This window comes from Carassius auratus, chromosome 34, assembly GCF_003368295.1.
Source record: "Carassius auratus strain Wakin chromosome 34, ASM336829v1, whole genome shotgun sequence".
Taxonomy (NCBI): Eukaryota; Metazoa; Chordata; class Actinopteri; order Cypriniformes; family Cyprinidae; genus Carassius; species Carassius auratus.
This window is the reverse complement of record NC_039276.1, coordinates 19,165,077-19,408,869: the sequence shown is the minus strand read 5'-3', so window position 1 is coordinate 19,408,869 and position 243,793 is coordinate 19,165,077. Positions and strand designations below refer to the sequence as shown.

Below are 243,793 nucleotides of genomic sequence, written 5' to 3'. Positions count from 1 at the left end.
AGGAAAGGCAGGCTGTGACGTCACTGGCAGAGAGAGGGGTCAGTTGCTCAACCTCTCCAGAATGTGTACAGGTGAGATTTGTATAAAAAAAGCAGATTGACTATCTTAAATCTGCGGTAGGGAACTTTTGACGCTCTAGCGGTTAATAAACAGAACTGCTTGCGTCTTGCGGAAGAACATCATAGCCGGAACTACTTCTCCCTGTTTATGTCTATGAAGAATCACAAAGGTACTGGGTTACTCCGCCGCGGTACCCCGAAGCAATCTAAAATAGTCCGAATATAAACACTTATAGGTGCACCCTAGTGATTCAGGACAAGCCAAAAACACGGTTTGGAAAATGGATTCATGGTGTACTCGCTTACTATATACATTTTTCTACATTTTGAAAACACACAAAGTTACAGACCGCAGCTTTGATTGGTTGTTTTTTACCGGGAGTGATGTATTTCTGCAAATGGCAATAGGAGCACTGGGAGGAGCCAGAGGAGCTTGATTTTTTCACAGATCATCTGTCTCATATTTTTCATAAAATGTATGTTTGTATAAAATTACTGTAGATGTAATCTGTATACTCATGTAACACCTGTTTTTGTCCAACTGTCCAAAAAAAAAGTTATTGTTCATATGTAGTGCAACTGAAATATTGTAAATATCCTAAAATATCTTTATTTCATAAAAAATAAAAAAAAATTATAGATGGTCTCCCATTGGTCTCAAAGTACTGCAGTATTTTTAAATTTTGAGTATGATTTAACAAAAATAGGTTCCTGTAAGCTATCATGTCATGTTCCCAAATTTGAAAAAGTAAAATGCCAATTGGTATTCTATTTAGAATTTATTATGAACATCAGCTTTGGGTCAAATCACCATACAGCTGTCCCCCCCCATTTTTAAAATGGCTGCTACGCCCCTGCCCCATAGAAAATCTATTGTGAAGAGGAAGATGTGATATGCCAGACCCAACAATGCAGAAGAGCTGAAGGCCACAATCAGTGAAGTGAAGATAATGGTTAAACACTCAGTCTAGGTGCTAATTCTGGGTTTATCACCAGGTTCACTCAGGTGTGTCGGCCAGAACACCACTTAAGGCCAAATATTCCAGAGTATGAAATGAAGAGCGGAGAGATAATTCTTATTATTCTGTTTATTCCTCCTCTTTCTTGTATGAGTGAGTTTAAAGGTGAGAGTAATTTCTAGTGTGGTTTCTATAAAGAGAGAACAAATACAAATGAATAAAGGAAACATATGCATACACTCATTCAACACTCATTCAATAAACATTACAAACATAAATTAAACAGTAGTCAGAATATGACTATATCTCTTAAACCCTAAAATGTAAGCAGAGAGAAAGGATTCAGACACTTCTCAGATTTTCTACCATGCATTAAGTTATCAATAACGTAGATAGAACTTTCTGTCTTCTATGATATACTTTAAAGCATCAATAGCGGTCCAGATAATGATATTTAACACCACTTCATATTTTACTCAGCCACAGAGCACTTAACATTCATAACAACAAGTATTGAATAAAATAAACATGTCTGAACACGATGTGACCCATTTAACCCAACGTACTAAGTCAGGTGGACCGAAGCTAGAAAGTAACGCACAAACGTGAATATAATTAACACAGCGGTCGTGTAACGACCCCTAAACTCCTAACTCTCATCCATATCGAACATCAGAAATAACGGCTGTCCAAGAAATACAATATCACGAGTAATGCAGCAGATTTACTTACTTTTCTCATTCACGCACACGCTGAGGAAAGTGTCACTCACAATTATAATTTTACCGACCGATGATCTCTATCATACTGAATACTAACTGCGTGACAACCGACTGACCATCTCTATCGTACTGCATACTACTGCGTGACGTCAGATATAATATACAAACCAGCGCGCGCCTTTGCTACCCTATTACAAACACTGAATAAACGGGAGTAAAGTGAAACATAAAGCACGTTATGGTCAACTGTACTAAATAATAGCAACAATAACATAACTTTGGGGCCTTTTCTACAGCCGCCCCCAAATGTATGTAATACATTTGCTCATCACTAAAGGCAACAAAGTTCTATGGCTGGGGTGTAGTGGCAGGAGTGAGACCATCTCCATCTTCACCAGAAGGAAGTGCAGGGAGAACAACCAGCCTGGCAACTGGCCGGGTGTAGATTCTCTCCTTCACCTTTACATCAGCGGACCTGATGCGCCCGTCAGGGCTGGGATGAGTCTTGACTACTTTTCCAATGGGCCAGAGGGCCCTCGGAAGATGCGGATCAGCGATCATCACTACACAGTCCCCTGCAATATCAGCTGGTGTAGCCTGCCACTTCTGGCGAGCTTGTAGACTCGGCAAATAGAGTCGGATGAAACGGGCCCAGAAGTGATCAGCCAAGATTTGGGAGTGCTTCCAACGCCGGCGACAGATGAGCTCACTTTCGGGGTAGACTACCTGAGGTAGCGAACCATCAGGCCGCCCCATGAGAAGAACACTGGGAGTCACTGGATCTGGGTCACTGGCATCTGAAGACACATAACCCAAGGGTTTACTGTTAAGGATCCCTTCCACCTCAGTAAGTACGGTCCGAAGCACTTCTTCTGGAACAGGCTGAGCACCGACTGTGGCATAGAGTGCGCTCTTAACTGAGCGTATCTCCCTCTCCCACACCCCTCCGAAATGGGGAGCTGCTGGGGGGTTAAAGCGGAAGGAGATCTTCTGTGGTGCAAGGAGATGTCGTAGTTCTTTAGACATTTCAGTGAAAGTTTCACGGAGTTCCCGCTCACCTCCCTTGAAATTTGTCCCCTGATCGGAGAACAGCTCTGCAGGCGTTCCTCTACGGGCAATGAACCGACGAAGGGACATCAGAAAAGCATCCGTATCAATAGCAGTAAGGAGGTCCAAGTGCACCGCCCTAGTTGTGAGGCACTTGAAAATGATCCCCCATCTCTTCTCCCGGCGCCGGCCCACTTTGATCTCAAATGGCCCAAAACAGTCCATCCCCGTAGAATAGAAAGCAGGCTTGAAAAGGCGCAGACGGGCTGATGGCAGGTCTGCCATCTTCGGCACTGCAGGTTTTGCCCTCCATCGTCTACAGTCAGCGCAGCTATACTGGTAGCGCCGGATAGCCTCACGTCCTCGCAGGATCCAGAAGGAGCGTCGAAGCTCGGCGAATACCCGCTCTGGTCCTGGGTGGTGGAGGCGGTTATCAAAGTCTTGAATCAAGAGCGTAGTTACTCGATGACCTGGGTCCAAGATGACTGGATGAAGAGTGGTCAGTTCTAGACCTTCTGCTCGACGGAGTCGTCCTCCAACACGAATGAGCTCTCCCTTTTCATCCAGCTCTGGAGACAGCATGCGAAGTCGACTGTAGCTGGGGACAGGTTTACCAGCTTTCAGAAGGTGGTACTCCTGCTGAAAACTATCCCTCTGAGCCCTCTGAAATATTAACTGTTCAGCCTGTCGGTAGTCTTCAGCTGTGGGCTTATCATTAGAGTTGGCCGCCCCATGCAGCTCCTGCACTGTCCCTTCCAACAACTCCTTCCACGAGCTGTATTGGCCCAGTTCTGAAGTTGACTGGCTTGATGCAACGGCGGCGACCCCACAGAAGATAGGTTTGCGTAGCTCTGAGGTATCTTCTGTTTGGTCAACAGTGGGGTCCTCTGGCCATGAGGCTGGACTGTTCAGGAGGAAGGCTGGTCCCAGGCTCCATCTATTTGGTTGAATAAGCTCTTGCAGCTTCTTTCCGCGTGTTACGTCATCCGCAGGGTTTCTTGCGGTATCAACATATCTCCAGGCATGCCCGTCAGTCAGCTCCTGTATCTCGGCCACGCGGGTGCCCACAAAGACCTTAAACCGACAGGATTCAGACCTCAGCCATGTCAGCACCGTTGTGGAATCTGACCAAAGGGTTGTCCGATCAATGTGGATGGTAAGCTCCCTCTTCAGCACCTGAGAGAGCTGTGCACCAGTAAGGGCAGCACAGAGTTCTAATCGGGGCATAGAGTGAAATCGCTTAGGAGCGACTCTGGAACGGGCCATCAGGAATGACAGATACACTTCACCATGTTGGTCAGTGGTCCGGAGGTACGCCACTGAACCATACGCCTCTTCTGAGGCGTCGCAAAATACATGCACCTCTCTCTGAAGACCGGAGATGTCCACAGACTTTGACAAGTACGGTCGGGGCAGGGTGACTTGAGGTAATACTTGTAGTTCTTCTTCCCAGTCTTTCCATTGCTGCAGAAGCTCCTGCGGTAATAGTGGATCATCCCATCCCCTGTGTTTGTCCCAAAGGTGTCGGACGATTATCTTAGCCCTGGTGGTGTAGGGTAGGATGAAGCCGAGTGGATCGTACTGACTCGCCAGCACCTTGTAGACATTACGCATCGTGGGGACACCGTACTCCACATGGCGATGCTTGTAACCAAGAACATCCGTGTGGAAGAGCCAGCTTAGCCCTAGAGTAGATTCTGGGGTATCGATCTTGTTCTGAGCCAGCCACAACTCAACACTAGCAGAGCAGCTCTCTTCTGGTAGGTGACTTATTACACTTGGTTCATTGCTGGCCCACTGACGTAGATCGAAGCCTGCAGACGCAAGAATGGCTCGTAGTTTGTTGACTAGGTGCCTCGCTTCCACAATTGTGGGAACACTCTGGAGGCAGTTATCTACATAAAAACATTTCTGAACTGATATCCTCACATCTTCATCTGGCTGGCTGTTATCAGAGACATGGCGCTGTAAGGCGAATGTGGCACAGCAGGGGCTACACGTTGTACCAAACGGTAGCACCTGCCACTCGTACACTGCAGGAGGTCCTTCTTGACTGATGTCGCGCCAAAGAAATCTGAGCAGAGCACGATCCTCTGGGAGGAGGCGAACTTGGTGGAACATGCCTCTAATGTCTCCGCTAACTGCAACTGCATGCTCTCGGAATCTTAGCAGAACTCCCAGGAGTGATGCTCCTAAGGTCGGCCCAGGCAGTAGATGGTCGTTGAGGTTCTGCCCTCGATACTGATAGGAGCAGTTGAATACCAGCCTATTCTTGCCATTATGGCTCACCATATGGTGAGGGATATACCATTCCTCACAACCTTCCTTGTCTGAAACTTTCGGTCCACACTTGATGACAGAGCCCGCCTTTATTAATTTCTCCATCTCCACTCTGTAGGCTTCTGCTCGTGCAGGATCTCTGGCAAGTCGCCTCTCTACACTTCGTAAACAGGGCATGACGGCTTCTTTGGTAGCCTGAAGGAGCGGCATGTCTTTCCGGCGGAGCAGTGGGGTTGCGTAACGGAGAATGCCATCAACCTCTACCCTGATGGTTTTGGTCTCCAGGATGCTGATGGCCTCTTGGTCCTGCCTTGAACGAGTAACTAGTTTCTCGCTTCTGAATGGAACAATGTCGACCTGCCATAATCTCTCAACATGTTTCATAAGCTCGCTCACCTGGGGTGTTACTGTTGTAAATAGACACTGCCGTGATTGGGCGTGGTGACGGACTACACTCGATGGGCCCTGCAGAGTCCAGCCCAGCCTTGTGCGGATGGCAGCAGGCCCACCTGGAGGTCCCAATCTGACAGGTTCAATGGGAGTGACGAGATGGGGATGGTCACTCCCAATGAGAAGCAGGGGTTTGACATTTATAAGAGTCCGTATGGGAAGGCCAGTGAGGTGCTTGTAGGTGTTCCGGAGTTGCTCCATGGGGTAAGTATGGGCAGCTAGTCCAATACGATCACTAGTGAATGCACCTGTAATCTTAAACTTGGTCTTTGGGTTTAATGGCGAAGAAATAAAGAACGACACTGATGCACCACGAAGTGTCTGCACTTCCTCTCTAATTGTACGTAGTGGTAGGTCCTCTTGAATCCCCTGCACACCTAGCTTCTCTGCAGCATCTGACAACAGCATAGTTCTCTCAGAACCGTCATCAAGTATGGCATAGGTGTTGATTGATTGGTCACCATGGTGAAGGCGGACTTTGACAACTTTCAGAAGGACCCGACTGCCTTCAGTGGGTCTGTCTAAATACAGAACCTCTGTTGTCCCCCTGGTGCCTTGGCTTTCCACTGCCGGTGTTGACGCTGCCTCCTTGGATGACCTCATATTCACCTCATGCAGAACCTGGAGATGTTTCCCTTGGCAGAGGCTGCATGTTTTTTTTAAGTTGCACTGGGCCGCCTGGTGTGGCCGTGCACATCGCCAACACCTCTTGTTACTTTTTATCCATTCGGTCAGCTGATCCTTTGTTAGCCTGGATACCTCTGTGCACTGGCTAAGGTAGTGTTCCTCATTATTGCAGAATGGACAATATGGCTTGCTCTTGATCCTTTTGAAGGAGCTGCTTGGAACTGGAGCCTCAGATTTCTTAGCAGTGTCCTTCACACCATGGAGGACAGTAGTAGGTTGCTTACCCTTCCTACCCTCATATCTGGATACCGGCTTCTCCCGAGCTCCTCTCACAGCTAACTGTCCTTCAGAGTCCTGGCACCAAGACTCGTATTTCAACCAATCTGAAAGATTAGTTAAGGTGTGGGTTTGTGTGCCCTGATGGTACATGCAGCGGCGAAACTCTGCTCTCTGCTCAGGCGGCAGCTTGCTCAACAGACGAGCAACATGTGAGCCACATTGTAGTTCCACTTCACCCTCGTGGCCAAGCGTCTTCAGCATCCCCACCAGTGATTGTATCTGGAGTGCAAACTTCTCAAAGGCGGCAAAGTCTCCCCGCCTTATGTCTGGTGAGTCCATCACAGCAGCAATACGCCTCAGCGCTATCTGATGTGGCCGGCCGAACTTGTCATTGAGGGCAACCATTGTGTCTGAGAAGGGTGTTGGGGAGTTAAGGTAAGCATCTGCTATTAACCTGGCTTCTTCTAGTTGCAGGTGATCGACCAACACTTGATATTTAAACAGCTCAGATGCATCATGTGGTAGGAGGTTCTCCAATGAGATCTTGAGCCGCGCGAACTCACTTGGGTCCCGACTTGAGAAGTTGCGGATTGTTGGGCGTGGCCCACGGTAACTTGGTTCTGGGATGCTGTAGTTACGATCCTGAGGTGAGCTTAAAGGCGGGGGCTGTGTCCATGCCATGCCTGGATGGCGCTGCTGGGGCGTTAGGTTGGAGCCAAGCTCACTCCGTTGACCACCATAAGCAGTAGGGTACTTGGGCTCAGCTGAAGGTAATCTGTGTGTCTGCGGCAAAAACTGAATGGGCTTGAACCAGGGAGGTGGATGATGGGCAGTGTCCTCCCATGGCCTGGCGGTAGGAAGGGCCTCACGTGCTGAGTGATTAACTTGTGGCTGGCCCACAAACATGTTAGGAGCTGGGGCTGGTGGTGCTTCTTCCTTAATTCTTGGAACCTCATCTATTCTACTGATAAGCGAGTGTGCTATAGGTGGGACACTAGGGAGAGGCTCGTCCAATTCTGGGTCTGGCCATGGTGGTGGTGCAGGCCAATCATCCTCTTCCTCAGCTTTAGGTTTGCGTTCAACAGGTGGCCATGGCGACATCACCGTTAACTCTGGCTTTCTGGTATGAATAGAGGTTGGACTCTGCATATTGCGAACAGCATCTACTAACTGTTTCATGTCTGCTCGCAATGCTCTTAGCTCGACTAAGTCTGATGCCATGTCCCGCTGTGTCTGCTGCAGAAGGTGTCTTTCATGACGAATGTCATCTAACTCAACTCGGCTCTCCTCCTGTGGATGTATGGGGTGCAGCACTGAAGGCAGGGGAGTAGAGTAATCTCGTAGCTGTTCCCTAAACTCTCTCTCTGGAAACCGCTGGGGGGCTAGCTGATTCTTCTGGCTGGGCTGTTGGTTCTCCGCCCTATAGCCCAGGTCCATCTCCTGAAGAATAGCATCCCGCCTCTGCAGGCGAAGGGAAGAGTCATAAGGGGAGGAGAGGGGTGTCATCCTGGCATTTCCCTCCTGGTGAGTACTCTCTAATTCCTCTCTGTACCTCTCACCGATGTAGCCCCTATAATCAACCTCATAATCTGCATAGCGCACAGGTGGGCGAATGTGCCGTTTGGGACGTGCACCACAGACATCATACTCTGGATGTAATTCCATCTCTGACATAAACCCAGTAATATCCGGCTCGAAGGACCATCAATGAAGTGAAGATAATGGTTAAACACTCAGTCTAGGTGCTAATTCTGGGTTTATCACCAGGTTCACTCAGGTGTGTCGGCCAGAACACCACTTAAGGCCAAATATTCCAGAGTATGAAATGAAGAGCGGAGAGATAATTCTTATTATTCTGTTTATTCCTCCTCTTTCTTGTATGAGTGAGTTTAAAGGTGAGAGTAATTTCTAGTGTGGTTTCTATAAAGAGAGAACAAATACAAATGAATAAAGGAAACATATGCATACACTCATTCAACACTCATTCAATAAACATTACAAACATAAATTAAACAGTAGTCAGAATATGACTATATCTCTTAAACCCTAAAATGTAAGCAGAGAGAAAGGATTCAGACACTTCTCAGATTTTCTACCATGCATTAAGTTATCAATAACGTAGATAGAACTTTCTGTCTTCTATGATATACTTTAAAGCATCAATAGCGGTCCAGATAATGATATTTAACACCACTTCATATTTTACTCAGCCACAGAGCACTTAACATTCATAACAACAAGTATTGAATAAAATAAACATGTCTGAACACGATGTGACCCATTTAACCCAACGTACTAAGTCAGGTGGACCGAAGCTAGAAAGTAACGCACAAACGTGAATATAATTAACACAGCGGTCGTGTAACGACCCCTAAACTCCTAACTCTCATCCATATCGAACATCAGAAATAACGGCTGTCCAAGAAATACAATATCACGAGTAATGCAGCAGATTTACTTACTTTTCTCATTCACGCACACGCTGAGGAAAGTGTCACTCACAATTATAATTTTACCGACCGATGATCTCTATCATACTGAATACTAACTGCGTGACAACCGACTGACCATCTCTATCGTACTGCATACTACTGCGTGACGTCAGATATAATATACAAACCAGCGCGCGCCTTTGCTACCCTATTACAAACACTGAATAAACGGGAGTAAAGTGAAACATAAAGCACGTTATGGTCAACTGTACTAAATAATAGCAACAATAACATAACTTTGGGGCCTTTTCTACAATCAGAGTAACCTGGGCTCTCATAACACCTGAGCAGTGCCACAGACTGATCGACTCCATACCACGCAGCATTGCTGCAGTAATTCAGGCAAAATGAGCCCCAACTAAGTACTGTGTGCTGTACATGCTCATACTTTTCATGTTTACACTTTTCAGTTGGCCAAGATTTCTAAAAATCCTTTTTCGTATTGGTCTTAAGTAATATTCTAATTTCCGAGATACTGAATTTGGGTTTTTCCTTAGTTGTCAGTTATAATCATCAAAATTAAAAGAAATAAACATTTGAAAAATATTTTTGAATGGAATTAGTGAAATAAATCAACTTTTTGATGATATTCTAATTATATAACCAGCACCTGTAGACCTACTCATGTTAAAAATTCTAATGTGAGAAATGTAATTTTGTGTGTGTGTGTGTGTGTGTACAGGCCACTGATCTATATTATATAAGCCTAACTATTACACACTTTCATAACCTCCTAACATCCAGGCAGAGACTTTTGTCCTCTGTAGTGGGCATTGTATTTTAGTGAATTTCTCTGAGGCCTTATATGTCTCAGTTTTAAGTCTGGATGTCCTGGACAGAGCACATTCCCAGGCCTTTTCAGAGATACCAAATGTTTGAGGTTTGATCATAAACACACCTTCTCCTTGGTCTTTAAATATGACTGATACTGACAGAATGATACAATTTAGCACACTTGGGAAAATTTGATAATATTTTGTAATTGTTATTTAAATCGAATTTTCTAATTGTTTGTTGTAAATAAACATTATGTTATGGGGCTTCAAATCAGAATATGACTTTTTTGTTACTTAACAGGGCATCATTTTCATACATGTCTTCTGTAGTGGACACCAGGATAAACAGCATATAGCTCTCGCATTTCTTGACAATAATTGCCATTAATGTTTATTACATGTATGGTCATAAAAACAATTGTAAAGTTAGGTTACATACTCATCAAAACAATCCATTGAAGAAAATAAAATTTGATGATGTTAAGTAAAAGACAGAGGTTTCATTTTGGGCTTCACTATGCCTGTATTAAAGCAGAAATTGTGTCATGTGGAGAGTGAAATAATAAATAAATGAAATAGCTTCTGCAGGAGACAGCTTGTCACTAGATTGTCATTGACAAACCCCTGCCTAAAACACATTCATGATTGCTCAAAGTGGCCTTTCTTATTTTCTTCGGCAGCCGGTGGCCAGACACAAGCAAATAAATGAGCTGTGCTGAGAGATGCATTGAGGAATGAATAGGAACAAATTGTTTAGCACTGTACGAATAATCATGCTTCAAGCTCACGCTGGGGTCTCATTCCCTCACAGCATCGCCACAGCTGGCCCTGAATGCTGCCTGTATGAAATATTTAACCAAAATTAATATTCTGTCATTGTTTACCCTCATGTTGTGCTGTTATTTGTTTTGTGACATTTTTCTTATGATCTGCTGCTACATGAAGATTATCTTTGGTGATCCAAATAACAGCCAATGGGCTGCAGATTAAATAATCACTATTCATAATAATCCACAAATCAAACTCTGTGATTTTATCAATGCCATTGACCAACAAGTGTGAATAGGTTTGCATTGAGATTATTATTTTTTTATTTCATGGCTTCAGTAAACAAGCAGTGGAAAGCCTGGGCTGAATGAGTTTCTTACACACTGATCTCTGGATTTTTGTGACCTTTCAGTCCCTCCTGCTTTATTCTCTGTATGAACAAAGAGCAAATGGTTTACTCATGACAATACAATCATAAGACTTCAACCTAGTGACCTCCCATTACACAATTTCAACTGGCCAGGCTCAGTGATGGCTGAATGTTTGTTTAATCCCATTTTAATCTTGGGTTAACCAATGGAATGTGTTGAATATGGCACATTACGATGTAGGACATGAGAGTTTTCTTTATAAAAGTGTGTTTCCTTGGCAGAATTTGATGAGAATCTTGCAAACTTTGAGCAGCTAGTGTTCCTGAGACCTTCTCCTGTCAGGAAGCAGTATTGGGATGAGGGTGCCTCCGAGCCCTACAGCAGAGGGACATCTGATCACAATGGAGAAGGAGTCTGATTACCACACACCATCTGGGACACCACTGTATTTCACTATTGTTTTAATATTATAATGAGGAACCAGTTCGTACACAATCTTGTACACTACCTATGATGGAGAGACGCCCATTACATTATTTGTAACTACATTTAAGTAAAAAAAAAAAACTTTTTTGCTGTTTAAGGACTCATGCTTTTTGTGTGAACAATTACAGACAAATCTGAATAAAATATCATGCATGTGTTTGTGCTTCAGGAGGTTATAATATGAGGCTACTGTTAGGATGTTGTTATCTCTAAACTTTATCATATAAACTGCTGGATGTCCGTTGATAAAATGGTCGGAGTGGGGTAATTTGAGCTGACAGTCTTGGGGTAAGTTGAGCCAGTTGCTCACCCCTTCTTATGATTATAAATCCTCTTTAAATAAAACTTTTCAGAAGTCATCCATTCTATTATTCAAACCTCATGTCATTATTAGGGTCGCAGGGATCTGGATCTTAACCCAGCATCTTGAGCCACAGACGAGCAAAATCCCCGCATGAGTTTTAAGAAGTCATTTTTGTTGAATTTCTCTTCTTTTGATATAGCATGTGGTGAAAATTTTCATATATATATATATATATATATATATATATTGGTAACAGGTTGGACGCTTGAATTTAGTGAATACCAAGGTGAAGTCGTCTAAAATCTTGTGTTATCCATTTCATTCACCCATAGATCTGTAGAAACACAGAAAGACAAACAATTGTCCTCACCATTTTAATTTTCTTTTATCCCTGAATCATTTAGACAGCTAAGTATATTCCGTTGAGCTCCCGTGGTCTTTTCGGAGGTTACGTCATACCGGATTAAGCACCATATTCTGCTTTCACGCTGTTCAAAAAGGGGAAATTCTTCGTCCAGCTTTCCGCCATCCTTTCTCCCTCTGGAACCCCAGTGTCTTTCTGTGTGACCTTTGACCTGGGCTCTTTTGCCGTTCATTTGGGTGAGAGGTGGCTGTGCACATGAGGTCAGGGGAAGGACAGACACAATGGAGAGGCTGAGAGTGAGTTCCATCACTTTACATCAATGTGCCCGGGGGGCTACACACCACCATCAAACCAGTATCCCAGTGTGTGATTCCTGTGGATGTGAGGAAGGGCTAAAGATTTATAGTGTTTGGGTTATTCTGAATTCTTTCATTCATGGGATACTGGAACCACAGGAATCTCTCCTTGCTGCTGGATTCATCTGTGAATTCTGTTTTTCTTAGAAGAGGACTCATTTTAATGTGATACCCGATCTCCAGCTGTCTTTATATGGCATATGCCACATCCTCAGCCACCAGCTTCTGCACAACATGCAAAAAAAGAGCTGTCAAAACACAATTATTCCCAGCTTAATAACCAAAATGATTTAATGACCCTGAAATCCACTGAGTAGCCTTACTTCCAGTTTCTGATTTCCAGAACAGCATACTAATGTACTACTAATTTTTACCACATCTGTCTATGGCAGAAGTAGTGAGAGTAGTGCTAGCATGTTGTTGTGAACGCAGCATGAGACTGGAACTGCTTTCACATATGGCTCTATCGGTCTGGGCTTGTACATAACTGAAGAGCATGCATAACAGATAATCCATCAATGACAGATGACCATTTGACTCTCAACAACAAACCAACAAAAGAGCAGTGCTTTCACATTATGAATGCAGATCATTGTGGAACAAAAGCTGACGAATGGCCTCAATGTGCACTTAAGACAGAACAATCCACAGGCCTGTCAGTTATCCGCATGTTTAAATTTCCTGAAGTGTTTAGAGAAATTATGCGCCTGTAAGAGCATGTCAGTGCTGATGTTTCTTCAGAAAATGCTCTGATTTTCTGCACACATTCTGTCAGTGCTGACTTACTGCCAAACGTAGCATCATGGCTTCTTTCAGGGTGATCTATATCTCATGTTTGCCCCCAGCTGCTGTCACCGGAGGAAAAATCGCTAGGTTATTTCCATCTTGTTTAACACCTTGTCTAACAGTTCACAGAGAAATGTTCTGGTTTAACTGTTTAATGTCTAATGTGCTGGAACACACTGAGAGTGTATATGAGGTATGTTTACATGACAGCGATTGTAGTAAAAACAAAAGTTTTTCTTTTGTGTTTTGGTTTACAGATGACAGTGTTGTCAAAATGATCCCCATTTACATGGATACACGAAAACGAGTAAAAACGCTGTATTAATCATGCCAGGCCAGTAGTTTGTGATATCACTTCGTAAAGAAACACTACACACCTGCACACACACATTCAGATAGACTGAATGTGCAACATGACATCGCCGTTTTCACTAATTCACATTGAGACGATAATAATACCACTTTCAAAAACTTGCACAGTGAAAGCCATTTTCCATGGCCCCCTGAAACCCAGTTGTTGTGCAAATGAACTGCAAAATGGTTCCTATTACCAAATTTATGAATTGTTTGATTTGATTACTTAAAACTATTCTGCAGTGGATTTCTATGCTGGATAAAGAGTGAATGATTGCATCCAAAATTGTATATTGTAGTTTTTCTAACATTACTGTTTCATGAGGCCACATGAGAGTATTTGTGAATGGCAGACCACATGACAAAAGTAGTACGTCCGGATTACATTCGTACTATGTAGAACATACTTTTGAACAACTGAAAAGTAATTATTCATTCAAAATAAAGTGCTAACTCAGAGAGTATCCCATTTCAGAAGCAGCCTAAATTATAGGCAGCCTTTATTTTATGTGATTTTAGTCAAATGAAGGACCTATTAGTGTTCAATGCTGTTATCTTTGACATTTTAGAGCTTTAGAGGGTTAAACCATTATAACATTTACCATGCATTAAATTAACAAGCGAAATAAGTTTAATTGAACATGTCGTCACTTTGGAATTGTAAGGTTCTATCTGCCGATTCCAGATCTCCACCCATGAAAAGCAAGTGATAAATGATTTAAAAAACTGTGTGTAATTTGTGGCACAGTTAAGTTTTAGTGAATTTATCCCACATACGGACACTGTGCCAAAGTTTGATCTGATGAACTTAATGAGGCCTTGTGAGTTTCCACACAGTGAAAAATGTTGAGATAAATAATAATTTGACTGTAGTTAACAGTCTCTTTGGGAAAAAAAAGCAATAAGCCTCAAAAGGATGTTTTAGCCACGAGGAGAAGCAGAAATCCATTACCCATGATAAAGTCACTGAAACACCTTTTAGGCTTTTATTAAAAAGGCAGAATGTTGGTTACATATAATAATATTAATAATTGCAATGAACACATCTTCTGGTAGTAGTTCATTAGCAACATTTTGGTGCAATATCACAGAAAAAAAAAAACAAGATCTTTTATTAATTGTGCATGTAGCGTAAGCACTGCTCACACTTTAAGTCACTTTCAAACCAAGCAGCTTTGTGTTGATCAATTCGCATGACAAACTTGAACACAAGTGAATTCTGGGGACTTTTTTCGCCCTCACTCCCAATCATGTAAATTTCTATTTAAAAGACTGAATCGCCCACAACATTTCAGAGCAACTGTAAATGTGACCCAAACCAAAGTGTAGGGCAGATACGGTCACTACGCATCTTGGCAAATGTAATATTTAATGTGGTTTCAAGGTGTCTTTTAACATGGTTCATACTAGTCTGAGCTATTTTGTCTTAATTGCCACATACATTGTCAAGGTGCAGTCACATTTACATTTGATTTTCAAATGACACACTGGAGCATTGCCAGAACAGACATAAGTACTGGGATGTTTTATCTTCTATTCACAGCTCATAATATTGAGTTTAATGTTGAAATTATAAAGTGTCACTGAAAACCCCCCTTCATCTCACCTGCTTACAGAGGGCATGACCCTTTGTATTTCTGAGCATCTCTGACCATTATTAAGACTAGCTTGCAGTATGCAGGCCAACTCTATACTGTCTACTGTTGGTAGTACGCTGTTACATGACCTCAAGACTAACTTTGAAAATGCACAACAAATGTTTGCAAAGAAACAAATACTTTTATTCAAGCATGCATTAAATTGATCAAATGCAACAATTTACTTAAGTATGATGGCTTCCACAAAAATAAAAAAATAAAAAAATAAAATAAGCACAACCGTGTTAAACATTGATAAGAAATATTTCTTGAGCAGTATATCAGAATGATTTCTGAAGGATCATATGACTGTCACGTGGCTAATGAAAGCACACAACGCAGGAGTAAAAATCAACAAGAGAGTTCTTTAATAAACTTTCAGGCAGGAGATGGACACAAATCAACATAAATATTCAACATTAACAGCAGAACTGAGGAGCAAGGGCCAAAACACAGGGCTTAAATACTAGGGACACAAACAAGATCATTAAAGCAACACAGGTGAACGGAATGAGCTAATCAAGGGAGCATGGAAACTAGGTCAAACAGAAAACAGTGGAACAAACTAAAAGTCTATTTGTTACAGTGACACTAAAGACTGGAGTAATGATGCTTTGCAGGAATAAATTAGATTTTCAAATGTATTATTTCACAATATTACAGGTTTTACTGTATTTCTGTTCAAATAAATGCAGCATTAGTGAGCATAAGACTTCATTCAAACAACATTGTTTCTGATTCCAAACATGTTATTTAGTTATTTGGCATTTTTCTTTATTTTTTAGTGGTTTAACAATTAGCAGTCCAATCAAATAATAAATGAACATACTGTAGAGATGATCGCTTCTTCTTTAACATTATAAATGCATGGTGACTGAGCAGATCAGACAGATTTGGACACGAAGTGCTGAGGAGGTGACCAGGTGTCACATTTTCTCCTGAGCAACTGCTCACGCTCTCAAGCCCCTGCTGTGGGGTCAATCATACACACTGCTCAAGAGCTTTAGATAACTGACCCACAGCCCTGAATTAATTACTCTTACCCCTGGATTCACAGACAAGGCTTACGCTTAGTCCCAGACCAAAATGTAAGTCTGAGTTGTTACAACTGAAATAAACTCATACTGATTGATCTTAAAATATGTCAATGCCTCAGACCTTGGTGTCTTAAAGTATACCTTCTGTCCACCCTGAAAGAGAAAATACTGCAGAAACAAGCAGAAAGCTTCTGATGCTATAAGACACACAATGAAATAATGCCACGAAACATCTCGAATCTCTTTAAGACATTAGTTGTATTAAATACATGTCATATTGCTTTTCCAGTTTTCCTAATGAATTAAGAATTACGTTTATTCCCATGTGGCAGAAGAGGCTTATAGCAAGGCGACTGAGTCTAAAACAATATTTACATGAAATACAAAAATATAAATTCACAAAATGGTATTACAGATACATTTACAAGAACCGACTCTATAAAATCAAAAAAATATATTTCTATACAAAAGCGATTTAAATAATCTTACAGCTCAAGCCATTCCTGTCAAAAGAGTCTTTCTTACGCATATGTATTTGAGTTTTTGTATGGGCGTAAGTATGCACCAAGCCTTCTCGAACGGCGTCGTTCAGCATGTGAAACCCTGACCATGTCTTCTCCATCTTCACAGTGATTCAGGTTTATCAGGAGCGGTCTGGCTGGCGTCCCCCAGCGGAGCTACAGTGTGGTGGGCCCCAGTCATCCCGTCTCTTACTCACATGCCTGGAGGGAGACAAACAGGCAGGCAGAAGACATACTTAGTACATTTTTGGGTCCTTGGGTGTCAGGGTTATTCTCGGTGTGTATGCGGGTCCTCTTTTTATAGACACCCCACAATAAACACTGCAGCCCAATTAGCAAGTCTTTCACTAGCTGCCTTAACAGAAGAGCATTTAGTATCTTGGGTGACACCAATGGGAAAGATTTAAAGGTGTCTGAATTAATGTACGTATTCAAGACTAGGGTCAGAGATAGGGAGGAAAGTAAAAACAACTGTACAATATGCAAATTATGACTGCTCTCTCTGTGACATGCAATATCAGTGATGATCACCCTCTGGCTACATGGCTTTGAGTCATTGAAAGTTATCCAAATGCATTCTTCTCGGTCTCTGAGGCAAGTTACAGCACTCTAGACCGCAGGAGCGCCAAGCAAATCAACTTAAGTGTGTTAATGCGTCACTGGGGAAGAGTGTAGGAGTGTGTGCATGACTGACAGTGTGATTAGCATGACCTCAATCTTTCAATAAGAGATTGAAAACCCCTGGTGATACAAGAGTCTTGTTTCTTCCCATGATCTGTTTGTCTGATGGCTGATAAAGGAGTGGGTGATATGAAAAAAAGCATAAGCTATGAGTGTCTTAAGCTGAATTTATTTGATTTGATCTACTTGGTCAAAATACAGTAAAATAATACTGTTTAATATTAGTATAATTTAAAATATACTTTCTTTTTTGACCACATTTTAATAACTAGGCTACCATTCAAAGGTTCTGAGGTGAATTTATTATTTTTTTTAAACAGTCTCTTATCACCAAACCTCGAAAACACAAAGACAGTAATATTGAGAAGAATTTTAACAACCGTTTTAATTTTACACGCAAATGAAAAGATTGTTCATAATAATCATATTCTTAATTTATAGCTGTTTTCGCACTGATTATATTATATAACACATATTGTACTATGTTTAGTGCTGTCAAATGATTAATCCCGACTAATCGCATCCAAAATAAAAGTTTTTGTTTACATAATACTGTACAATGTATATTATCATGCATATATACTGTGAATACACAAACATACATGTAAACATTTAAGAAAAATGGTTTGGTAATATATAAAATATTAATGTTTGTGAATAATATATATATATGTATATTAAATTAAATTAAATTTATGCATTTAGCAAACACTTTTATCCAAAGCGACTTACAGTGCATTCAGGCTATCAATTTTTACCTATCATGTGTTCCCGGGGAATCGAACCCACAACCTTGCACTAGCTTGCTCTACCAGTTGAGCTACAGGAACACACACATATATACATATACATATACATATACATATACATACAAATATATATATATATATATATATACACATATACACACACAGGTATATATTTTTATATTATGTAAATATATATTATATATACATAATAAATATAGACAGTACACACACATATATTATGTTAACAATGGATGTGATTAATCGTAATTAATTGTTTGACAGCACTAATTCTGTTCATATTCATACAGCATGTGAGAGCTGTCTTATATGTGAGGGCAGAATAACTAGAGTGTGATATTTAGCAAATGAAGCGTTGACTGTTTTAAAGATGTATGCGTGATGTTGCTCAGCAACTGTAAACAAATACTGTAAACTCAGTCTCAAATTCTGTGTAAAGCACCCATCAATACGTATGTCCTCATCTGGGATGTTTCAACACTTCAATTACGTAAAATAGTCCTACCCACTTAAAATATATCTGCCACAATATATATAGCATTTCTTCCATTTATATAATGTCATACCATTTAGCCCTTGCTATAAACATACAAGAAAAATAAAATGCAGCATGTTTTTTAAACAACCCTGAATGAAACAGTCATTTTTGTCGTTATATCCACATCCCTCCACACTTACTTGCTAATGTTTTGTCAAGGTCAGCAATAAAGTCCTCCAGCTCTTTAGTGTCTCCAAGTTTAGCTAAAGAAGACAATATACAGTTGATCAACACGGACTCATTAGCATTAAATATGTAAAAAACAAACCTATTTTAACTCACGTTTAGGAGATGTGACCAAAGGACTGTTTGATGAGGGGGAGAAGACGCTGGGAGAGTTGAGCTTCTCCTCACTGAAGCTGAAACTGCTCAAGGACTCTGCACCTGTTACACCAGGAAAGAAAGAGACAGAGGAAGTCAGAAATGAAAAACCGACGCTTCCTGTATGTGTACAGCACACTGCCTTATCTAACACCACCACAACAGGTTGGTAACAACAACCCCAAAATCTGTCGCAATCTATCGTGATAAACACAGAGAGCAAGTAAAAAGCAATACTCCGATGCAAATACAATGGAGCAGAACTGTGTAGAATTAAAGCCCATTCACACCCGAGTTGATGACTGTAATGATTACTGTAACAGTAGTTTTAAAACTCATTGGAAGTCCACATCAACAGAAAAAGCCTACTATGTCACTTGCAACATCTGTGCACTTTTCCTTGCCGAGAGCACTGAAATTCAAGGGACAACTGGAAAAACTCGAACACTTAAAAGTCTATAGTATTCACTTGTGTTGAGTCGCCACTTAATGCCTAATGTAAAAGCAGTGGAGCAGCACTGCTCTCTACCACACAGGCTTGCCAAACATGTGCAGTGACCCATAACCGAAGGGGGTAGGGGGTTAAACTGAGCTAGTAGAGCGGGTTGAGTTTGTAATCAATGCATGCCCAGCCTCTCTCTCACGAGCACACTTTCAAAGCGTGTTCAACCGTGACCCACCCTCGAGCAGGTTCATTTCAAGCCAAAGATCTGAGCCAGTGCACCACACTCTATCTTAAAATACTTTGTTTCCACATTCTTAGCCCCTCTCGACGTTAAAGGCAAAGCAGGCATGCTATTACACGGACGCTCAACTTTTCCCAGCGCCTCAGTCATTAGATCCTCTCGCCTGTGGCCTTCAGCACGTCAGCTGGTGAAACGGGCAAGTATCCACTCGGATGACACTGACTGCATAAGAGGTTTTAAACCCTAAAAATCTGTCAAACAGTCATAAATCAGAACAGCTAAATATGCTTTTGAAAAAGAAGTGTGCTTGATTGTACTGAATGCACACTTGAAGATCAAATCTTAAAAGTATATATTTAAAATGTTGCACTTGCAGCTAATAAAATACTAATTAAATTGAAGTGCACTTAAGTGTAAGAGTACATTTCTAAACACACTCTTTAAAAGTGCACTTTGTAATATTGTCAAATTCAGAAGTTTTACTTTAATCATCGAGATTTATAACTCTTGTTTTATGCTGATGTGCTGACTAAGCATATGTAACATACTTGATCTTCATTTTAGTAGTGTTATTTAATATTTCATTTAAAGTTAATATATAATCTAAATGCACATGCGTAATTATAAATATATTCAACTTAAACTGCATTGAATAATATTTTTTATCTATAATATAATTTCATTCCAATTAGCATGCATCTGAATGTCTGAAAACATTACATTCAGTTCACACTTAAGTATATTGTTTTAAAGCATACTGTTTATGTCATAAATATTCTTTTTAAAAGTATGCAAAAGTGTACTCTCTTTTTCTCAAGGATATGCTCGAGAAGAAAGGAGAAAATGCTTCCTTCATTGATGTTTTGTCCAGTGTAAAGTCCTGAAGCAAAACCGCTTGAAATTAAGTACAATGGCAAGTGTGACAAAATGCCATAAGCCTTGATTGGATCCAAAATGCAGTTGCACAGATCCTTGAAGGCGAGCGACTACAGGGCACCAGAGGATGGTTTATTATGCAAGCACAGAGTCTGTCACGTTCCCTGTTTGTTCCAGAAGGCAAGGGTGGGGTAAAGTGATCACTTGGTGCTTAACCATTAAACATGAGAACAGTTCAAGAAAAAAGTGAAAAGTGAGCCTTTCTATGCATCAACAAGCAATCAAACACAACCCTTTCACACTCCTTCCTCAGACTCTGGATGCATCCCATCAGTACTTCATCACACAAGGAGGTTTGGATATAATGGGATTCAGGTTAAGAAAAAAACAGTGTTTACATTAAAATCGAAACCCTTAAGTCTCCACAAAACGTCTGAGAGGGGCTCTGTCTGTCTGCTATTGGCTGGAGAGTTAACCCTTCATGCTGTGCTCAGATCCAGACTGTCTCTGGGTTTCTGGCAGGCTTTGACTGAACTTCTGAACTTCTGTAATAATAAAACACCTCGAAACCTCACGCACGCACGCACGCACGCGCACTCACTCTCGGCGTCGCTGATGCCGCTGTCGCTGACGCTCGCGCTGCTCCGTCTCTTCATGGTTCTCAAGTGCTCATCATATCTGAAGTGTCGCTTCTCCACAGGAGACGAGAAGTCCTCGATGACCGCGTCGAATTCACACAACACAGCGTTCAGATCGCCAACGTCCTCAAGAAAGGCTGGAAAAACCATTATATATATATATATAAAAAAAACTATCACCTAACAGTGTTGTTATTATTAACAGTATTATGAAAAATATTTGACTTACATTTGTTCTGTGACTTCATCTTTGGAGACTTCATCTTCTGTAGTCCTTGTGTGTTAAACTCCGATATAAGACAGATCTCCTCTCGTTAATGCACGGGCTGTGTCTTGCTCCTGAGCTCGTGAGTGCGCGCGCTGTGCCCGGTGGGGTGTTTAAATATCGCCCGCGCTGAGAGAGGCGTGGACGTGAGGAACGCGTCGCTACTGAGACGCTCGTGCCTGTTTTAGCTTTCCCTGTGACTGGCGTCATTGCTCTCTGAACTGTGTGTTTGTAAACAGCTACAGTACTACTTTATTTTTAACCGTAACTCCATCGTCGGCAGCCTTGTGCGATGACTTCACGCGATGCAAAGTTTTACCAGCAATACAGTAAAGAAGTTACAGGAAAAATGGCTTACTGTGTAAGTGTGTAATGTCATATGGCATGAAAATATATCTAAAGATGCACTGCAGTTCAAAAAGTCTTCAGGAATGTCGACATGGGAAAATGTTCATTCTTCACGCTTTGTTTCATGTTGTATGATGGTAAACTGTAAAGTGTTGGCCGGGAACAAGACAGACAGAAGCAATAAATAAATAGATATGTATCGTACATAAAATATACAGGAAATAAACATAATGTAATTTAATCATTTATATAAACGGTTAGTTCGATTCCTCGAATCTGATTGGTCAGCAGTTGTGTTTTATTCACGATAAAGCACAGACCGCTTCACCCAACGGTTCTGTGCATCACTTAGCAACACCCTTAGCAACCAGCCTTAGCAACATAAACAATCAATAATAGTATGTAACACACACATCTAATCATTATATTAGTATATGATTAGTATATAGTTTTACAATAGTGTAATTATTATTTTCTCCTTTATTTTCCCCCAAAATAATTTATTTTGCAATGTAGAATATAAATGTGATATACTCCAGAAGTACTTGGTGCTTCATCAAATATTGTAATATTTTTAATGTACAGTACAGTATGTTTTCATCAACATAAATACAATTACATATAAAGAGCAAAGTCATATAGGATTAAAGGTCAAAGGTCAGGATGATGGGTTGGATGAAAAACACAATGCTTTATGTCTGTATAACCCATTCTTTTTGTGTTTTTTTTTTTTTTTTTGGTTTTAAATTCGAAGTATTTCCATTTACTGTCAAGTCTAATCCTTTTACTGTCATTCACATATTTCCTAAACTGATCTGGTCCAAGATTCTGCAGACATCTGCTGGTGACTAAATGTCTGTGCACTCATCATATTTATTCGTGGCAAAGTTAGATTTTTATTGAGTGTGTTCAAACACAGGAATAATTTGTTATTGATTCCAGAATATTCCATACCTTCCATTTCAGAACATTTAGACTGATTCAAACTTTAAATGTCAGTTTATGTTTAAGAAATCTGTACAATCGTTGACTACTATGCTGAATGTGACAGGAAAAATACTGTCAGTAGGAAATTTTATAAGGCCAAATAATACCTTTGAGGCCTAACTGCGTAATCATATATAGGGCTAAAACCTGCTTTATGTTATTTTTAGAGGGACTGGGATTCATCACTTGCAAAACAGTTCTTCGCACCTCTAGTGCTGGAGTTAAAAGGTAGACACATGGTAGAACAAGACGTGTGTTTGCAGCTGCACTTGCCTGCTGGTTTAGGGTTTAAGTGGACTTGGAAGGGGTCAAAGACGACACGTACTGCCTGAGAGGGGGTCTGTTCAGTTCACTAGGATTTGCTAAATGTTGCTGTCGAGAAAGAGAGAGAGAGAAAAAAAAAACGGTTTTGTAAAGACTGTACTTGCTGAGAGTAATTTCCAACTGAAATAAATAAATAAAAATAAAACTAGAAGAATTGACTAGTCACTACAGAAACATGACTTTTACAATGTTCCTGATTTTCGATAACTTTGGGAATCCTGGTCTTAATCTTTACATTTTAAAATCCCTCTTTGATCCTGCTGATCACAGCTGTTATAAGATAGATACAATATATCAAAATACTTACTTTATTGCACATTTTATTTTCATATTCACTTTCAAAACACTTCTGACAGTCACTCCAAACTACACAATCACATTTTCTCTCTCAAGTACAACAAATTATACATGATGCTGAATAATCCAGACAAACTTAACCTCAATTTAAAGTGCAATACATTCCCTGTTTTCCAAATGAACGTTTTAAAAAAAACCAAATTAAATCATGTTGAAGTCTTATTGAAGCATGGGTTTGCTTGTAAAAGACATCAAACACATCACAAATGCATTGAGGATATAACTGCTCATATTTATAATAAAGTGTGCTTTGCTTTCCCTTGTTTCTAATCGAATTGTTTTGTAGTTCATAATGCTCTGAAATAATGCCTTGACAGTTGCGCCCACTAGTGTTCATGATGGAGTCAGTTATAGCTTAACTTGTGCATTACACCCTTTATACAGTCTATGATTACACCACAGTTTCGATTGAGTTTGCATATAATATATGCTTTCAAATTAAAATTTTCAAATGAAGCACAGAGTAAATATAATAATAATTATCTGTAACCATAAACATACCAGAAAGCTGACGGTGCACAATAATCAGAATGTGTTTCTGATACGTCAGACCTTTAGAAGTTTCCCCATAGCAACCTGAAGTTATAATGATAGATCCATACACATTAAATGTGACCGTGAAACAACATGCAAAGTTATTACAGACTGAAAATATCATAACAGGATTTTCATGTCATTGAGCGTGTTTCTGAAGCGTTAATAACACTCTTAAATAACAGAAAGACATATAACCATCACTTGCTTCATAATATGTGGTTAAACAAAACAAAACCTTCATAATTTTCTACTGTAAACTGCATATGCACCAAATGAAATCCTATAGAGATATACTGTACTGTATATCTCCCAATCACTCTTTATGTCTTATCTTAATTCAGAACGTCACCCTAATTTATTGCATTCAACTTTATGGGCCAAAGGGCATTAGCATTAGCATAAACAGAGTGAGTTCTCCTGTTCCTCAGCGAGCTGTATGAAGCTGCTCTCACTCAACTGTTTCAGTCTCAGGGGCTTGTGATTCTTCAGCCTGTAGGCCAGCGTGAGGAAAATGGCATCGACATGCTCTTTTTCCGCAGGGTCTCTTGCAGACGTCTCAAAAAGCGGGAAGTTGTAGTTATCAGCCAGTCGCTGAGCTAAAAACGTGGACACCTCTCTCATTCCTCTCAAGTCACATTTGTTTCCAACTAGTATGCGTGGGACCATGGGGGGGACTGAGTGACGGCTGCACTCCTCAATCCACTCGGGAAGACTCTCAAATGAAGGCAGACTGGACACGTCGTACACAAAGATGATAGCATGCACGTTTCTGTAGTAGTGCTCCACCATACTCTTCCTGAAGCGCTCCTGTCCCGCCGTGTCCCAGATCTGCAACTGAGAATGAGAATGCAATTATGATCATTGTAGATATTATAAGACCAGGACTAATCGTCATTAAGATCTCAGCAGTTTTGAGCCCTATTATACACGTGATATAAATGAGTGAACTTACATGTGACATATACACACTGCTGTTACTGAGAGTTTGGGATAAGTATTTTTTATGTGTTTTAAAGAAGTATCTTTTGGTCATCATGACTGCATTTATTTGATTAAAAATACAGAAGAAACAGTAATACTGTAAAATATTATTACCATTTAAATAGAGCTTTTCTACTTTAAAATATTAATAATTTATTTGATGCAAAGCTGTATTTCGAGCATCATTACTCCAGTCTTCAGTGTCACATGATCCTTCAGAAATCATTCTGATTTATTATCAACATAGGAAACGGTTGATCTGCTTTATTTTTTTTCTGGAAACTGTGATACTTTTTTTCAGGATTATTTGATGATTAAAGTAAAAAAAAATAATAATAATATATATATATATATATATATATATATATATATATATATATATATATATATATATATATATATATTTAAAATATAGAACATATAAGTAATTATTGTCCCTTTTTGTTTTTTAGCAATTTAACACATCCTTTCTGAATAAATCAATAATTTATTTAAATAAATAAAAAATCACTAACCCAAAAACTTTTGAAAAGTATATTGTTAAGAGAAAATAATAATAAACACTGTTCTTTTTAACTTTATTCATCCAAAAATTATGAAACATTATCACAGTTTACCAGAAAAATATGAAGCAGAACAACTGTTTCCAATTTTAATAATAAAACCTCATATTAGAATGATTTCTGAAGGATTATGTGACTCTGAAGACTGGAGTAATGATGCTGAAAATTCAGCTTTACATCACAGCAATAAATTATATTTTTAACTATATTCAAATATAAAACTATTATTGCAATAATATTTCACAATATTAGGTTTTTTTTGTATTTCTGAACAAGCAAATGCAATCAAACGTTGATGAGCAGAAAGGATTTCTTGAAAACACATTAAAAATCTTCCATATCAATAACTTTTGAACAGCAGTGTATTTTTTTTTTTTTTTACAGAATACAAATCGCATTAAAAGAATACAAATTCATGCAATCAGTTATAATGCTCTACTTAAACAAAACGACACCATTTAAAATAAATAAAGTTCCGTTTGTCTGAACGGATAACAGTCCGTACATTGTGAAGATGAGAGGCATATAAACACTCGTTCTTTGTGATTTGTGAAATATACTCTCCTTACCTTTATGTTTTCTCCATCAAGTTGAATGGTTCTCTGCCTGAAATCTACTCCGATTGTTGCCTCGGGATTTTGGAGAAATTTACCACCGCAAAAGCGGTAAGTTAGACTCGTCTTTCCAGCATTTGAATCCCCAATGACTATTATCTTAAAAACCCTCTCCTGAGCACTGTCATATTCCTGACACGACTCTTTGGCCAGACTGTCTCTTGTGTAAATCGAGGCGAAATCATTGTTGTCCGTTGTGTTTTCTTCCATATCTCCGATACTCGGGAAATATCGCGAGAGGATAAGAACGAGATCTTAACGAGACCTTTGCTCATGTATATATATAAAAAAAACACAGTCTACGGTAAAAACGTCTGAAGTTTAAGAAAAAAGGAAAACAATGAATAAAGCGATTTATATAAAGTATAAACAGACTTTATTAACAGGACAAACCCTATAAATTAGATTACACAAACGTGATAATTTAACAGACAACTATAACAATTAAACAACAATAAACATAAGGAACATAAACAGGTAAATTGAGGGAAGGTGCAAATGGGCTAATCTTTCAAAGCTGTAGATATCGTGTTTTTATTAATAGCGGAATAATAAGGTGTAGTTATAGCATACTTGAGAGGAAATTAAAAATGTGTAACATGGCAAATACTCCATCTTTCCTGAAGTGGTTGATCTTAATAATGTATCTAAACTAAAAAATAAATAAATTGCCCCTACATCACCTCAACAAACAAGGCCTTTATATTTGAAGTAAACCTCATTATCATTAAACTGCACCATTGATATTAAATAAAACTGAACATTTCTTTTATCATTATAAACCTTGAGACCATGTTTTCTTCAAGAGGGGCTGTTTGCCCCCTTGTACCCTGTTCAAGAATCCCAGCGCAATACTGCTCTTTATTTAGTCAAAATACTAGCAATTGTTTGCTTGCACCTCTCTAATAATCCTGAGACAAGGTATCATTCACTGGCCATGTATCATGAAGGTAAGCATGTGTTTAATAATACTCATCATAACAGCGTGGATTTCAAGTAGGTTATACAGGCTAATCATTTCAACACCTGCATGTTCACGTATGGCTCGATTACACATCTTTTCACGCTCTATCTGACTCTGCAGAACTACATTGCTACCAGTTTTCATCTGAAAATGAGCTTGAGCTCCCGGAGTCAGAGTCTGCGTCCGTCAATCCGTCGAAGTCCCAGTCTGCACTGGAGCCGCTGTCGTCATCCTCCTCCGAGATGAAATTCTGACCGGACCCCAAGCATGTGGTATAGACCCGGGCCGAGAGGCTTATGGATCCAAACGACAATCCAAACATGGTGGCCACGTTTTTCCATGAGTCCTGAGTGGGATCGTATTCGTGTATCACCAGCCTGTTTTTGCTGTGATGGACTATTGCAATTGTTAGAAGCAGCAGTTTGCTGTTGTGTTGCACAACTTGGTAGTTGAGAGCGCTGCTGTCGATGGGAATGTCTCCGATCCGTCGCCATTCTCCTCGAGCCGGGTTATAAGCTTTGACCACGGGGATATCGCACAAACATATAATCTCCTCCTGAAAAACACAAGCTTTGTGGAGTTTGCTGCGTTTCAGAGAGCCCCGCTGGATCCAGAGGCTTTTCTTCGGCTCGTAGCTAAGCATCCTCCTCTTGTTCACCACATAAAGCCGCTCGTTTATCGTCACAACCTGCATCTTTCCCAAAGAATGCGGCAAGGGTGCCACAAAACCCCATTGGTTCCTCTGAATGCTGTAGCATTCAACTTCCTTGAGCCTGGCGTCCGATACCGGATCTCTGCCTCCCAGAACATACAGATGCCCGTCGAGGTACCCCATGTACGAGTGAACTCTTCTGAGAAGTCTTTCCGCAAGCTCCTGCCAGCAATTCAACAGAGGGTTGAAGACCCAGAAGTGCTTGGACAGGTGCGAGGCGAGATACAGACTGTTCTCCGGCGTGGTGCAGACCAAAAACGTCTCCATGGGAGAGCGTTTGAAGTTCTGATTGGTGAGGTTGATGACCGGGGATGCCATAGAATAGATGTCATCCGTATAGGGGTCATAACACATGAACGGCTCATTAGGCCGTCCGAAGAAAAGCACCATTTCTTTTGCACTCTTGCCGACTCTTTGTTTGGCAGCATGTACACTCTTTGATATCGTAGCGCTCGGCTCATCGAGGACATTCGCAAGATACTTCTTTATAGAAGGCTTTGATTTCAGGCCTTCTAGATAAACCCTGTCTTTCTCTGAAAACAAAGCCCACCGCACACATCTGAGGACCTGAAGCGCATCTTCAGCATCCGGATTGTGCGGATTATTCTCAATCCACTGTATCGCGAACGAACACACTTTGCGTTCGCAGTCGACGTCCAGAGAGTCCAGTGTGAGGATCTCTGTGATCTGCTTCAGGTCCAGCTCACAAAGCTCTCTCGCGCTCGCACCGAGCTGGACGAAGTTCTTCGCGATGAACGCCTGAGCTTTGCTCTTCAACTCTAGATTGTCAAAGGTGTCGGCGAACTTCAAAACCCCTGCACAGTTAGAAAGGTCCAGCCGTCTTGTCATGAAGTTTGCGCACGCTTGCCGGATATACTCCAGCTGCAGCATGTTGGCAGCTGCGTAAAGCCTTTGCACATTGGCTTCGGTGACCGTGACTTTGCCAGTGTAGCAGTAATCGATTATGACTGCCATTGAATGGGCGTCCACATCATGAATGGTGACACTTCGCTGCGTGCTCTCATACAGTCCTCCGGTAAACATGCTCTTGAAATACGGGCTCGCGGCTGCCAGTATATTTCGGTTGCACTGGAAAACTTTCCCTGAGGAGACACTTTGCTCCGGGTCTGGCTCCACTTTGATAGTCACGTCGACTAACAGCTGCGAGTCGTAGAATAATTTCAGCTCTCTCATCAAACTTGACGCGTGATTCGTGTCCTCGAGCTCCTCCGGACCACCGAAGCAGTTCACCGAGGCCATGTCGAGCCCCGTGCTCTCCGTGTAACGTTAAATCCCGTCGGTTCGCGGCGGCATCAAATCTCCCTCAGCTCTCAAAGTGTCATGAAAACAACAAGCTGTGGGCTGCAGGTACCGCTTCTGTGTTGCCTGGCAATTCAGACATGTTTCATGAATGAAACGCGGGCCTTTTTTCCGCTGTACGAGATTATTTTAGGACTAAGGATCGTCCGTCCCGATTCATTTCATGTCGCTCGGATTTTGATCTTGAGTGTTCGACGCTGCGTGCCTCACTCAAACGTGCTGTCTCTGAGCTGCTGCGGAGCACGGCGCTGATTGGTCACTTCGGCTACGTCGCAAAGTCTGATAAAGCGCCTGCATAGACAGCATTTCTAGGCAGCGCAGACTCTCAGTGTGATATCAGAAATGCTGCGACCCAACTGTGTCTTCTAGATAGGCAGCTCACTATGATTAGAGACGTGGCCAATCTCAGCGCTCTGTATTAAGTTCGGTTGACCTGCTAAAGCTTTGTTCACAATGACAAGCCTCAATAATATATATAAATATAGATTTAGCCACAAATATTAAATAGTCTTTTTAAATAGGGGTTGTGGATGAGGAGAATACCCCCTGACAATTTTAAGCGCTTTGAGTGCTTAGAAAAGCGCTATATAAATGTAAGGAGTTATTATTATTATTAATAAAGTATTGTATTAAAGTATGTAGTTCGTGAATTCATGACATTTTTGGTTTTGTTTGTTTCATCATATGTAAATTCATGTCCCAGTCACATTTTCTTGATTAAATAAACATTACTTACACTATCAGAAAAAAAGAAACAAACAAACAACAACAACAACAATATTTTATATTTTTAAATTTACAATGTTATCAGTATTCTGTTTATTAAAGCCAAGTATGAATCTCATCAAGTTAGTGTTTTAAGCATTTTACATTTATTCCAAAACAATATATTTTACTGGGGAACTTATGTTCAGCTATTATTTTTAATAGTTAACTTTGAAGTATTAAGTACTGAAGTATTTTTGAATTTTACCAATGAGCAATATACTACATTTTTATCACAGAATAAAACAGAAGATATATTTTCTAGTTTCTGAAGGCTGAAATAAATGATATGTAAATTAGCACTGCATTATTCATATACTTATGTATTACCTGGAGAAGACTTGGAAACAGGGCCGCTGCTGACCAAATGGCTGCCCTAAGCAGGATTGTATTGTTGTACCCCCCATCAAATATTATGGAAGTAAAAACAACAACAACAAAAAAATGAATCCTCCTGAGACCCAGCTTTTGCCTCTGTAGTGGACATTATATTTTAGTGAATTTCTCTGAGACCTCACATGCCACAGTTTTTCTGGTTATCATGTAAAGGGGCACATTCAGGGCTTTCCAGAAATACCAAATGATTGGAGGTTGCACCATGAACTCTTCCTCTCCTTGGTTATTAAAAATAGCTACATTAGTTTAGTGATAAAATGTACATCCTTATAGAAATATGATAATATGTTGTAATTATAATTTAAATATGATGAATTTACAAATTGTGTGTCATAAATACACATCTCAGGAAAATGTTTACGGGGCTTCAAATCAAAATATGACTTCCTGTTATGAAACAGGTCATCATTTTATACATGTCGACTGTAGAGGACACCAGGATTAAAATCATGTCTATTATGCATTTTGGGAGACTGAAAAAGAATTGCATATGAAAACAAACTATATAGCAATATCCCTAAGAAATATTAGATATTATTATGAAAATCTGTCCATTTACTACTCCCATTATTGCACTTCTTTTTTCTACATGCTGTTCCAACAAGCGCTAAATTAGTTACAGTGTATACATAAGATTTTTGGTCAGTAGCCTAAACAAGGATTTCATCGTCCTGTCAAGCAGCAATTACATGGCCTTTGGCTCCCTTTGGAGGTATTTGTAATAACATGTAGTGTACATATATTGATTATTTTGTATTAGCCTACATTATGTATTTTAACAGCCTAATTAAACGATCATTATTGCCTCATTGTTTTTATATAATTCATTTAAAGTAATTTTCAAGGCTATTGTTGGCTTGGGTCAGTTTTTATAACCAAAAATTATTATTTGAATTAAAACGGTTATTCTTGCTAAAACCATGGGTAGTTTTTGTAGAGGAACCTGGAAACTCAAGAGAGAGTATTAGATGGGTCGGTGGTGGTGAAATTATTTCTGACTTTAAACATGTTATTAGTGTAAACAGCCAAAAATAAGGTTCACAGGATTATGAATGTGCCTGAAATTTATGCACGGGGTTCGTTTTCACCTATTTCTTAGTTAATTTTCCTCGTGAGACATGAATAACTTGAATCATAGGCATAAGGTGAACTCTAAGCCTATGCTAGTCTAATAATTAAGCACATCAAAAACCCATCTTATTAGGCAGGTAACAAATATGGGTGTCATGCCATTAAATATTTGTTTAATAGGGCTACTACTCAATTTGTATCTAACGTAATCACAGCTTAATAAAAATGTAAGATACTAATTATAACGCTTTCATTTACAATTCAAACGGTGAGTAAATGATATAGAAAGCGAGGGAAAAAAAACATTACATTATTATACATTATTGCTTACTTCAGTCTAGCACAAATTTACACACACTCCCTCTCTCAAAAAAAAAAAAAAAAAAAAAACTCTCTATAATAAATGAAGCTGTCTGCGCTGTGAAATGAATCTCTTACTTACATTGTAAGTACTTTTGTACTTTGTTGTGTATATGATGAAAGTATTCGCCAGATAACATAATTCAGTCAGCGAGCGCTGCGTTTCAGCGATGACTCATCTGAACGCTTTTGATTGGTCATTGCATTCATAAACTCAACGGAGTCGTGTGTGATTGGTTGTAATGCATTACAATAAAAAAATGCATAATAAGTATGACACCAAATATGACCCCAAAATATATTGGCCTATGTTTGCTAAACGATTAAAGAATCCAACTTCCTTTGCTAACATTTTGTCAGTAGAATCTCAATATGGTGCATCCCAAATTTTGTGCAAATCAGACAAACATCCTAGGAGGGGTAGGTTTTCCCCAAAATTGTAATATTCTCTTGAATATTGTATTTCAGTTTCCCTTTATAGATATCCTTTGTTCACAGTACAGTACAGAACTTTTTCAAACATTATAATTCAGTTCAAAAGCCTTTTATTCAACATTTGAAACCAGTCATCATAAACTAGTTCTTAAAAAACAGAAACAAATATTAACATTTCACGTGCAAATGTCTAGTCCATAATGCTCTGTATAACAAGCATTATGTAAACATACAATCTGGAATGGCTGCCATTTACTCTTGTCTGCATTTGTACTTTAACAGCAGTATACAGTGGTTTACAGTCCATTTTGGCTGCTTTTACAAATGCATCAGATCACCCAAATAATTCTCTTGTCATATGTTGCTACGTAATTGACAACATTATTAAAAAAAGGAATGCAACTTGCGCAACAGAAACCCATCAGGTACTACTCTGGCAAAAACTGGTTATCTAATGTAAAAATGCAAGTTAACAGTAAAAGTGCTATTTGAGAGACAATGACTTATCGTAACATCTAACAAAACCAATGCTGTCTTTTATATTATTATCTTATTATTAATATAATTGGTTTCAATGGTTAAAAAAAATTGTGCTGCAGTTAGAAAAATTATTTGCATGTAAACACTTGTATGCATAACTCTCTGGTTTTCAGCCATCAGGAATATTGCAGTAGAGCTGTATTGCATTTGTTAACAGTACTTTTCAACTTCGAAACACTTGATGCTATTTTATTTCCACTTCAGGTCTAGTTGTGCCCAGCCAGCTGGGCCTGAGACATTTAAGGTCAGAGCAGTTTAATAGCATCCGTCCCTCCAGCTGCCGTCACGCAGGGCGCTCAGAGCAGAGACACTCTTCGGTGGGGTCAGTAAACTGCAAAGACAGTGACTAGTGTTAATGACAGCAATACTCAAATGTATTATGCATTAAAGTATATATATATAATATTAAAATATCATTTTTCTAATAAGGATCAATTTATTTTCATCTCAAACTAACAATGAACAATTTTGACAGCATTTACTATTATTTGTTAATGCAAATTTCGACGTATATTGAAACATATATAATAAATCATGAACAAACATGAATTAATTAATTTTAAAACATTAAGCTACACTACTGCTCGAAAGTTTTGGTTCAGAAAGAGATTTCATTGTTTGCGAAAAAAAATATATTATAGTCATCATGGTTGCATTTATTTGATAAAAAAAAATACAGAAATATTATTCTAATCTAAAACAACTGTTTTCTATCTTATTTTATTTTAAAATGTAATTTATTCCTGTGATGCAAAGCTGGATATTCATCATCATTACTCCAGTCTTCAATGTCACATGATCCTTCAGAAATCAGTCTGATATGAGGATTTACTGCTCAATAAATATTTCTGATTATTATCAAAATGTTGAAAACAGTTGTTCTGCTCTTTGTTTGATGAACAGAAGGTTCAAAAGAACAGCATTTATTTGAAATAGATTTAGAAGAGTAGATTTATTTTGTAACATAAAATGTCTTTACGTTCATAATAAAAGTAATAGTAAAAAATAGTAAAAGTAAAAAATATCTCTTTAAAAATATTCTTGCTAACTGCAAGTTAGTAAATTTATTTAAATTAATATCCACTTGGGATTTCTAAGAATCAATCAATCCTGTCAGTATTTTTAGGGCTGTCAACCAATACAAATATTAAATGAATTAATTACATGATATGCTGATTTATTATTGACCAATTTGCAATAACAATAATTGCTTAAAAAAGTTAATTTGAAAACGTTTTTGCAGTTAAATGAATTAATAGAATTACAAAAAGTGACTTCAGGTCAATGTATTGTTTGTTTTATGCCCATATCTTTAAACATAAGCCTAACACTAGTCTGCAGCCTACAATAATTCATATTGCCCGAGTTTGTCTGAACTGTAACTAAATGTATATTTGATTCACTGACTATGAAACTTGGTAATTAACAGTAAATGTCTAACAAAATAACACTTGTCAACTCTGGAATGGCCTATGTTATAAAAAACAAACAGTACAGGCTGACAGGTGAATGTTCAGTAGTTTACTCAAGCAAAGGAGGAAGAATTGTGAATGATATACCTTCGTATAGGCTGGGCGATTTTACTGCGCGAGGCCCCACTTGTCCCAACAAAGGAAGCAGGCCGAGGTAGAGCGCTACGAGTGGACGAGGGGGCGCTGGGTTTGCTTGGGAGAGAGATGCTGCTGCTGCTGCTGGGGATAGAGCCGAGACTAACAGAGGAAGGCATTGTGGGGGCACTCTGGATGGTAGGGCTCACGTACGCCGTGGCTTTCAGAGGGGGCCGTGTTGAGAAGTTGCCCTCGCTCTGAACCCGCTGCTGTAACTGGCCCGGAGAGGGAACTGAGATTGAACAGAGAGCAATCAAATTTGACCCGAGGTTCATGACAAAGTGTGATATAATCTGCTACAAGAAAGTTATCATCAAATTTAATGTGATGTTTTGACTTCTCACTTGCAGAATGTATCTTGGTCAGACCGCTGTGGGAATCAAAACTCTGACTGTTGCGGAGTAACGACAAAGATGAGGAGGATGTGGCAATGTGAGCGGGAATAGGAACATTAGGCACACTGGAGACACTGGGGGTGCTGGGAGCTCGAACCAGGTTTGGCATGCTCCTCCTTAGCTTGTCTGAAAAAAAGAAAGACAATGTGTGTTAAAACGGCCAATCTAGCACAAATGGAAAGTATCTAGGAAAAGCGTGATGTACAGTCTATAGTCTATTTAAGCACAGTCTATAGCAGTGGATCTCAACCAGAGGGCTGCCCGGGACCCACTACATAACTCCTCTGAAAGCTTCCTCACTCGTTCCTCGCCTCCTCATGGTGCAGTTAGAGAATTAAGATGTCCTTCCACCCTCTGTATGCCTTCCTTAACACACCTGATTCAGATCATCAGCTCATGAACTGACCAGAGTGTGTCAGATAAGAGAAACAGTTGGAGAGCCACTGATATTCTACCTTGCATTCATATCAAAACATAGAGAGTTGAGTGATAAAGCAGCGTGTTGCTGTGGAGAAGGTTTGGAATAATAATAGAACTTTAGCTATGTCCCTATTCAGATCCTTGTCTTTAGAGATGTGATAATATATTAACAGTTTAAAAGAAAAGAAAAAAAGAAAGGATTGTACTACAAAATAAAAATAAAAAACTTTAATTTATATCTTGGCTAAAATGTACACTGAACAAAATTATAAATGCAACACTGTTGTTTTTCCCCCCAATTTAAATTAGCTGAACTCAAAGATCTAAGACTTTTTCTATGAACACAAAAGTCTATTTCTCTAAAATATTGTTCACAAATCTGTGCTCGTGAGCACTTCTCCTTTGCCGAGATAATCCATCCACCTCACAAGTGTGTATCAAGATTCTGATTAGACAGCATGATTATTGCCTTAGGCTGGCCACAATAAAAGGCCACTCTAAAATGTGCTTTCATCACACAGCACAATGCCACAGATGTCCCAAGTTTAAAGGGAGCATGCTATTGGCATGCTGACTGCAGGATTGTCCACCAGAGCTGTTGCCCGTGAAATGAATGTTACTTTCTCTACCATAAGCCATCTCCAAAGGCGTTTCAGAGAATTTGGCAGTACCTCCAACCGGCCTCACAACCACAGACCATCTGTAACCACACCACCCCAGGACCTCCACATCCAGCATCTTCACCTCCAAGATCATCTGAGACCAGCCACCCGGACAGATGCTGGAACAATCGGTTTGCATAACCAAAGAATTTCTGCACAAACTGTCAGAAACCGTCTCAGAGTAACCGACTTGAGTGGGCAAATGCTCACATTCAATGGTGTCTGGCACTTTGGAGAGGTGTTTTCTTCACGGATGATTCCCAGTTTTCATTGTACAGGGCAGATGGCAGACAGCATGTATGGCATTGTGAGGGTGAGCAATTTGCTGATGTCAACGTTGTGGAACGAGTGGCCCATAGTGGGGTTATGGGATGGGCAGGGGTATGTTATGGACAATGAACACAGGTGCATTTTATTGATGGCATTTTGAATGCACAGAGATACCGTGACGAGATCCTGAGGCCCATTGTTGTGCCATTCATCCACGACCATCACCTCATGTTGCAGCATGATAATGCTCGGCCCCATAATGCAAGGATCTGTACACAATTCCTGGAAACTGAAAACATCCCAGTTCTTGCATGGCCAGCATACTCACCGGACATGTCACCCACGACAGCATGTTCAAGCTCCTGCCAACATCCAGCAGCTTCACACAGCCACTGAAGAGGAGTGGACCAATCTCCTACAGGCCACAATCAACAACCTGATCAACTCTATGTGAAGGAGATGTGTTGCACTGTGTGAGGCAAATGGTGGTCACACCAGACTGGTTTTCAGACCACCCCGGACCCACCAATATAGTAAAACTGCACATTTTAGAGTATCCTTTTATTGTGGCCAGCCTAAGGCACACATGTGCAATAATCATGCTCTCTAATCAGCATCTTGTTATGTCACACCTGTGAGGTGGATGGTTTATCTCGGCAAAGGAGAAGTGCTCACGAACACAGATTTAGACAGATTTGTGAACAATATTTGAGAGAAATAGACTTTTTGTGTACTTAAAAAATTGCTATTGTTATCAGTATATTTCCAGCCTGTGTGCAGTCTGACCTGTGTGGGCTCTGTAGCTCTGGGTCTCTGTGGCTGTGCTGGAGCTGAGGTTGGGCATGTGCAGCTGCTGGTAGGACAGGCTGTTGAGGTACTGAGGCGTGCTGGAGAGGCTCTGTGAGTGGGACGTGCTGCGCTGCATGGAGGACGTACGGAAGAGCCGCGGCTGCGGAGCCGGCAGCTGATCGTACTCTTCCTCTAGCTCGGCTTCACTCCTCATGCTCCTGCGTGCACCTGGGTGCACCGAAAAACTAGCACTGCGGCACGTGGCTGTGGCAGAGGTGCTCGCGTACTCCTGCCGTAGACCTAAAAACAAACATGTGTTTCTATGGATTTACATGAAGCATCCTGAGTACAAAATACTTTTTTCGGCCCCAATCCACACTTTTAGATGCTATTTTGAAGAATGTTGGTAACCTAACAGTTTCGGTTCCCATTGACTTCCACTGTATGGACAAAGATTACAATGGAAGCCTATGGGAACTGAAAGTGTTTGGTTACTAACATTCTTCAATCGTCTTTATATTCCACAGAAGAACGTCATACAGGTTTGAAATAACAATGATTATGAGTAAATGATGACAGGATTTAAATTTTTGAATGAACCAAATCTTTAATCTAAATCATTGCAAATATCACGCCTCTACAATTTGATGAATTAAAGCAGACATACTCTCCTCCTGCAGTCGGGCCATGACCTCCACATCCGTCATGTCCTGAAGCTTATAGCTCATAGAGATGGTGTCGTCCTCCAGCTCAGAGACACTGAGATCACTGTCTATGGATGACTCAGGACTGAGAGGCCTTTGCCAATGACTATTACCTGAAAGAGACATGGAGAATTCAGCCTCACGTATAAAGCACTGACTGAGAAAACTAAAACTGCATTTTTATACTGCTTGAAAATTATGGTGTCCTGTTTTGTCTAGTTTGTCTAATAACTAAACCATTCCCCATAATAAAATAAAATAGATAATTTAGTTTAAATAGTATTTTTGCCTGACACACGGTGTTCATGTACAGAATACATACTGCTTTACAGACTGAAGAATTTTGTTTTAGTTTTTTATACATAACAGAAAATATGATTGATAAATTAAATGTTGACTAACAATGTTTCAAGTTTTATCTTGAAATACGATAATATGATATTGTAATATCATATGATTTATGGTGAAATTAATTTAAACTGACCTATGTTACGTAAAAGTTTGGCTCATATATAAAGAAAATATCATGATATAATCATTTTACTTTCTATTAAAAAAAAATGTTTTAAAGTGGTCTGAAATAGTTGACTTTTATAACAGACATATTTGTTATAACATTAATTCAGAAAGTTCAAAAAAGTGAAAGTAAAGACATTTCTAATGTTACAAAAGATTTCTATTTCAAATAAATTCCATTCTTTTAAACTTTCTGTTCATCAAAAAACTCTGTATGTTTTCAACAGTGATAATAATAAGAAAGCAGTAAATGAAAGTAAAGTAAGCAGTTTCCTAATGCATTAATTCAGCATTTTATTCTGAACCATCAAGTGACTGAAGACTGTAGTAATGATGCTGAAAATAGCATCTTTTTTGTTTCCACAGAAATAAACTTTTTGGGTTTTTAATAAAATAAAATAAAATAAATGCTGATGATCTTAGTCGATCTTACTGTGTGTAGCCATGTGATAGAGGAATGTGGGAGATCTTTCGGTTAGGCTGGAGCAGTTCCTCCCTGTGAGAGACTTCTGATGGTTTGGTGAAGGTGGATCTGGGTCAGGAGAGAGATGATAGATATCATGTCAGACTATGGTGAGTAAAAACAATGAGTAAAACTACACAATATAGACTGTTCTTTTAAGCTATATAATTTATGTAAAAGTATTCTAAATTGTACTTCTTTTTCACAATGGACTGTGTAATACACAGTACAGACGATGTAGTTTATCAGTGACACAGTACAGTACCTTTATTAGCGATTAGAGAGAGTTGTTTCTGTTCTTAGGTTAGGATGAGTGAGGCGCAAGTGTTACCTGTTTGCTCAGTTAGTGCAGGTTTAGTAAAGGGTTTAGAAGAGCTGCTTAAAGAAGAGAGTTCGTCTACAGGACTGAACAGAACGCTTGAAGAGAGCACGCTTCTCCATCTTTTGGCTAACGGGAAAAGGAAGTGCAATCAATAAAAAAACACATTACACACAACAACAGTCATATTTTAACAGTAAGAGGTAGTGAATGAGGATATATAAAAAAACATACATTTTTACACAAAGGGGTTCACATTGACCACATTAAAAATATTGAATTATTTTCACTTAACTGCAAAAATAAACAATAAAGAAATTTAAGCTATTTCTGAAAATTCAGGAAAACTGTAACTAGGACATTCTTCTCAGTTGCTTCTTTTGTGTTCCACGGAAGAAGGGGAGGTTTGGAACTTTGATTTTGGGACAAACTGTTCAGTTTAAAGAGTGAAAATGGGTTGAATGAGTTATTGGTAGTCAAGCGGATCACAGTACTTATGCATACCTTAACAATTAGCCTTTCCCAGATCGCACAAAAACAAGCATTCACGGCTACCCAGAAAAACAAAGATGTATTCATGACCCCATTTGCACTGAGCCAAACTCGCTGAATCTGGCCTTTCAAAAGCCATTCAGAGCGCCCGCAACTCCACAACACACATCTCTGTGTATGCACTTCATACATCATTTATGTACGGACTAATCCAAAGAAACAACTGATACAAAAACATTTCACAATGTCCCCAGGACGGTCCTCGATACATCTGTGTTATTTAGTGCTGATTCTGCAGGAAGATTTATATAGGAGTTGTTTATATGGATACCATCCAAGTGCAGAACATGTAGGTTATCTATTCACCTTTTAGCTGCCAAGACACTGTAGTGATAACTTTACATATCCTCAAGTTCGTATTGTTTATGATCTTATACAGTTATATATTATATTGGGTAACATTAAAACAGACCACAGTCTTCCACTGTTCATTTTCAGATTTTTTTTTTTTTGACATCTTACAGATTTCTATAATTAAATAGTGTATGTATCTGCATTATATCTAGATTGCATTAAAAAAAAAGTTTTACATTTTCTAAAAATGTACTCACCCTCAGGACATCCAAGATGTAGATGAGTTTGTTTCTTCATCAGAACAGATTTGGAGAAATTTAACATTGCATCACTTGCTCATCAGTGGATCCTCTGCAGTGAATGGGTGCCGTCAGAATGAGAGTCCAGACAGCTAATAAAAACATCACAATCATCCACAAGTAATCCACAGCAGTCCATTAATTAACGTCTTGTGAAGAGAAAAGCTGTGTGTCTGTAATAAACAAATTCATCCATCTGTGCATATTTCTCTCCTGATACAGATGAGACAAAGTGAATACACTATATGGATAGAGGACACTTTTTTGATGATTGTGATGTTTTTATCAGCTGTTTGGACTCTCATTCTGACGGCACCCATCCACAGGTGAGCAAGTGATGCAATGATACATTTCTCCAAATCTGTTCAGATGCTGAAGCAAACTTATCTACATCTTAGATGGCCTGAGGGTGAATACATTTCGGGTGAACTATTTCTTTAAAGAAAAGCTAGAATGGTCAATCTCGAACCCTCAAGCTCAGTTGGACCATAAATAACAAGGATATTTTAGAAATTCAAATTTCATACTTTATATTCATGGGACTGATGGTAAGTACCTTGGTCCAGTTGGTTGCACAATGAGCGTTTGGCTAACTCCACCTCTGGTCTGGGGTTGTCCAGCACGTGTCTGCACCACTGAAGAGGACTGAGGAGAAGAAGATGAGGAAACAGCTTGGCTTTTGGAGACACGTACAACCTGGTGACATAAACACTTGGTCAAAACATCTGTACTTTTGTTTGCCTGGATGTATCATGAATTTTATCATTAACCTTATATGTGTATTAATTCAGCTGATCAAAAGGCAGTTTGAGACAACACCTAAAATATTAAAAGGCTATATGACCACTATCTGCTTTCAGTAAATCTTTGTCCCATGTTTGAAAGAGACAATAAGTATTCATTCAAGTGTTCTTAAAGGGGTCATATAATGCGATTTCAAGTTTACCTTTCTCTTTGAAGAATTACAAGCTAGTTTGTGAATAGACAAGATCCCTAAAGTTGCAAAGAAGACTAACTTTAGTCCCACTGCAGGAGTTGTGCATTCAAGACTAATGTTTCATCCCATAACAAGGGCAGGCCAGATTTGTCTGTATTTGTCATTTCTCTGTATAGTGCAAAGGTACAGGTTAGACTACTTTTGACCATCTGGTGTGAGATCATCACAAATGACCAGTTAAATATGCATCTTTGCACTACACATTTAGAAGACAAACAATCTGAAGAAAAATATGGAAATCTTTCACATCAACAATCTGCAACACTGATAAGATATGCACCTACAGTAACAATGAACCTGGACACATACAGTAGTCCACTAATGGTATATTTCATGGGAACTGAATTTAAGGGATAACAAAGAGCATGCAAAGCTAAAAATCAAATCCTAACAGTCTAGGTAAAAATGACACCAGTTTACTCAGTTAATTAACGATACAGCATCAGTACCAGCTGTAATCAGACTCTCCATCGATGGGGAGAACAAGATGAAGGTCTAGTATTTCCAACTCATCCAGGACAGTGGCATCCTCCTCATCAGCACCAGTCACTGACTGCGGATGAAAATACGGATAGCGCTCCTCCGATAGTCCAAAAGATGGAGACTCAGGAGGAGAAGCGCAGTAGCCCCCGGTGACCGGAGCTGCTGACACACGGCCGCCGGAGGTGCAGCTGTGCCCGGCGCTCGCTCTCGACCGGAGCCGCTCGTTCTGCCTCTCCAGCTTCCTCACGAGCTCCTGAAGCTTTTTCACCTCCAGTTCTGCGTTCATTATCTTACTGTTGCCATTGACGTCCGCAATCATCTGCGGCTTGAACAATAGTCCGTCCATTGAAGAGAAAAGCATGTAAACAGTTGTACGCTAGATGGTGGCGGTGTTGTTTACCCTGTGTGCCCAGACTCGCAGTGCTTTCAGGCGGCTTGCCCGCTTCATTCAGACGCTGATGTGCTGCTCATGCATGTGTCTCTGTCTCCTCCTTCCCAGTTCAAAACACGACAGACAAACACACATCACCAGGCAATACACCACCTCTCGCCAGCCTTCATTTGATTCAGATGACTAATAAAATGGTGCCTTCTTATTCTATTCTACTCTATTCTATTCCTTATACTTCAACTTTGTAGGCTTATTCAGTTTCACATTTCCATAATATAAACTACCGTTCAAAGGTCATTACGTTGTTTGATTATTTAAGAAATGAATACTTTATTCGGTAAGGACGCATTAAACTGAACAAAAGTGAGAGTAATACATTTACAGTGTTGCAAAAAAGTTATAGGCCTATTTCTATTTCAAATGCATGTTGCTCTTATGAACTTTCTGTTCGTCAAAGAATACACCCAAAAATATTAAGCAGCTCAACTGTTTTCAACATTAGTGATGATCAGAAAGATCAGAAGGATCATGTGACACTGAAGACTGGAGGAATGTATATATATATATATATAATCCTCATTGAGCTTAAGATACTTTTTTAAATAAACAAAAATTATCTCACTGACCCCGAATGTTTGAATGGTATAGCGGCCCATGTCTTACTCTTAATATATTGGATGAGGTATTAAACTCACAATTTTAGTGTTTTTTAGCTAGTGTAAAATTTTAGATTTCAGTCTTCTGAAATGTTAAGCTTAACTTGTTTTAGTGTTACTTGTTTGTAATTGTAAAATTTGCTTGGAATGTCTGGGTGTAAATTGTTTTAAAGTACATCCTACACCTATTTTCTTTGGTCTGAAACTTTTTGCTGAATATCTGATAATTTGTAAATTTTTTCTTTTCTCTAATTGAAATATTTCAAATAGTTTTAACTGATAACATTTGAATTGTTTTCCTGTGTACTCATCAGCTTTGTTCCTGTTAGTCTTTGTAAAATGCCTTAACTAATTAAAATCACTTGATTAATGTCATCATCTTCTAGGAAATGACATAATTTTTGGTGTGAAAACAGCAGCACATCAAACATGTCATTGATTTAAAGAATTCTATTATGTTTTGAAGTTTAGTTGGTTTTTCTCCCTCTTTATAAAATGACAGAAACGCAGATAACATTTCATGAAAGCAAACTCTCTCAATCCCTCAGAGCAATGGCTAATTTTAGCTCTTTATTTGCATCCTCTTAAGAATCCTGTCATAACTCGAGCTGAATTGTCTGATCTTGATCACAGAATATTTTTGAAAGCCTCTTTAGAAAACTGAATGCATATTCAATTTATAGCTACAGTGGTGAAAGGTACAGCAGAACTGGTCTCTGGAATGATGCTTTACAATAAAAGACAATCAGATGAAAAGTCAGGAGAAATATGATATTTTTTCACAGCATTCACATTTATTCTTTAAGAAGAAAAACATTAGTTAAGAAAAATAAAGCATCTCAAAAAAATATAATGCATGAGGAAAGATATTCTTATTATTTTAATAATTGGATAAGATCCTTGTTGCATCATCGTGGAGGATAGCAATCAATGCAATTAATAAACCCCAAAGTCTATCAGACAGAAGTCCACCACCAAAAACTGAACTTCAAATGGCCCGAATCCAAAGCCGTGGGAAGGTTTTGGAATAGGGATGTATATTTGCCATCTCTTTCAGAACATCACTTCATTATCGCTTAATATAGTTTCAGCGGAGCCATTTGCCTGTAAAACAAACATTTTTGTTTATTTAGCAAACATATTTACTGTATTATTCTACTGAAAAGCAGAGTAGAGTGAGTCTTACCCTTAGTGACACCGAAGCAGCTCTCGCAGTGAATGGCACGACGGTACACCCACAAACTGTCCCCTGCCTTCAGGAGTCCCAGAGACGCATTACACACCCCACACTAAAAACAATTCAAAACTATAATTAGAAAAATACTTTTACATTCTTTTTCATTAATAAAAAAAAAATTCAATAGAAATTATTGAATTAAAATCTGAAAATCCTCATAGAAAAAATCCTTATCGGTAGAGGACATCGGGACTCAATTTCTTAAAAAAAAAAAAAAAAAGACATGAATGAACATGCATAGGCGAAAACATTGATTTTTTTAAATCACCACTACATTTTTAGTTTTCAAGATTTTTTTTTTTTTACCAAACTTTGAATAAAGATACAGAATGATTTGATATAAAAAAATGTCTCTATGCAAAATGTGTGTAAAATGGCCATAAACAAGTATTCTCATTATATACAAATCTAATTTGCATATCAATGTGTTTTTGGGGCAACATGTAATGAAAAAAGAAGTGTAATAATGGGAGTAATAATTGACAAGGTTTTCATAATAATATATAATATTTCATAGAACACTAAAATATAATTTCTTTCCCTATTCATTTGTTATGTCTCCTAAAATATGTAATAAAAATGCTTTTAGTCCCGGTGTCCTCATATGAAAATGTATGAAATCAACATCCTGTTTCATAAAAGAAATTCATATTCTGATTTGAAACCCCATGACATTTTCCTGGGATGTTGATGTATGACACACAGTTTAAAAATGAGTCAGATTTAAATGATAATTACAATATATTGTTATATTTCCATAAGAGAAATTGATCTCAGAATGTTTTGGTAGACCAAGGAAAAGGACTGGTGATGGTGAAACATCCAAACATTCAGAAAAGCCCTGAATGTGCTCTGTACAGGACATCCAGACTTAAAACTGTAGCATGTACAGTCTCAAAGAAATTCACTCAAATATAATGTCCTCATATGAGGCTGCAGGGTCTTAAGAGGGTCTTACCACAAAAATATTTTGATGCATTAACCTTCATATTTAATTCTGCATTCATATAGGCCTAGTTTGCATACTGACAGCAATAATAAAGTGTTACACCTTTTATAAAAGTTCAAGAAGAACTAACCTTGAAACAACTTGCATGACAGTTGATGTTCATGTCATCCAGGATAATCTTCTCATCCGTGTACATGTTTTTATGGCAGACCGTGCAGATGTCCTTCCCACTAACTACCCTGCAACGTAATCATACGCATTTCACACGTGCACTAAATATCAGGCAGAATTAAATACGAACGTCTATTCCCTTCCATACCTTTCGGGTGAAGTGTACACAGTCGTAGTGCTTTTTGATGTGAGCGTGTCAGACAGGTAGTCAACAGGCCTGTGGACAAAATGAAGAAATGCAGTCTACAAACCTGCTTAAATGTAACGAGTAATGTAGTGTTACGCAGCTGTAAATGACATGATACTGTCTCTGAATGTGCTCAACCTGCTCTCTGTGTATGATGTTCTGCTGTAAGAAGGACTCGTGACCGTGCTCCACTCATCTCTATATTAAAACAGATAAAGAAGGGTAATGAACAACAGATAATGCATCAGGCAAAGACGCTTGCATAAGAAATAGCATCCTACCCTTCATTTGTAGAATAGACGGTTCTGGTGGATTTGGAGACTGATATATCCTCGCGACTGTAAGAACGACAAAAGTCCATGATAGAAGAAACACTGCAGCAGTGAGAGTGAAGCTCGAATGGAAAGTATGCTCAGTGCTTTTAGCTTGTAAGTCATAATAGTTAAACTGCTTAAAGGCCAAAGCAAAAACGAATGGGTTCACACCTTATTAATATCTGAATGCCACATACCTGCTGTCATACTTTGTGTTGGCTGACTTGATCGATGTTGGTATGAGAGTATCAAACAGTTGATCCTCAGTGCTGAACAAAAAGATCATTCAATCAGTGATTTTCTCTGTCTAACAACGACTTTAAAATGCATTTATTTGTAATAATCTCTCAGAAACTCACCTCTTTGTGGACCGGACAGAATATGATGTTGTTTTAGTGGGTGAAACGTCCTCCTTGGTGTAGGTTTTGATGCTAGAAATTGAAAATGCCAAGAGGTTAATAGAGCAACCTCATTATTTCAGCGATCTGCAAGAAAGACGGTGGTTACTGTACCTTGTGGTGGTCTTGACAGGTGAAGTGGGTCTAGACAAAAAGAATGAAAGGTTTCAGTTTAATGCATTTCAAAATAACAAAAGCAACAGTTTTAAGGTACATTTATTCTGATTTAATCATATTTTGTTGTACTTAAAGACACAGACTATCTTGATGTTTTGACTAAGGTTCTAAAGCACATGTAAAGTACTTGATTATAAATAAGTGTGTTATTCAGTATTACATCTAAAGTTGATATATTTGAAATGCACTGAATTACGACTTCATTTCGAATGTGGAACTGAAAGATACATGCTATACATGCTTCAACAGATTGGTATATTTACAGTAAACTTACTTTAACCATATTTCACAGACTACAGAAGTTATTATTAAATTACATGTGCTTACGCTCTACACAAGTCATAAAAAGCACTCTAAAGTTCAGCTAATTGCATTTACTACAAATTTAAACAATAATACATTGAATTGAATTGCAATTAAGTGTCTAAATTGAGAATGTTGACAAAATACTGTATATAGAAAGCTTTTCTCCTCCCTTTTAGAAGTTGATAAACCTATTTATTTAGCTATTCTTTTTATGGACGATTAAATACATTTTATTTTACATATTATTATTTGCATTTAATTTTTTTTTTACTCTACAAAGATGTATGTCATGCAAGTCATTTTGGTTTGATCTTGTCACTCACGCATCACTGATGTCCTTTGATGTCTTCACAGTAACCACTTCAGTCTTGTAGTCACTTTAGAGACACAACACACGTGCTGTGAGCAACAATTCAGTCTCTAAATGCAAGTTCAGTGCACTGCATTATCATTGCAATATGTGAACAACCTTCGACCAGTTCCTACCTCTTTGTGCTGTAAGATGTTGTTTGAGTTGGCGAAACATCCTCTTTGGTGTAGGTCTTGATGCTGTAAATGAAATTGGTTAAAAAGTTAATAAACGATATTAGTAGCCACATTTTTTCCAGGTTAGTCAGCAATCTAGAGCTGTATTTGTTTTTCTTGTTAGCCAACAAGGATGTGGTTACTGTACCTTGTAGTGGTCTTGACAGGTGAAGTTGGTCTAGATAAAAAAAAAAATACAGATTTAGTGTTAATATGCACAAAAAAAAAAAAAAAAACGGATCCTATCGTATTCCAAAACAGTTTACAATTGCACATCAAATGGTGACTCGTTGCAGTTTATCCAAAACAGTTTGTTCAAAAGCAAACCGAAATGTCCTCAAATCAAAATATTGAAATTCATTTATCTGAACTGTATAAATAAACTTCACCATATGTAAAAAAAAATGACAAAAGCTGTTACAATTTTGTTTTATAAATGCAACCAACAAAACGTGGCAGAACTTTAAATGTTGCTTCTGTATCTTTATGCATTAATATATAATACATTGCATGGACAGTTTTTATTAAGCATTTCCTCCTGCAGACCTGTAGTCATCCATGGGTTGAGAAGCACTGATCTACTGTATGACACTCACACATTAACGGTGTCCTTTGAAGACTTCACAGTAACCACTTCAGTCTTGTAGTCACTTTACAGACACAAAACATGTTCTGTGAGCAACACTTCAGTCTCTAAATGCGAGTTCATTTCAGTGCACTGCATTATCATTGATTTACACACCTCTTTGTGCTGTAAGATGTTGTTTTAGGGGGCGAAACATCCTCCTTGGTGTAGGTCTTGATGCTGTAAATTAAATTGTTAAAAGGTTAAAGAGTATCCACATCTCTTCTCAGCAATCTGTAAGAAACCCGATGGTTACTGTACCTTGTGGTGGTCTTGAGGGGTGAAGTTGGTCTAGACAAAAACATTTAGAGGTTCAGTGTTAATACACATGCAACATAAAAAAACGTATTTTTTTCCCGCAATTCTATTTCTGCATGAATAAAGGTTAATGCATATGCATCTTTTTTTCTAGAATGTATATATGTCACTCACGCATCACTGATGGTCTTTGATGTCTTCACAGTAACCACTTCAGTCTTGTAGTCACTTTAGAGACACAAATGTGCATTATTTAACTTTTTGTGGAGTAAGATGTTAAGTTGTTTAGTTTATAAATATGTAAATGTCACATACGTGCTGTCAGTGTTGGCTGACTTGATCGATGTTGGTATGAGAGTATCAAACAGTTGATCCTCAGTGCTGAGGAAAAGCATTCAATCAGTGATTTTCTTTGTCTTAGAATGACTGAAATGCATTTATTTGTAATAATCTCTCAGAAACACACCTCTTTGTGGACCGGACAGAATATGATGTTGTTTTAGTCGGTGAAACATCCCCTCTGGTGTAGGTTCTGACGCTAGAATTGAAAATGCTAAGAGGTTAAGAAAGTAGCCACTTTTGGGTTTAGACAGTATTTTAAGAAAGACGGTGGTTACTGTACCTTGTGGTGGTCTTGACAGGTGAAGTGGGTCTAGACAAAAAGAATTATAGGTTTCAGTTTAACACACTCAAAAAAATATGTAAAAAATGAGATTATTATTATTTTTTAACTTAGGATTTTCTATAACCCTCACCCATCAACAGTGTCCTTTGATGACTTGATGGTAATGACTTCAGTCTTGTAATCACTTTAGGAACACATTACATGTGCAGTGAGACATATTTGAACATTTAAGCCACAAATGAATATGAATTTCATTTAATTAGAAAACATGACATAACAATACATTTCTCTTATTTTGAACAGTTTTTCTATTAGTTATCATTTACAACCAAACAAGGTTTTTTTTTTTTGTGTGTGTATGTGTGTGTGTGTGTGTGTGTGTGTGTGTGTGTGTGTGTGTGTGTGTGTGTGTGAAAAGTGTGTTGCGGTATAGCCTATATAATTTTTTTTTTTTTTTAAATAAATGGCACTTTAATATTTTGGTTTGGAATGAATGTTTATTAAAAATGATCGCATGCATGTTGAACTGAGCTGATTTACCCAGAAGTCTTGGTGTTTAAACCTGCCAGGTCTTTATCAGTGAGGGTTTCAGACTTGGTAGATGATTTGACCACATCCTGCCTGAGGACAAGAAGACGACACAGTTACGGTGCCTGACCTGGACCTCATAACATTGTTCTGTGATTGCAAGATAAGATGAATATAGTGTGAACTAGTTATGACATTGATGTGATGTCTCCTCAGCATCTTACTTGGTAGTGGTCACAGTTGTCTCAGTTATCTTTGCACCATCTTTGATTGTTGTTGTAGAAGTAGAGCTGAAAGAGCAATCATCAGGTTTGTAAGAAGCTAGTCTTCATTCATTCATTCATTCAGCCAGTCATCAGTCATCTAAGCAGGTGTGTCCCAGAGGCGTTACCTTTTCCTGGGCTCCGCTTTCACAGTTGTTTTAGTTCCTGTTGTTCTGTAGGGTTGGGTAGGGAAGATAAATGAGCTCTTCAATATTTTAAATTCCCAACATTTTTGGCTTCTGATCACTCTTACTAACAGGTTTTAAATACAGCAAACGTTGGTGACTAATCTTATGTGACCGTGGACCACAAAACCAGTCTTAAGTGTACATTTTTTGAAACTGAATAACATCTGAATAAATAATCTTTCCATTGATATATGGTCTATTAGGATCGGATCATATTTGGCCGAGATACAGTACAACTATTTGAAAATCTGGAATCTGAGGGTGTAAAAACTCAAAATACTGAGAAAATGGCCTTTGAAGTTGTCCAAATGAATTCTCAGCCATGCATATTACTAATCAAAGGTTACGTTTTGATATATTTATGGTAGGAAATTTACAAAATATCTTCATGGAACATGATCTTTATTTACTATTCTAATGATTTTTGTATCATACAATGTACAATGTATTTTTGGCTATTGCTACAAATATACCCCAGTGACTTCAGACTGGTTTTGTGCTCCAGGGTCACATATTGTACATGTAAGTCCATGTTCAAGTCCACTTCCTTTAACACATGAATTATTAGTATGGTGTATGATAAATACACTGTTTTTCTAAATGAATTACTACATTTTTACTATGAAACAGATTTAAAGAATAAAAGCTGTGATTTTGCAGTGCTAAAAGAGTGTGTCTATTTTACCTGGTTTCATTCAGTTGGTCCTGGCTGCCGCCAAATCTACACATTAAAAACAATCACATGAGACTATTTAATTCGGTTTTATCACATCTACTTTTTTCCTAAGAACCTCATCATGCTTTTGTAAATCCTAATTATGAGCAAAAAAAAAAAGGCAATACCATGGAGTGACAAGTCTAAATTATAAGATACCAACTCATAATTTTGAAACAGTAGAAATTATGGGAGCAAAATCGAAATATATGAGTTATAATTATGAGATAAAAATGAGAAATTGTGTCAAATTATGAGATCGTCTCATTGTCTTTTCATATCATAGTTTTTTATGTCATCATTTCAACATTTTATTATGACTGACATAATTTCAGTTTCAACTTTGTACGACTTTTATGTCATAATTTCAACAATTTGTGTCATAATTATAAAACAATTCAAAATCAGAATTATAACTTTTTAATCTCATAATTTCTGCCTTTTTTCCCTTTTTCACGTTTTCAACTTTCTGTCATAATTATGACTTTCTTTCATTAATAATTTTGACTCTTTTTCACACTTTAGGTCACAAAATGATTTAACAGTTGTTTCTAATGTGGTGGAAAGGGCTCTCACACTGAGTATTGTGAGTATTGTTTTATACAGTGTAATCTGATGCACATTTGTAACACATCTGAAATCTGAAATATGAAGGTGATAAGTGTGTCTTCAGCGGTCTGTTACCTCTTAGAGAGCGCCTGGACAGTGCTCCCTGATGAAGGGCTGACGGTGATGGTTTTGCTCTCAGTTTTGCTAGTTTTATCTTGAGGGCTTCATAAAAAAAAGAGCATAAGGGCCTCATATTTCAATGGCAACACGTGGGATAAATAAAAAAACAAATGATATGAACTACCTGACAAGGCTTTCGTTGGACTTATAGCGACTCAGGACAGTTTTGCCGAAGTTACCATCACGTCTGTGGAGAAACGGAAAAAACATTAGTTCAGAATGTCAGTTGTCTGTCAGACACAGACACAGATTTACCATTTTACCATTTACTTACTCGACTTTCTCCTCCTCGTTCACATTCGTCTTAATCCAGCTATTGTCCTTCAGCAGGGATTTCTTTTTGCCATCATCCACTTTAGTGGATCTAGTGCTTGATGTTGTAACTGTTTTTAATAATAATAAACAATATTACAAAATGATTTGATTATAATACTCATGATTTATTATGAGAAGGATGTCATTTTAAGGAGTTTTCCTCACCTGTTTTACTGTATGATTTTGGAGTGAAAGCCATGGTTTACGCTGTGAGATGGAATTGTTACACATTATTACATTTGCAGTAGATACAGTGTCTTTTCTAACTAGGCTACTATCCACAAGATGGTGCCACTAGACAACATACTGAGCGTGTCGTTGCAAATGAACATGAAATTGCAGAATTTCACAAATGAAATTAACACATTCCATTCCTTGTATGATGTAGCCCTGTCCTTTCACTTCATGCCTTCCTAGATACACCCAAAACTAGTTTGTCCTGATCGCTGAGCAGACACACCCTGTCCAAACACCTGCCGCTGAAACCATGGCAATGTTCTCATGCTTGGAAATAAACCTCAGATGCACTGAACATCACGCAGGGGAGGTTTCGCCCGATTTCTTGTAGCATTGGTTAAAATTGTAAAAACTTTTGTCAAACCCTTTTACATTTTTGGTAGGTGACATTAAACACTTTTAGGAAAGCGATATGCTAAACTCCATTTAAAACAATTTTAAACAACATTTCACAAATTCTGTTTAAATTGTTTTATATGCAGCTTTTATTACTTCCTTTAAGAGAGACTAAACATTTAGACGTATGCAATTATATATATATATATATAAACAATAAGCAAATTATATACAAACAACTTATTTATTTTGTATTAAATTAATGCATCATATAAATATATATCACATAAAAATGTTTAAATGAAATCTTGGTGTTTATTTAAAAGTCACATTTAAAAAGACACATTCTGCATCAACTACCCAATTATAAACAATTACAAATCAGAATCACAATTACATTTTTTTTTTTTTTTTTTTTTTTTTGCGAGCATTCAAAATGGTTTGCAAATCATTGCCAAAAATAACAGTCCAGGAACTACTAGACGGAAAATCTAGTGTGTTTGTATTTTGATTTGAGAAGAAAAGCGCTGTCCCACTTCTGACGTATAGAAGCACTATTCTAATTACACTTCAGTAAATGTCTTGTCCTTCAGTCTCACCTTGACATTGTGAACTGTTCTTTAGTAAGACTGCACTCTGTAACTAATTCTAAACATAATATTTCATTGTGTACAGTCATACAATACATCTACATCACAAGAGAATTCATTTGAATGACATGCTTTAGATATGATCACTAACCTAAAAAAAATAAATAAAATAAAAGCTTTGATTTTAGAAACAAATAGGCTAAATATATTAACCATGAACATGACTGAAATAGAATTAAAACAGAATTCAGAGACACACATACAGGTAGAAGTCTGTCATACCTTGGTATTTGAGGTGCGCTGGATCTGACTGAGGTTAGAGGAGAATAACATATAGTTTACTGCTCTTCTTTTCCCCTCTTACATATTTGTCCTAGGCAGAGAAGGCAAGACCAGTGAAAGGTGTGGCTTCATGTGACACACACCAGAGCAACTCAACTTGTCAATGTAGTTTACAGCAGGGGTGTGTCTTCATGAGGTCTTCCCTCCAGCTGATGAAAAGCACAAAGCAATGAATGTCAGGACATCAGCAGTCAAACTGTCTGTCTTAGGAAACTATGTGAAGGCCACCATCACAGCCTCCACCCGAGATGTCAAGATTAAACTGTTTGGGTGCTGCTCTCAAGGCTTAAAAGTTCAAAAGTATGCCATTCTGACTGTTTATTGCTTGTAATATTTCGCCAGCAATTATTGCAGTTAACAATCAAGCACTTACTGTGTGACTGGAATTCAAATTGAATGTTTTATTCATTACTTGTTTCTTTGTAATTGTGAAAATTAATGGAAATTACTGAGTAAAAATTACATTTTAAGCAGGTGCTGGTCATATAATTAGAATATCATCAAAAGGTTGATTTAGAACATTAATTCCATTCAAAAAGTGAAACTTGTATATTATACAGTATTTATTCATTATATTTCAAATATTTATTTCTTTTAATTTTGATGTTTATAACTGACAACTAAGAAAAGTTCCAAATTCAGAATCTCAGAAAAGTAGAATATTGTGAAAAGGTTCAGTATTGAAGACGCCTGGTGCCACACTCTAATCGGCTAATTAACTCAAAACACCTGCAAAGCCTTTAAATGGTCTCTCAGTCTAGTTCTGCAGGCTACACAATCATGGGGAAGACTGCTGACTTGACAGTTGTCCAAAAGACGACCATTGACACCTTTCACAAGGAGGGCAAGACACAAAAGGTCATTGCAAAAGAGGCTGGCTGTTCACAGAGCTCTGTGTCCAAACACATTAATAGAGAGGTGAAGGGAAGGAAAAGATGTGATAGAAAAAAATTTGTACAAACAATAGGGATATTCCTCTCACCCTGGAGAGGATTGTGAAAAAAAACCCATCCAAAAATGTGGGGGAGATTCACAAAGAGTGGACTGCAGCTGGAGTCAGTGCTTCAAGAATCACTACACACAGACGTATGTAAGACATGGGTTTCAGCTGTTGCATTACTTGTGTCAAGCCACTCTTGAACAACAGACAGCATCAGAAGCTTCTCGCTTCAAAAAGGACTGGACTGCTGCTGAGTGGTCCAAAGTTAAGCTCTCTGATGAAAGTAAATTTTGCATTTCCTTTGGGAATCAGGGTCCCAGAGTCTGGAGGAAGAGAGGAGAGGCACACAATCCACGTTGCTTGATATCCAGTGTAAAGTTTCCACATCAGTGATGGTTTGGGGTGCCATGTCATCTCCTGGTGTTGGTCCACTGTGTTTTCTGAGGTCCAAGGTCAACGCAGCCGCATACCAGGAAGTTTTAGAGCACTTCATGCTTCCTGCTGCTGACCAACTTTGTGGAGATGCAGATTTCATTTTCCAACAGGACTTGGCACCTGCACACAGGGCCAAAGCTACCAGTACCTAGTTTAAGGACTATAGTATCCCTGTTCTTTTTTATGTTTACACTTTTCAGTTGGCCAAGATTTCAAAAAATCCTTTCTTTGTATTGGTCTTAAGTTATATTCAAATTTTCCTTAGTTGTCAGTTATAATCATCAAAATTAAAAGAAATAAACATTTGAAATATATACAAGTTTCACTTTTTGAATGGAATTAGTGAAATAAATCAACTTTTTAATGATATTGTAATTATATATATATATATATATATATATATATATATATATATATATATATATATATATTACAAGAAACTATTGCAGTCTATCTATAGCATTGTCAGCGTACTAGAGCAGGCTAAAGTCAGCGTGAAGGCCTTCTGTAGTGTTTGGTGATAATAATAGCACTCTGAACCTCAAAAGATAAAACCCACTGAGCCTGATTTTTTTTCTTTGGTTGTTCTAGATGAATAGGTGTGTTGTTGCAGAAGCATGTGGCATGTTAGGTTTGTGCTTTATTGTGGGAGGGTAAAGTGTAGGTTGCGATACAGTTTGTCTGAGAGCAAACACGTATGTGGGGTGTGACACTGCGCTTCATGTTAATCACACCCTTACTCAATAGTTTTAAAGTGTGTAATATGCAAAAGACAATCAAACTTGCTGACATTCAATGAGGAAGAAACTTCTTATGTTATACCAGACATGCCTCATCTTTTTATGGAAATATTAATATTTGTAAGTAGGAGGTTTGGAGGGGTGACAATGCAATGTTTATATTTATTTCACAGGAAACATAGTGCTTTAGAAGGTTATTTTATCTGTTTTTATCAAGCTTAAGTAACACAACTGCTGAACATTTCATTACAATTTAATTTCATTGGGTTTAATCCCCTCAAATATGTCAAACTGTCATTTAAATCTTTTTTTGCTGCATTAACTGAAATATGCGTGAGTTTTAAGTCCCCAGCATGCTTTGCAGGACTCAAGAGTAAATGTTGAAATCAAGCGCTATTCTATGTTTTTGTGTGAAGGCAAACCCATGTTTAAAGTTCAGCTAGACTTAAAAGAGTTTCTGTTGTACACGTGTTTGTGGTTATCTTTGTGCTGAAGAGTTAGGATCTATGATGGTTATATAACTATGGTGTTAGTTGTTTCATTCATCATAGCTGTGCTTATGTCAGTGCAGTAACCGATTAAACATTTGTGTGTCTCAGACAAAAATAAATGAAGCTGAGTGCACACTTGCATATGAAGAGATGATTCAATCATAAGTTGAATCTGCGGCTTTAAAGGAACTTTTTTTAGAAGGCAGCAAGCTCTGTTATTCTGTGAGGAATATGCTTCACTTCCACCTGCCTGGAGATCTCTAGTGATCCTGTAGACCTTGACTAGTTAGTTTGTGTTTAATCAGAGTGGAAAGTGGCCCTCCAGGAGCAGGATTGGACATCTAATACAAATTAATATTAATTACAGAAACGGTAAAAGATATCGAAGCATAGATCAAATAGATTTAACATAATTAAATAACAGAAAATCATTGTCAGGATTGCAGTTTGACAAAGTGAATCATATTGTTTAACATTTTAACATTCAAGTATGTGACAGTGTATATATATATATATATATATATATATATATATATATATATATATATATATATATATATATATATATATATATATATATATATATATATATATATATATATATATATATATTATATGGCAACTGAAATGACATCCAAATGTATGTCATAAGACATTCATCAGATTTCTTAAAAATCATAGCAATTTTATCCTTTTTGTTCCACTTTTTTAGAATTTCAGAAAGAGAGAGAAAGAGCAATAGTTGAATGCAAAACTTCCAATTGACTGTGTTTAATAAAGTGTCTTGACTATTGGAAAAGTGCCTCTGCTATTTTAAGTGATTTGCAGCTTTTTAATTTTTGCAATACAATATTTTACTGTAGTTTTTGTTTAAGAATTTGTTGATGTAACCTATCACTGAAGTGTAGCTGAAATGTCTCTGGGTCCATCAGATTTTAACACTTGCTATAATTATATTATCCTTTCCTCAATATTGTTCTCAGAATATAAATTTAACGAACCTTATAAGTAAGGTTAATTCAGTGGATCAAGATTGCATTACCATTTACTTAGAATTGTTTCAATGGTTGCATAGGACCGATGTTTTTCACCACTAGATGGCGCACGAAATAAAAGAAAGCAGTTCAAGTCATATTTTGTGGTATGACAAAAAAAAAAATAGGATTAGCTGATTATAGAATTGATACTTTTCTCAGTGCATTAAAATGTAATTAAATTTGAGGGTACCTGTGCATATTGTGTTGTTAGAAACGCATTTTCTTCTAAAATGTTATTAGATAAAATCCTTCCACAGTAATTTGTTTGGACTGAGGAGACCTTCAGTCCCTGGCCAGATGAGGATGTTCTCACTCTCAGTCTCACATCTGTTTCTATCACTGAAGCTCAGGGGGGTTCGTTGCAGAGTAAAATGACTTCAGTGCTGCAGACACAAACCATCGTCTGTCTGTAACACACCGAAGGGAGGAGGGAAAATGTCGTCTAGTATTTGTGTCCCCAGTCAGAGGACGTTCACTTCCTCTCACATAACCTTCTCACCACTATCTCTTTTCCTGCTTTATGGACATCCACATACATATTTTATTTCATCTCATACCTGCAGATCATAGGCATTCTAGTGAGACTTCAATCTGTTGTGCACTTAGCATTACAATTTTGAAATCTCAGAATGGTTCTTCTATGGAATCACTGTGTTCCTTTTTGGAACCTTTATTTTTAAGTGTGCAGTGTGAGTGGCTTGTGTGTTAGATCATGATTTAAAATATATCAGTGCACGTTTCTTTGAATTGAAACAGCTCAGACATGCATTTTAGTCTGGGACTATGCTCAAGCCTTGTTTAGGGTTCAACACATTCAGTAAATTATGTGCACTTCTTTTTTTTCACATGCACCCTATATTTATAATATTAGTATAATACGAATTATAATATATAATTATATTTATTTAGTTATTGTTTGTTTGTTTGTGCTTTTGTGGTGATTTTAAACTAACATTACATTCTTACCGTACCTCTACAAGGTAACATCCCTCGTTCCTTTGTGATAAAGGTCACTGGTGTTTAAGTGGTAACCCTATACCAGAAACAGTGTGCCAGAAAACATGCCGTAACATAATCCATGGAAACACATTCTGACAACAAGACTAGGTTTTCGTGTGACCAGTTGACATGAAGGGGTTTATTTTTGAATTAGCGACTGGCTTAGTGTCATCATTTATTCACCCTTATGTCATTCCAAATCTGGATGAGGCTACTTTCTTCCTTCTGCGGCCCATAAAAAACAATATTAATATGAGGAAGAATTTGGAAAAAATTTTGGTAACCAAGCCATTAATTGTATTGCCAAAAAATAAACGAGTAAATAAATAAATACACAAAAACCTTTATCAAATTATCTCTTAAGAAATAATTCATACACGTTTGGAATTAATTACAATTTTATTTTTAGGTTTTGGGAGAACTATGCCTTTAAAGCATGTCTACTGAGTAAAAAAAAAAAAAAAAAAAAAAATGAAATAATGAGTTAAAATTATATATATTATGTGAGGAAAGAGTGTGGAGTCCTATAGTTGCATGCTGCCGTTGGCCAATCAGAATCAAGAATTCCAGAATAATATTTAAATACAATATAAACCTATAAATATATTATAAAATACGCCAGAAATTAATGACCCGTGTTTTTGTCAGAGCATAAAAATAACCATAAATATGTATTGTATGTAGGATTCATCATGCCCTTCTCTTGTAAGGAAGAGAACGTGTCGCTGGACGTGTGTTTTTGTAACCGTCCAGGAATTTCAAATTCTTATTCGAGAAGAAACGAACGTTAAATCGTCCAAAACCCGCATTTGACGCCTCATACTCGGCGGTTCGATTACAACAGCCGGCGCGTTTCAAAATCCACCGAGTTCACTAGCTAGACAGCACTCTAGGCGCGTTTAGAACCTTCACTCGAGCTCTCGAATTGTGTCTAGGTAGGCCGCACACTGCGATTTGAAACAGATCCGCTGTGTGCTATGGATGGGAATGTATCCCAGCATGCTTGACAGTCAGCGACACGAACAGGGAAGAATGATGAAGCTAAGATGGCAGCGCTATTAGGGGTGCTGTCTTCACAGGGTCGAGCGAAACAGCAGGAACACCCGCGAAGCGCGGACGGCAGCTCGCGCATTTGACTGGTTTCACTTCAGTCAGCCGGATCGCCTGCAGTCGAGGAAATAACGGTCGATTTTTGACCCGAGCGAAGGAAGGGACGCGTATTTCGCAGCTGCAGCAGAGCGGCTAATGTTAACCGTAAACGTCGTTTTAATTGGAGGAGCTCGGATGTAATTCGCCGGTTTGCGGAGCGGATTTATGGGGTGTGCTTGGGACTTTTGAGTTAGCTCTGTTGACATTGTAATCTAATATATGCGTTGTTCCCCTGTACGATGATGTGTGCTGCTGCGGCAGCGGGTGCCGGGGGTAGCGGGATCCCGTCCTCCTCGTCCCACTCCACGGGGCTGGGAGTCAGGGTCATTCCCGGAGCTGGAAACGAGTTCGCATCGATCGGATCAGGGATGGGCTCCGGTCCCGTTGTGGGTGCCCGCTCGGACTGTCGGAGCCGCTACCAGCTTCTTCTCTCAGGGCGAGCTCTTGCGGAGCGGTACCGGAGGATCTACACCACCGCGATCACCGACAAAGAGCAGGGGCTCAACCTCGGCAGGTGGGTCTCGGTTCGGGATGAGAAACCCGGCTGCAATGGCGTACGGATTGATGTGTTTGTAAACAAAACCCATTGGGTTTAACCTGAGCTCACTTGAGTCCAAACAGCGGTAGGTTAGCAGTTAGCATGCGGCTAACTTCCTTAGCGAGCGCAGCCTACACACTCGTTTCATCTCACGCAGGTCAAAGGAGAAGCTCAGCTTGTGTTGCATTTGATTTATGTGCATTTTAAAATCACCTTCACGCTGCTGTCACGATCAACAATGCCGTTTTGAGACATCGTGCACAAATAGATGCTTAGGCTCAAACATGTAACATGAGTGTTCGTGTTTGCTAATAGGACGTGGCTGAATGAGTTTGATTTGTATGATAAAACTCAACGTTCTTCAAATACAGTGAACAGACAATGATATCAAACCTTTAGCGTCAGATATGTATAACGTTATATTTAAGGCTAGCCAAATGTTGTCAGGCTTGTGTAATGTCTTATGGTCTCAGTTCAGGTTGTAGATATCAGCCTCCTTCACTGAATTGCATGTTCAAGGGATTGATATGCATATCCAGCTACTGCATTTACTGTGAATTATTCAACGATAATAAATATCGGATCGTACATATTGGCGAAGGGCTGGGTTGTGTTGTGCCTGACGTCACCCTGCTGTAGACACGCACACACTCAGACCTGCTTTACAATAGCAAAGAAATATAACAAAGTCACATAATAATAATAATAATAATAATAATAATAGTAGTAGTAGTAGTAGTAGTAGTAGTAGTAAAACAACCTAAATAAATGACAAAGTGAAAATGGCAACACTTTGTGTTCATATTCTTTATTTTGTATTCTTTAGCAAATTAAATTCTGAATATGTGACAGTTTCAGTAAATTAAGCAAACTCTTAAAAATGATTTTTGTTTTTCATTTTAGATTGTCCGAATTGATTTTATCTATATGAAAATAACAGCAGTAACAACGGCAATAATAACACTTATTTTACACTTACAGCTCGACTAGAGGTCAGTATAAAAAAATATCAGATGTTTTTTCTCAAGATCTTTGAGAGCAACATCAGTCAAAATGTTATATAATACATATAAAATGTAATAATATTTACTGTATTTTTTTACTGGCTTCTCTATGCAAAATAGTTTTTTATTGTCAAGAAAATAAGTCTTGATTATAATAAAATGTGTGATAAAATTTTTTAATGATGCAAATTATATTAGAAAAGCAAAATGAAACTGATTCAAATTAGTTCCAAAGTAATATTCATTGAGTTTTAGGAGTCATTTACAAGTAACTTAGTATTTAAAATCTTCAATTAAAAATTTGTATTCCTACTCTTCAGTTATATGCAGTTCCTTAGTAAATTAGAGCGTAGATTTAGATTTCTTATTTGATTAAATCAATAAATCAAAGTCAATAAAAATGCACAAAATACACAATACAGATGCTTTTAATTTGCATTAAATTTACCCCCCAAAATCATATGGTTTAAATTTAAATTTACAAATACTACTCAAGATAAAAATGAATACGAACAGAGACCAGTAGAAGCTTTTTTCAAGCTCTTTGAGATTAACATCAGAAGAGTCAAATATATGCTGTGGTGTTACTGACTTCTCTAGGCAAGAATAGGCTTACAATAATGAATATTTGTGATGAATGCATGTAACAATTTTTATGAGACTGCAAAATCGACAATAATGCAAGCATTATTTTTTTCTCATTCCAATCTCTGGGAGATAGGAGTTTGATAAATGATTTTCCTTGATGTTTAATAACCCTTTTACCACTGGTTTCATAGTGTACACTTACACCATCCACTCATGATGTCACTAGCATTGATAGCAAGCAAAGTGCATCCCTCCCAACCTTCAGGCTCTTCATCACAAGCAGTCTCTGTGCATTCACTGTTCTCTGCGTGTAATCAACTACTGTTGTTCCATTGTTTACTGCTGTACACAAGCTCTAGCACTTCAACACCGTTCCTACATGAGGCTCTACATAATAACAGATTCAGATGGCTGTCTTGATGAAAATAAAACTATGATCGCCCGCTGCAAGAGCGCTTTCCTTGTGAAGGGTTTGCCATAAGGATTCGGGCAGTTTGCAGTTTCTCATGTTAGTCAAACAGTTTTTCAGTGTGTAAACCAGTGCGAAAAACTCCAACATGTTTTTAATTGTGAAGGTGTTAACATGGCAGCACTCAAATTTTTGATCTTTGTCCCTTTAAGATATTACTGCTTTTAAAATCCATGCTTATTAAAAATTCATGTTAAAACCACACATTACAGGGATGACTACATGTGCTGAGCTATTAAAGGGTTACTCCACCCCGAAATGAAAATGTGGTCATTAAGCCCTTACCCCCATGTCGTTCCGAACCCGTAAAGGCTTGGTTCATCTTTGGAACACAATTTAAGATATTTTGGATGAAAACCGGGAGGCTTGTTTTCACCGCGTGCATTGTGAACTCGGTTGAATTGCAGAGTCGTGTTTATGAGGTACTGGATTGACACACTGCATGTTTTTTGACATGCTGCCGTTCACTTTTTCTAGGCATAAATCCATCTCTGAACAGCATATGAAACCAAAAAATGAACTGTGTCTAGTCAGTTCACATGTGTTAGACAATCTTTTCCTTTTTAAGTGGACAGTTCATGGCCAGAATAACCTGCAGTGTTGAACCAGAATTAATGCCCTTTGTATGTTATCATCTAAATAGACCTTTGTATTAATTCAGGGTTTCTGTCGGTCTACAAAAAGTATTAAATTGGAGCAGAAAGTCACTGCATTAAAAATTGGAAGAAAGAAAAAAAAATAATTCCTGACTGATTTTGTCTGTCTTTTTTTCTTTAAATCAATATACATTTACTTGAGATTCAAAATGAAAATATGAAATATGAAAATATATATATATATATTTTTTTAAGCAAGCATATTTTTCTGACCCCATTGGCAGATATTTGTTCCTTGTTTTAATCATAAACGCACTTCATTTTGGCTTATTTCTCGAGAAAAGTCAGTTTGCCCCTCTGTTTGTCTTGATTTAAGAATGTTTCATTGCTAGATGACACTGCAAAACCACATCTAACATGTGCCATTCTTCTCCAGGGGAAAGAAAGCTTTGAGCAAGAAGAAGCTAAAAAGGCGGCAAAAAGTCAAATCAAAAGTGAAAACAAGATCAAAGGTAAGAAGACTGTGACTCTGACTGTGAATACTGCAGCGTTCATTGCTCCTCATTTGCACCATTCAAACAGTGCACTTATATTGTTTAAAAACCATTTTTGGTAGCATCATTTCAATATTCAGTTCATTCAAATTTTGAAGAAGTATCCTTTCATAGACTTCTGCTGTCTGTATTTCTCTGTTAGGCTCTCACAATGCATCTTTCGAGAATTGTGAACCTCTTTCTCAAAAAATATGTCATTGCTAACATCAGATAACAATGGCTCTGTTACCAGATTTTGATGTAGCAGTCTGAATTTTCTCTCTGGCCATTTTTGTAGAAGTTTTGACAGTGATCATAATACAATACATATGTATACGTATTTTCCTACTTGGAAACTGCTTCTAGTCATCACCGTTGAGAAGATAGCAGTAAACTCTCACACACACGATGGAGAATGCAGGAGTGGCAGGGGTCACGATTGGCTGTTGCTTGGCGACCCATGTGATGCACGTTTCCATGGCAACCGCTTCCTCCATCTCCTGCACTGAGCACCTATGCGGTGCCTGGCAGCGGGGCTTGTCTCACTACGTCTGCAGTGTTTACCAGCGCTCAGAAAATAGGCAGAGACCCATAATGTCTTCTATTGGATATTGTGTATTGTTTTGCCGTTCCCCCAAGCATGGGGTTAATGCCTGATTGTGTTTGGATATCCTTTCCCAGGCACTCTGTTTTCCCTAGTGGATGCGAGTGCTTTGCAGGCAGGGGTAAGAGAGAATAATGTGATTGTAGATATGGAGTCATAAACCTCCTCCCTAAAACCCTACTGGCTAAGGAGAAGGAGCACACTTCTATTTCTCCTTCTCTGCCACAGCCTTCTTAAAAGAAGCTCCTTGGCTTTGTTTGCTCAGCAGGGAGGTTCGCGTCTTGAAGACGTACTGCTGAAATGTCATGTTCAAGAACTTCAGTTTGCTTTGTTTGATTGGATACGAATGTGGCTCCATAAGTGTGCTGCTCTTCTGGTTTAATTTCTTTCATTGTCTGTGATATATTACACAATCACAGACAGCTTTGTGCTACTGATGACTAAGATTGGACGATATACAGTACAGACCAAAAGTTTGGACACACCTTCGCATTCAAAGATTTTTCTTTATTTTCATGACTATGAAAATTGTAGAGTCACACAATTTTTTGGTGAATTTTTCTAACAGTTCATTAGTGAAAACTGTTTAACAACAAGATTTTATATATATTTTTTCAGTGTAGCAGTGTTGACTAGTGCTCAACTGTTATTAGTTTTCTGACAGAACCGGTTTAATCAAACGATTCGTTCGTGAACCAGACATCACTTGTACAAAGGGAAGAGATCTTGAAACGTAGTCTATTAAATCTGTGCGTTAGTTTAAGGAGCCTTTTCTTTGAACTGTTATAAACCTCATTACTGTGTGCTCTCGAAGAGAGTTTCATCGTTTGGACTGTAGTATCAAATGCGACATGCAGTTTGATTAATGAATGGAGGATGACAGACAGCCGCAGTAATGACTTCAGTATAAATCTGTACCCCACATGGAACTATGGAACAGCTTCAGAACATTTGAAATATGTTCTTGAAAACCTTTTGGTGCTTTATAATGTTTTGTGCCTTTCGTGGAGCTCAACAATAACACCGAATAGTATACACAGGATCGGATTTGGATGGGTCTCGTCTGATCGATACCCGATCCACAGAAAATGGCAGGATCGTAGCCGATACCGATCCCGAGTATCAGATCGATGCATTCACAGTTATAATAATTGTTGTATACATTAATTCCTTTGTTTAACCGTGAGATCTGATTATTAGATTGCTATCTGTATTAGACAGAACTGTTTACCACAAAAGTGAACAAGAGAGAGGGAGTGAGAGCACTATGTGCTCAGGCACTGCCGCTCTCAACGCAGGCAAAATAAAAGTCCCTCTTCTAACATATCGGCCTAGCAGAAACATGTATTGGATGATGCCAATATTTGAAAAATGCCAAATATTGACCGATATATCGGCCATGGCCATTGTTTTTATATATATTTCTATAATGGTGTTGATAAATAATTGTTATAAATATTCCATTTTAAGCGTTCCAGGACAGAGATCATAACATTAGCACAGAATCAGTTCAGTTGAGATGCTCTGTGTGTGTCAGTCTGCTTCACGCTGAATCACACATGCGCAGTATCATCAGCTCCTCGGTTCTCGAATCGGACGTGTCTGACAGAAACTCTTCTCGGTTCAGTGTACTGATGATCCGAAAACCGATGCAACCGGTTCTTGAATCGAGAACGAGAACCGCTTCGGCAGTGGCCGTGTACGTTCGTTATCTGATTCTGCTGATTATCCACAAAAATTTCCCCCGGCCTTAATTTAAGACCGGCCTTTATTTGTCCCTGTTGATCACACAAGTTTAATTTCCTTTTTTCAGGCTGATTTAATCAATTGAAACATCCCCTCCTGTTTCAAGGGGCGGTCACACTGCACTTTTCGTTCTATTGACTTCCTTTCTTACGCATGCATATGCATCAGACCGGAAATGCAAGCTAATGTGAAAAATGTTGAATTTTGGACGCATATATATAGGGCTGGACGATTATGGCCTAAAATCAAAACCTCGATTAATTGGACTTTTTACCTCGATTACGATTAATGAACGATTATTTTGTTTCTGTTTTGTTTTATTGCCCTCATAGTTCACTGACAAGGTTTGTACTGTAAATATGAATGACTATTAAAGGTGAGATATTTTTCCTATTGAAAGAGCGATCTGACATCATAGCTCACTATCAGCAGGTATTATATGTATGTTCGTAACATTTCTTACAGATTATTGCTCAATGTAAGGGATAAATAAAGATCAGATAAAGATAAATTAGCACAGTACCAGTACGAGTGATTGCGTGTGTGAATTAGTCATACCGTCTCTATATTATTGTGAAGCTGTGGGTTGTAAATAGCCTAGTTCCTTCAAAAGTAGAAAAATATTCTTTATTAAGTTTTGAGATTCTAAGCTACTTTAGTGATAAATCACAGGACAGCACTGACAACTAGTTTCTGCATTCCTCTGTGCCCGCGATCTTCACAACTACTGTTTATATGAGATTTCGTGCCACAATGCAGCTGCGCGAACTAAGGCTGTCAAAATGGCTTGAAAACTAAATTGGATTTTGCAATTAAATATTATCCAAAATTGAATTATATTCGAATTTTAAAATACATAATTTTAGTCAGGGTGAAGAAAAGCTTTTGGCTTCTCTTCTGAGGCAACAAGAGTGCACATTGGACAAAATATTACTAATGCACGTTTACTCAAAGTATAAGAAAATATGACTGTGAAAAAAAGTGCATATTTAAAATAATGTTTATAAACCAATTATAATTAAGTAGCTTAAAGAACTAGAAACAAAACAGCACCATGTGTGCATGCATAGGTTAATTCAAAGGGGTGAAAGCCAATAACACAGAGTACATTTTTCATTTAAACATGAGATACAGTAGGATGGGGAAAACCAACCATAAAGTCTCAAGAAATGTTTTTTAAAAAAAAAGAAAAACTGAACCCACCTTAATTTCAATGGCTTTCTAAACATGCAGCTCTATTGTGTGAGACACGAGTGCAAGGGTAATAGAAGACGTCCCTCTCTAGAAAATGCGTGAAATATGCGTTCTGTGTGAATGGTTTGGTTTTAGTTTTGACGTAAACAAGATCTTCTCCACATTCTCTTATTCTGCAATATTTTGATTGAACATCGCAGCAGCGCTGCATCTAGTTGCTTCAACTGTATAGGTTAACAAAAACATTCCAATGCAATGACACTTTTATATTGTCATCGCATCTTGTGTGCTACTGATAAAGGCCAAAGTATAATTTAACCATCCGCATCCATGCACCATTCAAATTATATAATTTTCATCATCAAGAGTGCTCGCGGACAGCCACGCATCCGTCCACACGGTCTCAAAAAGTGCCTGCAAGCTGTGTCGTTTAAGCATCGATATTGTGATGTACGAATCCACGATAGTCACATCGCAGGATGTACGATGTAGGCTGTCGAAGTTGATCCGTTATTCATTAACTGTACGGGCCAGCTGCTCCCCGGCCCTTGACAAATGTGATTCGCAGATTAATTGCACAGCTTAACCATCATAGAGTGAAAGTTTATCATTTGCATGTGTTTTTAAGTCCTGTCAGTTTAACAGGGTGCATATAAGAACAAGCAGAGAGAGAGAGAGAGAGAGAGAGACAGAAAGAGAGACACACATAGAGAGAGAGAGACTTTTTATTTCACATTCAATTCAGAATTTGGGTGAAATTATATATTTTTCAGGATAATTTCCCTGCTGCTGTAGATTTGCTCCACAAACGGTACTGTACAGCTGGATACCAGCAGCATTTAAATAGTTTCAATATTAGAGGCAGAGGTTTTTCTCAATATCTAAATGACCAATACAATAAAAACTGGAGGCAAAGCAGCCTTTCTTTTTCTCATTCAAGTTGTACATGGTTTACTTCAGTGAAATTCACATTGATTTTACTGCCTAAGTGGTGAATTGCAAATCCAGGATGTTGAATTGGGGAGCAAAGTCAGAGGCAGTCGTGTAGTCTGTCAGCATCAGCAACCACACTGCTGACTGATGAGGACAGGATTTCAGAAACAAAGCTGATTTGGAGTCAGTTGGGTAACACCTTAACCAAGCTGTTTTTGCTTTGCAGCAGTGATGATAGCAAATCACAGGAAGTGAACAGAGCTGCTAGGCATGGCTCAGATGTGTGGCTTTCTAATGACTTCAGATGTCTGGTGTCGCTGTGCCAAACACATGGGGGTAGTTTTCTCTGTGGTGTCCGCCTTAAAATGAATGACCTCTGCATGACATTATACTTTATTTTGGGCTGATAGACAAATAAGACAAATGGGTGAGTTAAGACTGTCAGGGGATTGATTGATGAATAGGACAATGAAACTTAAGATACATTGTAGGGCTGGACGATAAGACCGAATACATGTGCAACGTGTGACATTTTGCTACTGTTTATTATGCTTTGTGTTACTAACAGGTTGCATGTGAAGAAACATCAAAATTGTTAAAATTGTTAAATTGTTACTTATCAGAGTTGTTAAAAAGTACATTGTCTGTGACAAATAGACGCACTGAAAAGAAACTGAACTGATGTGCAGATACAGACGTGTGTATACTGGGAATGCTACAATGTAACACATCAGACTTAAGTCTGGTGTGTAATATTATTGCTATACTAATTTATTATATTATTTATACTAATATAAAATTGTAATGTTTTATACAACATAATATAAAATGTTAACGTAAAATTTGTTGTATAGCGATATAAGTCTTTGGTCATGCAGCCCACCCCTAAATACATGCCAATAATTTTCTTCAAATCCTACAGTAATTATGGCCATATGAGTTTTATTTTATCCCAGATTTAGTTTTTTTTTCCTTTTTTTGTCCGACTCTTTTAATGATTAAATAAAAAAGATTTACAATGTAAAATGTACAAAACATTTACAAAAAATTTAAAATATTTTTCTTTTTTGTTTGTTCTGGGTTACTTTTTAATGCTTTAATATCAAAAAGCATGTCAAAATGTATATGTAGACCTACAAACAGTAGCACCGCTAGTTGCCCTAGGAAAATCAATAAAGTGCAGTGTTCCCTGAGGCCTGTAGTACTACATGCATCATAACCATCTTGTCTTTCTCCCTGTCTCTCTCCCTGTGCATCACTCCTAATTCTGTTTGTCTTTTTGTCATCTGGCAGACAGAGACTCTGGATGGGGCCTTTCCAGTGCCTGACATCAAACTCCACAGCAACCCCTCTGCATTCAACGTCTACTGTAATGTACGGCACTGCGTGCTGGACTGGCAGCAGAAGGAGGCCGCATTGGCCCTGGCCTCCCGCAACTCTGTGCAGAGCGGCGACTCAGACAGTGAGGAGGAGGAAGAGTACCGCGAACCCGCCATCAAACTCCCCAAGGTCAGTCGACGACATTAATAAAGCCCAATCTCATGATTCTATTAGGGGTGTGCACGGATAATCGAACATTTGAATATTCGTTCTGCTCGAATTATTCGCTTAATAAAAATATTAGAATTTCAAAAAAAAAAAAAAAAAAGTTCACAACAAAACCTAATTTGGTCACTTTCTGTGATTCTCCACAGCATATTTGAAGATGTATGCAAGCAAAAAATAATTAATGAATGAATAAGGAGCCGTTCACATATCATGCCTAAAAATGCGTGGAAAACGCTAGGCGCGCCGCTTTCTCGTTTTTCTTCTCAAGTGCTCATGAGGTGTCTGACGTTGCTAAGCAACAATGACGCGCTCTCTCCATGAAGATGGGGAAATTTCAGCAAAGGATAAATGAAAATATTCGAAATATTCGTTTTTTGTGAGCTCAAATATTCAAATGTGATATTTGCGGAAAATGCCCATCCCTAAATTCTATCATTCGTGCTTTAGTATATATTGTTTTTTGTTGTTATTTCTGCCTTTTATATCTCTCATGATAACTGCAGTGTCATATTATGAGAATATTACTTCAGTATTGTTTATAATATTTGAGATTCTTGCGTGGTGTTAATACCAGTTTTAGATTGATTATTGATGGCCTAACTTTCTATTGAATGTGATTGCCTAAGCTGTGAAGCATTTTGCTGCCTACCTTTTGAGTCCATTTTTGTTTTTCTTAAGAGTATTGAAAGCTCACTTGTGATTCTTTAAGTAACTGTCTTACTAGGCAGCTTACTACACTGTAAAATATTAGTGTAATATTTATGGTTAAAGACTTTAAAAATACTATGGTGAAAACCTGTTAGTTGTTAAAGGGATAGATCACCCAAAAACGAACATTTGATGTTTATCTGCTTGCCCTCAGGGCATCCAAGATGTAGGGGATTTTGTTGTTCAGTAGAACACAAATGTAGAAGGCAAAAAAGATATTTAGCTCAAACCGTTGCAGTCTATCAGTCTTATAATGTAAGTGGATGGGAATCACGGCTAAAACATACAATAAAAAACAAAAACAAAGAACAACAACAAAGTAAACATCAATTTTTCATTTTTGGGTGAACTATCTCTTTAATGGTAGGTTCCCTTATTATATACAGTGAAAAATTATCATAGATCTAACAGAAAATGACATACGATTTTACAGTAAAATACTGTAAAATGTAAAAAAGAACAAGGCATCTTGTATTTTGCAGTGAAATTTGTAAATAGTTTTAGGGTGTTAAGCTTCACTATTGAAGATGCTTTTGTGTTTTGTATTCAAGGAAGGGCATTTTATTGATAGTTGAACGTCTGTTATTATATCATGTCCAAACCTTGAGAGACGTTATGCAGGATAATTTGTTATTTCTCCTGATCGTCCTATGGACAAAGCAGAAATTCCTGATTTAGACGATGACCTTGAAAGATGAACCAGGTCTCTTGCAATGATAGCCCAACACAGTGTCTTGTAACAAGAAGGAAGCACTTTTAGGAACGAACAGTTTCCACAAAGAAACTTCCCAAAGATTCCTTCATTAAAATATCTCTGTTAAGGTTTTTTTTTTTTGTGTGTGTGTGATGGAATAAGTATCACTTGACTTACTGTGCTTGCAGAGTAAGAAAACAGAGTGTGATGGTCCAAAAAAAACCTATCAATGTCTCAGTGGTTCAGTGTTGTTAAATGCTTCTGCAAAAGCCACAAGTCGTGTTTAATTGTAGAATTCCCTCTTAAATACTACATTACCCACAATCCTGAAGAGATATCCGCCAATCCAGTTCAAATAAAAGTTTGTAATGTGTGACTTAACCCTTGAGTTGTTTTGTTTGGTTCTTGGCTCTTTATTGAATCATCGATTTTAAACAAGAAAATGTTCTTAAGAAACAAGTCAATTGTCTATTCCAGTGTCTGCTAATTGATGTTACAAAAAAGAATAGTCACAGTATCAGTAGTGAAGGAGGATTTTTGGCTTGCATCAGGTGTTTTATTCATGGGGAGTATAATTATTTATTTATTTTAATGAATCTAATTGATTAGATATCATAATATTTAGGCTATAATATTATAAATCAGGTCGGTTTGTATTGGTGATGTAATATGTTAATTATATGCGTGCGGCCCGCGAGACTTGCACTTGGACCATAATGCGGCCCGGTGGAAAAAATTTTTGAGAACCACTGGTCTAGATATTGGCATTGGCCATTAAAATGTAATTTTGGTCAGTCTCCAGTGTGGATGAATGTTACTTCACAGCTATGCTCCTCTGCTCCTCAGATCATTGGTATTGGGCTCTGTGGAGTGTTTGAGCTCATCAAAGAGACTCGTTTCTCGCACCCATCACTGTGCTTACGGAGCCTCCAGGCACTTCTAGACATGCTCCAGGGGCAGCAGCCAGAGAGCTTTCAGACCGAACCTCCAGATGTGCTCGGTGAGATACCATGTCCTGTTCAGATAAAGTGGTAACATGTATAAGCGAGTCTGTATGTTTTAATAATGACTCCACCATTGGCCCCACAGAGTCTCTCTTTCATCTTCTGCTGGAGACAACGGTGCGGAGCACAGGGATGAACGACCCCACCGGTCAGACCCTCACAGCGTTGTCCTGTGCCTGCCTCTTCAGCCTGGTGGTGGCCTGGGGAGACACGGGCAAAATCCTCCAGGCTGTGTCGGCCATCCTCACCAACAATGGCAGTCATGCATGTCAGACCATCCAGGTGAGTCAGTGTTTTGAGATTGCATGTGTTTTGAAGAAGCTCCTTCCACCGATGCCGCTGAACTGTTTCTAGATAGGTATAAGTAAATGTATATTATTCCTAAACACTAGAAAATCTAATGATGAAAGGAAAATGTGGTGAAGTCTGTCAAATGTGTGCTGTTTCTGGTTGTGTGTAAAATCTCCTTTTAAAGGATCCAAACTTCAGAAAACTACCTGAAGTTTAAAAAGTTTAATGGATGTTTGGCTTGGCGAGCGAGGCTGAGATTTTAGACCGCATTAAAAGCTGCTGTTCATCTGAAGTCACGATGACAGCACATTACCGCTCATCTCTCAGCGTATGATAGCCAGAACCGCAACTACATGTGGAGGTCAACAATCGAATTGCCTGAAAATGTCAAATCTCTCTGATTTCCTGTCTTTATTATATTATTCTGCCAGTGCAGAGTCTCCAGCCAATTACTCATCAGTCTTCTACAATCTGAATGATATAGGTCTGTTTTTTTTTTTTTTTTTTTTGCTTTATTTAAATGTTTTAATGCTCTCTTTCCATATCATACTGATTTAGACATCAGAGAAGGTCAGAGTTCATTTGTTGTAACCAAGGTAACTACAACCTAATTGGAGCATGAGTAACTTGCATAGCTTGTGTAAAGTGTGATATCTGAGCCGTCGCTCAATGTCAGTTTAACAGTGCACACAGCCAACTTAAAGTGGTTCAGAATGAAACCGAAAACAGGCAAATGCTGCTGTGTCTGTCCAGATCAAGTGCTTTGCAGAGCATAGCGATATTTTTCAGCTTTTTAATGTTGCAATAGATTTATGTATATATATATATATATATATGCATTTGCTTTTTAATGGCTTAAACAGTTGTTTATTTATTTTTTGTAATCTGAGAAATTCATTTAAACCAATCAGCCATCGTTGCCCAGTGTGTACATGTTTAATGCACTTAAGTAAAATACAATTAAAAAATATTTTGCAATAATCAAGGCACATTTTCCACTTTATTAAAGACTAAATGGACTTAAGCATAATCAGTATTTAATCAGTTTAATTCATATTCACAAATATAATGTTACATGGTATTGAACATCAGTATTTACTTGTGCATTTTTTCTATTTGAAAAAACAACAACAGGGATTTCCATGAGTTTTTTTGCCCTGACACAAATGTAACTTCACTGAGTGAGTCATGTCAGTGTTATTCAGCCAAGGAGTGAGTCATTAGACTGATTCAGACCAATGACAAACCAAGCCGTTTTGATTAGTGCCAATTTTTCTCCTACTGAAATTTTCACTGGCCTCTTTTTTTACCCATGTAACATTGTATTTTAATAAACAGCGTTGTTAGGACAACAGAATTTTAGATATAATTAAAAATGTCCCAAATCTTGATTTTAGTTTTGACCCCACCATGAAAACTACAAGCCAACTAAGAGACATCAAAGTTCAGACATCATTAAAGACAAGAAAACTGAAACTGTTTTAACAGTAGGATACAGGTACAATGCAACAGAAAACAATAAAAAAATTATCAAATGTAAGGTAGGCTATATTTAAGGGCTGGTAAGGTTACTTTTAAAATATATTTCACTACAGATTACAAAATACAAGCTTTAAAAAGTAATCGGTTACAAATTACTTTAGATTACTTGGGTTTAGTAATTAATCTAAATACTTTAGAATACTTTAAAAAACTTAAGCTTTGTAACACAAAGGAAAATATTAACTTGACGTCTTGTTTTTTATGGTTTCCGACATCTACCAGCTATAAGATTTGTGTTTTCTTTGCATTTTATTTTTAAGAATATCAATTTTCCACAATTTCTAAGAACAACAAAAAAAGGTAAAAACTAGTAGCATATCGGGATGTAACGATTCCTTAAATTTATGTGAAATTCAAAATACAGATTACACCATACAATTTTCATACAATTTATATATATATATATAGTTTCACAAAATGACATTTAAGACAAATTATAAATGAAAATGTGTCCTTTTATTATTAGACAAAAGACAAAATCCTGCATATTTCTTTGTGAAATTGAAATGTTAAATAATAACTAGCTTGAATTTTAAAACAAATCCTAAATCAAATAAGAAAATCATACAACTAAAAGAAATATCTAAATTTAAACAAAATAAATTGTGCTCTATTTTAAATCAGAGGAAACCATTTGAATTACTATCCAAAAAAAGATGCTAAATACATGTTTTGGATGGATTGTATTATAAAAAAATTTAAGTAAAAACAGAATGGTCCGATTTTATCTTTGTGAATGAGATGCAAATGTCACTCTCTGACAGCAGGTGCCACTAATGGAACAGCAGGTATTTAAAGACCAAGTGCACGGATCCAGTATAATAATGCAAAGGAGATTTCTTAACCCACTCTATACGGTCACTTATAGGGGTGCACTGATATATATCGGCCGATGATTAATGCGCATGTCCTCAGTAAAGCCAGTTTTCTAATCCGTGGTAAATTCCATCAGGTTCGTGATTTCACATAGAGCAGCTGTTACTACACAGAGCCGTTGTTAACTGAGAAGATACGCAAATCCACGTTCATTATCACCATTGATTTGCACAGCTTGCCAATTAAAAACAACTTTGTGTAGTAACAGCTGCTCTATGTGAAATCATGAACCTAATGGAATTTACCACTGATTAGAGAACCGGCTTTACTGACGAGATGTGCATTAATCATCGGCTGATATATATCGGTGCACCCCTAGTCACTTAAGACATAACCGACTGTGTTTACAAGAATATTGCAGAGACAATTATTTTGAAATAATTTTGTGTCCATGTGTTCATTTAGAAGCAAGGATACGCGAAAGGCGAATCACTTCCGTTTAAGCGCATGGTCTGAAACTCTGCTCTGAATGCGCGCAAATGGTTTAAAATGGCAAGATTTAGAAACAAGTGCAAACTATCAACTATGATCCGTTTCACCCCTTCAAGCAAATGAACAACGTGAATCAAGTTAGGATTTTTACATGACTATTCAACAGAGCCCGTTGTGCAGGGCGGTGTTATATTTTGGAGCCCGACTGGAAAACACAATAGCCCCGGGACGTCGGGCTAGCGATTTTGCGAGCCTGCCTTTCAGATCTATCCAGTCTGTAAACCATTGGTTTCCACACTGATTTTGTTAAACAAAATAAATTATTATTTTAAAAGATTGACTCAAAAGAATCATCTGTTCACGAATCGAAACATGAACTTGCATAAGATGGTCTATTATTGAACATTTCGTATGAATAAAGACTGAATAAAGTTCATCTGTAAAGCACAATAAGCTATCGTTTGACTTTATAAACTTTTATTTCATGCATGATTCGTATGGATCTGTTGACTGAATGCAAAGTGTGAGTTCTAGGAGAGTGTTTGTGTCGTTATGATGAGCATGTGTGCACGCTCACTACGAGTTGCTGAATGAAAAGCTGCTGCACGCAGTTTTTTGTTTTAACAGCGAATCAGTTGCAGCATTGGTTAAAATCCCGAAACTGTTTACTTAAATATTAACTTAATGACATCAAAGTAAAAGTAATCACTGGTAATCTAAAATACTTTTCAGATGTAACCGTAATCTGTTTACCGCTTATTTAAAATGTAATTATAACGAAATACAGTTACTCATATTTTGTATTTTAAATATGTAACGCCGTTACATGTATTTCGTTACTCCCCAGCCCTGGCTATATTAGACTGCTGTCATTTTAAGACCTACAGTTAAAAAAAAAAAATCGTGCTGGATTCCAAGAAATTTCTAGCTTAAAGGAGTGTACTCCAATAATGTAATAGATTTTTTAACAGTGTTTTGCACGGAAAAATATAATGTTACACGTGTTACATTCAGACATAACAGACTATGGTTACAAGGATACTCAGCAGAACAACATTTTGACATTTTTGTTTATTTGTATGTTTAAGTGCAAGAAGCCACAAAATTAATTCTGTATTCGTGTGCTTTCACTAGAAGAAGGATGCTCAAGAACTATCTGACCTGACTGTGTTTGTGTAACTACAGGTTCCAACAATCCTGAATGCGCTTCAGAGGAGCGTGCAGGCAGTGCTGGTGGGAAAGATCCAGATCCAGGACTGGTTTGGGAACGGCATCAAGCGAGCCGCACTGATGAACAAATGGCTTCTGAAGGAGGTGAACATCGATGAAGATGAACGCTGTCTTCTTCAGACTGATGGTTCCTTCCTGTACCTGCTCTGTAAAGATGGCCTCTACAAAGTGGGTTCAGGATACAGTGGCACTGTGCGGGTGAGGACATTCTTTATCTACCTGATTACATTAGAAATGATACAAGCTAGATCTCAAAGGAAATAAATAGTTTGGTTATTATCTCTAATTGATTAGTAATTACTAGCATATCAGAAAAATTCATGTCAATAAGTATTGCCATCGAAAGCCATTGTTTAAACGCTTGTTTTTCTTTCTCTTATGTGCAGTTTGAATGTTTATATTCATATCTCCAGTTCTGAAATTTGTGAAGTCGTGGTTGTAGTTTAGTGCTGATGCGGCAGGTTGTATATTGTTGTGTTTGTTTGGGTGCTAATAAGAGGCTATCGTTGCAGGGCCATGTGTACAACTCCACATCACGTATCAGGAACCGTAAGGAGAAAAGGTCATGGCTGGGATTCGCCCAGGTATAGATCTCTTGTTTTATGAAATGTTTCTCTTGATTGTCTCTCTGCTTATATAATGTCACTGTACTCCATGTATATTACTTAATATGGGTTTGATTTATTGATCATGCCTCAAATTAAGGCATTACATGCTTTTGATGTTTTCAACCAGAAATGTTATTCATTGTACAGCCTTACAAAAGAAATGTTCCTGTGGCGATTTGCTTTACAGGGTTGTTTGCTGTATCGAGACATGAACAGTCACAGCATGGCGGCCATTAAGATCAACCCAGAGACTCTGGAGCAGGAGGGCACCGTCACAATGCCAGGTACAAACACCCCTCTTACGTGTTGTTGATCGCTAAGACCAGAGCAAATAAATGACTTGACCAACACACTACTCTTCCCTGTCTTAACATGTTTGATATGGAAAAAATATATCACGTTTTCTTGTGTTAGGCGTTTTTTTTTTTTTTAGAAATATCAAGATTCACGCTTTTATCACAAATCTTTGTCATGTTGGTTTTACTATTTTGCAAGACCCAACTGAATCTACATGTAAACATTGTGTGTTTTCACAGTATTAGCACAAAAGTTAACTTCAATAATCAGGCACAGATCGTGGAGACATTTTTTCCTCCACAATCAAAAATTATCATATCGCACACCCTTAAAATGGACATATTTCCCTGAATATGTGTAGCAATGGATATATCATGTAGTAATTTTAAGCAGTTTATGTTTAAAATAATACATCTGGTAAAGATTAAATAATCTATAATCTGGAACTGTAAAGTTTTAACAGTATCAACACATTTTCTCTTTGTTTATATGTTACTCTGTTTCTCAGGCCTGCAAGCAGATGGTCAGAACATAATTTTCACTGATGGAGAATATATCAACCAGATAGCAGCCTGCAAAGATGTAAGTGGTTTTATTCTTTGGCAATGTCCCTCTTTTCCAATATCCAGTGAGCTATCTTTGTAGGCAACATTTTAGGCAGCATAGTCACGAAGGCAATTCCAAACACCATGCTGCGTAAGTATGCCAAATGAAAAGGCAACACTGTATGAATTCTTCAGGGTGAAGGCAATCCCACAATGCATTGTGCCAAGTAAAAAACAGTGTAAGTTGGAGGTAAACGCTATACTTTCATCTGTATCTGGCTCTCTTTGGTAAGAATTATACTAATCAGTACAGGTATCGATTTAAAAAAAATGTTCAAAAGAGTATAATATAGTATAATGCATTATCTAGGACCCTATGATTTCTTCGATGCGGACGTAATCGTGGAATCCAGTCATAAAAACATATTTTACGATTTAACGTATATGTGTGTGTGTCATAAGCTGCACAACAGTTTTTAGCATTGATAATAATAATAAATGATTCTTGAGCAGCAAATCAGCATATTAGGATGATTTCTGAAGAATATTATGACACTGAAGACAGTAATGAAGCTGAAATTACAGTGTTGCCTTCATAGGAATACATTTAGTTATAAAATATATAAAAACATCATTTTAAATTGTAATAGTATTTCACAAAATTACTGCTTTTACTGTATTTTTGATTAAATAAACACAGCCATAATGAGCAGTGAAGGCTAAACTCAAATGAATTTAAAATATCATACTGGATCCAAATTATTTTACGTTATAGTATGTATAAAAATACTTGCATGTGCTTTTTTTTCTTTTTGCGATTAGCTTATTAATATGCTGATGTTAAACTCAATCATATTATATCATGGAATCAATAATATCCACTAAAAATGTTGTTTGCAGGAGCTGTTTAGTTAATTCTTCAAGCCAAGCTGCTAGATGACTGGGTGATGTAGTTCTCAAACTGTTAGACTGCAGTAAGCATGAAAAAGATGGGTAACAATGCATGAACCCCAAGAATAGTTTAGTGTGTTTAATCCAAACTGAACAGCCTGTTCTCAGCATGCTGCGGTCTTCATCAGACGATAACAGATTCCCCTGTTCCCCCCCTGCACGTCATACAAACACGATCAGCGCCTTTTTCTCAAGTGGCGTGATTGTGGCTGTCTGCAGCACCTAATCTCCTTTGTTTTAGCCGATTTCAGACCTGCTGCATGTGTGTGTAGGCAGGGGAAGGGCCGCAGCAGTGGATGTGGGCATTTCTCTTAGGATTGAACCCACTGGCAGATCGTGAGTGGGCAGCAGTTCGGGGAGGGGGCGTGATAACTCATATTTGCCTTTGAAGATCTCTTTATGCATACATGAATAAGAGATAAGTGAGTGAGTGCTTGGGTTAACCCTTAAAGACCTAGAGGTTTTTGGGGCGCCTGACACACCTGCACTTTTCTTTGCTTCTCAGACCTATTCTAGCAGTCAGCATCAAGTGCCATATATCATTATAAACAGGATAACTTACAGTTTAAGTGTAACTTATTTAAAGTCTCAATTTTACTTTTTCTCAAAGATTGAATGAAATTACAGAATTTTAAGAAAATGCAAGAAACAGTTGGGTGTTTTTTACGGTGTACTCCTACAGAAACTCCTAAAGTTTGGATATTTTTCTTTAGAAAGTTGTGTCTGGGTGTTTTACACTTCCAAATAAAATTTTGTTTCGATATACCATTCCCCAAGCAAGTTATAGCCATTTATTGCAGTATTGTTATCTGCGCTAAGTGAAAAACCGGCCTATTTCGTTAACTAACAATAGAGATGTGTCCAAAAACATTTTAATGTGTAAAGAAAATGGAAAGAGTGTTATTTGATAACAAAACCAAACAAAACAAGTTTTTTCTTCTTCTGAGAAATATATTTTCAATCTTGAGTATGAACAATAAACAAACTATGCAGCATATAGTAAAAACAATTGCACAAATTGTCGTCAACAATGAGTGAGAAATATTCAGAACGCTTCAACAATCATTTCTGTTTGGCTCAGAGGAACGAAATGCATTGGTTTCTTCTTACGAATCAATGTTGTCAAAATGTGATGACGTAATCACGTACACTATGGCGCCTCTGAATATCCAAATGAGAGAATCTCTGCTTTACATCAATTTTTAAAGCATCCAGTGGTTCAAAAGTTATTAAACATTAAAAAACAGCAGTTATTTTTTGCCGCGGGCGGCTGTCTTGGTCTCTTGAGGGTTAAGGGGGGAGTTTTAAGGGTTAATGCTATGAACTGTTATGCCACATATCTTGGAGTGAGGATGAAAGGCAAGAGTGAGATTTTTGAAAGCTTACTCACATGCTCGTTAAAAGCGGCATATCAAAGACTCCAGTGTGTTGTCTTCTATTTTTTTTATCACTCACTAATGCAAATTGCACACACATTGCTGATCTGACACACTCTGAGCTGTTTCTGGATGGAACTAGCTCAGTATGTTTGAGGCGGCTGCTAGTAGTGAGGGTGCGTTTCTGCTTTGCATCTCTCGTGTGTAATGCTAACACAGTTAAATTCTCCCTTTGACCCTCACACACTCACTGCTTCCTCCGATGAGAGGCTGAAGCCTCTAACCGGGTCAAAGCCTCTGCGATTATGACAATTCTGTTGAGCTTTCAAACTAGCCCTGTCTTCAGGAGGGAGTTTAACTGTTCGGTATGAAGATTTGTGATTGACCGATAATGGTTTTTGACTGTCGATGTCAATATCTTGGAAAGCATGGTGGCAATAGCCGATATAAAGCAGATGTATTTTTTTTTATTTTTTTTTTACATTTTTATTCAGATTTAAGAAATTTGAAATCATTTGACAATGGATTAAAAAATAAATGTGTAAAATAAACATACTTATACTTTAGATGACAAGGTATTTTTCACAAATAAATATATACTTAATAAAAATATAATTAAAAAGGAAGTAAACACTGTAACCAACAGGGCACTCAGTATTCTGGGAAGTTTGTGTGCACTGGGAATCATATTTTTCAAATAAAGTCAGGGTAACACTCATTTTACATACAGCACACAGAGAAAATGACATGAATATGACAGTGGGTGAATGCATAAAGTGCAGAATAATTTGAAATCACAAGTTCAAAGCATTCAATTCACACGGAACGACCATCACACAGAGAACACGCGATCATGCTGGATACACACTTCACAAGATCTCACAGCTGGATCCGACTAATTTTGCAGGGTCTGTGAAATTAATTATTCATTAGTCATTCAAAGATTTTTTTAAATGAAATGTGTATTTGCTTAATGCTGACAGAAAACAAGAAAGTATTATAATGTTTGCCTTTCTATTACTATTAATATAAACGCAAACATTATAATACTTTGTGGATACATTTTAATTCTTTTAACCATTTTTTCTGATTATTAGACAGACTTCTATCTGTATTAGACAGAACTGTTAACAACAACAGCGAACAAGAGAGAGAGAGTGTGAGCACTGTGTGACAAGGCACTGCCGCTCTCAACGCTGTCAAAATAAAAGTCCCGCCTCAAACACATCGGCAGAGCAAAAAAACGTATCGGCCAATGCTGATATTTGGCATTTTTTCAAATATCAGCATTGGCCGATAAGTTTTTTTTGCTCTGCCGATGTGTTTGAGGCGGGACTTTTACCGATATATCGGTCGACCACTAATTAAGACGCAGTCACACTAGACTTTAAACATGCTGAACTTCTGTCTTTATTGTAACAAACAGGAAATTATGACACTAGGCTTCTGTTTGTAATAATAAAAATAAATAAATAAATGTGAACATATGCAGTCAGTACATTACCACAAGATTGCAGACCTTTACCTACATGTCGTTTCAAACCAACAAAACTTTTAAAAACAAGTGAAGATATTTTTAATTAAAGAGATTTCTGTGTCTCCATCGAAAATTACTAATAATCTCTATGAGTCCAGCAGTTTTCTTGTTTAATCCATTTGAACCTCCTGAAGAGATATGATTGCTTGAAATTATGAACCGATTCAATGTAGCTTGTATGTTTTTGTGTATATGTTTGGGTTTATTTAGGATGGCTTTGTGGTGCGGATCTACGCCACCAGCTCAGACCCGGCCCTACAGCAGGAACTGCAGCTCAAACTGGCCAGGAAGTGTCTTCATGCCTGTGGCATCTCCCTCTTTGACCTGGAGAAAGACCTTCATATCATCAGTGAGAGCAGTGCTCCAGTGCACACACGTCTTTGCATGCACATCAGTGTTTAAGAGGAAGTATGCGTACGAGAATTAACTTGGGGTTGTCTCTTTTGCAATGTGTTTGTGTCCTCAGGCACAGGGTTTGATGAGGAAGCAGCCCTGATTGCAGCTGGCAGAGAGTTTGCTTTGATGAAAACGGCATCTGGGAAGGTAGACATACCTCTCTATATTCCTCTGTTTCTCTGCATAAGTGTTGAACAGAATCTGAACACAGTTTTTCATGTGGTGGTGGAAGTGCTACTGTCTTGCATTATTACAGCATCAGCTTAGAAGTAAAGATAAAGCAGATGTTTTGAATTAAGTACAACTTGAAATGTGTGTTGTCTGAGTGTGTATCTTTGTTTACTCTTTGATAAAAGAGCACTGAAGCACAGTCCTTAATAAAATCAACTAGTGCGCAATCATCTGGCCATTAAATATGCACATTTATTTCATAATCTTAATCTCAAATCTTCATCAGATGGAGGTTGCGTGAGTGAGGAAGTGTGTGAGGTTCACACTAGGTCTTGCAGGCAGGGCTCACTCATGGCAGTGATGCTGTCTGGTGTGAAAGAAACAGCAGCAGCAGAGAAGGGCAGCCTGTAGAGCCACACACATGCTTAAATAACTGGAAGTAATTTGATTATTCTACCCTTCCAGTTGAGCGGTGAGGCTGGAGCCTTTGAGAGGCCAAAGCAAGCCCAGCGTGTGTGCATTTACACGTGATACTAACACAGTACAAATACAGGGGAGCGGATCCAAAACTGACACGCAATGAGCACTAAATGCAAGTGCAAATCAGCTTTGGCAAGTACATAAAATTGTAAAAAAAAAAAAAAAATGCTTTGTTAAAAAAAATGTTGGTTCAAAATGTATGGATGGTTTATTATCTCCGTTGACCTGCCGTTGTCAGGTGTGGCAGAAAGTTAAATATGGACTCTGGGTGTGTCTCATTATGTGAAGTGATGGAGTGTGTTTAAGGGAGGAGCGGTGAGTGTGTGCCAGATAGGAGAGCTGCTCTAGGTTTATCATTCTGTAAGACTAAGCTCTTATCTGGAGACTGTCCAGTCCAGTGAGTGCAGCATTAACACAGTCATGACTGGGCAACTTTCTTAAAGAACGCAGTGGCATGTAATATAAAAGAAGGAGTGCAGAAATGCTGATGTGTGTTTTCTGTCATCTTTGATTGTAGTTATTGTGTTTTCCATCCCAGAAGTACAGTATTAGCTTCTCACATGACACAATTTAGTTTCAAGATCTGCAGTATCTTTCAGTGTGTGACCGAGGTATTTGTTGAGGCCGTTGTGCGCAGAATTAATAACACGCAAGGGAGACTTAAACAGGATTGACTTCCTCTCCTCTGATGCAGATCTACTATACCGGAAAGTATCAGAGCCTCGGTATCAAGCAGGGCGGCCCGTCGGCTGGGAAGTGGGTGGAGCTGCCAGTAACTAAGTCGCCCAAGATTGTGCAGTTCTCGGTGGGCCATGACGGCTCCCACGCCCTGCTGGTGGCGGAGGATGGGAGCGTCTTCTTCACGGGCTCCGCCAGCAAAGGGGAGGACGGAGAGTCAAGTATGACGGAAATAATTATCCTGTACATACTTGATCTGAGATGACGTTTTTGCATGTAGATCAACCGCTTGTGATGGTGTCTGTCTTTAGCAAAGAGCAGGAGACAGCCAAAGCCCTACAAACCCAAGAAGATGATCAAACTCGAGACCAAGACGGCCATCTACACGGCCTGCAACAACGGCAGTAGCAGCATCGTCACTAAAGATGGAGAGCTCTACATGTTTGGCAAGGATGCCGTTTACAGCGACAGTACCAGTAAGTGTCACTTGCCAGAGGCTCGTGATGCTGGCAGCGATGAAATGATGGCCTGTCATAATGCTGTCTGTTAAATCATGTATCGGTCTCCTGTGGAAGAGATTATTTGGAGCCATTAAATGCCTCACATTCACAAAAGGGGGACATACTTAGAAAACACCATATCTGGATGTTTCAAAATATTCAAATACCATCATCATCGATTAGTTCATGGTGACCATATTCAAACATCAAACTGTGTGCATTTGACTCAGGGGCCCCTATGAAATATAAATATAATATTAATTAAAAAATAAATACATTTTAAGCCCCAATAAAAGCAGTTTTATTTTTTCTCAAATTCCTTAGAATTTTCCCCAAATGTTGTGTTTTCCATATTAATTTTGCTGCGTTCCATTTTGATGGTGTAAATAAATGTTAATACTCATAAAGCATTTCTAATCAACTGAATTCAGAAAACTTTAGCAATTTAATAATTTATTAAATATTTTACAATAATAGCGCCCTATGAAATGTTTGATCTTTTCAGAATTGGCGTGTTTTTCAGGAATAATGATTTAATACAAATTGATTATCAAAAATGGTGGTAATCAAATGAAGACATACAACATTAACAGTTTAATAGATTTTTTTTTTTTTTTTCGAATGAAGTCAAATAAAAACGTAACGGTTCCATTCATTTTTGGACAAACAGTGCTGCACAACTTAAATTTAAAACTTGCTAGAAAAATTTTGCGATTTCTGAAAGTTTAAGAATTATATTTGAATTTATTATTATTACTGAAGTACTTTCTACTGTTACTTTCTACTGTATAAGAGTAATATATTTATGTCACAATCTCTTTAAGTTAAACCAACATTTTCTTTATTGTAAATTCTATTTTTATGACTGGATTCTGTATTTCGGTCTCTATTTTCCACATCACAGAAATCACTTGGCTCTATATTTAGCATGAAGTATTTAAACACCGTTAAGATGGGTGCATTGTCTCTGACTGCAGTATACAGAATTGTAACCAATTAGGTTAATCTAAAAATGCTTCAGTGCTCTTTTATATTAAATATCCCTCCTCATCATCACAGGTCAGGTGTCCGATCTGAAGGGACACTTTGTAACTCAGGTAGCCATGGGAAAAGCTCACACCTGTGTCCTGACCAAGAGCGGGGAGGTGTGGACATTTGGAGTGAACAACAAGGGGCAGTGTGGCCGAGACACTGGAGCCATGGGCCAGGCAGGGAAAGGTGAGAGCCTTTAAACGCTTTGCACACCAAACATCAAATTATTCATTAGCAAAGGCCCTTAATATTCCTGACCATCTTCAGAAAATTACACCAAATAGAGTGCTAGCTAGGTCATTCTTCCTGATCTTTATATGGAGCTTCTTCACCAAAACATGAGGGGGAAAAAGGCTAGTATTACTACTGCATTCTACTGCACCAAAGCAGATCTTCTAAATGTTCCTCAGTTGGCTGGGTCATGCTGTGATTATTCACTGGCGGTGTGATCAGCTGTGTTTGTGATTGGATGTTTTCCTGCCGTAGCATTCGGAGTAGAGAACATGGCCACCGCAATGGACGAGGACTTGGAGGACGAGCTGGATGAGAAGGAGGAGAAATCTATGATGTGTCAGCCAGGAATGCACAAGTGGAAGCTGGACCAGTGTATGGTGTGCACCGTGTGTGGAGACTGCACCGGGTACGGAGCCAGCTGTGTGAGCAGCGGCAGACCAGACAGAGCGCCAGGAGGGTGAGAGAAGCCAAACCACACACACACACAGTGATTTCTACAGACCAAACCCCACATGTTTTACACAGATCATCTCGATTATACAGCTCCAGAATCAGATACATGTCAAAACTGTGTTTTTTTTTTTTTTTTAACAGGCCTTTTGCATATAAAAAATTTCAAATGTACAAATAAATCAAATGAAATTGTCAATTAAAAATCTAGTTTTTTTTAAATGTAAAGAACAGTAATAGAAAAGTGATTCATTTCTTTTTTTTTTCTTTTAATTTATAGACTGCTAACTGATTGTTTAAATGTTCAGCATTCTCAGTTATGAATGTTTTAGAATGTAAATAAATAGCAAGCGATGTAGCACATGTATGTTGAGCTTTAGGGCCTGATCCTGGTGACAGGTTTGAGTCTGCATGTCAGCTCCAGATATTTACCACAATTTTTGCTTTGGTAAAAGTCTTTCAACTTAAGAAATATTACACTTGAATTCATGTAAACTTGCTGAAAGATTATGTGACTCAGGTGTAAGTAAAAAAGTAATCTACCAGGTAGCTCTTGAAAGCTATTAGCTCATTATTTAAAGTAATCGTTCACCGAAAAATGGAGATTTGCTGAAATGTGCTCACCCCCAGGACGTCCGAGATGTAAATGAGTTTATTTCTTTTTCAAATCAGATTTTGAGAAATTTGGCACTTCCTTGCTTGCTTGCTTCTGGATCCTCAGCAGTGAATGGGTGCCGGCAATTTAAAGTTAAAACACCTTAATAATGGATTTGTTTATTATAATCGTGCAGCTTTTTGCTTTCAAGACATTGAAATGGATTGGAGTCATGTTAATTATTACTCATTCTGACGGCACCCATTCACTGAAGAAGGTCCATTGATGTATTGCTAAATTTCTCAAATCATAAAAAAAAAGACTTTTATCCTACTGTTCTTCAAAGCCCTATTAAGAAACCAAAAAAACAGATCTACCAAATAGTGTACATAGTAAATTAAGATAGCACAACAGTATTTAACTTTTAGACAATTTTGTTTCTTGCAAATTTTGCTAAATATTATATTCCATTGCATAGGTTTAGAACATTTATTTACCGTAGGCATGTTATGTCTTTTTGTGAAAAATTAATCTAGCGAAGATGAATACTCTGTTTTTAAAGAACTTAAGTAAAAATCAAACATTCCACAATTAAAAAAAATCCTTCTATTTATAAAAAGTAGAAAAATATTGCAAAATGTACTTTTTATTGTAATGGGAGTTGCTGTAATTAGTTACTTTCTACTTCTGATGTTTATGATTCTGTATATGGATTAAACGATGCACTACTGCAGTCCATTGCCTCAGTGCTAGCCCTCATGGGTTTCTTTGTGTCTGTCCTCTGCAGGATTTGTGGCTGCGGCTCTGGTGAGTCGGGATGTTCGTCATGTGGCTGCTGTAAGGCTTGTGCCAGAGAGCTGGATGGTCAGGAGGCCAGACAGAGAGGAATCTTTGATGCTGTGAAGGAAATGATACCGCTCGACCTGCTGTTAGGTATTGAAGTGTCATCCATCACATTCACTACAGTTCCATAGCCATCAAATCACATCGCTTTCCTGTCAGCGGACCACGTTCATGTCATGTTCAACCATACTGTCTGCATGCATATGATATCCAGCTTAGGGACAGTTAGTTCATGTGGCTATAGTTATTCTGCGCAGTCCTAATGCAGATCAGTGTCGTCTCTGTATATTGGCCTAGTGAAGCAGCACTGTGTTAGTGTTTTGTTTAGATCATCTCTCTGCTCTTGTCTCTCACTGTCTTGTGTTGCGTCTCATGCTCATCATTCACCCGCCTGTGTTGTTTCTCATTTGTCTCCTCCTTTGGCCCCGTCTGTGCTGGACCTCTGTTATTTTAGCTGTGCCTGTCCCTCCTCCCCCAGGCGTCAATATAGAGGAGCACACCCAGATTCGGCAGGAGGAGAAGAGACAGCGCATCAACCGCCGGCACCGGCTGGAAGAGGGCCGAGGTATGAGCAGTACATGACCGGACCCCACGATAAACCCAGACACCTCACACGTGTGCCGCACAAACATACTACTCCACTATGATGCAGCTTTACTATGTAAAGCCAGAGCTGTCCGATATGTGGATCTTTACAATATTTGAGATGAATTTAGCAACTTCAGTAGCAAAAAGGGCACTGCAGCATTTCCATAAAACTGTTTTAGTAAACTGATTGATATTGAATTTAATTGCAAATGATGATTTGATGGATTACTTACATCATCACTCAGATTCCTCATCACCTTATTAGAAGTCTCTGGTAAAAATATCCATAATCCATTCTCCAGTTCACTCTGTCATATACATACTTGATTATGAGCACATTATACATTTCTCATGAAATGTTCCTCTGGGTTTAATAATACTCCAAAGTGGACTGATCATCCAGACTGTCGGCATTCCCTTCTACCTCACATGTGCTTTTTTCCTCTGGGAGTGGGTTGCTTGTGGATGTTCCCTTCTTGCTTGTGTTCTCATATTATACCATGTGTTATATACCATGTTTTATTTTTAGGGATGCACCGATCCGATACAGCCAAACTTGGCTGGATTGTGTGGTATTGTTAAGCCCCATGAAAGGCCCAAAAACATTATAAAGAAAGTTTTTTTTGTGCACTATATTCCAAGTCTTCTGAAGCTGTTCCATAGTTGAATGTTTGGTACAGGTAAATAAAGTGGTCTCAAGTTCACATTAAAGGAATATGAAAATGAAAATTTTGTCATTAATCACTTACCCCCATGTCGTTCCAAACCTGTAAAAGCTTAATTCGTCTTCAGAACACAATTTAAGATATTTTAGATGAAAACCTGGAGGCTTGAGACTGCCCCATTGACTGCCAAGTAGTGTCAAAGTCCAGAAAAGTATGAAAGACATCATCAGAATACTCCATCTGACATCAGTGATTGAACCGTAATGTTATGAAGCGACGACAATACTTTTTGTAAGCGAAGAAAACAAAAATATTCACTTTATTCAACAATTCCTTTGTCAGCAGTCTCTGTGTCTCTCCTTATCACCGTATGCTGCGTATGCTCTTCTGTGTCTGCTGCGCCACAGGATGCGCTGTTTCTATGTGTGTTTAGCTTTTATCTGAAAGAAAACAGCACATCCTTGTGAGTGAAGTGACATTCAGCCAAGTATGACCCATACTTGGCTGAATGTCAAGTATGGGTCATACCAAGTGACCCATACTCAGAATTCATGCTCTGCATTTAACCCATCCGAAGTGCACTCACACAGAGCAGTGAACACACACACACACACACACACACTGTGAACACACACCCGGAGCAGTGGGCAGCCATTTATGCTGCGGCGCCCAGGGAGCAGTTGGGGGTTCGATGCCTTGCTCAAGGGCACCTAAGTCGTGGTATTGAAGGTGGAGAGAGAACTGTACATGCACTCCCCCCACCCACAATTCCTGCCGGCCCGGGACTAGAACTCACGACCCTTCGATTGGGAGTCCGACTCTCTAACCATTAGGCCATGACTTCCCGTTGTGGCGCAGCTGACACAGAAGAGCATACGCAGTATACTGTGATATGGAGAGACACAGAGGAGACCGTCGACAAAGGAATTATTGAATGAAGTTGTTACTTTTGTTTTCTTCGCTTACAAAAAGTGTTCCTGTTGCTTCGTATAAGCCAGATTGCACATCTGATGGAGTATTCTGATGATGTCTTTCATACCTTTTCTGGACCTTGACGCTGTAATTTACTTGGCAGTCAGAATGGTTCTGGATTTCATCCGAAATATCTTAAATTGTGTTCTGAGGATGACAAAGCTTTTACGGGTTTGGAACGACATGGGGGTAAGTGATTAATGACAAAATATTCATTTTAGGGTGGTGTAACCCTTTAACTCTAATCTTTGGGATTGGATCAGTTCTGAAAAAAAAATAAATAAATGGTATCGCTGCATCCCTATTTATTATCCATTTGTGAGATCCTTTGCCCCATGCATGTGAAAGTTTCTCTTTCCCCCCCATAGGCCCCCTTGTTTTCCCTGGTCCCCATTTTATGCGTGAGCAGGTGCTAGCCAGACTAAGACCCCTTCAGGCCTTTAAGCTAATGCGGGAGAAACTCAAAGGTACCACCTGGAACCCCATGATGCCCCTCTCTCTCCCTTCCTTCAACAAACTCTACTTTACCGCCTCTTCCAGCTTTCTCTGGACACAGTTACCCTTCTCTCTGTCTGCATCTCTTCCTCTGTCTCTCTGGTGAAAGAATGAAGAACGACCTCTTTTCTGTTCTAACATGATAGTCAATTGGCCATATGTTGTATGCTGTGTTCATTGCTTTGTTGAAAGTAAAGTGACGTGACATTCAGCCAAGTATGGTGTCCCATACTCAGAATTTGTGCTCTGCATTTAACCCATCCGAAGTGCACACACACAGAGCAGTGAACACACACACACACACTGTGAACACACACCCGGAGCAGTGGGCAGCCATTTATGCTGCGGTGCCCGGGGAGCAGTTGGGGGTTCGATGCCTTGCTCAAGGGCTCCTAAGTCGTGGTATTGAAGGTGGAGAGAGAACTGTACATGCACTCCCCCCACCCACAATTCCTGCCGGCCCGGGACTCGAACTCACAACCTTTCGACTTCCCCCAAAAGCCACGACTTCCCCCAAAAGGATAGGTCTGTCAGAAGTGGGATCTATCCTTGGATTTATCCTATGTTAAACAATAAGATCCTACTGTCTGTTAAAAAATATCACTATAAAATAAATCACGGCTCTTTTTTTCTCAACTGGAGTGGGACTAGAGACTTGTCATACTGTGTTAACTGTTTTAGGGAAATATGTGGCCTAATGTGGTGTCTCTGCTTAAAATAGCAAAACGCATCTCAATCTGTTATCATTTTGTGTCAAGTTTTGTTTTCACAAGGGCTTAAAATAAATCCTAGTGCATGGCCAATATAAATAGAACAGTGTGCCTTGTAGTTATTTTTAGAAACATTGAAATCAGAGCCATGCTGAATCTGAATATTTGGCCAGTGCATTAATGATTATTAATATAGTATACATTTAAATAAATTCAATAATATAAATAATGTGTGTAGAATTAACAAGATATCAGTATTTAATTTTTTACCCAATCACAATTACTGTCCATACTGGTATACTGTGACAGCCCTAGTTCGTCCGTTAGTTAGTCAGTTTTAGTTGTTTAACAGGTGGCTCTTCCCGCTCTAGGTCTTTATATTCATCTGGATGATGAAGCTGTATATGGCCACTCACAGGGGTATTGCTGCTGTGATATGGGAACTCACGATCGCACAGTTTGCATACCACCTTGTCCTTCTTCATATTTAGATTTTCAGTCCGAAGCCCGACGTGCTTCCATATCGAACTCCTCAAGTTATTCGGGGTTATCACTCGTCTCTCGTGTTGCACAGGCTTATTGCCGTTGTCCTCCATTTTCTTTGCGAAACACTAGATGCAGCGATTGAAACGGTGAAACTATAGGCGCGTAAAATTGCTGGGTATTTTCTGTCTAGCTGTCTTCTTTTTCTGCTTGTTTGTGAGTTTTGCTACATTTATATATTTAACTTTTTTTATTCTTTTAAACTCAATAGTGTACATATTTGGTTAAAAACGATTCCCTATTTTCGTTTTCGAAACTTTTTTTGGTTGGTGCGATTTTCGAATGAAAAGTGACAGCTCTGATCTACTCTATTTTAATCTGCCCACTTTTGCTCTGTTCCCTCATTGGATTGGTGCCACGGATCAATGCCTAATCTCTTTTATTAACCCTTGATCGAGAGTGTTCAAGGTTGTATACAATCACAACTTCCCACTCAGTTTATCTTCTCTGCTTTGTTCTGTTCTGCCTCGCATGCCAATATCTCATTCCTCCTCTGTTTTTCTCCTTTCCTCTGAGGGAGCAGATCATTTCTCTTCCCTGGACGTTAACAGCCCCGGCTTCACTGGCTTCACTGGCTCCATCTCTCCATCTCTCGTTGTCCTCGTCTGCCCTTCACCCTCCATCCGTCCGTCCGTCCGCCCAGACTCACGCTCTGTTCTGTTACAGATGGCAGCAGTGAACGCGGGGACAAAGATGCCAGTAAGATCACTACATATCCTCCGGGGGCCGTACGCTTCGACTGTGAGCTGCGAGCCGTGCAGGTCAGCTGTGGTTTCCACCACTCCGGTGAGTCAAGATCACATCTGACCTTGATAATGTGACAGGAAGCCATTGTTCATGTTCCCCATCATTACTTTGGGTCGATATTTGATTTTCCTGTTTTTTGATATGACAAGAATGAATTGAAGACATGTGTCCATTTGTAATGGTAAACCTGTTTTTTTGGCAGTGGTGTTGATGGAGAACGGAGATGTTTACACCTTCGGTTATGGACAGCATGGGCAACTTGGACACGGAGATGTTAATTCTAGGTAATGAAGGTTTAATGAGGGGTTTAATATATTTTAATTGCATAATTTTTAGTATTTAAGTAATTAATTGTATATTTTATGTATTTCTGGATTTTATTAATATAATTATTTATTGTAAATATTTTTATTTAAGATTTATTCTAAATATGTAGTTTAAATCATGTAGTATTGTCATTTATTTTAATGATTCATTTTAATTGTTAATTGTTTTGTTTTTATATATGACTGTATATATTATGTAATTATTTTAACTATTTTTAAAAATAAATTTTTTTAATTGCTTATTTTTTTAGCATATTTAATTATTAATATAATATTTAATACATATTTAATATTACTTTGTTAATAGTTTAATTGTTTTTTATTATTTAATTTTAATTTAATTTATTTATTGTATTTATTTGTTGTAGTTACATTTATTTTATGTATTCATACAGTTATGTATTTTATTTTATATTTATTATAAATGATTATTCATTCATTCATTTTTAATGATTGTTTGATTTGAACGTTTAGTTATTTTTTTGTTTATTTTTATGATTTATTTTCCATTCTCTCTCTCTCTCTCTCTCTCTCTCTCTCTATATATATATATATATATATATATATATATATATATATATATATATATATATATATATATATATATATATATATATATATATATAATGAATTGTTCTAAAATTAAGATTAATTGCAAATTTAACAAAATAAATAAAATCTGTAAAATAAAATGTAAAAAATAACCCATGGCTCCTCTGATTATTTTTATCTTGTTTTAATCCAAACACACAGGGGGTCTCCCACTCTGGTGCAAGCTCTGGCCGGCCCCTGTACTCAGGTGACGGCAGGCAGTAACCACACTGCAGTGCTTCTCACGGATGGACAGGTCTTTACCTTCGGGAGTTTCTCTGTAAGTTAGCTGTTTCCACTTAAAGCAGAACTTGTTCTCTGATCAATAAAGTTCATATATATCCATCCATTATTGGCCATGCTGCTTAAGAACCTGAAAATATATCTCATGTTGTCTCAACAGAAAGGGCAGTTAGGACGGCCCATCCTAGACATGCCCTACTGGAACGCCAAGCCCTCTCCGATGCCCAACATCGGCGCCAAGTATGGTCGAAAAGCCACATGGATCGGGGCCAGCAGTGATCAAACCTTCCTCAGAATCGACGAGGCGCTAATCAACTCCCACATCCTGGCCACCTCCGAGATTTTCGCCAGCAAGCACATCATCGGTACGCTCTCTTGTTAGACTCACTGGTTTAGAAGGCCCTATGCATTGTCTTTGCTGTTAAACCGTTTCCTCCCATTCTGCTCTCTCTAGGTTTGGTTCCTACATCGGTATCTGAGCCTCCTCCCTTCAGATGTCTGCTGATCAACAAGCTGGACGGGAGCTGCCGCACCTTCAATGACTCAGAGCAGGAGGATCTCCAGGGTTTCGGCCTCTGTTTGGACCCCGTTTATGATGTCATCTGGAGGTGAGGCTCATCCTCAGTCAGCCGGAATGCCATTACGATTAAGTCACCTAAAAAAAAAACACTCTACAGAGTTTCTCAGAGCTTTGACATCTGCTATAAATCATAATTAGTGTCTTATATTGACTGATGAATGACATGTTGTTCCAGGTTTCTTCCTTCCACACGTGAGATGTGCTGCTATAACGCGGTGATAGCAGACGCCCATGTGCCCTCTGCCTCGGACATCCAGGCCCTCTGCAGCATCCTGAGTCCTGAGCTGGCCCTGCCCTCGGGCTCCCACACCACCACCACCCGCTCCCACGGAGCGCTGCACATCCTGGGTACGACAACAGCATGACACTGCCACTCACTACCTCAGCTTTACTGCTGTTTAATGTGCAGGTCACAGCACTCTCAAAACCAAGTCACGTGATGGCAGAACATTCAAAGCTTGCTAGCTGTACAGAGAGGAAATGGAGCTGGTTGACTGGCATTGTCTAAGAAAGAGGACAGTCTTTGAGCTTTGTGTCTGTCAAATCAGATTTTCCTTTATCTTTTGAGAATAAGAGATCATTTTACTGGGAAATCATCAGAACGACTTCTCTTAAAACTAATAAAAAAGCAGCAAAAACAGCTCTTTCTCAGTTTTGTAGCTTAACGAGAAATGAATACACTTGAGCATGTGATAAACTATGTTTACACGTCAGCCACACCTGTTAACTATTCAGAAACCTTGCTCATCCAGTCATGGTGAAAGTATACTCAGTGACTCTCTGATCTGGAGACAGACTGGATCTGGTGGCTACGGTGACCTCGGAATAAGAGAGAAACAGACTAATATTAGCGTAGATGCCATTCTCTTTCTTCAGACCATTACTCTTCCTGACTGTGAGCTCTGCAGATTGTTCAGATGGATCCAAGTGTATAAGCATTACAAATGAGTGGCGGAAATTAACATAGTGTGTTTAATTATTATAATGAATAAATACATTATTTTAAATTATTATAATTATATTTAATTATTCTGATTATTATAATACGTTTTTAATTATTTTAATTATAATGAGCAGCAAAAAGTATTTTAGATTTTTTTTGTGGCACTGACGTGAAGTTTATTTTGACCAAGATCTTTGCTTTACAAAAAGGATATTATTGGATGATTGAAACTTTATTATACTTCTAACCCTTAAATGAACATTTGTGCGTGGAGCTCTCATTAGTCTTGGGCTGTTGTGTTTGGATGTGTGTGTGTGTGCAGGGTGTCTGGACACACTGGCTGCGATGCAGGAGCTGAAGATGGGCGTGGCCAGTGCTGAGGAAGAGACTCAGGCTGTGATGAAGGTCTACTCTAAAGAGGACTACAGCGTGGTCAACCGCTTTGAGAGTGAGTACAGCTGTTACATCACCAAAATCAATTTTAGACTGTTCAGGCACATTCACATATAGCAGCTTGACAACTTCCAGCAACATGAGCGATATATCCAGTATGTGAACTGATATTCAAAAGCTACGTGAGTCAGTAAGCACCTGGAGCATCCATTACGATCGAAAATAGAGCCACCCGCCAACCTCCACAATAAAAGTTTGCTAATTGCGGTCAAATGTTTAGTCAGGTTGCATTCGATTGATGTGTTGTTTTTTGCTCAATGTTTTCTCTAGGTCACGGAGGAGGCTGGGGTTACTCCGCCCACTCGGTGGAGGCCATCCGCTTCTGCGCCGATGCTGACATCTTGTTAGGGGGTCTGGGTCTGTTTGGTGGCCGAGGGGAGTACACTGCAAAAATCAAGGTCAGGTGCTATCTAAGTATCAGCCCACTTGATTCCTCGCGAGCGTGATGGTTTTTGGGTTGGGATTGAGAGCTGTGATTTTGTCTGCAGCTGTTTGAGCTGGGACCAGATGGAGGAGATCATGAGACTGATGGAGACCTGCTGGCCGAGACTGATGTCCTGGCATATGACTGTGCTGCTCGGTATGGCTATACACATCTATACCATCCAAAACAATATCATTTCATTATTTTAAGAGTGCTGGTTGAGTGCAGGATAACTGCTATAATTATGTGCATGTAAACACACACACACACACACACACACACACACACACACACATATATATATATATATATATATATATATAATATCAGCAAGTTTGTTATTCATCAAATAGTGTAGTATTTATTAGGGCTGGGTAAAAAATCAATTCTCATTTTTATGAAACTAGATCAAATCATAAATCCCAAAAATCAATTAGTCTAGTCTGTCAAATTATGAAGGGTGCATTGTAGCGCGCATCCCATCCAGTAAATTGCAATAAGCTTTGTTGTTTGTTACTTTTGATATGAAACAAAGTCTGAGATTTCTAATTCTGTCCTTTTTATAACTATTCAAATATGAAATGGCGTTTTGGCACTGTTTGATGTTGAGTGACAGATGTAGCACGAGCTGATCATCTCCTCCGCTTTAATATCGGTTACAGCATGAAATAAACATGAATGAACATCTGAAGGTATGTTAAAAGAGAGAGTACAACTTACTGAATCTGTATCCTGTTTCGTGTAATCGCTCAATCAGTGTTTCAACAGCGGAAAGACAACAATAGCTTGTAAAAATGTGTTACGTAACGTCTTATTTACCACAGAAAAACATGGTAACTCATTAGTCAGCCAGAAAAATTAACTCTAGAGAGGATCATTTTGCTAAATATGCCCCATATAACATATTCATTAATATTTCTTTTTCTTTTATACAGTTTTTCAATATTTAAATATAAAATTATTTATTTAAATTTAAATAAATCCGTCAGGTTTTTGTGACAACCATCATTTAAATGTAATATAATTATGTTGAAAGTTAAAAGTAGTATTATAACTTTAATATCACAAGCACAGTATATTTTAAGTGTTTGTATACAAATCAGCAAATTTCAACCTTCTTTATTATTATTGACTCTCAGGTTTACTTTACAGCTTAAGTTGAGAGGTTTTTATTTCCTTGAGAAAATGTCCTGTACCTGGTATACATCCAAAATAATCCTAAGTATTTATATATATTTGCTTTTATTTTAGTTTATATTTTGGTATTTTTGCAGTATGGTTTTTGTCATTGTTATTAGTTTATTTTTATTTCAATTTTAAAATAAATATTGGAGTAGTATTTATATTTTGTTGTAGTTTTCATAACTGTAATATTTGCATAGTATTTACTATTTATAGTGCCTCTGAGATGTGTAATAAACACTTAATAAACAAGTGTAATACAGTAGTTTCTATAATAGATATTTATTAAGTTATTTTCGGTAACACTTTAGAATAGGTAACACTTGTTAACTTTTAACTATGACATTTCTCTTAATAAATTCTTATTAATAGTTAGTAAGGTAGTTGTTAGGTTTAGGTATTGAGTAGGATAATGGATGTAGAATAAGGCATTAATATGTTCTTAATTAGCACTAATACATGGCTAGTAATCTAGTTATATGCATACTAATAAGCAACTAATAGGTGTTACCTAAAGTGTTTCATCTTTATTGCTATTATATTTATATTTTTAGGACTTAAGTTTTAGATTCTATATATTCTGTCCAAAATAAATACTAATTGAATGCTGACACTGTGTGTGTGTGTGTGTGTGTGTGTGTGTGTGTGTGTGTGTGTGTGTGTGCAGTTGTTAAACATTTGATCATGCTGAGCTACATCTGTTGTTACTCTAATAGGACACTTGTCTGAGGAGATCTGACTTTGTTCATCCACTAAAAATCACGAAGACACTAGCTGATCACAAATGGCTTGTGAAGACTGCTGTGGTTATTTGTGACCCTTTGTTTGGTGTGTGCAGGGAGAAGTATGCCATGATGTTTGATGAGCCCGTGCTGCTGCAGCTGGGCTGGTGGTATGTGGCGTGGGCTCGTGTGTCTGGACCCAGCAGTGACTGCGGCTCCCACGGCCAGGCCACCATCACCACTGATGACGGGTACAGACACGCGCATTACTGTGATTGTGTGATCAGTACAGCATGATCATGATTGTGAACTCTCTCCTGCAGAGTGGTCTTTCAGTTCAAGAGCTCAAAGAAATCAAACAACGGTACTGATGTGAATGCTGGACAGATACCTCAGCTGCTGTACAGGTACATGGGGAATTTTAGTTCTGTACCTTCGGTGTATCCGGTGTATTCTTTCTTTCTCACACCCGTTTGGTCATGATTTTCCAGGTTGCCCTCTAATGATGGTAACGCATCCAAAGGAAAGCAGCAGACCAGTGAGCCAGTGCACATCCTCAAGCGTTCTTTCGCCAGGACCGTGTCTGTGGTACGTGTACAAAAACATACTGACTGCTCATGGGACAATAACGTGAAGCTTATGGTGTTATTATTATTATTTTCAGGTCTAATAATTTCCTCAAATATACAATGCAATTGATATGAAAATACAGGGTACAGAGTGTACGGAAAGTACTTTTAAATTGATAATTACTTTAAGTTACTGAATCCAAGTTTTGCTGAAATTTGTTTTAAAGGGGGGGTGAAATGCTTGTTTTCACTCAATCTCCTGTTAATCTTGAGTACCTATAGAGTAGTACTGCATCCTTCATAACTCCAAAAAGTCTTTAGTTTTATTATATTCATAAGAGAAAGATAGTCTGTACCGATTTTTCCCGGAAAAACACGACCGGCTGGAGGCGTGACGTGTGGGCGGAGCTAAAGAATCACGAGCGCCAGTAGGCTTTTGCATTGAGAGCGTTTGGAAGCTGTGACATTATCACGAGGACAAAACCATCATCCAAAACAAACCATGGCTAACAGTCAGCCGTTAATTTATGATCCAGAATCAGATCCTGAGGCTGAAACTGAACGAGAGCAGCAGCAGCAATGGCTCGCTCCGAGCGGGGCTCGAATTCGGGTCTCCGATGGGAGGCGGACGCACTAACAAGGAGGCAGAGATATTTTAAGCAGTTTTACTCACCGCATGCGGTTCCAACACACGATCGTGACCCTTTTTCGTTGGAACTGCATTATCCTTAAGAAATAAACGATGTGCAAATCCGTTTTCAAACTGGGCCTTGTTTGTAAAACAAGCATTTTCGAAATGCAGGGAACAAACACAAACACTCGCACAACTCCGTTGATGCTCTGTAAAAATAAACTTCATCCACTGGTCCCTTAATGCTGTTTTTCTTTGGTAATCTGTGCAGGGTTGTCTTGCCCTGGCAACCAAAAACACACTTCTTTTGTGACATTTCGCGACGCTCTCTCTCTGATCAGTGAATGCCTCTGCTCTCAGTGCTGTGCTATACGGGAGCGCGCGTTCTTCCGGCAGAAGTGCCTCAGGACCCATATAAGGAAATTCCGCTCCTTCTAACGTCACACAGAGCCATACTCGAAAAAAACTTTCCGAAACTTGTGACAAACCGGAAGGAGTATTTTTGGAACAGAAATACTCCTTCAAACGTACAACTTAATTTTTGAAACTTTGTCCATGTTTAGCATGGGAATCCAACTCTTTAACAGTGTAAAAAACTCCGTATGCATGAAATAGCATTTCACCCCCCCCCCCCCCTTAATGTTTTATGGAAAATCTTGAAAACTTACAAATATAAGATTTCTAAGAGCTAAGTGAATTAATTAATTAAAATGATTGTCTGATATTTTGTGTGAGGTCTTCATTTTAAAGGTGAATTAAAAGGCTGCAATTCTTGAGGGCAGCTTTGAATGTAATTTTATATATATATATATCACATATACATACATACATACAGGTCCTTCTCAAAAAAATTAGCATATTGTGATAAAAGTTAATTATTTTCCATAATGTAATGATAAAAATTTTACTTTCATATATTTTAGATTCATTGCACACCAACTGAAATATTTCAGGTCTTTTATTGTTTTAATACTGATGATATTGCCATACAGCTCATGAAAACCCAAAATTCCTATCTCAAAAAAAGGTTCTCTAAACGAGCTATTAACCTAATCATCTGAATCAACTAATTAACTCTAAACACCTGCAAAAGATTCCTGAGGCTTTTAAAAACTCCCAGCCTGGTTCATTACTCAAAACCGCAATCATGGGTAAGACTGCCGACCTGACTGCTGTCCAGAAGGCCACCATTGACACCCTCAAGCGAGAGGGTAAGACACAGAAAGAAATTTCTGAACGAATAGGCTGTTCCCAGAGTGCTGTATCAAGGCACCTCAGTGGGAAGTCTGTGGGAGGGAAAAAGTGTGGCAAAAAACGCTGCACAACGAGAAGAGGTGACCGGACCCTGAGGAAGATTGTGGACTGAGTTTGGAATAGAAACATCCAGAGCCACCGTGCACAGGCGTGTGCAGGAAATGGGCTACAGAGGAGCAGCACTGGACTGTTGTTCAGTGGTCCAAAGTACTTTTTTCGGATGAAAGCTAATTTTGCATGTCATTCGGAAATCAAGGTGCCAGAGTCTGGAGGAAGACTATGGAGAAGGAAATGCCAAAATGCCTGAAGTCCAGTGTCAAGTACTCACAGTCAGTGATGGTCTGGGGTGCCATGTCAGCTGCTGGTGTTGGTCCACTGTGTTTTATCAAGGGCAGCGTCAATGCAGCTAGCTATCAGGAGATTTTGGAGCACTTCATGCTTCCATCTGCTGAAAAGCTTTATGGACATGAAGATTTAGTTTTTTAGCACGACCTTACACAGTGCCAAAACCACTGGTAAATGGTTTACTGACCATGGTATTACTGTGCTCAATTGGCCTGCCAACTCTCCTGACTTGAACCCCATAGAGAATCTGTGGGATATTGTGAAGAGAAATTTGAGAGACGCAAGACCCAACACTCTGGATGAGCTTAAGGCCGCTATCGAAGCATCCTGGGCCTCCATAACACCTCAGCTGTGCCACAGGCTGATTGCCTCCATGCCACGCCGCATTGAAGCAGTCATTTCTGCAAAAGGATTCCCGACCAAGTATTGAGTGCATAACTGAACATAATTATTTGAAGGTTGACTTTTTTGCATTAAAAACACTTTTCTTTTATTGGTCGGATGAAATATGCAATTTTTTTTAGATAGGAATTTTGGGTTTTCATGAGCTGTATGCCAAAATCATCAGTATTAAAACAATAAAAGACCTGAAATATTTCAGTTGGTGTGCAATGAATCTAATATATATGAAAGTTTAATTTTTATCATTACATTATGGAAAATAATGAACTTTTATCACAATATGCTAATTTTTTGAGAAGGACCTGTATATATATATATGTATGTATGTAGCATAATAACAACTAGCATAATAAATTGATATTATCTACATAAAATACAAAATATATAAAACAATGCTCACATTTTGACAGTCTTTTTTTTTTTTTACATGGTTCAAGAAAACAAGAAAGCATCAAAATATAAGCAATTTAAAAATTCATAATATTTGTGAAAAAATATTTAGAAAAAATATTTTTATGAATCAAATGTATATACTCGTGTGTATTCAGTGTGTGCTGAAAATCTTTTGGGATGTGACTTTTTTTATGTGATGGTTACAGCATTTGAAGTTATTGAGTCCAAATTTGTTTGAAAGTTATTTTTTTTAATGTACGAAACTGACATAAATATATAATTACTTGGCACACGTTAGATATTAGATGTTCAAATATCTCCTTTTCATCTCTAGTAACCTTGTTTGTCACTGACCCATAAATGTGCTCGTGTTGACCTGGTATTTCCTGAAAAGGATATGTTAGCTACACAACACAACATTTCCTCCCTTATACCCTTTAAAAAATAGAATTGGCAAGCGACAGATGTACAGCAGCCAATCCTGATGGGTTTATACTTCAGTGTATTTTATTGCTTGTTATTCTTTAAGGAAATCCCTTGACTCTTGGTGCTTTTTTTCCATGCGGTCTTCCGCTTTGTGCAAGCCAAGTTAATAATAGGTCAGCTCCTTGCTTCATTTCCCAGCGATGTGTGTTTGTTCTTGAATCAGGACTGTTTCGAGTCTCTGCTGAGCGTCCTGCACTGGAGCTGGACCACGCTGGTGTTGGGGGTGGAGGAGCTGAGGGGCCTGAAGGGTTTCCAGTTCACAGCCACCCTTCTGGACCTGGAGCGCCTGCGCTTTGTGGGGACCTGCTGCCTGCGACTGTTGCGCGTCTACATCTGCGAGATCTTCCCCATTTCTGGTATTATATGCCATTTCTGCTCATAATGTTAAAATGGCGTCCCATTAGCTCGAATGGTTTTTGTAGGGTATATCACACATGCATATTATTTTTGCTGAAAACTTGCACTCAAGACAGGCCACTTTCAGTCATTCTGTTACTCCTGCAGGTGTGCAAGTAAAGCCAACAACTGAAAACTGACTGAAAATCCAGCTAGTGGGGTGCGGGGCTAAGTTAGATTGATTTTGAGCACAGCTGTCACTCTTTTGACCCTGTACTACTATACCTTGTCATCCGGACTTATTGTTATAGACTGAATCTGTGCTGTCACTTCTTGCTGAGTCGAGCTGTCAGTGTCACAAGTGGAGTTCCCTTGAGATACAGATGCCTGTTTGTGTCTCCTATCTAGCCAGCACCAAAGCGGTTGTGGAGGAGTCCAGCAAGCTGGCGGAGTGTGTAGGAAAGACACGCAGCCTCCTGAAGAAGATCCTGTCAGAGGGGATGGACAACTGCCTGACCAAGCTGGACAACGACCCGCAGGGGTACCTGAGTCAACCCCTCACTCTGCTGGAGGCCGTGCTGCAAGAGTGCCACAACACCTTCACCGCCTGCTTCCACTCGTTCTACCCCACGCCGGCCCTGCAGTGGGCCTGCCTCTGTGACCTGCTCAACTGCCTGGACCAGGTGATCACCAGCAGCACCAGATCATCTAGAGCAACGGTGTATTCACACCAAGCGCAAATTTAATTATTCGTAAGAGTAGATTACATACAAAGTCAATGCAAAGACGTGAATAAAGGCCAATTCGCAATGACGTGAAAAGTTCAACGCGTTTGCCGCGAACGTGAGATATTCGTCTCAATCACGTTTTCCGTGCAAGTTTCTAAGCAAATTCTTACTCGAGTGAAAACTCGCCTGAGCTCATTGGCATTTTTTTATTGAATCAGAAAATGGAGGATTGCGTTGTTGTAGCCATTTGCGGGCAGCCCGAAATCCTGATTTGTGTGCACCTCTGTATGGTGTACAATCGTATTTATCCTCACCATGGTTGATTACTTGCGCGAATGTTTTTCGCATCACTTACGCGAATAAAAACATCCTGCGAGTAATCTAGAGCTAGGGCCGAGATGGGCATATTCACTTCACGTTTGGTGTGAACACGTCATTACAGTTTAACGTTGTTCTTAAATCTGCAAACGACTGATACGGCCTCATTTCTGCTAGTCTATTAATCATAAATCGATGAATCTCAATAATCCTGTCAAGACTGTCTTCATTTCACAAAAATAAGTAAAATCAATTATATTTTGTATAAATCAAATAAAATACTATTATAGGGTAGTTATTGTTCAAAATGTAATCAGTTTTTTTATATTTAGGATACATGTAGCATAACACATGCTTGTCATTTTTTTATATGGATAATATGCTAATTTGTAAATGTGTATTTTTACAATTTTACTTATTTATACATTTCATTATTATTATTACTATGATTCTTATATTGTAATTCTTTTGTATTGTAATAATGGTTCATATTTTATGAATATTTTATTTTGATTGAAAATGTTAATATAAGAGGGGAAAATATACAACTTTGCAATTCAATTAAGCTTTTTGTTAATACCTTTGAAAAAAATAATTACATTTTATTTTTTCCTTAGATTTTTCAGGGGGTGAAATGTGACATAATTTTGTTATTATTAATGTACATATAATTATTATTATTATTATTTTTTTTTTACATTAATCTAAAGATCCTCTTTAACAGAGATGCTTTTTCAGCTGAACCACTTCCAGTTCCCAGCTCACATTGCAAATGAGGCTCCAGACAGATTTAGAGATGATGAATCTGAGCTCTAAAATATCTCCAGTGACACACTAAATCAAAGAGATTCTCTCAGAAAAAGAGGCGCAGCCTCCATATATTTGCTTTCAGATTTATGAGCAATATATTTATCACTTTACTGCTATCAGACACACAGTCTGGTAAGATGCAGCAAAGGCTCTACTGATCGTAACATTGACCTTCATGTTGACCTCCAGGACATTCAGGAGGCGAACTTCCGCACGTCGAGCAGCCGTCTACTGGCCGCGGTGATGTCAGCGCTGTGTCACACATCGGTCAAGCTGACGTCCATCTTGCCCATCGCGTACGACGGGGAGGTGTTGCTGCGCTCCCTCGCCAAGCAGGTCAGCACTGAGAACGACTCTGCCCTCGCTCACCGCTTCCCCCTGCTGGTGGCACACATGGAGAAGCTCAGCCACGTGAGTACTAACAGCCCTCGTTTTTCAAATTAAGACGTTTATCTTTCTCAGCTGTTACTGAATTCTCTATATCGTATTTTGTTCAGACGGAAGAGAATCTCATGGGCATGACGACTTTCCGGGAGGTTCTGGAGAAGATGCTTGTCATTGTGGTGCTTCCTGTGAGGAAGAGTCTGAGGAAGGAGGTTGAGCTCTTTTCTCCTCATCTGGTGTCCAACACCTGTGGCCTGCTGGCCAGTATCGTCAGTGAGCTCACCGCCTCTGCTCTCGGCTCTGAGGTTAGGAGGACGAGTCTCCCGCTTCCCTCTCATCCGCACACACACACACACACACTCTTCCTCATCTCTTTGTCCGCAGAGCATTCGCCTGCTGCTCTAATTGCATTACAGCCACTGACTGGCCATAAATAGCTTTTAAATGGTGCAGCAGAAATGACATCATCAGATCCTCAAGGAGAGGATCCTTCACAGAATCTTTATCCATAGAGCTCCACCGAAAGATCTGCACATCCAGAAAGATCTAAACATCCGGTTTCCTTTATTTAAAAGGTTTCATTTCGGTGTGTTAATAGTTATTGATATATTTGTATATTTAAGCTATTTAGCCCTGAACCAAGAAATTTCTGATTCATGGCAATTTATATAATTTAAATTCTGACTTTTTATACATTATTTCTATGTTATTCTTATGCTAATGTTTATAGTATCTGCAGAGAGTCAAATTACCTGCATGTCATACTATATGTGGTTGTGTGTCTGAGACATAAAAAAAAAAAGAATTTAGTATGCAATATATTTGAAAGTATTTCAAGATATATTCAAAATATATTATAATATAAATATTATAATATGTAAAAAAAAAAGAAAAATATATATATATTATATATATATATATATATATATATATATATATATATATATATATATATATATGTGTGTGTGTGTAATTAAAACAATTTAATGTTGCTGTCAGTTTGATTTGATATTACTATCTTTTAGAAAGACTGATCTTTAATTTAACAGTTATTTATTTTATTATTTTATTTTATTTTATTTGACATTTTCTTTTAATGTAATTTTAGTACCTGGACTTGCAGTTTGATCAATAAGACCGTACTAGTCATGAGTCATGAGCACAGGTGTGTCCTCCACAGGAACACAACAGTCTGCTGCAGTCTGTCTCTCTCCGGCCACTTGGGAAAGGCCATTGGCTCGTTGCTGTAGCAACTGGCTTGTCATGCTCTATTAGAGTGTGTTATGGAGAGTGTTACAGCTGCTTTACTTCTGTTACAATGTCTTTTTCTAAAGGAGGAATATAAATCATATGAGCGCTAGCAGAGTTTTGGCTGTTTGCAGTATCACAGGAAAAGCATGGTTTTAGGTGGTGGTTCTCATAGAGGCTCTTGTTCAATAACAAAAACATCCTCCCTCAGTTACCTGGCCCGCTGCCACCTGCTGGGAAAACAAGTGATGCTTCATCTTAAAGGGACAGTTCACCCTAAAATGACCCCACTATCCCTTTAATGTGCTGCTATTCCAAAACAATTACAAATGTTGCATCTGCCTACACTTTTTGAAACTTCATCACTGTTGTTGTGCAGGTGGACGGACTGAACTCCCTGCACTCTGTGAAGGCCACCCCGAACCGCTTCACCAAGACCAGCCAAGGACGCAGCTGGAACACAGGCAACGGCTCCCCCGATGCCATCTGCTTCATGATGGACAAGCCAGGGGTGGTGCTGGTGGGCTTCTGTGTGTACGGAGGAGGAGGCATCCATGAGTATGAGCTGGAGGTGCTCGCTGATGATGTAAGTCTCAGAAGCTAAACTTCTGACTGTTAAAGGAATAAACAACAGTACTCACCCTCATCTTGTTTCATACCCATATCCTGATCTTTTTAACGTGGCACATAAAACAAGCATTTATCTTCATACAGATCCTTTCTGTACAACAAGAGTTTATTGTGCCCATGTCTGTCTAGATCCAAAAAAAGCACCAGAAAAGTATTATAAAAGTAGTCCATGTGACTAAATGACTGTATTTTCTGGAAAAAAAGGGAAAAAAACACTGCATCTGTGGTTAATCAAAAATTTAATTTTAATATTACAGCATTCAGAAATGTGAAATACAGAGCTCTTACTCTGCAAAACCTCCCTTTAATTTAATGGTAATCAGAACAAGAATAAAACAATATAGTTTAATAAACTAAATGATAGTGTCATTTGTTGTAAACGCCAAGCCTAAGCAACTGAAAGATGGCGTGTGGGAAAAGTGCTGTGCTGAGAGAAATAAAAACTGAAACCAAAAGATACAGCATTTCTGTACGGACACACAGGCAGCAGTCATTTCTAATTCACCTTCAGTTGACTTCTTGCACTGAACAATATCTTTCAAAAATGTATGAATTTGAGAAATAAAAATATAGCAGATCAACAGTGTTTTTCTACTTTACCACATTAAAGAATTAAAACACTGATTAAAAGTGAATGAACATAGGAAAAGAAACTTTAATAAATGTTTAAATCCCATACTATAAACAGAAATCCCCTGCAGTTAAGACAGAGGGTGAGAATTTGAGAAGAGAAACAAAAGATTTCATGTTTAGTCCAGTACAATAACTCATAGAATATTGTTACAATCGTGGAAAAAAAGGTGTGTGGCTCGCCAAACAATACAAAACTTAATCCAAATTTGTGGGCCCACATACCTCTCAGTTTTGCACATATCCAAAAGTTTCCATATTAATGACTGTTTGATTGCTAAACTATTGTAAGCATGGCTTTGTTCTTCACCTCTGTCCCAGTATCCATATAAAACACCAACCTTCACATGGGCAAAAATGGTGTACCACCAGGATGGGGCACTGTCACAATGTCCAGCACAGTTCTACTGTACAACACATCATTTAAACTGAGTTGTCTAACTTTGTCTGGTTGACTGCATTTTTGTTTTTTAATGAATAGGCTGCTATGCATATTTGTTCCAAACAATAAAAAAATGACTTGTGTTATGAAAAAATGGTACTTGGTGCCTAGTCAACTCATTTTTGTGTGAACCGTTCCTTCAAATTTGAGCATGTGATTGAGCTGTCCCGATGTCTTACACTGTTGTTTTTCTCTGTGTCCCTGTTCTGTCCATCTGTCCCGTTTCGTCAGGCTCAGACGGAGCACCCTGGAGATTCCACCCACTCCCACAGATGGACGTCTCTAGAACTGGTCAAAGGCACTTACAGCACCGACGACTCCCCGAGTGACATCGCTGAAATCCGTCTGGACAAAGCTGTTCCTCTGAAGGTGCTGCGAATTTTACACATGAATCACGCGAAGCATGAACTTGAGTTCAGCGCAAACTCACTTCCACCCTGTTGATGTTGCAGGAGAATGTGAAGTATGCTGTCCGCCTGCGGAACTATGGCAGCCGCACAGCCAATGGGGATGGAGGCATAACCACCGTACAGTGCTCTGATGGAGTTACCTTCACCTTCAGCACCTGCAGCCTGAGCAGCAATGGCACCAACCAGACCAGAGGCCAGATTCCTCAGATTCTCTATTACAGGTCTGTACCGTATTCCTTTCTCTGCCTTCTTACTTATGAAGGATGTACATCTTATTGACACCTATTGTTTGCTACAGGAGTGAATATGATGGCGACCTGCAGTCACAGCTGTTAAGCAAAGCCAATGAAGAGGACAAGAACTGCAGTCGTGCTCTTTCTGTAGTCAGTGTGGTGGTACGGGCGGCCAAAGATCTCCTCCACAGGGCCTTTGCTGTGGATGGTGAGGATCACTTCTTTAGGCTTCCACTTTAGACGTCCCCATCTGCGATTGGTTGAAAAATGCATAGTCCTACACCACAATCACATCATTTGTGAGCTCATGTTAATTTGATAGAGATAAGGAATTATATTTTGCTTAAAACACGAGCATTTCACATTGTTACATTATTTTGGGATTATCATTAAACTTATGTAAATGATCTCATTCTTATTACCAGAATGTAATTCAAATTTAATGTTCACTACAGCATGAGATACAGCATTTTTTATAAATGATGTATAGTCTGATAACTTTTGAGGTTTACTCTGTTGGATGTAGATTGATTGACGTTAATGATGTCTCCACAGTTGAAGACATTCCAGAACTCCTGAGTTCCTCCAGTCTCTTCTCAATGCTGCTTCCACTTATTTTGGCATACATTGGTCCTGTGGCTGCCTCTGTCCCTAAGGTAAGGGAGTTTTTTTTGTGTGTGTAATTGGCAACCTTAGCTCTTGATGTGATAATGTGTCCTCCACCAAGTCAAGTGTTGTTAGTTTCCATTTTCTCACAGTATCTTTCTTGATGTCTAACTGTGTTATATTTGTAATTGTTGTGTTCTGTTAGGCTGCGGTGGAGGTGTTTGGTTTGGTGCAGGAACTTCTTCCAGCTGTTTCTGCCCTGAACCAGAAATATGCCCCTCCTGCTTTCAATCCCAACCAGTCCACAGACAGCACCACAGGGAACCAGCCGGAGCAGGGCCTGTCAGCTTGCACAACCTCTAATCATTATGCTGTCATAGAGAGTGATCACCCTTACAAGCAGGCTGCAGTCACCCAGTACAAGGTACATTAGTTCTTATTTCCTAATATTCAACAGAATAAGGTCAAATGTAATTATTTATTACCTAGCAACCTGTTTAACCTGTTTATCACCCTTCCAACTAACTAGAATAACTTTGGTCTAGCAACCACCCATAACACTTTAGAAACTGATTACAACACTGGATATTAACATTGTCCGATTGTTCTTGACAACCATAAAAAAGTAGTCAGTTTGGTATTTAGTTACCAAAAAAATCCCCAGCAACACCCTAATCAACCATCCAGAACACCCAATCAACTCCTCAGCAACACTCTAATCAACCGTCCAGAACACCGATCAACTCCTTAGCAACACCCTAATCAACCGTCCAGAACACCCAGTCAATTCCTCAGCAACATTCTAATCAATCACCCAGAACACCCAATCAGCTCCTCAGCAACACCCTAATCGACCGTCCAGCACTATAGATCAACTCCTCAGCAACACCCCAATCAACCACCCAGCACTATAGATCAACTCTTCAGCAACACACTAATCAACCACCCAGAACACCCAACCAACTCCCCAGCAACACCTCAATCAACCACCCAGCACTATAGATCAACTCTTCAGCAACACACTAATCAACCACCCAGAACACCCAACCAACTCCCCAGCAAAACACCCCAATCAACCACCCAGCACTATAGATCAACTCTTCAGCAACACACTAATCAACCACCCAGAACACCCAACCATTTCAACAATACCCTAAACAACCACCTAGCAACACCCAATCAGCTACGCTGCAACACCCTAATCAGCCACCCAACAACACCCTAAACATCCACCCAGAACACCCAATAAAATCCCCAGCAACACCCCAATCAACCACCCAGTAAACCCTAAACAACCACCTAGAACATCCAGTCAGCTTGTCACAAACTGAGATGCTGTACTATCAGTCTACCTTCATAAGAGTGGTTCAATCACATTCCCCTTTTCTGGTTTCCAGGTTTCCTTTCCAGACTGCGTTCGCTGGATAACAGTTGAGTTTGATCCTCAGTGTGGCACGGCACAGCCAGAAGATGTCCTCCGTCTGCTGATCCCCAGCCGTTCGATGCACTTCTCTGGGCTTGGCTCCAAAGCTCTGGCTCACGAGACCATCAACAGCTGGACCGAGCTCAAGAAGTTCTCTGGCTCCACTGGCTGGCCCACCACCGTCTTGGTGCTGCCAGGTAACAGCGATCTCCCAGACAGCCAAATTCAGAGCTTTATCAATGTTTACTTGGGCATTCATTCTGATTAACATGCTGTTGGGTATTTGTTAATGTTCCGTAATTAAAAAGAAGACATTTATCGAGATATTTACTTAACATCACTTTCAGGCCCTTGAGCAGGAGTCTTTACATTGTCAGCAGATAAATCTGGTTTATTTTGTCCCACAGAGGGTTGGTAATCATCAGAGCCCAGTCAGAAAGATTGTGGGATTGTTTACAGAATGTTATCTCTACGAGGACTGTGATTATATTCGCAGATGCCAGCTTATCAGTGATATTTTTGTATCGTTAAGATACTATTAGTTTTTATGAATTTTTTGAAACCGGTTTTATTTCTTTTGTAGTTTTGTTTTGTTTATATTACAGCTGTAAGTAATGATTAATCAGTCTATTATTCTGACGATTAATCAAGTGAACGGATAGTGAATTTTTGTGATAATAAATATAGACTTAAGTGAACAATAGCCTTTAAAGGGTTAGTTCACCCGAGAAAAAAATGTGTCCATCTTCTACTCACCCTCGAGGCATCCTAGTTGTATGTGACTTTCTTATTTCAGAATAATCCAATCAAAGTTATATTAAAAATATAAAAATTAATTAAAAATATTTCCTTGCTCTTCCAAGTCTTTCATTGAGGTTTAAGCGGGAATTTGTTGTCAACAGTTCAGAAGACATAAAATAAAGTGCACAGATCTGTAATAAAGTGAATAAAGACCCCCTGTAGCGCATCCAAGCATTTTTGTAAGAAAAATATGTATTTATAATACATTATAAGGTTGTAAGGCGTTATAATATATGAATAATGCATTATTAATAACCTTATAATATGTTGTAAAAGTCTTCATGAAAACATCCAAAAGGCTTTATAATGTAACTTCACTTTACTTAAAGCAGACAAAGATCACTTATAAATAATAATACCAATATAGTAATAAAATAATAATAATAATAATATGAAAGTGATTTTAGACTAGCTCACAGCAAAACCTCACAGGAAACACTCAAATACACTCAACCACTCCTAACTTCTCACAAGATATTAGATAAACAATGTCACCATGCGATATTATCCATTCCAAGTGGATTAAAAATGGTAGTAAGTATTACAATGTATTACAATGTATTACAATGTATTATAGTTGTTTTATGTTTATTTATGAGACGATACAACATTATAAGGTTTTTTATAAGGCATTGTGTATTCATTATAATGCCTTAAGCATACCCTTATGTGTTATTAAAACAGGGTTCATAGAAAGTGTTACCCAAAAGTCCACTTAATCTTTAATATTTGGCCATTACTTCAAGAAAGTAATGCTACAGCCACTGTAATTCTTGAATATGTGGACATCAAAACGTGTAACTCAGAGCGACGTTTTGAACGTTTTTGAAGTTGTGATGAACAGTTAGCATATTGAGAAAGAAATTGAGGTGTTCTCCTGTATTTGCATAGGTTGCATAGGTCTGATGAAATGGAGCGCATTGTGTTCTCAGATGAATGTTGTAATAAACCCAAACTCACAGCAGTTTGCAAAGACATGCACCACACATGTAAATGATAACGGTTTGTGTGGAGCAGCATTTACTCTGAACGGAGCCACTCTGACACGCACGTACATAACCAACACATGAAAATAATTAAAGTGCACATATTATACCTGCATCACATACATTTATTTAATTTAATTGTAGCGTTTATGAATTACAGTAGCATTGTGTTTTATTATTGATTTTAATATATCATGCAGCCTTGGAAAATGGAAATAACGTGTTTCATGGATTCTCAGTATTTTGCCAGTTACTCAAGGACATATTGCAGTTGAGGTTTTATTTTTTATTTTTGAATCGAGGAATCGTGACAGCCCTAGTTTATATGGTTTTTATTCATTTTTCTTTTAGTTTGTTATTTAAATACCTGAAGATTTTATATTATTATTTTTATTTTTAATTTTTTTTTTCAGTTAGTAAATGCTCAAGGTTGTAGTTTTACTTTAATAGCCTTGCAACTTTTATAAGATTATTATTCAAAATGAGTTGTGCTACAGTGAGTCCCTCATTAACTGATTTACTCTCTCTAATGTAAGGTAACGAAGCCCACTTCTCCTTGGAAACGGCATCTGATTATGTGAAGGACGAGAAAGCCTGTTTCTACGGATTCAAATGTGTAGCCGTCGGTTATGAGTTTAACCCTGGTCTTGATGAGGTATAAAATTTAATATGGATGTGTCTTAACCTGAGCCCAATGCATGAAATGAAGAATCAGTAAGCCCTTTTTAACCTACTTTTTACCCTATGTGGCCCTTCACTGTTAAATGACACAATTTGCAGGTCAACATTTATAGAAATTTATCGAAACGAAACATTTCGTACAAGCATGTGTATTGAACTGGCTGGAAACAGTTTCAGCTTGGACATCCTAAATGAAGTTATTTTATATTTACCACTAGCAGCATCTCAATTATGGATGGTTTTGGACCCGAGGAAGGATTAGTGATCCATACTGCTTCTGTATTTGATGCATCTGTCATGTAGCTGTAAATCTGAATGTAATATAAATGTGGCTGTGGTTTCAGGGGATTATTCAGCTGGAGAAGGAATTGGCCTATTTGGGAAGCGTGTGTGCGGCTGCACTCATGAAAAAGGATCTTGCCCTACCCATAGGTAAGAATGACTGCTGCTTTCCAGAGCTGAAGAAGATGCATGGAGAAACTGTAATGATACCAACAGCTCATAATTTAAAGATCAAACTGCTCGTAATTATTTTTTAATACATTTTCAGCTTTGAAAATTGAAAATTAATTAACATTAAAGAGCAGTTCATATGGCTTTTCGAAAAATATATTTTTTAGCCGTTTCTGTCATAGCTATGCTTCTATGTAAACGGTTTGTAACGTTGTTAATCAAAAAAGTGCATGATAAGTCTCTGATCCATAACCTCCAGTAGGCGATGGCGGTAATGCTTCTTGATCTGATTATATGAATTATGTGCCATCTTACAGGAAATGAACTGGAGGAGGATTTGGAGATTTTAGAGGAAGCCTCACTCCAGGTATTGGATTAGAACTGGTTTTGGTGTTTGTGAGTGCAGTATCATCATCATAGTGAAACTCTAATGGTGTGCTTGTGTCGAGCAGGTTTGTAAAGCCCACTCAGGGCTCCTGGGGAAGGGACTGGCCCTCTCTCACTCGCCCACAATCCTAGAGGCGCTGGAGGGGAACCTGCCACTGCACCTGCAGACTAACGAACACTCCTTCCTAGAGGACTTCATCACCTGTGTGCAGAACTCCAGCGGAGGACGGCTCGCCAGGTCTGCCTCCAACATTTTTCAGCTCCCTTTATTCATGAAGGATCTAATATGTACCATCTATACATCCTTCAATACCTGGCCCTCGTACTAGCATCTTTACCATTCTGCTATCCCAGGTGGCTTCAGCCAGACTCCTACGCAGACCCTCAGAAGACCTCGCTCATCCTGAACAAAGACGACATCCGCTGTGGCTGGCCCACTACTGTTGTGGTGCAGACCAAAGACCAATATGGAGATGTTGTGCATGTGCCAAACATGAAGGTTAGCATCTTTCTTGAATCAAATGGTGTGTTATGATACCAGCACATTTAAGCGTCTCTGCTCTGTGTTTGTAGGTTGAAGTCAAGGCTGTTCCTGTCTCTCAGAAGAAGTCCATCCAGCAGGAGAACATGAAGAAGCTACAGCGTTTGCCAGGCAGCTCCTCTAATTCCACATCAGGCACTGACCTCACCTACGGGGGCCACCCACCTCCCAAACTGGAGGCGACATATGAGCCCATGATCATCAAAGAGGCCCGTTATATCGCCATCACCATGATGAAGGTTCCTCTCATCTCTTGACTTTATAATTATGGTAGCTCCAAAAATGAGTAGGACTGGGAATGCCCAGTTGATTAATATAGAGCTGGAATCGTGAGACGGCTTAATACGATTATCAAATTGCAAAGGCGCCATTTTAATTTTACTATAATCTTCCCGAACGTGTAATGAGATGCAACAACAAAATTTGTTTTCTGACAAAATAAAAGTTCAATAATTTAATGTTTGACAATGACGAAACCAAGCCAGTCATAAATGTTGGTATTGTAATTTTACGGTCAGAATGTAAAGTCAGTCCCTCCAGGATTTTGAGATTCTGCGATTCTTGGATAAACGAACCGAAAGTGAAACAAACTTGCACTACTCATTTAGGCTACGCAGCGCAGACCATTTATCTGCTCGAGCCAGAGCTGTGGACTGATCTCGATTACGCAACACCGTTATAAACAGCGCTGGGAGAGCGAAGAAAGGGAAGAAAGCAATTGAATTTGCCACAGAATCAGTAACATCAAATTCAGAGGAGAATTCTGTCATCAGAACAAACGCCACTAATGTGGAAACCAGGAAAAACATTGTTCAATAAACAAAAATCATATATATATATATATATATATATATATATATATAAACATTTTCTGTAAAATGTATACAAAATAAATTTATTTGGACAATTAAGTCACACTTAAAGTTGAGATGTAACAAAATTGGCAACAGATCTTTTCTTCTGTATCATGATGTACAACCGAGCGAAAAATGCATGGATGAAGATCAAAAACATTAATTTTCAAAATAAATAGGGTGAATTTTCACTGCATGTCGACTAAAAAAAAATGCATGACTTCACTTGCTTTTTTTTGGGCTTTTTTTTTATTCAGGCATATGAAAATTACTCCTTTGAAGAGCTTCGCTTCGCCTCACCGACACCAAAGAGGTGCAAAGATTACTGTTCTACCTGTCACATATAATTTACAAATTCAAATATCAGAACAGGCGTCATGTTCAGTTTGTTTGTTTACTCAGACCCAGTGAGAACATGCTTATCCGGGCAAACACAGACGGCACGTACAGTGCTAACTGGACCCCTGGTGCTGTCGGGCTTTACACCATACATGTGACCATCGATGGCATTGAGATTGGTAACTGCTTTTCAGTATTTATGAATCTTCATATTTGAGCTCTTTGTTCGGAGGGTGGTCAAATTTTCCTAGTGCTCAAGTACAGTGTTTCCCATCCACTTATTTATTTGTAGCGACCCGCCACAATGTCAACACTGATTGCCACAATAGATTTTCCAGAAGGCTTTAATTTCGTTGAAAAAACATGAGCACTGCACGTTTCAAAGTCAACATGCAACGTCTGTTTTTATATGTATGCATCTTTGAATGGAACCGATTGTCTTCAGAAAAGTTTTGATGTCATATTCATTTAATCTTTCCTATAATGCCTGATAAAGTAGCATTCACGAGAGCAGCTTTGTTTACACCCGTTACCACTGAAACCGCTATTTCTGCCGCTCCAAAAGCACCTCCTACTGGCAGTGAATGAATTTGCAATCAGCCCGTCTGCTGTTTTATATTTACTTTATATACATATATATTTCCCCCAGAGGAAGTGCCGCCACACAGAGTGTAAGTCTGTGGGAAACACTGAAGTAGATTTAGAAAAAAAACACAATTGTGTTTACATGATAAAATGGTTTATTGCTGTTGTGTATCAAGAGCTCATGAGATGGGTTTGCTGACGAGAATAGTGTATCTTCAGATGCTGGCCTGGAGGTGGAGGTCAAAGACCCACCCAAAGGAATGATCCCTCCAGGTACACAGATGGTCAAACCTAAAGCTGAACCTCAGCCAAGCAAGGTGAGCTCCCAGATTCTTTCATTCGAGCCGGACCACTTCAGCCATTAATTTTACACTGCCTTTCAGAGGTTTGGGGTCGGTAAGATTTTTTAGAAAGAAGTCTCTTCTGCTCACCAAGGTTGTATGTTTTCTATTTGAAAATATTTTAGTGTAATTTATTCCTGTGATCAAAGCTGAATTTTCAGCATCATAACTCCAGTCTTCAGTGTCACGTAATCCTTCAGAAATCGTAGTATGCGGATTTGCTGCTCAAATAACATTTCTTATTTTTAGCAATGTTAAAAACAGCTGTGCTACTTAATATTTTTATGAAAACTGAAAACTTTTTACTTTTAATGCATCTTGCTGTATAAAAGTATTAATTTCTTTAGAAATCATCCTGACCCCAAACTTTTCAACTGAAAGAAACTGGTGTAAATGTTCACAACTTATTCTCCAGAAATGATCAAAAATGTTCTTTGTTAAAGAATATAGTTTATGATTACAGCATTTGTTTTATGGATTTTAAAACGATGAATTATTTCTGGAAATCCAGTGGCTTGACATGCTAATATCCATCTGAAACTATTTTAAACAGAATTTTTGTAATTATTATTTAATTATAAATATTTTGTAATTATTTTATGCTGAGCTTACAAGTAGATCATATTACTTGAGGGACTACATGGAATATATATACATATATACATGCATATATACTTGTGCGTGTGTGTGTATATGTGTGTATATATATATATATAAATAAATAAAAGGTAGTTTGGACAGCTAGAAACTAGACTATTGGAGTGCAGATATCTGTGTGGTGCCAATGCTATTTATACATACCAGTGTAAAATGGTGCTACTGTTTATTTCTTTACTGTGTATTAAACTGGGAAACAAGCAACACAACTGCGCAAAATCAGATGTCTTTCCTGCTCTTTGCTGCTGAATGTCTTTCAGCTCATCAGATGGACTGAGGTTTCTCTCGTCTAACAGGATGTGCTGGTTCTGTTCTCTCTGTGCTGTGACTCCTTGCTTCCTGCAGTTTCTCTTCTCATCTGTCTCACTGTCTCTCTGTCTCTCCCCCTCTGCTCCTCTCAGGTGCGCAAATTTGTGGCCAAGGACAGCGCAGGGCTGCGCGTGCGTAGTCACCCTTCTCTGCAGAGCGAACAGATAGGCATAGTCCAAGTCAATGGCACCATCACATTCATTGACGAGGTAAACCGGACTAGAATACGGCCAGACTGTTCTGAATTAAACTCCTTTTCTGACTTCTCTTTCTTTCATCTGTGAACATAGTTATGAATGATTAATTAATGCTCTGTTTTAAAACGAAAGGCTTTTAAAACATTTTCTGCTACTCTTTCAAATGCTTTCAAATTGACTTTGATTTGGTCGGAAGCATTTATTTGCCTATCCTTTGCTTCATTCACATGCAGGAGACTCTGAGGCTGTAGTTCAATCTCAAACAGATAATATCTATCCCAGCCAATTTCTAAAAAGCCCATTGCTGCATGCCAAACACTCATAGCTCCTATTAGACCCATGTTTCACATCTGCAGTGCTGTCGGTTGCTCTGAAGACCCGTTCACATGACATCTACAGCCTTACCATGGAGCGTGGCTCAACCGTTTGTCATTGACCTTTCAAAGCACTCCTGATTGGAAAAACTGCATGATGTTTGCTTGACAGGACAAGCTATGTATATATTACAAAAACACCTAGCAGTCAAAATTTTGGACACACTTATTTTTTATTTTAAAAGAATACTTTGTGTATTTATCTTATTAGTTACATTATTATCTTTTAATAGCTGCTATTTATTGTTTTTATATTAATATACACTATTGTTCATAAGTTTGGTCAATAAGATATTTTTAGGTTTGTAGAAATCTCTTGTTCTGCATTCATTTGATTAAAAATACAGTAAAAACAGTAATATTGTAAAATATTTTTATATATTTTACAAATTTAATTTATTTCTGTGATCAAAGCTGACTTTGCAGCATTAATACTCCAGTCTGCAGTGTCTCATGATCCTTCAGAAATCATTCTGATATGATGATTTGCTGCTCAAGAAACATTTCTTATTATTATCAGTTGAAAATAGTTCAAATGCTGCTTAATATTTTTGTGGAAACTGATAAGTTTTTTCAGGATTCTTTGAGTAGAAAACAGCATTTATTTGAAATAAAAATCTTTAATATCTTTGATCCATTTTGATCAATTTAGTGCATTCTTGTTGAATAAAAGTATTAATATCTTACTGTAATTTCTTAATAATTAAATCTTACTGACCCCAGACTTTTGAATGGTATTGTAATGTCTAATAAGTATTTGGATCTGTGTTTAATGCTTAAAATAAGCTCCAAAATTACTTTTTCGGAACGCATAGTAAGGAAATGTTTGTAGTTTTTTTTCTATCCGTGTCCAAACTTTTGAGTGGTAGTGTAAACTTCCTGCTGTTTTGTTAAGTGGCAAACTTGTAGAAGTTACCCTTTGATGACACTGCAGCGTTTTCCACATGCTCAGAGTGGAACATGTAGGGCTGGGTATCAACTTCTATACTTTTTAGGCACCAACTGGATTGCCTTGATACCATCACGTTTCGAAAAATGTCTTGTCGTTCGGTACCAAATTTCGATACCCAAGGGGTTATTCTCATCAAAGTCAGTGAGCCAATAAGACTGCAGAATGTGCGATGTATACATAAATCAGTGATTGGCTCTGGTGAGGCTTCCAGGAAAACGTGTTTTCACTTTAAATGTGTTTAATAGCTTTATTTTTCATCCCTGTAAATGTTTTTCTGGAAGTGTAATGCAGGTTCATCATCGGAAACAGGGCGGTTTATGAACGCGTAATATGATAAATACAATAAGCAGCTTCTTCCGAGTCAGAACAGCGTTCACGGAAGAGAAAACGCATTCAGACAGCGCTGGAAGCAGCTAATGCACATCAGATCGTGTAAATCAGTGGAAAGTGAATAGAAATGATGGCTTTGTGTAAACTATGCGTTTTTGAGGTAATGTAATCTTGTTAGACTGGATATAAGCCCTATAAGTCTATTTAAAGTATGTTCTGCGTGTCTGTGTTAATGAATGGTGCAGAAGCGCATCTTCGTTTATTACACATACGGAAACGCACGTGATGCTCGCAGTGATTTTGGCGTCTTTCCTCTCACTAAACGAGGATATGAACACATGAACAACATCTCCAGAACTGCACTGAGAGTCACTTCATGAGCATTTGACCGTTTAATTTGAGTATAACTAGCGTCACATCACATCATAGACTGTAGTTTCACATAAGCAGAACTGTAAAGGTAAACCCGTCAAAATAAAAGTATTTGCCAAAATACTTTTATTTTTTTAATTAAGTATTTGCTTAATTTTCAATAATTAAGAGAAATTAAATGAATATTTTATGCCTTCATTTGATAACCAGACAAATGTAAATACACAGAATTTCAGAGGGGAAAAAACATTTCACGTAAGGCTATTTTAAGAAAAAAAAAATTAAGTTGTTTTTATGCATTTAAATAATTACACAGGCTAAAACACAGAATTAGGTAACAATAAAACATATAGTGAAGAAAAAAATAAAACATTTCATTGGGCCCTAAACATGTAATATTTGGCATATTTGTTTTTGCAGTAGTTTTGGCGGGTTATTTTTCCTATAAAGATATCGAGATATATATCGTATATCGAGAGATAGCAAAATATATCGATATATATTTTTTGCTCCATATCGCCCAGCCCTAGGAACAAGTGTCGAAGTCAAGGTATCAGTATCGAACATTTCTGAATGATACCCAGCCCTAGGCACATGACGCTTGTGCTGAGCATGTTGAAGCCTCAACATGAGACCCATGAACAGGTCCTGTTGTTCCCTGCTGGCAACCACCAATAACACATACATAAATCTTCAAACTGTGTACATGATGCATCTCATTTTCCGACATCCTCTATAAATTCAATTGGTTGGCGCTATGCATTAACACGATTGGCTCTGCAGCCTCGGAGGCTCGTGCAAGGGCCGTGTTAGCAGTTACAGGAGGGCATGGCTCCGCTCTGTTGCTTGTTTCCCATAGATCCACAATGATGATGGTGTCTGGCTCAGACTGAATGATGAGACAGTTAAGAAGTATGTTCCCAACATGAATGGGTACACTGAAGCCTGGTGCCTCTCTTTTAACCAGCATCTGGGTAGAAGCCTCCTGGTCCCTGTCGACGTAAGTAAAAGGCCTCCCCCTTCATAGATTAGCCAGAGCTCCTACTCTCCTCATTTGGGGACGGGGTTTGTAACTGCCAGCTTAACTACAGTCATGTTTAGGCTTGTTTGGCTCTTTTTGAACCAGTGAATAATGGGCATCTAATGACCCTCTCCCAAATGTCTACAAGCATGCTGTGTCAGTTACTTCGAGAGACCAGCAACATGTGTCTTTGCATGTGTTAGGGCTACTGTGTAGTTTAGTTTGGGCACGATCACTCTTAGACCAGGATGGAAAGTGTTAAGGGTTGGGTGCATGTTACCAGTGCCTTGTCTTAATAACTCCTGGTTGAAAGACACTAACTCATGCACATTGTTTTGTGGGGCTGCATGATTATGACAAAGTTTATAATTTATTGATTATATTTTATTTTAAACGCATTTATTTATTGCGATTGATGGATAGTGTTCACATTAAATATTACATGCCTTGTCAAGAAAATAATTGCTCTTTTCTGTAAGTTTTTGATTGCTTCTGTTGTCCTCATTCATAAGTAGCTTTAGATAAAAGCGTCTGCCAAATGACAATGTAAATCGAGGGCAAAAATCTGTGCAAAAGTTATGAAGCGTATTCCAGCATGTTTTAGGTTTTACGCCGTCATTATTATTTTTGATTTGCTTCTACAGCTTTTTTTTTTTTGAGTGTCAGGTCATGTTTCTTCAGTAACAGAAATAAAACACAAAGCAGACTTGGAGACTCGAATGTGAGAACAAGGTGACAGCTTCAGGAAATTCTTTCATTGACGCTTCATGATTCGTTTATTGCACAGCTGTAATCGTAATCTGTGTTATTAATCGTGCAGCCCTATTGTGGTGTTACTCATCATATGTGGTGTGAAAAATAGCCCTTGTGTGATAATGAGTATCAGTGTTCAAAGCTGTGCTGTTTCCTGGTCATGAAAGTATAGATGGATGAGCTGCTTCAGTGCGGCCCAATAAAAACTTGAATCTCTTCACATAACACATCTGAAATAATCGACATTCATGAACAGACAAAGATTCATCTGCACAATTAGGCTTTTCCAACAATCGGTTTAAAAGTGGTTGATCTGTTGAAATTTCTCACCCTAAATTAGCTGTCGGGGTCCCGCAACTTTGATGAGGTTCTGCCACGAAACAAGCCTAGTCCTAACCCAAGGCCTTGATTCTGAGAGTATAATTACTTCTGGATTTGAAAATGGCGTCTAGGCTCCCAGTAGGAACAGCATGACACACCACCAATCTTTTTTGGAAGATTATGCATCTTCATATTTCTTATGTGACTTATATTTCATTTGCCGTGTTTTGATGGGATTTAAATTGTGCTGCAGTTGGAGCATTTGCGATCAGTCTTCTTGTTTGGTTTACTAGACCTTTTTCTCAGCCTTTAAATTCTTCTCTGACTGACTCGTGAAGAAAACTATAATCCATCTCTTCCAAAAAAAAAAAGACCGTACCATCTGCGTTTCTAATTGAAGGTGATTCCCAACCGTGTTTTGACTTGCTTATAATCTGTTGCTTAGAATATCTTTAGCGCTAGCCAAGGAGTCAGGCATATCGACTTTTTGTCTTGGACGACCTTATCTTGTTTTCCCCAGGTGAGTTGTCAGAAGATGAGATGTGTGTAGCTTGGCTGCTGCTTTGCTTTTCACCAGTGATTTTTGGAGAATCATCAGAGTTGCATGTTTAATTTTGTAAATTGTGTGAGTGAAACAAAATATTTCATTATCGTTTCCTTGTATGCACAGTGTTTTCAGTAACACGTTTTAAATGTGTTATAAGAACCTAATGATCATTACATTACATTTATGTTAATCTTGGGTAAAGCTTCTTGCGTTTTCATGTCTTAGTTCACTATTAAAACAATTGAAAGTCAGTTGCATGAGGATTTAAAGGAATAGTTTACCCACAAAAATAAATGTTCGTATTTACTCACCTTCATCTCATTTTAATTTTGTATGCTGTTTTCTCCTATGGAACACAAAAGGTGAATTTATTTTTAGCGCACTTTTATGACCGTTAATATTGACTACATCTGTTAAACTCTAAAAAATTATTTATTATATGTCTATAATAAATAATTTAGACATATAATTTTGATGATGTTAATGACGTCAAACCATTTTTGGAAAAGATTCTTCAAAATTTTACTTTTGTGTTCCATTGTAAAAAAAAAAAAGAAAGAATATGATGCATAATAATAATAATAATAATAATAATAATAATAATTGAATTTTTTTGGGGGGGGGAGTATTCCTTTAACAAAAATCTGAATGTGAATGCATGGTTTTTTTTTCTCACACAAAGTCGAAAAGATTTTGTCAGTTTATGTACAGCATGTCTGTATAGTAGTAGTCAACCGAGCACACTTTTCTACGTGTGTGTTATAATGATCTTCATCCCACAACCTACAGTTAGGATGAGATGATCTTTGTAAAGATTGTCTTGTTTGTATGTTGAAGCAGTATTGTTGATGTAAGCAGGTAATTCATGCTGTTGGCAAATTATGTTAGTGTTATTTTCTTTTTCATCATATCGGACATCCTTTTTGTTATTGACCCTAAAATGAAGACTAATTTTCTATTATCCCAAATAGATTGAATATTTTAAGAACATAATTTTAGAGTGTACCACTTGCTTTCAAATTCAATTAACAAGTGTCCTTTGGTTTTGCAGGAGGGCAGGTCAAATTTGGATGATTATGGAAAGGAGACCAGTGGCCGCCCTTCCCATGACGCCAATGTTGGTGACCTGGGCGCAGGCCAGGGTGGCGGACCGGGTCTTTATAAGGTAGTGAAGACCGGACCTTCGGGTCACAACATCAGAAGCTGCCCAAACCTTAGAGGTATCCCCATTGGAATGTTAGTTCTGGGGAACAAAGTCAAGGCGGTAGGCGAGGTATGGACTCCCAACTGTGTTACTGTGGCTGCCAATTAATGACTAATTAGCCAGATTTCTTGCTAATTCTCCAGTTTCTGTAACACAAATTCTTCATTCGCGTCTTCTGATAGAGGCCATATGTGCTATGGCTCTGGCGTGGGTGTGTTGTTGTTCTGTACACATTATTAAAGCCCCTTCTCAAGAACCACCAAGCATGGCTTCAGCTTTTGCACAGTAACAGTGCACTATAATCTGGCATGCTCTGTAGGAAAATCTGTGTGATGTGACGAGGAATAAATATTCCTAATTACCTATTAACAGTGATGACGGAAAAAAAATCTTGAAGTCATCTCAGTTTCCACTTTCTAAACACCAGGGTTGAGCAAAATTAAGAATTTGTTCCTTTTCAATTCAAGTTTTTGTATTTGAATTGAATTAGGATGTGGAACGGGAATTCGAAACGGTATTACAGGAAAAGATACATGTGGAATTAAGAGCTGAATTGGTTAAGCACATGTTGTGGAACAAAACATAATTGCGTAATTTCTGATTAATTATGCCTATTTATTATATACGTCATGTTATTTATATGTTACATTGTTATTTTATAATATATTCTAATTTCAATACTAGATATATAATATACCCTGGTATATTATATTATATTATAATTTCTGTACTGTAGAAGCTCTGGTATTATATTATATTATATTATATTATATTATATTATATTATATTATATTATATTATATTATATTATATTATATTATATTATTTCTGTACTGTAGATTAGGGATGGGTACCGAAACATGGTATTAAACTGGTCCTGGGGCTAAATTATGAAAGACCGTAGTATCAGTAAGATCTGACATTATCGGTTCTGCTTTCGGTACTGGAGGGAAAAAAAAATAATGTACTATGTATTTTTGCTTAATGATGTTATCGTGCACATTTTATCTCACCGAACATTTCTGATGTGCGATCATATTAAGACGTTTGTCTGTGAGATCTGCGAGATCTCTCATACGCGCCGCGGAGGCTGTCTGTCAGTCACACACACACACACACACCACAACGAGCGCGGCGCACACACACGGGTAAGGGGCCGTTCAAATATCGCGTCTTTTGCGAGCTCAAGTTCATTATTTCAAATGTATGCGCGTTCATAACGGAAGCGACGCGCATGCGGTGCGACGAGCTCATTCTCTCCAGGCGTGTCCACACCGCATCGAGTTTAAAACATCTAAACTTTTCAGAATGCCGCAAGCGCACCGCAGGTCATGTAGCTTCCTCACCTTTTCCGTAACAACGTTGAAAGCTCAGCCAAGATGAAGGAACAGCTGATAGCTATATGTGGATTTTTTTATTAATTTAGTAGCAGAGCTACTGCAAGCAGTTTTTAGTGCTGCAAATCCATTTATCCATTGCTGAAATTTCAGCGTATTCATGGAGAGAGCAGGTCATGGTTGCTTAGCAACGGCAGACTCCTCAGGAGCGCAAGTGCCTGAAGGCTTTGGAGAAAAAAAATCAAAAAGCAGCGCTCCTAGCGTTTTCCACGCGTTTTTAGACGTGATATGTGAACGGCCCCTTACAGTATGAAAACTCCTGCTTAATACAAAGAATGACGATGGCGGAGAGAGCAAAACGTTCCAAATTGTGGTTATACCCTTAAAGTACCGGACCGTTAAGCAGTATCGGTAAGAGTAGTAATACCGTTAAAACCTTTATGATACCCATCCCTACTGTAGATACCCTGGTATATTATATTATGTTATATTATATTATAACTTCTGTACTGAAGAAACTTTAGTATATTATATTATCATTTCAATACTGCTCTGGTAAATTATATTATATTATCTAAAAATAGCATTTCAAACTTTATTAATATTGTGTAGTATTTTTATGTAATTCATACTACAAATTATTCAAAATACTTAAATTAATATGCATTTTCTTTAAATCGTATTTCATGATAATTCTACTTAAATTCAAATGACAATTTTGCATCCTGTTTTATGGTTGAATTCAAATTCAGGAGTGAAATGGAAGTTCTGAATGGTGCACAGCTCTGGTGATCACCTGTTTGATGGCGTTTGAACGGTCTCCATGTGTGATGAATGATGGAGGGCTGGACTTTGCCTCTTTCTTCTCTCAGTAGAGGGTGTGGTGTGTCATGCTGTCCTCAGACGCTCTCCCAACTTACACAAATACTGCTATTCTTCTCACAAATCAAGTCAAGTGTCTCCCGTTTCAATGCAGAAATCATAAAAAATGGAATGGTACAGCATGTATTTTTCACATTTCTACATGCGCCGTTATTTTAGCATCTCCGCTGAGTTTTGTTTGCTAGTCAGATGTGCTCCTCTGGATTGATGTGGGGTCAGGTGTGTGTTTGTGTGAGAGAGAGAGAGCGCGAGAGATGAGGTAAATGAAGCTGTGTCTGTATCAGGTGATTAACCCGGAGGGCACCTGGGTTCAGCTGGATAAGAACAGTGTGGTGGAGTTCTGTGAGAGTGATGATGGGGAGGCCTGGTCTCTGGCCCGAGACAGAGGGGGAAACCAGTACCTGCGTCACGACGAAGGTAGTGCAAACACACTCCTCTCACTTCCAAAAAAAAAAGTGCACTTAATTGTATTGAATGTGCACTTTTAATGTACTTCTATTGAGAAACAAAAAAAAAATACATTAATGAAATAACAGGCCACTTAAGAATACTTTAAAAGAGACTGTTCCTTTAAACAGGAAACCAGTAATGTGAAAGAGCATTCATAAACCATAAGTTGAAAGACATCTGGCTGTTAGTTCCTGATGACTATTATTATTAATGCTTTTTGTTTCTCTCTGGAACAGAGCAAGTGATTTTGGAGCATGGAGCGCAGACCCCTCCTCCCAGCCCCTTCTCAGTCCAGACGTTTAACAGGGGCGTGGGCGGCTCCGGGGCGCAGGGCTTTGACTACGGCATCAACAACAAAGGTGAGAGGAAAGATCCCGGAGAGGTGGAAATAAAATGTGATTTATTACTGAGTGACAGTAACACCTTTTTTAATATGATTACAGTGCATCTGCCAATGAAACATTTTTATGCTAAATATGTCATATTTAATCTGATATATCTTGGTAAATTTGTTTCATGATGTTAAACATTACTTTACAAAATTGATGCCAATCCAACAGTAGTAGAACAGCCAGCCATACAGGATTTGTTTGTTGTATTCATATTTTAATATGTTCCTTAAAACGTTTTAGGTTAAATGTGGACCATAAATCTTTTTTTTTTTTTTTTCATGCATACAGTACCGTTCAAACATTTGGGATTGGTCATATTTTTTATGTTTTTGAAAGAAGTGTCTTATGTCAAACACAGTAAAACAGGAGTACTGAGAAACATTATTACTTGAAATAATACTTATGATAATTACAATTCAAAATAAATTATTTAAATAGTAATTTAAAAATGATATGCTATTTAATGTATTTGAAATGAAATTTTTTTTGTGATGGCAAAGTTGAATTTTCAGCAGCTATCTTTCTAATTAATGCTGAAAACAGTTGTGCTGCCTAATATTTTCGTGGAAACTCTGATGCATTTTTTTAAGGATTCTTTGAGTATTGAAAAGAACAGTATTATTCTAAGTGTCTTTGCTGTCCCTTTAAATTTAATGCATCCTTGCTGAATAAAAGTATTAATTTCTTTCAAAAAAAAAAAAAAAAAAAAGAAAATCTTGCTGATCCCAAATGCTAGTGAATACTGTACATGTGATGATCTTTTAAATTCCTTATCCAGTAATTACAAAAACAGGGAAGTCTTGGAAACTTCATGAAGCCCTGGATATAGTGGATATCAAAACACTGTCTTTTATTAATTTAAAGTGCTGTATGAGCCCTAATTAATAATCAAACAATCATTTGTCTTAATTCAGCTCTGTGCATGCTGTGATCTGTGTGTCTTGGCTGTCGTCTGTGGTGTGTGAAGGCATCATTGTGTGCATGGGCAAGACTCTGTGTGCTGCAGCTGGGTCTTACCCAATTATTGTCCACTGGCTCTCACCATACTGTTCTCATGCACCGCTGCTTAGTGGCGTTACCCATAGGCCGCTGTCCGATGGGTCCTTCATCTCCTCTTATACTTAGATATAGTCTATCTGAATTAAAAAAAGACCCTTGACATAACTATGGTGCCCCACTAAATGCTTCTTGACTAAAAGTCGACACGAGGTCAATATTAACCTTAGAATTGCTCAATGTTCCAAAGAAAGAAAAAAAACTGAAGCAATATCTTGCTCTTTCTCTAAAAAGACTTAGCATTTGGCCAGTGTCACCTAGGAGGTCCAGGTTATCTTTCTAAATACCTGCCAGTATTTGCAAATAATTAAAAATGCAGTAATTTGATAATGTTACAGTGATAGCACTAAACAAATAAGGTTAAGAAATAAGAATGATAATAAATACATCTATTGGGATACCTCGACCTGTTCTCTAGGGTGAACCTGACCTTAAACAGTCAAAAAGTCTTCTCAGAATTCACTGCAAACAATGCTACATGTACTATTCTCATATGAAATGCCTACTTTTTATGATTCAAACAGTTACTGAGATCAAATCAGTTCCTCCCCTCTCTTTTCCCCTTAATAACTTGTCAGACATCATCTTTTCATGTTGACTTTACCAACTCAATCAGAATTTAAGTTTTCAGTAGGATACCTGTTAGGTTAATATTAAAATGTTAAATGTTTGATGCAATTAAAAAATAAAAACCTGACAGAATTTCCATGAGTTGCACTATAAAAGGGATGAAAGCAGAGCATTGGCTTTGTCTGCCAATGTGTTCAGACCTGGGTTTCATGAAAACATGAAAACCTGACCTACGGCTCCCCCGCCCATTCCTTACTCCCCTCACGTTGGTTCAGCTGACCCACTCACACACCCCATTATTTCCAGTGAGCGTGTTTGTGTGGGGCGTTAAACTGACTAGCGTTTTGTATGGCTCCTTTTAAGGATCATATAAGCAACAGCACTCCCATTGTCTTCCGCATTGCAGGTGACCGGCTGAGTGCCATGCTGAATTCCATTCAGTCTGGGCCTTTCCTCCCAGCTCCTTCCATATTTGAGCAAGCTGCCAAACCTCCCTCTTCCCTTGTCCACAGCCCATTTGTGTTTGGACAATCCCTTTCCCAGCAGCCTCAACCGCATCCACAGCTTCCGAGTAAGTCTGTCCGTCTGTAAGGTAGTGGCGGTGCTTGCTTGCACAGGTGCTGCTTGTTCTGTTCTCAAGCGCTTATTTGTTTAGCATCCCATAGGCTGTGTTGAGATCCGTTTAGGGTTATTTCCCCTGCTTTTCTGTCGGCGTCCACCCGCTTGCTTTCTGTGTTTGAATTGTTTGTTTTTTTTTCTTTCTCGTCTCATTTGAACTTCAATGACATTTAAGTTCCTCTTCTGTGTTTCTATTGTAGATACTAACAGTGTGTGTTTCATGTCAATGTACAGTTCTTAATTTGATCATTCATTAGCTAAACAGTTAACAAGAGGTCCAGGAATCTGTCCACCCAATCAAAACCTTGCAGTGCTTTACCATTGCATCCCCCAGTGTAATCCACGACCCATAGTTCTGCAGAACAAAAAATGAATTTGGGTTATTTGGATATTTTAGGAGCAAGTGTCACAATATTTTCCACAGTCAAAATACTCTGAATCTGCGTTTCAGATTCATTACAGTTCCTCACATTTTGTTCTCACTCTTCTACCACCCTCTTTGCACTGGTTGATGCCCAGTTTTGTTTTAGTCTTGTGCCTGCTTCGACCAGTCTCTGTCTCTCTCCCAGTGTCTGTCCTTCTACTTGTTGCTTTTTCTCTATTCATAAATCTTTCCAAGTAACTAGATGCTCATCTGGCCCTGTTTACTCTTAGTGTTAACATCCATCGTGGGTGAACTAATCACCAATAACAGGGCTTAAATGGGGTTGCATTTATTTTTGACTGCCAATTTGAAAGTAGTCAAAAGTAGTTAGAAACACACCACACTGTGCTGGTTGTGTAAATACTAATGCATCCCAGACAACACCATCCACCTACTGAACTGCTAGTACTTCATTGCACAAAAACAAGGGGTTTTTAATTTTAAACTACCTGTGTAATTTGTACATGTATAAGAAAAGAATTAAATTTTATTTTAAAAATCATACGTCTACATGAACAAGACTTCACAGATCTTCTTTCGTGAAGCTCAGATAATCTAAAATGCTCAGTTAATGTTGGAGCTTCACTGAAATATTGAGCATTTCATTTAAAACAGTTTTTGGGGTGAGATTAAAACTTTTTTAAAGTATTTCTAGAAGCAAAAAATAAATAAATTGTGATGCTGCCTTAGAATTAGAACAGGATTCAAAATTAAAATTATACATGTAGTCACAAAATCTTTTACCCCCTCCCCTTGAAAACAAAGTGGTTACAGACCACTTTGAAATGCATGTAAATACCAGATGTAAACTGTGATTTCTCAGTGGTCCATTTGAGATTAGATCACCCAAGACGATTTTTAATATCAAGTGCAAACTGGGCCCTTTTTCAGAGTCCTTTTTTCCTCATACAATCCTTTTTCCAGTCTCCATTGTTCATTGGCTTTCACTTTCTTTCTCATTCTCTGATGGTTTTCCTTAGTTCAATCCTATTTGCTTACTTTCCTTGCCACTGTTTTCCGCTGTAGATGCTTCATCACGCAGCCTTGCTTCACGTGAGCGTGTGCACAAAAGCAGTGCGACCGGCCCTGGTACCGCTCTCTCATCTCTTGTTCTCAGACAAAAGGGTGGGTAATGCATGTCTTCTCCTGGGAGCACCCTGGAGACTCATTACAGGGAGGGGTTTCGTGTCATCCTCTCTTGCACAGTCCATTTATTTGGCCTCTTAGGCATGGCAACAGAGTATGTAGTGGTTTGGAATATACCTGGGGACAGGTTTACAAGCTTGACAAAACGTTTTATCTGACCTGGGTGCTTTCCATTTGCATCAATATCTATACATTTGCTACTTTAAAGGGATAGTTCTCCCAAAATGTATAATTCTGACATTAATTACTCTCATATTGTTCCAAACTCGTAAGCTCTCTGATCCTCCAATAGACAGCAAGGGTACTACCACTATCAAGGTCAAGAAACGAAGTTCTTTTGAGCATAAAATGTGTTCTCGTAGCTTTGTAAAATTACGGTTGAACCCCTTATGTCACATGAATAATTTTACAGATCTCCTTGCTACGTTTCTGGACCTTGACCATGGTAGTACATTTGCTGTCTATGGGAGGGTCAGAGAGCTCTCGGGATGCATCAAAAATAACTTTATTTGTGTTAAAGAAATGAACTGAGGTCTTATGGGTTTGGAACAACACGAGGGTGAGTAATTAATGAAAGAATTTTCATTTTTGGGCAAACTATCCCTTTAAAGTCATATGAAAACTTTAATTCTTATGTAAATAAATGTTGGTCAGCTAATTTAAATGTAAGCTCATTCTTGGATTTCAGTCAATTCTTGTAGATGTCATTTTAACTTCTATTGTTTTACATTTTTATTTTTTAAGTTCCTCTTATGTTGTAAATACATTTTTCCCTTACATTTTCAGTTGTCATTTTTACTGTCTTGTTTTTTTAATTATTATTGTTGTTATTCTTAAGTATGTGAAAAGGCCTGACAAGTATTTTTGGAGTGCCTCCTGTACAAACGAGTTGCTGAGTTGCACTTTGGTAACTGATGGTGTGTTACGATACACAGGTGACAGGGATAACATGGCCAGTCGGTCTATGTCTCCAGGCAGCAAGCATCGTCAAGAGAGTCGATCCTCCAAAACAGACAGTCATTCTAGCCGATCTGTTGACCAGTTGAAGAGCAAGAACAATGAGAGTCTGTCTGCCAGCGAGGCCCTTATTTTCAAATCAGACACCGGCAAACTGCGGTCTGACTCTCACAGCCGCTCGCATTCCCCTAACCACAACACTCTACAAGCCCTGAAAGCTGATGGCCGAACCCCAGGCCTTAGGGCTGAGTCTCCAAACTCGTGCTCCCGTTCCTCCTCACCCAAACAGAAAACCATAAATTCGGGCAGATCTAGCCCTTCCAGCAACAATTCCCCACGTTCTTCCTCTCCTCATGATAAGAACCTGCCCTCTAAAGTTAGTCCTTCTTCTAAAGCTCACCTGGACCCTCCACGTGAGAGATCTAAATCTGATTCTTATACGCTAGACCCTGACACTCTTAGAAAGAAGAAGGTTCCTCTCATGGAACCTCTGAGGGGCAGGTCTACGTCTCCCAAGCCAAAAATTTCACCCAAAGAGAGCAAAGGAGGAAGCAGCAATGCAGAGAACCGAGCCCCATCTCCTCATGTAGTTCAGGAAAACCTCCATAGTGAAGTGGTGGAGGTGTGTAGGTCCAGCACCTTGCTATCCAACGATGAAGTCAATGATGAGAATGCAGAGTTGCACAATGCTGAAGAGGGCTCCTCCAAGGTCCACTTTAGTATCGGAAAAGCCCCGGTAAAGGAGGAACTTGAAAGTCGTTCTTCACCCAAAGTCAGCCGTAAAACCTCCAGCAGACATGTGAGACCCAAAAAAGACAAATCGGGACCACTCTTTAAGGGTGAAAACGTGCGTCCCACTGAACCCGCCAAGCAAGCCATGTCGCCTTCTGTTGCAGAATGTGCCCGTGCTGTTTTTGCTGCCTTCCTGTGGCATGAGGGCATAGTGCATGATGCCATGGCATGTTCTTCCTTCCTCAAGTTCAACCCTGAGCTGACCAAAGAACATGCACCCATCCGCAATTCTCTCAGCTGCCAGCAGGGTTTTGAGGAGAAGGAGAGCAAACTGAAGAACCGCCACTCTCTGGAGATCTCCTCGGCACTCAACATGTTCAACATATCACCACATGGCCCGGACATTTCCAAGATGGGTAGCATCAACAAGAACAAGGTTCTGTCCATGCTAAAAGAGCCACCCTTGCCCGAGAAGTGCGAGGATGGAAAAAGTGATGTGGTCTCCTATGAGATGACCAGCCACTCATCTGTGAGGTCTAAGTCCATCTTGCCTCTCACCCTCCAGCACCTAGTAGCCTTCTGGGAGGACATATCCATGGCTACCATAAAAGCGGCTTCACAGAATATGATCTTCCCCAGTCCGGGGTCCAGTGCTATCCTTAAAAAGAAGGAGAATGAAAAGGACAGCAAGAAGACCAAGAAAGAGAAGAAGAAGAAGGAGAAAGCGGAGGTTCGCCCCAGGGGGAACCTTTTTGGGGAGATGGCGCAGTTAGCTATGGGAGGCCCAGAGAAGGATACCATCTGTGAGCTGTGTGGAGAGTCTCACCCATACCCTGTTACCTACCACATGAGACAGGCCCACCCAGGTACAGTGCCGTCAATTCTTGGGTCTTACTCCATTCTGATTTATTCAGAGCAGTTCAAAGTTTATACAGTCCAATAGAATGAAGCATATCATCAGTTCTCCGTATTGTGTTCTTTCAGGCTGTGGGCGGTATGCTGGAGGTCAGGGCTATAACAGTATTGGTCACTTTTGTGGAGGCTGGGCTGGTAATTGTGGAGATGGTGGGATTGGAGGAAGCACCTGGTACTTGGTGTGTGATCGTTGTAGGGAGAAGTACCTGAGAGATAAACAAACAGCTGCCAGAGAAAAGGTATACCTGTCATGACCAATGTAGGGAGATGCATAATATTTGTAGATATCGCATGTCTAAAACAGTGTATAATTCTTTCTTGGGTTCGACCCTGTGGTTCTTGGATCAGGTTAAGCAGTCAAGGAAGAAACCTCTCCAGGTGAAAACCCCACGGGCTCTGCCCACGATGGAGGCCCACCAGGTGATCCGTGCCAATGCACTCTACCTGCTGTCTCTGAGCAGTGCTGCTGAGCCAAGTCTACTTTGCCATCACCCACCTAAACCCTTCCACGCATATCTGCCCAGCCTCAAAGAGGGTGTGTCTGAGGAACTACCCAACAAGACGGGCTGCCTCTATCTGCAAACGCTAGCCCGGTAAATACCTTGTGTTCACCTTGATCACTGTAGGCTGCATTGTTAAAGTAATTCAGTGTTTTGGATATTTCATGGAGTCTTTCTCAATGACCTTTTTGCAGCCAACACACTGAGAACTTTGGGGTCTATCAAGATGACAACCTGTTTCAGGATGAAATGCGTTACCTGCGTTCAACGTCAGTTCCTGCTCCCTACATCTCAGTCACTCCAGACGCCTGCCCCAATGTTTTTGAAGAGCCAGGAAGTAACATGAAGTCCATGCCCCCAAGGTACTCTATTAAGCTTCCCACCTCCCAAAGTACTGTGTCTTATGAACATTTTATGTTATGATATGCTTATTATGTATTTATGATGTCTTTGTTCCTTTAGTTTGGAAACAAGTCCAATCACAGACAGTGACACAGCCAAGCGGACAGTATTCCAGCGCTCCTATTCAGTGGTTGCCTCAGAGTATGATAAGCAGCACTCATCCTCCCCAGCACGGGTCAAAGCAGTACCGAGACGCAGGGTACACAGCGGAGATGCAGGTAATGTTGTCACTTTGTACAACACCGTAACAAATGTCTAATTAATTAAGCTAACTGTTGCAATAATGACAGTGCCAGTACAGAATTTTACTATTGTGATAATTTACAATTCAAAAGTTGAGTTAAAAATTTTAAGTGCGAGTTAATTTCTACTGATCTTTACAGAAGTTGGGTCATCTCTGCTGCGTCACCCTTCTCCTGAGTTGTCTCGACTGATCTCGGCCCATGGCTCTCTCAGCAAGGGTGAAAGGAACTTCCAGTGGCCTGTGCTGGCATTTGTTATCCAGCATCATGATCTAGAGGGTCTGGAGGTGGCTATGAAGCATGCACTCCGCAAATCAGCCTGCAGGGTGTTTGCCATGGAGGTCAGCGGCGTTCTCTCAGACATTCTCTCTTTCGTTCCCCCTCTTCTTGTCGTCATAGACCGACATTGTTGAATATGAACTATGATTTAACTGTGGATTCCCAGGATCATGGAAAAGTACATTAATACATACTATGGAAAATTGTATTGTAATAATAAATATAGTAAATAAGATTGAAAGTACTTTTAATATATATATTACAGCTGTTTTTTGTTTTTCTTTAAATTATTTTTTAATGAATGACGTCACTGCAAAGACATGTATTTAAAATCATTATCCAATTATCACAATTGACTAGAGAAGTAATGGAAATTTAGTCAGAAGTAGTTCTGGGAACTCTTAACAAACCTTTTGTTCTTCATTTCCTTCTCAGGCTTTTAATTGGCTGCTGTGTAATGTTACCCAAACCTGCTCCCTCCATGATATCCTGTGGCACTTTGTGGCGTCTCTGACTCCGTCTCCCTTTGAGACGGAAGATGAGGAGGATGAAGAGAACAAAGGGAACAAGGAGAACCTCGAGCAGGTGTGGGCTTACGACAGCACACCTAATGGTTTTTAATAAGTCACTATTCACTTGAGATGAACAGGTTTTTCTGACATGGGACTGTTTTCGTCTTTTCTTGCAGGAGAAGGATCTAGGTGTCTGTGAGCACCCTCTGTCTGACATTCTCATTGCAGGCGAGGCGGCTCACCCGCTGCCCCACACCTTCCACCGTCTGCTCCAGACCATCTCTGACCTCATGATGTCACTTCCCAGTGGAAGCTCACTTCAGCAGATGGCCCTCAGGTATCGATCGCCTGTTCACAGAGACACCATTAGCAATCTAGTAACCACATACTGCAATTACAACAACCCACAACACCCGCTCAACCTACATTGTCTTCAGAAATGTATAAATCTAGTATTTGTTTGGCTGTTTCACTAGATGTTGGAGTCTTAAATTCAAGCAATCAGATCATCAGTTCCTGCACCAGAGTAACGTGTTTCACCACATCAACAACATCCTGTCCAAATCAGATGATGGGGACAGTGAGGAGAGTTTTAACATCAGCGTACAGTCGGGATACGAAGCGATTAGTCAGGTGGGAAACTTTCCATTAACTTCATCTGTGTTGATTGACAAGACTTTCTTTCCTGGTGCTTTTACATGTATGCATTTGGCAGAAGCTTTTATCTAAATTGGTCTACATTGCAATGAAGGTATACCTTTTACATGCACTGCAGGAACTTTGTGTGGTGACCTGTCTGAAAGATCTGACCAGCGTGGTAGACATTAAAACGTCCAGCCGACCAGCCATGATTGGCAGCCTGACTGATGGCTCCACCGAGACGTTCTGGGAGTCCGGAGATGAAGATAAGAACAAGACAAAGAGCATCACTATCAGCTGCGTCAAAGGCATCAATGCGACATATGTCTCTGTCCATGTCGACAACTCTCGTGACATTGGAGTGAGTTTGCGTGTGTTCTCTGTTTTTCTGTCCATTCTTAGTATATTAATAGCACTCTCTGTGTTGGCCAGCTGTTAATTCGGTATACATTTTATAAAGTGTTTAAAGTGCATAAGGCCTATATAACCTTCAAACCTTCAGATATGACATTTTGTCTGACAATTTTCTAGTTTGAATGAATTGTTTTGTAATATTTTTGTATTTATGCATGCATCTGTAAACAGCTAGTGATTTACATAACCTGTGCTTTGTGTTCTGTCAGAATAAAGTCACGTCAATGATATTCCTTTGTGGGAAGGCTGTAGAAGATCTCTGCAGAATCAAACAGGTGGGACTTCTATCCAAAAGTGAATGTTTTTACAATTTGGTGCACCCTTTTATCTATACTTCTGCATATAACATTAATTAAGTTTGAAAAAGGCAGTACACTCATAGTCCTGAAGTCCAAGAGCTACTAGGCAACAACCAAAATGCTTATGAAAGCATGTCTGCATGGAAATCACCAGCTCAGCCTGGGGTCCCTCAAGGCCTCCAGGGTCCTTTCACTGAATGGACGTTTTGTTGTCTCAGATTGACTTAGACTCGAGGCACATGGGCTGGGTGACCAGCGAGCTGCCTGGAGGAGACCATCATGTGATCAAGATCGAGCTTAAGGGTCCTGAGAACACGCTTAGGGTACGGCAGGTCAAAGTGCTTGGCTGGAAGGAGGGCGAGAGCATCAAGATTGCCGGGCAGATATCAGCGAGTGTAACTCAGCAGAAGAACTGCGAGGCTGAGACACTGCGTGTCTTCCGCCTCATTACATCACAGGTAAACAAGCTCAAAGGCACAAACCGCAGTAAGGCTGCATCATCAGTGTCAGTACCAACATACATCAAACGCTGCAGTGTAAAACACTCGTCCACAGGTACTGTTTAAAGCAAGGCTAAAGTCATTTTTATGTGTTTGTGTAGGTGTTTGGAAAACTCATTTGTGGTGATGCAGAACCAACGCCAGAACAAGAAGAGAAGAACCTGCTCTCCTCACCCGAGGGTGAAGACAAGGTCAGTACCAGAATCCCTTGTGTTTGGTGGCCTGTTACAACAACCATTGCTCAATGCCATATCTAGCACTGAAGCATAAGATGAAGTTGTTCAAATTATGTTCTAAATGTTTTGTCTTCAGGCAACATCTGATGCAGACTTGAAGGAGCACATGGTTGGCATTATTTTCAGCAGGAGCAAACTGACCAACCTTCAGAAACAGGTAACACCATCGAAACTACTCTCAGCTCTCTATTAAATAAAGCTAGCTGCCTAAAAATCCATCCAAGATGGATGATGAAGTGATAGAAGTGTTGATTATGAAGTACCAATACATTTCCCCAAAAAGGTAAAATGAATGAATAGTGAATGTATGAATACCAAAGATGCATGACCACCAGTATGTTTGGAAAAAAAAGCATAGCAAGTTTTCTAGGGCTAAATATAATATTTTATAACAATTAGATATTCATAACCAGCCATTATCCAGAAATAATGTTTAAAGGTTACCATTTTGGTAATTCTTACCTAAAGCTCCTATTTTGGATTAAAACACATTATATTTGAACTGAACTGATTTGAACTGATATTTGAACTGATAGTCACACATGGTCAATTCACCAAAGTTCATTTATTTCAACGCAACCTCAGATTGGGTAAAACTAATTCTGCATATGCTTATGGTTTGAACTCCACATTGTTGTTTGTTTTGGAAATAGTGAAAAGGTCATTTAACACCAATCCACTAATAAATCAATTCGCTTTTTCAGTTGGTAGATGATTTTGGATAAATTAGCTTTGAAAGCATAAGATGGTGATCCCACCATCCCTGCAAATCAGTCTCCAAAGCCACGCCTCCTCTGACACACATGAACACACACAGCAGACCAGAGTCTATCTAGAAACATGATGAGAGATGGGGTTGGTGGAGAGTTGAATGCAAATCTGTCAGATTACCTCATGTTGCATTCACCATTGAGAAAATATTACAATACAAAGCACATAATATTACAATAACACCTTCCATTCTCACTCAGTCTGCATTAATGTAATGGAACACAGACTGAAGGATACGATTGGATGAACCTTTTATGGTCCTACTTTCAACCAGCTTGACAAAAAAATTATTTTGAACCATATCATACCCCGCCTTTAAGTCATGACCTATCAAATACTGTTTCTTTGTCCAAGCCTCTTTAGGAATTCTCAATTCAGAATCTCAACATCTGTTTATGAGCATTGTTTATTTATAGCACATATTTAAACCAAGATAAAAACAATGTTAACACTACAGTAGAGCTGGGATAAACAATTATTTTTTAAACGATTAATCTAGCAATTATTTTTTCGATGCATCGATTAATCTAACGATGAATTTTTTCAGACCGATTCGATTTCGATTATCTCCCCATTAATTGACTACTAACAATTTATACGTTGATTTACATATCTGAATGAAAAAACATGAATTCCTTAACATTGCAATATATGTATAACATTGTATATATGTATTGCTCTTAAAATTACAAAATAAAAGACTGACTAAGAATGCATTACTTTGCACTTGTATAGAGATAGCATTCAATAAAACCTTGAAGCCTTGAAAACACATAGCTTACTGAAACAAGCTTACTGAACACATAGGGCCTAGCTTACTGAAAAAAAGTTCTTCTTTCAGATGAAAATAACAACAACTTGATGTCTAGCATTCAGTAAAAAAGGTCACCCAAAATACTTGTTTAGAGCAATTGAAAGAATACAGTAACCAATGTAAACTTGAGGGCTTTAAGCTAATACAGAGAGTGCTTTTCCAAAAAAAAAAAAAAAAAACTTAACAGTCGGAGCCAGCAGCCTGTCATGGAGAAAAAAAAAAATCTCCTGATGCTCCAAGTGAAACTTTGGCGTTCCGCCCTTTTTCTATCTTGTCTGATGATTTTGGTTAATATGCACGAGGGAGAGAGAGAGAGAGAGAGCGCAAGACAGCGCTCGTGTTGTTTGAAGACTGTGAGTGTGGGCACAGCTGGGGCTCTCTCTCGTATGCACCCTGTCAGGCGCAGCAGTCTTTCTACATCACTCACCGATCAAATAAGGCTTTGACAGCCCCCCCCCCCCCCCAAAAAAAAGATAAATGCAGAAAAACCGCTGGATTGGTTATATAACGTTGGACAGAATGTTGATCCGGCCATCGCGCATATTCAGCGATATATTCTGTTCCCAAGTCTCTATAAATTGCTTCTCTTAAAATGCCAGTTACGTCACACCTGACTGTTTGCCTCCTCAGGTGTGTGCCCATATCGTACAGGCCATCCGTATGGAGGCCACGCGAGTGCGGGAGGAATGGGAGCACGCCATTTCCAGCAAGGAGAACGCCAACTCTCAGCCCAGTGACGACGACGCCTCCTCTGATGCGTACTGCTTTGAGCTGTTGTCTATGGTGCTGGCCTTGAGTGGATCTAACGTTGGGCGGCAGTACTTGGCCCAGCAGCTCACCCTACTGCAGGACCTCTTCTCCCTCCTTCACACCGCCTCGCCACGCGTCCAGAGACAGGTTTGTGAACACATCGACAACTGCTAGTCTTGAACTTGACTTTCTAGAATCAGGATCTGGAAAGCAACACTGTTCTTGCCGTGCAGGTGACGTCTCTGCTCAGACGCGTTCTTCCTGAGGTCACTCCCATGCGTCTGGCCAGCGTCATCGGCGTGAAGGCTCTACCGCCAGCAGACATCAGTGATATCATCCACTCCACAGAGAAGAGCGACTGGAGCAAGCTGGGCATTTTAGATATGTTTCTGGGCTGCATCGCAAAGGCCCTCACTGTGCAGCTCAAGGCCAAGGGCACCACTATAGTTGGCACAGCTGGCACGGCTGCAGGCAAAGGGGTCACTACAGTCACCCTGCCCATGGTCTTCAACTCCAGGTCAGCTTGCTCGCTTTGTGTCATTGTGAAAATGACACGACCATGCATCACATTTGCTGAATGGAATCCATTACTTGTTTTTTAGTAATTTAGGAGTGTTGATTCCAAAAATCACAAAATACGTGCATTTTATAGCATTTTTGCTTTCGACAACCATTTGTAAGGTGATGTCCCTGCCAGAAAAACATGCCAAAAAGACCTGATTCTAAGCTTCCTCTGAGCCAGATTCAAATTATTAATTTAAATCTCAGCTGATCTGAAGGCTTGAATCCTCATATAAATTTTATCCACTTATTTGCAGATTTTAAATTCAATTATACATTTTAAATACTACTATTTATCATTCAAAACTTTTGTTATTTTAGTGCAGTAAAGTAAAGCTAAAATATAAATATATGGGTCAAAGATAGAAAGGGGTTTTCAAGCATTAAAACACATTTAATTAAGCTTTTTTTTTTTTTTTTCTGTAGTTTAGAGTATCCCGTTTAATTTCTTTGGTCATTTTTATCACTTTTTTTTCTTAAATGCGGAGTCTGAAATGATCTTATTAAGGGTCTGAAATGAACTTTAAGGGAATATATATATTTAACTTTCCATTGATCTTTCTGTCTGTTTGTGCAGCTACATACGGCGAGGAGTCAGTCACTGGTGGATGAAGGGCTCCACTCCTCCTCAGATCGCTGAGATTATCATTAAACTTGTCAAAGACATGGCTGCTGTGAGTAATGATGCCTCATCTAATAATAAACACCATTTTTGCCTCGACAATATGCATGGATTCGCTGTTCAGCTTCATGTCTGCAGATGTGTTTTAATGAATTTATAGAAATGTTCCTCCATCATTTAAGTGTCTTTTTACCCCAGGGCCACCTCTCGGATGCCTGGTCCAGGGTGACTAAGAATGCTATTGCTGAGACCATCATTGCGCTCACTAAGATGGAAGAGGAGCATCGCTGTCCAGTGCGCTGCATCGCCACCACTCGGGTACGCTTCATCTGTCACAACTGAACGTTTGCCAACTAGGCCAGTATTACTCGGGATCCTTCAGCTGGAGGATCAGGGGCGATTGATGGGTGGGGTTTACCATGTCATGTGATCTTATACAGCTCAGCATATAATGCTCAGAATGAAATGAAACATCAACTGATTGCTTTTAGGCTCCTACAGTCATGGAGTCATGTGTACATATTGAATTTAAATTTCAAATTGTTCTGCTTCCTCTCGTCAGCTGTGGCTCGCATTGGCCTCTCTGTGTGTGCTGGATCAGGACCACGTTGACCGACTGTCTTCAGGTCGCTGGATGGGCAAAGATGGGCAGCAGAAGCAGATGGTACAGCACACTGGGTCTGATAGATACAAAGCAGAATCAGTGCAAAGGCACATGAAGTCCTTCTGCTGAGATTGAGCTCTTTACCTCTTTAATTTGCAGCCCATGTGTGATAACCATGATGACGGGGAGACGGCGGCCATCATTCTGTGTAATGCTTGTGGAAACCTGTGCACCGACTGCGACCGTTTCCTCCATCTCCACCGCCGCACACGGACCCACCAGAGACAGGTGAACCTGAATGCCCAAACACATCAAATCACCTAATTACGGTCCGGTTGTCCGTTTGACATCATGTTAAAAATAAACACAGGGGGCAGAGTTAATATAATAAATGCTGCTTTAAAAAAAAATGGTACCGAGATTATTATGGTAGATCATAAAAATATAAGATTTATGTTCTACAGTCATGTTTTGTGCTTCTAGGAAAGTTAATGAAATCATGATGGGAAATAATTATGTGGAGTTTGAATTAGAAAAAGGATCATTTTAAGTTTTTTCACAACACATTCCCTGGTTTATGCGCAGGTCTTTAAGGAGGAGGAAGAGGCCATTAAGGTGGACCTACACGAAGGCTGTGGGAGAACCAAACTCTTTTGGCTCATGGCGTTGGCTGATTCTAAGACCATGAAGGCCATGGTGGAGTTCCGCGAGCACACAGGTGACTTCCTCCGTTCATTATAGTGTTAATAATGTGAAGAGAAGAGAAGCGGGGGAAGTGGACATGTTTGTCCATATAAACCCTTCTGTTCATTTTTATCAATACAGTATTTTCCCCTCTAAATTTTTTTTATTTAATTTTTAGAGCTTTATTTTTCAAAACATCAAGAAATTGGAGCAGTACACTAGAAACACCAAGATGATTGGTTCAGTTCCCAGGGAACGCAAGAACTGAACAAATGTGTCCCTGCAAGTCATCAAATGCATAAATGTCCATTTAATTCTAAGTCAGAACAGTTATGCCAAATCAAAAATGTATTTACAAAATTAGCTGCAAGTAATGTGCAAGATATTAAAACACAACTCATTTTCTGCAGTATTTTAATATATATTTCATATCTCTTACTGTAGATTCTTAAATATTGCCTTTTGGGTTTTTGGAAGTGTTTTCTTCCTACTCAGTGTTTTCACTGATTTTTATTTTTTGGTTTATTTAATATTAATTCCTATATTACCTACACCATCAACAAAACTTACCAGTGAAACTGTAAATACATCTTCAGATCTGACAGCTACAGCTCACTACGGTGTCTACAGACGCGTTACATAATCCTGGAGCAGAATATTATGAAATATATTAAATGTTAGATAACGGATAACAAAGGAGAGCAATTCACAACAGGGATTCTTTAGCCGCCATAATTTAAATCTCTGCGGCGTTTTAGTCACTATTGGTGGCATTTGTGCCCTGCATAATTTTTGACGTCTGACCGCTAGATCGCAGCTGTGATATGTCCTATATTCAGTATTTGTCCTATATTTTGTTATTTGACTAGTGCCTAGTTATAGCTAAAATGGCATTATTGTACTGTCCCTCAGGTAAACCAGCTTCCAGCAGTTCAGACGTCTGCCGCTTCTGTGGCACCAGGAACGGCACAGAGCTGTCCGCAGTAGGAAGTGTATGTTCAGACCAAGACTGTCAGGTATTCACTCAAAATGGCAGAATGATATGCTTTTTTTAAACTGTGAAATGTTTCACAGGAACTCAGTGTACTCACAAGCATACTGGTGTATTTAAATTCTTGTGTAGGAGTACGCAAAGCTGGCCTGCAGTAAGACTCATCCGTGCGGTCACCAGTGCGGAGGGGTCAAAAATGAAGAGCTGTGTCTGCCCTGTTTACATGGTTGTGACAAAAGCGCAGCCTGTCTGAAACAGGACGCTGATGATATGTGCATGATCTGCTTCACTGAGGCTCTGTCTGCTGCTCCAGCAATCCAGGTACAGTAGAATACTGTCACTGCGTGTGATGGATAAAGAATTACATACATACAGGAGATCCGCATGTAACTGTCTGTCCTGGTTTATGTGCAGCTGGACTGCAGTCACGTATTTCATCTTCAGTGCACAAGAAGGGTTCTGGACAACCGCTGGCTTGGGCCCAGGATAACCTTCGGGTTCATGTCTTGCCCTATTTGCAAGGTAAATAAGCTGGTCTGGACTCACTTTGAGTTAAAGGTCGGGCTGAATGATTAATCAGAATAAAATCAAAATCACAAATCTAATTGCAAAGATTGTATTTTAATTAGACATATGTGCTGAGTCAAAGTGAGGGACAGCACTGTGTTCATTTACACGCGAGCAGCTCATAATCCAGTGTTTTCAGAGTCTCAGGGCAGCTCAGTTCAGAGGAAATTAAAAAAAACGTATTCCGGAACGTGCACCAATCATATTTCCAGACTGAGAAGCTACAAGGGCTCTCTCCACCAGATAAAAACCTGATGGTTTAATTTTTGAAAATCAATTAAGATATTAATATCGGTATTGTAATTTTACTGTTGCACAGTCAATTAAAATCATAATTTTTCTCAAATACTTGAAATAATAGAACAGCAGTAATTGTTCGTAATTTTCATATTATAATTTAATAATAATAATAACTATATGACATAATGACATTTCATAATCACAAAGACCGTCTTCTCTCTGGTTACATACTGTATGTCAGACTTCTCCAGTCATCTAGTCCTCAATCATTTAGACTTCTCTGTTCTTCAAACCAAAGCCAGTCTAAACTCTTAACAGCTCCTGTACCTGCAATTTGATGCGTCTTTCTTGTTTTGCGTTTCCATTTTAGAACAAAATCAACCACTCCGTCCTAAAAGATCTGCTGGACCCCATCAAAGAGCTGTATGAGGACGTGAGGAGGAAGGCTTTAATGAGACTGGAGTATGAAGGACTGCACAAGAGTGAAGCCATCACGATGTCTGGAGCTCGGTTCTACAACAACCCCGCTGGATTTGCCATGAACAGATACGCTTACTACGTCTGCTACAAGTGCAAAAAGGTTCGATCTTTGGTTTTGTGTAGTTATATGATAGCTGAGGAAGCTTTCAGAAAGAGAACAGTTTGGGTTAGACTGAACTGCCCCTTTAAGGATGTCTCCGTTTACTATGAATAGAATGGAAAAGATTAAACGCAGCTCACTCCTGTAAAGCAAGAGCTATTTTCCAGCATGAAACGAGATTTAGAAGATATGCCATAAGGAAGCCATTTCTCCAGCTGTTGTGCTAAGTGTGTCTTCTGACTCATCCAGGCCTATTTTGGGGGAGAAGCTCGCTGTGATGCCGAGGCAGGACAAGGCGACGATTATGATCCCCGTGAGCTCATCTGTGGTGCGTGCTCAGATGTGTCCAGAGCACAGGTCAGTGGGACAAAAAAAACATGTGCTTGCATGCTTGTTTTACGATTCTGTTTTTAACACAATATAGAGCTGCAGAAATGAGTCCAAAAACCTAGAAACCCAGTTACCTTGTTCCAAAGTCAATGGCTTTTTAAATGAGTTTATGGTTAAGCATGTGATTGACTGTTTGTGATGACGAATCACAGCAAAAGGAGATAAAGAGAATGGTTGTGAGGAATATACTGCTTTGGAATGAGGTTGTTTAGAGTGCCTTCTATTTTTTGCAGATGTGCTCTAAACACGGGACAGATTTCCTGGAGTATAAATGTCGTTACTGTTGCTCTGTGGCTGTGTTCTTCTGCTTTGGGACGACGCATTTTTGCAACGCCTGTCATGATGATTTCCAGAGGATGACCAGTGTCCCGAAAGAAGAGCTGCCTCATTGTCCCGCTGGTACAACACTTCATACGTGTTATAATAAGTGCTTGCACCCAAGCTTCCCAGAAACTCATGTATCATCCTTCTCTTGTTGAATTAGGCCTCTGTTTAATGACAAGCTGTTATTGAAATTGCTTAAGCCAACAAACTGGCGAGACAACATGTCGACATCATTTTCATTCTCCCCTCACAGGACCAAAAGGAAAGCAGTTGGAAGGAAGCGAGTGTCCCCTGCATGTGGTGCATCCTCCCACCGGAGAGGAGTTCGCTCTGGGCTGTGGCGTGTGTAGAAATGCCCATACCTTCTAAACGCCTACAGTGATCTCTCTCTCTCTCTATATATATATATATTCACCCTCCTGTGGCGGCCGGCTCCCTCTTCAGCGAAGCCCGAGAGCAGATACACCGGACGTCCCATTCTGAGGGGGCTGTGATGGGCCGCTGTGCTCCAGGGTGCATCCTCCCCTCTCTGTAGATGCTGAAGAATGAACAAAAAAAGTAACGTTGTGACGTGTTTGCATGCAGCCGTTGTAACCCTGCGGCTTGTAGAAACGTTGCACACCTCCTGACCACTGAAGGGCAACAATGTATAGAGGATTTTGGGATCCGAGACCACCGGGGATGGGCCATGATTTCAGCTTCTCGAATACACGTTTAAGATTTTATTGTTGTATGTAAACTGACTTTGTTTTCGTAATCCTGTACAGTATTCCTTCACTTTCGGAGTGCATCATGGTTAAGATTCAAATGCTATAAGAGGACTTAAATATGTGACGCTGGAGGAAAATAGTGTACGATTTATCTAATCTTGTATATAATGGCAGTAACCCTTCATATGTGTTTTCCGACGTTGCTACTCTCTTCACTTCAGTTTCGTTTGATATTCTGGGTTATGTTTTGAGCCAGAACTTTTAATGAAGTGCAATACTGGGTGTGCCTCCTCCTCGCAGATGTAAACATATGGAATGTATGTCAATAAAGCCACTGTACATTTTCTACAGTGATACACACGCTGTTGTGTTTTCCCCTGTAAGTGTGCTATCTTTTCTGTAGTCAGGTCGTTATCGAGGGCTTTGTTGTCTGCGGTGTCTTCCCTGTTGTCTCAATGACGTGGTATAAACCCTTTTCTGTCATTTTAAAACGAAGGTGAGTATGTTGTCCTTGGGGCCGGTCTTCACACCGAATCAAAGGACCGTGAGGCAAAACGAGAGCTATATTAGAAATTGTGGTTGTTTTTGGAGGCATATAGGGAGGATTGTTTGTGAGGTGTGATTAACAGAAAAAAAATTGCAACTTGTGAATCTGCTTTGTATAATTATCTGTGAATGGAGCTGAGTAGTAATAATAAACCGGGTTCTCTGTTCAGCAAGGTACATTAAGAAAGGAGCGTCCTGTGCTTTTCTTTCATGTCTCATTGGTCGTTTCTCACACGGTACGTCTAAAGAGGTTCTTTCCCGAAATAGCAACGCGGTTTATTTAGGTACATTTAAGTTTGGGCTTTGGTTTAGGCATATACAGTATTGTTCAAAATAATAGCAGTACAATGTGACTAACCAGAATAATCAAGTTTTTTTGTATATTTTTTTATTGCTACGTGGCAAACAAGTTACCAGTAGGTTCAGTAGATTCTCAGAAAACAAATGAGACCCAGCATTCATGATATGCACGCTCTTAAGGCTGTGCAATTGGGCAATTAGTTGAATTAGTTGAAAGCGGTGTGTTCAAAAAAATAGCAGTGTGGCATTCTTTCACTGAGGTCATCAATTTTGTGAAGAAACAGGGGTGAATCAGGTGGCCCCTATTTAAGGATGAAGCCAACACTTGTTGAACATGCATTTGAAAGCTGAGGAAAATGGGTCGTTCAAGACATTGTTCAGAAGAACAGCGTACTTTGATTAAAAAGTTGATTAGAGAGGGGAAAACCTATAAAGAGGTGCAAAAAATGATAGGCTGTTCAGCTAAAATGATCTCCAATGCCTTAAAATGGAGAGCAAAACCAGAGAGACGTGGAAGAAAACGGAAGACAACCATCAAAATGGATAGAAGAATAACCAGAATGGCAAAGCCTCAGCCAATGATCACCTCCAGGATGATCAAAGACAGTCTGGAGTTACCTGTAAGTACTGTGACAGTTAGAAGACGTCTGTGTGAAGCTAATCTATTTTCAAGAATCCCCCGCAAAGTCCCTCTGTTAAAAAAAAGGCATGTGCAGAAGAGGTTACAATTTGCCAAAGAACACATCAACTGGCCTAAAGAGAAATGGAGGAACATTTTGTGGACTGATGAGAGGAAAATTGTTCTTTTTGGGTCCAAGGGCCACAGGCAGTTTGTGAGACGACCCCCAAACTCTGAATTCAAGCCACAGTACACAGTGAAGACAGTGAAGCATGGAGGTGCAAGCATCATGATATGGGCATGTTTCTCCTACTATGGTGTTGGGCCTATTTATCGCATACCAGGGATCATGGATCAGTTTGCATATGTTAAAATACTTGAAGAGGTCATGTTGCCCTATGCTTAAGAGGAAATGCCCTTGAAATGGTTGTTTCAACAAGACAATGACCCAAAACACACAAGTAAACGGGCAAAGTCTTGGTTCCAAACCAACAAAATTAATGTTATGGAGTGGCCAGCCCAATCTCCAGACCTTAATCCAATTGAGAACTTGTGGGGTGATATCAAAAATGCTGTTTCTGAAGCAAAACCAAGAAATGTGAATGAATTGTGGAATGTTGTTAAAGAATCATGGAGTGGAATAACAGCTGAGAGGTGCCACAAGTTGGTTGACTCCATGCCACACAGATGTCAAGCAGTTTTAAAAAAACTGTGGTCATACAACTAAATATCAGTTTAGTGATTCACAGGATTGCTAAATCCCAGAAAAAAAAAAATGTTTGTACAAAATAGTTTTGAGTTTGTACAGTCAAAGGTAGACACTGCTATTTTTTTGAACACACCCCTTTCAACTAATTGCCCAATTGCACAGCCTTAAGAGCGTGCATATCATGAATGCTGGGTCTCATTTGTTTTCTGACAATCTACTGAACCTACTGGTAACTTGTTTGCCACGTAGCAATAAAAAATATACTAAAAACCTTGATTATTCTGGTTAGTCACATTGTACTGCTATTATTTTGAACAATACTAGTATGTGTGTGCAGGGTTGCCAGGTTTTTACAACAAACCCCACCCAAACGCATTCTCAATGGTAAAATGCACATTTTTGGTAGGGTTCACCTGGTAAAATCAGCATTGTATTTAACCAGGGGATAAATATCGTGTTATTGGGACCGGACATGAAAAACAACCCGCAACCATAGTGTTAAAGTTGAGACTTGTTATAGCACTTATATATCATTGCTCTTTTTGTTGTTTTTGATTGCTTCCACTGTCTTCATCTGTAAGTCGCTTTGGATAAAAGCGTCTGCTAAATGAATAAATGTAAATGTATGTTAAAGTAGCCGAGACAGTTCCGCGGGAAAATTACGGACTTGGCAACACTGTCTGTTTGTGTGTGTGCGCGCGATAAAACCAATCACAATCCAGAATGCAAAACAGATGCGAGCAAGCCATTTATATGCAATGTACTTCGTGTCATAACATACTGCACTTTGACGTGATGAAAGGGGATTTTAAAATGTTATGTTTGGACTCCGTAAATACAATCAGATGGCACACCTAACACCGACATTATCTACAAAATAAGTTTGAAATCGTATATGCGCATTTAAGTAAACTGGCGGATTTGAAAGCACAATAATAACAACATTTGTCACGTGGTGCGTGTTACTTTTCTCCGCGCTGCTCCAAGTAGGGTGAGCAAGCACACATCGAGACACTAGCGAATGATTGGATGGCTTCCTATTAGCACGTTTCCACATACTAATAATTAGAGCCGCGCATTAAAAGTGTACACTTATGAATGCCTATCGTACTGAATGCTGTTTTATGAAGGGCTCGGTTTTTGAGCCGCAGTGCGCCCCTGGAGGAAGAGTCTGGTCATAAGCCGCTCTCGCTAGACAACAACTCCGCCATTTCCAGCCGGAGGAAGGCGGGGACACGGAGATCTCCCGCGGTACAGAGCTCAGCCAGAAAAGTAGGTCAACTAGCAACATCGCCGAGACGCACGCACCCAGACTCCCGTGAAAACAACAGCGTAAAACGACCTAAATTCACCCATTCGTCCCCAATGTGTGTCCTCTGCGCCGCGCGGATGTGTTCAGGTTCCGGTCCGGGCTGACGTTCAGAAGAGAAGTCGGGATTTTGCTTATTTTTCAACTGTTTGCGATCGATCTGAAGGGAGACAACATGAGTAACACGCAAAACAGGTAACTTAACGATTGTTTGGGATTTGCAGCTGCGCAGTAAGGTTGTTGTTGGTTTAATCTAACTGGATCACCGTCTCTGTGACTGAATGCGTGAATGCATTGTGTTATCTAGGTTAATAACGTGTTTATTCACGAATAATATCTTCCCCGCGTCAGTTCAGTGGCTTCTATTAATTAAAACCAATGCTAGCTGGTTAGTCTCGAGTATAACGAAACTTAAAATCGCTGCGAACATGCTTTAGAGCCAAACAGGAATTAGTTTGTAATTGCATTAAATCAGTTTAACTCGTTCTCAGGAACGTCCAAATCCATTTAAATGTAATAAATATTGCCAAACCTGTCAAATAAACGTGTTTTAGGTTGCATGTGTTCAAATGTGCCTCTGCATGTTTGCATCTGCCACTGTGACTGTGTTTGTTTGCACTAGGCCTGTTTTATACCTCTTATGCTTCTCAGCTCTCTCAGGCCCTCGAGAATGAAAAGGAGGTTGAGCAGAGATGGTGAAGACAGTCCCTCATCCTGTGAGGGGCCGACGGACTCCTGCAAGAGGGTCAGACAGCCCACAGTGGACTCTGGAGATCTGCCGCCCGACTGGGCTTGCCTGCCGCAGGAGATCCTGCTCCACATCTTCCAGTTCCTGCCTCTCCTGGACCGCGCCTTCGCCTCGCAGGTCTGCCGCGGCTGGAACGAGGCCTTCCACATGCCCGAGCTGTGGAGGTGCTTTGAGTTTGAGCTCAACCAGCCGGCCAGCTCTTACCTGAAGGCCACCCATCCTGACCTGATAAAGCAAATCATCAAGAGGCACTCCAATCATCTACAGTACGTCAGCTTCAAGGTGAGAGGCTCACGAGGAAGAGGACGGTTCCACATTACCGCTATAAACATTACAGCTCACTAATCATGCCCAACTTAAAGGGGCCGTTGCCCCAAACATGAAATTTCTGGCCAAATTTACTGACCCAAATCATGTTCTTTCAAAACTGTATGTCTTTCTCTTTGTTTTTGCAGAGCATTAAGATGTTTCAAAGAATCCTGGTAACCAAACAGTGTTGGTTTCTGATGGATGGCAGTGGGAACCTAAATTGTTTTGGTTACCAGCATTCTTGAATAGATCCTCTTTCATCATAAGCCCCTTTCACACTGCGCGTCGGACCCGGCAAATTGCCGGAACATTGCTGGGTTGCCTTCTGTGTGAAAGCAAACACATCCCGGGATTGATTCCGGCATTGAACCCGGGTAGGGGACCTAGTAACATTGCCGGGTTCAACCCGGGACAAGTGCTGTGTGAACAAAACCCAGATCTAATTCTGTGTCGAAGTGATGACGCACGTTATCGCGCGACTCTTTTACCGGCTGTTTTAAAGAAAGGTCAACATTCACAACGAAAAAATATGTGCAAACTGTAATAAAGCAGAGATCAGTTAGTTCCTCATTTTCCGCGCTGACGCCGAGATCGTTTGCTTGCTTCAGTGAAAGTATAACATTGCCTAATGTTTTCGACTCGTACATTACACGTCACGCGCTGATGTCACATGTCGTTACGGGATCTTCAAGGGTTGTGTGTGAAAGCACGCACACATCCTGGGTCATCACTGGCAATGTGAAAGTGCAAAATCTAGCGACCCGGGAACAATTGCAGGAGCACTTTACCCGTGTATTTGCCGGAATGGCAGTGTGAAAGGCGCTATACAGGCTTAAAACAACGTGATCTGGATAAGAAATTAAATTTTTGGGTGAACTATACCGTTTTGGCATCGTCCACTTGCCCCAATCATGTCATTCCAAAACTGTAAGACATTTGTGCATCTTCAAAATACAACTGAAAATATTTATATTCTAAAATATACAGTGGCCTGCGAAAGTTTGGGAACCCCTTGCAGAATCTGTGAAAATGTGAACAATTTAAAAAAAAATAAGAGAGCTCATACTAAATGCATGTTATTTTTTTATTTAGTTCTGTCCTGAGTGAGATATTGTGCATAAAAGATGTTTGCATATAGTCCACAACACAAAATAATTGCTGAAATTATTAAAATAAACCTGTTCAAAAGTTTGGGAACCCTTGGTTCTTAATACTGTGTGCTGTTACCTGATGATCCTCGACTATCTTTCTGTTTTGTGATGGTTGTGCATGAGTCCCTTGTTTGTTCTGAACAGTTAAACTGAGCAGCGTTCTTCAGAAAAATCTTTAAGGTCCTGCAGATTCTTCAGTTTTCCAGCATCTTTGCAGATTTGAACCCTTTCCAGCAGTGACTTTATGATTTTGAGATGCATCTTTTCACACTGAGGACAACTGAGGGACTCAAACACAACTATTTAAAAAGATTCAAACATTCACTGATGCTCCGGAAGGAAACAAGATGCATTAAGAGCTGGGGGGTGAAAACTTTTGGAATTTGAAGATCAAGGTAAATTGTACTTAATTTGTGTACCGGGAAACATACAAGTATCTTCTGTTGCTTATGAAGGGCAGAACTAAATGGAAAAAAAATATATATATTTCAACAAAATAACAAAAATGTTGACATCTTCATAGTGTTCAAAAGTTTACACCCCCCAGCTCTTAATGAAAATGCACCTAAAAAGAAATCCTTAGATATTTAGATAAAAAAAATCAGTAGGTGTGCGTATAATCTTACAGTATTTTACTGCTGGAGCTGATGTTAAGTGTGTGTGGTCCGTGTGCACAGGTGGACAGCAGCACAGAGTCAGCGGAGGCTGCGTGTGACATCCTGTCTCAGCTGGTCAACTGCTCTCTGAAGACGCTTGGGCTGATCTCCACTGCTCGGCCGAGCTTCATGGAGCTGCCGAAGGTATCAGGACCTGTGTTACTGTGACTGATCTGTGTTTTGGGATGATGGGTCTGATGTTTCCTGATGTCTGATTGTTTCCTCTCTACAGTCCCACTTCATCTCTGCACTCACCGTGGTGTTTGTCAACTCCAAGTCTCTGTCGTCTCTGAAAATTGACGACACGCCAGTGGATGATCCTTCGCTCAAGGTCCTGGTGGCCAACAACAGTGACACACTCAAGCTGTTGAAGATGAGCAGCTGCCCACATGTGTCTCCTGCAGGTATGATATCTAAGCCAGATGCATGTCATATTAATTGCTTATTCATTGAAAATCTCTCCAGACTAGAATCTGAAATGGGTCAGAAAAGTCTTGTGGACTAGACTTATATGTAGCACAGACAGCAAGCACCATTAGATTCTTTCACATTGAAGCTCACATCTTGTTTCTCATTGGTTTTAGTCAGACTCTGTATTACTTGTAGTGTCCAGCGCAGGTGAAACCCATCCGTCTGCTGTCGTTGCAGGTATTCTGTGCGTGGCTGATCAGTGTCACGGTCTGAGAGAGCTGGCTCTGAACTATCACTTACTGAGCGACGAGCTGCTGCTGGCGCTGTCCTCCGAGAAGCACGTGCACCTCGAGCATCTGCGCATAGACGTGGTGAGCGAGAACCCCGGCCAGCAGTTCCACACCATCAAGAAGAGCAGCTGGGACGCCATGGTGCGCCATTCGCCCAAATTCAACCTGGTCATGTACTTCTTCCTGTACGAGGACGAGTTCGGGCCCTTTTTCCGCGACGAGATCCCCGTCACACACCTGTACTTCGGCCGCTCGGTCAGTAAAGAGGTCCTGGGCCGCGTGGGCATGAACTGTCCGCGTCTGGTGGAGCTGGTGGTGTGTGCCAACGGTCTGCGGCCGCTGGACGAGGAGCTGATCCGTATCGCCGAGCGCTGCCAGCACCTGTCGGCCATCGGACTGGGCGAGTGCGAGGTCTCCTGCAGCGCTTTCGTGGAGTTCGTGAAGATGTGCGGCCGCCGTCTCTCTCAGCTCTCCATCATGGAGGAGGTGCTCATCCCAGACCACAAATACAGCCTGGATGAGATCCACTGGGAAGTGTCCAAGCACCTCGGCCGCGTCTGGTTTCCAGATATGATGCCCACCTGGTGAAATGTGTTCAGAAGACTATAAAAAGTTTGGTAATCTTGACTCGATGGTTTCCAAGTCGCTTCACAAGGTTTGTACATAGATGTGAATTGAGATGTAAAGTCCCGCACTGCTATAATGAATGAACGTGGACCGTTGTAAAGGGACAGTTCATGCAGAAAGGAAAATGTTGTTATTTACTCACCCTTAAGTGCTTATTGGAACATGAAAGAAGATATTTTTAAGAATGGTGAATATATTTATATATGTATGTATGTTTTGTACAGTAGAAAGTCATACAGGTTTGTAAAATGGCATGAGGGTGAGTGAATGATGACAGCATTTCCATTTTTGAGTGAACCATTTCTTAATGACATGTTGTGGTAAATCTCCATTTAACAAGTCTTATAAAAAAATAACATTTCACCTTCTTATTAAAACTCAGAACATTATAATTCCTCTGAATTAGATCAAAAAGAGATGAAGCACATTTAAGGACCATTAAATTTTTTTTACCATTAATAACATTTAAGCATTGTTTCCAGTCATTCTCAATATGATTATTATTGTTTGACTTATTAATCCAATTACATTCTCATTACTGTAATAAAGTGATTGTAATCAGCATATGGCAGTGCATCAAAATCCACTATGATCTATATTTAATCCCGCCAGAATCTTAAGTATTTTACAGTTTAGATCACAATGCAAAAGGAAAGAAAATTAATGTTATTTATGAATAAAAACTTTGTATTTTAGATTTTCGAGGTGTAGTATAACCTGGACATTTTGTAAGATTTACTAATTTATCTTTTCGGAAGCGTTTCCTTTAGGAAACTAAATCAAGAAAGGCTGTACATGCCACACCATGTATATACTGTATGTTGCACTTTAAGATTATTTTGTGGAAAGAAAAGAAAAAGTGGGGAAAAAGTTTAAATTAGAAAAGAAACTGAAAACTTATTTAGATACAGATATTCATTATTCTTTATGAAGATAAATGGGTTTTCTTCTTCGGTGGCTCTGGCTCAACATTGTACCATATTTCCAAACTCAATCTCAAGTAAGGTCATTCTTATATCAGAGCACAGACTGTGGGATTTAGTTAAAAGCGTTTTAAGCAATCTTCAGCAATGGCATGAAACGCCATTCCCTCACATCTTATGTTCACCAACACAAATACAGGTTTAAAAGAAGTGCACGGCCATCTGGGTTGGGATTTTGGTTACTGAAGATAGTGAACTATATCTTATATTTTACATGATTCAAGCATTTTGCATTACATACATTTGGCATTAGTGCTTTCATATGCGCCTTATGCCAAATTGAAATATTTCTTTCTGGTGGTTTAGGTGAGAATGTTGTTGCTCGTAGTTTGGTGTAGCAGGGAAGAGGGTGCAGAAGAATAGTAATAACAGCATATTTTCAAGCTCTTCGGTACGTCAGAGAGGAAGGAAATTAATATTCGGAAGAAAAGAATGACAGAATGAAGCGTTGATTGGTTTCTAATTTCTATTAGATTGCATGAGGAACGTTGTGCAATGGCAAACTGAATGGGATACGACCGTTAGTCTGGATACACAGACGACATGCGCCCCTTGGTTTCAGTTCAGTATGATTCCGTATTGGAGTGAAGCAGTGAAAACGTTTTCCTTTAAGAAGGAAGTCCCACGTGTCTGTATATAAAACGCTGTGTGTTTAGACTTAATTCTGGCGCACCCTCTGTGGAGTTTGAAGTGTATATGTGCTGATCTCTTTCAGACGAGTGGGAATTACTCCTTGATGCATCTTTGTACCCTTGTAATTAGAGATGCTCATCAGTGTAATTTATTGATATGCTTTTTACTATTATTAATCTGCTTGTATTGGTGGTTTAGCTTTGAGTGAGCTGCTCCTTGTCGATGTATATGCATATTATATCAGTTATAAAAAGTCAATAGCATGTAATCATTTTTCTTTGCCCATTTTCCAGAATTAGAGCAGTTTTTGCTTTTGCAAATTGTTGTAGCAACTAAATTAAGTAAACCGAGATTCCTGCCAGCTGAAATTGTTTTTGGAAGCGCATAGCTTGCCAATTTGAAACACAAAAACCTTCTGTTAGACTGACTTTTTGGAAGTTCAAGCTGAGCATTACATCAACTCAATGTAAACCAGAGCATAGACTGAGATAAATGTACAAAAAGCGTTAAACCCAGTGATTATGTAATTGATTTTTCTGAAGTGAGGGTATTGCTTGTATTGCGAATATGAAAGCATCACATTTCTTTTGTGTTGTAAAAACATCAAAATTGTCTTTTATTGAAATAAGGGTGAATAAATGTGGAAAAAATGTGTGTATGTTTTACAGATCTTTTTTTTTTTCATAAATGAGCTGTGCAGCAAAATCAATAACATTTAAAATGATGTTTGCGTTAGTGTAACTTAACACATCTGATAAATCAGACATCATCTGGAATGGAAATTAGAAAATTTTATTTAGTAGCAAAAATATATATTTATTTTTAGTACGGTTCGAGAATAAAGAATATGATGGTTATGGTAAAGACATCTCATAGTTTAATGTAAGGATATTTAATCGGCAGCTTCTAATATTAAGAGTGGTAGTAGATATTGAAGGTCTTCTCTAGCAGCATCTTTTCCAAAGCCTCCAGCAGACTGGTGAATGACTGGAAGAACTTCTTGATGTCTCTGGCCAGGTCTCTCGTGGAAGACTGTTGGAGTCGTCTCCCAAATACAGCAGCTCTCTGCTGTACAGATAGGTCTTTGTGTAATATGTGTGAATTTGACTGGATAGCTCAGCACTCATATCCAGTCATTCTTATATGTGAGGTCCACAATCTGAGAACAGTCGTAGAACACTGGCGTTTACACCAGCATCTGACTTTACTGTCCAAGTCTCATAATAAACTAAAGTTTCATTGTCTTCCTGAACCCAGCAAGTCATCTCATTGAACATCTCACCTAATAAAACAAAAATAAAACATCTTGATAGAACAGGAAACATGAGAGTGAAGATGAAGTTGGGGAGTTTCAGGCTCCAATATTCTTATATTGACTGCTCATTATATTTTCTATTTTGAGTTTTGTAAATGCGTCAACAATGGTATTTAGCTAGTTGTCTATTTTATTTTTTCATTTGAGTTTACCATTTTTCATGTGAAATGTAAGAGTTTAAGACCGGAAGAATTGTAAGATTAGAAGATTGTAAAATTGCCACAATTACTGGTTTAATCCAGAATAAAAAAAAATTAGTTGTTTTGTTATATTTTGGAGGAATAGAGAAAAAAAATGTGTATATATATATATATATATATATATATATATATATATACAGTATTGTTCAAAATAATAGCAGTACAATGTGACTAACCAGAATAATCAAGGTTTTTAGTATATTTTTTATTGCTACGTGGCAAACAAGTTACCAGTAGGTTCAGTAGATTCTCAGAAAACAAACAAGACCCAGCATTCATGATATACGCTCTTAAGGCTGTGCAATTGGGCAATTAGTTGAAAGGGGTGTGTTCAAAAAAATAGCAGTGTCTACCTTTGACTGTACAAACTCAAAACTATTTTGTACAAAAAAAAAAATTTTTTCTGGGATTTAGCAATTCTGTGAATCACTAAACTAATATTTAGTTGTATGACCACAGTTTTTTAAAACTGCTTGACATCTGTGTGGCATGGAGTCAACCAACTTGTGGCACCTCTCAGCTGTTATTCCACTCCATGATTCTTTAACAACATTCCACAATTCATTCACATTTCTTGGTTTTGCTTCAGAAACAGCATTTTTGATATCACCCCACAAGTTCTCAATTGGATTAAGGTCTGGAGATTGGGCTGGCCACTCCATAACATTAATTTTGTTGGTTTGGAACCAAGACTTTGCCCGTTTACTAGTGTGTTTTGGGTCATTGTCTTGTTGAAACAACCATTTCAAGGGCATGTCCTCTTCAGCATAGGGCAACATGACCTCTTCAAGTATTTTAACATATGCAAACTGATCCATGATCCCTGGTATGCGATAAATAGGCCCAACACCATAGTAGGAGAAACATGCCCATATCATGATGCTTGCACCTCCATGCTTCACTGTCTTCACTGTGTACTGTGGCTTGAATTCAGAGTTTGGGGGTCGTCTCACAAACTGCCTGTGGCCCTTGGACCCAAAAAGAACAATTTTACTCTCATCAGTCCACAAAATGTTCCTCCATTTCTCTTTAGGCCAGTTGATGTGTTCTTTGGCAAATTGTAACCTCTTCTGCACATGCCTTTTTTTTAACAGAGGGACTTTGCGGGGGATTCTTGAAAATAGATTAGCTTCACACAGACGTCTTCTAACTGTCACAGTACTTACAGGTAACTCCAGACTGTCTTTGATCATCCTGGAGGTGATCATTGGCTGAGCCTTTGCCATTCTGGTTATTCTTCTATCCATTTTGATGGTTGTCTTCCGTTTTCTTCCACGTCTCTCTGGTTTTGCTCTCCATTTTAAGGCATTGGAGATCATTTTAGCTGAACAGCCTATCATTTTTTGCACCTCTTTATAGGTTTTCCACTCTCTAATCAACTTTTTAATCAAAGTACGCTGTTATTCTGAACAATGTCTTGAACGACCCATTTTCCTCAGCTTTCAAATGCATGTTCAACAAGTGTTGGCTTCATCCTTAAATAGAGGCCACCTGATTCACACCTGTTTCTTCACAAAATTGATGACCTCAGTGATTGAATGCCACACTGCTATTTTTTTGAACACACCCCTTTCAACTAATTCAACTAATTGCCCAATTGCACAGCCTTAAGAACGTGCATATCATGAATGCTGGGTCTCATTTGTTTTCTGACAATCTACTGAACCTACTGGTAACTTGTTTGCCACGTAGCAATAAAAAAATATACGAAAAACCTTGATTATTCTGGTTAGTCACATTGTACTGCTATTATTTTGAACAATACTGTATATATATATATACACGATTACAAAGGGGGTTACATCTGATTATTTTTTATTATTATTTATTTTTTTCAAGACATTGTTAGATTCCAGTGTTTCCTGTCACTGGAAAAATTTGATTCAAGAACAGTATCATAGCTGTTAAACAAATTTCTTATTATGCTTTTAAATCTGTATCAGAATGATTTTGTGGTGGCTGTGCTTTAAAATGTAATTATTATAACCTTAATTCAGGTGATGAAGGATTTTGAAAGTTGGACAGTAATTATAACCCCAATTCCAGAAAAGTTTAGACATTTTGTGAGTCTTACCTATCAGATAGGTCCTTCAAAGTCTCTTGGAGAGGTGAGGTGTCCAAGTCACAAAATTTAATTACTGGGGTGCCTCAGGGCTCAGTTCTTGGACCACTTCTCTTCTCTGTCTACATGGTATCATTAGGTTCTCTCATTCAGAATTATGGCTTTTCATACCACTGCTATGCTGATGACACTCAACTCTAGCTTTCATTACATTCTGATGATCCAACAGTAGCTACTTGCATCTCAGCTTGTCTAACAGACATTTCTTGCTGGATAAAGGACCATCACCTTCAACTCAACCTTCCTAGACAGAACTGCTTGTTGTTCCAGCAATTCATCACAATTTCACCATCAAGTTAGGCACATCAACCATAACTCCTTTAAAAACAGCCAGAAGCATTGGAGTTATAATTGATGATCAGCAAACTTTCTCAGACCACATTGCTAAAACTGTCCGATCCTGCAGATTTGCTTTATTCAACATCAAGAAGATCAGGCCCTCTCTTTTGGAAAATGCTGCACAACTGCTTGTTCAGGCTCTTGTTCTGTCCAGGCTGGACTATTGCAATGCTCTTTTGGCAGGTCTTCCAGCCAGTTCTATCAAACCTTTACAGTTAGGCAAAATAAAAGTGAAAAGGTCATAGAATACAGTTTTCTATGACCTTTTCACTTTTATTTTGCCTCTGTCCCAACGTTTTTGGGAGTGTGCTGCTGCAGCCATTAAATCTAAATATGTTTCTATTTACAAAATACATTTAAGTTGGTTAGTGAAAAGTTTAAATGAATTCAATTCAACAAAGGTAAAGAGAATGAAAAAGATCACAGATTCTTGACTCTATTGCATCTTACAAAACTAGCCATCTTTTCTGGAACTGGGGTTGTGGTGTTGAGCTCCACTGTAAGCTTAGCCCTGCCTGGTTTAAATGTTTGAAAATGACTAACAGTTGAAAACAATAGACATTTAGAAATGTAATCAAATTTAAGTAATTGAAATCGTTACACTACTTAGGGATGTAGAAGTTAACCACAAACCAGCTGAAAATGAAACTGTATTTTGTATTTTGGTTCAAATAAATGGAGGCTTGGTGAACAGAAGAGAATTCTTTAATAAAAAACATTAAAAATCTTACTGTTCAAAAACTTTTGACTTGTTTTGTATATTTTCACATTAATTTTCACATGGATATAAACTGAAAACATGAATCTAAAACCTTTTTAACCTTTTAAAATTCTTTAACCTTTGTTATATTATACAATAGCCACTTTATGAGGAACAACTGATGCTTTTAAAATGCGACTTGAAAAGGACTTGTAAAGAAAAAATATTCAACTTCAAGCATTAAGCCAAGCTTTTTGATCAAAGGATTAAAATAAGAAACGCTCAGTGAAGTGTCTCAACCACTGAATATATATAAATGTGTGTGTTCTGAAAGTAAAAGTGTTTTTTAGTCCGTCTCTGTATAGATAGATAGATAGATATAGCTATAGATATGAAAACAAGGATGTGTGGTTGTGTGCTTTACTAGTAAAAATCACAGACATCCTTGCTGATACTGAGTTACAGAAAACAGACTATTTTACTTGATCTTAGTGCTGCATTCATTTATCACCGGTAAAATATGAAGTGCCACAAGGATCTGTCCTAGGTCCTCTTCTATCTTCAACATACATGTTTCCCCCGGTAATATTATTAGAAAATACGGGATTCCTTTCCACTGTTATGATGATGATACTATATATCTCAACGAGACCAGATGAAACTTCTAAATTATCTAAGCTAACAGAGTGTGTTAAAAATGTGAAAGAATAGATAGATAGATAGATAGATAGATAGATAGATAGATAGATAGTGTGTGAGTTAATTTGAACATTAACAGTAAGTTAGTGGTTTATTTTGAGAGTGTTTTGTCAAAGCAAGCGCGTTCTGGGCTGATAGTCATTTGCGCGTGCGTGTTTCGTTACTATGGTAACGGTAAACAGTCTGGAACGGAATCTGTTCCTCTGGGATAGTTCTCTCTTCTCTGATCATTCAGCTCTTCTCTAGTTGATCATGTCAGACGCGGGCTCTGAAGAGTTTGACGACGAGCAGGGCTCTCTGGGGGTGAGTTACTCTCAGTAGTTCCCTTCAGCTGACCGTGAGTGGACAGTAAGTTAGCGGACAGTATTCGTGTGTGTTGCAGGAGTACGAGGGTGACCGAAATGAAGCAGGAGAGAGACATGGACAGGGCAGAGCTGTCCTGCCGACTGGAGACACTTACCAAGGAGCTTATGAAAACGGCAAGAGATGTGGCCAGGTCATTCTGCTCATCAAACACACCCGTTAGCTCTGCTAAAACACGCATTGACCCTTTAGCCGTTTCTGTTCCCATAAACAATGGAAACATGCGATAATCACCGTGTTTCTGTTTATCAGGGGACTTACAAGTTCAAGAACGGGGCCAGGTACATTGGAGAATGGTACATGAATTTAAAACACGGACAGGGTACATTTTATTACCCAGATGGCTCCAAATATGAAGGTAAGTCGTTATCTATATCATCTCAAATAGCCTACATATTATATGTGATTTTAGGTTCAGATATGTTAATTCGTCATGTGTCATGAACTTATCTTTAGTTATTACCTTAACTATTAAAGACGGAAAAATAACAAAAAAGCTCAAATGAAATAAAGTAAAATACTAACGTTAGTTGAAAACTTATGACAATTTTGAAATGCCTTGGCAACTAACTGTTAACTGAAATAAGTGCGAAGTAGAAATATTACAATTACTGAAATAAAAAACAATTAAACAACAGTGTTTAAAAAATGGTAACGTATCAGCATATAATTTTTTTTTTAAAATTAAAAAACATGTATATATATATATAAATATATATATAAATATATATATATATATATATATATATATATATATATATATATATATATATATATATAGTTTTAATTATATGTATATGTTATACAGTATATTTAATGATTATATATTTTGTAAATTATACATATATAATATCAAAATATTCAATAAGACTATAACAGTATAAAAGTAATACTAATACAACATTGCTTTTACAGTATTTATTAATCTATGTTAATGTCTACAAATACTAATATAATTTTAACATTACATAAACTGACAATGTATATATTTATAAATTAATTAAAATATTTTCAAATTACTGTAAATTTTTGCATGGTGACTTTTCACTTTTCACTAAGTGTTATGCTAATAATACAATGTTTTAAAAATGTTATAATTTATAAAGAAAATATTGTATTCAAGTAGAAATAAAAATTCCAAATAGAAGCTTTTTAAAAGGTGTTCTCAGACTTTCTGACCCAGACTCTAAGAGTCTAAAATGCAGTCTTCTCATATCTTGTGTCTTTCTGTTCTGCAGGAAGTTGGGTTGATGACCAGCGGCAGGGTCATGGTGTGTACACATACCCCGATGGAGACACATATGATGGGGAATGGATGCACCATCAGAGGTAGTACATAACTTGATTCACTGATCTAATCTAGTAATCTAATTTGTCTACTCTATGGATATGAGTTGTAACCACTGATCTATATAATATATCTATATTATAGATCAGTGGTTGTAACAGTATTCATAAGATCTTTACCTCAACTGAAAGTGTATGGGAAAACATGCTTGTTAAGTACCTGTTCCTCTGTTAGACATGGGCAGGGAACATACACTCATCACAACACAGGGTCTCAGTACATGGGCACATGGATCATGGGTAAAATGGAGTCCGCCGGGGAGCTGATCCATCAGAACCACAGATATCGGGGCAACTTTATCAATAATAATGTAAGTTATACTCTACATGTATGGTTTTGAGCAGGTGGGTCGTAGCAAACGCTTTGTATATCAGTTCAAATCAGTTGAAATTGTTCTCTGTTAACTTCATCTTAAATATAGCAAACAAGTTGCACTTCTCTGACACAGTGATCTCATGATCTCTTGTGATTGTTATTTCTTTTCTAGCCCTCTGGTCCAGGGAAGTATGTGTTTGACATCGGGTGTGAGCAGCATGGAGAGTATCTCCAGATAGATCAGGTATGTCTCTTCACATCTTTAAACCTCATAAGAGAGGTGCCATGGTCATATATACTATATAGAAAATGTGTTCTCAGTCTCAGCAGTGTTTTGTTGTTTTTGCATTAAATTGTATGAAATGTGCATGAGTAGTGTATTTTAAATCTTATTGGTATATTTAAAAACACACATGCAGTTAATATTAATGAAATAAAAGGCAACTGAAGTGTTCTTAAAGATAACAGCATCAATGACTATGTTTCTTAATGCACTTTAAAAATGGAAATTAAGTCAAATTAAAAGTTTGACTTTGAAAACCGATTTCGAATCATGGTTTTAATGTACTTTAAAGTAGTTTTCTAATGTCACTGCATCCAGCAGATTTGAAAGTAAAAGGTTTAATGTTTAAAATTAGTTTTTTTTTTTTTTTTAAATCGATTTTCTTTTTTTTTCTTTTTCGAACAAATTTAACAAAAATGATCAAGCATTTTAGGGGCACTGCCTAGAATATAATATTCTTATGCATAATGAATCTGTGTGAAGCCAAATCTTAAAGGCAGTTTTGTACTGCAGGACAAAGGAGATGCAGAAGATGACGAGCCTTTCATAACCACCGTCTTGAAGTGGAAACCCAAGGCAGTCACTGGGCCTTCGGTCTGGACCAATGAGAAGGATTCTCTCACCTCAGGTACAACCGTATCCAGTTTTGAATATCAAACATATTATAGATTGCCTTTACAATGTAGCGCTGCAGTGTGAGTCAAGCTGAACTGAAGTACTGTGTCTGTTCATTGCAGATCAAGTCGTGCTGGAAGACTGAGGAAGACAAACCAGAAGATGATACAGAAGAGAGAGGACTGCTGGTTAATGATATCTGACAGCCACTTCTCAAGTTCAGCAACAATGGGATGATCGGATCCTGTATCAGCCTAAAAAGAGTAGTAACCACTGATCTATAATATATATATAGATCAGTGGTAGTAACCTTCTGACTGTACATGATCATGTCTATTACAACACTTATTAATAAATTAATAAATGTACATGAAGTATTTATTTGAGTTTTCATTATTTTATCATGTCATATGAATTATACATGAAACTTGCACAGCGATGTGGGAAATCTGTTGTTTGTGACAATAGTTTTAACAGTTCAGCATCATCACCTAAGGAATAACTGACCAATCAGAATCAAGCATTAATTCAAGTCTAATTCACTAACAGCAAAATCTGTTTACACATGATTTGGAGGCCCTTCGAGCTGAAAAGTGTTGTAGTTTTAAAAACAGCAGAGGGCGCAATGAACCCAACGAAAATGATCTGTTACTGAAAGGGTCTCTGGGAAAGCCAGAATGGTTCTTCTATTGCATTGCTACAAAAACAATTGTGTTTATTGCATTAAAAGGGACCCAGACACTTGTGAACAATCACTTTTAAAAAGTTTGAAAACCACCTTATTTCATGAATCTTTTTAAAGCATTTTTAATTATAATAAATCATATTCATCAAGGCCTAAATAAAGCCGTTTTATGTCTGTGTCAGAGATACATGGCCATGTAATGTCTTGCTGGAAAGTGTAAACAGTTTTGTATTTAACTCATATTTTGGCCTTTCCACAGCAACTTTATATTTAAATGTGTGCAGTATGCTGGAAACTTTCATCATTCATCAAAGTGATGGAAAATTGATTTCGGTTTAAGTTTAATTTAAGATTTACAGTAGGCTAAAAGAAAAGTATAAAACCTTTAAAACATAAAGAGGAAACAGAAATAACGGGTATATCAAGGCTTTCTAACGTTATCCTTCAACAGAACAAGTTTGTCAGTCTGTCACACCCATATAATAATACTCCCTCTCCTGCCATAACATGACAAAAAACAGCTAAACCAGCCAATCACATTCTTCTCATTATTACAAACCAGATGAATGTAAAGTTACGAGGAAACAATATAGTGGTTGAGAACAGAAACATGTCTGCGTAGATCTGTCCTGGATTTCAAAGCTTTGTCAACAATACTTCATACAATACTATTCCTGAGCTCATTGTTGTCTCGTACACAATAACGGGTGCCGACGCTTGGGTCACCGCATGGGCTCTTTCAATGCCTTTGAATCACATCACCCACGCTTCTTCTGCCTGACAAGCGTCGCCCAGCATTGGTCAAACAGACGTATAACTGTGACTGGGGGTGTGGTTTAAAACTGGCTTGACCAGATTTCCCAGGAGTCTGTGCTTTGTTCCTCTGATATCCATATCTGACACCAGTGGAGCAGAGGGAAAACTCACACTTGCACATATTTGTGTTGCTGGAAGCTGAGAATATGCCAAGGACTTCCTGAACACTTCAACTGCTCTGACTTCACAAGTTCATTGCCGAATCAAGTGTTTGCTAAAACTCTGGGCAACTTAAAATGAAGCAATATTCAACCTTCCAAGGATTAAAAGCAATAAGAGGTAATATTGTTTTTATTGTTCTACTAATCAGTTTAGTTTAGAGAAGCCGTGATATACTGACATCCAGGATTCAGATATTTAAGAAATATGCAGCCTTCTCTGAATATCAATAGCTAGAGAAATTATCATAATCATTGTTATCAAATAGAAAAAAAATATATATATATATACTAAACAGCTGTTTTTGTTAGTGTTGTAACTGATATATTAATTACACTGTAGTTAAATTAAATTATCACAAAAATACAGTTTCACAGTAGTATGGTGGGATAAAAGCATTTCATAGAAAGGCTATATGCAAATAAAATACAAAAGATATATAAACAAATATTACAGCGCATATTAACTGATACACAAATATAAAATGTAATATTACCTACTAATAAAACAATACTTAAAAAGTATATACTTAAGGGCAAACTAAATGCGTAGAGTACTTCTTTTTCTAATTTGAGTTTGTGTGTGTGTGTGTGTGTGTGTGTGTTGGTTAATGTACTCACAGCATTTATGGCAAACTAAAATATACATTAATGAAGGTTTTATTGAAACATGTCATGTATGAATGATGCCGCTGAAATATAGTACTTATTAACTCTGAACGCATTATTGAATAACAAACTAGTTAAAATGATAATCTAATTAATTATAATCAAATAACACACTGCAGATGTAATTATAAACAAAGACTTTACAAGGTAGTCGACACATCAAAATAAGTGTAATCACAACTTTATATCAATATGATATATTAATTCCTGATTGTTAAAAAGGACCACCATTACACAGTTAGACCAGCGGAGTGGAATCATATCATCATATCAGCTTGGATATAACATAAAACTATCATCACATCAGCTTGGATATAACATAAAACTATAATCATATCAGCTTGAATATAACATAAAACATTAAATGGTTTATATGGAAAGCAGAGAGATTCTAATAAAAGCCTAAAGAGGCACCTAGTTCTAATTTGATACGACCTAGTTTGATCTGAATTCAGTAATAATAAAGCAACATCAGCTGAAGGCTGGATTAGAGAGTGTTGTGCAATGCATTGGTGTGACTTCTTGGACGTCCTCCAGCAAACAAAGCCCACTCTTATATTCATAAGCTTTCGCCCTTAGGAGCTCGTTTGGGCTGTTCTCACACACACATGCAACTGCAATCTTTCCTGTTTGAAATCCCTCTAGTAAGCAGATAGCCTGTGATTTGGAGCACTCCATGTTACTTTCCTCAGACAAACTTGGTATGAATTGTCTCTGGTATAACCCATCCCTTGGTGTTATGCTCACTTTCCAAAACCACAGTCCAGGCAGCTAGACCAAGGAAAAAAACGGTAGCAGTCATGCATCATACTTTCTGTAAAGCAGGCCAGTCAGTCAGTTATTTGGAAGCAGATTCCAGTGAATGTGTTAATATATCATGTTCAGTACAGTGTCAGAACAGTCTTTATAAATTACAGTGGTCATGATGAATGCACAGCAGTGATATGTGGACTGGGTTTTCTAATAAAAGCCTTGGTTTAATCCCTCTTTTAAAACAAGAGCTGCAGCTAAAGGCCTAATGCATGGAAAAGCATCTGACAAAATTAGGAGATTTACATGCAGCAAATATAATCTGTTTCTGTTACTCAGTATCAACTAGGATGTCTGTGATTTTTACTAGTAAAGCACACAATCACACATCCTTTTAATCACACACACATAGGATACAGGATACAGGTTTGAACATGAGGGTGAATTAAATATCCTTTACATTTTAGGTGAACTAGTCTTTTAGGAATTAAAATTGTCAGTGCAAAAAAGTAATTAAAAATGAGGACGGTAAAGATGAAATGTGACTCTTCTCTGGTTAATTACAGGGTATGAGAAGCAGAGGAACATTCTACAGACAGACAACACTCAAACCCAAGAGAAAATCTGACCTGGTCTCCATCAAGGTCTTCTGTCTCTGCAGTGATGAAGGACCGCATGGAGGAGCTACGTCAGCAGATGAAGGCCAGCGAGAAGGTGCTGGACAACCACCCCTTCAGTGAGGAGGAGGAGGACATGGACCCATCCTCGCTGATAGGCCTGCAGGCCGTGATCTTCGAGGCAGAGCCCGTCCAGGACAGCTTCCTGAAGGAGGCTCAGAGCATTCACAACAGCATCGAGGAGCTCAACTCTGAAGTCCGTAAGTTCGGTCAGCAGCAGAGAAACTTCATGGCCACTATCAGGCGATTCAGCACCATGAAAAAGGAGAGCAGCGTGACGCGAGACATCAAGTTGATGGCTGAGAGCCTGCATAAAAGATTAAATGCGCTTTCCAAGAAGGCTAAGCAAACCGAGGCCGAGCTAGGCCCGGACGTGGCCACGTCCCGTATCCAGAAGGCCCAGCACGCAGCCCTCTTTCACCAGTTCCAGCAGGTAATGCGCCAACACAATGACGCGATCCTGAACAAGCAGCACAAATGCAAGCAGTTCATCATCCGGCAGTTGGAGGTATCGGGCCGCGAGGTGTCCGAAGACGAGGTGGACGACATGATCGAGCAGGGCAAGTGGGAGATCTTCAATGAGAACATCATAGTGGATGCAAAGATCACCCGAACGCAGCTCTCAGAGATCGAGCAGCGCCACAAAGAGCTCCTGAACCTGGAGAGCAACATGAAGGACCTGCGAGATCTCTTTCTAGAAGTGTTCATGCTGGTGGAAGAGCAAGGCCATCAGATCGAGAACATACAAGCCAATGTGGAGAAGACGCAAGACTATGTAGCGGTCACGAAGGAGAAGTTCAAAACGGCGGCGAGATACAAGAAGAAGAACCCTCTCAGAAGACTGTGCTGTTGTTGCTGTCCTTGGTTCAGATAGCAGGGCAAGTTTGGCAGAATGAACTATGGGAATGTTTCTCATTTGCTGTTCTCTCAAGGGCAGAGTACACTAACTGCAGACACTGACCTCTGTCTGATGAAGATAAAAACCAAGGGCACAAAGCACTTTTGGACAATATTAAAACAGGAAGGCTTCATAGCAATGGAGACAGTTGGGTGTTGACATGGAATATGAATGCTTATATAAAGATTTCACAAAAGGTTATTATGTCGTCACATCACTTCAAATTATGGCAGAGATAATCAAAGGTAAAGTTTGTTTGTATTTTATTATTGTGGGAAAGGTGCACTATTTTAGATGTTAGTTCAATTTGATTTAACTGACTTCTGTTTTTTCCCTTTCAGTATTATTTTAAATTGATATTTTTTTTATTGTCTGCTTTAGATTGATCAAATAACTGAGAAAATCACATTCTTTCTTAAGAGACAAGACTGAGCAAATATGCCTTATATTTTCAGGTAAAAAGCCTACTGAAAGATTTCTGCAAGTCTGCATCTAAGGGGGCATTTGCACAACACTGTTTTCAACTAAAAATGGGAAAAAAAAGTATGCGTTTTGGCTATTCATTTACACAATAATGGCATTTTGGGTGCCTGAAAATGCAAACTTCACGAATGGGTTAAATTACCCTCTTAAAAAAATGTATAATAATAATAATGTGCATGCATATTACGTTTTTAGTAAATCGTTGTTGTGTAAATGTACCCAATTTTTTTTTTAAACAGAAAAGCTTTTCCTTTGTGTTTTTGAAAAGTTTTGCACACAGCTGACCGTGTTGTCTGAAAGTTTACATGGTTCTGTGAAAACTGAACTGAAACTGCTGTAATGTGAATCCCAGGCCAATAGATGGCGATGTCTCTTGATAAAGAAACACTGTGCTTCTGCACATATTCACATTTCTCCAAATTCACACTTTTGTAGTTTACACAAGACGATGACTGTGTTGTTTTCAAAAACCTGTTTGCAAAACAAAAACTGTGTCATGCGTGGTCACATTTACCACCGAGAGTGAGCTAAATCCACTTGTTTTAACAGACTCAGACTTTGACCTAGTCAGCTTGGACGCCATGTTGAGTTTGAAGTGGATGAAAATGAGGTTGTGAGGGACAGCCGTACAGCATTTACAATGACTCGCACTGTATAAAGATACTCAATCACATAATTTTCACAACAGAAAGCTTGAAAGTGATTTCTGTGCCAGCTGAGCAGATAGCATGAGCACGTCTTCAAGATGTCTGTTAAACATAAACGCTTCATCTGGAAAGCATCTGCTGTGAACAAACATCTGACAAACATCTTTGAAAAGCCCGTCTCACATACATCCTACATCACATGCAGTCTAATATTTGCTCATAGTTAATGAGCCGTTTCTGTGGAGCTGGTTAGTCTCATGATGAGGTGAATAATGAAGACATGGTGAGTCAACAGAGCAGGTAACAGGTGTGGGCACAATTTCTGGGATCTGGGCGTATCTCTGTATCTTCAGAGGAAAACCTGTTCCCAGAAACTGAAGGGGAAGAATATTAATACAAAAATCCAGTATAGTTAAATCAATGTCATTGTTTACTCATATAATTGAGAGAAGTTTGAACCGGGTTCTCATCTTTTATGTGACCACTGAATGAATGACTCTTAATGAACTTTGTAGAATTTCTAGTAAATTTTTATTTAATGCAAGTTTTAGCTAATAAAACATTACAGTACTGAGCATTTCTAGAAATATGCCTATTTATACTAACTACAAATGTTTTTGTTGATTTCTTTAAAGATAGAAAAGTCTACAGTGTTTTCATGACATTTCAATGCCCTTTTCAATCCTAATGATCTCTTTTTCCAAAATAAGTATACATATATAAATGTGTTGATATTTACTAATATTGGAATGTTGTTAAAACTTGAAATGCATTTGACAGCTTTTTTTTTTTTTTTTTATAATTATTTTATTTCCTTCTTTTATTTCAAGCTGCACACAAAGAGATGATATAGAATGAATAAACCAGGAAGTCCTCAAAGGAAAATAAGCTGCACTTTAATCATATTGGACAACATTGCCATCTGTTGACAAATAATTGAAGTACTGTAAAAGTCAATATCTGGATATTAGCCTTGATTTTTAAAGGAGAAAGCACTATAATTAGATCTGGGGACACATACACACATTATTTTACTGCAGTAGCAAGGATGCAATCTTATAGACACAAAATAAAGGTTATTTTATATGTAATATTTTCTTGTGGGTACCACTGATTGCCAAAAGGAATCCCCAAAATGTAGGTGATTTCAGGTAACTTTTGGGGACATTTGGTCCCTATAATGTAGACAAAATCTGACACACACACACACACACACACACACACACAAACAGCCTTGGGCAAACAACATCCCCATAGTGTCACAGAAGTGAAGTATCATTATGTTACAGACTACAAAGACTTTCAGAAGTATTTCCTTCTTAAGTTAGTGGACCGAGCACACCTGGTCAGACTCAGGAGAGACCTTCACACTTTCAGTCATCATCTGAGTCGAAGGTACTGTCTAGTTGTGTCAATCACAGCACTTAATTAAACCCAGAAGGCATGTATCTAATTATTTAAGGACTCTCGTGTTGTTCCAAGTGTGCTAGTATTTTTCCAAGTTTTCCAAGGAACACAAAATGAAAAATCGTCCCACATATAATACCAGGGTTAATATTTAAAGAAATATTAATTATGGTAAACTCTTTAAAAACGGTCTTGTTCGCTTCGTGTCACTGTGAGCTGTTGGACAGCAGATGGCGCTACAGCAGAAAGCCTGAATCAACCATCACAACACAACACAACACAACACAACACTGAAGCAGCTTTCAGTCAGGAACAAAATCCCGAGAACGAGGAAGTGTGTGTGTGTGTGTGTTTGTGTGCAGGTGTGTGTTTCCAGTATGTATCAACAAGTGTAAGACCAATAAATAAACGCTTATATTGATCCATTCAGTAACACCACACATATAATCGACACATCTATGAACATTTCTTCTTCAAATGTACATCAATTTTGTTGTTTACAGTTTATACGAATGTAATGGGGTATTATTGTAAATTTTTCAGTACTTAAATATGGATTTTAATCAGTTGGCATTTTCAAAAACAAGACATTATATTTATTACGCAATTATATTTTCTTATAGTCATTTGAGTAATAGTAATACAATAATCAGCTGCTAAAATGCTAAAGAACATATTAACAGTGTCTTTGAGCTGTTCTCTGCAAAAAAAAGTATATATATATATATATATATATATATATATATATATATATATATATATATATATATATATATATATATATATATATATATAATGAAACTGATTAAAAATATAATATATTATTATATTATATTATATTATATTATACCATGTATCTCCAAAATAAATAAAAAAAAATAATAATAATAAAGATTAAAATAATTAAAAAAAATTTTTTATTTTTATAAAAGCCCACAGAGCTCCCATGTTTCTCATAAACAGTCTTATTAAATAAACTGACATGATTAACCACGTTTGTGAACTGTTTGAAAATGGCCAACACTGGATCTAATTGTGTTTCTAATTGTGTCGCGAGTGATTATATTACATTATATAATATGTTTGTTGAATACATATTCAACATGTCAGTCAGAATCTGTTCAATGAATTACTTTATGGTTACAGCAGCATTTTTGGCTGGATAGATATTTTCACTCAGGTTTAAAGAGTTCACCTGGACTGAAAGTGGTTCAGTATGATTAATAAAGCATACCTAGATGAAAAGATTAAACATCCCAATGGCTATATCATGCTATATGTCCAACTGAATAACTTTCTGTGATTTTGTTAGAGGTTGCAGTGTGTGGAGAAAACTCAGCACTTTTATTTGCTTGCACAATCACAACTGAAATCTTCAGAGAGTTTGTGCTTTGTAAGGATGAAACTACATCCTATTAGTTCGACAATAAACACCTCTGTTCAGAGATTACTGTTAAACTAATGCATAAAAAAAAAACATGTAAAATGAAAACAGAAAGATTTGCTGGAAAAGATGAATGTGCACAGTTCAGAAAAAAAAAAAACTGGCAGTTTTTTTCTTCTTCAGGCCAATTATAACATTGAACTGACCCGTACTGTGATGTTAAGTATACATTACATATGTAATACGTAATATCATTATCTCAAGCCATTGATATAAAATTGACCAAACTTCCTACCAAGTAGGAAGCAGAAAAGGTCAAAAGTAAATTTGCTCATCCTTAACATGAATTACATCAGTGATTCAGCTTTTAAAAGAGCACATCAGTGGTTTAATAAACTTCCACATACCGACCGCTTCAGAATGAGTGAATAGAGCTCTTTGTTCCCTGGTCCCGGTCTGTAATATTTTGGCTCGAACCGTCTGGTCCTGATGTGGTTCATCAGCTCGGCAGACTGCAGTGTACCTGGAAGAGTCCTCACTGCCTCAGGAAACACTTGCACTCAATAGGAGCGTCTCTTTTACTGCCACCGGTGACACGCATGCTGTGAACCGTGAATACTTGGAGGGCCACACTTCCCAAATACCTCTTTATTTGCTGCCTCATTAGATGAACAGGGCTCCAGGGATGAACTCACAAGTTTAGTGGTGGATCATTTAGTAAATGTCACTCAGGTGATGGGTTTCCCACAATACTCAAAGCTGTGTTTTCTAGAAAATCACTTTTCAGGAAATAAAAAAGGTCAGTTGTGAGATTTAAAACGTCTAATGACAAAGAGTAAAAGTTCAACCTCAATAATATGGTTATGATAGCATTGAAAAAAAGTTATAAATAATATAATGTTTCCATATTTGTGTCTTAATTGACATTTAATATTTTAGATTTAGCTATTTTTGCATATTTTTTATGAACGGAGTAACACTTGCCCTTAGCTGAAGGTGTAGTTGTAGTGTACAGTAGTACCTTTTATTTAATTTTTTTTAGTTTTAAAGTGAGTGTTTTTTCTGTAGTTCATTTAATTGCAATAAACAAGATCATTTATATCATTTATTTAGATTTTTATTATTATTATTATTTAGTATTTTTATATTTTATATATATATATATATATATATATATATATATATATTTTTTTTTTTTTTTTTTTTTTTTTTTTTTTTTTAAATATGTCTTTTTTTAGACTGGCCAGTTACAGCACCTAAAATATTCCTTATATATTCTTTTTTTTTTTTTCATACAATCTTGATGTTTTGGTGCATGTTATCTACTAACAAGATTTATATTAAATACATTTTTCTCAGAAGAATAAAAACTCAATTTCCATAGAAACTGACCTATTTGTGCATTAAAAAGGATTAAAAAAATCAGAGAGTGACAGCGAGAGATGAGAAAAATCCATGACATATTATCTTCACTATGAGTTTGATATGACGGCACCAGAAATGAGAGTGAAAAATGCAAATCAGGAAATAGATTCAACCTAAACCATGAGGTATAGACATTTTATTTACAATACATCATTTACGCCTTTGCTGGAGTTAATGAGATTCCAATAATCCAAGCTGAACAGCTTTTAAACTGTTATTTGGACTGAAAGTGAGTCTTGCTGGATCTGGAGACTCAGGGTGGTGACAGATATTTACTATGACATGCCTGCAGTGGATCGCAATCAGGAGAAGTGTAGTGGTGAAGAGTGCATTAGACATTTGATCACCAGGAGAAGAAGCCTTCACGAATCTTTGTGATTGGTGGTGAGGAGTGTGGCTTCGGTGGGTTTGCTCTGTGTGAGGCCTCAGATCGCTGCCAAACTGTCAAACTGGGAAGGCAGTGGAAAAATACTGAGCTGACGTTACAATCTGTCAACATCCTTAGGTAAAGGAGCGCATCAAGGATTTCAGTGCATTTGATAGGATTGTCAGGGCTCCTGGGACATTTGTCACATTGAAACAAGATATATCAAAAAATATTTTGCGCTGCTGAAATTATGGGTAAATATCCTTAAACAGGGTAAGAAATGTAAGTGCACTCTTACATTTAATTAAACTCTGCCTAATTAAATAAAAAATAATTTTTCTTTTTTCTTAAATTAGCTTAAACTTAAAAGTGAATGATAAACATTATATTACAAACAATAATTAATATGATGATGGTTTATTACTGATTATCATTATATGTCTGCATTACCAGTTATATAAATAACACAATCTATAATAATATTGTATAATATATCATATAATAAGATGATATATATAGAACATGTAATATTAACACCAACATTTTTAACATTAAAACATTGATTTTACACAAACACCACTTCATTATAACATTCTTTTTTTTTACATTTTCAAATTACAATTATTATGTGTCCACGCATATTTATGTCAAAATTACAGTAAATTATTGTTTGAAAAAAGGAGGAGGTGGCATTAGTTTTAGTAACACTTTTTTTTTAATAAGGTTTCATTTGTTAACATTAGTTAGGTTTATTAATGCTGCAAAAATATATTGGTAATTGTTATGTAAGATTCATAGATTCATAAAAAAACAAGATTCATAAAAAAAAAAAAATCCATGTTATATAGAAAATATATAATATATATTGTTGACTCTTGAATGATCATCTAGGCCACAACCTTGATCACAGGGAGAACTGCACCCATTTAGTAAAAAAAAAAAAACTAAATTCTTTAGCCATCAATTTATAATATACAAAATCCGGAAATGCAGTTCTTTAGTCTTTGTCTGATGGACAAAGTGGAAATCGTAGAGAAAACCTATTTCGTAGCCTGGTTTGTAACTGCATCTGAACGTCCAGCCTTTAATCTGATTTCCAGGAAACAGATGAAAAAATAATCTAGTCGTAGAGAGTGCAAGAGAAAGCCTTGTTATAACAGGTCTAATGCACGTGAACATGATCTCACTCGACCCCGTGCTGTTCTTCGCTCCCACTGCAGGACATCTCAGCACCTGCCCCGAGAAGTCAGGATCTGCTGAAGTGCCACATCTCTTCTCCCAAGCTGCCCGTCCCGTGGCAGTCTGAAGCGCTCGGCTCCTGTCCTGTCAGTCCAGGTTTGGGAGAGAGATGGATCCTGGCTTCAGTAGTGAAAGGGATACTGGTGAAATTCAAAGGTGCAGAGCGAAGAGGACCGTGGCTGTGACATTTTGATCTCACAGCTGCCACAGCTGTACTGCTTGAATTTCTTATTTGAGCAACACTCATAAATATTTCCAGACACTTAAAATACCGCCAGCTGTTTTTCTGCATCAGCCACATTCTTCTGAAAATGTTTCTAAACTTTGTATACAGACACGACAAATCATGTGCAGATATTTACAGCCAACAGGTTAAAGAGTGTCTTACACACACACACACACACACACACACATTTTTTTTTTTGCAATGTGAAGTGCAATGTTTAAATATTTCTATAGCATGTAATATTTGTTGTACTGTCTTTAAATGAAGCATTTTGTAAAAAAAGAAATATTATTTTACTATACATACAGACAGTATTGTAAAATAATAACCATATCACAATACAGTAAATCCATTGAGATTTACCATTGAAAGTTGCATGTACATACACACTAGAATAATTGTTATATTTATTATTTAATAACAGCATAAATATAAAAATATAAACAGAAAAAATTGTTTAAAATGATGGTTCAGTAGTTTAGATATAAAATTAGTAATAAAAAAAAGAAAATAAGAGAAAAAAGAAAATAAAAAAATGGTAAGGTTGTATAGACACTGCAAAAAAATTGGTTTATATACAATTTTCACTCAGAAATTGCTATTAAATTTTCCAATTAATTACAAAAGAAAAAAAGTAAAAAGTCTTAAATAACATTTTTTTTTTGTAAAACACATTCAAATCATCTTTATTTGAAAGATATTTATATATATATAATAGTATAAAATAGGAGTGATAACAGGAGTGAAAATAAATGATTATTATTTATTGGTCATATTTATGAGGATTTATCTTGGTTTTCACACAGTGCAGTTCCTCAATGTATCATAAACTAAACCTTACACTTGATCCCATTATGACTATCCTGAGGCCCATAACTGCTAGATATATTCACACTGATATAGTTTTATACACAGTACTGAGCTGTGCTCATGAATTATGTGTATTGGTACTGTAAACTGTAAAACATATCATTACACATTTAGATATAATGCATCTGAACTGAAAAGAAAAGATATTGAAGGAAGATCAGAAAACAGAGAGCAGCACAGGAAAGAAAGTAGTTGAGAAGATGAGAAGAAAAACACACAAAACGCTGATGGAATCATTTGGTGTCTCAGGTCCTGAGAAAACGGACGGTCATGCTTCGTGCTGACCACCCTCACTCACATGTGTTTGCCCCCAGCTTGTGTCCAAATATTTGACAATGTTGTATATAAACTCGAATCATTCTAACTCCACACAATTACTTATTTATGGCCTTATGGATTATTCTCCCTGATATGAGCCTCAGTCACGTAAAGCTAATTTGGAGATTGTGCTGTTTGGTCTGACAGCGTGTGGCCTGCTGCTTTTAGTGACACTTATATGCACAAACTTCTGGCTTCTCTCAGGTCTTAATGGCTAAATGCACAAGGGAATGTTTTACTGTTCATTTAGGTCTCAAGAGAGATGACGGCACTCTTCATGGAGTACAGTCACATTCAGTCTGCGTTCGTGTTTAAACCCGTTCCCATGGTTCTGATATAGGACCAAGACTTTGAAAATGATCTCATGCTGCATTTTCATTTTTTAGGGTTGATTTTGTTTTGGGGTTTGAAGTAAACATAGGAATTAAAATCAGTTTCATTGATGTCTTAATGCGCTGCTGTTTGATTCAGATGTTCTAATGTAATCTGTCAAACATGTTTAGTGATTGCAGTGTTCATAGTCAGAAAAAATAAATATATATATCATAGTCAGAAAAAAAAAATATATATATCATAGTCAGAAAAAAAAAAAAAATATATATATATATATATATATATAACCTACTAAAAAAAATCACTTTGATGTGTTGATTAACATACTAAAGCATATGTAAAGAACTTGTTTATAATTTTAACAGTTATTAGATGTCACATTTAATTATTATTTTTTAATCCATGACAAACAAGCTTTCATAGAAATAACAATAAGGTATAATTTTATTTAATCATTAATCCTTGTTAGTACATTCAGCAATATACTTTAACTATATATTAAAGGCAATATAAATTCATATATATATGAATATTTTTTTTTTATTTAATTGCAATTAACAGTTAAGTGTCCAAAAATATTACAATCAGTTTGCACTTTAATATTTTCTCTAATACTTTAACAATCTTTAGTAAAAAGGCTGAATTGGTCAAAAACAAACAATCAAAAAAAACAACAAAAAAAAAAAAAAAACAATAAGTTCCACCCTTAATATATATATCTTTATCAGAATTTACAGCAAGGTTAAGATTTAAAATATAGGTCTATCAATATTACATTATGCCTCCACCTAAGTGAGCAAGTGTGTGTTTAACTGTTGATGACTAACAGCTTTAATATTATAGACTAGTGACTCCTGCTTATGCTCTTAATCTTGCAAGTGTTAAATATCGTTGTGATTATTTACTGTGGCAGAAGAATGTGGAGTCACAAGTGAATAAAAGTGTCCATAAAATCTTTAACATCTAGCGAGGCCTTTAAAACCTCTCTCGTCTCTCTCAGACCGTCTCTGGGATGTCGGCTGTCCTGAACTGTGTAAACTCACTCACAAAGTCAAAATCCTTCCTCGTTCAGATAATCATGAGAAAATCCCTGAGCATTGCAAAATGTCTGGAATTACTCTAAAATTGCAAAATAACAAAGCTTTGATATTGTGGTCTTGGTTTATTTGATTTTAAACAGTTATTCCTGCATCTATATATATATATATATATATATATATATATATATATATATATATATATATATATATATATATATATATATATATATATATTTTTTTTTTTTTTTTACACCAAATAAATAAATACATAAATAATCTGACTAAATCTGATTTCCTGAAGACTGTCAGTCAGGTTAGTTATGCATTTGTTTCAGTTATGCTGTTTCTTCAGTTATGGGCACTTTTGACCCTGTGGACTTTTAGAAAAGAAATACACCTTTGACACTCTCACTAGTTTATTTATTTCCATCATAAAGGCATTTCCAGCTCCAGGATATCTCTTAATATCATTCTGGAGGAAATGTAAAAGATTTTTAGACTCCTTTTTTCTTGCTAAGACTGATTTTATGTATATATTGTTGCCTTTTCATAATTTTACTAAATTACAGCTTGGTTATAAATTATGAACAATAAATATATTCTGTCTTGTTGTGTATAAACTAATGCAGATACATTTTGCTAAATAAATGTAATATTAAAGTAGGCTTTGATTTTTTTTTCCCACAATTTTGTAACTGTTTTAAAAATCGTTTTTTACATTTTTGAACACTGAATGCCTGGGTCTGAAACAAAACAAAATATTTATGCATAAAAAGCATTTGAAAAGTAAATACAAAAGCAATGTAAAACGTTTTAAATGAAAGTCTTGAATGTGACCTTCACATAAAAAAAAGATCAGTTCTGTTAGTGTTAATAAAAATCAAACCATGGCAAATAAAAGTGTCTGAAATGCACTCAATTTATACAATTTTTCATCTTTTTATTACTTTTTTCTGAGATGGCACATAATGGCATTCCTTAGATCCTTAATTGGCATATAGCATTTTATCATTGCGGTCTGCATTACATTATGTATTGTGAGCAACTGGATGTGCATCAAGCAGGCTTGTCTGGGCTGAATGTGATTTGAGACTTGCGAGCATTTAAACTGTGGCTCTGAATCACTTTTGAGTCATTCTCTTGTCTGTTGTGGGCCCACTGGGCTGACTGGAGTGCTTTCATGTAGACCATGATTGGGTTCATGCCGGGTGACCAACGGAATCACTCAAACAGTGAGGAGATCGCCGCCAATACATGCAAAGCATTGGTCAAAGCCATCAATGTCATCATACAAAAAAGAAATATCCAGGCTTTACAGCTAAATGGTTGTGTTCCTGGATACTTTGGACTTGGTTATGACCTCATTATGTCATAAGAATGATACATGTCTCATGGCGACTCCTCTATTAAGAAGAGAGGAGCTTTGGAGATCTCATGGGCAATTTGTGCCAGTTATTTTCTTCCAGGGGTGTGAAAATTATAACTCTGCACATACTCACTTCGTTGATATGAGTGACTAAACCAAATAGTGCAAACATGGTAACTGATGCAGAACTAAATTTATGTTCTTAACCGCAACACATTGATTACCAATAACACATTTGGATTTCATACGGAGAATGTCACATGAATCATAGATATAGATCATGTGAATGCTGAAAGCTTAAAAACATGTTTTCCGTGATGGCTGTTTAATTATAAACTACTGTTTAAGTATTTTCCACCTATCTGACAGTGACATATAAGGGAGACCAATTACGACCTACAATTCTTAAAAATGTTCAGCCAAATGCTGTCATTTAGCTTAATCTAAACAGAAAATTAATGCAATTACCATTCCAAAACCTCTTTACTGTAGCTGGGAATATAGAGCTTATGGTGTGAGCAGAAAACCACATCTATGCTGAGGATGGTAAGTAAAACTAAATGGGTAAAAAGCTCATAATGCCTTTCTTTTTAAATAATAGATAGCTTGATGTTTTTAAAGAAAGACTGTATTATTTTGGTCCCCCTTTTCACCAGAAACTACAGTACTGATAGAAAACAACCTATATTCTCAAATATTTTTCATTGTGTTGTGTCAAACTCTGCTGCAAGCTAAAGAAGGGAGAAACTCGCAGCAGGTATAGACAGGTGGTACTGGGGAGGTGGAGGGCTAAAGAAAAGTTGCATGTGCACAGCACTAAACTGGACCAGAAAGGAATAAATAAGGTTGCGTAGATAAACAAGAGACATTGATATGGCTGTGTTTTCATCTTGGAAGATCCAGTCAATTACGATAATAGTGTTTCATGACAGATCTATGCCTATAGTACATTGTGAGATTTCTAAGCAAATTTCCTTGTGGGAATTGCACAAACGTGTGGACATTTCCACTGCTACCCTTGATAAAAGGAAGCCATAATCTGAGAGTTTAAATGTAAATGGGACACTGAAGATGAAGTACCGGTGCATACCACTCAGGAATTATGAATTGTGTACTTTAGACCTTCAGTCAACAGCTGAGAATGTAACGGGATTTCCTGGCTCACTTTATGAAATGCCACAACATGAAAATGACTCTGAGGTCCCATACATCACTAGTCTATCCAAATAATGCCCTCACACGTGAAGTGAGGCAGTCTAGCAGAGGGTCAGCACTCTTTTGCAAGTTTAAAATCCCATCACTGCTGGTTACTAACCCAACTAACTCATGCTTCAGAATAACTTGTTTACTGACAGATCATTTTTTCACACAGTTTGATTCTTTCCAATACCTTTCTAGTAATCCAAGAGCCCGATCACTCTCCAGCCTTGGGCAACATATTGGACATCCGAGGTTGATTCATTTTATCAGCCTGACAGTCGACATAAAGCAGAGAAATCATCTGCATTCGAAGCTGTGCTCTAGAAAAAATAATACAAATGCACATAGACAATAAAAAAGTGTGTCTGACAGGAAGCATGCAGAAAGTGTCAAGGTTTTGGCTTAGGCATCTTTTGACATTTCCAAATTCTTTATTGATGGATGACCCACAAACGGGACCCATGACTTTGGAACGCAGTTTTTGAGCGCCTTTGTATGTCATAAATTAAGCATGGTTGGATGTATTGAAGAGCATATCCCTCTCCTCATATTGCAACCAGATGTCACTGCATTTCAATTAAAATCAAAGACAGAGCTACGTGTTTCATAAAAGTTGAGTTTTCTGAGCAGGTGCAGGATGATCAGGCGTTGAACAATGCACTGGAGATATGTGATCATTGATGACCACAGAAACAACAGTCTCTGACTCACATCTCCACCGCAGACTTTCTCCACTGTTTGTCTCAAAACTTTTCTGGCATATTATTTATATGTGTTGTGATATCCATTCAGGGTATTTCCCTGCCTTTGGCCTGAGATGGTGGGATAGGCGCCAGCATCCCCGTGACCGTAGGCGAAGCGGTTTGGTTCAGTATTACTGGCGAGGAAATGTCTCTTCCACATTTAAGAAGTGTATGTACTGTAACTATATTACAGTTTCATTTAGTTGCAATCAACATGCAGTTAACTGCTTAAAACATTACATTCAATTCACACAAGCATATTCTTTAAAAGTATATTATTTCCATATTAAGTACACTGTAAAGGATTTTTCGAAGGTGTGAATAAAACAGTAACACTTTATAATGCACCATAAGGGTATTATTACTGTGTTATAATGCCTTATACTTATATATAAGTAATGTTGTCAACATCTGTTCTTGAGTCGGTCTCTTCATCAGACCTTTATCTGTAGCTTGTTAGTGACTTTGTCCCATGACCCTCTTCTTCATGACAGATCATACCTGGCATAAATCAAGTCAATGAAAATTAAATTATGCTCTCACACCAATGCCCTATAACTCAATAAGCAAATGTGAGCCTTGGCCTTGCTGTTCTGTGGAAAACACATGTTGGTGCAGCTTGTTGTAAGTGATGTACTCTCACACATGGATGGAAACAAATGGGTAATGGGTATGTCATCAAGGACCCTCGGCTCTCCACCTCATTGCTGAAAATATTTTATATATATATATATATATATATATATATAAAAGAACTAAAATGAAGGAAAAACAATGGCCAGGCAGTTATTTTTTCCCACACTCTTTCACACATGCACAAAACCTCCCACTGGTATAGTGGAAATAAAGTGCACTCGTGTAACAAAATGAAAGCAACAATAAATTACCAGCATTATTCCAGAGTGAAGCTTTCACTTGCTCATACATAAAATGGGATTATCATTTTCAATCCATATATCATTCCAGTGGAGTCATTCGGGGAGCAAGACCCATCCAATCAGACAGGGATCTCTGCCAAAAGCTGTAGATTAAAACCTGTGGCTGATGATGCGTTCAAGAACACTTCAGCAGAAGTGCCACTGTACACTGATTGCTTGTGCATTACTGATGCAATGTCAGCATTACATGATAATCATGTTGGGAGCACATGCAGATGTCTGAATTAAAAACAAAATGAAATTGATTTTTTTTTTTTCGATCTGCATTGAACATCAGCAATGTATTTTCTTTTGCCACCTCACTTTGACCTCCAGCCCATTGTTGTTTTTGATCAGTGGTCTCAAAGTATGGGGCTTAGGAAGTCTTATAAGAAGGTAATTATCAGCGCTGCACATGCAGGGGGCTTCCCTTGATCTGAAATCTCTTTCACTTTTTACATTCAAATCACACTGATAAAAAAAGGTTTGTCTGCGTTTCCTTTTTCAGCTTTCATTAAATACGTTCACCATCATTTAAAGGTTTTGGCTCAATAATAAAGAAATTAATTATTTTATTCAGTAAAGATGTACTAAATTGTTCAGGAGTTACAGTAAATACTTTTTTGAAGTTTATATTCATCAACAAATTCTGAAATAAATAAATAAAATAATAAATCACGGCTCAAAATTAAGATAAAATATAAAAACAAAATGATTAAGCAGTTTACTGTTAGCTGAAAATTCAGCTTTGCATCACAGGAATAAATGACATTATCCTCTCATCCCTTTTTTGTATGGATTAAAAAGTCATACAAGTTTTGAACAACATGAAAGGTGATGGCAGAATTTTAGTTGTTGAACATTTCCCCCTCATTTCAAAGTTTTAAACCCATTTAATACCATTAAAATATTAGGTTATGTACTTTTGAAGCAAAGTCTACAAACATGTAATAACATTATAAAGAAGGCCTACTGACAAAAGAATAATTTTTCAGACAAGAATTTAGCTTTTTATTATTTATCAAGTGCAGCTGTCAATCTGAGGACAAAGAGTGTTTCTACTGTCAAAACAAAACAAAACAAAACAAAACAAAACAAAACAAAACAAAACGTAAACAAATAAAATAAAGGCAGAGGACCTGGGTCCTGTACCATGAAGGTAGCTGAACAAATTCAGAGTTACAGGATTAGTTTTGAGTTGACAAAACCAAACCTCTCCAACTTTCTTTGTCAACTCAGGCTTTGATCCTGAGTTTGTGGGGCATTTGCACATGAATGTGTGACATCACTGGCAAACAGCCAATCACGAGCCTTGCAACACAAAGTTTGATTTACTTCTCGCAAAAGATCCAGCAAGATTCAAATCTAAAGGTTAAAGTTTTTACTAAAGGTTAAGAGATTGAAGAATATGACAAATTTAAACGTCATATGAAAAATGAAGGAGGACAAATAAAATAAATAATCTTGGTCTATCAGTGCAGTCACATGTGAAACTTGTTAAGTTCGTTTATATATTTGAAAATATATAGTGATAGAGACATCGAAGGTCAGATTTTTTATTTTTTAAATAGTGCAATATATTTATATTACAGCTTATTTATATTACATGATATGTATACATTCATATTTATTTAAAATAAACAATTTATAATAACTGTTAAACTAAAATTGTTTGTGTGTAAAAGATAAATAATAATAATAATAATAATATGAGTCACAATAATTATATAAATCATAAAACGAATCTAATTAATAGTAATCATCATTAAAGCCAGACTTCCTTTTTTTTTTTTTTTATTAGTGACCTTTAATTTGGAGCAAGATAAACTGGGGGAGTGACTCTGTGTCAGACATGTGTCACTTTGCTCACATCTGATTGGTCTAACTTTGGTGATTAATCTAACAGTTTGAGATCTCTAACCCACAGCATAACCTGCCGTGGATTGTAAGTTACTATGGCAATAAAAGTTGCTAAAAGCCAAGCAACTTACATGGTACCTAAAACCCAGGATTGGGGCAACCTAACCTGAAACTTACCTGGCCAGCTAAACCGGCTTCATGGTACAGGCCCCTGGTCCAGTCTGTGATTAGCAGTATTAGATGGATGTTATTATGTCAGATTAATTGCAGGGGGCTTAACTCTCCTCCAGACAACAGCTCCATGGTTCAGCTAACACCTCATGAGTCCAGCGCAGATATGAGAGCTCCAGCAAGGTCAGCCAGATTCATCTGCCCCAAAGCTGAATGTCAGTCTGCAAAAGGTAGGGTTCAGGTTGAAAAATGGAAAAAGGGAAAACAATTACTTTCTTCTCATGCAATAGGACAATGAGGTAAATGTTTGGCTCTCTATTATGGAAAACGAGCAAAATCAAACCTACTTCAGCAGGTTTAAGATGTCAGGAAGATCTTTTCCATGATGAAACCTATTAAATTGGCAAGTATTGCAGCAGTGCTTTAAAGATCTCCACAGTTCTTCTGATTAAAAGATCAAATGGCTCATTAAAGCTCTCAGGCTCAACATTTGGTATGAATTCCTATTCTAGCGTCATACTTATTAGACATGCTTTGTGCTTCAGCACGCCTGGGTCAACGACGTGACACTCCTTTTCCGTCCAAACTATTATTTAATTCATTCATTTTTAGGTACATAAAATCATTTATGCAATGAATTGTGTCGTGAATACATATCTTCTATGATGGACATATTTACATTTCTGAATTAGAGAGAGGAAATTGTGCACCAAGTTGGTCATAATTTAAATTTTAAACAGGGAAAAGAAAAAATTTGTAAAAATTAGTGTCAAGGTCAGGAAGTTAAATTAAACATAACATATAACATATAACATATAACATATAACATATAACATATAACATATAACATAACATAACATAACATAACATAACATATAACATATAAAATATAACATATAACATATAACATAACATAACATATAACATATAACATATAACATATAACATATAACATATAACATAACATATAACATATAACATATAACATAACATAACATATAACATAACATATAACATATAACATATAACATAACATATAACATATAACATATAACATATAACATAACATAACATATAACATAACATATAACATATAACATATAACATAACATAACATAACATAACATAACATATAACATATAACATACAACATATAACATAACATAACATAACATAACATAACATAACATAACATAACATATAACATATAACATATAACATAACATATAACATACAACATACAACATACAACATATAACATAACATATAACATAACATAACATATAACATAACATAAAAACATGTTTTGACTAACAAACATATTGGTATCACTGCACAATAAAGTTTAATTTATAATGTTGTCGACATTAGTTTTGTACTAATATAACACTAATAGTTTTAAAATCAAATATTGTATCTGTCAAATATTAACATGTGAACTAACATAAACAAACAATGACCAATTATATTTTAACTAACATTTACAAAGATTAAAAAGTGCTTTAAAATACATTGTTCATTGTTAGTCAGTGTTAATGCATTTACTATTAAGAAATGTGACATTATTGTAGTGTCATTTTACAGAAGAAGAACAGAAAAAAATAATATTTTTTTAAAACGGTTTTGTATGAACAATGTAGAATATTTGAATTGCATTCATAAACAAAAAATTAAAAGAGACTAAAAACCACAAACAATCAAACAGAACATAAAAATGAACAAAAACATATTTATATGTGTAGAATATTTTCATTGCATTCATAGACAAACAACTAAAAGGGACATAAAAATACATGATTTATTTTTAAAAAGCATTATTTTGTCATTTTAGTTTTTTTATTAATGACAAAGCTAAACATGCATTCAAGGAATATATGGAAACCAGCATGAGTAAAAATATTATACATTTCATCTCTAACTTGGCACATAAATCTTACTACATTTTATTGGATACTTAAGAGATATTTAGAGGTATACAGTGTATATTTACATTTATAGATTGATACTAAATTTCATGTTATGCTTTTTACAATATTCCCAAACTGTGTCATTAGACTTCCTTGCTCTGTTTGGGAATAATAATCTTGCAAAGCTGGGGGAAGGTCAGTGTGTTTGTCACACTGTCGGGAGATTGGAGGATGTATCAGACCAGTGGCAGCGTCCTTTTTTTGGTATTTATTTAGTACCTCTTGAAAGTGTACAAAGGTTCAAAAGCTGTCACTGGGGTGGAAACCTTTCAAAGATACACACAAATGTGTACCAATTAAGTAAATAAGGTACAAAGGTAAACCTTTTAAAAGTGTTTGACTTGTACATCATTCAGTCAAACGGTCAGACTTCATTCAGACTTAAAATAAAAAAAAATAAAAAATACATGCAACTAACTTAAAAAAGAGACGTCTTTATAAAGAATTTGAATTAGCAGCATTAGTGTGGAATATATGTTTTGAAAAGGAGCCTTTCTTTTAGAAAATGGTGTTATGCTTTAGAATAAATTTAAATGGAAAAACTGACAATTGAAACTTTAATATAGAATGTGCAGTCTCTGCTTTTTACAGCAGCTGGTGGCACATCCAATTAGAGCCATGAACTATTTATACAACAACTTACATAAAAAAACAATGTGGGTGAGGTGATAAATCTAATCATATATCACTTTGATAAAACTATGTTTTCAAAGCGTCCTGCAAGGGAAGATCTGTGCTGAGACTCCCTTTGCTTGAAAACGTTAATTAGATTTTTCTTCATTCCCTCTGGAAACAAAGTTATACTGCACTTGGCCAACAGAGGGTGATCTAATAGCATGACTGGAACCAAAGACGTTGTTCTGTCATTTAGAACAATCATGTCAAAAATATAAAGCAGATTGAGAGTGAGAGCAGTCACTGAGCTTCATTCATGTTACACCAAGCATAAACTACGAGGGGTATAACCCCCACAAAAAACTAAAACTGCTGTAAATGTATAAAACATTTGATTACATTTATGGACAAAAGAGACTAAGACAAGACATAAAAGAGAGTAAAAACCATAAGCCAGCAAGCCAAACAAATATGTAACAATAATAAAAAGGTTAAAGCTTAATATGTATAGAATATTTTCATTGCATCCATATACAAAAAAGTAAAAAGAGAAACCATAAAAAACTGCTCATTAAGTGTAGAATATTTAACATTGCATCTGTAGACAAAATGAAAAAACAGAAAAGAAAAAAACTGAATGTTTTCATTGCATCCATATAAAAGAATAAAAAGAAAACACAAGCAAAGATAATAACCCCCCCCCCCAAAAAAAAATCTAAGTCATTCTAAAATATTTTCATTGCAAAATACTAAAAGATAAATAAAAAAGGACAGATAAATAAAACAGCACACACACACACACACACACACACAACAAATAAGAAACTTTATATATATATACTTGTAATACTTGTATAACAGAGACATAGACAAACATACATAGACTAAATCTTAGGAGATTTGTAATTCGATTTGAATGTCATGATAGCTATTTTAAAGTTTCTTTCTTTGTGTGAAGAAAATCTATCTGTTGAAATGCGATAGTAATTACTACCTTGACATCGTGTCTCATTTATGCAGTTTTTTCTCCTGCATCGGGCCATAATTTCTGTTGAAAGGTCTGCATGTGAAATTAATAGTCTTGGGTAAGAAAGGCTGAAAATGATATGTTCTTTTTTTTTTTTTTTTATGAAATAGCCTTGCGCCTTGAGCTCACATCATATCTATTCATTAGGGAGCTCTCCTCCACCAGCAGTAAAAAGGTAAATAGTTGACTGGCTCGCTCCTTTGAAAAGAAGAATTGAATAAGACTTAGGGAATGCATTTGATGGTCACCGACTGTTCTGATTTCGTCAAATAGTCTCTCATTTTCTTTATGGAGATATAATTTTAGATTACCACTTTGAGTGAGGCTACTTTAGCAGACCTGAATTATTTGTTTCCACTGGGTGAAATATACATGCGGATACTTTTATTACAGGAAATACATTGCCTCTCTAAAATAACAACTTATTGTGTACATCGCTTTGAACAGATAGATATCCATTCTCATGATTGCTTTCTTCTTTAAGAATATACTCACTTTCTTTTTTTCTAAAAAAAATAAAATAAAAAAATAAATGGTTGAGCACAGAACACCTGTCAAAATAGCATAATTTTGTTGTTTGTTCAGAATGGTTTAATAATTTCCATTACCAAAAACTGAAACTAGAATCACAATAGTCAATGAAAAAACAACTGATTTGATAAATATTTGCAAATGTTGGGCATCTATGACTGGAATAAACAATAATATTGCATGAACAGTAAGATTAACTAGCATTTGCAGCCCGAGGAAAGTAAAATCTTGTTGTTTGAGATCTGTGGCTGTAGTCTGTTAACTAGGTCATCACTGCTGAGTGTCTATAACTGCCTGTCTGAGAGCAGGACACCTGACCACAACCGTCTCGCTCTCTAAGAGCACACACACACACGCACGCACGCACGCACGCACGCACACACACACACACACACACACTCACACACACACACACACACACACACACACACACACACACACACACACACACACACACACACACGCACGCATGCACGCACGCACGAACACACGCACGCACACACACGCACGCACGCACACACGCACGCACACGCATACACACACGCACACACACACACACACACATTCACACTCACGAAATAGATTTATGAGCTCAGGAGACTTTTAGATTTTAGTTTAACTATATTTTAAGATTTCAGCATATTTCGCCTAAGTCCTAGAGAGAAATATAATTGACAAGATTGAGATAAATAAGAATATACACTACTGTTCAAAAAATTGGGTATAGTAACGCTAAGTAGTATATATAAAATAAGTAGTAACACTTCAGTTTAGGGACTAATTCTCACTATTAACTATTTGTTAATTAGCATGCATATTTGCTGTTTATTAATACTTATAAAGCACTTATTAATGCCTTATTCTGTATATTTTTGACCCTTTAATCTTAACCCATACCTAAACTTAACAACTACCTTTCTAACTATTCATAAGCAGCCAATTGGGAGTTTATTGAGGCAAAAGTCATAGTTAATAGTTAGTTAATAGTGGGAAATAGCCCCAAACTAAAGTGTTACAGAAATATATCTGTTCATAATGTTAATCTCTGTCTGTGCTATAAAAGAGAAGGAACTACAGCACGTTTTATTATCAATGTAGTGAATGAGCTTTGTCCTTTATCACATTGTGTGGTCCCCACACATCAGTGTGACATTCGTGTGGGATTTCCAGCTCAGATATCTCATATTTAAAATACAAAGGGACTTGTACAAAGCCTGAACTCTATGCAGAGGAACAGCAGAGACTTGTCTTGTGCAATCTTAAGAAAGGTAAGCCTGTGTGACTTTCATTACTGGCCCTTCGATTAAAGCCCTGCTCACATCAGATAGAAGATTAGCCTTCAATCTGGATCCAGTGTGATGTCAAAAACGTCAGGATTATGTGGGGTGAGAGAAAATGACAGAATAGAAAAGGAAACGGGAGAAAGAAACTCTGAGCCTCTGTTCCTCATGTTTTCACGGGTGTAGAGCAGAGCTGCATAGCCAAGGACCAGTGGGTACCACTCTGAATGTATCAATGAGATACACATTTTATGTACGTGTTTTATGTCTTATTGCATTCTGGTCAGTTTTGACCCAGAATAAACATTCTACAATAAAAATTCCTTAAAGCAAAAACAAAGAAAGAGTAAGAATGACAATATTCCAGTAAATTACCCCAGCACTGTGATATTTCTCTCACAACAGTGCTCTTCATCTCCTGTATTGTTTCATGCAGCTGATAGAGGGACATCTCTATGCCAAGCGCGATTATGACACCACACAGCTGTCTGTGTTCACAACAAATTGAACGGCCTCCTTCCCTGAATAATGAGCATATAGCTGTCTTATGAGCATGGATATTAAGATGTAGTCATTTTGGAGATAATTAGTTTGCTTGTCAGTTTTATGTCCTGTATAGTACCTCTGTGGTCTCGGAGCTGTTCTTTGTTGTTAAGCAGGGGGGGAATTTACAGTTTTATTTGATTAACAAAATCCATTAATTTAATTTGACCAGAACTCCTGACTTTCCATGATTGTGACTGATGCTTTGGCAAAGTCTTTACAAGTTTAATTTGATTTGCAGAAGGACTTAAGGTTATTCATGTTCCGAGTTAGACATTATCATACAGTTAATGTTTATTAAAGGGTGCACACTCCAAGAAAAAAAAAATTCAGAGAGGAGAGAACAAACAAATGCCCAGAAAACAAAGCGAGAAACTTGGAAATACTGGGAATTCCTCGTCTTGTTTTTTCCAGCATCCAGGCAGCTGTCTCTCTTCTCTTGACATATTTCTTAATTAAAGCTTGCATGTGACACATCGAAGAGCTGGTATCACTTTATTTTAACGTCCAATTCTCACTGTAACTAGCTGCTCATTAGCATGCATATTACCAGCAAATTGGCTGTTTATTAGTACTTCCAGAGCACATATTAATGCTTTATTTTGCATGACCATATTTTAGATCCCTTAATCCTACCACATCCTATACCTAAACTTAACAACTACCTAATGAAATATTAATAAGCAGCAAATTAGGAGTTTTTTAAGGGAAAACTCTCAACCCCTTAACTGTTACCGTCCCAAGTCTGGGACTCTTTGCGCTCTTTTTTTGTAGTTGTCCTTTTTCTCTATCAAATCTTTTAGTAATCATCATAAATTATATATCATTTGAAAGCTTAGAAGCCCAAGATTCACCCTGTGAAAACCATTTTGAAATCGGACATTCGCTTTACCATGGAAATGATACTTTAAAATCTTTTTATCCTCTCCCTTAGTGGGCAGTGTCAAGTGTCATATTACAAAATGCATTATGGTATTTTAGAATCAAAACGTTTTATAATCTTGGCAGCAAACATATCATTGGAAAGGACTGACTCTCTATTTGGAGAAAAAAGTAATATTGATAGAGAAATCTACAGAAAAATGCATAAAAAAATTCACTGGAGTTTGTGGTACGTTAAATAAAATTTCACAGGAACCTAATTTTTTTTTTCAGATCAACTTCAAATTTGGAACATAACTTATTCAGACATAAGGCTTTAATTTTATACCAATTTTAGAGTAAATCCTGTTATGTAAAATATTTATAATAATAATAATAAAAAAACTCTAGTACTCCTCTCGTTTGGGGGCTTTGGGAACAAAATGGCATCAAAATGTATAAATATTGACCCCAAAATTCAATATATGGGTGAAATTTTTTTTGTTATTCATACATATCATCACATTTGTAAACGTTATGCTGATTACATAAAACAGTTTGAAAAGCAGGAAGCTAATATTAAGTGACTTATTTCATAAACAGTGTTGTGTAATGTCTTTTTTTTGGTCCCACTTTATATTAAGTGCCCTTACTAGTATGTACTTACATTTAAATTAATTATTTGGTACAATGCACTTATTGTGAACACAATAAGTACATTGTACTTAGTTTTGATGTAGGTACATAGTAGTTAAGGAAATTTGATATAACGTGGGACCCCCCTTTTTTGCTCTAATTCATCAGCAAAAATAGTTCTAAAAGAAGCCACAACACAACTGTTGTCATTCCCTGAGTGACAGAGAAGTTGTTCCTGTTGCTCCTGCATGAATCTGTGTTTTGAACAAATTTGGCATATGAATGATTCAATGAACCATTCATTAAATCAGTGACTAAATTAATGTATCAATGACTCAAAGATGGAGTTTGTTGATACTAATTTAATTTAATTGTTATCTGCCTATAGTTTATTATTCCAGTTACATTTATTGATTGAATTTCCCATAAAAAGAAAATTGCCAAAGTAGGCATGTGTACATCAATTCCCGATGTGCATAATTCCTCTATTGAACTGGGTGCTAAAACCACAGAAACAAACGTTTACAAGTGAATGACAACACTATCAGAGAGTGCAATTCATTCCAAGTGAATTCCCACGAGTTTGCTCTCTGTGAGAAAAACAAAATTAATTCAGACAATCTATTATTTCTTCATGCCAGTGTACCCTTCTGAATTTCTGAAACACTGTTTGCTGGAACTAATCCATTAACATGTTAAAGCTGCTATTATTCATTATGCTACAAAAGAAATCAAAGCTAACTGAATTACATTTGATATGCACAGAGAAGAAAGAGTATAGAACTTAAAGTCTTAGTACATCATTGTTTCGCTCATTTCAAACAGACAGATCCTGAATACAGTCCAAGCAGCGATGCATGACTCCTCTTTTCTGTTTGTTTGAATTGCATGCAGGATGAAGACCCCTTTTGAAAAAAAGTAGATACTTATAAAAAGAGTACTTTATGGAAATTATATAGTTAAAATTTTGTACATTTAAAAATATATTTATTATGTTATCAAACACAATACAATTAAAATTATTTGGTTTCGTATGTCAAAACAAATGTACTTCTTTGAAGCATGACAATTATTAAAACATCGAGATTTGGAATGTACTTTAAAACTTTTAATTTAACATTATAATAAAATAAACAAGAATCATCTGTTTGCTGTGGTCTTGTCCTGGTGGTCATCTTAGACAGGGGATCTGTATCTGGGGCTCTAGTTGTCCTGGTCTCCGCTGTCTTTCAGGGATATAAAGTTCCTTTCTAGGTGCTGATCCACCATCTGGTCTGGAAACGTACTGGATCCGGATGACTGCAGTGACCCTCTGATCTGGATACAGACTGGATCTGGTGGCTACGGTGACCTCGGAATAAGAGAAAACCAGACTAATATTAGTGTAGATGCCATTCTTCTAATGATGTAGCAAGTACATAGGGTGTTATGGGAAGTGTTCCCGGTTCTGGTTTACCTAATTAATGCAGCCCAAAAATCCTTTAATGGATTTGGATATTAGAAACACATTAGTGTGTTATGTGTAAGCTAGGTTAAAGAGTTTGGTCTTTAGTCTAGATTTAAACTGCAAGAGAGTGTCTGCCTCCCGAACAATGTTAGGTAGGTTATTCCAGAGTTAAGGCACCAAATAGGAAAAGGATCTGCCGCCCGCAGTTGATTTTGATATTCTTGGTATTATAAAATTGCCAATTGCAAATTGAGTTTTGAGAATGCAGCGAACATGGAGGATTATAATGTAGCAAAAGCTCATTCAAATACTGAGCTGCTAAACCATTCAGGGCTTTATAAGTAATAAGCAATATTTTAAAATCTATACAATGTTTGACAGGGAGCCAGCGCAGTGTTGACAGGACCGGGCTAATATGGTCATACTTCCTGGTTCTAGTAAGAACTCTTGCTGCTGCATTTTGGACTAACTGTAGTTTGTTTACTAAGCATGCAAAACAACCACCCAATAAAGCATTACAATAATCTAGCCTTGAGGTCATAAATGCATGGATTAACATTTCTGCATTTGACATTGAGTGCATAGGCCGTAATTAAGATATATTTTTGAGATGGAAAAATGCAGTTTTACAAATGCTAGAAACATAGCTTTCTAAGGAAAGATTCCTATCAAATAGCACACCTAGGTTTCTAACTGATGACGGATTGACAGAGCATACATCAAGTTTTAAAGGGTGTTCTAGGTTATCACATGGAGAGTTTTTAAGTCCTATAATAAACACCTCTGTTTTTTCAGAATTTAGCAGTAAGAAATTACTCGTCATCCAGTTTTTCATATCGACTATGCGTCCCATTAGTTTTTCAAACTGGTGTGTTTAGCCGGGCTGCGAAGAAATATAGAGTTGAATATCATAAGCCTAACAGTGAAAGCTAGCACCATGTTTCCTGATGATATCTCCCAAGGGTAACATGTAAAGCGTGAATAGTAACGGCCATAGTACTGAGCCTTGAGGTACTCCATACTTCACTTGATATGATCGATATGATACCTCTTCATTCACTGCTACGAATTGATGGTGGTCATACAAGTATGATTTAAACAATGCTAATGCACTTCCATTAATGCCAACAAAGTGTTGGAGATGGAGATTGGTTGATAATTAATTAGTTCTTTGGGGTCAAGTTGTGGTTTTTTGATGAGAGGCCTAATAACAGCCAGTTGGAAGGTTTTGGGGACATATCCTAATGACAATGAGGAATTAATAAAAGGCAGAAGAGGATCTATGACTTCTGGAAGCACCTCGTTTAGGAGCTTAGATGGAATAGGGTCTAACATACAGGTTGTTGGTTTAGATTATTTAAAAAGTTTATACAATTCTTCCTCTCCTATAGTAGAGAAAGAGTGGAACTGTTCCTCAGGGGATCTATAGACCCCTAAAAGTTTGCAAACATTGTTACATCTCTGGGTGGACAGGGCTTAGCTGGATTCAAAAAGAGCCGCGGACGCAATGTTGACAAGCATAAGCTAGCACGTTTTAGGAGGGATTTAGTAAACATGGATGCAGAAGAAGGTTTGGAACTGTCCAAATATGTACAGTCACTGACTCTGCGGGACCGTGAAAGCTATTTTTGTAAATCAACTCTCGTGTATGGAAGCAGGCTGCCTGACCCGTATGCCATGCGGCCACAAGAGTGGCATGAAGACTTGATGGGGCTGCAGAAGGTGGAGTGGCCGGACATCTACACTTACCTCATTGAGTCACCAAGTGTTTACAGCAGAGAAAAGTTACAGGCATATAAATACCTGGATGCCTACAACATTGTTGTTAATGTTCAGTGGCAAGGCAAGACAGGTGACATGTACTACACCTGGGTGATCGTAATTCAGGACAACAGTTACATTTTAATGGCGAACTGCACTTGCATGTCTGGGTAAGTTTTAACTTAGCAGTAAATAGACAACAATTTATAGTTTGCTGCAACCACTGTTATAAATCCTAATTAATATGTTTTGAAGTCATGAATGTATTACTCTTGAGGGAAAGATTTAATTGAAATTCTGATGTGTGACATTCGCAATGTTATATTGAAGACTAGGGTCATGTTGCAGTCATGCAAAAGTGCTGTTCCTTCTATTCTGGCAACCAAAAACACAACAAGAGGACATTTTAAAGTCAAAATCTCAAACATTTAGTGCGCCTGCTATGAGTTCTTCCTTATGTTTTGCCTCCAGCTAGAGCGTCACGTCACAGTGACGTAGGCAATTAAGTGGTCTATAGTGCACTGTCTGATGCGATACTGTAGCTGATGGCTGAATGGTTAAAATGTTATCCCTAATAATATCGATTTTAGAAGTAAAGTAGTTCATAAAGTCATTACTGCTGTGGTGTTGGGAAATGTCAACACTTGTTGATGCTTTATTTTTCATTAATTTAGTCACTGTATTGAATAAATACCTGGGGTTATGTTTGTTTTCTTCTAAAAGAGAAGAAAAGTAATCAGATCTAGCAGTTTTTAATGCTTTTCTGTAGGATAGGTTACTTTCCCGACAAGCAATACGAAATATGTCTAGTTTTTGTCCTCCAGCTGCGCTCAATTTTTCCAGCCTGCTCTCTTTAGGGTCAAAGTATGCTCATTATACCACAGTCACAGACTGTTTTCCTTAACCTTCCTTAAGCGTAAAGGAGCAACTGTATTTAAAATGCTAGAAAAGAGAGAGTCCATAGTTTTTGTAACATCATCAAGTAGTTCTAAGGTATTGGATATGCTAAGGAATTCGGATCAGGAAGATACCTTACAAAGCAGTCTTTTGTGGTAGAAGTGATGGTTCTACCATACTTGTAATAAGAAGTAAAATTTACAGTTTTGTCTATATGAAGTTTGCACAAAACTAAATAATGATCTGAGATATCATCACTTGGCTGCATAATTTCAACACCATCAACATCAATTCCATGTGACAGTGTTAAATCTAGAGTATGATTTCGAAAATGAGTAGGTCCTGAAAGCATCTTTTTCATTATCAACATGGATATTAAAATCACCAACTATTGAATCCTTATCTGCTGCCAGCACTAACTCGGATGTAAAATCAGCAAACTCTTTAATAAAGTCTGTATGGTGCCTTGGTGGTCTGTATATAGCAGCCAGAACAAACATCACAGGGGATTTATCATTAACTTTTGTTTCTCTGGATAATGTTATATGTAGTACCATTACTTCAAACGAGTTATACTTGAAGCCTGCCCTCTGAGAAATCCTGAAAACGTTGTTATAAATTGAAGCAAAACCTCCCCCTTATAACAGTAATCTTGGGGGTAGACTCTTTTAAAATAATGTAATCATCAGGTTTTAGCCAGGTTTCTGTCAAACAGAGCACATCTAGATTATGATCAGTGATCATATTACTTACAAAAAGTGCTTTTGTAGAAAGGGATCTGATATTCATTAAGCCAAACTTTATAATTTGTTTGAACCTCAATTAAATTGTTACTCTTAAATTGGTTAGGACATTTTTTTGTATTTTCTAGTTCGGGAACAGACACAGTCTCTATAGTGTGATATCTAGGTGAAAGAGACTCTATGTGCTGATAATTAACTGACTTCTGTGACGTGTGGCGGATATCAGATGATCAGTTTAGCCAGTCTGTCTGCTTCCTGACCTGGGCCCCAGTAAGTCAAGTAAAAAACTCTAAGACTATGTGCTATATTTCTAGAGAGAAGAGCGGCACCACCCCAGGTCAGGTCTGCCCCAAAACCTTTTCTAATTGTCTATAAAACCTATGTTATTCCATGGGCATTCCCAGCACTTTTAAATTTGCCAAGTTGTCAGGCGCTTTGGCTCCCGTTAAAAATTTGACTATGGTGGCTGCTGTCTCTATATTCACGTTACGTACAATACCTAGAGCACTTTCATCAGGTTTCTCAGTGGGTGCATCACTGAGTGGGGAGAGCCTGTTTAATGTTTTGATCAGAACAGAAGAGAGGTGTTTTTACCCATGACTATGCCGTCTCACTGTCACCCACTGTCTCATTGCCCTGCTGCGGGGGCTCTGTTGCCGGAACCGAACAATGTACAGGGATCCCTGAACTAAACGCATCCAAAGCCGTATCTAGAGCCCTAACATTCTTATTGTCCTCAATTAAAGTTTGGATGTGTGTTTCTAATTCTGAAATCTTCTCTGTCAACCTAACTATTTCCCTGCATTTATCACATGTGAATCCTCATCACCGACAGAGACAGAAAAACTGTACATGGGGCAAGCAGTGCAAATAACAATAGCAGGAGAAGCCATTACTCACTGTGCTTGATTAAATATTCTTGCCATAGTTGTTTGATGAACTTGAAAAACTGGAGAGCGAGAGAGAGCAGAGGAGAAAGGAAAACAGCGATAGGTACGAATGGAAATGCTAATGACAAGCTTTAAAATAAAAGTGAACGATCAAATTAATCAGATTAGATTGATAGATAATATCAGAAATATGGTGGGAATTAAGTTATATCTTATCATTTTAAACAACAGAGAGTGATATTGCTAAATTTATCTTCAAAAGGGTAAAACAGCTGTAAAAACACTGAAATGTCTTTAAAATTTGCAAAAATAGTTTTTTGGGTCATTTCTAAACTATATTTTTTTGTATCAAATCTGTGGTATAAAAAATATTTTAATTCATAGTTTATGTAGGAATATATTATAGGAAACAAGTATAGTAAATGTATAAAAGTATAGTAAATGAATGTTTTATAACATAATTTCCCCCCTTTACATTTCTAAAGAAACTGCTTCTATCAAATGTTTTCTTATCACTATGAAACAAAATCACTCCATTTGAAATAGTTACAGTAAATAATGGTTATTGATGTAAAATCAACTTTCACCACACTGAACTGTTCCCGAATCTGGTCCCAAGGGCTTTCTTTGTCTCAAATCCACCAAGGTCTCACTGACCTGTTCTGAGACAAGAAAACAGCACTGATTAAGGTGCTCACCTTTCCTCAGACTCTCTGTCCTTACAACATATGGCAAACCTTGGAGTTCAAGGACACCACGGTTTCACAGATAATGGCTGATTCATTACCAGCACTGACATCAATCTTTCAACACCCCCTATCATCACCCCACCAGGAGCAGAGGGGACCTCCTCTCCCAACACCTCTCCTTGTGTTTTACTATCTGTGTGAAGAGTGTCTCAGTATGCTGCATGAGGGCGCTCCGATTATTCCTTCAAATGTAGCTAGTGTTTTTCTGGCACAGAGATTTAAACATACAGATGTGTTTGAACTCTGCCCATCAAAGATATGTGTAAGAGTCTTTATTTTTGTAAGGGTGTCTTGGATATGGTAACATGTTTGCCTTTGATGGAGACCAGTCCTCCCTCACTATTTTTCTTTTTTAACTGTCCTGCTTGTAGACCACCCCACTAGACCAAGGGAGACAAAGATGCAGTTGGTAACTGCGACTGATACGTGTGACATCCATTTATTCAGCAACAGCAGGGAGATTAGATAGTGTTTATTTCAACATCTGTAACTGTGATATAAAATCACACATTAATATGCTACAAATTCTTTCTTTTGAACTTTTTAAAGTTTTTTTATTTTATTTTTTATCTACTATCTGTACCTAAAATGTGAATAAGAGAGATTGAGGTAGAAAAAAAAGTCCATCAGATTGCACATGTGCTATTGAACCTGCTAATTTAAATCACTTTGTGTAAAATGTTCATAAATTTAATCTCATTGTTTCTAGATTAATTCAATATGTAAAATTAGCTCGTTTCAATCCTCAAATGTGATTGGACAAATACCAGCAATGCTGATGTGAGGTTCAATAGCACTGGGACTTGCTACTATTTGTATTACTTTGTTTGCATGTGTTTGCATGTTTCTAGACAGGCTATGAATTCAGTGTAAAAATACAGTAGTTACTTTACAGCAGAGATGGGGACTCGAGTTTGAGACTCGGACTCGAGTGCGACTTAAGTCGCACAAACAGTGACTTCAGACTCGACTTGAGACTCGTCCTCGAAAGACTTCAGACTCGACTCGGACTCGAGCTCCGGGACTCGTGAACAATGTTAATTTTTTGTAAACGTCAGATGAGCTCGCTGTTAGAGTTGTGACGTTCGCGAACGAACCGATTCTTTTGAACGGCTCATAAACATGAACGATGGGAGCCGAGTCACGGCTGGAGGGCAGCCGTTCTTTCTGTCGCTCTTTTTTTCCTATGCGTGTTTCAGAGCGCGTGTTTCACACAGATGCACACAAATGAGCTGCTCCGCGAGACAGAACAGTTATAGGGGGAGGGGCGCACCCAGCGCAGGCCAACCCTTTATAGCGTGATGATATTAGTTGTTAGTTATGCACGCATCCTTCACGTGAGTACTCCAGTGGAAAAAAACCTGCGTGCCTCTGTCATTGGGTAGGAGCGGAGCCATGACGTTTTGCACAGATATTCATTGCAGCCCACTTTGTTATTGTTCATTGACTTGAAGGGGCTGATGTCCTATTTGCAAAGTTTACAGTAGAAATAGTATGTAGACATTTCCATTTTATTTATTCTAATTTTATCTACTTTAAATATTTTTGGTTCTCTATCAAAATGTTCTTGTGTGATAACAATGTTCTTGTGTGGAAGTGTTTGTAGTAAAAGCTGTTTTGCACAGAAATTCATTGCAGCCGGCTTTGTTTTTGATGTTTATTTGTGAGTAGGTATTGTATGAATAACATAAGTCAGCGTAGCTTTGTTCATTCTTAAGCCAGACAAGAGGTGTGCAGCTATACAGCCAGGACAGACAGAAGGCCATTACTGAATCCATAAATGCAAAATACAGATATTAACTTAAAAGTAAAGCATTCTTGGTGTTTTTGTCATGTTGCAATAGCCTGTTTACACTGATTATATACCAAAATCAAAGTTGATATTGTATGCTAATAAATAGAGTTGTCATAATAACATATTACATGCTTTGAATTCCTTATATATAGCTATGCAGTGTTCTAAGCAGCTTGGATGGGTCGCTGTACGTGATGCAACATTTATTATAACCAGAGACTTAATATAATAAAGAGACTTGAGACTTGACTTGGACTCTAGCTCAGAGACTTGAGACTTGACTTGGACTCTAGCTCAGAGACTTGAGACTTGACTTGGACTCTAGCTCAGAGACTTGAGACTTGACTTGGACTCTAGCTCAGAGACTTGTGAGCATCTCTGCTTTACAGATTTTTATTATCCATTTTTTGGTCCCACTTTATATTAGGTGGCCTTAACTACTATGTACTTACATAAAAAAAATAAGTACAATGTACTTATTGTGTTCATATTGTATTGTAAAACACTTTTGCTGCTATTGAGGTGGGATAGGGGTAAGGTTAGGGAGAGGGTTGGAGGTATGGGTAAGTTTAAGGGGGGTTAAGGTGTAAAGTATGGGTCAACAGTGTAATTATAAATGTAATTACAGAAATTAAATACAGATGTAATTACACGTATATATGTTTTAAATATAAGTACAATGTAAAAACATGTATGTACACAATAAGTACATTGTACTAAATTATTAATTAAAATGTAAGTACATAGTAGTTAAAGCCACTTAATATAAAGTGGGTCCCATTTTTTTATTTTTCAATTTCACAGAATTTTATAACATCTATGATGAATATGCTTGATATCCATCCCTTTAGCTATTTTTATTTTAATTTTTTTTTGTCTACATGTAATTGTTTAAACTGCTGGTGTTACAGTAAAGCTCACTCTGTAATACTTTCCCCTACATACCTCTTGAGTAAGACAAAAAACACATTAGTCATGGTTGCTTTGGGATTTGGGTCATTGCATTATGAACTGCTACTGAGATGACTTCATGATTTGAGAGTTCATTTCAGCCATTATGATATTTTATACTCATGCTTTCCCAAAAACAACTTCCTCTCTTGAGGAATATAATTAATATATTTGTCTATTTGTTTGCCTCGAGACATAACAGATGTGCAGTGGAGACACACAAGACGGTGGTGATTTGGGGAAGGGGTGTATCTACACCATAATACCAAACTCAGAAGGAATTTGCTTATTTTGAAATCAGTATGTGCACTCCAGGCAGCTGACACAGCCTTATTAAGACTGGTCACCCGATGGAGGTCATCAAACAATCAGCCGAGAGTCTTTCTTTTCTTGTCCCATGCACTGTGAGGTGAATGAACCATTTAACCTCACCAAACTTCATGCTATTTATGTAATATCACTCTATAATGCAGTGCCTGTGATGGTTATGGGATGTTGTTAAATGGTCCTGTAGGTTTTTACTTTATCTTGGTTAAACAAATCAGAGCACTGGGGCTTAGAAGTCTTTTTTGGTTTGCGTTATTTGTCAAAGGACAATGTGTCCCCGGTCTAGGATGTTTGTAGAAGAAGACACACTCACCCTATCTGCATGCCATTTTACATGAAGGATCATGTGAACTGGTTTAGTAGAATGATACTTTCTAAGTAACATCAACAATGGGCCTGAGAGTGATGAGCTGTACATGGATGACTGGAAGGTGAACGAGATGTCAAATCCTTATTTTTTCTCTCTCTCGCTCTCGTCTCTGTCTTTGTCTTCTTCACACTCTGGCTGAGGCCATCTGGACGCTGGCAGTGTCTGCTCACTCAAGGTGAAAGTAAACTATGGCCTTCTCTGTCAGGACACTTTTATCACTGCCTCAAATAATGCTGTATGGGCATGCTATAAAACAACAGAAAATCAATAAATCAAAATAAGTGGAATAAATTTATGTGTTTTATGATACAAAAAAGAGAAATAATCATTTTTACAATTTCTTAATTATGTTATAGCAACATTTAGTTCGTTTTTAATGTGTTTAGACTGTTAAGTCAAACTTAAAATGTATGAATTTCATTTCATTAAATTATTAAAGCAGGTGATATCTGCAAGCAAGTTTTTTATGTACAGAACACACACACACACACACACACAGAGAGAGAGAGCAAGACAGGCATCCTGCAGAGGTGTAAATAAGCTGTAGGTGTTGTTTCTCGGATGGATGATGAGAAAATGCCTTATTTTGTCTCGGGGGCTCCATCTGTTTCTTTCTCTTCATAATAATCTATACACAAAGTGTGTTTATTGTCATTCTTATGTGAATACTGAGAAGACAACACAAACTCAAACGTGTTGCAAGTAAAAGTTTGTTTGAATTCATGTAAGTGTCTTTAAGCGACTAATATTTGAAACTGATTACCGTTTCGCTCTTTGCCCTTTTCTCATTATGAACAGAAGTCTGGACTGTACAATGCATTGCTAAATTTATGGTAAAAACTGGCAGCTGCATTGCATGAAATTATAATAATTCATACTCTTAAATCAGTCTCGTTAAAACTAATATTCTTTTTCACAATAATGTACAATTAACCAGTTATCAGTTTCACTGTTCATCTCATAAATAATTACACTGAACTCAGATGGCTCCTTCTCATCAACAACCTCTCTATGCAGAGAAAACATGGAGCAGATATTTGAGGTGTCTGACAGATGTTCCCTGAGAGGAACAATCACTCTTACAATCCATTACTGTCAACCATCTATAGAAGTTTATTATCCCTCTCCAGTCATTGTAGACACATAAACAACATCCAGAACAATGTGTATTATGTGTTTAAAGTTCTATTAGTCACATACTGTATCTGCTAAAATGGCATTGAAATGTTTAGCCCTGATCTGTACTACATAATGTGCAGTAAGTATAAGATATGAATGTTAAATCTTTTTCAGTCTAATAATTCATCCATTAGTAGAGTCAAGAAAAAGTCCAAATACCAAATTATATTTTAGTTAATTTATAATTTTGTAAATAGAAGATCAGATGTAGGATCCAGTATTCTGTGTACCCACCCTCGTGAAAAAGAAGTGTACACACTTTTTTGTATTTCAAATCTTAAAAGTACTTGTAGATAAAATATTAACAAAATAAAAGGCCACTTAAGTATTACTAAGGGCAGCACACAAATAATTAAGGCAATAAAAGATTTAAGACAAAAAAAAAAAAAAGTAAATTCTTACCAGTTTGTTGGTTATCTCATAACCCGTTACAGCGTACAAAACAATTGTAGCAAAATGGCAGCAGCTGCATTTGAATGAAACGAGAGAGTGAGTCCGCAATACTAGGATGATTTAAATAGAATTGTACATCATTTTTAAATTCGAGATTTAATATTTTATTTCCTAAACAAATGCAAAGCTCCAACCAAGAAAATCTGTTCCTAGCAAGAGTATAGAGCCAACTTCAGTTACCCGGATGAGCCTGTGTTATCAGCTTATCAAGGCATAACATACTTTGAAATGTCGCGACTGACCAATCGTAATCAAGATTTCCACAGAGCCGTGTAATAACATAATGTAACATGCTGTTAACATGTTTTAGCACATTGCTAACATGATTTAGCATGCTGCTAGTATGAATTGGCATGTTGTCCTTAGCTTTGCTTGTGATAGACAGCTTGAATATTATGTTACTGTTATTGTATAAAAGTTTTGATGCCCTCAGTGAAAATCTATGGGACTTTTTGTAGTTTTGATAATCTGTTTTATGAAATTTGAATGTCTGATTCTTTGGAAATGATATAACCACCCGAGTCAGTTTGGTGGTTGTAGCACAAAAACTCTAGAAGGAGATACTATTAAAAATTTAGTCTCTGAAGTGTTAAGCTTAAATAGTAGATCTCAGTATAAAAAAAGTAACTGATATACAGTACAGCCAAGTATGGTGTTCCATACTCATTCATGGTATTGCCAGCACAAGACTCGAACCCACAACCTTAGGGTTAGAAGTTAAACTCTCGAACCATTAGGCCACGATTTAAAACTTAATAAATAAAAGAAGGCTTAAATCTACTTTTTTTCACTCAGTTGGTGCTCCAATTCTCAGCATTTAGGATACATACTACATACTGCAACAGTACTAACAGTAGGAATAGCATGGCAGTATGCTCTTCTAAACGTAGCCTTTATTAGCTTCACATTTCATCGCAGCCCATGCTGCTAACGAGCAAACAGGTCCGGGCAGGACACATTAGCAATCCATGATGTTCAGACAGGGCCGTAGCTCTGTCCTTGTGCCCTACCGAGAAGTATAACCCTACTCAGGTGCCTTTCTCATGCAATTAAGCTGTTTGTTTAACATGCATTTATGGGTCCTGGAGGTCTGACAGACACAGTGCAGACCCTGCTCCCTATTGAGAACCATCTGCTGTTCAGCCAATTAATATTCAGTATGCCTTCTGGTAGAGCTTATAGTCACATAACCTACTCAGAGAGCAGCTGATGAAGGGGAGACGCCTCAGTGTATCAAAGGTTTGTTTTAATGAACAGGTTGTGACAATGTCAATGCTATTCATCTTCCTATAAGATGTGTTAAACTGGAAAGGAAGAGTTGTTGTATGTGGATAGTGGAACAGGTTCTCTCAGGCAGGTTCGTGAGGTTCCTCTTTTACCCTGATTGATTGTCTTTGATTTACTCAGCACTAATAGTGTAATCACAACAGAGTAGAGTAAAACCATGGAGTGAAAGTTTGGACAGTTAGTAAACCTTGGAAAATGTCAGTTCTTTAGGAAAACAGGCTTTACCTTCAACTGCATTATCTGTAATATTTCAAATTAAATAGATACAAATTCCAGGAATTATACACAGCCAGTGATTCTGTTTTTATCAATCCCACTTTATATCTGTAATACCTAACATTAAACACTGGTATTAAGCAAATCAAAGTACACATTTAACACATTTAATCAATCATTTTAACTCTGCAATACATTTTAATAATGTATGCCTTTCCAAGTAGAGATACGATACTGTCAAGAAAAATAGGAGCCATATTCTTTGTGCTTTGAAAAGAGCGAGTTAAAATACAAAAAAAAAGGCCCCACTAAGCTCCTTCTCGCTTGAGCGACCTTGAATGAAGCCTCTGATGAGAAGAAAAGCTATTTTCACTTACTTCACCATGCAGACATGTCCGTCCTGGAGACCCGTGATCTTCACTGCTCAGCTGGGTTGTTTTCACCTGCCTCTGTTTTCCAGTGGATCTGCAACCATAAAACACTGTTCAGTTAATATTGTCCCTTCACATTCACACCCAGGCTTGTGTTATGTTAAAGAGTGGGTATTACAGCAGGCATGGTGGTACTTAACAAGGAAAGGTGTAAAAACCGGTGTATGAATTTTGCGTTTAGTGTAGCAATACAGTAGATCTTTTTTGAGTTTGATTAAATTTTTTTTTTAATTCATAATGCAATTAAATACAGATGCACTTGTCACACCCAGGGGCGGCTATGCTTTGACTAAGCCACACCCCTTCTCAACTTCCACCTCGAGGAGGTCCCCAAAACCAACCCAATGGCCAAACAACACGAGAACAAGTAAGTGATAAAACAATCTTTATTTAAATATTTAAAAATAGCTTGGGGAATAGGGAAAGGGCAATTAAAACTAAACTCTGACTCGGCCCTCCAGATGGGCTATGGCTGGGAAGAGGTCAGGGAGCAGGGGGGCCACGGGGATCCGGGGCGTGGGACTCGGGGCCCGGCCAGAGTCTTAGGTATCCGTAGCGCCCTCCTTCTTCCTCCTCTTCGCTGAATACAACTCACGGTAAGTACTGGTTCACACAGTTCGTTCTCGGGGTGCTCACTCTCTTTCTCTTCCTCCACAGGCAACGGCTGGGACGCAAAGGCACAGTTAATTCGGATTGGTTTTGCTCTCACCTCTTCGCTGATTGCAGCTCACAGTAAGTACTGGTTCACACAGTTCGTTCCTTGGGTGCTCACTCGCTTTCTCTTTCTCCACAGGCAGCGGCGTAAGTACAGGTTTCCTCGGTCTCTCCTCGTGTTACCCACTCTCTCTCCTTTTCTCTCCACAGGTATCAACTTGGGCACAATAGCACAGTTAGTTTGCTTTGAATGGCTCTCACCTCTGGGCTGGACACAGCGTACTGGAAGTACAGGTTTCGCTCTATTTCTCCTCGCGTTATCCACTCTCTCTCCTCCTCTCTACAGGTATCAACTTGGACACAAAACACAGTTACTCTGCTTTGGATGGCTTTCACCTCTGGGCTGGACACAACGTACTGTAAGTACAGGGTTCACTCTATTCCTCCTCGTGTTATTCACTCTCTCTCCTTTTCTCTCCACAGGTATCAACTTGGGCACAATAGCACAGTTAGTTTGCTTTGAATGACTCTCACCTCTGGGCTGAACACAGCGTACCGTGCTATCTCCGGAGATCTGAAGCACGCTCACAACATATACTGTACTGAACTAGGCTAGAACCAGCAGTCTCCTTGTCCTCCCGCGACGGAGTGCGTGAAGGCGGGGGTTTATCTGACAGGACACACGGCAATACACAGCAACCCACAGCAATATACAGCACCACGTCAAAATTTTAGGTTTTCACAGCACGAAGACTCACCCACCACACTCAGTGTACGAAAAGGACACCCGTCTTCCTTCACTTCGCTTGGTTCGGATCTGGCGATGGAATATGCGGCCTAGCTAGTGATGTCGTCGTTGTGACTACTTCAATAAGTATTCCTTCGGCTCTCCCACCACGCTATATTAGGGGTAGGGCCGCCCTCCTCCTCCTGGGGAGATCTACACAACGCCAGGTCAATATACAGGGCACTGTCGGCTTGCTCTTAGTACTCACATCAATGCCGCTTCCAATCCCCTTTTTCACGTCGTCTCAATTCGCCGTATAATCCGTTCACTTCTCAACCTTTAAGGTTCGCGATGTCTTCACAATCATACAATTCCAGCCTGAGGGAGAGAGAGAGTTAGACAGCCACCAGCAGCACACCAAGACGGGCACGACACAGTGCTTCACACACACCAGAAAGAGCTCGCAGACTGTGAAATAACTTGGCCTTAAGTACTGCCTTGTCCAGCGTATCCTCCAATCACCAACCGCTGTCCCTAACTAGGCACAGGTGCATCGAATTCCCTGATTTTCCCTCTTACGGCGCTACCGGACGTTCCGGTGTTCTGTTTTTCCGGTCCGGGCGGAAACACTTCCGGGCGGAACCAAACTTCCCGAATTTTGGTTCCGCCCCTAAAGATCGTCACCTTGTGACATCCTCCCTCGCCAATCCGTTCTAGTCCCTAGAACGTCCTCGGGCTGTCCACTCACCATAGCGGGCAGGGGGTCGGCCTCGGTTCTCTCGCTGGGATCGTCTCACTGGTGAATCGGGCTCAGCTTGTTCAGGGGCTGCTTCTGGTTCTCTCGGGGCGATCGGGGGTGGTGCCACCACGGGTCTCCCTGGTACCACAGCCCAACCTTCAATCCAGGGGGCCACTGGTACAGGTTCCGTGGGGACTTCTTCCACGGCTTCAGGGTAGTTAGGGCATGGGCGAATCATGTTCCGGTGCACCACACGGTCGGGGCCTGACTTCCCTTCTGGCCGGATGGTATAGACCGGCTGTCCCGGCCTCTGCTGCCGGCAGACTACATAAGGGGTGGCCTCCCAACGGTCACTCAGTTTCCCCTTCCCCTGCCGCCGATTATCTCTCACCAACACCCTCTCTCCTGGCAGTAGAGGGGCTTCTCTAGCAGTCCGATCATACAACCGCTTACTTTTCTCTCCTGCCGTCTGTATCCTTTTCGACACCTGCTCGTAGGCGAAATGCAAGCGCTGGTGATGGTGCCCCACCCACTCCGTTACACTTGCTTCCTCTTGGTCGGCTGTCACTCCTAGGACCAGGTCAGTAGGCATTCGTATGTGTCTGCCAAACATCAGGTACGTGGGGGCGTAACCCGTAGTACTATGTATATTGTTGTTATAGGCCTGTAGGAGGTTTGGCAATGCACTCACCCAATCGTCCTGCCGTTGTTGGTCCAAGGTCCCCAGCAGCCCCAATAGGGTCTGATTGAATCTCTCGCAGCCGCCGTTCCCCTGAGGATGATACGAAGTGGTGTGAGTTTTCGTGCAACCGTACAACTGGCATAGTTCTCTAATTACCCTGGACTCAAAGTTGGCTCCTTGATCGGAGTGCAGAAACTCCGGGCATCCGAACGTCTGGAAGACGGCCCGCCATAAAACTGTAGCGGTGGTGGTTGCAGTCTGGTCGAGGGTGGGGATAGCCCAAGCGTACTTTGTGAACAAATCCGTTATTACCAAGATGTTCTGGTAGCGATCTCGTGGTCGGCCCAGTGTCAAGAAGTCCATAGCCATGATATGAAGGGGGGCCTTCGCATGGATGGGTACCATTGGCGCTCGGACCTCCCGTCTGGACTTAAACAATATGCATCTCGGGCAAGCTTGAATTAGGGCGTGCACCGATGCCTCTAGCCCGGGCCAAAAGAAGAATCTCCTAAGCAGGGACACGGTCCTCTCCTGTCCCTGGTGCCCCAACTGATTGTGGTACGCCGAAACTAACGCCGTTACCTCATCTGCGGGTACCACGATCTGGCGTACTTCTTCGCCCAACTTCGGGTCACTGACCCTTCTGCACAGAACGCCATCTCTCAGCTCCAGCCTGTCCCATTGCCCCAGCAGCCTCCTCCCAGTATCCGTCTGGGCTAACCTCTCCGCTGGCGTCAGCCGTCGGCCCTGATCCAGCCATTCTCTTACCAGCCGCACATCTTGATCCCTGGCCTGTCTCTCCCTCCACCGACGGGGATCCCATCCCCAGTTCTCAGGCACGGCCTCTTGTCTGCTGCCTGGTGCCTCTACTGCTCCTACCATATAACCCTCCTCCGGGCTGGCCCCTCCGGGGCTTTCCGCTTCGGGCAGCCTTGAGAGGACATCCGCGTTCGTGTGTTCACGCCCTGGTCGGTACTGTAGTTGATAGTCAAAGTTGGCCAGTTGGGCCACCCACCGCTGCTCCACGGCTCCCAGCTTCGCCGTCTGTAAGTGTACTAATGGGTTATTGTCTGTAATGATCGTCACCTTGGTACCCCAGAGGTAGTCTTTCAATTTCTCACTTAGGGCCCACTTCAATGCCAGCAGCTCCAATTTGAAAGAACTATAGTTCGCATCGTTCCTCATCGTTCCTCTGGGTGGAGGCTCCGGCTGGCGTACGCGATGACCCTCTCAACTCCGTCCTGCCGTTGAGCCAACACCGCTCCCAGCCCGAGATTGCTGGCATCTGTACAGAAGGAATGGTTTTGTGAAATCTGCGTATGCCAAGATAGGGGCCTGTAGCAGCTCCTGCTTCAATGTCTGGAACGCCGACTCACAATTTGCATCCCAGTCTACGTTGGGCGACCCCCGGCCCCGGTTACGACCTGTGCCAACCAGCAACTGATTAAGGGGTTTAGCAATTTTTGAAAAGTCCTTTATGAAACGCCTATAGTATCCCACAAATCCTAAAAAGGATCGCACTTGCCTCACTGTCCTCGGGGCCTTCCAGTCTTTCACGGCCGATACCTTTCCAGGATCTACGGACACTCCAGCCGCACTGACCACGTGGCCCAAAAAGTTGACTTCTCTCCGTAGTAAGTGACACTTATTGGGCTGTAGTTTCAATCCGTACTTCTCCATGGCCCGAAAGACTTCCTCGAGGTGCCTCAGGTGTGAATCAAAATCTGGGGAGTAGACAATCACATCATCCAGGTAAACTAATACTGACTCCATTAACTGACCTCCCAAGCACCGCTGCATCAGCCGCTGGAAGGTGGCCGGAGCGTTACAGAGCCCGAAAGGCATCCGGTCCCATTCAAATAGTCCAAACGGGGTTGTAAAGGCAGTCTTCTCCCGGTCTGCTTCGGCCACCTGCACCTGCCAGTAGCCACTGGCCAAATCTAGGGTAGAGTACCATGCCGACTGCGTGAGGCTGGCAAGCGAATCTTCGATCCGCGGCAAAGGGAAGGCGTCTTTCTTAGTCACGAGGTTCAGCTTACGGTAGTCCACGCAGAATCTCCAAGCCCCCGACTTCTTTTGCACCAGCACTATGGGGGCCGCCCACGGGCTGCTGCTTTCCCTGACAACTCCTTGCTTCAGCATGCCTTGCAGGAGTGTACGTACCTCGGTATACAAAGTGGGCGGAATTGGGCGATACCTCTCCCGGCTGGGCCCTGCATCCCCGGTAGGTATATGATGTTGTACCACCTGGGTGCATCCGTAGTCTTCATCGTGGGTGGCGAACACATGCTGCCATCTCCGAAGGAGGGCCTGTAACTTCTGTGTCTGTGCTTGTTCTAAATCCTCCCCTTGTAATGACTCACCCGCCAGGTGGCTCGGCACACTCCTCTCCATACCACCCCATGGGGTGTCTACTTGTGTCAGGGCCACCTCGATGACAGTGGGGCACACCTGACGAAAACTAATATCCCTCTCTTCCCTTACTTGGTGGGGTGTAACCGTTGTCAGATGGGCTAATCGTTGGTGCCGATGTAGTTGCACCGCGTATGGGTGTACATTCCGTATCCTCACGGGGACTCTCCCCCGCCGGACCGTCGCTAGTCCTCGTGCCACTTCCACTTGTGGACAATCCACATGGGGCTCCACCAGCACCCACTCTTCTGGGCCCGCTCTTCGGGGCGGTACTCGCGCCCACACAACAGCCTCACTTTTTGCGGGGACAGACAAAGCAAAACGACACATCACTCTTCCTACCTCTTCCTGTTCTCTGCGGACTTGGCTCATTTGCACCCTTCGACAGTCAGCTACCACACACTCCCACTTGGGCCTCTCTGCAGGTGGTATCTTAGATACGGGCCTAGCCAGAAATAGCTCTTCCCAGCAATCAGCGAGGACATTCATGCCCAACAGGGCTCGATGTGCACCCAGACAATGGTCTTGCACGATAATCACACCTTTCTGGGGGACCATCACTCCGTGAACCTCTAGGTCCGTCAATCGGTAGCCAATATATGGGATGTCGAGGCCGTTTGCGCCCTTCAGAGTAAGCCAGGGGGCCTCCGCCCCTGGTGCCCCTTGTTTCCCAAACACTTCTTCGGATAAACTCTCAGCAAATAACGTCACTTGGGAGCCTGTGTCTACCAGGCATTGAATCTCCTTGCCGCACACTCTCACCTTCGCCACGGGGCTACGCCCAATCATCTGGCTCCTAGAGCCATATCCTCTTCCAGGGTCTTCTCGAGGGGTCCCGGCCACACGACCCACAGTGGCCGGCCGACCTAAAACCCCCCTTCTGACGCCCTGCGGGGCCCACACTGGCGGCTATAGTGACCTGGTTTGCCACAGCGGTTGCAGATGGGTCGCCCTTGCTCGTCCCATTCAAAACGGGGCCGATTAAAGTGGTTCGGGCGCCTGAACGGCTCTCGGCCTCCCTCTGAGTACACTCGGTCTCGGGGCGCCGGCCGTGGTTCCTCCCGCGCCCGTCCTTGGCGCAATTCTCCTACGAGGGCTTTAGACAGTTCAGACATCTGATCGCGGACATCTTTCAAAAGTTCAGCCTTCAGTGCTTGCTTCCAGTCAGGGCCTCCGGGTTGTGCTGGTGCTACTTCACTGACGGCCGCACACCCTGGGGGACCACTCACCTCAGTCTCATCACCTTCCAGGGCCAGTGCCTCTTTCTTCAGATCTTCGAACGTAAGACCCGGGTCCCTTCGAAACTGGATACGTAGGCTCTGTCTCACCGGACCCTCCTTCAGCCCCAGAAGAAACTGGTCCCGCAATAGAGTCTCTCCATCTCCCAACCCGTGGTCCTGACGGGTCTGTAGTCGGGCGAATTGCTCTCGCAACCTCAGGGCGAAAGCTCTAATCGGTTGACGGGGGCCCTGCTTACAATTGAAGAACTGGGAGCGAAGGACAGCTACGGGGGTGTGGTCACCATACTGTTCAGTGAGGAACTGGAACACGGTTTGGGCGTTGGCTCTAACGGCTTCGGGGGCGGCATGCACCTCTCGCCGCGCTTCTCCATCCAGGGAGTTTAACACAAATTGAAGCCGCTGGGCTGCACTAAGGCCCTGTAGGTCGGCCAGGTACTCTAGCTGGGCCTTCCATTCAGACAATCGTACCTCGGATTCTGTCCCCCCATACTTTTGGATCCAGGGGCTCCCCATAAAAACGGGCATAGCACGGGGTTGGGCTGAAGGCCCCGCGTCGTCGGTCATTGGACGACCTTGGTTACTCAACTCGAGGTGGAAATCCTGCCGACTACGCCAAATCTGTCACACCCAGGGGCGGCTATGCTTTGACTAAGCCACACCCCTTCTCAACTTCCACCTCGAGGAGGTCCCCAAAACCAACCCAATGGCCAAACAACACGAGAACAAGTAAGTGATAAAACAATCTTTATTTAAATATTTAAAAATAGCTTGGGGAATAGGGAAAGGGCAATTAAAACTAAACTCTGACTCGGCCCTCCAGATGGGCTATGGCCGGGAAGAGGTCAGGGAGCAGGGGGGCCACGGGGATCCGGGGCGTGGGACTCGGGGCCCAGCCAGAGTCTTAGGTATCCGTAGCGCCCTCCTTCTTCCTCCTCTTCGCTGAATACAACTCACGGTAAGTACTGGTTCACACAGTTTGTTCTCGGGGTGCTCACTCTCTTTCTCTTCCTCCACAGGCAACGGCTGGGACGCAAAGGCACAGTTAATTCGGCTTGGTTTTGCTCTCACCTCTTCGCTGATTGCAGCTCACAGTAAGTACTGGTTCACACAGTTCGTTCCTTGGGTGCTCACTCGCTTTCTCTTTCTCCACAGGCAGCGGCGTAAGTACAGGTTTCCTCGGTCTCTCCTCGTGTTACCCACTCTCTCTCTCCTTTTCTCTCCACAGGTATCAACTTGGGCACAATAGCACAGTTAGTTTGCTTTGAATGGCTCTCACCTCTGGGCTGGACACAGCGTACTGTAAGTACAGGTTTCGCTCTATTTCTCCTCGCGTTATCCACTCTCTCTCCTCCTCTCTACAGGTATCAACTTGGACACAAAACACAGTTACTCTGCTTTGGATGGCTTTCACCTCTTCGCTGATTGCAGCTCACAGTAAGTACTGGTTCACACAGTTCGTTCCTTGGGTGCTCACTCGCTTTCTCTTTCTCCACAGGCAGCGGCGTAAGTACAGGTTTCCTCGGTCTCTCCTCGTGTTACCCACTCTCTCTCCTTTTCTCTCCACAGGTATCAACTTGGGCACAATAGCACAGTTAGTTTGCTTTGAATGGCTCTCACCTCTGGGCTGGACACAGCGTACTGTAGGTACAGGTTTCGCTCTATTTCTCCTCGCGTTATCCACTCTCTCTCCTCCTCTCTACAGGTATCAACTTGGACACAAAACACAGTTACTCTGCTTTGGATGGCTTTCACCTCTGGGCTGGACACAACGTACTGTAAGTACAGGGTTCGCTCTATTCCTCCTCGTGTTATTCACTCTCTCTCCTTTTCTCTCCACAGGTATCAACTTGGGCACAATAGCACAGTTAGTTTGCTTTGAATGACTCTCACCTCTGGGCTGAACACAGCGTACTGTAAGTACAGGTTTCCTCTGTTTCTCCTTGTGTTACTCACTCTCTTTTTCCTTTTCTCTCCACAGGTATCAAATTGGACACAAAGCACAGTTAGTTTGCTTTGAATAGCTCCCACCTCTGGGCTGAACACAGCGTACCGTGCTATCTCCGGAGATCTGAAGCACGCTCACAACATATACTGTACTGAACTAGGCTAGAACCAGCAGTCTCCTTGTCCTCCCGCGACGGAGTGCGTGAAGGCGGGGGTTTATCTGACAGGACACACGGCAATACACAGCAACCCACAGCAATATACAGCACCACGTCAAAATTTTAGGTTTTCACAGCACGAAGACTCACCCACCACACTCAGTGTACGAAAAGGACACCCGTCTTCCTTCACTTCGCTTGGTTCGGATCTGGCGATGGAATATGCGGCCTAGCTAGTGATGTCGTCGTTGTGACTACTTCAATAAGTATTCCTTCGCCCTCCTCCTCCTGGGGAGATCTACACAACGCCAGGTCAATATACAGGGCACTTTCGGCTTGCTCTTAGTACTCACATCAATGCCGCTTCCAATCCCCTTTTTCACGTCGTCTCAATTCGCCGTATAATCCGTTCACTTCTCAACCTTTAAGGTTCGCGATGTCTTCACAATCATACAATTCCAGCCTGAGGGAGAGAGAGAGTTAGACAGCCACCAGCAGCACACCAAGACAGGCACGACACAGTGCTTCACACACACCAGAAAGAGCTCGCAGACTGTGAAATAACTTGGCCTTAAGTACTGCCTTGTCCAGCGTATCCTCCAATCACCAACCGCTGTCCCTAACTAGGCACAGGTGCATCGAATTCCCTGATTTTCCCTCTTACGGCGCTACCCATAGACAGTAAAAGAAATGGACACAGCGACCCCATTGGAACTCAATTGAGACAAATGAAGCCCAGTTTTAGCGTTTTTTAGCACTTCCGTTTCTGACGCGCAGACTCAAACGAAGCTTGACGACGTCAGCAACCTGTCTGACAGATGTAAATCTTCTAAGTGGCTGTGCGTGCAAACTGCCATCGTTAATCTTGCAGAGACGGCGAGCTCGAGCGGGGAGTTCTTTGGCGTGAGTGAGCAGGAGTAAGTATTCTGATTAATTATTTTGTATAGTATTTTAAAATGTAACGCCAGTACGCCATATTAAGTTAATTGCCTGCGAGCTTCTCCTCCTGTCTGTACGGTAATGCGACAGAGAGCCGAGTGGTTATGACGCAATCGTTAGCCTATTTTTTACAAAAACTGTTTATACGGGGCCATAATGTAACATAGAAGGTAATGGAGCCCTTTATACATTGTCGTGTATCTTTAGAAATAAATAATGGACAAACAGAGTCTTTAAACGCCTCAGATGTAAAGTTATTCGCTGTCAAAGTGACGCCAAAATGAATGGGAGTCAATGGGAATGCTAACGCAAGTGAAGTTCTGCTAAAAGATGGCAGCCCCCACCCGACTTCAACTTCCGGTCGAGTTCCTTGCCCCTTGGCGCTACCGGACGTTCCGGTGTTCTGTTTTTCCGGTCCGGGCGGAAACACTTCCGGGCGGAACCAAACTTCCCGAATTTTGGTTCCGCCCCTAAAGATCGTCACCTTGTGACACACTGACAGCGAAATAGTGATTTGGCAATTATGTTAGCAGAGGATAGTGTACAGAAAGCTGCAAGCACTAACCAAACTGTAATTAAAAGCCCAGATAGTAAGATCAGATTTCTAGATATAGGACCACCACTTCAGGCTCACTGTCGGACCACCATCATTAAATTTGCCTGATCATTTATTTGGATTAAATCTTATTTAACATGGCCTAATTCAGTTTGGTTGAATATACCAAAGGTTATATTTAAAAGTGTTGGTGGCTTAGAATTTTTGTTGAAATGCGATTTTGAGATTTCTAAATCACAAATTTCTAAAATGTCTACAAACAGTTATCGTAGTACTAGAAAATGATATTTACCAACACCTTTACACAACTTGGAATTATATAATTATTACAATAAATAGGAAGACGCTATTGAAACAAGAATGGTTTGAGAAAAAAAGTTAATGTTGTCGATTTGATAGATGAAGATGGTCAGTTAATTCAATATAATGCATTCATGGAGAAATTTTTGATAAAATGCTCCTTTAAGAGAATATAACACCCCTCTTGCACTAAACAATTAATACAAAATAGTCTAACATATTCTGATTTAAGACAATTAAGAAATATTTAGATTAGGGTCAGATGCACTATTCTCTAAACAATTCAAATGTAGAGACCAAATACCACCATTACAAATATTTGTCATTATATTCTATGAGTTTAATGAATTTGCTGACAATGTTGTTATCTGTTATATAACTGTATTTTATTGTCTTAGAGGATAGTATGGGTGTCCCCGACTAAGAATTTTCATAGTCGAATCAGAATTTTCGAATCTTGCAGATAGTCGACTGATCGTCGAATCATATGTTTGGGGGCGGGGCAAAATTAATTAACAAGGGTCAAATCAGACATTCGACTAACATAATTACTGATGTTAACACATAGGGAAAATGTGTAATGAACACCTTGTAGATATAAATGGAGTAAATAATGTTTTATGTTTTGATGAACAGATAGCTAACACTTAAAGTCGGCAAAACCATAACAATTAACAATTTTATTTGAATGAACATGAACAGATCTACAGGGCTCTGAATGAACTCCTTTTGTGGACGCGTTCGTCACAAAACAATGTGCAGAAACACGGCATCTAAACTAAAAAAATTCATAGCATTTTAGTATAATGATCTTCTCATTATAATAGTATGTATATAACAGTCCCAGTCATAGTTATTAATATTCTGCATTGTAGTTTGTATAAATGTCCAAACAGCGATTCTGTCATATTAATGTACTTTTGTGCTACAAATGCACTCTACATTTGTCAGTAAAATAACTCCATCATTTTCGCTTATCAAAAGTGCGGGGTGTCATGACCTCCCTGTCCCCTGGCTTCATTTGCTAACTACCTCGACATTTAGAAGTTGCCAGATTCACACTCATTTTATTCTTATCATGGAACATAAAAGGTGAACTTTGAAATTAAAACCGCCAATAGGTGGCAGCAAGTGACTGTAAATGAGTAAGTCATTGAGATTCAACCGATTCATTCAAATGGCTGATTTATTCAGAAATAAAGCATTTGACTGTGTTAATGAGTGAATCACTGAATCATTTATTCAACCAATTCATTCAAAAGCTGATTCAATAAGAAAACACCGTCCATTGTTTAGAGACGCAAAATAGTGCTGTGATCTTTGTTTGGAACTACTTTCGTTGGCAAAATTGAGCAAAAACAAGCAATATTATGTCTAAAACAGTCACTTATTGTTTTACTGAACTTGTATAAAAGGATTATTAAATGTGTTCATGCTGATATTTGAAGAAAAACTGTAATCGTTGTGTGATATAGATTAAGTTAACTAGAAACAAAAAAACATACAGAAGCATTTTTTAGCTGTCTTCTATTTGAAATGCCTGGAATTTTGAGTTTTAATAGACTAATAAATCATGTGCGCGCACTCTGTGAGATGTGGTGATATACTTGATAAAGTAAGCGGAAGTGAGCGGAAAATGAATAATTTGCGGTTGTGTGTGCACTTGTTTGCACATGAGCAAAGGTGTAATTACGAGTCTAACTTGTAAACGCCAGACCACTGATTCGTCAAACCTGCTTTCCTGAAGTCTGTGTTCTAATTTCTGACTAAATTGTAGTAAGTAACGAATATGTTTCAGGGAAATGTATCTGAGTAAAAGTAAAAATTTTAATTAGGAAATATAGTGGACAAGGGAATATTGTTGCACTCAGATGAAGGCTAGTTGTAAGTCCAGGTGCGTAAAAACCAGTAAAATGTAGAAGAGACTGTAGATGGTTCGCACTCTGAAAGACTAGACAAAGTCTTTAACAAAAAGAATCAATCATTTATTTAGAGCAAGAGCAGACGTTTCAGCCATCCAGCTATTCTCAATGCTCATAATGAATCAACCACAGACATGCAGTCAATTAATACCCGATAGATAATCAAGTAACAGGTGCAAAGGGAGGGGCTTCAGCCCAGACCCAGAGAACAAGTAAAAACACAATTCTTTTAATAGAAAAGTTAACAATATTTATCTCTAAAAATGAATAAAGGCATTAACAGAAAACATGAATAGTTTATCTCTTCATTCATCCATTCATCATAGTTTTGCCTACATACAATAATGGGCAAGGGCAGATCAAAATGTACACCACGTGAGTAGATTTACATGTAATCAATTGCTTGATTTTATATATCTTACGTGTGTGCGGATGTGTGAAAGATTGGAGTTTAAGGTAATGTATACAGGAAGCGTAACTTTTGCATGGAAAATTACCCTGGGCATTAGAAAGAGTCCCAGAAGGAGGCGTGGCAGTATCAGCATGGACCAGCCTATCTCTAAGGTTTGAGCTTCTAGAAAAGACACAAAGAGGTACATTTTGAAAAAGTGCATTCATGGAGAAATTTTTGATAAAATGCTCCTTTAAGAGAATATAATACCCCTCTTGCACTAAACAATTAATACAAAATAGTCTAACATATTCTGATTTAAGACAATTAAGAAATATTTAGATCAGGGTCAGATGCACTATTCTCTAAATAATTCAAATGTAGAGACCAAATACCACCATTACAAATATTTGTCATTATATTCTATGAGTTTAATGAATTTGCTGACAATGTTGTTATCTGTTATATAACTGTATTTTATTGTCTTAGAGGATAGTATGGGTGTCCCCGTCTAAGAATTTTCATAGTCGAATCAGAATTTTCGAATCTTGCAGATAGTCGACTGATCGTCGAATCATATGTTTTGGGGGCGGGGCAAAATACATTAACAAGGGTCAAATCAGACATTCGACTAACATAATTACTGATGTTAACACATAGGGAAAATGTGTAATGAACACCTCGTAGATATAAATGGAGTAAATAATGTTTTATGTTTTGATGAACAGATAGCTAACACGGCAAAACCTTAACAATTAACAATTTTATTTGAATGAACATGAACAGATCTACAGGGCTCTGAATGAACACCTTTTGTGGACGCGTTCGTCACAAAACAATGTGCAGAAACACGGCATCTAAACTCAAAAAATTCATAGCATTTTAGTATAATGATCTTCTCATTATAATAGTATGTATATAACAGTCCCAGTCATAGTTATTAATATTCTGCATTGTAGTTTGTCCTGCTCGCACTGTTTGCTGAAGAGATTTCACAATGAAGCACTTGACTCAAAACCAAATGCATCTTATATCCTCCCTGTTAAAAAAAAATCCAGTCTCTGCCTGTGTCAGTTTGAGTCTTGGTAGTTTTAAATCCCTGCGATATCAGACATTTGAGCTCCCCCATATAGTCAAAATAGCATAATCAGTAACACCCCGCGAATATTCGGCTGTTAGATTGGTAGTCGATTTAGGCTCCTCGAAACAAAGCATTGATTCCTCGACTATTCGGGGTCCCTCCTAGAGGAGAGAAAAACAAACAAACAAACAAACAAACAAACAAAAGTACTAACATCAGAACTGAAAACAAACTCTTGAAAAAAACAAACTCCAAATAAATGTCCAAACAGCGATTCTGTCATATTAATGTACTTTTGTGCTACAAATGCGCTCTACATTTGTCAGTAAAATAACGCCATCATTTTCGCTTATCAAAAGTGCGGGGGTCATGACCTCCCTGTCCCCTGGCTTCATTTGCTAACTACCTCGACATTTAGAAGTTGCCAGATTCACACTCATTTTATTCTTATCATGGAACATAAAAGGTGAACTTTGAAATTAAAACCGCCAATAGGTGGCAGCAAGTGACTGTAAATGAGTAAGTCATTGAGATTCAACCGATTCATTCAAACAGCTGATTCATTCAGAAATAAAGCATTTGACTGTGTTAATGAGTGAATCACTGAATCATTTATTCAACCAATTCATTCAAAAGCTGATTCAATAAGAAAACACCGTCCATTGTTTAGAGACGCAAAATAGTGTTGTGATCTTTGTTTGGAACTACTTTCGTTGGCAAAATTGAGCAAAAACAAGCAATATTATGTCTAAAACAGTCACTTATTGTTTTACTGAACTTGTATAAAAGAATTATTAAATGTGTTCATGCTGATATTTGAAGAAAAACTGTAATCGTTGTGTGATATAGATTAAGTTAACTAGAAACAAAAAAGCATACAGAAGCATTTTTTTGCTGTCTTCTATTTAAAATGCCTGGAATTTTGAGTTTTAATAGACTAATAAATCATGTGCGTGCACTCTGTGTGATGTGGTGATATACTTGATAAAGTAAGATCGCACATCATTGCAACAACATTTACCATTTTATCGCAGATGATGCTGTAGCTATTACACACCCCTGACTCGAGTTGAGCGGAAAATGAATAATTTGCGGTTGTGTGTGCACTTGTTTGCACATGAGCAAAGGTGTAATTACGAGTCTAACTTGTAAACGCCAGACCACTGATTCGTCAAACCTGCTTTCCTGGAGTCTGTGTTCTTCTGATTTCTGACTAAATTGTAGTAAGTAACGAATATGTTTCAGGGAAATGTATCTGAGTAAAAGTAAACATTTTAATTAGGAAATATAGTGGACAAGGGAATATTGTTGCACTCAGATGAAGGCTAGTTGTAAGTCCAGGTGCGTAAAAACCAGTAAAATGTAGAAGAGACTGTAGATGGTTCGCACTCTGAAAGACTAGACAAAGTCTTTAACAAAAACAAACAATCATTTATTTAGAGCAAGAGCAGACGTTTCAGCCATCCAGCTATTCTCAATGCTCATAATGAATCAACCACAGACATGCAGTCAATTAATACCCGATAGATAATCAAGTAACAGGTGCAAAGGGAGGGGCTTCAGCCCAGACCCAGAGAACAAGTAAAAACACAATTCTTTTAATAGAAAAGTTAACAATATTTATCTCTAAAAACGAATAAAGGCATTTACAGAAAACATGAATAGTTTATCTCTTCATTCATCCCTTTCTGGAAAAGGCTGTTGAGTTCAAAAATCCAAAAAGATTCTCTCTGTAGCAGTTTTTTTATCTACATCACCACCTCTTCTTTTAGGCAAAACTCTTTCAATGCCCAGAAATTTCAGGTCAGAAATTGCATGCTTAGCTAGTTGAAAATGTTGTGAAACAGACAAAGTTGCATCACATCTCCTGATTGCACTCAAGTGTTCCAAAATTCTCGTTCGTAAAGCCCTGATAGCTTTGCCTACATACAATAATGGGCAAGGGCAGATCAAAATGTACACCACGTGAGTAGATTTACATGTAATCAATTGCTTGATTTTATATATCTTACGTGTGTGCGGATGTGTGAAAGATTGGAGTTTAAGGTAATGTGGAAGTGCAACTTTTGCATGGAAAATTACCCTGGGCATTAGAAAGAGTCCCAGAAGGAGACGTGGCAGTATCAGCATGGACAAGCCTATCTCTAAGGTTTGAGCTTCTAGAAAAGACACAAAGAGGTAAATTTTGAAAAAGTCCATTCAGTTGGTAGTCACTTTTAATTGTATGCCAATGAGAATTAACAATGTTTCTAATTTCTCTGCTCAAAGGACTATGGGTCAGTTGTAGAATGCAGCGGTTCTCATTTTGTTTGGAGACCAAATTAGACGAATGTGTACCAGAGGCACGTACTTTGTTTAGTGCTGTATCAAGCCAATTGTTGGGATATCCCCTAGAGTTAAAATCTCTATATAGAAGTCTTGCTTTTACCTCAAAGTCATTTTTGTCAGAGCAGATACGATGCAATCTGGTGAACTGACTGAAAGGCAGACCACGTTTCAGGGATGTTGGGTGAGCACTTGTGGCATGAAGTAAGCTATTTTTCTCTGTGTCTTTCCTATATAAAGAAGAAACAATATGTCCATCAATAACAGAAATACAGGTGTCTAAAAAGTTCACACTAGTAGCACTCGCTGTATAGGTGTACTTAATAGAAGATCTTAAGCAATTCATGTATAAGACAAACAGTTCAAATTCAGATAATGAACCATGAAAAATCACAAAACAGTCGTCAATGTATCTCTTGAACAATATTATCTTCTCCAAAAAAGGATTGTTATTGAACACATACTGTTCTTCCAAAAAACCAAGATAAAGATTGGCATAGTCAGGGGCCATAGTGGCATCCATAGCTGTGCCTCTTATCTGAAGGTAATATTGATGTTCAAACAAGAAATAGTTTTTAGTGAGCACTAATTCAGACATATCTACAATGAATTTAGTAGGTAAACCATCATCATTAGTCCGAAGATCAAGAAAATACTTCAAGGCAGTCAAACCATCAGTATGAGGAATGTTTGTTTTAGGAAATATAGTGAAGTAAAAGTAAAAGTTGTCTGAAATATAAAAACTCAAGTAACGTAAAGATACTCCCAAAAAACACTTAAGTACTGTAACGTAGTATTATTACTTCGTTACAAAACACCACTGTTAAAAAGCTATTTTTCAGGCTAGACCAGTTTACGTCTTAGAACGCTGACTGTTTCTATAGCAAACGGGACTTCTAACAGCAGCTGCAGTGACGGGCTGACTTCACAGATTAGCGATTGGCTCTTTTACTCAAAAGGCGGGGCTTCGTTCGATAAAGCAACCATATCGAGTGTTGCCTTTTTCCCCATTCAAAATTATACGAGTGACACATCTTGGGTACTCTATAATCTTTGATAATCTGTAAAGTGAATTAAATAGCTGAAATTAATGTTTTCTTATTTTGTTTTGTCTTATTCTGTTACATAGTGTTACTCAACCTTGGTAACAGAGTTTGATGGTAACAGAATTGACTCTGACTAATTCGGACAGCAAGGAATCAAGATTTTTAGCTATTTAAGACACTTTAATTAATTGTTGTGGCCTGTAACATCCTGTGATCCATGACAACATGAGTAACAAATTATTAAAATAACAAAAAACACAATAATTAAAAAAAAAAATGACTTTGGACACCAAATGTACCTGAAATGATAGAAACACCATACTAATTACATGGTAAATTGCCATGAAAGTAAATAATTGCTGTGTATTAATACCATAATACCATATATATTCTTACATTTCTTTGTCCTTATGAGTCCATATGGAATAAGGTAAATATTTCACAACTGTGCAGCCAAATCAGGTCTGTAACCTACTGGCTGATATGACAATCTTTGTTGTCTTCATACTGATAATTGCTGGAATGGATGCAGCATCATGCACACATTTTTGAAAACAGGGATCACCTTAACCTTAACTGGTCTTCATTTAGCCATGTGAGGTGATTCCATGTAGAATAAAACAGCATGCTTTAGGCCACTGATTTGACTGCGCTCTTCATGTGAGTGAATAGTGAATACCATTTTAAATGCAAGCAGTTGGTGATGTTACTTTACAAAGAGTGCTGCAGTAAATGAATTGGTAAAACACAGAAATCCATTTTTAGTTAAAAACAATGTTGAACACCCGCTTATTACTACATTTAAACATAAGAAAGACTATAAAACGGGCTTTTTTCATTGATGAGTAAAAGGTGAAGCATAAATCTCTTCAAGATCCTTGACTTGTCTCTTGCAAATACTTTAAAAATGTACATGCACAGCTATAAAATGGACTGCTAAGAGAGAAAGCTGTAAAACATTGTGATGGGTTATGTTTCAGAGAGGATGTTGACGTACAAAGTATACCTCCCGGTGTCCTAGTCCTTAGTGTGCCGGCTACTTACAACCTTGCGGCCAGATCTATCACATCATTTGTGCAGCATCTCAGAGGCCCTCATCCCTACAGACCCAAACTTTGAACCTCTGAGTCCCACCCTCCCTTTTCTGACCGCCCCATTGTTGCCGTCTTAGAAAACCATCATCTGACAGATTTACTGGTCTGAGCATTAGCTGAACTCAGGAGAGGGTACACCCTCATAGAGTTACACTCCTCTTTGGAAGCTCAATAATTTACTGTACGTGCACCTCTGTGAACTCAGCAGTAAATGTACTGTTACTGTTAAAGGAGATATGAATCGGACAGATGCTCGGAGCAGATTAATTGCAGCACAGTCACCCTAATGACTCTGTTTGATGATATATGACAAAGACAGATTGAACTCCTGTTTTTAAGACATCCTGAGAACTTGATTTTCTCTCCTGCTCCAATCATAGTGGGTCTGTGAAAGCCATCTTGTTCTATATCTCTGTGTTCGTTTTTCTTCGCTGAGGAATGTTGGGATTACATATATCTAATATTTCTGGAATATACATATATATTCTCATAATACACTTATAAAGTATAATTTGAGTTTCATGCTAATGGTATGAAAATATGACAGGAAAGGCATGTAATGTTACAAAAGATTTATATTCCAAAAACGTGCTCCTTTTTGGAACTTTCTATCCATCAGTTTATCCAGAAAAAAAGTTTTATGTTTTGACAAAAATATTAAGCAGGACTGCACAACTAATTGATTTTTTAAATTGCGATTACAATTACCGGATGCCACGATTACATTATTGTTCAAAGCAGCAAGTGCTGCTTCTGAGTGCTTAAGATATTTATCTTTATTTCTTCAGCTTATCTTAAGTGTTCTTCCATTGTTTTACTCGTAGTTTTAGTATAACATTATACCACACATATTTTTACTTTATTTATTTAAAGAAGAAACCAGTCAAATGTATGGTTGACTTTTGAGTCTTAATACTATAGAAAGCAATACAAGTTTTCAGTTAGGGTGTTTTCAGCTTGTTCATTTTCAACAGTCAGTGTAATAATTGACAATTATGATTTTTGTTATACTGCAACTGTGCAGCCATAAGCAACTGTTATCAACTGCGAAAGTATAAAAATTTTCTTCAGTACTCGCATTTTAATGATTTCTGAAGGATCATGTGACACTGAAGATTGGATAATGAGGAAAATTCAGCTTTGCATTAAAAGGAATAAGTTACATTTCACAATACATAAAAAAGCCTCTGAGATATATATATATATATATATATATATATATATATATATATATATATATATATATATATATATATATATATTAGGGGTGTAACGATACGCGTATTCGTATTGAACCGTTCGGTACGACGCTTTCGGTTCGGTACGCGGTACGCATTATGTATACCGAACGGTTCGTTGGAGTAATTAATTATATTTGAAAAAAAAAAAAGAGAGAGAAAGAAATATAATGATATGCGTTCAACAAGGTAGCCCAATAACCCAAACAACTGTAACAGGCAACGCCCCTGACACTCCCGAAGAAGAAAAAAACACCATCTTATATGTTTATGTTAGGCTACTCAGCAGGCGCTCGCTCACTCAGTACGCGCTGAGGCTCGTTGCAAAATAGCCAATGCGTTTAACAGACTAGAAATGAGAAGATCCTCCAATAACCAACAGGTCTGGTGTTTGGGTGCACTTTGGATTCCCTTTAAGCTATAATGGTGATGGCAAGAGAGTGGTGGATAAAAAAACAACGGTATGTCGCATCTGCAACATGACAGGATACACCAGCGGGATTACAAAAAAAAAAAAAAAAAAACAGTGGGAATATCTGGGATATATGCGTCAGTACTATCTGGGAAAAGACGAAAAAAGGAGAAACATGCACGCAGCAAACTATCCCTGCAGCATTTAGACACTATAGCTTACAGGGAATCCAACCCAAACACCAGACCTGTTGGTTATTTTAGGATCTTATATTTCTGGTCTGTTAAAGGCATTCGACATTTTGCAACGAGCCTTCAGCGCGTGCTGAGTGAGCGAGCGCCTTAGGGGCCGTTCACATATCGTGCCTAAAAACGCATGGAAAACGCTAAGCGCGTCTTTCTCCTCCTTTCCAAAGCGCTCGGGCAGAAGCGCTCATGAGGCGTCTGTCTTTGCTAAGCAACAATGATGTGCTCTCTCCATGAGACGCGGAAATTTCAGCGAAGGATAAATGGATTTGCAGCTCTAAAAATCGCTTGCAGTAGCTACTGAATTTATTTCAAAATTGCAATCCATATACAACTATAATCAGCTGATCCTTCATCTTGGCTGAGCTCTCAACGTTGTTACGGGAAAGGATGAAGCTGATTGGTTGGTTCTTGTCACATGACCCGCGGTGCGCTTGCGGCATTCTGAAAAGTTGAGATGTTTTTACATTTTGCTGTATCTAAAACGTATCGAACCGAACCGAACCGTGACATCAGTGTATCGTATCGAACCGAACCGTGAATTTTGTGAACCGTTACACCCCTAATATATATATATATATAAATCATTTAACATCCATTTTATCAGTCAGTTAATAATTTTGTTTTATGAGGAAATCATCTCTTCAGTCTGGTCTTCAGCTAAGACATAAATAAAATGCATTACGCCAAGGCCTGGATTACAGTATTGAGAGCTTTGGTTAAAATTCATAGGCGTTTGATTTGCCAATTCAGTCTTTGAGGGAATAATGGGAAATTAATGTCTAATCCTATTAAGATAAGGATGTGTTCTTGTCCGCGTCTCTATCTGCATCTCCACAGCGACCATCCACCATAAATTAAATTCTTTCTATGACTCCAGAAGTCTGGCTTCCCTCAAGTCATTACCAAACCCATGACCAGCTCAAAACATACAATATTGCTATGGTAGGGTGCTTATCTGATTTCCAAATGGAAATCATGTGTGAACTAAATCACTTTGAATAACAGCTCAGATGGTTTCAAAAGGAGTTTGCCTGACAGCGATAAGTAAAGGCAGAAAAATGTTTAGAAGACAAATCTACCCTCTGTGATATCATCCACATTACATTAAAACAGCTTCTATGATGCTGAAAAGGGAATTTATCACAGATCAAGGCAGGACATATTCACATAAGTTTGTAAGCGTGAAAAACTGTCAACAACAATGAACTTAACTCAAAAGTGTCGTAAACAGGGTAAATTTCATTCAAATTACCTAAAATACATGTATATCATTGGTTAGATGTGTTGATCTTGTTTATGGAAGTATAGTGTTGCATTTTTTACCTCAGTTATTTGATCATAAAAGTAGCTTCATTATGGGGTTTACTCTCGCCCGATTTTCCTGTGGCTCCTGAGTCATTGGTCTCATGAAATTTACAACTCTGGAGATTGGCTCAAAAAACAAATGTGCACAGAACTGAGTAAAGACAGCAAAATATACATTACATACCTCCAGCTGAGATCCATTCAGATGAAAGAGGATACAATAACACATAGCTTTCTCCAGGTATCTCGACCTCCTCAAAAATAACATACATGTGAAGAGAAGCCATAAACATTTCACTTCACTGCCAATGGCACATTTCTGCATGCATGTCGTGACTGCTATGTGCAATGACAGCAATCAATGAACAGTCAACCATCATCATTCCATAGAGGCTTTTATGTCTTCTCGCACCTCTTCCCACTCTCATTGTTCAACCTTCAGCCTAATCCATCAAGCTTGTGGCTTGGATCCCCTGTCTTTATCTGGAAACTTCTATTGCAATACGGTCCATAAAACTCAACAACAGTTATTACCATCTCACAAAAGCATGGATGAAGATCAAACCCTGTAATTAAATAGTGAACTGGGAAATTTATTAGCCCACATATAGCTTACATACATAATGAAGCACATCCCAAAACCCTATAGTGAAGGAGTCTCTGGAATGCTGAGAATGAAATAATGAAGGATAGCAATGTGTTGCAACTGTGGAATAACAGTGTGATTAATTGAAGTAGATATAATGGGTTTTCATAGATGCATCTGGGAAAGTACTTGAAGTTATCTTGTGTATATTTAAATGATTGAACATATCCATGTAATGAATAAAGAAGTGTGGTGGTAAGTCTTGATTATGGAATGGACAAGCACCTTTAAAACAGACTTTTGTTTTCTGTCTTCTGTAGTGTAAATGAAGTCCCCTTATTTACACATTACACAACTCATGTTAGACAACTGCAGTAGATGAATACAAAGCCTGAATACTGATACCCTTATAGTACCTAAAAAAGCACTGTGCCCCCCTGAATGGGACGAGGGGACCACGCACCATACCTTGCATTATAGGAAATGCATCAGCTAAGGACATCTCCGGATAAAGGTCTTAGACGTTGTCCATTTTGTTTGTAACTGCTAGTTTTTTTTTTATGTTGGTTTGGTGTTTCCTGGGCTTTAGCTCCATTGGAAGTCTACCAAACTTTGTATTGTTTCTGGATGTGGGTTATACCTGCAACTATGCTCATTTCCTGAAGCACTGTAACTTTACAAACCTGCTGCTAAAGATAAATTATTTTCATTTTTATAATTATCCTTGATCATTTCCTTCTGGCCCTGACATTTGGGCAAAATGTGGGACATTTTGCATTTTTTAAATGCAATAAGTGCAAAGTCTTATCCAGTCTTGTAACTTGCGTCATGCGTTTAAAACGTATTAACTTACTTGGACTGTAAATCAACAGGAATTACATAACCACAAGTCCTTCCACTTAGAAAAGTAATTCCACGATAAAATGTGATTTAAGCAACAGTTTCAAATAATAATTTGACCACTTTAGTTTAGTGCTTGAAACCCTTTGGAACGTTGACCTGGTGGTAAGTGCCTTTCTGTACTTACAATGAGTAAAAATATTTTCTGTGGTATTTGACAATATGTCACAGATACTGTCAAAAAAGCTTATCTTGTATTGAACCAGGAACATTCCTTGATCATTTTCACACACTGCACTAGCTCTCCTCTTATTTCAACACTTCCTAAGGCATACAGTGAAGGTCAGACTTCTTGAACTATCTCACCTGTCACACTTTGTCACCAGCTGAATTTTAGCATAGCAAGGAAAGGAACTAACCTCACTCTACGGAATACATTTACAACTAGAACAACTCCGCTAAATGCCACTGGGGCCAAAATCCACCACGGCTCGGTGTGACTTATTGAAATGTAGTCCAGCATGAAATACCACCCACCATGCATTTCCCCTCTGTGCGGTCCATGTTCACAGCTTCTGTATTTCTGGCCTCCAATGGCTCTGAAGTCATTTAGACCAGAACAAAACAGAGAAGAATGGGCACTTATATAAGTGCCAAGATGTGTGTTTCGTATGTATGCTTCATTAGCTTATTGTTTAGACTTCTCATCAATGATTTACACATTTACACACAACTGTACTTGCATAAAATGCAATATTAATGAAATAAAAGGTTAAGTAAAAAAAAAAACAAACAAACAAAAAAACACTTACAACTGTTTCTTAACACATCATTTTTTTTAAGTATAAATTGTCAAATTAAAAGGAAAATGATTTAAAGTGAATTTTAAATAATTGTTTAAAAAATATTTTATTGTGCTTTAAAGAAGTGCACTTATTTGGATGCGTTAAAGCCATAGACTGTATAAAAACATGGACGTAGTGTCCGTGACGTCACCCGTAGACTCCCGAAGAGAGTTTTTGAAGCCTAAAGTGTGCAGAGCGAGCAGTCGCCATCTTGGCAGCACGTATCCGCGCGACTCTCCCGGACAATCGAAAATGGGCAAAAGGGCGGGAGCTGGTTGCTGAAGCCACGCCCACCTAGCACGACAGCTGTGACAGCAGTGGCAATTTACCTGTCACTCAAGTGGCCACGCCCTTAATTATGCAGAACTTTAAGGCTTGATTTAATTTAAACGTATGAGTTATAAAAAATTCACCCCGCTCACAGTTGTCATGAAGGGCAAAATTAGCTATATAGACCAAAATCTTTTTTTGCACCAGGCTGAAAACATGCTGTAAAGCTGCTGTAAAGTTGGGCATTTTAACATGGGGAGTCTATGAGATTGACTCTCTTTTAGAGCTGAAGATATTTGCCCGAACCCGACAGGACCCGATGGGTTCGGTTGGGTTCGGGCTTAATTAATGTCATCTTACACAGGCTCGGGCCGGGCTCGGGCTCGCGCTCCAGTTTGTGAGGTAAACGAGCGGTCATGTGATGTGTTTCGATTAGCGCGAGAAAGATGCGAAAATGGATGCTGAGTAGGTGTAACGAAGTCTTGCCTCTGGCGATTATGTTTTGGTTGCACCAGCAACTAAAGCAAAGTGTGAGGTGTGGAAAAGTTTTTACCATGTTTATAATGAGAAAAATTTGTGAATAATGGCACACCATCAGTGAGCGCAGGAACGCGCTGAAGCCATCTACAGTGGATTCAATCATTTTCCTCCACAAAAACATGAAAAGGTTTTTCAAATTATAACTATATATTGATTGAGTCTTAAATGCATAATGTGGACAAAGTATATACGCTAATGTTGGCATTATTCTTTTATTAAATATCATCTGCTAGTGAGAAGCAAATCCAGCGATGCCTTTATCTTAATTTCGTTATTGCCAAATACCATCTTAATTTAAAATTTATCTTAATTTAATTTGTCAAAAATGACTTGTTTTTATTGGTGCGTTGGTCTATTTATAGGTTAAATGAGCCTATGTCTAGAATGCTGAGATGTTACGATGTCAAAGAGGACTTATTTTATTTCTTTATTCCAACTTCCAAGTGGTCTAGTCTCCGTTAGTTATTAATAAATTATGTTAAAACATGTATAAATGACTCATTATTGACAAAAGGCAAAAGAGTTGTGTGCGTGCGCACATTTGAATAATGTCGGGCTGTAAACCGGTTCGGGCTTTTAAAAAGCTGTCAATCAAAATGTACTTGTCAGGCTCGGGTCCTGTCGGGCCTAACTTTTAAGGCCCAATTACAGCTCTACTCTCTTTTGCAGCCAGCCTCAAGCGGCCAGTCGATGAATTGCAGTTTTAGTCACTTCCTTATTGGCCTCACGAGAGAGAGTGAGAGGTTGCCGCTTGGTTAAAGCACATGTAAAGTACTTGATCATAACTGTAAAAAGCGTTATTCAGAATTTCATTTAAAGTTACTAAATTGCAACTTTATTTACATTTTTAATTACACATTTACTTTCACTGTATAATTTACCATAAATGCTTGTTACTACATTTTTCATTTGACAGTTTAACCATATTTCAAACTCAATAGAATTATGAAATTACATATAAGGATACTTAAGCCCTACTTAAGTGGGTCTAAAATGCACTTCATACTTCAGCTAAGTTGAATTTAATGTACATTTTAACTATAACACAAATTTACATGCAACCAAGTTAATGCAATTAAGTCATCAGTACTCCTCTTTAAAATATGCTAATATGCAAATTTTTCAACACAAATCATCCTGTTCAAAAGTTTACTGACCATACCCATAGTACCGGCATCAGTGACTGTTAAAAAACAAAACAAAACATTTTTATGATCTAATTTTTTTAAGTCAAACATGCAGATTCTGAAAGGGAAATGCAACTGGTATCTGAAACAGGGGTGATATGCATGTCCAGCTCCAGCTTTTAGGCCTTGCTGTTTGGGGGAAAGTGGCAGAACTCAGTTGACCTCCCCAGTGGTAGTCTCCTATTTGTTTACCTACAACATCCCACCCTCCACATATCCTCAAGCCTGCAGTTCTGAGCTGACCACCACTTGACCAATTAAACCAATTTGTGTCAGGGAACCGGGGTGATCTGTCAACATCCCAAATCAAAGTGTTGTGTGAGAATGCCAGTGAGAAGAAAGTGCCCTGGAGCGTGTAAATGCCTTCGGACTAACTAAAGTGGATACAGTGGCATCAGAACAACAGTCCACATGGAGCATTCAATACTCTACAACACACTGTCAGAATCGTGTGACTGATTTTGGAGTCATTTCACAGAACGGATTTCGGACTTGCTATGAAGTAACAACAAACTCTTCTTTAATTGACTCGAACAATTCCAGAAGAATGTCTGCTTTTCATTATTTCTTCTTCTTTCTTTTCAGAATGCATTTAATGTGTTAGCGTTTAGGGAGCGGAAGCATCCGAGCCAAAAAACACAATAACATTTGGATTAAAGGATTGATCCCGTCTTCTTCTTTGGGACGTTCCCTATTTGTTGTCATCACTTACGCAAAATCTCTGTATTCTACCTTAAGCATTGACATATCAATCCCATCAGTCCCACTGTGAACTGCTGGCTTGATCCGTGAGGCCAATTTCAGACACCTTTATTGTGCAGCCCGTTGTTTGGCGAAAGCATCCATAAAAAGTGATGCATAATCCCTAGTTGTTTTTATCTTAAGGGAAACAATCGTTTACAGGAATACAGCGGTGGTTTGTCTTTGTGATGAATCACTCAGGCGCTGTGTAAATGCTTGGCTTTAAAATGGCTCTTGCTGACTGATGAGAGCGCCCACAACTTTATTTTAAGAGGCTGGGGCTGATCCAAGGCCGCTAATGGAGGTAATACTTAGTCATTTCAGTGAAAGAGAAGAGCAAACAGAATTGGGTAGAAGTGTGGAGGTGTTGCTCGCGGTGTGAGGGGGTATCAGTGCTCTGCCAGGTGATAAAGAGAGAGTAGCAAAGTCATTTTTCACTGAGAGCTGTGGCTTAAAATAAAGAAACAAGCTGGATTACAGTGAAAATGAATGGGCTGAGTTCAATCTTTATCAGAAGAGTGGAATTCAACCTTGACCTGGATCCTTCAGATGATTCCAAATTGAAAACAAGACTAAATGTTTTTGGATCGTGTTCTTTGAGATAAATGGTTTTCAAAAATCTGGAATATTTTCCAAGCGGGGTTCAAGAGTTGTAACTTTACATTTGTTTTACAGATGCTGTTAAATGTTGTTTTTATTTAAAAAAAAAAAAAAGGTAGTTCTGTCTATAAATTCTGTTTGAATGAGCAAAGTTAGAAACCTTAAAATACTAATAAATGCACATTGGCGATATTACATTTACATTTACAATGTTACATTTAAAATGAATATATTTAATATAGTTTATAATATTTAAATACAAGACATGACAGTTTGAATGGAAGTGACAATATATTTAAGCTCATTGTAAATGTTTGTACTTTCAGCAGTTCACTTTAACTATATTTCATAGACAATAGACATAATTATGGAATTACATATAAGTCCTACTTAAAAGTTCTGCTAACTGCCTTTTATATAAATTTAAACTATAATACATTTTCATTTTATTGCTATTAACATGCAATTAAGCATCCCAAACATTATTCAGTTCATAATTTAGTATTTTCTTTTAACTCTTTACATAAGTGTATTTCTTTTATCATATTTTCTATGGCCCCTACCAAACATTTATAAAATATACCCATTTCTAGATTTGTCGATGAATGACTGGAAACTCGCCATAAAATAATCCAGTTACAGTTTTCTATTATGTTCTAGTTTCCCATTCATAAAGGGCTCTTCTAGATTTTTCTGAAATATAATCCAATCCTAAAAACGTTGAAAAAAAAAAAAAAAAAAAAAAACATTTGGAAAAAACGTTGACTTGAAACCTAACTGAGTTCTAATAGCAAAAGTTTCCATCTTCGGAGCATTTTCTTTTATCATTTAAAAACTGAAACACAACTCAGTTAAGACAGTAATGCCATCATGAATACTACAAATCTGATCAAATCATGTCTTCAAAAGAACACAGTGAAATAAAACACTAAATATATCATGTTTTAGGCACACAGACAGAAAGCTCAATTCTGAAGAAGGATGCAGCGAGTCGCTTCTGGCGACAGTCCAGCAATGCTGTTCTTGTTTAACTGGCTGAATTACACTGTATTGCTCGGTTCATATTGCTGCTCAACTAAATCCACTGATGTTGTTAGCTTAATGATGGTGGCTAATGCTTGTTGTCTTATGAGGAACAGATTGCAGGGCTGCAATGCGGTGCTCTAATGTAAACCATGGATACTCTTTTGATGTCCTCTCTATGTAGTCATTTGATTATGCACAGGATTTGTCTGTTCATAAAAGTGTTCATCCACAAACAAAGCCAGTCCATCTCAGTGTATCAGAAAGACCTGTTTCATTTGAAGCTGCTGAATGAAAGCTCTCTGCTCTCAGGTTCAGTTCAGGTGCAGCTCCGACTGATGTGAAGGTCAACCCAACACAAATAGCAGCTGGATAAGAGTTCACTTGCTGTTTTTTATAGAAGGAAGTATGAAATCAAAGTCATGTTGCATGCATCAGGGTGGATCGCTGAGTGTTGGAATACATATCTGTAACTGTTTTTGCAATATGTGCATGAAATAGCCAACAGAAACTTCTCATCATCACCCTTTACCACACTTAATTCATTTTAAAGATTAAAAATTGCAAACAAATATATAAAACGAGTTCAAAATGGCAAATAAAACTGAAAACAAATACTGCAAGACATAAAATATATGATTACCACTCATATAAAAACATAAATACAGGGACATACTTTCTTTTGGGTTGATGTTTACAACACATACTTTATGTATAATCCCCACAGTAAAATTGTATACAGTATGTACATATGGTAATAATATTTATATAAAGTTTTTTTTTTTTTATATAGTATTATGTGGCAAACATATATGGCAGCAATATATTTTATGTATTGTTATTTTTAAATATATTTTATTTATATACATATTTTATTTATACATTTTTATTATATATGTTATAATGCATGTTGATTGGTTTCATGTCCAGAAATATATTACATATACATAAACTTACATAATTTTATGGGCAAGATATATTGTATGTTAATATATATAATTGCTCCAATTTCTAATAGATTTCATGTATTATTTTTTTTGTATCATATGGCAATATATGTAATAAAAAATATATATATATATGTACACATATTACATTTGCATTTGGGATGCCTTTAGTAGCCTACTTATGGAAATATCTTGTTTAAAAGAATATACTTTAAAAGAAGCATAAACTGGATGCATGTTAATTGCAATTACTAATAACAATAAAAACAAATGTATTTTTAATGCAACTGACTGAACTTTGTAGCCTATGCCAAATGTACTGATAAGCATTTGTGGTAAACAAGCAATTTGGGTATTATATTATATTATATTATATTATATTATATTATATTATATTATATTATATTATATTATATTATATTATATTATATTTTTTTTCAGCATTTGCTTTTTAGTGCTAAATTCTGAGAACTAAACATTATAATCTGCATCCGATTTGTAGTGAGAACTATAACCTTGTGAGAGCAGAATGTTTCTTTCCGCTTTCAGCGAGGCAATCATGCCGCACACATATGTTGCCCTTTGCTCGAGGCATTACGGGTAAAGTCTACTGCGATCCCCCATGATTCATTCTAATTATTGTCATTCTGGCTTGCATGTGATTTTAATTCCCGAGCACATTTGTCCCCCAAAACAGCATAGATCCATAATTTTTTTCAAATTTATCGTGATGTCAGTGACATTAGCCTCAGTGGAGTAAGTTAGCTATTAAATGTTAAGTTTGATGAATTCTCATTTTGGATATTAATGCTCTAAATATAAATGCGAGTAGTTCCTTGGAAGACGATCTCGAGGGTCGTCAGTTTTCAACCTCGTTTGGGAAACATAATTCAAGCAGAGAGTTGGAACGGGTCTGTTACCTTATAGGTGTGACCAAATAAAACAGACCTCATCCTTATTTGTAGAAAATATTACCCCAGGTTACAAATAAGCCTCATGCATTATTTCAATGTCTTTGACTAATGATATGCAAGTGCACGTCCAGAAGCCTTCTATGTGCCATTGAGAAACAAATGCACCAATGAATGCCTTCATTGACTTGATCAGAGTTTCTTTTTCCAAGCAATGTGACTTACCACACTGCAATCAGTCTTTCAGCTGAAAGTAAACTGCAAGTTCTGAAGGTAAAAAGTGGCTACATCAAAGTAAGCTCAGTCGAAATAAAAAAAAAAATCTGTAGGCTGATGGCTTAAAAATGCTTGGAAATCATCTGCATGGGGAACCAAACCAAACTTGCATTTTCTTTTTAAATGAACTGGCGGTCCACCAATTTAGCTTTAAACCCAGATCCAAAAGTGATTAGAGAATATAATGATGGCAATTGTTTTAATATGATTATTTGAAAATAGGCTGTGAGCCACATTATGACTCTTTAAGAGCAGTGATTCTTTGATAAATCCCACTGGGAAAGTCATGGCCTAATGGTTAGAGAGTTGGACTTGCAATCCCAAAGGTTGTGAGTTTGAGTCTTGGGCTGGCATGTATTTAGGTGGGGGGAGTGAATGTAAAGTGTGGTGACATCCCGTCCTTCTGCTGCAGGTGTGATCCACACTGCCTCTCACTGTAATCTACATCTGTGGGAGCAGACATCACAGAGCTCCAGCTGCATTGTCTACATCTCAGGTAAGACTGCAAACCCCCACGCTGACACTAAATCACAGTGGTTTTCTGTTGGGATTCTGGGTTTCCATCTTGAAGTTGGCACTGGGTGTGAAATCACCATGCCAGCACTGTTATACATATATATAATTAACATTTATATTGACAAAACAAGCAGTTTTGCAACTCAGTGCTAATTGAAGGTAGTAAATTTAGCCGTGCGTGTTATGGGTTAAGTGTCTTGTAATTTCCTAAATGAATAATCATACCATACATGCTAAATAATGCTCTATAGATACCCTTGTGCAAAAGAAGCACACTTAATTGTATTGAATGCACACTACAGAGTATTTCAAATCTAATCTTAAAAGTACATAAAAAATATTAAATAAAAGGACACTTAAATATTAATACAGCACACTTTCAGGACAATGTTTCTAGACAGATTTTAGAAAATTGCAGTTTGTAGACTTTTTAATTTAAAGTACATTTTAAATCATTGCTTGACAAACAAGCTAAACCACATGTGAAGTACATTACTTGATTATAATTGTAAATATTGTTATTCTATGCTACATTTAAATTATTGTGCTAAATTGCGACCTCATCATGACATGTGTGATTACAAATATGTTTAAATAATTAAAATACAAGTTTCAATAGAAATTACATTAAAATACATTTTAGCTTGCTTGTTAGCACATTCTGCAATGAACTTTGTCAAAAAGCACTCTGAATTTCAGCTACTTGCATTTAATGCAAATTAAAAAAAAAATTCCTTTCATTTTCATAAAATTTGTTTAAAGTGTATATATATATATATATATATATATATATATATATATATATATATATATATATATATATATATATATATATTTAAAAGATCTTACTTTCTTTAGAATACTATTTCAAACATGTTTGGAAACATATCCAAACATCACATCATTCTTTTCAAAGCACTGCAAGCAAAAGGATTCCATATGCAGAGTATTTTCAGCCAGTTTTATGATTGGTTGCACTCTAAATGGAACTGACAAACCGAGGTATGATTACATGGTCAGTACCTGCTGTGCAGACCATCTGACTTGTTTACATTGTGCATTTTTAAGGCCTTAAAAATGTTGGCTGCGCTTCAGGAGCAGATTTCAATAAGGAATCAATATAATGAGCGAGCTCAGTTGATTCGAACTTGATTCAAAAGGCCACACACTGGATTCAGAATGTTTTGCAAATGAAAGCCACTTCCAGATGAGATTGGATAATAACAAGCCAGATTGCTTTTTTTTCTAAATACAATGAGGGACATGTACAACCTTTGACTGCTAGGGGAATTAAGTAAGATTACACTTCATAACTTCAGTACAAATGTTCAGACATCTTAATATGTTCAAGCTAGAGAGATTTGCAGATTGTGACAATGATGACTTTTTTATACCTGCATTTTTGGCCCAGTGGACTTTGAAAGCTTGATCTCTATCAAAACACACGTTTGTCTAGTCTCATTAGTTTTATTGAATTTGTCCACTAACAATGTCCAACAGATCACAAGATAACACTATTACCCCCCCCCTCCCCATATTAATGAGCAAATGATAAATGCTGCACCACATATCAAATCACTCTTCTTTTTGTGGTAATGACAGTGGAGGAAATCAGAATTTAACCAGTTTTTGAATAAAATGGCATAACAGTTAATATAAAATAAACTATTTCTTAAAAATCATGGTTAAACTCATTGTTATGACTGCAAAAATCCACTTGATGGCCATAATCATATTTCATTTCTCATAGTGGACTTGCATAAAGAAACACATGAATGAAAATGTGAGAAAATCTCACATTGTGTGGAGCATCTATTGTACACATTAAAGTCCATAAAGGACAATTTCTCCAACTGAAAGACAAAAATTCAATATTTCAGCTGACTGCATAAGTTATGTCCTCAGTTAACATTTCAGAAGATTTCAGAAGTGTTAGTGCACCATCACATAATTAAAACGGAGTCATACTTCTCCTCACAGGCTAGCATGGCCTGTTTGTTTGAAAGGGCCAGCCACAAGAAACCCTATTCTTCTGAAGAGAGAGACATCTCACTTCACACCGCTCTCATTGTCTTCAACTCATCTTCACCCCTCCCTTGTTTGTGGTTGGGAGCCTGTTAAAGTTGTATTGTAGAAAGTCTTCATCACTGTAACATCTAGATTTTGGTAAACTAATTAAATAATAAATGCCTTGATCTGCTTATGACATTACTAAGAATTTGAGAAGGTTTGGAAACAAGCTGCAAAGTTGCAATGTGCTTGTAAAGTCCTTTATACTGTCCCCATGAAGCCCTGCTTGATCTAAGTGCTCCTAACAGTGTTTGACAAACCAAATCACTAGTGAAAGAGTCACAGACAGAACCCAAATGGTCAGTAATTGTAAATGTCAGGCATTAATTAAGAGAGGAATAAATAGCTGTACCTTTGTGCCGGGGATCAACAATGCAGAATCCATGGAAAACACGCTCCCTCTTCCCAACGGGAGGCTTTTGTCTGGCAGTGCACTCCGACTGAACAAACCCTGTTGTGACAGCGCCTAATTGGAGAAACATGTTACACTTAATGAACAATAGCATAATAAGTGGTTTGTGATTTATGAAAGAATTTGTTATCGCCACAACATGTTTCATCCAAGATGCAAACATGAAATAATATCTCTGTTTCCCGTCAGAGATAAATAAAGCCACCATGTCTCAGCGCTTTTTTAAATCTCCAAAAAATATGTTCTTGCAGTTTACAAAGTTAAGGGTTTTATGATTCCTAGAAATTGCACAGATGCAAAATTATGGAGATAAAAAAGAAAGAGCCTAAAATGTATCAAGAACGATGTGAATACAATAGCACTCTCTAATGAATGCATAAAAACTTTTGGTCTCCAGGTTTTTTTTACAGGTAATTATTATTATTATTATTAGTTTTACATAAGTTTGATAAACTGTTATCATAAAATAGGCCAATGATGAAATGTAGAATGTTAACTGTTTATTTGTTAAATGGTAATTTGTAAACTCAAATTTCTGTATCCCCCCTTAAACCTTGAGTTTGGTCTGTTCCACAGGTCTATCTAGAGTTATATATATATATATATATATATATATATATATATATATATATATATATATAGTATATATGCATAGTTTATATAATAGTAGTAGTATATTTTCAAATATTTATAATATTTTTCTTTCTCTTTCAGGTCATACTGGTTTTATAGATTTTTTTAATCATCATTTATTTAGTTTTTAAATGTAAAGGGTTAGTTCACCCAAAAATGAAAACTATGTCATTAATAACATCTCGGTTACGTACGTAACCCTCGTTCCCTGATGGAGGGAATGGAGACATTATGTCGACCGACAAATGGGGTCTCACTTGGGAGGCCAATCATCTCTGAATTTAAGAGAAAACGCCAATGAAAATTGGCTAGTGGATTAACACACCTGAGCCACTCCCGTGCCGTCGGGTATAAATAGGGCGACAGGTACATCCACTCATTAGTGGTTCACTCAATGGTTCAAGGTTGTGGCATGGGGACATAACGTCTCTGTTCCCTCCATCAGGGAACGAGGGTTACGTGCGTAACCGAGACGTTCCCTATCTGTCGGTCACTACGAGTTATGTCGACCGACAAATGGGGTCCTATGGAAAACGCCACCACCTGAACCTCGTCACAACCCTGTGGCGCTGCAATTGTTGACAAGCCCTGGCGTGCCACAAAAGCTACGCTTAAGGTCGTAACCTTCCCAAAGACCCAGCGCAAATTAACTGACCTTGGCACCAAACGGGCCAAAGGGTGAGTACATTGCTGCTGGGGAAGGCCATGCTGCTGTTCAGCCCACATAAAGTTAATGGAAGGGATTTCAACCTTCAGAGAAAGACTGCTTCAAATCTTCCCTATTTGTTCTTTCAGCTGGCAAGACAATGGGGAAGCGAGCCTTAGGAAAAGGTCGCTACGAAGACCACATCCTATCCGTAGGGAGGTGACGTGGGTAACCGATATGGACTGACCCGGGGGGCAGTACTACATATGGAAGGGGTCTCTGAGGCAGGTCCTACCTTGGAGTACGGATGGAACGGCTGCCAGAAGAGACTGACAGAACGGGTCTGCCAAGGGAAGACACGGGTTTGCCAAGAGGGAAACCTTACCGTGGAAGAATTCACATATGGGATTACCCGTAGGGAACCAAGCCATATGAACACCTAGCCCAGTACAGGGGCTGACTGGGACTCCGGGCATGCTAACACCAGTACTGGGCCTGGTGACAGACTGCTCCGCCAAGTCTGACTGCCGAGGGTGCTGGAGGATGCTCGACCAGGGTACGCCAACCGGGGAACTCTACTGGGAGAAGAAATGTGCTCACATCCCCGTGTTAGGGGGAATGGCGCAGCAAGCATGACACCCAGCCAACCCTTCCCGCCAATTACCTGTTACCCAACACACGGGAAGAAACTGGCTCTACACGGAGGTTGTAAAACCTCGCAAAGGTGTTAGGTGTCGCCCAGCCCGCAGCTCGACAGATGTCTGCCAGAGAGGCGCCATGCGCCAGCGCATAGGAGAAGGCCACACTCCGTGTGGAGTGGGCCCTCACCCCTAGGGGGCACGGCTCGACAAGGCGATGGCGTCCACTATCCAGTGGGCCAACCTCTGCTTAGAGACAGCCTTCCTCTTCTGCTGACCTCCAAAGCAGACCAGGAGCTGCTCAGAGCTTCTAAAGCTCTGGGTGCGGTCCACGTATATTTGAAGCGCTCTTACGGGACACAGCAAACGACAAGGCTGGATCTGCCTCCTCCAGGGGCAGCGCATGCAGGTTCACCACCTGGTCTCGGAAGGGAGTGGTGGGAACCTTGGGCACGTATCCAGGCCAGGGTCTCAGGACAACGTGAGAGTAGGCCGGCCCGAACACAAGGCACTCTTCACTTACCGAAAATGCTTGGAGGTCCCCGACCCTCTTGATGGAAGTGAGCGCGATCAGGAGCGCTGTCTTGAGAGACAGGAACTTCAGCTCGACCGAATTCAGCGGCTCAAAGGGACCCCTCTGAAGTCCCACCAGGACAATAGAGAGGTCCCAGGAGGGAATCAGGGGTGTCCTAGGAGGATGTAAGCTTCTGGCACCCTTCAGGAACCTAATGATCAGGTCATGCCTCCCCAGGGACCGGCCGTCCACTGCATCATGATGGGCTGCAATGGCAGCCACATACACCTTCAGGGTGGAGGGTGACAGCCCACGCTCCAGCCTTTCTTGCAGGAAAGAAAGCACTACTCTGACCGGGCATTTCCGGGGGTCTTCTCGGTGAGAAGAACACCAATTCGTGAACAGACTCCACTTCAGAGCATAGGCCTGCCCCGTAGAAGGGGCTCTAGCCTGAGTGATTGTGTCTACCACCGCTGGGGGCAGATCACTTAGGTCTGCCGCGTCCCGTCTAGAAGCCACACGTGGAGGTTCCAGAGATCTGGACACGGGTGCCAAATGGTGCCAAGCCCCTGAGAGAGAAGGTCTCTCCTCAGGGGGATGCGCCAGGGAGGGGCTGTCACGAGGAGCATGAGTTCCCGAAAACCAGGTCCGGGTGGGCCAGTAAGGCACAACCAACAGGACCTGTTCCTCGTCCTCCCTGACCTTGCACAGTGTCTGTGCAAGCAGGCTCACTGGGGAAAACGCATACTTGCGTAAAGCCCGAGGCCAGCTGTGTGCCAGTGCATCTGTGCCCAGGGGGGCCTGGGACAGGGTATAGTACAGCTGGCAGTGGGAGGACTCGTGGGAAGCAAACAGGTCTACCTGGGCTTCCCCGAATCGACTCCAGATCAGCTGGACCATCTGGGGATGGAGTCGCCATTCCCCAGGGAAAGTGAGCTGTCGTGAGAGCGCGTCGGCTGCACGATTGAGCTCCCCCGGGATGTGGACAGCGCGCAGCAACTTGAGCCACGTCTGACTCCAGAGGAGGAGATGGCGGGCGAGTTGAGACATGCGACGTGATCGTAGACCGCCCTGTCAGTTGATGTACGAAACAGCCGCAGTGTTGTCCGTGCAGACCAACACGTGCTTGTCCAGCACCAGCGGATGAAACCGTCGCAAAGCTAGATGCACTGCCAGCAACTCCAGGCAGTTGATGTGCCAAAGCAGTCGAGGTCCTGTCCAGGACCCTGAAGCTGCCTGCCCGTTGCATGTCGCGCCCCAGCCCGAGTTGGAGGCATCTGTTGTGACAACAACGTGCCGGGACACTTGTTCTAAGGGCACGCCGGCCCGTAGAAAAGCAAGGTCCGACCAGGGGCTGAATAGGCGGCGACACATCAGTGTGACGGTGACACGATGTGTACCGCGGTGCCATGCCCATCTCGGGACTCGGGAGTGTAACCAGTGCTGAAGTGGCCTCATATGAAGCAACCCGAGCGGCGTAACTGCGGCTGCGGATGCCATATGCCCCAGGAGCCTCTGAAAATGTTTCAGTGGTACCACTGTCCTGCCTCTGAAGGAACTCAGGCAGTTCAGCACTGACTGGGCACGCTTGCTGGTGAGACGTGCCGTCATACTCACCGAGTCTAACTTCATACCGAGATAAGAGATTCTCTGCACAGGGGAGAGCTTGCTCTTCTCCCGGTTGACCTGAAGCCCCAACTGACTGAGGTGCCGGAGCACGAAGTCCCTGTGATCGCACAACTCTTCTCGGGACCGGGCCATAATGAGCCACTCATCAAGATAGTTGAGGATCCTGATGCCCACTTCTCAGAGTGGGGCAAGGGCGCCCTCCGCGACCTTTGTGAAGACACGGGGGGACAGGGAGAGCCCGAAGGGGAGGACCTTGTACTGCCATGCCTGACCCTCGAAAGCAAAGCGTAGAAATGGTCTGTGACGAGGGAGGATCGAGACATGAATGTACGCATCTTTCAGGTCGATCGCTGCAAACCAGTCCTGGGGCTGGACGCATTTGATAATGCGTTTCTGCATCAACATCCTGAACGGGAGCTTGTGTAGGGCGCGATTCAAGACTCGCAGATCCAGGATAGGTCGAAGGCCACTGCTTTTCTTGGGCACGATGAAGTAAGGGCTGTAGAACCCGATCCTTATCTCGGCTGGAAGGACCGGCTCGATTGCATCCTTCGCCAGCAGGACAGCAATCTCCTCACGCAAGACAGGGGCGTCCCGGACTGCCACCGAAGTCTCGAGCATGCCATTGAACTTGGGAGGTCGCTGGGTGAACTGAATTGCATAGCCGAGTCGGACCGTCTGGATGAGCCAGCGTGACGGGTTGGGCAGCGCAAGCCACGCTCCCAGACTCCGTACAAGTTGCACCAAAGGGACAGTCGACATACCCGCAGTGGTGCAGCGATGGGGAGTCATGCCGGAAGGCCCAGAAGGCACTGCGTCCTGGGTCATCACAACCACACTCCCCGTGTTGCCGGAGGAACTGGCCAGAGACGCGTGGAGAGGCGTTGCATCTCTGAACAGCGAGCTCTTGGCTGCTGGCGAAAGGGGGCATCGTGGGTGAGAGTGAGGAAGCTGTGCGTCGCTCATTGTCAGCCCACGAGCCTTGCAACTCGCAGGAAGGAGAAATTGCTCTTTTATTGAAAATGTGGGTGCCACTGGCTGTTCGACCAGCAGCGGAGCAGAACAAAACAGAAACTAAAGATTCTCCACCTGTCCCTCCTCCGGGGGAAGGAGTGGCACTGTCTTCGCCATCTCCTGAAGAGCAGTTCTCCGCATCTCCGAGTTGCCCGTGTCAGGGCCGCTTAGTCAACTTCCTCGAGGACTTCGCAGCCGGGAGTGACACGCGCCAGCCTCGAAGAACTCTCAGCACGGGGCGGAGCTGGTGTGGAGGATGCAGGGGGCGCCCACGGCGAAGGGGGGGCTGAAGCGCTACCCGCGACGGAACGGTGGCAACCGGAGAGACACGTCGGGACAAGATGTGCTGGATGGCCTCAGTCTGCTTCTGTACCGCCGAGAACTGCTAGGCAAAGTCCTCGATAGTGTCGCCGAACAGACCTGCCTGGGAGATGGGAGCATCGAGAAAGTGAGCTTTGTCCATGTCCCTCATCTCAGCCAGGTTCAGCCAGAGATACCGCTCCTGGACCACCAACGTGGACATCGCCTTCCCGAGGGACCGCGCCGTGACCTTTGTCGCCCGTAAGGCGAAGTCAGTCACCGTGCGCAGCTCCTGCATCAACCCCGGGTCGGTACCACCCTCGTGCATTGCTTTGAGCGCCTTGGCTTGGTGTACCTGCAGGATAGCCATGGCATGCAGGGCAGAGGCAGCCCGCCGTGAGACGGCCCAGCAGAATCAATCGGCAGCTACACGGGACAGGCACTGCGGGAGGAGTGAGAGGTCCGTGGGGCGTGGCATGGCGGAGAAGCTCTCACTGTAATCCTCAGATCTCGAGCCAGAGAGACCGGGACGGGTGGCGACCGAGGGGTCTGCTGCACTCCCCTTGAGGAGTGAGAGACGCGATCGCAGCGCTGCCATATTCATACGCCCACAATAGACGCATGAATCATCCACGAGCGCAGCCTCAGCATGTTGGACGCCCAGACACTGCAGACAACGCTCGTGGCCGTCAACCGAAGACAGGAAACGACCGCATCCAGAAGGACACGGACAAAATGGCATCTTGAAAAAGACGCGAATCGTCCGTGATTTGCTCTTTTAGAAACTGTCTCTTTTAGCCGAAGCGCCCAGGGGAATCGCCGTTTCACAGGGACACCGCTGTAACGCGCCGTCACACCGACCAGGAACAGCTTCAAACAAAAACAAAGATGATGGCTTTATAGCGACTTCTCTCATCAGCTACTCGGCTCCGAAGCAAAAATCTAATGAGTGGATGCACCTGTCGCCCTATTTATACCCGTCGGCACGGGAGTGGCTCAGGTGGGTTAATCCACTAGCCAATTTTCATTGGCGTTTTCTCTTAAATTCAGAGATGATTGGCCTCCCAAGTGAGACCCCATTTGTCGGTCGACATAACTCACCCTTATGCTGTTCCAAACATGTAAGACCTCTTTTTATCTTCGGGACACAGTTTAAGATATTTTAGATTTAGTCCGAGAGCTCTCAGTCCCTCCATTGAAGCTGTGTGTACGGTATACTGTCCATGTCCAGAAAGGTAAGAAAAACATCGTCAAAGTAGTCCATGTGACATCAGAGGGTCAGTTAGAATATTTTGAAGCATCGAAAATACATTTTGGTCCAAAAATAGCAAAAACTACAACTTTATTCAGCATTGTCTTCTCTTCCGGGTCTGTTGTGAGAGAGAGTTCAAATCAAAGCAGTCTGGATATCATCATTCAGTTCACCAAATCGAACTGAATCGTTTTAAACGGTTCGCATCTCTAATACGCATTAATCCACAAATGACTTAAGGCGAGTGTACACGGTGCAAACTCGGATGGTCGGAGGATCTTATGTCCAAGCACATAGGACGAGGGAGTTTATCTGAAAATCATACGGACGAGATGATATACGACACGATTTTACAACCTGCGAATTCCAGAAGCAATCGCATGTAGTCGATAGACGCGTTCGACTTGAAGCACCGCTGCACGCACAGAAGGATCACATTAAAATACAGCGAGAGCGATAAGAGAGCACACATATCCAATGTATTCAAATCGCTCTCGCGGTACTTTGATGTCATACAGGTGATCATTCTGTGCGTGCAGCGGTGCTTCAAGTGGAACGCGCCTAATATAACTGCTCTCCCTCTCTCATAACTGCATATAAAATATTGATACGAGCCGTGACTGTTTCCTACACGTACAGGTTGTTTTTCACGTTTGGTTACCCTGTGTGTGTGTTCTTGTATATGGTTTATAAATATCTTAAATAGGTATTAAAATGTAAACATGGTTTGAGAGGACAATTACTGTGCCCTCGTAAACCAAATGGCTTTTAAAAAATACTATACGGTGTTTCACTAGTTCACGCTTACATATAATTAGCTGAGGTATGGTATGCGTATTTGGCGTGCTGTCCGGGGAAGGGCTCCGAGCTCGGGAATTGCCCGAACCTAGAGTACCCCCCCTTCCCCGTATATTGTAAAGTGAACTTGAAGTGAGGAGATGGGGTGGAGGAGGGATGCTGATAAACCGTCAATGGATAGAGGTAAGTCAGCGATATTTATACTGTGGGATTCATTACTTGATTGTGGTCCACCTGTGATGATTAGGCTAAGTATCTGACGCGCTCCTCCCGAATCTTCATTGATAATTACATTTCACTAGTTCACGCTTACATATAATTAGCTGAGGTATGGTATGCGTATTTGGCGTGCTGTCCGGGGAAGGGCTCCGAGCTCGGGAATTGCCCGAATCTAGAGTACCCCCCAATAAGGCAAATGTACAAGAGGACAGCCGCCAGTTTAAAGAATGCCCCCCCAAAAAAGCAGAGTACTGGCGGGGGCTGATTTGGTTTCTGAGAAGTCATCTCGTTGGCAGGCTGGAAGGGCCTACGTACTCCGGAGGGAGCGACATGGGAGTTGGGAGAGTAGGCCCTACCGGCTGCAGCTAGTGAACTACGTGGTTGTTGGCGCCCGGTCGGTAGGGCTCGGGCCGATGCTCAACTGGAGCTTTTTGGCGTTGGAACGGTGAGCCCTACCGGCCGATGAGGAGGAGCAGCGTGTTTGTGGTGCCCGACCGGGAGGACCCGAGTTGCCTCGACCGGAATAGGTCACGGTGTCGGCGTACGGGCCCTACTGGCTGATAGCCCCTGCTATTCAGTGGGTGAAGGGCCTAACGCTGACCGAGAGGGCCCATGAAGCCTCCGACAGGAGAT

The 243,793-nt window shown here is 38.8% G+C and overlaps 10 protein-coding genes across 29 annotated transcripts; 4 read left to right on the top strand and 6 right to left on the bottom strand.

The window, feature by feature from the left end:
• Nucleotides 1-1,132: 1,132 nt before the first annotated feature.
• LOC113053454 (uncharacterized) lies at nt 1,133-9,164 on the bottom strand. Of its 2 annotated transcripts, none has more exons than XR_003277226.1 (2): nt 1,751-9,164; nt 1,133-1,208 (listed from the first exon to the last, which is right to left on the bottom strand). XR_003277226.1 is itself a non-coding variant. In XM_026218495.1 (2 exons), exon 2 carries the CDS (start codon nt 8,095-8,097, stop codon nt 2,089-2,091), a length of 6,009 nt encoding a protein of 2,002 aa, XP_026074280.1. In that variant the 5' UTR covers nt 8,098-8,343; nt 8,886-9,164; the 3' UTR covers nt 1,133-2,088. The 2 variants fall into 2 exon arrangements, 1 of the variants encoding a protein (XP_026074280.1); XM_026218495.1 differs by having other exon boundaries at nt 1,133-8,343; nt 8,886-9,164.
• A 6,298-nt stretch (nt 9,165-15,462) lies between these two features.
• On the bottom strand, nt 15,463-21,571 carry LOC113053462 (regulator of cell cycle RGCC). Its single transcript, XM_026218510.1, has 5 exons — nt 21,412-21,571; nt 21,146-21,319; nt 18,944-19,045; nt 18,802-18,864; nt 15,463-16,876 (listed from the first exon to the last, which is right to left on the bottom strand). The coding sequence occupies exons 1-5, from the start codon at nt 21,443-21,445 to the stop codon at nt 16,869-16,871; spliced, it is 381 nt and encodes a 126-aa protein (XP_026074295.1). The 5' UTR covers nt 21,446-21,571; the 3' UTR covers nt 15,463-16,868.
• Nucleotides 21,572-23,398: 1,827 nt separating this feature from the next.
• Nucleotides 23,399-26,500, bottom strand: LOC113053461 (ras-related protein Rab-33B-like). Of its 2 annotated transcripts, XM_026218509.1 has the most exons (3): nt 26,114-26,500; nt 24,458-24,834; nt 23,399-24,039 (listed from the first exon to the last, which is right to left on the bottom strand). In XM_026218509.1, the coding sequence occupies exons 1-3, from the start codon at nt 26,366-26,368 to the stop codon at nt 24,018-24,020; spliced, it is 654 nt and encodes a 217-aa protein (XP_026074294.1). In that variant the 5' UTR covers nt 26,369-26,500; the 3' UTR covers nt 23,399-24,017. The 2 variants fall into 2 exon arrangements, with proteins under 2 accessions (XP_026074294.1, XP_026074293.1); XM_026218508.1 differs by having other exon boundaries at nt 23,399-24,834.
• An 11-nt stretch (nt 26,501-26,511) lies between these two features.
• On the bottom strand, nt 26,512-29,388 carry kbtbd7 (kelch repeat and BTB (POZ) domain containing 7). The gene has a single exon (XM_026218496.1). It carries the CDS (start codon nt 29,092-29,094, stop codon nt 27,253-27,255), a length of 1,842 nt encoding a protein of 613 aa, XP_026074281.1. The 5' UTR covers nt 29,095-29,388; the 3' UTR covers nt 26,512-27,252.
• Nucleotides 29,389-32,292: 2,904 nt separating this feature from the next.
• On the bottom strand, nt 32,293-42,055 carry LOC113053456 (SLAIN motif-containing protein 1-like). 3 transcript variants are annotated; one of them, XM_026218497.1, is made up of 9 exons: nt 41,458-42,055; nt 40,568-40,707; nt 38,879-38,995; nt 38,518-38,616; nt 37,532-37,681; nt 36,862-37,164; nt 34,673-34,849; nt 34,281-34,560; nt 32,293-33,052 (listed from the first exon to the last, which is right to left on the bottom strand). In XM_026218497.1, exons 1-9 carry the CDS (start codon nt 41,850-41,852, stop codon nt 32,977-32,979), a joined length of 1,737 nt encoding a protein of 578 aa, XP_026074282.1. In that variant the 5' UTR covers nt 41,853-42,055; the 3' UTR covers nt 32,293-32,976. The 3 variants fall into 3 exon arrangements, with proteins under 3 accessions (XP_026074282.1, XP_026074283.1, XP_026074285.1); XM_026218498.1 differs by having other exon boundaries at nt 40,568-40,656; XM_026218500.1 differs by lacking the exon at nt 38,879-38,995.
• A 1,257-nt stretch (nt 42,056-43,312) lies between these two features.
• Nucleotides 43,313-52,623, bottom strand: LOC113053457 (mucin-22-like). 3 transcript variants are annotated; one of them, XM_026218501.1, is made up of 29 exons: nt 52,494-52,623; nt 51,214-51,255; nt 51,008-51,116; nt 50,858-50,920; nt 50,689-50,775; nt 49,975-50,010; nt 49,230-49,274; nt 49,063-49,128; nt 48,851-48,931; nt 48,441-48,494; nt 48,308-48,337; nt 48,152-48,223; nt 48,001-48,066; nt 47,860-47,913; nt 47,689-47,718; nt 47,545-47,607; nt 47,399-47,452; nt 46,951-46,980; nt 46,764-46,826; nt 46,601-46,654; nt 45,909-45,938; nt 45,756-45,827; nt 45,594-45,665; nt 45,364-45,420; nt 45,221-45,280; nt 45,044-45,112; nt 44,855-44,963; nt 43,725-43,827; nt 43,313-43,642 (listed from the first exon to the last, which is right to left on the bottom strand). In XM_026218501.1, exons 2-29 carry the CDS (start codon nt 51,245-51,247, stop codon nt 43,626-43,628), a joined length of 1,680 nt encoding a protein of 559 aa, XP_026074286.1. In that variant the 5' UTR covers nt 51,248-51,255; nt 52,494-52,623; the 3' UTR covers nt 43,313-43,625. The 3 variants fall into 3 exon arrangements, with proteins under 3 accessions (XP_026074286.1, XP_026074287.1, XP_026074288.1); XM_026218502.1 differs by lacking the exons at nt 46,764-46,826; nt 46,951-46,980; nt 47,399-47,452; XM_026218503.1 differs by lacking the exons at nt 47,689-47,718; nt 47,860-47,913; nt 48,001-48,066; nt 48,152-48,223.
• A 5,553-nt stretch (nt 52,624-58,176) lies between these two features.
• Nucleotides 58,177-143,527, top strand: LOC113053452 (E3 ubiquitin-protein ligase MYCBP2-like). Of its 14 annotated transcripts, none has more exons than XM_026218481.1 (85): nt 58,177-58,858; nt 61,976-62,051; nt 67,843-68,058; nt 70,346-70,499; nt 70,589-70,785; nt 74,830-75,072; nt 75,387-75,458; nt 75,670-75,766; nt 76,288-76,361; nt 80,399-80,537; nt 80,655-80,731; nt 81,930-82,134; nt 82,225-82,389; nt 83,473-83,631; nt 83,932-84,136; nt 85,512-85,657; nt 86,046-86,132; nt 88,161-88,259; nt 90,207-90,326; nt 90,490-90,571; nt 91,367-91,484; nt 91,608-91,812; nt 91,902-92,055; nt 92,203-92,375; nt 93,293-93,418; nt 93,694-93,821; nt 93,912-94,003; nt 95,868-96,002; nt 96,075-96,158; nt 96,243-96,339; nt 99,995-100,187; nt 100,576-100,850; nt 102,213-102,434; nt 102,521-102,712; nt 104,035-104,241; nt 105,589-105,726; nt 105,810-105,988; nt 106,066-106,208; nt 106,556-106,656; nt 106,812-107,030; nt 108,004-108,226; nt 110,353-110,471; nt 110,842-110,929; nt 111,268-111,317; nt 111,403-111,575; nt 111,692-111,836; nt 111,911-112,117; nt 112,990-113,045; nt 113,135-113,250; nt 113,876-113,973; nt 115,056-115,172; nt 118,048-118,188; nt 120,882-121,103; nt 123,538-123,670; nt 123,940-124,062; nt 126,128-126,292; nt 127,790-127,888; nt 128,845-130,464; nt 130,583-130,752; nt 130,862-131,106; nt 131,208-131,375; nt 131,476-131,633; nt 131,799-131,998; nt 132,372-132,521; nt 132,625-132,785; nt 132,925-133,081; nt 133,224-133,448; nt 133,711-133,776; nt 134,019-134,258; nt 134,402-134,491; nt 134,613-134,693; nt 136,752-137,018; nt 137,105-137,388; nt 138,010-138,106; nt 138,253-138,372; nt 138,617-138,718; nt 138,818-138,946; nt 139,244-139,376; nt 140,255-140,358; nt 140,466-140,654; nt 140,748-140,855; nt 141,511-141,720; nt 141,970-142,077; nt 142,344-142,509; nt 142,688-143,527. In XM_026218481.1, the coding sequence occupies exons 1-85, from the start codon at nt 58,584-58,586 to the stop codon at nt 142,801-142,803; spliced, it is 14,208 nt and encodes a 4,735-aa protein (XP_026074266.1). In that variant the 5' UTR covers nt 58,177-58,583; the 3' UTR covers nt 142,804-143,527. The 14 variants fall into 14 exon arrangements, with proteins under 14 accessions (XP_026074266.1, XP_026074265.1, XP_026074270.1 ...); XM_026218480.1 differs by having other exon boundaries at nt 86,022-86,132; XM_026218484.1 differs by having other exon boundaries at nt 58,584-58,858; nt 86,022-86,132; nt 120,882-120,995.
• A 2,594-nt stretch (nt 143,528-146,121) lies between these two features.
• LOC113053458 (F-box/LRR-repeat protein 3) lies at nt 146,122-153,089 on the top strand. Its single transcript, XM_026218504.1, has 5 exons — nt 146,122-146,822; nt 147,279-147,657; nt 149,513-149,635; nt 149,724-149,895; nt 150,140-153,089. Exons 1-5 carry the CDS (start codon nt 146,803-146,805, stop codon nt 150,778-150,780), a joined length of 1,335 nt encoding a protein of 444 aa, XP_026074289.1. The 5' UTR covers nt 146,122-146,802; the 3' UTR covers nt 150,781-153,089.
• Nucleotides 153,090-157,815: 4,726 nt separating this feature from the next.
• Nucleotides 157,816-160,895, top strand: LOC113053460 (radial spoke head 1 homolog). Its single transcript, XM_026218506.1, has 8 exons — nt 157,816-158,113; nt 158,193-158,306; nt 158,426-158,531; nt 159,412-159,502; nt 159,696-159,831; nt 160,009-160,080; nt 160,633-160,747; nt 160,857-160,895. The coding sequence occupies exons 1-8, from the start codon at nt 158,063-158,065 to the stop codon at nt 160,877-160,879; spliced, it is 708 nt and encodes a 235-aa protein (XP_026074291.1). The 5' UTR covers nt 157,816-158,062; the 3' UTR covers nt 160,880-160,895.
• Nucleotides 160,896-162,315: 1,420 nt separating this feature from the next.
• LOC113053459 (syntaxin-19) lies at nt 162,316-166,294 on the top strand. Its single transcript, XM_026218505.1, has 2 exons — nt 162,316-162,514; nt 164,379-166,294. The coding sequence occupies exon 2, from the start codon at nt 164,476-164,478 to the stop codon at nt 165,361-165,363; it is 888 nt and encodes a 295-aa protein (XP_026074290.1). The 5' UTR covers nt 162,316-162,514; nt 164,379-164,475; the 3' UTR covers nt 165,364-166,294.
• Nucleotides 166,295-243,793: the final 77,499 nt, after the last annotated feature.

What these genes read in the sequence shown, in the direction of transcription:
- LOC113053458 (XM_026218504.1), top strand. Translation starts at nt 146,803, where the DNA reads ATGAGTAACACGCAAAACAG. An exon ending in TACAGTACGTCAGCTTCAAG is followed by an intron (nt 147,658 to 149,512) that starts GTGAGAGGCTCA and finishes CCGTGTGCACAG; the next exon opens with GTGGACAGCAGCACAGAGTC. An exon ending in CCCACATGTGTCTCCTGCAG is followed by an intron (nt 149,896 to 150,139) that starts GTATGATATCTA and finishes CTGTCGTTGCAG; the next exon opens with GTATTCTGTGCGTGGCTGAT.
- LOC113053457 (XM_026218501.1), bottom strand. Translation starts at nt 51,247, where the DNA reads ATGGCTTTCACTCCAAAATCATACAGTAAAACAG. An exon ending in CCCCTCAAGACCACCACAAG is followed by an intron (nt 47,608 to 47,688) that starts GTACAGTAACCA and finishes TTTAATTTACAG; the next exon opens with CATCAAGACCTACACCAAGG. An exon ending in GTGTACACTTCACCCGAAAG is followed by an intron (nt 44,964 to 45,043) that starts GTATGGAAGGGA and finishes ATTACGTTGCAG; the next exon opens with GGTAGTTAGTGGGAAGGACA.
- LOC113053461 (XM_026218508.1), bottom strand. Translation starts at nt 26,368, where the DNA reads ATGGAAGAAAACACAACGGACAACAATGATTTCGCCTCGATTTACACA. An exon ending in TTGATGGAGAAAACATAAAG is followed by an intron (nt 24,835 to 26,113) that starts GTAAGGAGAGTA and finishes TCTCATTCTCAG; the next exon opens with TTGCAGATCTGGGACACGGC.
- kbtbd7 (XM_026218496.1), bottom strand. Translation starts at nt 29,094, where the DNA reads ATGGCCTCGGTGAACTGCTTCGGTGGTCCGGAGGAGCTCGAGGACACG.
- LOC113053456 (XM_026218497.1), bottom strand. Translation starts at nt 41,852, where the DNA reads ATGCTTTTCTCTTCAATGGACGGACTATTGTTCAAGCCGCAGATGATT. An exon ending in TGCACTAACTGAGCAAACAG is followed by an intron (nt 38,617 to 38,878) that starts GTAACACTTGCG and finishes CTCCTGACCCAG; the next exon opens with ATCCACCTTCACCAAACCAT. An exon ending in CTATCACATGGCTACACACA is followed by an intron (nt 37,682 to 38,517) that starts GTAAGATCGACT and finishes TGTCTCTTTCAG; the next exon opens with GTAATAGTCATTGGCAAAGG.
- LOC113053459 (XM_026218505.1), top strand. Translation starts at nt 164,476, where the DNA reads ATGAAGGACCGCATGGAGGAGCTACGTCAGCAGATGAAGGCCAGCGAG.
- LOC113053460 (XM_026218506.1), top strand. Translation starts at nt 158,063, where the DNA reads ATGTCAGACGCGGGCTCTGAAGAGTTTGACGACGAGCAGGGCTCTCTG. An exon ending in ACGGCAAGAGATGTGGCCAG is followed by an intron (nt 158,307 to 158,425) that starts GTCATTCTGCTC and finishes TCTGTTTATCAG; the next exon opens with GGGACTTACAAGTTCAAGAA. An exon ending in GAAGGATTCTCTCACCTCAG is followed by an intron (nt 160,748 to 160,856) that starts GTACAACCGTAT and finishes TGTTCATTGCAG; the next exon opens with ATCAAGTCGTGCTGGAAGAC.
- LOC113053454 (XM_026218495.1), bottom strand. Translation starts at nt 8,097, where the DNA reads ATGTCAGAGATGGAATTACATCCAGAGTATGATGTCTGTGGTGCACGT.
- LOC113053452 (XM_026218480.1), top strand. Translation starts at nt 58,584, where the DNA reads ATGATGTGTGCTGCTGCGGCAGCGGGTGCCGGGGGTAGCGGGATCCCG. An exon ending in CTGTGGTTTCCACCACTCCG is followed by an intron (nt 90,327 to 90,489) that starts GTGAGTCAAGAT and finishes TTTTTTTGGCAG; the next exon opens with TGGTGTTGATGGAGAACGGA. An exon ending in GATACGAAGCGATTAGTCAG is followed by an intron (nt 133,082 to 133,223) that starts GTGGGAAACTTT and finishes CATGCACTGCAG; the next exon opens with GAACTTTGTGTGGTGACCTG.
- LOC113053462 (XM_026218510.1), bottom strand. Translation starts at nt 21,445, where the DNA reads ATGAAGTCTCCAAAGATGAAGTCACAGAACAAAT. An exon ending in GATGAAGTCACAGAACAAAT is followed by an intron (nt 21,320 to 21,411) that starts GTAAGTCAAATA and finishes TGGTTTTTCCAG; the next exon opens with CCTTTCTTGAGGACGTTGGC. An exon ending in CGGCATCAGCGACGCCGAGA is followed by an intron (nt 19,046 to 21,145) that starts GTGAGTGCGCGT and finishes CTGGTGTAACAG; the next exon opens with GTGCAGAGTCCTTGAGCAGT.